The sequence below is a fragment of the Phalacrocorax carbo genome, chromosome 1 (genome assembly GCF_963921805.1).
Source record: "Phalacrocorax carbo chromosome 1, bPhaCar2.1, whole genome shotgun sequence".
In the NCBI taxonomy this organism is placed as follows: domain Eukaryota; kingdom Metazoa; phylum Chordata; class Aves; order Suliformes; family Phalacrocoracidae; genus Phalacrocorax; species Phalacrocorax carbo.
The window spans coordinates 217,833,155-218,111,797 of record NC_087513.1 but is presented as its reverse complement, the minus strand read 5'-3'; the positions used below and the strand labels follow the sequence as shown (position 1 = coordinate 218,111,797).

General features: G+C 56.0%; 8 protein-coding genes and 2 pseudogenes across 23 annotated transcripts; 7 read left to right on the top strand and 3 right to left on the bottom strand.

Moving 5' to 3' along the window:
- The first annotated feature begins 2,446 nt into the window (after nt 1–2,446).
- Nucleotides 2,447–3,394, top strand: LOC104045678 (olfactory receptor 52I2-like; annotated as a pseudogene).
- Nucleotides 3,395–10,189: 6,795 nt separating this feature from the next.
- On the top strand, nt 10,190–11,200 carry LOC104041222 (olfactory receptor 52K2-like; annotated as a pseudogene).
- Nucleotides 11,201–41,477: 30,277 nt separating this feature from the next.
- Nucleotides 41,478–62,154, bottom strand: RRM1 (ribonucleotide reductase catalytic subunit M1). Its single transcript, XM_064441649.1, has 19 exons — nt 61,959–62,154; nt 60,548–60,636; nt 57,164–57,341; nt 56,584–56,684; nt 55,882–55,941; nt 54,536–54,575; nt 53,487–53,649; nt 52,761–52,902; nt 52,034–52,117; nt 51,231–51,392; nt 50,571–50,650; nt 49,898–50,099; nt 48,681–48,830; nt 46,867–47,088; nt 46,378–46,454; nt 45,396–45,531; nt 44,031–44,126; nt 43,072–43,260; nt 41,478–42,746 (listed from the first exon to the last, which is right to left on the bottom strand). The coding sequence occupies exons 1-19, from the start codon at nt 61,975–61,977 to the stop codon at nt 42,558–42,560; spliced, it is 2,379 nt and encodes a 792-aa protein (XP_064297719.1). The 5' UTR covers nt 61,978–62,154; the 3' UTR covers nt 41,478–42,557.
- A 4,660-nt stretch (nt 62,155–66,814) lies between these two features.
- On the top strand, nt 66,815–79,929 carry LOC135313335 (sodium-dependent proline transporter-like). The gene is made up of 15 exons (XM_064450991.1): nt 66,815–66,990; nt 71,509–71,716; nt 74,983–75,114; nt 75,363–75,511; nt 75,726–75,775; nt 75,987–76,125; nt 76,205–76,339; nt 76,455–76,558; nt 76,726–76,850; nt 76,992–77,104; nt 77,458–77,592; nt 77,790–77,889; nt 78,293–78,411; nt 78,678–78,851; nt 79,104–79,929. The coding sequence occupies exons 1-15, from the start codon at nt 66,925–66,927 to the stop codon at nt 79,245–79,247; spliced, it is 1,893 nt and encodes a 630-aa protein (XP_064307061.1). The 5' UTR covers nt 66,815–66,924; the 3' UTR covers nt 79,248–79,929.
- Nucleotides 79,930–80,440: 511 nt separating this feature from the next.
- STIM1 (stromal interaction molecule 1) lies at nt 80,441–184,116 on the bottom strand. 8 transcript variants are annotated; one of them, XM_064441640.1, is made up of 13 exons: nt 183,910–184,116; nt 146,564–146,697; nt 134,788–134,902; nt 130,287–130,398; nt 128,985–129,100; nt 109,776–109,953; nt 104,278–104,455; nt 99,848–100,015; nt 98,638–98,738; nt 98,000–98,235; nt 95,991–96,071; nt 93,032–93,098; nt 80,441–83,464 (listed from the first exon to the last, which is right to left on the bottom strand). In XM_064441640.1, exons 1-13 carry the CDS (start codon nt 184,016–184,018, stop codon nt 82,915–82,917), a joined length of 2,145 nt encoding a protein of 714 aa, XP_064297710.1. In that variant the 5' UTR covers nt 184,019–184,116; the 3' UTR covers nt 80,441–82,914. The 8 variants fall into 8 exon arrangements, with proteins under 8 accessions (XP_064297710.1, XP_064297711.1, XP_064297712.1 ...); XM_064441641.1 differs by having other exon boundaries at nt 146,564–146,694; XM_064441644.1 differs by lacking the exon at nt 80,441–83,464 and adding an exon at nt 89,813–90,250.
- Nucleotides 184,117–186,458: 2,342 nt separating this feature from the next.
- Nucleotides 186,459–196,971, top strand: RHOG (ras homolog family member G). Of its 3 annotated transcripts, none has more exons than XM_064441639.1 (2): nt 186,459–186,588; nt 195,580–196,971. In XM_064441639.1, exon 2 carries the CDS (start codon nt 195,619–195,621, stop codon nt 196,192–196,194), a length of 576 nt encoding a protein of 191 aa, XP_064297709.1. In that variant the 5' UTR covers nt 186,459–186,588; nt 195,580–195,618; the 3' UTR covers nt 196,195–196,971. The 3 variants fall into 3 exon arrangements, with proteins under 3 accessions (XP_064297709.1, XP_064297708.1, XP_064297707.1); XM_064441638.1 differs by lacking the exon at nt 186,459–186,588 and adding an exon at nt 188,468–188,489; XM_064441637.1 differs by lacking the exon at nt 186,459–186,588 and adding an exon at nt 192,524–194,349.
- Nucleotides 196,972–199,272: 2,301 nt separating this feature from the next.
- Nucleotides 199,273–218,452, bottom strand: PGAP2 (post-GPI attachment to proteins 2). Of its 4 annotated transcripts, none has more exons than XM_064441632.1 (6): nt 218,266–218,452; nt 215,795–215,969; nt 213,858–214,110; nt 210,587–210,693; nt 201,386–201,494; nt 199,273–201,109 (listed from the first exon to the last, which is right to left on the bottom strand). In XM_064441632.1, exons 2-6 carry the CDS (start codon nt 215,957–215,959, stop codon nt 200,979–200,981), a joined length of 765 nt encoding a protein of 254 aa, XP_064297702.1. In that variant the 5' UTR covers nt 215,960–215,969; nt 218,266–218,452; the 3' UTR covers nt 199,273–200,978. The 4 variants fall into 4 exon arrangements, with proteins under 4 accessions (XP_064297702.1, XP_064297706.1, XP_064297705.1 ...); XM_064441636.1 differs by lacking the exon at nt 218,266–218,452 and adding an exon at nt 217,999–218,080; XM_064441635.1 differs by lacking the exon at nt 218,266–218,452 and adding an exon at nt 217,999–218,072 and having other exon boundaries at nt 210,599–210,693.
- A 220-nt stretch (nt 218,453–218,672) lies between these two features.
- NUP98 (nucleoporin 98 and 96 precursor) lies at nt 218,673–259,394 on the top strand. Of its 4 annotated transcripts, XR_010371262.1 has the most exons (34): nt 218,673–218,827; nt 222,746–222,849; nt 223,637–223,738; nt 223,943–224,122; nt 224,824–224,963; nt 226,046–226,153; nt 226,788–226,971; nt 228,586–228,749; nt 229,511–229,648; nt 230,248–230,386; nt 232,125–232,217; nt 232,579–232,719; nt 235,196–235,329; nt 236,918–237,105; nt 238,309–238,425; nt 239,485–239,789; nt 240,926–241,039; nt 241,736–241,874; nt 242,160–242,337; nt 242,666–242,830; nt 246,973–247,149; nt 247,927–248,080; nt 249,291–249,711; nt 250,532–250,761; nt 251,078–251,347; nt 251,948–252,105; nt 252,332–252,475; nt 254,003–254,145; nt 254,708–254,929; nt 255,828–256,069; nt 256,553–256,707; nt 257,173–257,284; nt 257,865–258,527; nt 258,576–259,394. XR_010371262.1 is itself a non-coding variant. In XM_064441631.1 (33 exons), the coding sequence occupies exons 2-33, from the start codon at nt 222,777–222,779 to the stop codon at nt 258,080–258,082; spliced, it is 5,397 nt and encodes a 1,798-aa protein (XP_064297701.1). In that variant the 5' UTR covers nt 218,673–218,827; nt 222,746–222,776; the 3' UTR covers nt 258,083–259,394. The 4 variants fall into 4 exon arrangements, 3 of the variants coding, with proteins under 3 accessions (XP_064297701.1, XP_064297699.1, XP_064297700.1); XM_064441631.1 differs by having other exon boundaries at nt 230,248–230,335; nt 257,865–259,394; XM_064441629.1 differs by having other exon boundaries at nt 257,865–259,394.
- A 2,118-nt stretch (nt 259,395–261,512) lies between these two features.
- CHRNA10 (cholinergic receptor nicotinic alpha 10 subunit) lies at nt 261,513–264,138 on the top strand. The gene is made up of 5 exons (XM_064440862.1): nt 261,513–261,573; nt 261,873–262,018; nt 262,420–262,851; nt 262,943–263,498; nt 263,654–264,138. The coding sequence occupies exons 1-5, from the start codon at nt 261,513–261,515 to the stop codon at nt 264,136–264,138; spliced, it is 1,680 nt and encodes a 559-aa protein (XP_064296932.1).
- Nucleotides 264,139–267,193: 3,055 nt separating this feature from the next.
- On the top strand, nt 267,194–269,890 carry LOC135313292 (GPI-linked NAD(P)(+)--arginine ADP-ribosyltransferase 1-like). Its single transcript, XM_064450861.1, has 4 exons — nt 267,194–267,197; nt 268,529–268,796; nt 269,006–269,289; nt 269,808–269,890. Exons 1-4 carry the CDS (start codon nt 267,194–267,196, stop codon nt 269,888–269,890), a joined length of 639 nt encoding a protein of 212 aa, XP_064306931.1.
- Nucleotides 269,891–278,643: the final 8,753 nt, after the last annotated feature.

Genomic DNA, 278,643 nt, shown 5'->3' with positions numbered 1-278,643 from the left:
GCCCGGCAGGCTCTGGAGACCGCCATAACCCTGAGACCCCAATGGTACGACACGATGAGGGAGAACTAATGAAAGAAGCTGAAGCAGTCTCGGCAATTTCCATATCCTCACAGGACAGAAAACTTAATCTCTGCACCCTCATCTGCTGTCCCTTAGGGGATTTCCAGAGGACGGATTAATACCCCAGCCTTGCTGCACTTAGAGATATGCAGAGATGTGCTGCTGCAGCCCTCCAGGCGACAGTCCTACGGGTGAGACAGATATATCTTATCAATAGCTTATCCTTCTCGGCAGACCGGCATCAGAAGCTTTTGCTTAGGCTGCAAAGCTCTTCTGTGCTATGTTTTTCCATCTCCCAGGACAAGAATTCCCTGTGATCAGGGTTCTTCAGTGCTGCTGCAATACTAATAGCACTATCGTACCAGGCACTGGCTGAGGACGAGAGCTTCTGGAAGCAAACGTACCCTTGCCTTGGACGTAGGCACCTGGGGATGCAGCTCTGGATTCAGACACGTGTAAGTGCCTGGAGGTAGGTGTCCACACACGCTTGTGTGCGTGCTTGGTGTCTAAGCACTGAGTGCAGCCAGCCGAGATCCAGCCCCTATGGTCAGTGGATCCTGGAGAGCAGCTCAGCTCACCCTAGGACAGACCCCTACATTTAGGGGGTCAGTTACTCTGTAGGCTCCGCGCTCGACCTCTTCGCTGACTGCAGCAGGGTCCCAGTCCCCCAGGGAGCCGTTCCGCCGCCCCGTAGTTGGACGCCCACAGCCACCTGGGACGCCCACATGTCCCCGAAGCACCCACGTGGGAGAGACACCATCGCCCAGGGTTTGCAGGGACCTGCACCCTGCTGGGTGTAAAGGAAGTAGAGGCCAAGTGGGACGCAGCGGGGGGGGTCTCAGATGGCTCTAGGTCTAGGTGTTTAGGCAGCTGAATGATGCCCTGAGCCTTTGCGGAGGGACCCTCGTGTAGAGCCTGCGATCCGCTGTGTTAGGCGGGGGCTTGCGCCATGCCGGGGCGCGCGGCGCTGCTGTGCAGCAGGGGGGGTCCGAAGGGCTGGTCCGCGGGGGTCTGCTCGGGAGCACGGGTGGGCGAAAGCCGCCGCGGGTTAACCTCGTGCTCAAATCTGGAGCCGCACACGGCTCCTGCAGCTGCTCGTTACCAGGATGCAGAGGGTCGGTGCAGAGCAATTATGTGTGCAGTAATTAAAAACTATTTTTGATCCTGTTTCAGTCTCTAAGACGTCCTGATTTGCAGACTTTCTGTCCTGACCAGTATTTTCAGCCAGCAGCTCCTGCAGCAACCCCAAACCTGGGCCTGAGCTGTAGTTCAAATGGAGGGTTCAAAGCCTACAAAAGCCTGCTCCCTATTTTAAAACTTCAAATGCTGGGTTTCCTTAGCTGTCTCCCAATATCTTCTTTATTTCTATTCTGAACTTATCTAGCTTCTGCTTCTCACTCCCGCCACACTGGCCGTGTCTAATGTTAAATTTTAGCCTAAAGGATCCTGCATGAGGTGAATTTTGCTCCACGTTGTCACTAGCATGGGTAGGGTCAGCCATGAGCCACCCCACAGCTTGCTGCTTGCTGAAAAGCTATTGGTGTGTGATCGTGCAGGCAATTTCTCTGAACAGGCAGGGGTCTGGGGGGGTCACCCCCCGCCTGGCCTGTCCCCTGCCTGGGGGGAGGCAGCAGAAGCAGTAGCAAGGTTTTGGCACAAACGAATGTGCAGATCGTGCCCACTGTACTCACACTCTTGTCTCTCCTGGATTGCTCCCTGGAGTTTCTGTATGACCTTCAAGCTTCTCCCATTAGAATAAACCTCAGAAATTCATCTTTTTCTCTGACTACTGCCTAGTTTTGCAGGCTTCTCTCACGGGTGAATGGCAGAACGAAGGCAGAGCAGCAAACGGCAATTTCGTGATCATGTTTAACATCCCACAACACTTTCTGAGACTACTTTTTTCCCCTACAAATTTGGAGGAACTTCCTATGTTGGGCCTGTTGCAGGGAAGCCAGGGCTGCTCAGGCAGAAGCGCTGTCTGAGGGAAGCTGGATGCTGACCTTTTTCTCTCCTCTCGCGGCTTATTTCAAGATGTCAGTTGAACGGTGGTGAGAAACCAACAAAGAATTAAGCCTTTCACGAGCAACGAACTGTAAAAATCCCTTGGTTATCCCTAGGGCACAACTTTAAACATTAACTTCTTCACCTTATAGGAACTTTTAAGCCATAATAGTCTCATTTATTCAGCATTTCTGACCCGTACCCCCCAGCTGGTCACGTTATGCTGTAGCACTCCCATCTCACACATCTTAATAACAATGTGGGTTCCTGATTTGGCTCCTGCACCGATGCAGAGTCCCCACCCTACCCCTTTTAGTTCTGGCCATCTCAGGGCTCAAAACTGGACCTCTTTTTTTTAAGCACAAAAGCAAGGTTCTCCTGCATGGCTTCTGATCCCTTCCACTGCCCCAACAGCATCTCCTCCTCTTTCATCCTTGTGGGTGTCCCCAGCCTGGAAGCTTTCCCCACCTGCCTGGGTATCCTTTTCTGCTCAGGCTAGGTCATCGCCTTGGTAGGAAATGGTGTAGTTCTGCTTGCCATTGGGTCCCTGCGTGACCCCATCCGTTGCTTGCTGGGCATGCTGGCGGTCGTCGATGCGGTGATGGTGACATGCATCATGCCCGAGATGCTGAGCGCGTTCTGGCTGAACTCTGCAGAGATTGGGTACACGGCCTGTTTCCTTCAGATGGTCCTTGCTCACGCCACAACATCAGAGGCGTCGGGAGCGCTCCTGGCCATGGCTGTTGACCGCTAACGCCGCAATTTGTCACCCCCTCAGGTACCAAGCCATCTTGAATCGCCAAACAACTGCCCAAATAGGCCTGGCCATTGCGGTGAGAGCTCTCCTTCTCACGGTCCCCTTGACGGGGATGGTGACAAGCCTCCCCTATTGCCGCTCCCGCGTGGTTCCCCATTCGTACTGCGAGCGCATGGCCGTGGCGAAGCTGGTGTGTGCAGACCCCAGACCCAGCCGACTTCACAGTGTGGCTGGGTCCTCTCTTATAGTAGGAAGAACACGGCTTTCATTGCTGTGTCCTATGGGATGATCCTTAAAGCTGCCCTGGGGAAGAAATCGTGCCGGAAGGCGTTCAGCACCTGGGGGTGTCACATCTGCGTGATGCCGCTGTATTACGCTCCTGGGATAGTCTCTATATACGCACGGCAGCGGCGTATCCATGCATGCACAGGTTTTGCCGGCTGATCTCTTCCTGACCCTCCCCACCATGCTGAACCCCATTGTTTACGGCGTGAGGAACAAGCGGATCCGTCAGGCAATGCGCAAAATGCTGTTTTCCAGGAAGGTTCATGCCTGACACAGCAGTGAATGGTTTTCCAGGTGTATTTGTCTACACAAAGACAGCACAAATGTTATTCATCATTTGTTTATGCATTGGATGCACACGGTGAACAGAAGCAGTGAGAGGACCGGGGGAGGACTCATTGATTTAAATGACCACTTGACACCCTGCTCTGTGATGAGAGTGATTTGGGACTGGGATCATTGGCAAATACCAGAGTCCTATTTCCCTTCCTTCTTTCCAGGTAATACAGAGAAGACAGCAGCCACCTTTGAGTTTCCAGATGTTCCTGATGCCATGAACGTCCCTGTGATAATTTTAAAGAGACATTTCAGGACTCCGGGTGTATCTGTGTAAATACACAGATTATCTTCCAAATGGGGAAATTTCTCCTGCGTTGCCTCCTTTGGTCCCTGCTGGACCAGCAGGGCCAGCAACAGGCGACCGTCACACACTGCAGGTGCTGTAGCCACAGAGGCTCCTCTCTCTGGGCCTCTCGTGCACAGAAGGCTGGCCCTCACTGGGCACAGACCGGCTTCTCTGGGCTTCTGGGTGATGATGGAAACCGCACACCTTCAAAACCGAGCTCTTCAAAGCATTAATTCCGTCCATCCGACGCCTCACAGCAGCTGGGTGAGGAAACCAAAGCGGGGAGATGCACTACGGTGTTTATCGCTCTCTCGGTGTCCACACCTTGTAGTGGTGGAAATAAACACTGAATCTGCTTGGGGGTACTCACCAACCCAGCGTCTGCCTGTTGTAACCACCGCAAGCCCATGAACAGCTAAATCTAGCATGTCTTGGAGGCCTGAAGGGCAGCATGCTGTAGGTCTGAGTGTCCTGAGGCCCCGGCTAGCTCTTGCTGCTGCTAGACCAGCTGCATCCCAGACTTTTCTGAGCCCCCTCTGAGCCCGCCAGCTACGCCCAGCCAGGATTCACGGGCTCTCTCTGGGTTTGCAGCACCAGACCACGCTGAGACTCCCCTGGGTGCAAGAGCCCTCCTGTTCTGGAAGCTGGGAACCACCTGGGGATGGCCCAGACAGGTCAGGGGGAACAGCAAATGATAGGTTTTTTTCTGGAAGCTGCAAGCACAAGGAGCCATTCTGAGGCTCTACAGCTTAGCTTTAGCAGATGGGAAGTCCAGCTCCCGTCTGGGATAAGGAGATACTCTGCAGGCATTATTTTAAACTGGTGTTCTGAGGGGAGACCTTATCGCTCTCTACAACTGAAAGGAGGCTGTAGTGGGGGGGAGGTTGGTCACTTCTCCCAGGTCACTAGCGATAGAACAAGGGGAAATGGCTTCCTGCATCAGGGGAGGTTCAGATTGGATATTAGGAAGACTTTCTTTACTGAGAGAGTGGTCAGACATTGGAACAGGCTGCCCAGAGAGGTGACTCCCCCACCCCTGGGGTATTTAAAAGCCATGTAGATGTGTCACTTCAGGGCATGATTTAGGGGGCCTGGTAGTGTTGGGTTGGGGGTTGGACTTGATGATCCTAAAGGTCTTTCCAACCTTAATGATTCTGTGAGTCTATGGAGGCTGGCTGGGAGAGGTGCCATTTCAGTGAATGTGACGATACATGTCAACAGCAACTATCCAAAGTACCAACACCAACACCTGATATCCCCATACCTCGCCTTTGTTCAGTACCAAGAGGTTCAGCAGGTTCAGAGGTTCAGCCGCTCACAAGGGTTTCTGCTCCTCAGGAACCGAGGAGGCTCCGGTGGCAGAGGGATGCCCTGCACCCGCTCTGCAGGGATGCTCTTCCTGGGGTCGGGCTGGAGTCTTCGAGACCTGGTAACACCTAAAGTACGACGAGTTGACATTCTGGGACAAAAGCAGCAGGCTGGTGAGCATTTGCCCAGGGTGTTTTGCCAGGGCTATGTGACAGCTCCCATTAGGATGTTTAAGATATGGGGGGGATGGAATAGAGAGAACTCATAGAGGCGAATGGCTGTGTCTCAGGTGGTCCTCTGCTTGCCAGGGCAGGTTTCATCCAGGGAAAGGAGCCACGGCCCCACTTGGGTCTGAGGGTGGAGGAGGAGTAGAGGGATGAGGTTGGGGAAATGTGTCCATTAACGCAAGGATTCAGAAGAAAAGCACACAGAGACAGCACATCTCTGACAGCAAAGGAGTGGGACAGCTCTCATCCCCCTCAGACACATTCAGGGCAGAGGTCTACGTGGTCACCACCACCTCGCCTGCAGTCATGGCAACCATAGAATCCTTAAGGTTGGAGAAGACCTCTAGGATCATCAATGGAAGTCAATGGAAGAGGCAGGTGCAGCACAACCCCTCTGACCTCGTTCAGATATCAGCTTTAGGCTGGGATGGGGACTGCCGCAAAGTCCCTGTTTGCCTCCACGGATAGGGAGGCAATCTGGAGGACTACCTCCAGCCACAGACTGACACCACATCTGCAACCGCCACCTGTGTTTGTTCAGTTGAATCCCACCCGAAATGTCACGTTTAGTCCTCACTTCTACACGAATTTAAAAATTAAACTCAGTGAAACGCATTCAGTTTCAAAACTGGTTTGAATGTCTCATTCTCCACGTCAGAAATATTTTTTCCTGTCTTTGTGGTGTTTATCTGACTTTCTGCTGCACTATTCCCTGACGTCCTGAAAAAAACAGGTGACAGAAGGTTTCTGCTGTCCTGAATTTGCATTTTTTGCTATACTGAATTTGCCTTATTCTGCCTGGCAGCCCATGGCCTGGCCTTTTGCACTGAAAGCCGGGAGAGACTTACAGCTCCTCGTCCAGCAGTGCCAGAAGTGAAACTGCACTCGCGTTGCTCCGGGCAGAAACACAAAGAAGGCGTTTCGTTCTGCTGGAGAGGACTTGTGCAGCCCAGTCCTGCCTCCCTTGGCCATCTCCTAGCACCTGCCTTTGTAGAAGAAATTAGATGAAGGAGAATAGACTTGGGACTGAGGCTGTTACCGCCCAGCCCCCTCGCTGGGGTTATTAGAGAAGGTGCCTGGGGGGGACTCGTGCCCTTGGGAACATCCATCCAGGAGGAGATTCCCGGCGGCATTGCCTGGGGTGATTTATGCACAGCCCTGCAGCTCTGCCCTTGAGCACAGGAGGCATTTCTTCCCCGGTGTGAGTGTCCCCGGGGGTGGCAGCTGCCTGCAGACAGGGGGTGGCCGCACGGGGGGGACCGGCTGGAGTCGGGGCACATCAGGCTGCTCCAGGTGCCTGAGGACAGGAGGCTCGTGGGAGCTCTGCATCTGGCCCGTATGCATTCGCAATGTGAGTCCCTTAGGGAAAAGGCAATTGCTGGAAAATCTATTTTTAAAGCAGTTTTAAAAAAATTTTTAGTTTCTTATTACGTGAAACCACAGACCCAAGGCTGCAGAATTCTGATTTTTTTAGAGTATTTTTTAGGTAAAAACAGGACTTGAGTTTTAAAGCGTAAACAAATAATTACCAAACCTTTTAACCAAAACCAGAAATTGCCTGCTGCAAAAGGGTCAGCTTGTTTCTGTTTGTATAAATTAATCAATAATTAGCTAAATACACATTTTCTGTAAAACAAGCTAGGTTTTCGATGACGGTTAATGTTCTTAATCCCTTGCACACACCAGCAGGTATCTGCATTCGAAGCTACGGGCATGGCCCCGGGGCTTCCCACGACAGGCAGGGTTTGGTGAGGGAGGCTGGATCATGCGGCGAGGTGGGGGAGGCAGGCAGCCCCTTGGCCCCGGCTCCCAGCCGACCCCTGGCCCAGGATCCCCACCCAGCCGGGGGACAAAGCGTTATTTTGGGGGGGGGGGGGGTACCCCGCATCCGTGATGCGATTTGCGGAAGAGGAGCGAGAGCCCCAGGAGCACACGCCGCACCAGTTACACACGCGGGGCACGGTCTGGAGCTGGGGCTCTGCCGCTGGTGTGGACGGGCGTCCTGAACACCACGCCGGCAGCCAGGCCAGGCAGCGCTGGGCTTCGTGCCCTGAAATAGCCTTGTTTTCTCTCCAAAGGGTGCTGCAGCGGGCAATCCCCCACTGCCACCGAGGCGTCTGTCATTAGGGGGCAGGGGGTGCGAGGGCTGGGTCTGGAGGCTGCGGCAAAGCAGGCACAAAATGTCACAGGAGAGCGCAGGGACCGCTCCGCCAGCCGAAGGCTTCTGCACCCAGCGCTCATCAGCTGTGAGGAGCAAAGAGGCACTAAGCTACAGGCAAACAACGCTGGTGGTGCCCAGGAACCGGTGGCGGCGATCTCGATGCATTTCAGCCTGCAGTACTGATCTTCCATTAAAGTCCCGTTTTTCCGAAACTTGAGGGAACTTAAAGGCAGAGGGAATTTAGACAAGGGAACTGCAAAGTTAGGAGGTGTCTTGAAGGAGGTCAGCTAATGGCCACGGCTGCTCCCCCGCATGCCTGCAGAGAAGGACAGCTGTGGTCAGGAAAGCGAACGGAGCACTGAGAGCTGCAGCTGAAGCACCGTGGACAAAGTGGGGTCCCAAATCAGGGACCGGGTTGGGATCTGAGGGGATTTAGAAGCTGTCAAGTAGAGAAATCAGATAAAAGCAGATGAAGGCATCTGTCCCTCTGAGTGGAGAAGAGAGGTCCATGCCTACCTGAGAGAAAGGCAGAGCTCTTTATTCTTTAATGTAATTTAATCGATTGTTAGCTGAGAAGGACGTTAAACAGCTTCTGCTAAGAACAGAAAACAAGTACAGCAGCAGGGCTGGCTAATTTGCACAAGGGAAAAAGCACCTCTGAGTTGGCCAAGGAGGTCTTTGGCCTGTTCTGCCAAACCTTTATGAGTCCTGGCATGCTGCGGTGACTGCAGATGCTTCCTCGGGCCATTACTTTAGCAAGAATGTAGGATGATGTGATTAGCTGCAGATTGCTTAGCCTGACGTCAATGCGCAGCAGAATGTCCAAGAAGTTAACAGGAGATCTGGTCAATAAAGAATTAAAGGATTGGAATCAAATTAAATTATGGCAATCAACATGGCTTTGCAGGAAACAGCTCTTGTCAAACAAACCTGATTTCATTTTCTGATGAGATAGCAAGTTTGGTTCATCGACGTGTGTGTGTGTGAGTGCAGTACACAGAGTTATCTGAAAGAAATGTGCCTCTACCACGCTGCTCTCAGGTGAGGAGCTGACATAACGCAACATCTGCGAAGCATCAGCAAAGTGGATGAAGAACTGGATGATTAAGAGACCTCAAAATGAAGCTGTCAGAACCATCATCACAAAAAGCATGTGTTTATGCTGGGATGCCACAGTGGCTGGCTCTAGACTAGCAGTTATTCTGTACAACTTCCATCAGTTGTCACAAAATCAGCACAAATTGTGTCTCAAATAGTGCTGGGGAAAGGCAAGTCACGCGGGGCAGTCTAGAGAGATTGGCAGACTCGGTCGTTCAAAGGAGCTGCCCGTGATCAGCTAAACACCAGGGTAAGGAGAGTCGGGCAGGTTTTCAGAGTGGAGCACTGTATCCTGGAGAACAGAGGCTCTGGAAAGCAGCCGGCAGCACACTGAGAGGGTAACACCGGGGCCCAAAGGGCTAGTGCAGTTTTGGATGCATAAGAGGGTAACGGAAGAGGTTATATCCTTTCAAAACAGATGCTGAAAACTTGGAGATGTGCAAGAAACCCTGAGAAACCCTCTCAGCAGGACAGATAAATGGAACCGGTGAGTGGAGATGCGAAACCTGCAGGTCTCTAGGTCTTTGCTTTGTCAAGGATAACTCCCTGGTCATGGGACACACATACCTTCACGCAGTGAAGCGACTCTGCCATAAAGGGCTCTCTGGCCAAGCATAGGAAGGTAGAGGAGGATGCTGCGCCTGGGAGGAGTAGACAGGCAATGTCAAATGGGAAGAAAAACGTGTGGTTGTAACCATGAGGATGACTAGCACTTGAGGCAAAAATCAAGGGGCGGAGGTTCTCCATCTCTGGATGCCCACAAGCCTGCACTAGTGCAATTTCATCCAGGAAAGCATGCTTTATCAGACCCCATGTTATTGGGCTCCAGAGAGGAAAAAAATGGGTGTAACTCCGTTGTTTTTGGCAGGACAGCATTCTGCATTAGTTTGGCCTTCAGTCTCACGGATGGAAGGGTGTGAAGGAGGGGTGGTACCGTTTCATTTGTACCCTCCTTGACTGCGGGTAGCAGCTAGAGGCTGTCAACAATGCCTGTGTTCCCTTAGTGTCCCTTAGGGGGACAGCTTGGAGCATCATTCCTCTGGCTGCAGCTCCTCTCAGCCCGGTTTCACCACGGACATGTTGTCTAGGTGCAGCTTCTGCGCGGCCCAACGCAGCAACAGGAGGGAACTCGTGGACCCATACGCCCAGCCCTCGCGCTGAGCAGGGCATAGGGAGGGAGGACTTGCTTGCAAGTCCTTGCAGCAAGTCCTTAAGCCCTGCCATTGCTCTGCTCATGAAGGCAAGGGCCAAAGAGCCTGGGGTCACTATGCTTCACTTCTGTCCACGGAGAGTGGCAAGAGTGGCTGGAAGCCATGGCAGGGCAGGACCATGGTGCCAGGCTTTAGACAGGCACGCATACAGCAAAAGCTAGAGGTAAAACAGAGGGGCTGGAAGGAGAAGCAGAAGGGAAGGCGGCCCCATGTGAGCAACAGGGCAGCCAGGACCCTCCAGTGATGTGACCACAGCATCGGTTTAAAAGCCTGACTGTAGAAAGATTCTGAAAGTTTTTTCCCCAAATAAATACAACAAAATTGTGTGGTGCTTGAAAGCTGCAGAGCACACCGTTCTATGGTCAAACAGATGGCAGCCAAACCCCAACCTTTCTGTCACCATTACAGGAAAATAGATTTGGGAACAAAGATGTGGCTTGGCCCACCTGTGCCATGCCAACCGCCAACCGATCCAGCACCAGCTCTTCTCCTTTTCTCCTGATGGGCATCCCTGGCCTGGAAGGTCTCCGTGTACAGATTTCCATCCCGTTCTGCTTTACAGACATCATCACCTCGCTGGGAAATAGCACGGTCCTTCTTGCTGCGAGGCTGGGCAAAAGCCTCCATGAGCCTATGTACTATTCCATTTCCATGTTGGCTGTCATCAACCTCATCTTCTCAACTGCTGTAGTTCCCGAAATGCTGGGTGTATTCTGGTTGGATTCAAGGGAGATTAGTTTTCAGGCCTGCTTCATCCAGATGTTCTTCACCCACACATTCCCTGCAGTGGAGTCAGGGGTGCTCCTGGCAATGTCCTCTGAGCAGTATATAGCCATCTGCAAACCCCTGAGATGATACACCACCATCCTAATGAGCTCAAGGACCATGTAGATCCTTGGCTGTCTCTGGCCAGGGGACCTGGTGTCACGACATCCTTCATGTGCCTCCTCACCAGCTTACCCTACTGCAAAACCAGAGTCACCCCTCATTCCTACCACGAGCACATGGCCATGGTGGAGCTGGCCTGAGCCAACCCGTCTGTCAGCAATGTCTACAGCCTCATCGTTGCAACACTATTGGTGGGGACAGGCTCTGTCTTCATCACATTCTCCTATGGTATGGTCTTCAGGCCTGTGATGAGGATGCCATCTCAAAAGGCACATCTCAAGGCCCTCAGGACCTGCAGGGCCCATGTTTCCATCATCCTGCTGTTTTACTTTGGTGGCCTATTCTCCATGTACCCACAGACGTTCTCGTTCAGCTTGGCACCTCACATCCAAGTCCTGGTGGTTGATTTCTATTTGACGGTCCCTCCCATGCTCAGGCCCCTCATTTAAGGCATAAAGATGAAGCAGATCCAGGAAGGGCTCTTCACACTGTTTGGGGAGTTGGCAGGACTCAGTATCTGACAAGCTGATAAAGACAGGTCAGATGCTGAGAGAGGGAGGCACTGCCAGAAAATAACTTATCCCATCCTAGAATAGGGGTGAAGTTAGGTGCAGTGACTTATCCCCCAGAAATGTCCACCTCTCCCCAGTGACTAGAAAGGGAACCCAGACCAGATGCCTACTGCGGACACGGCAATAGTTTATTCACATGAAACCAATGGGCCAGTCCTGATGGGCGCTGGGAAACTCTCTCTTTGGCCAATACACTCATGATTTCCAAGATATCACTTGGAAGCATTATATCGTGGTGGCTCTCTGATATCCCTAGCAGCATTTCAGCCCCTGTGGCACATGGCTGAGATGCCCCACAGACCGAGGTGCACCAGCCAGACAGGGCAGTTCAGTCCACCGAGCACCAGCGAGGCGATACCACAGCGCTCAGTGCCTCCGGTCCCACATGGAGGGGGGAAGAGGATGCTGTGACCCCTTTCCTGCACACAAGGGATGGGAACGGCTCCCCCCGTGTGTCCTCCACCCGTCCAGGCAAGAGGTGTCTGCTCTCCACTTCTAACCAGAAGTCAGACCAGCGTACCCAAGAAATGTCGTGGCTACCAGGATCTCCAGGGAGAGGCGTCTGCCTTCATCAAAGGCTACAGCTGGACGTCCACTGCGGCGGTCTCAGGCATCACCTCCCGCACCTCTTTGTGCAGCTGCACTGTAACCTCTGACCGGGACTACCTGGAGGTCGATGCAAAGGCAACGCGCTACGGCGAAGTGCTGCAAGCCCCCCCACAGGTGTCTGCAAATCCCGCAAAGCCAGTGGCAGGAACCGCGAGCCGACCCAAGCACCAGCGCTGCAGGAACGAGCTGGAAAGGAGGAACCCGGGCTGGGACAGTGCTATTATATGTATAACTTGCATATTAATCTTGGCTATGAATGTTCAGGTTAGAGGTATTTTTAAAAGCCTGCCGGGAAGGTGTTCAGCACTTGAACGGGTCGCTTGGAAAGGAGGCAACCCGCCACTGGAGAACCTTAGACAAGCATCTTGATGGTCCTGCTGCAGAGTAGGAAAAGGGCCCGGCGACCTCCCCAGGCCCTCTGGCACTGGGCACCGACAGGAGTTAGATAAGCCTGCAGGGAGTTAATGTTTAGTGTGAGACTGAAACTGGGAGCATTTTGCTGGGCAGAAAAGGACAGAGCGCAGGGTGCTCCCAGTTGGCAGGAAAAAGCTTCCATACATGTTCTTACAACCTCTGGTTATGTTTCTCATTGCTTCCTCAGTCAGCAAGGCAAACTGGGAGGGGGTTTATCACCGCTCAGGACCAGCACCGCCAGTGATGGTGCTGTACGAGGTGCTCCCTGCCATCGGTGCCTTAAGAGATGCTTCTGCCTTCGCTGAGCACTGCCAGAGAGCAGTGCATGGCTCTGGGCAGGGGGGCTCGGAGATAGCAAAGGACTAAAAATTAAATGTCCTCTTTTCTGTCTCTGCTTCCTGCTCTCTGCCTCAAGAACGTCTACAGCAAGGTTCTTCCACAAATTAAAAAAGCTAAAAATCTCAGGAGTTGAGTTGCGACAGAAACCACCGGTGAGCTCTCAGCCTGCCACCTCCCACACACAGAAATGCTCGAGCAGAGCGATGGCAACCTCGACCCCTGTGCCCAGCCATGCATCACTGCCAGCACTCATCTGAGCCACCAAAATGTCTACAAGGACAAAAAAAATCTCAAGGTACTATGGGCACCACTGGAAAGAGCCTGGCTCCAGCACCTTTGCACACTCCCTTCGGGCACACATTAATAAGACCTCCCTGAGCCGCCTCTTCTCCAGGCTGAGTAGTCGCAGCTCTCAGGTGTTTCTCACCGCAGAGATGCTCCAGCCCCTGCAGCATCTTCATGGTCCTTGGCTGGGCTCTCCCCAGTATGCCCATGTCTCTCATACTGGAGAGCCCAGCACTGGACCCAGCACTCCAGGTGTGTCTCCCCAGGGCTGAGCAGAGGGGAAGGATCCCCTCCCTCGCCCTGCTGGCCACGCTCCCCCCGACGCGGCCCAGGACACCCTTGGCCACCGCTGCCCGTGGCCAGCTTGGTGCCCAGCAGGACCGTCTCTGCCGAGCTGCTTTCCAGCCGGGTGGCCCCAGCCCGTGCTGGCGCTGGGCTTGTGCCTCCCCAGGGCAGGACCTTGCCCTTGTTGAACTTCGTGATGTTCCTGCTGGCCCGTTTCTCCAGCCCACCCAGGTCCCTCTGGACAACGCCAGCACACACCGGGTGAACCAGCTACTCCTCCATGTCCTTTATAAGTACCAGGATGGAAAGGTTGGCCCTGGCTGAGCAGGCGTCCCACCAGTGCCGGTCAGGATGTGCCCCCCTGTACCCGTGATTTCACCGAGAAAACCCCCACCGGCTGTGAGCAGGACTGAGCCTTGCGAAGTGAAGGATCCGCTCTCTCCCCACTGCAGACGTAAAATCAGCAATAAACCAGCACCAGCGGCGCAAGTCCCGACTAGTTAGAGGGTCCTGCCTGTTGGCAAGTTTGGGGGACAGCATTTGCCCCGGCACCATGTGAAGGTGGACAAGAGTCGTGTTTGCAACCAAAGCAGAGGTTTTGGGCTGCCCTTGCACGGGGCGACTCGGTGCAAGTGGTGCCCAAGGGATGGGCTGAATCCATCCCAGGCGTGGGCCCAGGGCTGGACCCCTCCTGCCCACCCCAGTGGGTAGAGCCCAGGAACCAGCAAAGGCCACCCCACTGCACTGGAGGCTGCAGCCTGGCCCAGCCGAGCCCTGCAGGGTCCCCTCTGCCAACAGCCCCGGAGCAGCCTGTGCAATGGGGCGGTGGTACCCGGGGGCTCTGGGTGTCCATGTCTCCAGAGCTCAGCCTGTGACACCGAGCTGCTCCCAGCGTGTGATTTCTGCGTTGCTCCTGGCCATGGAGCATCCCCCCCCTCCCCCTCCCCAGGTTTGTCCACCACTGATTACAGGAGCCCCAAGGAAAGAGGCACTTTCCCTTGTTTACCTGCAAAGTAGCCATGAGCAGCAACAGATAGATGCATCACAGCTGAGTAATTAGCCTCAGGACACTTCCAGCTATTAGCTATAGCTCACTTGCTAATTTTTAATCTCTCCTTCGGGTGAAGAGTCCAAAGCAAACAACAGCTTAACCCTGTGAGTGCTGGGCAGGGGTAGGTGCCCACCAGCAGGGCTGTTTGGACACGGGCAGAGGCGGGGGCACGGGGACCTGCGCTGCCCATGGACCCCTGCAAAGGCCGGTGGGTTTGGGCAGTGATCCAGCCCTGGCTGTGCTGTGGAGGTGTCTGCAGGTCGGTGTGAAAGAGCTGGAAGAGCACACACATGGCCAAGAAGGCTCTCGATGCAAACAAATTAAAAGCTTTTAGTCTTATTTCCCCTTGCAAGTCCAGCACTGGCTGTGTGGGGCTCCAGGCTGGGCACAAACACCGGCTCCCACCCCTCACCTTGCCTGGTCACCTCCTGCCTGCACCATCCCTTCCCACCGTAGCCCATGCCCTAGACCACTCTCAAAAAGAATGTATATTTTAATCCCAGCTAAATTAACGCTCTCCAGCAGCATTTCCTTACACTGCTGTAGGGTACAACCCATCTTGGGGTCTACAGCGCAAAAGGTCCCTTTCAGAAGCACCACCTGAACATCAACTCCCCGGCAGTGGGGGCTGGAGGTGCCACTGGAACAGGTTTTCTCATTTTACCGCGGCATTTTCAGCCCCTAAAAATGTCCCAGCCCTGGGGCTGGGTTTGGGGGAGGGTGGCTCTGATTTTCACAGATCTCTGAAAAGTTTGGGTCTGGCTGCTAGTTTTCCTACCAGGCAGCTGCCCCACGGACCCCGGGGAGCTGCACAAAGTCTGCAGCCGCCCTGAGCGCGGGGCGCTGGAGCAAACCCCCCGGCACCAGGAGGGAGCTCGGGGGTCCCCACGGAACACCCCAGCAGAGTCCCTGCCCGGAGGTAGCGGGCACCAGGGGACAGCAAGGCACAGCTGCCCAAACACGCCTCCCTCTGCACAGGGGACAGGCCGCCAAGGGGACCCAGCGCCGCCCGTGCCCCAGCGCAGGGCTGGGGGGCTGCGGGAGCAAGGGGCCGTCACGCACCGGGGAGCTAACAGGGGCTGGGGAGGGTGCTGGAAAGGAGTTAACTGGGGGGAAGGGGGGGCTGTCCTGCCCCCTGCTGTGCGATGACCGCGGGATGGGGGGACAGTCACCCCACCCCAATGCCACCAGCTCTGGCTCCGGCCAAGACACTGATGCAAAACCCCCAGCGAAGCATCATCGGTTGCCAGCGCGTTAATCGGCCCCTCCGCAGCCGGTGGGGCTGGGAGCCGCGCCAGCCTGGCCACCAGCAATCCATCCTCCTGCGGCCCCGAGCTGTAATTACCAGCCAGCTCGTTAGCACTAATTGGACACTCCCAGGAAGGGAGCCTGATGGGGAAAAAAAAAAAAGAAGAAAGAAAAACAAAGTTCAATTGCTTTTAACTTTGACTTGTTTGAAAGCACAGGAAAGACAATAAGTCAGAGGGCCTGCAACGCCTTGGAGGGGCGCTCCTGCCCCCCAGCACAGGCCCGCAGCCCGAAAGCCCGGCCCGCGGCCGGGGGGCGGCGCGTCTGCGGGCAGGATCGGGCCCGGTCCCTGCGGCGGGCCGTGCGGCGCCCCCGGCCAGCGCAGCGATGCCCTAGCGAGGGCGGGGGCGCCGGGGGTCCTGCGCCCCCCGCCCCGGACGGGGCTCTCGCCGAGCGCCCCGCGGCCGCCTCGGACCGGGCCGAGCTGCCGGCCTGGGAGCCCCAGCCGTGCCGGCAGCGGGGAGCGGGGCAGGGCCGGGGGCGGTAAGGGAGCGCCCACCCCAGGCCATGCATCACGGCCAGGCGTGTGCGGGGGGGCTGCGGGGCGGCGGCCTTGATGGTTCTCCTGCCTGCGGGTCCGTCGGGCACCTCTTGATGCCGCTCCGAAAGCAGCTCCCCAAAAGCCCCCCAGCCTCTGCCTCCCAAGGCCCGAGTCCCCTCCCCACCAGGACACCACTGGGGTGGGTTGGAACCCGCTCCGCATCCCCACGGTGTATAAACCTCTCTGCACCCTGTCCCCAGCACTGGGCACCTGCACCCCATCCCCTGCACCAGGCACTGGGCACCAGCACCCCGTCCCCTGCACTGGGAAACATGCACTGGGCACCAGCACCCTGTCCCCTGCACTGGGCACCATGCACTGGGCACCAGCACCCCGTCCCCTGCACTGGGCACCATGCACTGGGCACCAGCACCCTCTCCCCTGCACTGGGCACCAGGCACGGTGGCACCAGCACCCCGTCCCCTGCACTGGGCACCATGCACTGGGCACCAGCAGCCCGTCCCCTGCACTGGGCACCATGCCCTGGGCACCATCACCCCATCCCCTGCACTGGGCACCATGCACTGGGCACCAGCACCCCATTCCCTGCACTGGGCACATGCACGGTGCACCAGCACCCCGTCCCCTGCACTGGGCACCAGGCACTGGGCACCAGCACCCCATCCCCTGCACTGCGCACCAGGCACGGTGCACCAGCACCCCGTCCCCTGCACTGGGCACATGCACGGTGCACCAGCACCCCGTCCCCTGCACTGGGCACCAGGCACGGTGCACCAGCACCCCGTCCCCTGCACTGGGCACATGCACGGTGCACCAGCACCCCGTCCCCTGCACTGGGCACCATGCATAGGGCACCAGCACCCCGTTCCCTGCACTGGGCACCATGCACTGGGCACCATCACCCCATCCCCTGCACTGGGCACATGCACGCGGTCCCCTGCACCAGGCACTGGGCACCAGCACCCCGTCCCCTGCACTGGGCACCAGGCACTGGGCACCAGCACCCCGTCCCCTGCACTGGGCATCAGGCACTGGGCACCAGCGCCCCGTCCCCTCCACTGGGCACCAGGCACTGTGCACCAGCACCCCGTCCCCTGCACTGGGCACCAGGCACTGGGCACCAGCACCCCGTCCCCTCCACTGGGAAACATGCACTGGGCACCAGCACCCCATCCCCTGCATTGGGCACCATGCACTGGGCACCAGCACCTCATTCCCTGCACTGGGCACATGCACTGGGAACCAGCACATTGTCCCCCTGCCCTGGGCACCATGCACTGGGCACCAGCACCCCGTCCCCTGCACTGGGCACCATGCACTGGGAACCAGCACCCCGTCCCCTGCACTGGGCATCATGCACTGGGCACCAGCACCCCATCCCCTGCACTGGGCACCATGCACTGGGCACCAGCACCCCATCCCCTGCACTGGGCACCATGCACTGGGCACCAGCACCCCATCCCCTGCACTGGGCATCATGCACTGGGCACCAGCACCCCATCCCCTGCACTGGGCACCATGCACTGGGCACCAGCACCCCATCCCCTGCACTGGGCACCATGCACTGGGAACCAGCACCCCGTCCCCTGCACTGGGCACCAAGCACTGGGCACCAGCACCCCGTCCCCTGCACTGGGCATCATGCACTGGGCACCAGCACCCCGTCCCCTGCACTGGGCACCATGCACTGGGCACCAGCACCCCGTCCCCTGCACTGGGCATCATGCACTGGGCACCAGCACCCCGTCCCCTGCACTGGGCACCATGCACTGGGCACCAGCACCCCGTCCCCTGCACTGGGCACCATGCTCTGGGCACCAGCACCCCGTCCCCTGCACTGGGCATCAGGCACTGGGCACCAGCGCCCCGTCCCCTCCACTGGGCACCAGGCACTGTGCACCAGCACCCCGTCCCCTGCACTGGGCACCATGCACTGGGCACCAGCACCCCGTCCCCTGCACTGGGAAACATGCACTGGGCACCAGCACCTCATTCCCTGCACTGGGCACCATGCACTGGGCACCAGCACCCCGTCCCCTGCACTGGGCACCAAGCACTGGGCACCAGCACCCCGTCCCCTGCACTGGGCACCATGCTCTGGGCACCAGCACCCCATCCCCTGCACCAGGCACTGGGCACCAGCACCCCATCCCCTGCACTGGGCACCATGCACTGGGCACCAGCACCCCGTCCCCTGCACTGGGCACCAGGCACTGGGCACCAGCACCCCGTCCCCTGCACTGGGAAACATGCACTGGGCACCAGCACCCCATCCCCTGCATTGGGCACCATGCACTGGGCACCAGCACCTCATTCCCTGCACTGGGCACCATGCACTGGGCACCAGCACCCCGTCCCCTGCACTGGGCACCATGCACTGGGCACCAGCACCCCATCCCCTGCACTGGGCACCATGCACTGGGCACCAGCACCCCGTCCCCTGCACTGGGCACCAGGCACGGTGGCACCAGCACCCCGTCCCCTGCACTGGGCATCATGCACTGGGCACCAGCACCCCATCCCCTGCACTGGGCACCATGCACTGGGCACCAGCACCCCGTCCCCTGCACTGGGCACCATGCTCTGGGCACCAGCAGTCTGTCCCCTGCCCATGTGCCGTGCCCTCTGTACAATGCTCCCTGCTCCCCAGGTGGCTCTGCTGACCTGGAGCTGCTTCAGGAGCACAGTTGGAGAAGACAACATGCAGAACCAGTCTGGAGGGGAGGTCTTGCAGCCCCATATCCCAGCCGCCCCAGTGCTGTGCCCAGCTGTGCAGCCAGCTGCCCGTGCATCAGCTCCAGTGTCATCAGGACTTTGCTGAGCTGGTTCAAGGCCAGGTCCCAGCGGAAAGCACGCTGTGGAGCAGTCCAGAGTGGATTTCTTCAGGGCCGTGGTGGCAGCTGAGCATGTTGGTGACAGGCCACTGCTCCCTCCTGCACCCATCCCAAGTGGTGGGCTGGGAGAAGCCCCAGCAGGACTGGGCAGCTCAGGGGTGGCCAAGGGGACAGGACTGGTGTGACAGTGGTCGGGGAGAGAGTGTAGATTGCAAACCACTCCCCATTCTCCTGCATCCCCCTGTGCGGGCACAACCCCAGAGCCTAATACCGTGGGAACTGGGTGTCCTGGGTACTCCCAGAGCATTTTATCCTGGGGAAAACAGGGGTGAAAACAGAGGAGGGTCTGAGCCTGAAAATGCCACGTTGGGACTGTGGGGAGCTGCAGGGCTGAGCCCCCGGCAGGGCACACGGGGGCAGTTTGCCAGCCACCTGCCCCAAACCCCCGCATCGTGCCGCACGGGGCTGAGCCCCCCAGAGCCACGCAGCCCAGGAGCCGACGCGTGGCCAGGAGTGGGGGATTTGCTGGTGAGCCCCTTTGGCAATGGGCAGCATAAGAGACGGTGTGCATCCTCCAGGTCACGGACAGTCCCCAGCCCCCGTAGGGTCCCACACATCCAGCTCACGGCTGCTGGAGTGACACAGGCCCTGGGGTGTGTCGGAGCCGCCTGCGCTGCTGGGATGGTGTCCTGAAGCCCCTTCCGAGCTCAGATGGTGGACCACATCCCCCCTCGCTACGTCAGCCTCACTTACAGAGGGTCAGGGGTCCGACCCTGGTCGATGAGCCCTCCTCAGCCCCACAGTGGGGCTGCGCAGAGCCGAGCTCCTGGAGCAGATTTCCTCCCTGACATGAGGTTTTTCACAACCGGTGGGTGAGCCAGGAGGACAGTGGCATTGGCATCACCAGCGGGTGATCTGGGGGGGTGGCAGCAGCAGGAGCATGTGCCCTGTCCCAGAGCTGGAGCAGCAGCGAGAGGAGAGGTGCCCAAACCCACCAGCTCTGGCCCGGTGGGTCAGTGAGGGCCATGGGTGCAGTTTCAGGTGGGGGGGTGGGGGGTGGGTGTCCCGGTGATGCCCCACACACCACCAACACCTTGCTGGTAAGGTGCCAAGCTGCCAGCGCCCCTGCAACAGTGGTCATTGCTCAGGTAACTGGTGACCACCGAGCCCAGGGCGGGCAGCCCCTCGCCGCCGCCGCTGCCGCAGCTCGCACTGCCAGGCTCTCTGGGAAGAGAAAAAACAAATAAATCAATGCAACTCCGAACCTCTGCCCTCCGCTCCGGGCGAGCAGCAGCAGGCGGTGGGCTGCCCTGGGGACACCGCTGTGGCACCGCTGTGGCACCACGTGTGGAGCGCGGGAGGCACCTCCTGGCCAGAAGGCAGCACTGCCACCCCCCGCACTGCCACCCCCTCCCCGACACCCCCCGACACCCCCCCGCACTGCCACCCCCTCCTCGACACCCCCCGACACCCCCCCGCACTGCCACCCCCCCGCACTGCCACCCCCTCCCCGACACCCCCCGACACCCCCCCGCACTGCCACCCCCCTGCACTGCCACCCCCTCCCCGACACCCCCCGACACCCCCCCGCACTGCCACCCCCCTGCACTGCCACCCCCTCCCCGACACCCCCCGACACCCCCCCGCACTGCCACCCCCCCGCACTGCCACCCCCTCCCCGACACCCCCCGACACCCCCCCGCACTGCCACCCCCCCGCACTGACACCCCCTCCCCGACACCCCCCGACACCCCCCCGCACTGCCACCCCCTCCCCGACACCCCCCGACACCCCCCCGCACTGCCACCCCCTCCCCGACACCCCCCGACACCCCCCCGCACTGCCACCCCCTCCCCGACACCCCCCGACACCCCCCCGCACTGCCACCCCCTCCCCGACACCCCCCGACACCCCCCCGCACTGCCACCCCCTCCCCGACACCCCCCGACACCCCCCCGCACTGCCGCCGCCTCCCTGACACCCCCGACACCCCCCCGCACTGCCACCCCCTCCCCGACACCCCCCGACACCCCCCCGCACTGCCACCCCCTCCCCGACACCCCCCGACACCCCCTCGCACTGCCACCCCCTCCCCGACACCCCCCGACACCCCCCTGCACTGCCACCCCCTCCTCGACACCCCCCGACACCCCCCTGCACTGCCACCCCCTCCCCGACACCCCCCGACACCCCCCCGCACTGCCACCCCCTCCCCGACACCCCCCGACACCCCCCCGCACTGCCACCCCCTCCCCGACACCCCCCGACACCCCCCCGCACTGCCACCCCCTCCCCGACACCCCCCGACACCCCCCCGCACTGCCACCCCCTCCTCGACACCCCCCGACACCCCCCGCACTGCCACCCCCTCCCCGACACCCCCCGACACCCCCCCGCACTGACACCACCTCCCCGACACCCCCCGACACCCCCCGCACTGCCACCCCCTCCCCGACACCCCCCGACAACCCCCCGCACTGCCGCCGCCTCCCCGACACCCCCCGACACCCCCCCGCACTGCCACCCCCTCCTCGACACCCCCCGACACCCCCCGGACTGCCACCCCCTCCCCGACACCCCCCGACACCCCCCCGCACTGCCACCCCCTCCCCGACACCCCCCGACACCCCCCCGCACTGCCACCCCCTCCCCGACACCCCCCGACACCCCCCCGCACTGCCACCCCCTCCCCGACACCCCCCGACACCCCCCCGCACTGCCACCCCCTCCCCGACACCCCCCGACACCCCCCCGCACTGCCGCCGCCTCCCCGACACCCCCCGACACCCCCCGACACCCCCCGCACTGCCACCCCCTCCCCGACACCCCCCGACACCCCCCTGCACTGCCACCCCCTCCCCGACACCCCCCGACACCCCCCGCACTGCCACCCCCTCCCCGACACCCCCGGCCCTGCCACCTTCCCAGCTGCCGAAGCTGTGCACCCCCGGTGCCGAAGCCCCCACCCCGACACCCCCTGACGCCCGGGAGGTGGGAGGGCTGCGCTCCCTTCCCCGGCATGTGCGGCCCCTGCCCCGGGTCGGGCAGCAGCTGAAAACCGGGGTCTTGTTTGCCCAGCAGCTTTTGAACACTCTAATGGTGATTCTGGTTTGCGCCCCCCGGCCCCGCCTGCGTGCGGGTGCAGGGGCTGCAGAGGGGAGCGAAGGCTGGGTGCCATGGCCAGGGACAGGCAGGCCGGCAGTGGCAGAGGACAGCACCAACCCGCTGCCATTCCTGCCTGTGCGCTGTGCTGCGCTGCGAGGACAGGGCACCCTGCAGCACCCCGTGGCCTGACGGGGCAGCCTGGGACAGGCCCAGCAAGGGAGGGGGCTCTGCGCCCTCCAGGACAGAGGGGAACTGCAGAGAGCAGGGCCCCGACAGCCCCGCAGCCGTCCCCACCCAGTGCTGCCGCGCTCCCCAGCACCCTCTGCCCCTCTTTCCTGGGAGGAGGGACTGCTGCCCCACCGCAGCCTCCTCTTCTCCACTCCCACGCGCACCCAGGTCTCTCCCCCACCCCATTTCTTATCTGTCCTTCCCCTGCCTGCAAAGCCCTGTGGTCTGAGACCACCGCAGGGACAGTCCTCCTCTTCCCGGACCGCAGCCCAGCGAGCCAGGGGGGACATAGTCCACCCAGCCCCGCCCGTGGAGACCCCAGGGCAAAGCGGCAGCAGCCTCGGTGGAAGCACAAAGCACCAGCGCATCCGCCTGATCCTCCGCGAGACCGTCGCAAGGCGGGCAGAGCAGAGCATCCCCGGCTCCCAGGAGCTGCCGCGTCACTGGTGCGTGAGCAGCACCGTAAGCATCCGTCCGGCACCAGCCTGGGGGGCTTCAGACTGGACTTTACACCTAGGAGTTGTCTGTGGACGGCTCTGACGCTGCTCCAGCAACACCTGTGAACAACGGACTGGTTTTCCTGAGCTCTCCTCCAGCCTAAGTCCATGCGTTAAACTCTCTCGGCCTTCAGAACAGGAGGGTTGTGTCTAATCTGCCAGAGGCAGCAGTCCCTGGACCCCAGTACCGTGGCTGGGACCTGTTTAGGGCATGCTCCTGGCCGATAGCCTGTAGGGCAGGACTACGTGTCAGGAGCCTTTCCTGGTGCTGTTTGACAGACTGTGCTCCCAGGTCCTTATAGGCCTGGGCAGGACCAGCCCAAGGAGGCCCTGCCCGTGACGGGGGCTTTAGATGCTCCCACCATCCAGCGGCAGTCACCGGAGGCAAACCTGAATGAGATGCTTCATGGTGTGCTTTTCCCACCTGCCCTATTGCCGAGGCTCCTACCGATCCTACGCGCCACAGCGTGCACGGTTAAGAGCAAACAGTGATGTAAGTGTTTGTAACAGCACACGAAGTGATGTAAGAAAAGAGGCTGCAGGAACAGCCTCAGCTTCTCTGGAAACCCAGAGCGAGCTCACAGGACTCGGATTTCAGGTGCCAGACAAGAGCCATGAGTGGGCCATATCAGAGGGTGGGAGAAAGAAAACCTGCAGGGCATCGCCAGGCCCCACTCAGCGGTGCTGGGGGGAGCGGGGCGTCCCCCCGAGCAAAGGGGCAAAGGCAAAGACTGTGGAGGAAAGCCATGAGGAGTCTGGAGGCAACGGGGTGTGGAAAAGCACCTGAGTCAGGCACCCAAACTGGGAGACGCTGTCCAAGTCCAACCTGAGGCTGAACGGCAGTTTTGGAGGGTGGTGACAACGCACAGAGTGTGAAGAGCAGAGGACAGGAGGTCTGTGGGCCAGGGAGCCCCTCTTCCACCTGAACACGCCCAGGCGGTGGTGGACCTCTCCGGGAGGATCCAGTGGGAGGGAACAGCCTCTGTCAGCTCTTACATTTTGATGTCTCCTCTCAGGGGGCTGTGAGACTGCAGCTCTCAGACCTGGAAAACAAAGCAAATGGACAAACTCACAAAATTAAGATTTGCGTAAGTGCCTCCTGTATGGATTTGATGTGCACGTGCTCGTCCTGCAGCCTTTCCCCACGCGCCCTCCTGTCCTCCCTCCTGCCAGCCTGCTCTTCGTGCGCCCTGCCGGGATTTCACCCGTTTGAGGTCGCTCCTCTCCACCGTGTTGGCCGGCGAGGGAGGCGGCGGCAGCAGCACGACCGCGGAGACATTGCCCTCTTGGGGCAGAGACGGAGCAGCCAGCAGAGGGGCGATGCCACCCGGCCGGGGCAGCCTGGTGCTGCGCAGCCCGGGACCGGCGAGGCGGGCGATGAGACGCTTGCTGGAGGAGCGTCGTGTCTGCTGCCCACTGTCCCGCCAGCCGGGATGCTCGCAGAGCTCTGCAGGGCTGGTCCACGGCCGGGATCTCTTCACTCTGGCGATCACATAGGTCAAGGGAGGGGTATTTATTAACCTCTTGAAATCCTCAGAGTGTGCCGGCCTCAGGGGGAGCAGCAACAGCAGGAACAGAAATCGCTGATGCCTTGTTCTTTCTGCCCTGCAGCTGCCCCGGGGCTGCCTCGGGGGAGCAGGGGGTCAGGGTGCCTGCGTAGGAAGGGTTTCTCTGCTCAGGGGGCTGAGATGCCCTTTCCCTTTGGTCTGTGTTCAGGGTGAGGCTGGCTGAGAGACCACATTTGTTGGGCTCAGGAACCCCAGCGCCCACTCCTCCTCGGCCAGGGGGAGGCCTGAGCCCCAAACCTTGCTTGCACGCCTGCCTACGTGCATCCCAAAAACAGGCTGGAACAGACCTTGGAAGGCCACTGGGTCAGTCCCCCCGTATCTTACCTCAGTCTTCTCTGTGCTCAATGTCACCAGACCCTTCAGCCTTTCCTGCCAGCACCTTTTCCAGACCCCTGATAATTGTTGTCCCTTTCCTGGCTCACATCGTGCACCGCTGGTCTTCTCGTGGCGTCCCAGCCGGGTGCTCCTTGTGCTGCCAGCTGCCGGTCCCGTTCACAGGGCGTGCGGCCGGGTGGGGGCACGTCCCCGTGCCGGCCGGTCGCTGTACCGTGCCGCGTCTAAACAGGCACCTCTCCCAGGTGGCCTGACTTTGGAGTTTGTTTGGCACAATGGACTCATCAGGCGACACCGACTGGCGTCAACGACCTTCTGGCCTTTGCAGGGTGACCCTGATGGCACCCTCTTGCCAGCGCGGGAAACCCAGTGGTCCAGGACTGGTGAAGCACCAGCACATCCCAGCTTCCAGGTCTTGGGCCAGATCCCTCTCATACGATTCAAATATGGAGAGAATTCAGGCGGTCAGTTCAAAACCATTACCTACAGCAGGTGGTCACACACTTTGTCCGCAGAGGATCTAAAGGTGCTTCGTAATCTGCCCGTGATGCTGGGGCAATGGCTGGCTCCGCTTCAAACGCCGTGCGCAACCGAACGCCTCTCTCTTCTCTGCAGCATGACCGGCAGTTTTACCACATCCATCGCTTAGGGAGAGTATTTGCTTTGGTTTATATTAATTTTAAAATATTTTTGCAACGTATTTGGTTGGGTTTTATTTTTTTTTGTTTCCTCAGCCTACACCCTGCAGTCAGGAACCTTTCCTAAAGACTTTGGCTTTTTCTTTCTAATTTTATTAATGTCATTATTAGCATTCATACTGACTACTCCCTAAGTACCCTCTGTTGTGTAATAGACGGGGGGAGGCGCTTATGCCAACCCATGATTTGATTTCTGTCCAAGTAGTGCTCCTCTGTGACTCATCCAGTCAATGATTGCTGGCTTGAAGAGAAGAATAACCAGACTTGAGTGGAAATGGGGTAAAACATACCAAGGGTCACCCCAAAGGGGAGGGGAGTGTCAGGCCAGCTGGCTCTGATGACTCCTGGCCGTGGGAATGGGCCAGCCCGGTCCCAGTAGAGCAGCCGGTACCCCCAGGACAGCTCAGGAGGAGGAGGGGGCGACCGGCCGAGGGGAGGGCAGAGAAGCAAGGACCAGGAGAGTCGGTATCAGACAGCCCCAACGAGGGACGTACCAGCCCCGGGGACCTCAGGACTGGCATCCTGGGGCTCACTTGACGTTGTCGTTAGGGACCTTATCACAGACTGCAGGGGCTGATGAGACCCGCTGAGAGCCCAAGGCTGGGACGACGGGGATGTTTCATGGGACCCGGAGGAGGGAAGCTTCCAGACCTCATACCGACATCCAGATTGCCAGCAAAATACTTAGTAGAAGTGGAGGAAGAAGCAATTGCTGGAAGTCCTTACTGAGAAAAGCCTCAAGGCTGCCCAATTAATAACGCCGCCTTGAGCGCTGCGAGTGACTCATGAGCCGCTGCATCCTCTGACGTTCCCTGCTCAGCCCGCACAGAGCAAGGTTTATACCTCTTGCAGCACCCTGCCTGAAACCACGGGGAAATCCACCTGTGGCAAAGCCCCCGCACTTCAGTGGGGGAATGTATAACCCTGTGGGGAAAAACCAGCCGGTTTCCTTGCCAGAAACCTGCCTCCTGTGAAATGGAGCTGACGGGCACGAGCTCCACCTTTAGCCTCCGGCTGTGTGTTGGCCGAGTCCCCGATTAACGGCTCCCTCCCTGATTACGGCCGTGTGCGAGCGAAGGTCCCGGGCCGGCAGGGGTTCGGGGTGCCCCGAGGGAGCTGGGTTTGGGTCTAAAGCCTAAATCCCGGAGCCGCATTTCTCATTGCCCATCATTTCTCCTCTTGCCTTGCCCCTGCTCTGCTCTCTTGGTGTGCACATTCATCTCCTCCTCCTCCATATGTTTTCTCTTCCTTCCCCTTTTCTGCATCTTTTTGCCAGGGATGGCTTCTTGCCCCAGTACCCTCGGTGGTGCGGGGCTGTGGCCCTTGCGGGTACTCCTCAGGCAGCTCCCAGTCCGTACCATCACCTCCCATTGCAGATGGAGGTGCCCGTGCCCGTGTCGGAGCCCCCAGCGCTGGGACACCTGCCGGCTCCTCTTCCCAGGGAATTCACAGTGACATTTCTCTCCCGTCGGGTGTTTCGGTGGGTGCGTGCTGTTGATGAGTCAGTTCGCTGACGTCCACAGCCCTGAGCATGTGTTTAAAATGAGCCTTTCTGGGTCAAGGCTGCGGGCAAGCTGCACAGAGGCTCCGAGCCTGTTTCCCTGCCGAGCTCAAGGGACTGATGCTACCTGAGTCATGCCTTAAAAACGGGGCTCCCCTGGGACTCCTGGCTCTCACAGACACCCCCAAGCACTGTAACTGTGACAAACAGCTTTGCTTCCAGAGCCAGGGATGAAAAGGAGGCTCAGAGGGGATCTCATCCCCACGTACCAGTACTTAAGGGGCAGCTACAGAGAAGATGGAGACTCCCTTTTTACACGGAGTCCCATGGAGAGGACAAGGGGGATGGACACAAGTTGCCCTTGGGGAGATTCCGATTGGACACGAGAGGGAGATTTTTCACAGTGAGGACAGTCACCACTGGAATAATCTCCCCAGGGAAGGGGCTGGCTCGGCCCCGTTGGGCACCTTCAGGAGTCGTCTGGACAGGGTGCTGGGCCGTCTTGTCTAGGCTGGGCTCTTCCCAGAAAGGTTGGACTAGATGATCCCTGAGCTCCCTTCCAACCTGGCATTCTGTGATCCTGTGATAAAATGCTGGTTGCCAGTCGCGGTCTGGGGGTGATGCTGCTGCTGTGCCTCGGTCCCAGCCGTTCCATGCGGGAGGACATCCTCTGCCACGCCAAGTGACCCTGCACTACGGAGCTCCCCTGAGGATAAATCCCCTCCCCTGTAGCCCTGCTCTGGCTGGGCAGGAGCACGGGGCCCTCTCCTGCAAGACGGCCCTGGCAGAGCTCGGTCTGCTCTGGCCGAAGGAGCGCGGGAGAGGGGCACCCGGCTGCTCGGGTGGTGGGCGCTCGGGAAGCAGAAGAGCCACGTAAAATAAAGGGTGCTGTCAGGCCCAGGACAGCAAGCTCGCAACCAAGCAGAACCTTAGGCTGAAAGAGGGCTGGTGCTCGCTATCGGGGCAATGAGATGCAGGAGCAGCCACGTAGAAGGGGAAAACAACCACGCTGGCCTCCAGAAGGCATTTGGAGTGCTGCGGTTGGGGTTCTATGCCACAGTGCTGTGGCAGCAGGGGTCTGGATGTGGTGAGCCTTTCCGAAAGCCGTAAGTCTTACTGAAAGGGTGCTCGGGCTCCCACGCTGCCGTCCTGCAGGGATCCCGGGGTGGAGCGTGCCCAGGCACCAGCTCCTGCTCCAGCCTCTGCTCAGGAGGCTTTTGCCAGTGCTGGGGCAGGACTGGAGCTCAGCTCACAGCAGGAAAACAGGATTTATCTTTTTATCAAGGGAACAGCAGAGCGGAAGAGATTTGCTAAGATAAATACACAGAAGCTGGGATGCTTCAGTCAACCCCAAATCAGTTTAATCTCCATCTCCCCGCTCTGAAATGGCTTGTGTTGATAATTGTGCCTAGTGGCTCTCTGCCAACACTCAGACAGACTTTCATCCTTCCAGAGCAAACAGAAACACACATCTCACAGCAAAGGCTCCCCGATCCAGCACCCGTCCCGGATCCCTGCATGCGTGAGGAGCAGCCCCATCCACCAGCCCTGACGGAGGGGTGTTTGCAGGGATAGGGCTCCCCGCTACACAAACGGGGGGAAGACGGGAGAGGTGGAGGGAGAAGGGTGAGTGCGTCATGCTGTGTGCTCCCTGGACAATATACATGTGTGTATTTTATACTGGTAGCTCCTGAGAGCCACAGGAGACACAGGACTGGCTGTGTCAGGACCCAGGCTCAGCTCTCGGCCCAGCAGCTAATCCCTCCATAAACTGATCAGGAATCCCAAAGCCTCCTGGCTCTATCCAGGGCAAAAAAACATGCTGTGAAATTTCCTTTTGCGCGGGTGTAGCGGTGGGCTCGCTCCCTTACCCTGAACGAAGCCTGTGCCTGAACGAAACCACGGCATCTGAAGGCAAAGCATGGGGAGATGAGTGTATGGAAAACCTTAAGGGACAGAAACCAGGGCACTTCTCTTCAACCCTAGACCATGGTAAATGGGAGGGAAGGTGCAAATAGGGTTCACTGAGCACCAGCCATCAGCAAATGGGTGGAAAAAAAAAATGAGGGGTTTGTATCTTGGACCCAATCTGAAACTAATGCTGTCTCCGGATTAGCACACGTGCAAGAGGAGTGCTGTCTGGGTCTCACCTGGGAGGACCCGTCCTTTTCAGAGGCCCCAAACAGCACCAGCATCGAGGACTGTGCCTTGCATGCCTGTGCGTGGTTTGTCTTCGGCGCTACCCACATCTGAGCAGCCTCATTTCTTCTGTCCAGCGTTGCGGCACCCTGCCCAAAGCAAACAAAAGGGGCTGATGCCCACTGCATCAGAGGATGTCAGCGGTCAGATTGCCTCGGGAATCGTGCTGGCTTCTCTCTACACCTACACAAATTAGCCAAAATTAGCCAAATGGTGCCAGGGAGGGGATGTCTCCTCTCCGGGGCCAACTGGTATGCACGTACTATGCCCCCACGCTAAAAATCTAGACTCGAAGACAAGGTGGCTACACTGGAAGTGCCCCTGCTAGCCCCCAAAACATGCCCAGGAATAGTTTGAGGTAGTCGTCCCTCGTCTAACCCGTACCAGGGACCACACTAGCAGTTTAACAGTGAGGACAGTCAAGCTGTAATGTCCGGGACCTGGTCCTGGTTTATTTTTCTAGTACTTACACAGCTTTTCAGCCCCTGCTGCCTCAACCTACTCAACGTGAGTGGAGAGCACGGACAATTGTGTGCGTACTGAAACCTGCTCTTCACCTCGCAGGACTCACCTGCTTGGTTTCCTCCTGAGAAATGTGCTCTGAGCATCACCCCGACTGAGAGGCGGGAGGGTTTAGTGGCAGGGGAGACGGAGGAGATCTGGCTCAGGCTTTGGCTGAGCACGTCACTTTATTCCTCCAACCTGTTTCTCTCCTCCCACGCTTGCTTGATAGGGGATAAACTTGCTGGCAGGTAGAGCTGGGCTGAGTTCAGCGAATCCTGGAGTGTGTAGGTGCTTCTTTAATAAAAATAGCTTTCTGGCTCCTTCTTCAAGCCTTTTGCTGCCTTACACTTACTAAAGGATCTGAAGAGAAAATAGGGGCAGCAGGGGTCAGTCGTGTGAGCACAGCCCCTCACCAGCCATCAGGCCTGCTCTCGTTCTCACTGCTTGTAGTTCGCAGCTCCCATGGGCCTGTCCAGCGCAAAAAGCTTTCTATCATAGGGAGAAGATTTGCATCTGCAGCAGGAGAAACTGTGCTTTCTCCTTTCAGGCCAGGGAAGCTGAGCCCTTCCATCAGGCTGCGACTCCGGGATGGCCGGCGGGAACCAGGCAGGGTCAGCCAGCACGCCCCAGGCTGAATCCCTCCTGGCTGGACTCCTTGGGGTCCGTGAGGACAGACTGCTGCTGCTCATCCCTTGTTTCCTCCTGTACCTTCCGATCGTCACAGCAACCTCCATCCTCACCTACAGCCACCTGGAGGGAAGACCTCCATTCCCCCATATACTCGCTGATCGCTCTGCTCCTGCCAGTCAGTCTCTGCAGCTCCAGCACATTTGTGCCCAAGATGCTGCTGGGTTTCCTCTTTCATCGCAGCCACATCTTGTCGCGGGGGCTGCGTGGCCCACATCTTCTTCCCATGCTTGTCCATCACGTCGGACTGCAACGCCCTCCTTCGCACGGTCGCAGGTGTGTGGCCATTTGCAACCCACTGCTCTACACAGACATGACGAGCAGGAGTTACCTGTCCCGGTTATCCCTGGCTGCCGCGGTGAGGAGCACCTCTTGTCAGTCCCGTGGTGATCCTGGCATCCAAGGTGCACTTGTGCCTCTCCAGTGCGGTCAAGAGCTTCGTCTGTGAGCAGACGGCCCTGGTGAGCCTGTCCTGTGCGGACACCGCCAGGGACAAGATGGTACAACTGGCCATGAGCACCATTGAAGTCGCCTTTGATTTAGGCTTCCTCCGGGCATCCTGCTGCAGGGTAATCCGCACAGCCCTGAAAACTGCTTCTGGGGCAGCACAAACCTTGCCACACAGGTGCTACTCACCTCACGGTCATCCTGGTGACTTACTTGCCCTCCTCGACTGTCAACCGCATGGGGAAGCCTGTCCCCGAGGACGTGCACAACCTGCTCCGTGTGACATACTTGCAACTCCCGTGTGGCGTCAACCCTATCCTCTGCGGTGTGAGGACCAAAGCGATCAGGGAGCGCCTCCTAAAATGCCTGAAAAAAGAGGTTTGGTGCCGATCCCCTTTAAGGCAGCAGCCACGAGCAAGTGGAGTCACCACGTCTCTGCAGACACACGACATCCTGCACATCACCATGGAAATGGAGCTCTGAACACCCTCTGTCAGGCAGGAGAAGAGAATTTGATGACACACGACAAGAGTTAATTACCAGGGCAAGTCAAATGAAAAGGAAAGCATTAAAAAGAGACTGTATTGTGGCCAAACCAGCAATTTCCAGCTTCTCTGGACCAGGCACCGTAAAGCCTCAGAATTTCCCCTCCACACTCGAACTGCCTCCTACGAGCATTTAATGGTCATCACTACCTGTGGCACACGAGCTTAAGATGAGAGATTCAGGCTGCCAAACCCCACGCTCCCTTCACAGACCGTGGGACAAGAGGATACGGTCCAGAATAAGCCCCCTGAAATCAGCCTGACAGATGTGACACAGCATCTGGGCACCGTGGGCTTTGGGTGCTGTGTCTTGTAGCTTTTCTGTGTCCCAGTGCTCCGTACTAGCTAACAGTCCCTGCTGCAGTTAAGAGAGCCTCTCGCTTCCCAGTTTCCCTGCCGGAGATCTTGCCAGTTGACCCAAGCATGCGAGAGACCAGCAAGACTGACCTGCCTTGCTTGCGAAGGCCCTTCTGCCCCTGATATGTGGAGGGACTATATCCTGCTCGTAGGTGCTCTCCAGGTTGGTAGATCTAAGCGTCTGACCCCCACGCACCCCATCCCAAGCCGCTCCATGCACAAGAGCGAGAAGATCCCCAGCAGTGCACGGTGCTAAGGCTCCTTCCAGACATACAGCATAAAAATATTGCTGTCGTGTCGAGGGGGGAATCCCACCCGAAAGCTCTTCTCTCCAGTTTCCTTGCCCAGGCAAATTAGAAAGAGGCTGGGAGGTGCAGAGACAGCGAGTGAGAGGCCCAACCAGACAGCACCCAATGCCCCTCGGCTGCTGGCAGCGCCCTTCCCTCGGCCGGCAGCTGCAGGCACGTCCATGGGGTGCAGGGACCCTTTCTGGGGGACCCCCCCCTCGCCCCAGTGTGGCTGCATCTTCCTGTCTTCTGAAAACACCCAACTGGGTCAGAGCAAAGGTCCGGCCAGTGCCTCAGCTCCGGCAGCGGACGGCAGCAAACGCACAGGGGAAAAAGAGATAAGGGTGCGAGACGCCGCATGCCTCTGCCCCACTCCATCCCTCCCCGGCCCTGGCAGTCACCAGCTCGTGGGTTTACTGTATCCACGGCTGCAGCAGACCATCTTACCCCTCTTCCCCAGGGATTGCTTCGTCCTCTTAAGTGACCATCAGATAAGAAGCGCTGCAGAAATAACTTGAGTCTCAGTGGTAATTCCTGCAAAAACCTGCAGCAGGCAAAGAACAAAACGTGTGGTGTTGTTAGTGCCGAGTTCTCCTTACTCACATAACGCATCCAAGGTTTGAATCGGTGCTAAATATACAAGCACTCGGTGCAGTTCAAAGCCAAAAGGACGTACTTTTGCCCAGCGCAGCTGGCCAAGAGGGAGATCTCTGCAAGGTCCTGGATCTACCCTAGATCTCTGCTCCAGTCTCAGATCAGACCCGGTTTCTCGTCTTCCCTTGTTTTTCGGAAAAGTGGACTGAAATATTCACACGTGTGCCTCTGGAAGTCAGTCCCCGTAGGCAGCCGTCAGAGAGGAGAAACCATTTCTCTCTCCTGCACCAGACCACCTCTGAAGGGAACCGTGCAAAAGCAGCCACACCGGCTCGTCAGGCCGCCAGCAGCCGGGAAGGGGGGGAGCGGGGCCGAGGAGCACGAGAGCACCTGCCAGGCAGGGGCTCAGGGTGCTCAGAGGAACCCTTGGGGGATGACAGAGAGCTGGGTGGTTCAGTCCAGAAATGGGCTATATCTGCTCCACTATTAGCTGTTTCATCTCTCTGAAGTGTCCCACTGTAGCGACCCAGCTGCCCTCGCAGCCTTGCTGGGCTTCTTGGGTGACACATCACGGAGTCTTGGGCAGGCCAGTGCTTCAGGATCGCGCCCCGCAGTTATCCATGCTGGGGACCACCTCGCTGCCGCAGCCCCAGCCCTGCAGGGCAAGGGGTGCCTCAGGCTGGAAGGCAGCGATAGGATCTGGCCGCCGATGCACGGCTTTGTTTACAACTGTGAAAACCATTGAATTCTTGGCGCACTGTTTTTCCTTTTGAAAAAAAAAAAACAAACAACTTTCATATTTTTAGTCTAAAGAAGTTAAAAATCAGTGTTACAAAAAACTCACCTACACTCACAAGGTAACGCACAGCCTCAGTCACCCACAGGGCCATAGGGCATCTGTCCAATTGGGACAACAACCTCTGCAAAAAAAACACAGAAAAAAGGCCAAAGCCAAACGCCACCACCCCCTACAGCACAATGCGGTGTATGGAAGCAGAGCCAGCGCCCTGTGACAGCAGCGAGCGGACGTCCTTGTCGCACAGGACGCCGGTACAAGCCGCGGAGGCAGAGCGCGGGGCGGGAATCTGCTCTCAGCACATGCTCGGAGTCGTCGCCCCGTGATCCGGGTGCGCTGAGGTCAGCCCCGCGGGTTGTGCTTGGAGAAAGGCACAGATCCCAGGCAGCGCGGCGCCCATCTCGGCAGTCGTCCCGCCTGCCCCGGCCGGGTGTGCGGGGAGGACGCCTCACACTCAGCCCGTCGCTCAAGGAACGTTAGGACGAGAGGAAACGGCCCCAAGCTGCGCCGGGGGAAGTTTAGGTTGGACATTAGGAAAAACTTCTTCACCGAAAGGGTTGTCAGGCATTGGAACAGGTCACCCAGGGAGGCGGGGGAGTCTCCATCCTTGGAGGTATTCAAAAGAAGGGCAGACGTGGTGCTGGAGGATATGGTTCATCGGTGGGCTTGGCAGTGACAGGTTAGCGGTTGGACTCGATGATCTTACGGGTATTTTCCAACCTTAACAATTCTATGATTCTATGAACCAACAGCTAACGGGCTGCTGTGACCTCGGATCGGGGCGTTGGATCCTGCAGGGAGAGCGTGCTCTCAGTCCACAGCAGTAGCTGCTCAATCTACCCACAGAGACAAAGCCTCTGCCAGACCTGGCCGTTTCAGCCGCCCCTCATTTTGCAGCCACGCTGTCTTGGCGCAGCACTTTGGCTGTTGAGGCGAAGCCCCCGGGTCCCTGCACAGCGCCGGGCTGCGGGGCCAGCACACGGGAGGGCTGCAAAGCCAGGCAGGGACCCTCCAACCCCGGATTCATCCCCTGGGACTCCCATGCTCCAGGAACCTCAGGCTCTGCGCTTCTCTCCTTTATGTGCCCAGCGGTTATCCATGCCATTGGGATGGGGGAAGACCTGTGCTCCCCCATGGGTGTTCCAGCTCCGCTCCCCTCTGCCCTGGGACTTCGCGGGACCGACGCTGCTCTGCCCCAGGTGCTGCCAGGTTCTTGCTCCCACGCCAGTGTCTGATTCTCGTCCCGCTGCCTGGCACAGACGCTGCTCACCTCCCTGATGCTCATCCCAGTTTCCTCCATTCTGCAATGGGCTGGGACGGGGCAATCTGCAAACCACCGCACCACGGGGACGTCACGTCCACTCTGCCACAGACTCCCTCCGCCGCTCCGGTGCGACCCGGCTTTGTGCCAGTGCCCTGGCACGCCCGGCCTGGGGCAGCACATCCCAGAAGGGCACGGGGCACGGGGCTGGGGCTTTCTTCATCACGCTGGATGCCACCTGCATCCCAGCCTTGTGCACTGGCTTCAGCCATGCAGCCCTGGCTCCAGCAGCCCAGGCAGCAAAGCTTCCCACGCCTGCAGCCCCCAGCTGCTGGCAGTCCTCACCGTACAGAATCACAGGAGGGACCTTTAAAGCTCACCTAGTCCAACCCCCTGCCATGAGCAGGGACATCTTCAACTCAGCTGGGTCACTCAGAGCCCCGTCCAGCCTGAGTTAGGATGTGCCCAGGGATGGGGCATCGACCACCTCTCGGGGCCACCTGGGCCTGTGTCTCACCACCCTCAGCGTAAAACGTTTCTCCCTTGTACCTCCTGCCCTGCCGTCTCCATCGCGCACTGCACCGCGCGCAGCCTCGCAGGACACACAGCCCGCCGAGTGCCAGCTACCCCTTCCACCCACCAACCCTCAACCCCGGCTTTTACAGGGCATTGGCCAAGGAAATGAGGCAGCGTGTCCTGAGATCTCTGTGAGACAGCAAGGAGCCCGTGGTCTCCTTGAAAACAAGCCTCTGCTCACCACTCCCGAGGGAGGTTTTTTAGCTTAGGCTTTGGGAAAAACTTCCTAGCAGTAAGACAGCATTCGAGTACTGTGCTTGGGGGTCCTACATCACTGAAGGATTTCAAATCAGGTCAGGCTGGCACCCATCTGAAATTGCTCAGGGTGAGAAGATCCTGCCTTGGGGAGGGCAGGGACTAGTTGGTCTCTCCAGGTTCCACCCAGTCCTATTTTCTGCAAGTCCTGGATTCAAAACCGGCAAGTACCACCCAGCCCCTCCGCTGTCCTTCCACCGCAGCAGTTTTGGGTGAGGACTGAGCCTCGCTCCCAGCAAAGCGCTCTCCTCCGCCACCGCAGAGCTCTGGGCTCAGACTGCTGGACTCGGACTTGGGGATGCACGGGAGCTTGGGCAGAGTCTCAGGTGCCGAAGCAGTTCAGACAGGGTTTATGCCTATTCACTACGCGGCAGCCAGGGTTTATTGAGATACTCACGAAGAGCCCAGGAACAACCCAAAAAAGGACGCTGTGCCCACGGCTGCTGTTTCTCCCCATTCCCCCCAGCTATCTTGGTCTCATAAAAGCTATCACGACCCCTCCATCATTTCATTCCTGCGAGGCACCTAAACCTGGGCTGAAACCAGTGGGAGGCCAGATGTCTAAACACCTGCATGGTATTGCCTCACTGTGGGGATGAGGCTGGTACGGGAAGCAACAGAGAACAGGAGCTGAGCTGCAAAATTAATATTGAACAGAAATCGGAGCACAGCCATACTTTATGCTTGTTACTGAGCTTGACTTCAGCACTGGTGGGAAAAAAAAATCCTAGGCAATGCCAGAACTCCAGGGAATTAGCATCCTCCCCCAGCATAAATATCTCGGGTGTTATGGATCACAAACGAGTTCTGGGCAGAAATGGGGGGAGCCTGCAAGTACTTCTCTGTATTTGCCAGCTGATATTTCTCAACAGTGTCTACAAAAAGTTCAGAGGACACTTTCTATAACAAGAAAGCGATACATTAAAAATTGTAATTTTTAACATAGGAAAATAGATATGAAAGAGCCCTGGGGAGGAAGACGAGCTCCCTGTTTCCTGCTGCATTGCGGCTACGGAGTTAAGAATCTCAGCTATGCTTTACTGCCATAAATTAAGAACCATCAACTCACACACAGAGGCAAAAAGGAAAAAAAATCAGAGCTCTTTCAGCTCTGAGTGGCTCGGTCAGCTCTTACAGTCTTCCCGGGCTGAGCCCAAAACAACTCATGTAGCGGAGTAAAGCCCGGGCCAAGTGCCCGCCAAGGAGGGCTGCACTCGCCCCAGAACGGGAGGGGATCCCAGGTGACCGTGGCAGTGGGACAGAGCCCAAAATCCACGTGAATTCGGCCAAGCCCAGAGGAAAGTTCCGCACTGCACGGGGAAAACCAGAGCGTGGTTTCCAGAGCGAGAAGTCCCTGGGTAAGCAGCGGGGTGTTAAGGACGGAGCTGGGCTGGGAGCAGACCACGACCCCGACGAGCCGGCAATGCAGTGCCAGGATCAGAAACGGACCGTCCAGTTCTGAAGCTCGAGAACAGCAGCATCGCGCACACGACTCGGGTGTTATTCATGGAATCACAGAACCATAGAATCATTAAGGTTGGAAAAGACCTCTAGGATCAAGTCCAACCATGAACCGAACGCTACCGTGTCTCCTAAACCATGCCCTGAAGTGCTGAGTCTACCTGGCTTTTAAATACCCCCAGGGACGGGGACTCCCCCCCCTCTCTGGGCAGCCTGTGCCAGGGCCTGACCGCTCTGGCAGGGAAGGCATTTTCCCTCACATCCAACCTAAACCTCCCCTGACGCAGCCTGAGGCCGTTCCCTCTCGCCCTGTCCCTGGTGACTTGGGAGCAGAGACCAGCCCCCCCCTCACTCCAGCCCCTCTCAGGGGGCTGCAGAGAGCGAGAAGGGCTCCCCTCAGCCCCCCCTTCTCCAGGCTAAACCCCCCCGAGCTGATTGTTCAGCTCTGCTTGATACTGATGTGGTCTCAGCCACGTACCGCACCGGGGTTCAGGCACTGTGGTCTCAGAGAGAACTGGGAAGGATCCATATGAACCAGATCAGTAAGAAAATAATGGCGTGTGCGAAGAGGAGACTGGGTTTGTTTTCTTCCATAAGCAGGGAGCTGGAAGGGTGAACACACGGCTGCTGTCAGGTGCAAAAGGCTTTTCTGAAGAGCAGGGATTTGTTTCTCTCCATGACTACCAAAGGATGAGGAGCTTATTTTGCAGCATCAATAATTCAGCCGGGAATTAGGGGAACTCTGAGTGACAGTAATGAAACACCAGAAGCAAGGAAGTCACAGAGCATCCTTCGCCAGGGGCTTTGACGAGCAGGTTGAATGAGCAGCTCTCGGAACTAACCTGGGCCCTGGCTCCCAGCACACGCTCAGCAGCGAGCGGGTCGTGCCCTGCCGGGGAGCACGCACCCCGCCTCGAGCGCGCGGTCACGCACCGCAGCGGCGCACGGCACCGGCTCGGCTTCTCCGAGCAAAATCCCGCCCAGGAGACGTCAAACAAAAGCTGTGGGACAAAATAGACACCTGAACAGAGCACCTGGCTGGGGGGGAAGCACCAGTAAGTTTGCTGGGAGTAAAACATACTCCTTTTGTCTCCAGGCTATCTATTAGACACTAAGAGCCTGGGATCAGCCTGACGGTGAAAGCAGGGAGGACAAGAATAACGCAGAGAAAGGCAGCTTTAAGACGGCACACGCCGTGGTCAGGTCTCCCTGTGACTGCGGGGGACGGCACCGCGTCTCCCAGACACCCCACCGGCTTTACCATCTGCATCACCAAACCTCCGGCCGACCCCCTCCTGCTGCTGAACACCACAGAACAGGGACCAGCAGAGCACCCCGGGAAGGTGTGGGGTGGGACGAGGCTCTAGATGCATCCTGAAAACCGGATAAGTGAATTTACTAGGCAGAGTTCTCTAACTCTGGGGTAATTTACCAAGGAATGAGTTAAAGCTGGAACACATTAGAGAGCCCATGTCAGGAGCAGCAGAGAAACAAAGATGCTCAAAGTTACCAGATTTAGGGAGAAAAACCTGAGAAAGCCTCTCCAGCTGGTGTGGTAAAGGAGTCAGGGTTGAAAATATGAACGCTAAAGCCTTTGTGCAGAAGGCGGCTGGGGAGAACAGAGACATCCCGGAGGAGGAACGGAGGGTGGCGAGGGCAGCAGCCTGGGATAGGTGTGACCCACGCGCGCTGCTCTGGCACACATTCATACGCACGCCCGTGGGCAGGGCCACGGCTGCAGCCTCAAAATTGGCTTAAGCCGGTCCAAACTCCGGCTGTTGCGGGGGGATGGTCCGTTCCTCGGCTGCTCCGACCCACCACCTCCCATCTGTCGGCGCGAGCGGTCCCAAGGCAGCACAGTCCACAGCAATAAAAGCAATTCCATCTTGGGCTGACAAGGAGCACAGCTGGACGTCGGCTACACGGGGACGGCAGCGTGCACGGTGGCGGGACGGCCCTCTTAAATCAGCAAACCCGCACCCTCCTGAACTTAAATTGATTCAGCCGCAGCAACAGAGCTCCTGGGTAAGTTTCTCACCAAGAAAGCTTGTCACAGGCCCGGGCTTTGCCGAGGCAAGAGCTCACGGGCAGCCACCCCAGAGCCAACACAGAGAAGCACCAATTCCGTCCTTGCCTGCAGGACAGGCTCAGCACCCACCGCCAGCACCAGGCACAGGGGCCAGGGCCGCCTGCGCCCCCAGCGCATCAGAGGCGCTGCCGCTGTGGACGGACAGCTGGACACTTACAGAAATGACCGTGGAGGTGGCGGGTCTGGGTGTGACGCTCGCCTAGATGGGCCAAGCCCACACCTGCCATGAGCGTGTCCCTCACAGCCGGAGATGGGGTAACCCCCACCTTCCTGACAGGCCCACCTTCCTTACACTAAAGGAGGGGAGATTCAGACTGGATCGAAGGGAGAAATGTTTTACGCTGCGGGTGGTGAGACACTGGCCCAGGGTGCCCCGAGAGGTGGGCGATGCCCCATCCCTGGGCACATCCCAGGTGAGGCTGGACGGGCTCTGAGCGACCTGATGGAGCTGAAGATGTCCCTGCCCATGGCAGGGGGTTGGACTGTCCTGTCCTCCCTGTCCTTCAGACTGACTTTTGGTCTGACTCACAGGAATTTTAGCCTTTTGGTTGCCATGTCCTGTTATCAGCAAGAGGCAGGCTCCTCTTCCAGGCGACATGGACAGTCGCTCCCCAGGAGCGCCTTGGGCCAAGGCAGGCGTCGATCCCTGCCTCGTGGCCTGAGGGAGATGTGCAGGCGGTCTCACACCTCCAGTTCAGCTTTAGAAGGACAAAAGGGCAGCGAGCGCTGGCTGGCTGGAGAGGGCCCTGGCTATGGAGTGCACGAGGCTGAAGGGAAGGGTCTCAGCCCGCCTCTTTGCTCAGGATCTCCCCTGACCCCATCGGGCAGCCCACGCTCAGCATGTTACCCCTATGAACCATTAGCTTCCCTCATTCTCCCCCCGCTCCAGGAACCACACACAGCCAAGGAGCCACCAGTCTGGGTCTCCAGCATTTAAATCCCTTTTGTGTTTGGTTTTTTTCTCCTCCTCATAGCTCAGAGCCATTTCCTAGAGAGCAGCAGCACCTTGCTGTCAAGCGGGGAGATGTTCAAGAGGGAAACAATCTGTTCAGGGTTGCTTTAGCCCAACCACAGCAGAGGTAACAGAAACCTGTTTCAGAAAAGGAGCAAAACTGACCCTACTCAAGCAATGACAGAGCACTTCCCTGGCTAGGGATAGCAGTTGGGGATTGAGGAAACAGCAGCAGGAACGTCTGGTTGGTCTGTAAGGAAATAAGAGTTTGTCAGAACAGCGCAGGCGGCAGGAGACGGCCCAAAGGCCAGGCAAGCAGCAGCCAGGGCAGCGGTTAAGGACGAATTGCGCACTGCAGAGAGACGGCGGCTCCCGAGGCCTCCCTCCGCCCCCCAAAGGAGCATCAGCATTCAGCGCAACTCCCGCTCCCCACCCCAGCACCTCTCTAACTGCCTCTCCTTTCTGCCTAGCGGGAAGCATCAGCTGCCTTCACGCTTCCCCCAGGAGACCAGATCAGGCAGGAGCGCTGATTTCAACAGCACTCCTGTTCAGGAGTGCCTCAAAGAGAGGCAGCAGCAAAAGCAAACTGCGAGAACGGGAGAGTCTAGGCTGCAGGGTGCTCTGGGATCTACTCCTGTTTACACAGGGACACGTTAACGGTGCGGTATCCAGTTACACCCAACCCCAAAAACCCTCCTTGTGATGCTTGAGAAGCAAAGGGTTCTTCGACTGAGCAACAGCTTACTGCTGACCTGGCCGCAGAAGACGTGCCCAGCTTTGGGCCGCCCTGCCCTCGGCTGCACGAGATCCCACGCTGGTCCGGAGCAGCCACAGTGTCGCCAGCCCGGCCTGCGCTCTACCGTCGAGACAGCAAAGGGCCACCGCCGGACGGGCGGCGGAGGGGAAAGGACCCCCGATCCCTCCCACTGAAGCTCTCCAGCACACAAGTGAGGACAGATAGGCACAAGCGTCGTCATAACTTCACCAAACCCACCCATCGCAGCCTCAGCAGCCGCTCCTCGGCCGATCTTTGCCTCTAGCCCATGCCTTCCCGCGCACCTGTTGACAGCCTAACACATCGCCTCTCAGTTCTCACTCAGCTCCCTCTGCCCCACCAACAGGTGAGGTTAGCATGTTCTGCAGGAGGGAGTCTGCTTCCCCACCAGCCCTGCTCCAGCCCTTGCAGCTTCTGAACTTCCCAAAACCCGCCCAGAAGAGGATTTTCCTATTCTAAAGGCCCTCTCCCCTCAGAACCTTTTTGGTGAAATTTCTTGGGTGGCACGGCTGCCAGGAGTGCCGTGATTAGACACAACGGCCTTCCCTTGGGAAGTTCCTCCCTCTGCTTCCAAGGCGTTTGCGGTGGTGCCCTACAACAGAATCCGGGAGAAGAAACAGGGCAAGGGCTGGACTGAAAAACCAAGACGCAGGAGTTCAAGCGTAGGCCCAGGTTTGCCCTGTGCACCCAGCGTACCTCCTTTGCACGCTACTGAAACGCACACTCGGCATTACTTCAGCCCCCTCCTCCCGTTCACCTTCAGCCCAGAGCTTCAAAACAACACAAAGAAACAGACGCCCTACTGGGTTAAGCACGGCTGCCCCGGCAAATACCGGGTTCCACTTACGCGCTTCATTTTACACAAGAGCCTTCACAGTCCTCTGGAAGGGACTGTGCGCAGGGGGTGCGGGGCTCACAGACAAGGCACCAGCCTCCAGCTGCTACAATCCACTTTTAATCAAAAAAAGAAAAAGTTCCAAGATACCACTGCTCATTCCTTTGACATTCCACATTTTATTGAGTTTGGCTGGATTAAAGGGTTAGTTGTGTGGTGCATGAATTCAATAAATATTTAAGAACTGAGTGATGAAAACCCATCGCGTTAGAGCAGGCAGTTCAAGATCAAATAACTAGCCAGGGTGGATAAATGCAACTCTTGAAGAAAAGATGGCGTGTGCACTTCAGAGGGCTTTCTGGCCAAGGACAGCAGGGAGGCCCCTTACCAGCAAACTGAGTGAGAAATTAGAGTGGGTTTTTAATACAGAATAAACCACGCTGCAGCAGCTCTGCCCTTTCCCGGTCAGAACTGAAAAGGAGCCTTTGCCAAGCACAGTGCTCTGCCCCGTCAGGCTGGATGGAGAAGACGAGCTCTCCAGGCAGCAAGGCACCTACCACCAGTCTGCACCTTTAAAAAGCTTTTTGGAAAAGGAAGAGGAGGGGACAAGGGGAGCAAGAACTGGTGGGAGAAAGGTCTCACCGGCAGGTGTGCACATGCTCTGGCTTTCTAACCTTAACAGAAATTGCTCCTTTGTCACGACAGACAGCATGGCAAGCGCGCGACACGCCTAGCCTAGGGATGTTTTCCTGCTGTCCTATCACAGCAAAGGAGGAGATACCAGTCAGGTCCGCTTCCTCCTCTGAAGACAGGAGTAACAGTCTTTAGAAAATGAAAAGAATTGTCTGAAGCCCTCAGGACAGATCTTTAAGGTAAGTGGCATTAACACCTTCCCTGCCTTCCGGATGAAGCCCTGCCTATAGGATTCATTGTAAGACCATGCAAGAGCACTTAAGTTTTCAGGAAGCCCAGCTACTAAAGCAATATACAAACTTCTTATGCACCCTATCCATACCTGTGCACCAACCCCCAGGTGGATGGGGAGCCTACAATACACTAGTATGATCACCCCTCCTGCCACAGTTCCAGCAAGCCTCTACATCCTGAAGTTACACTAGATGCTTCTGTCCTAGAAGGACCCCAGCAAGGTAGAAGGGCTTTGCTGGCACCGCAGGGCAGATCCATTAGGAGCCACACATCATACACTCATCCCGGTTCTCCAGGGAGCACACCATGGCTGCTTTATTCCTCTCCTTCTCCTCCTCTTCCTTGGAGGCCTTCTCCCGCTCTCTGAGTTTCTCTTTGTTCAGGGTGAACTGGATGGGGTTAGCAGCTGGTTTTGTCCTTAGGTAGTACATGCCAGTCTTCAGACCCTGCGGAGCAAAGGCATGGGACCAGCTGGCGGTCAGGCAAGCAATACAGCCGAATTCTGAGCCGCTGAGGCCAGCCCCCCTCAGTCCGTAGCACCGCACCGGCCTCACGGCGGGGTCTGGCAGTCAGGAATAACGGGTGCAATGCCACAAGCACCCCCTGCTTTACTGCTCTAGAGAGATACTCCACTAGTAAGACTGGATTCTTGGAAGGAAACGACAGTTTACCCTTCTAAGAATCAGTGAGACCAACTTTTCATGAAAGAACTTATCAGCCCCCTGTGCTATCTGCTCTGAACAAGCCCCCCACGCAGCCCCTCCCCGATACCTGCTTCCACCCGTAGAAGTGCATGCTGGTCAGTTTGCCGTAGTTGGGTTCTGCGATGTGGATGTTGAGAGACTGGCTCTGATCGATGAAAGCGCCTCTGTCTGCTGCCATCTTGAGGATAGTTTTCTGGGAGATCTCCCACACTGTCTTATAGAGTTGCTTCAGGTCATCAGGAATCTCAGGTATATTCTAAAATGAACAGGAAGAGTTTTCCAGTGTGGTGTAACCAGTGACTGCCCAAACGTTCGTATTTATAAACCAAATTCTTCACCAATTGCTGAGGCTTCAGCAATCCTGACCAGAACTACGGCTTTTTGCAGCTGAACTCTTATCACCTTACTTGCTGAAACAGGACAGCTTATTTGGGGGAATTTGAGAGGAAAAAAGCTGTTTGCAAACAGACAATTACTATTTTGTCCTTAACAGTTGGGAGGTCTTACAAAAAGCAATCCAACACTTCGCAAGCACGCACGACTCCACACACAACAGTCACAACAGCGTTTCAAACTCCACAGCACAAATGATTCATCCCACACAGACTCTTCTATAGGTGACTTCTGGATCGGGATGCCATATATTCCTGTCTCGAGCCTACTCCCTACTATGAAATTACCCCTTTATAATCTTTATGATAATGGGAATCCAAACATTTGCAGAATTTGTATAAAGTAGCACAGCCTGACTGGTATTTGTTCTAGCAATAATTAGTAGCGCATTTCCATTGGGCTTCTCCAGCACACGGGCAGGCTCCAGCAGGAACAAATTACCACTGAGATCAGACACATCCCCTCATATTTCTAATGGAAATGCTACATGTTAGAGCTTTTCCTCCCCAAGTCACTCACATACAGAAGACCTCAAAAGCACTGTGTGGCAAATAAGCTCCGCAGCCACGCAGCCATCACTTCCCAGGCCGGTAGGAATCCCTGCACCATTATTCTCCCCGTTTTCACACACACCTGGATAGAGCCGTTGCGGGCAATGATTTGGTTTTTCATCTCCTCATTCCACAGGCCCCTCTCCGTGAGATCTTTCAACAAGTGCGGATTCACAACCTGTAAGGGGCAAAGGCCAAAGAATGAAAGCGCTGTATGTTCTGCCCAGCTACAGGTCCTGCCTTATGGCACAGACACACCTCCCTAGAGGAGGCAAATCCACCCGATGTGCACGGGTTTTTACGTGATTAGACAAGACCTTGCAGAGCACTGACAAACTTTCACTCTTCAGTCAGCACTGAGGTACGCATGCAGATGGCCAGGCTAGGCCCAAGGTTAAAACAAGAGGGTAACAAATGTGAGGTGCTGCTGGCTGTTGCAAACACAGAAGGCTGGCTGCGACGCCTGGCTGACACCAACCTGGGGCTAAACCTGTAGGACAGTAACGGGAGAAATTACTGGACATTACAAATGTGAAAGGGGGGTGTATGGAACTCCCCTGCGTGAGGAATGCCAGAAGAGGTAAAAGGGAGAGATCTTGACTTATACCAGGGCCACTGACCACAACCTGAATTACTAAATAAGGGTGTAAACAGTCATCAAGCCTGGGATCAGAAGGGGAAAGAACAAAACAGGTGCAGGCTGTTTATTTGGGAGGAAAAAAACCAGTGAACATTTGCTTGCTGGCACTGTTTGGGGATACCTGTCCAGCTGCCCTGCACCTGACCTACACAGCGGAGCAGGTTAATAAACCCCTTGTTCTAACCTCACCACGTGTCTGATCTGATCCCGCAGGCGGGGGGAAACAGAGTGCTTTCCCTAACGGCGATGAGGGGACGTAGGGCAGACCAGACCTCCCTAACAGTTAAGATAGTCCCCTTGCCTCAGCAAAGCGCTCTTTGCTAACTCCAGCCTCCAGAACTCAAACTGTTTCATACTCTTTCCTAAATGACAGACCCCTGTGGATCTGTAAAGGTTTTACCCGATCTCTTCAGATTTGTTCAGTGCTTTACACACAGCTCTCTGGTCTCAGTTACTCTTCCCATAGCATGCACGTCCCTTCCATAATCTCACTAATCATCACTCATTTAGCAAGTCCTCCTGCAGACCATCCTGAGGCCTCATAAAGGTCTTTTCCAGACAAAAGCGGCACGTCTTTACAATTTCACCTATCCCACAATGATTGTTGGGGAACATGCAAAACTGTACTACTACAGCACATAGTACAGGCTAGATGTTCCCCCTGGCGCTTTCGGCCTTCGGCATAAAACATCTAACTGAACTGAGTTACCAAGTGTGAGGCCTCCACCTGGTCTTTGTCAGTGAAATGACTTTGACATCAAAGATATGAAAAGAGAAAAGCTCTTTTCCCACAGCTGCCTCGCTTACCTGAAACTCTCCTGAGAGGACTCTGCGTGTGTAGATGTTACTGGTATAGGGCTCGATGGATTCGTTATTGCCCAAGATCTGAGCAGTAGAAGCAGTTGGCATGGGGGAAAGGAGAAGGCTGTTTCTGACACCGTATCTAGTAACAACAGCCAAAGGTTAGAAAGCTTCAACCAAGTGAGACAAGGCAGAGAAGACCCAAGAACAGCACAGTTATATACCGCCTGCAAAGAGCTAAGAGGGCGAGCACAGGGAACTCTCAGCTCATACACTCAGGAATCTCACCTTCTCAGGGTAACCTGCAAACCCTCAGATTACCTCCAGCAAGAAAAGGGAAGCTCCACTAAACTTATAACGTAGCTCAACATGGAAGCATAACTAAAGTCTTTGCTATTTTCATCTTTAATCAGAGGCTTTCCCAAACTATTTAGTCATGAGAAAGGATGCAGAGGAACAAAAATCTGTCAGGCACAACTCTGCAGCACTCAGGCAAAACCAAAACGAGCAGCCCATGAAGAGCCTGAGACCTCTCTGTACACGAGGCAGTAGAAAGATCTACTAAATTTAAAAATTAGGCCCACACAAATTGAATAAATACATTACAGGCACTTCACGCTTTAACGATTCCCGTCTTCAGGATGTCCAAGGCTCAGCTGCTTGTCCGTCAGTGGGAAAGAGTTCCCAAGCCTGGCTGACTGCCTCACTCACCACTACTTTTGTTTAACCGGAACACAAACCATTCTGCTGGTGCATCCGAGAGGAATTAAAAGCTCAGCTACAGCAGAGTCTAGGCGGTGGGCTCTCTCTGGCTTGTAAGAGCAAACACGAAACAAAACCATTCACAAAACAGTTCTGAAGAAAGATCTACTGGGGCAGGGGGAAACACATAAGACCATTTCCACACTTGCGCCCTCTTTTGTTTTCAGTCAGTCAGAACATAGCGAATGTGTTTTACCTCTAATACAAACTGTGCAAGACTACTCACTTGGCAATCTTCTCCTTTAAAGCCTTCCAGTCCCAAAGATCAGACGGGGTGACATTCCACATGTCGTACTGAAGAATCTGAAGAACACAGGTGTAGTCCAAATTAGACAGGGCGCTCTTTTCTCCATGTTTTACAGATCACATTGTAAATTGACCCCGTTATTCCTATTAACGATTCCCTACAGTTCAGCCTCGGCAAAGTTCCTGTATCATAATCTTACGAGCACTCTGTCTTTGTCTAAAGGGGACAGCCAGCACAGGCTAAGTCTTACTTGCTTTCCTTGCTCTCTGCACCTTAGTTTAACTCATGCATTTCCCACTGCACTTAGGAAGCCAAACGATGGAGGAAAACTCAAGCACATTTGTATTGTGGCGATATTATCAGCCTACGGTGTTTCAGTGCGTCTCCTTCTGTACCAAAGACCAGCACAGTCCCATTATCTGCTTTGCATAGCTTTGGCCCTGACACAGGACAGTTTCTGGTACTTACTCCTTTGCTGACAGGAGAACCCTCATATGTTTCGTACGGTCCTTGCTCCTTGGCAAGTTCACAGCTGGCTTCCAAAGCACCGTAATAAATAGTCTCAAAAATTTGCTGGTTCAAGTGCTGGGCCTCGGGGCTTTCAAAGGGGTACCTCATCAAGATGAAAGCGTCTGCCAGGCCCTGCACACCAATGCCAATGGGACGATGGCGTCTGTTGGAGCGTTCAGCCTGCACAGCATTCAAGCAAAGAGAATAATTACCTTTAGCAGAACTACATAGAACCATAAAATAAACTAGGAGCACTGAGAGGAATTCTCATCCATGCCACTGCTTTAACTTTTACAGGCCTTCCATTCTGCTGCGACAACCCACCTTCCACCTCTGCCCAGTTCCCCACTATTTGCTGCCAAAAAAGGACTGTTGTGGTTCAGCCCCAGTCGGCAGCTAAACACCCAGGCAGCCGCTCGCTCACTGCCCCCACCCCTGTGGGACGGGGGAGAGAATCGGAAGAGCAAAAGCAAAAACAAAAAACCTTGTGGGTTGAGATAAGAACAGTTTAATAATTAAAATAAAACAATAATTATAATGATTATTATAATAACCATATAATAAAAAGGAAAAGGGAAAAAGAAAAAAAACCAAAACCACAAACGACACAACCGCTCACCACCCGCCGACCGACGCTGCCTGTCCCCGAGCCAAAATCGCTGCCTCCCTCCCCCGGCCAGCACCCCCCAGGTAACACACTAGGCGTGATGTTACATGGTATGGAACATCCCTTTGGCCAGTTTGGATCCGTGCTCTCGGCTGTGCCCCCTCCCCTCCCGGCCTCCCATGCACCTGGCAGAGCATGGGAAGCTGGAAAAGCCCTCGACTAGTACACGCACTGCCCAGCAACAACCAAAACATCGGTGTGTTATCAGCACTGTTTTCATATTAAGTCCAAAGCACAGCACTGGGCCAGCTGCAGTGAAGAAAATTATCCCTATCCCAGCTAAAACCATGGCAGTGGGGCAGGAATTTGGGGACCCAGATCAAGTTTGTTAGAGCGAATAGTGATTTTAACTGCTCACCCTGACACACAGAGGGAGCCATGATTTAGAAGTGAAAACTAAGCACTTTTGAACAAAAAAACAAAAACTAAAAAAAAAAAAAAAAACAAAAAAACCCCCAGGTCCATGAAGGCATTTAGACTCATGCACTCAAATTGTACACACTAGAAAAATCTGATCTTCATTGGGTTTGGCTTTGCACTTTGGGTGTTTGCTTACTCCCTCCCCTCCAACGCCCAGCTCTGCTGCTTGCCTTTCTATGTTCCTGCAGCGCAACAAACCCTGCTCCCATTCCTCTTCAACAGTTACCAACCCTCTCCCCGCCTTCCTTCCGGAAAGCTCTCTAATGCACCCCCCCAAAAATGCATACAACCAACTACTCAAGGCTGAGTTACACCTTCCTGGGATCCTTCCAGGATCCTTCTCTCTGTTCCACCTTCCACTCTACCCCTAGTGCTGTTCTGTGCCTTATGGAAATCCACATGCACGAAAAGAATTCTAACTGCAGAACCATCTCAAGGGGAGGCTTTTTCTACAACTGCTTCACTAAGGAACAGTTCTGGGTTGAAGCTTAAGAAGTCACTAACGACGGGTCGCATCTGCAGACAGGCAGTTAACGCAACTCCCAACCATTAGCCCAAACAGGTTTACAAGATGCCTCACGAGTGCCTTCTGCCCGAGGCCGGAGCGGGGCCGCCACAGAACAACAGGCCCTGTCACCGGGCTCTCAGCATGCCGGCAGCCCCGTGCCGGCAGCCCAGCACTCACCTCCGGCACGGGGTAGTAGTTGATATCGATGATTTTGTTCAGGTTTCGGACAATCACTTTAGTGACTTCAGCTAGCTTCTTGAAATCATACGTATGCTCTGAAGTGACGTACATGTTCAGGGCTATAGAGGCCAAATTACACACTGCAACCTGTAGAGAAAATATAGTGAAAACAGGCATCCAGCCAACACCCCATGCAAAAAACAATCTCAGTCCCAGAGCACGCTCTGTATCCAAACTACGTGGAAACAAAGAACACCAAGCAACATACAAGGCTGGAAAAATGCACTCCTCATTTCTCTGCTATCTTATGGGTTGCAAAAGGGTAACAACAATTCAAAAAGGTTTAGTAGATATCAACATCACCATAAAAATTAAATTTCTCTGGCTCGGTCAATCCTGTTGCCTGTAAGCCATCCTTCCAGCAACTAAGCCTAACCATTTCTTGTCTTGCCAGAACCAGCAGCTGATCTCAGTGAGATCCAGCCTATATTAGGGCATTCTTTTTAACAATTTTTAACACTAATATTATTTCCAACCCCAGGAGAATTGAAACAAGCAAGCTAAAATTTCCTGTGCAGTGCAGGCAGGCAAGATAAGCTCTTCATCTCTTCTAGACTATTCGGGATGTTAAGAACATGCCAAAGAGCGTGAGCTAAAGAACAACCAGTGGCTCAGGCAGTAGAAACTGGTACTTTCAGTTACAACAGCCTCAAGAGCTTTACTGAACTAGAAATTCCCCATGCTGTACTAGCACTAACTCATTCCGTGCCCTTCCTTCGCCTTTGTGAGCAATGCTGCGGTACAAACATAGCACGTCCGTAGAGCACCAAGATTAGGGTAGTACACAGGGAACTCGGGGGGAATTGACACTGAAATGTAAGTCTTGGGGTAAGAGAGGTAGAGTTTTCCTAAATCACTAGCCAAAGAGAGGCTTACTTCAGCTACCAGCAAGCCAAAGAGCTCACTTCTCCCCCAAGCTTTCAGAGGTTCACTTTGATGGGTATCTTGTTTTATACCAAATCCTCTATGGGAGTAGTAAGGGAGGGGAAACCCACACACAGAGTCAGGGCAAGCGCTGTAAGTACCCTAGCCAATATATCCCGAGCCAAAACATGCCCACAATATTCTCAGCTACCCATTCACTTCCCCAGCCAACAGTCAGACGTATTCTAGAGAGCTTTCCTAAATGCTCTAAGTTCCTGTTCTCCACCTACCTCGTCTTTGCTGGTATACTCCACTATTTCTGTACACAGATTGCTGCATTTGATGGTCCCCAAGTTCTGCTGATTGCTCTTCCGGTTGCAAGAGTCTTTGTACAGCATGTACGGCGTGCCGGTCTCTGTCTGAGACTCGATGATGGCGTACCAGAGCTGCTGGGCCTTCACCACTCTGCGGACACGGCCTTGCTTCTCATAACTGCAACAGGACACGTGTTGTTGCTTAGTAATTCCCAGAAACAGCAGTGAAAGACAATAATTTTTAACACAACATCAGGTTCCCAGGCAGGCAAGACCCCATTCACTTCTGAACTGTGTGAACTCTGAACTGTCATTGTTCAAAGCAAACAGAAATCTTTCACTGCAACACCCTATACAACTCCTTCAAAACAAAACCATCGACCGCTTTAAGCAGGGATCACTTCAGAATTTCCCTCTAACAAGCTAAAACAATCACTCATACCTAGTTCTATCTTGAGCAGGTCAAAGTTTGAAGCAAACAGTAAGCAGAGTTCCCCATCTTTGTCTTTTTATCAGTCTGATAAAGGAACTCGCTGACCACTTATGAGCCAACACCAGGAGCCTGTGCTTTGGCTCCCAGATACCGCACGTCAAGGGCAGTCCTGTGAATGGATGACCACTGCTAGAAAAATCTAGTCACTTTTCTTACCTCTCATATAGTTTCTCAAATTCCTCTCCCCAAACTTCATCTAGGCCAGGACACTCATTGGGACACATTAAGGACCAGTCCTGTAAGAAAGAAAAATATTCAGAGAAAAATCTTTAGGCACCCTGTTCATTAAAGACATTCAACTTCACCAGCAGATCCTGCTGTAAACAGAAATATGCAAACTACCCTTCCCACCCTGAAAAAGTAGGGACCAACTCTGCCAGCAGACATGGGGAATGTATTTATCAGATCACTCAGGTTTATGTAAAAATTAATTATATGAACATTTATGACGAAACGGCATTTTAGCCTTGAAATGACTGGTTCCCAAGCTACAGCCCATTTTAAAGTAAATACAAGCAGTCACATGAAGATCAATTTACTAAGAATATTCTGATGCTTTAAGGAAAGTCCAGAGTACAAATTTAGTATAATAGCACCAGCACATGAGCCATGGACTGAAGCAAAGTATCCCACTGGAGTTCTCCACCTCCATTCTCCACCCGCACAGCCTAGCTCTCAAGTAAGGTGAGGCAGCTCTTTCAGGAGGTTCCTTTGCCGCTAGGAAGAGAGCTCTGCAGCCCTTCGTGAACTCCAGCCCAGGGCTGATCACCTGTTTCTCCATTAACAGACCTATTCTGCACCAATCAAGCTTCTTACCTGGTTGGTTTCAACTCGCTTCATGAAGAGGTCAGGAATCCAGAGGGCAAAGAAGAGGTCTCTGGCTCGTTGCTCTTCTTTTCCAGTGTTCTTCTTTAAGTCAAGAAACTCAAAGATGTCCAAATGCCATGGCTCCAGGTAGATGGCAAAAGCCCCGGGTCTCTGATACGTAAAACAGAGTCAAGATCAGAACAAATTGCCCTTGAAAATAAAATCCCCTGCACTGCTCCTGAGTGCACACAATACCCTAAACTAACTGGAGCTTCGTTTTATAGTCTCATTAAGGCAATTTCAATACGTTTTTTTGCATTACTGTCACTTACTTATTGGAACTATGCCATGTTACTAGTTTCAGATTCTCAATAACAATGCTTTAGTACCAAAAATATATTTCCTCTGTGTAAACAGGAGCTTGACAAACCTTAGATCTACTAACTGAGTCATGTCTCCATTGACCTCTGGACTACGTGAAGACAAAGGATACAGATCAAGAAGCTTTCTACAGTCATCCGCCTTAATTCACTACAGTCAGTGCAAGAGGCTGACCTAACATGGCTGACCTAACACGTGCACTTCACGCAGCAGATGTACACCAAGATATACCTGCATGATAACATGCTTAGTGGAAGGGGAACACCAGAATGTCAAAAAGAAGGGGAGAAAATGCCCTATTTTAATTATATGTGACCTGCAACCATTTCATCACCTTGCTGATGTTACTGGGTCAGTCTTTCACAGACGTGGAACCTCTCCCTCCGACCTGAGGTTCCCTTCTTAACCCTAATTTAATGGAAAGCCAGTACCTTGTTTCCACCTTGATCCACGTAACGGGCAGTGTTGTTGTAGACCCTCAGCATCGGAACAAGCCCATTGGAATTCCCATTTGTCTGCAGAGGCACAGGAAAACCATCAATACTGAAAAGCAACTGCCTGAAGAGATGGGCCTACATTTTCTGTATGTCTCTCCGCAGCCTGCAGAACTCTTACACAGAGAGCTAGGAACTGACCACCCCAATCAGTTACTTGGTAGCCCCATCCCCCTGCCTTTTCTTAAAATAGGCGAAAACGTATATATCAGCTACTAGTCACAGAGTTAATAAAATGTACCTCCTACTTTCTTCCCTCCACATTATGTAAAGACTTGCAGAGGTTACATACACTATGGCAAAAAAAACCCCAAACACATCCAGGGGTGATCTTGAGCAGTTCAACATACACAAAGGAGAAGGGCTAATGCACAAGTCTCTGCGCGTATTTATAGGTTGCTAACACATAAATAACTTGGAATTGTCTGATCAAACAGCGGAATAATACTCTCCTTTTGGAAGGACATCTACTAGGAAGCCAAAACACCAAGGAAAACCAACCTTTTTGCCTTAGAACATACTGAAAAGGGAAGGACTATGAAGCTAGACTGACTGCTGTGTTAAACTGACTCAGCAGAAGCACCACCGATTTGGCAACTGAAATAGAGACATTTCCTGAAACCAGAAGGTTAACCTCTGCTGGGAACGCCATCTGCACGCTTACCCCAGCAATATAGCTGCCCGTGGCTCGGATACAGCTCACAGCAAGGCCGATCCCACCAGCAGACTTTGAGATCAGCGCACACTGCTTGAGAGTGTCATAGATCCCCTCAATGCTGTCATCCTTCATGCACAGCAGGAAACAACTAACGGAAATAAACAGCTTTAGCATACGGAGGTTAAAACAAAAAAAAGTCAAGAAGTATTTCACCAGGGCTGTAGAAAACAAGGGTAAACGCTGAATCTTTAACATGCTACGCAAAGCAAATAAATGAAGCAAAACCATAGGTTGCAAAGTGGAATAAAGGACAATTTTAGACAATGTCACGAGCAATAGTTTTATCACAGATGCCTGTGTTAGCAAAGCAAAACATTTTAAAAATCATATCAATTATGCTTGCCACTTTTAGCATATTTTAGAAAACAATTACCAGGATTAATTTTGTAATGTACAGAAGACTATACAGATAAGTAACTTTTAAATAAAACATAGCCATGTGAACCGTTCCATTAGCTTTACAACCTTAGAGACACCTCTGTATTTGTCCCCAAAGACTACACTAGAGATCAAGTTAAATTTGACAGCAGCTTCTCAAAGCTTTGTAGAACAATCACAGAAACACAACTACTATTTTTAGAAGTTGGGAAAGCATTTCATTTGAACAGACCCGATCTCCAAAACTGTACCTTCATCCAGTCACGGTTAAGCAAACTCGAAAGCCAGAGGTACCTGGAAAGCTGGGGCCGGTTGGTGCCTGCGTTGAACAAGGTGGGGGAGGCGTGGGTGAACCACCTTTCAGACAGAAGATTGTAAGTTTCAATTGCAGCATCGATGTCATTTTTGTGGATCCCCACCGATACCCTCATCAACATATGCTGTGGACGCTCAGCAACTGAACACAGAAAGGAAAAGGGGAAAAGAGAATGTCAGTATGTCATTTACGATCAGTACAGACGGATGTAGAGGTCATAAGAAAAAGCTACAAATAATGTGTAACAAGCCACTCGAGAGCCATAGTTTTCATAGAATGACAGAATAATTCAGGTTGGAAGGAACCTCAGGAGGTCTCTAGTCCAATCTCCTGCTCAAAGAAGAGCCAGCTATGAGAGTCAGACCAGTTTGCTCAGGACTTCATCCAGTCAGGTTCTGAAAAGCTCAAGGACGGGGACTGCATAACCCCTCTCAACACTCTGCACCAATGCTCGATGTTCTTATGGGGAAAAAACCCACACCTGTATTAACGGTTGAAATCCAATCAAATATCCAACCAATTGCTCCTTAGGTTTATTATGTTAGAAATAACTTCTCATCCTTCTGGTGTCCTAAGGGCCTGCAATAACTGGCACTGATAGCACAGTAGCTCTTTCAACTTAAATTTATTTAAAAGTGCTGGACAGGAACGACTTCGTCTTCTAAATCCTAGATAATGTGCAGCTTTCAAAGCGCTAGGGTCCTTCAAACCGACAGGTAAAGCACAGTTGTCTGGGTCACACTGCCGGTATTTGGAACACCCAAGTAAGCTTGCCACGGTGCTGCTCTTTAACAACCAACTGTTTTTCATGCAGGCATACCACTGCCACCACAGATGCTCGACTCTTAGCCTAAGAAAAGAATGTGCACATGCCCAGAGAATGCCTACTACCAGAGTGTCACTCAATGCTTTTGCCGGAATGCTTTACGGAAAACTAGGAGGTAGCCTATTTGCCTCCTCAACCCCTGCTCTGAGCCTTGGTTTTGACTTTTAAATAACATTTTAAGCTGATACAGACAGTTCTTACCTTTTGAGTTGATTTTCAGCAAGTAGGAGCGTTCTAGAGTCTTTAGAAAGAGAGAATACATTTTAGTAGACATGCAGATTTCAGTTTAAAAAAAGAAATCCTACTAACTCCAAGCTCAAGCATCTTCATGCTCATCCTAGGCCTCAGCAGAAGCACCAACGCTGCATTCCACTCCTCTTGTCAACGGCAGAGGATATTAGGTAACTAATGACTAAAAAACCCAGAAGTCCACTGTAACATTCCAACACTCAGGACTTGTTGCGTCGGATTATGGGGTGGTGAAGCATGCAGCCGCAAGGTTCAACACTACCCCTCAACCCACAGTGAATTAAGGCTAGAAGACAAGGGAGTGTTTCTCCTCCACAACCCCACTCCTCCTTAAGTACTGTTGTACTACGATAACGCTTTCCAGACAACTTGTATCATCGTCTGCAATGCTGGGTGTTGAACACACAAAACGACAAAGCTACAGCTAAAGCAGGTGCCTTTCAAGCTTGTGCCTAATGGATTACAGCAGTAATTACAGGTGGGGGGCAGGGGGTCAAGAATTGCATATCTGTACACACAGAGAAACACACCCCCTCCTTCAAGGTCCCCTCTCTCTATCCTGCCTGCCCTGTTTCCGCAGCTGCTCCGCTCTTTACACACTCTAGTTGTTTCCTTCTTGCAAGCTACTCCCCCCAACCCAGAAGGCACCATATCAGGCGTGCTGATGGAAACTCCAGGCAAAGACCCCCATTCTTACAGAGATTCCCAGGAACTCTCTGAAGTACCCAGTGCTATGGAAAAGCCAAACGCTCTCCAGCTGACCCTCCGGAGAGCCCTAAAGCAACTCAGCAAAGAACAGCATGTTATGAGGGGAGCAGGAGGAGCAGATGGTGGGGGCACTGTCGACTGCTCTGGTTGTGGGGGAGATGTTCCAGCAGCATGGAAGACGACAAATGTGTGGGAAGACACACTGAGAACAAATGTTACACAAAACAATGGGGAAAACCAAAAATCCCTTTTTTGTTTATTAAGAATCAGATTTTTTCCTTGAGGACTGGCATGAGCTGGGAAGTTTTCAACAATATTCAGTGCTATCTGCTGCGAAACAGTCAGACCCCAACAGTTAAAACATTACAGCAGCCAAGGGTACACAGCGAAGCCAAGAAGTACATGATTCACCCAGTTAGGCAACTGCTTTGTCCAGCTACTCTTCGACTCTTTACAAAAACACTAACGTCCCACCGACTCCAGTGCCCTCCTTGCCCAAATCCAGGTGAGTCTGCAAGTATTCCCATCCTTCCCAAGACTCAGCTCCAGAACAATATCAAAACAGCTCTCTTCGTTATAATGTTTTTTACCTTAAAACCAAAGTAGTTGTAGGAGAAGTCTCTGTCATAGATAATGGCAGAATTCAGGCGCTGAGAGGAAATAATACAGAGAAAAAATTACATTTACAGTCAGCTTTTTTGTGCCTCACATTAAGGTATAACAATGCTATCATTGTTCGGCATTTCTGGCCTCGAAGCTCTAGTGAAAGTGGTATCAGATCAGAGGAATAAAGTAGGGAAGAGCACTTAGCTTGAAACAATAAATGCAGTTTGAACAACTTCTTTCCCCACGTACAATGCTCAATTGTTGGCTACATTTTACTGAAGTCTAACTAGACACTAAGAAACACAAGACAGAATCAAAATACGAACACGACTTCCCCGTAGGGACACAGACCTGGAACAACCTGAAATCAGAAACCAAACCTCACCTCTCCCTTCTGTGCAGGCAAAACAGATGGCTACAGCAAAAGGTACTTTTTCTCAAATTTGTTTTGCTTATCACGACTACGAGGACATCCGAGAAAACAGATTCTACTACAGAAACATCCTTATGTGAAGGAAATTCCTACATGCTCTCTTTTAAATTCTCCAGGACAGAGCAGTTATCACCTGCACTGGTTTCTGCATTGGCTTTTTGCCTCAAACACGGCTTGCTTAAAAATAAGAAGTAATTTATCTGAACTAGTTCACTGAATTTTTAAAACTTAGAAGTGAAAAGAAGTTACGTACATCTTTGTTGGCCAAAACTATGTCTAGAGTTTCTTTGCAGATCATGGGTGAGTGCTTCCCATTGTGAGGATTTATGTAGTTGTAGAGATCGTCCATCACATCTACAAGAGAAAGGTATTTAAAAAGGACGTGCACAGACCTATACATGCATCGCCTGTCATTTGTTTTTGAGGATCTAACATCCTCTAAAATAACTCCCTCCAGCTCCACAAACATACAACTTTTCTTCTACCTGCTCAGTATTATTACCAATCTGATAACCTTAAGAACGCACTTCTCATACAATGCTTCTTTACAGAATCTACAACACATAATAAATGGTAAAGAAAGCAGGTGCAAGCTAATTTCAATCAGTTACATTTTTCATCCATCTATTTATACAGATACTTTTCAAAAAACAGGCAATTTCATTTTCCTTGTGACATGCCTAAAACTCATGTTTTTCATCTCCATGGCATTTTTAGTCAGCCTGGGTACTTAGTAACTTCTGCTTAAGAAAGAGATTTCCATATTTATATCCTCGAAAACTCCTACTCCCTTTCTGTCTAACTGCTATCCAAGTGCCCCCAAAGAGACTTACCACTAAATACTTTCTTAGTTTCTTTGTGCAAATTGGACACTGCAATCCTTGCTGCCAGGATAGCGTAGTCGGGGTGTTTGGTGGTCAGGGTTGCAGCCGTTTCAGCAGCCAGCGTATCCAGTTCCACCGTTGTGACACCACTGTACAGCCCCTGAATCACTTTCATGGTGATCTGGGCCTGAAAAGGGAAAATGCTGGAGGTTAGCTACCTGTTGTTGGGGGACAAAAAAACCTCATGTTTAAACCATTTAAAATGTAAGATGTGCTTCGCTATAAGCGGTACTGTTCGCTCTGTCTGAATACAACAGCAAATTAAAATACCAAACCCTCCTGGTGAAGTACTGACTCCTAAAATTTTAGGGGCAGAAAGGAGAGCGAGGAAAGAGTGAAGAAAGCAGAAACTGCCAATCCAGAATCATCAACAGTTTCTTCTCTGCAGACACTTTCCTAAAGGCTAGAATAGCATGGCAGCAAAGTGCACAGGGAGAGAACTCAGATTAAAGAGTACTTGCTTGGAAATTCACAGAATCACAGAAAGTTTTGAAACTCCAAATGAAGCTTGACTTTATAAGTGCCTGATGAGAGATGGAACTGTTCCGCTTAAAATCATTTCTTGACAAGAGAAAAAAAAAAAAAACCCAACCCTGGAAGGGGTACAACGGCTTTTGCTTCATGACATAGCCTAATCTTCACCTGCCAGTTGGGAGCTTTCATGGGAAAACTTTTGCATCCACCATCTCTAAAGTATTTTCTGCTATTCTCTCAAGCACTTAGCACTGACCACTGCAACAAAGAGCATTTTCTAAACTGGGGAAGAAAGGACTGATCTAACGTGGTAACTGCCAAATATACTTGAAGTGCCAACAGCCTCACACAACCTGGACACGTAATTCTCAAACCTCACTCCCTGAAAGGAAGGCATTTTTAGTATTGGCCTATAAAGCACCCGGCACAAGACAGTCCAAGTCCAAAAGGAGAAACTCAGTCCCAGGAAGAGAGATGTCACACTCTGCTGCAGAATAAATAAGAATGCAGTGCTACGTGTAAGATTAGCTTCCTTACTAAGGCAGGGGTATTAAGACAGGTGAGGACAGGAGAGGTGCCCAAGGACTGGAGTCACTCCAGTCTTCAAAAAGGGCAAGAAGAACAACCTGGGAAACTATTGGCCAGTCAGCCTCACCTCCATCCCTGGAAAGGTGATGGAGCAGTTCATCCTGGAGGTCATCTCCAGGCATGTAGAGGACAAGAAGGTTATCAGAAATAGTAAACACGGATTCACCAAAGGAAGATCGTGCTTGACCAACCTGACAGCCTTCTATGACGGCGTGACTGGCTGGGTCAACCAAGGGAGAGCAGTGGATGTTTACCTCGACTTCAGCAAGGTGTTCACCGTAACATCCTCACAGGCAAGCTAAGGAAGTGTGGGTTGGGTGAGTGGACAGTGAGGTGGACACAGAACTGGCTCAGTAACAGAGCTCAGAGGGTCGTGATCAACAGGGCAGAGCCTGGCTGGAGGCCTGTCACTGGTGGTGCTCCCCAGGGGTCTGTGCTGGGTCCTGTCCTGGTCAGCACATTCATCAGTGACCTGGATGATGGGACAGAGCGTAACCCCAGCAAGTTCGCTGATGACCCCAAGCTGGGAGGAGCGGCTGATGCACCCGAAGGCTGTGCTGGCACCCAGCGAGTCCTGGCCAGGCTGGAGAGCTGGGCCCAGGGGAACCTCGGGGAATTCAGCAAGAGCCAGTGCAAGGTCCTGCCCCTGGGGAGGAACAGCCCCCCGCACCAGCACAGGCTGGGGGGGACCTGCTGGAGAGCGGCTCTGCTGAGAGGCCCTGGGGGTGCTGGAGGGCAGCGAGGTGGCCCTGAGCCAGCACCGGGCCCTTGGGGCCAAGGGGGCCAGCGGTGCCCTGGGGTGCATGGAAAGGAGTGTGGCCAGCAGGGCGAGGGAGGTTCTCCTCCCCCTCTGCTCTGCCCCAGTGAGGCCACATCTGGGGTGCTGCGTCCAGGTCTGGGCCCCCAGTTCAAGGACAGGGAACTGCTCAAGCAAGTCCAGCGCAGAGCTGCCAAGGGGATCAGGGGCTGGAGCATCTCCCTTGGGAGGAAAGGCTGAGAGACCTGGAGCTGTTCAGCTTGGAGAAGAGAAGGCTGAGGGGGGTCTCATCAATGTTTATAAATATCTGAAGGGTGGGTGTCAGGAGGATGATGCTGGACTCTTTTCAGCGGTGCCCAACGCCAGGCCAAGGGGCCACGGGCACAAGCTGGAACACGGGAAGTTCCACCTGAACATGAGGACAAACCCCTTCCCTGTGCGGGTGCCAGAGCAGGGGCACAGGCTGCTCAGAGAGGCTGTGGGGTCCCTTCCCTGGAGACATTCACCCCCCGCCTGGACGCGGCCCTGTGCCCCTGCTCTGGGGGTGCCTGCTCCAGCAGGGGTGGGACGGGGTGAGCTCCAGGGGTCCCTGCCAGCCCCCACCAGTCTGGGATTAAGAGTCAGGAGGACTAGGAACCTTGCTTCTGTCCTCATCATCAACTCCCCATGTCACTGAGATGAAGTCAGCACACCTTGTGTTTCAGTAACCAAGTCACTAATGCTCCCCCTCCTGCTCTCTATCAACGGCTGAAGAGCACTACCTTTTGGTGCAGAATGAATGACAAATATTTTACAGATGCAATATAAGACATGAAAACAGACTGTCAGATCTTGGAGGCAGGAAGAGCCTAAGTTGGTGACTCCAAATGAACATACTGGATCTGCACATCTGCATAAAGATCTCAGAGATCAACAGATCCACGAGGGAGTCGAGTCGCCCTCCACACAGGCTTTGGAAAAAGCAGCTTACACAAGTGGGATCAACATGCGCTCAAAATCCTACACAGCTCAAAATAAAAAAGTGGGGATATTATAATGGCATGGGGGTTCTGTCAGACAGAAAGGGCACCTTGTTTTATTGAGACAGGATCAAGAGCTACTTTCCACCTAGTATTGCTAAAGCTCTGCAGATTGAAATTGAGAGCAATCTACCAAAACCAAAGTATGTGAATTAGAGCAACAATCAATTCTTTTTTTTTTTCTTCTTTTTTTTTTTAGCACAAGAAGCTCAATTGCTTCAACAACGTTTGAGGTAAAAGCAATTTCCAACAGGTAAGCTGACTTTTTTCCCCCCACCACAGTCTCAGACTCTGTATCTGTGAAGCAAAAAAGCTCAGAAAACAATTAGAAGAAACACTTTATGAATGCATTTGCCAGGAGTTCCTGCGCAGGCTGCCACACTTGGCTTTTTCCAAGGAGAATAACCGCGTAACACCTACTCCCCACTGCTGGCTTTCAGCAGAGATCACCACAAGGGGCAGAGAACGGGACAGCAGGAAAAAGGTCAGACTCACAGGATCGACAAAGTCAGCATTGAGCCCATAGCAGAGCTTCTGGATGCGCGACGTGATCTTGTCAAACATGACACGCTCTTGGCGTCCATCTGTCAGAGAAGAGGTTACTGTCACAACAGCTCCCGTTACAACAAAGAACCAGTTAAGCACAGGATTCTCCCACCCAGCACCTCACACAGGAGCCAGCCCTCTTCTGGGGGAACCTGGGGTAGGAATCACCATGGACAAGCTGCTCAGGTTCTCTGTTCAGGCCCAAGAAGAAGAGAGGCTATCCCTCCACCCCAGCGTGTCCTTGCTTCGGGTGATCATGGGATCCCTCACTCAGAGGCCCAGGTCTCCACAGAATGAAGAAAAACAGGGAGCTCACACCACTTCAGGAGGGGGCAAGTACCTGCTCCAGGGCCAAGAAATTCCCTCCCCACTACACCTCAAACTTTGCATAAACCCAATTCTCAGGACCACTGCTGCAGAGGCGGGGAACCCAGCTGAGGGCCACCTCAGACCCCTGAAGGCTGGGGACCCCTCCGTAGGCCAAGTGTTCTCCTTAGATCGAAGATGTGGGGACAAAGCCCAGAGATCATTGCCATGGGGGTTGGGGGATGTCTCCCAAAGCAAACTGAAGGGTCTCATCCCTCACTCTTGATGTCACGGGGGAACTCCCTTGTTCCAGGGTCTTCCCCAGTGCAGACAGGGTGCTAACCCTTCACACTCAGTGCCACACAAGCTTCCCCCAAAGCAGAGGGGATCCCATCCTTCCACGGCCCATGAGGGACTCCCAAAAAGGGGGTGGGGGTTGTCCCCATCTACTCCCTTTAGGTGCCATGAGTCCCCTCCCAAAGCAGAGGGAGTTCTGTCCCCTCGCACCAGGCGCCATGAGAGGGACCCCCAAAGCAGAGGGGGTCCCATCCCCTCGCACCAGGCGCCATGAGAGGGACCCTCAAGGCAGAGAGTCCCATCCCCTCGCACCAGGCGCCATGAGAGGGACCCTCAAGGCAGAGAGTCCCATCCCCTCGCACCAGGCGCCATGAGAAGGATCCCCAAAGCAGAGGGGGTCCCGTTCCCTCGCACCAGGCGCCATGAGAGGGACCCCCAAAGCAGAGGGGGTCCCGTTCCCTCGCACCAGGCGCCATGAGAGGGACCCCCAAAGCAGAGGGGGTCCCGTTCCCTCGCACCAGGCGCCATGAGAGGGACCCCCAAAGCAGAGGGGGTCCCGTTCCCTCGCACCAGGCGCCATGAGAGGGACCCCCAAAGCAGAGGGAGTGACCCCATCCGCCCACACCCGGTGCCATGAGAGGGGACCCCCCAAAGCAGGGGGGAGGGGACCCACACACACACCCCCGGCGCCGAGGGGAGCCCCCGTGACTGGCGGTGCCCCCCACGGCGGAGGAGCCTCCATTCCTCCGTCCCTCACCCCGCTTGACGACGTGCATGGCGGCGGTCCCGGCGCGCGGTTCTCTTTCAACGGCTCCTCAGCGCCAGGCGCGGTCTAAGCGCTTCCCGCTCCCGCCAACCGCCCTGACCCCGCGGCGCCGCCGTAGCGTCCCACCCGTCTGGCTGAGGCTGCGGGCGACATCTTGCCTCCGGGCACTGCCTCCTTCTTCGCCTCCCTCCCCCACCGCCACGACTCCAGCGCTGCCGTTCACCGTTCGCAGAGCCTCGTCCCTTCCCCCATCCCCTCCTCTCCCCGCTCCTCCCGGGAAACACCGCCCCGCCAGGGAAGACCGCGCCGCTTGCCCGCTTCCAAGATGGCAGCCGACAGCCCACCTCCCCGTGGAAGGAAGCGTCGGGACGGGAAAGGGCGGTTCAGGGGGGGACATACGGGGCCCGCGAAGGGACAAAACGCCCTGGTCCTGCGATAAGCACTACAACAATAGCAATGGCAATTATAATCATACCCGGACGAATATTTAACGCGGTCCTCCAAACGAGAGGTGGTCCCACGGATCCCTTTCTGCCCGTGCCCTACGCTGAATCCCACTTCCCTGGGGCAGAGGCCTGCAGGGGCACGGCAGCCAGTGCACTGGCATGGCACCCAGCCCAGGCCCTCCCGTGAGGGGGCTGCGGCAGGGGACGGGAGGGGAGCTGGCACCCCGTCAAGGGAGAGGCCCCCAGGGGACACGCAGCCCCTGGAGGGCTCTGAAGGCCAGGGCCGGAGGACACCGAGCTGCCACCCACAGCCAAAGTGGCCGGTGCCCCAGCTGAGGGTGACATGAAGGCTGCACATCCTGCCACAGAGGCCTTTTGCGATCTCAAAAAAACGCCCATGTCCACCCTTAAAACTTCAGGATTGACAATGTTGATAAGGGAGCACCCTCCCTCTGCGCTTCGGGAGGATTGAGCCCCCTCCCTGCCCTCATGAGCAGCCACCATCTCCTGCTGCAGCGCTTGTTCCTTGCAGAGGCAGGGGGAACGTCTGGGAGTCCAGGCAGGGCTCACGGGCAGCGGCACCCAAAGCACTGCTGGGGTTTATGCACATAATCCAACCCAAAATGTCCGTAGTTCCTCTGCTCCAAATATCTTGGAAATCAGCAGCCAACCAGCAGCTGTGGCCCTGTGAGTCTGAAATGGCATGATAATATCTTGTGTTTATCATTTACAGCCTCTTCTGCACAGAGCCTGTGAAGTGGCTCTTCCCCTCCCCCAGAAGCACACCTGCCTGCAGGGGACGATGCTGAGCACCTTAACAACATGCGGGCTCATCTCTGCGAGTGGGAAAAAGGAAGCTGAGGCGAATACAGCACCGCAACGGAAACTTCGGGTTTTGCACCGTGAGAGTAAAATCACCCAATGTGCAAGTTACACTTCAGCTGAGGCTAATCCTGTGAGTCTCAGAAAGAGATCTCAGGAGCCTTGGTGGCATGAAGTGGCTGGAAATTCAATTATTTATTTCTTCTGGCCAGACCATTGTCACTTCTGACATGAGGGTGTTGATTCTATTCAGACTCAGAGCAAAAATGGCAATTACCGATTCCTCAGCACCAAGGTTTGCTTTGAAGTTACCCAGCACACCAGCAGGTCAGCCTGATCCGGCTCAGCTTGAGTGAGCCAGGCAAGAGCACTGCACAGAGGCTGGCAGCCCAAATCACGCTCATCTCAGAGATGTGACGCAGGAAATTTTTGGAACTGACAGGAAATTATGAAAAGTTTGGGGTTGTTTCTCTGTTTTACCAGAAAAAGGCATTTTGATCCCTTTGAAGCCTGGGCTGTGCTCACAGGTCTTTGCCCTCAAGTTGTTCTACTTTGTGTTTTATTCACTCCTTTTTGAAAAAACGGTAGTAGGTGGAGCAGTTGCTTCATTTTATGAGGATGTGACTGTATGTCATGAGTTAAACTGCTGCAGAGGAAAACCAGCCTCCTCCCCTCCAGCATGGCTGTGGTGAGATCAGAATGACCAAGATAAACTCAACTCTAGAGAGGTGAGTTTTGGAAGGAAATGTAGCAATGAAAAACAAACTTCCTGAGGCTGCACAATACTTTACCTCCACCCATCTCTGAGAGAGCTGTGGCTGGAGTGGGGCATCTGTGCTAGCAGGTTCCTGTTGTTACTCCTTTGCTGATTTCCACAGTGAAATTTCCGTTATCTGAACAGGCTGCTTCATTCAGAGCCACAGGCACGTGCAGCTGGCACCTCCGCTGCACAAGGGCATTTTCCCAGCTAGGAAACAAGCGCTGAGCTGGGACAGCACTCAGAACCGAACCAAGATTGCTTCAGTACCTTATATTCACACAATATGAAGCCACAAACCCAAGGATCTGATCCTGCAGTGGATCAAGGGGACAGCCATACCAAGGAAAGCCTCGCTCACACCTCTTGCTCGTGCGCTCCTGTCTTACCTAGTATGAAGGGAGCTGGGAGGCTGCATGTGAGTCAACTGCCCTGGCATGCTCTGCAGGGAACCCAGGGTGCTGGACCAGCAGAGCGCTGCAGAGAGTTGCCGACCTCTCTTCTGGACCAAAAGATCCAACCTCCCTTTCAGCAGGGGAACAGAGTTCAGGCCTCTCTTCCAAAGCAGCCATTGGTGATGCTGATGATCATGTATCTGACTAGGTAGCTGGTAAAGCTGGGCAAGTCTTGAGTTCACATCTTCCCTTTGGAGGAGATTCACACTTGTGCTCCCCATCACCCAGGGAACGCAGTCCCTGGCAGGCTGCAGGCTTCCTCAGGAAGGAGGCTCTCTCCAGTTTTCCTGGTTGAGTTCTCCTGCTTTTCCCAGTCCTGCTGACTTGTGCTGTGTGCTTGTAGGTCACCTACTGGGCTGGGCCCTGAGAAGACTCATCCTGAAGATACTGACAGTGCTGCAGTGTCAGGCTGCCCAGCTGGCAGCGCTCCTGGTGCAAGTGGCAGGCTGTTGGGCTTGAGGAAGATCTCTGGCCAAAGCAGGGAAAACCATGAGAATGAGGTGAAGGCCTTGAGTCATAGACTGAGCTGTGCAGAGGTATCGTAATCCTGCCAGGGACAAAGGCCTAGGCTGCTCTGTGACTCTGGCTCTGAGGGCCCCAAGGCTACAGTGGAAGTTGTGAGCATTTTTCTTATGGGATCCAGTCTTTGAGGAGACAATACAGACGGGAAAGTCTAATCCTCTGCCTCCTGGTTGTTTTGTGCATCATAGCACACTATGCTAATTCCCCAACTCTGATTACTGGTTTCTCAGTTGCCCCAGGCCGACTGTGTGCAAAGCTCTACCGTAAACAAGACCACCAAAACTACCCAAGTTAAAAATACCTCTTCCATTTCCCTCTTTTGGGTGGTATTACAGTTAATTCCTTGACCCAGAAGCATCTGTAGTAATGCTGTTTATTTGAAGAGGCTGCTTGATTTTGACTGTCTCTCTCACAAGGTCTAGGACTTTGCGCACTTTGCGCTGCCCCAGGAGTACAGCAGCGCTCTGGCAGATGGCGTGAGATGAAGGCGACCACAGTCACCACACAGAATGACTCTTTCTTCATCTGGTTTCCTCCCTTGATGAGCTTCCTTTTTGCTCCTGACTTAGACTCACATGCAGTCACCCCACAAAGTCTTTATACAGTCTTTCAGAGGGGGGTCACCAGCTTAGTGGATCACTGGACAATTCACGACCCATTCCCATCCTGCAAGAGTGTTCTCGGTTGAAAAGAGTTGATTCTGCTGAATCTGTGTTTGAAATCTGTCCCTTTCTCCGCTCTCCCTGCTGCGGTGGTAAGGGATAGTTCTGGTTCAAGGGGTATTTCCTCTGAGGAACCTGCTTGTTCAGAGGCTAGAAGCAGCTGGCTCCAGATGCAGTGTGACAGCAATGGCCAAAGACAGGCAGGGCCAGAGCTTCAGCCATGAAAAAAATGCACGTAATACTGAGAGAGACGGAAGCTGACATGCAGCAGAGGCTCAGGGATCTATCCCAGCGTCCCCTGGAAGATGCAGAGGAAAGGAGGCAGAAACGCAAACAAGAGCAGAAGATGACTCAGTGACTAGAATGGGGGAACTGCAGGAGAAATATTCTTTCATGGTTATATCACAGTTTTTAAGTTTTGCTCGTCCGGCAGCTGCTACTGCTGCTGACGCTGAGCCTGTGCAAAGGCAGCAGCAGTCTGTCTCCCAGAAAACCCACACCACTATTTCTGCTCCTTATTTGGCTGCCTTGGTTTTCCCAGCAAACAGGCCAGGAGAGCACAGACACTAACTGTGAAGATAGGGTGACAATAACGGGTGTTTTGGGGGATGTGGCCACCATAGATAACCTGTAAAGGGAGATGGAGCCGTTCCTGAAACTGCTCCTTCCTTCCACGCGGACGTTGTTCAGCTTGGAGGGGACAGCGGACCCCTCCGTGTCCCTTCATACCACTCCCCCCTTTTCCCCATGCCTTCATTCCCACTGGCCTGCAGCACTGGGCACTGTCACCTGCCTTCTCACACGGCTCTGCAGCGGGGTCGGGGTCGGCTGCCTTGGCAGTGCCGCCGCCCCGTGCCTCGGTGCCCCTCCAGCGCAGGGCCGCGGCTGGCGAAGGCACCGGGCGGCTCCTGCAGCGTGGCTCAGCCACGGGTGTCCGGGGAGCCCAGCACGAGGCCACGTCCCAGCAGAGGCTCCGTGCTGAGAGGGGCCACCCTAGTGCACACCCTGCACCGAGCTCTGGACGAGCCACGGGTCCTGTCTCACCCCGCGGAGCACAGCCCCATCCCAGAACGCATCCTGAGCAGGCGGGGATGCCTCTGGTCCCTCCTGGCTACAAAAGCAAGTGGGATGAACCGTTTGTGGGGGGCTGTGCAGGCTGCAGGCTCTGGGGGGGCTCGTGGGCACCCCGTCGCAGCAGATCCTGCACCCCCAGCTGGGGCGGGCCAGGGCGGAGCTGCACCTGGTGCAGGTGAGCGAGCGCGGCCGTCCCTCCCTCCCGCCGCCGAGCAGGAAATGCCGGGCACCGGCCACCTCGACACGCCGGGACCCCCGGACCCCGCCACGCCGCCGGAGCCCACGGTAGGACCGGGGCCCTGAGGGGACGTGTCTGCCCTGCTCTGCGCTGCCCCGGGCTGCAGGAGCCCCTGCTCCCGGTGCTGGTGACCCACGGGGTGCAGGTCACCCTCCACAGCCGTGTTGCAGCTGGCCACGCTAGGAACCCCACCAGTGAGCCGCGGTTGTGGTGGGAGCGGCACCGGGGAAGTCTGGATCCTAGAGGGGTTTCTGCAGATCCCTTAGCCACCCACGTGCCAAGATGACGGCCGGCCTTTGGGTCTCAGCCCGGCTCAGTTCCCCTTGCAACCCCTCCGCCGTGGAGCAGTGCCCCCTCTGCACGCCCACCCGTGCCGCACCCTTGCTCTTTGCCCCATGGCTGCAGTTTGGTGGAGCCACCAGGATTTCTCAGGGTGCATAAGGCAGCCGGAGCCCAGGGTGCGGGGCAGGGCTCCCACCGGTCTGGAGGGCTCTGGGGAGGCTGTGCCCGGCGAGGCCAGCTCTCCTCTCGAGGGCACGTGGGGCTGATGCTTTCCAGAGCATCTCTGTTAAAGGGCTGAAGGGACTCCCCTGCTCGCCCTTGTGTCAGGGCGCTCACCCGATGGCTCGTGCTGCTGCGGCACTTGGTGGCCAAGGGCAAGCGGGGTCTGTTGGGTGCGGGTGCAGGCTGCTGCCTGTGGGTTTGTGCAGGCAAATTTCCTTCTGGGGGACAGAGTGTGGGACAGGCAAGCTGAGGGGGGTCACTGCTCCCGGGTAGCCCCAGGCAGCGTGAGCACATTGTCATGGTTTTAGCTGGGATAGGGTTAATTTTCTTCACTGCAGATGGCACAGTGCTGTGCTTTGGACTTAGTATGAGAATAATATTGATAACGCACCGATGTTTTAGTTGTTGCTGGGTGGTGTTTATACTAGTCAAGGACATTGCTGGCTCCCCGGGCTCTGCCGGGTGCACAAGAAGCCGGGAGGGGAGGGGGCACAGCCAGGAGAGCGGATTCACACTGGCCAAAGGGACATTCCATATCGTGTAACGTCATGCCCAGTATGTTACCTGGGGGGAGCTGGCCGGGGGAGGGAGGCAGCGATCGCGGCTCGGGGACCAACAGCATCAGTTGGTGGGTCGTGAATGTTTGCATCACTTGTTTAGGTTTTTTTCCTCCTCCCGAGGTTTCACCTCTCTCTCGTTATTTTCCTTTTCAATACGCTGCTATTATTATTACTGTTTTATTTTATTTATTAAACTGTTCTTATCTCAATGCACAAGTTTTCTTACTTTGGCCCTTGCAATTCTCTCCCTCATTCCATGGGGTGGGGGCAGTGAGTGAGGGGCTGCGTGGGGCTCAGTTGCTGGCTGGGTCTAAACCGTGACACACACGAGTGGCGGGGGAGATGGGGCTGCTCACAGCCCCCTGTGTGCAGCCCCTGTGGTCCGGCCTGGGGGGGCTGCAGGCTGCCCTTGGGGCTTCAGCCATCTGGTCCTGCTGCTGTGCAAGACATGGGGGCTCAGGATGGGACAGGGCTTGGTCACGGTGACAGCGCTGGATGCTCTGGGCTGAGACTGGCTGGGCTGGAGCCCTCGCATCCCACTGCGCCATCTCCCCGTGGCGAGCGGGTGGCGAGCAGTGGGGCCGGGGTGCTTGCACAGCCCTGCTGCCGGCTCCGCCAAAGGCTGCCGAGCACCGCTCTTCCTCGGCCCCATCCTGCCCCTCCTTCCTGAGACACCCCCCATCACTTTGCCAGCATTTGGGGTGGGTAGGGTGGCAGGGAGCGGGTCCTGCTGAGCCAGTGGGGCCAGACGGGCTGTTCAGGGAACTTCCACAGCTCCAGTACCTATAACGGATGACTGGAAATGTGTAGGGCTGCATTAATTGCCCCACGGCTGGGATGTGGGCACTGTGGGTGCATGAACAAGGCAGCCCTGTGGAAGAAGGGCAAGAGCAGCGCCCTGAGCCGGGAGACTTGCCCAGGAGGCCCTTGGTTGTCCTGTGGCAGGTTTCTTGCATTCCCTGGTAGCATTTTAACTCCCCCTCCACCCTCGCTGACCTCCCCAGGGAAGGTGCTGCACATGTATCGCCTCCTGTGTTCAAAGCAGCAGGGAGGAGAGCGGCGTGGGTGCTTTTTGACAGCGGTTACAACCACCTTTCCATTGCTCTGGGTGATGGGGGATGAGGACACTGGTAGTGGGAAGCCCCAGGAGGTGTGGGGACGGCAGATGCTGCCGGGGCATAGGGCACCTGTACAGCTTGGCGGGCTCAGCAGGGCTTGCTAGGTCTGCACTGGCCCTGCCGTGCCCGGGCTGGCTCCTGTAACCACACCAGGCATCCCTGCACCGTGCTTCCCAGCCAGTTCTGGGAGGACAAACGGCTTTGACGCAGTGCCGGTTCGGCTGATGGCATAGTCAGTCTGCACTTTGGTTCAATCACCCACAGATAATCGAGAGCTGACACCTGGTACCTTGCAGGAAGGCGCATGGTGAGGCTCGCCCTGGTTTCTGGAGTGCACAAGGTCAGGGGGGTGCTGGCTGCTGTCCCCTTGGATCAGGTGCCTGGAGGGAGCTGTGCTGCACCTATGGACTTTGCACAAGAGCAGACATCTCCGTGTCTCGCGGCTGCATGTGGCCAAGAAACTGTTGGCTCTGGAAAGCCCCAAAATGCCCGTGTCTCGGCCACCCTCTGGCACTGGCCCGGGAGAGCCGCCCTCCGCTCTGTCGAGCCTGGCCAGTGCTGCTGCCTGCCGCAAGGCACATCTGCCGGGGGCTGTGCTGCCCACCGCCCCGGGAGAGAGCGGTGGGGCGGGGAATGTGCTGGATTTCAGGGCTTCTGCAGCCTCTGGAGACTGTAGAGATAGAGGAGCACTTTCCACATGCTGGGGTTTGCAGGTTGCTTTCCCGATGACCCATCCCGTTGCTTAGGAAGGGGTGGTGTGAGCAGAGGAAAAGGGTGCTATGCAGGACAAGCACACACTGGATCAGCCCCCTCAAGCCTGAGCAGGGACACTGCATCATGGAGGTGTTTTTTTTAATTTGATTCAAAACTAGATCCTTTTCTAAAATTAAAGCCTCACGCTCCAGTGGGAGCGGAGCCTGGGCAGTCCAGCCTTTGGCTTGTGTTGCGCGTGAGATCAGGCCTGATCTCAGCTTTGCGGTCTGTGATTCATAACGCTGCTTCGTCACTGAGCGACGCTCCTCTGCCTTGAGCGGTGCTTCCCCCGCGGGGTCCCGCAGGTGGGGGAAACTGAGTCACGGCAGCGCTGGGCTTGCCAGAGGCAGGGCTGGGATGGGAGCCACATGCTCTCGAGGCCCCGTGCTCCGTCCCCTGCGGGCTGCGCGCAGTTGGGCGGGGAACAACCGTTCGCATCTGCTGTAACACTGATACTACAAGAATTTCCCCATGCAACAACATTCCCAAGTACCATCACGCCGCTAGAACCTCCCCCAGCTGATCCCCTTCTCTCCTGGCAGTCCCACCTTGCCGGGGATCTGCAGCCCAGGTGGCAAGAGGGGACCTCCAGGGAAGGACCGCGAGGCTGGAGCAGCCTCTGCGGGCTGATCTGGGGGATCCCTCCGTGCTCCCCAGAGTGGCAGGACCTGTGCCCAAGGAGGCTGGTGCTAGTGGAAGGGATCACAGCCCCAAACCCTGCCGTGGCCTTGCAGCTCCCTGCGGTGCTGCCGGCCGTGCTCTGGGAGCAGAGCAGCTGTCCCGCAGCCTCTATGGGCCCCGGGACCCCCCGAGCCGCCGGCCGGCCGCAGGAGTAATCGGGGCAGTAACGCAGCATAAAGAACGAGGCACAATATCCCCGTTTCCCACCGCGTATGCCCCCCTTCAGCAGAGGTGCTGGCAAAGCCCGGGTGCGGGGTCCGGGGCTAGTGAGAGGTGCGCGCCCCCATCGCCCTGCTGGACCTCCACCTCTGCCCACACGAGGCGATGGTCTGCGCGGCACCGGCTCTCTCCTCTGTGCATCCAGCAGCGCTTTGCCTCGGCACAGCGTGAGCCGACGTCTCCAACCCTTGCTCACAGCACCCCTGGCCAGGCACACGGGCGGGACACTGGCAAAGGTGGGAGCCGGGCATGGCCCCACTGGCCTTGGCGGTGCTGAGCAGGGGCAAGCACCCCTGCACCCACCCTTATCTGCCCGGCGCAGGGCTGGATGCTGGGGTGCCAATCCTGGCAGTGCCTGTGGTTAGATAGTGCATAAGGCAGAGCAGAGAGGAAAACCCAGCACGGGTGGATGCCGGCTGCTGACTTCCACGCTATGGGAGGCTCTGCTGGATCAAACACACCCAGGGCTTTTGGGCTGGGGTCTGCCTGGACCTGTGCCTGGCTCCTGGAGCCTGGGGAGGAGCACGGAGCTCTGGGCTAGCCCGAGCCTCCCACATCCCATGGCACGGGCCACCACAGGCTCCCGCTGGGCAGGTTTCAGCGAGAGCCCCGAGGCTCCTTTGGGAACCAGATGCTTTTTCAGGGAGGGCTGGGCGCAGCCAAGCCGGGGATCCTTGCAGGGTTTGCGGGCTGCAGCCAGCGGTTCCTGACACTCTGCTCCCCTTCGCAGGTCAACATCTTCCAGGTGGAGGGTCCAACCGCCGACCCCACCAGCCATGCCTGGCCAGGACCCCAGCCCCAGCCTGAGACCCTGGCCTCCAGCCCACCCCAGGAGACCTGGGCTGGCAAGCATGAGTTCCTGCTGTCCTGCCTAGGCTACTGCGTGGGGCTGGGCAACATCTGGCGCTTTCCCTACCTGTGTTACCGCAACGGAGGAGGTGGGTGCCTGCTGCCGACACACACGTCCCCTCCCCAGGCACTGCTCACTTGTCCTGGATGGGGGCCGGGAGCACGGGGGGCTGGGGCGGGACAGCGTGACCATGCACGGGGGCTGTGCTCTCCAGGGCAGCAAACATGGGTGCTGGCAGGATTCTGGGTCTTGTGTTGCCCACCTGGACACCACCACTTTAATCCCACCATGAGGGCCACGGGAGAAGGACACTTTAAGAGTTCAAAGCATGTCCCCGCGGGTCTGCCAGAGGATTTCTGCTCCTGCTGGGGCTGCCCTGCACAGCCCAGAGATGCCCCTGCCTCTGGGGTGAGCCTGGGGCAGCCTGCAACGCCGTTCAGGGTGGTTTGGCCAAAAAGAGCTGCTGCCAGGCAGAGCCCTTCTGCAGAGCATCTCTGCCCCAGGCAGAGCATCTCCGTCCCTGCCTGGGGAAGGGAGCTCAGCCACAATGACGGTGACCCCCCTGCAGCACTGTCAGCCCCTCTGCAGCAGCAGCAGGGACTGTCTGGTGCCACGCAGCTGCAGGCTGTTGTGCACGGTGTGCGGAGGAGCTCATCCACTGAAAAATTCCGATTCTGTTGGGCAGGAGCACCCGGGAAGGCGGCCAAGCGGGGGCAATAACCTGCCACACTTCTGGGTCAGGACAAAGTGCAGGCAGCTCTGCATGTAGCTGGTGCTTGGTGGCAACGCCCCAGGATGCAGTGCCAGGTCTTTGGGCTGTGGGATAGGAGAAACCTCCCCAAAGGTCACTCCTGAGTCCCTCGCTGCTTCTGCTGTCCTGATGTTGTCTCCTCTTGCACCCAGCTGGAGGGGTCACCTCTCCCCGTCCAGTCCTTGCCGCCTTTGCTGTGCCTCCGACCCACGTTGCTCTGCCCTCTGGCACCTGCCCTCATGCTGAGCATCGCAGAAGCCTGCACCGCTCTGCTGCTGCCTCGGGATCCCCGGTGCTCCCCAGCGCAGTCTGCGGCGCTTTTATTGCACTTGCTTTCTACATTTGCTCCAAACTGCCCAGTCACGTTGGTGGTTTCCCCTTCACCCCACGGATGCTCTGTAAATCACTGTGACTGAAGTCATTTGCTGACGGGCCGACCGACTTGTTCGGGGCACGGCCGGGCGGCAGGTGTGTTCATGCGGCGGCAGCAGCCCATGGCACAGGAGTGGGGGACGGGCACTCCATGGTCCCCCAAACCCCAGCCCCGTGCTCCAGCTGCCCCCAACACCAGAGGTGTCCCTGGCTGAGCTGGTGCGAGCAGGTCTGGCTTCAAAACACCCTGCCCTGCGTGCGCTCACCCTGCCGGGGCTGGCACCCGTCCCTGCGACGCCGCGCAGGTCTGGGGCAGCACCGGCGCCTTGGTGGGACGTGCCAGAGCTGGGCTCTGCCAAGCTTTGCACTTTGCTTAACCGGGGAGGAATTTGGCTCTTGGGGCAAGGCTCACTGCTGGGTCGTGCCCCGTGCTGGGGCTGGGCTGCAGGGTTGGCTGCGAACCCTCCGGAAAAGTCACCCCCTTCCCGAGGGGCTGCACAGCCGGACCCACGGCCGGGTGCTCCCTCGGGGCCGGGGAGGGCAGGAGACAGGCTGTGCTGCGGGAGCCTTGTGGGGCGCATCTCCCCCCGGACCCCCTCATCCCAGCAAGGCCAGGGCAGCCTCGGGCGGGCGCAGCGACCGGTGTGCTCGCCACTGGATGTCACTGCCGCCCGCCCGCCATGCAGGGCCCACGCTGCCCGTGGGCAGCGCGGGACGGGAAGGCTCATCCCTGCCCACCCTCCGAGCAGCATCAGCCCAAGGGGCTTGGGGCCAGCAGGAGAAATTGGGGTGCACAGGGAGATGCCACCCCCCCCAACCCCTGCCCCAAGGGATGGGGATGGGGGGGAAGGCAGTCGTGGGGGTTTTATCCTGAAGCTGGGGAGGTCGGGAGCTTTGTCCCCCATGCGGTACATCTTGCGGAAGACCCCTGCATTGCCAGCACCGTGGGACGTGTTGGACCGGCAGCAAAGCACCCAGAGCCGCCATTTCCCAGTGCCGTGGGCAGAGCAGGGACGCGCTGCACGACCTCGGTCCCGCAGCCCGGTCCCCCGGCCCCACGGACGGTGCCTCCAGCTGCAGGGAGCCGGCGGGGCTGCGGCACCATGGGGCCCTCGCTCCCAGCCTCTGCCAACAGCCAAGCAGGAGCTCCCAATGCCCCGATGGGGCTTTAAACCCGCGGTGGTCCCCTCTCCCACAGGCTGAGCCCTGCAAAGCCTCTGCCAGGGCTGGCTGATGGTTCCCCGCAGCAGATGCGGAGGCAGTGTGCCCCCCCAGCGCTGTGCTAATGAGTGCCGGGCTCACGAGCAGTGAGCCCCGTGTCTGGCCTGTCAGCGTGGCTGCGGGGGAGCGGGGTTTGACTACGGCATCGTAGCTGGAGAGCTGCTCCGCTGCGGGGACCTGCGATCGCTGCGCCACAGCTTTGCCACCGGGACAGGCTGGGCTTGGGCTGCAACTGGCTGCCAGCTGGGAAATGCCAATTCCTCCCCTGGAAAATGTCCTTTTCAAGCACTAATTTGGCCTGGCTGGGGCTGCACGGAGCAGGATTTCCTCCACAGAGAAGGCCATTGGTGAGACAAGCTGTGTAAAGATGGAGATGTCAGTGTATCGCCAGAGGAAACACCAGGATCTGCTGTGGGCACATCCCACAGCCCTGAGCATCCCATGGCCCTGAGCATCCCACGGCCCTGAGCATCCCATGGCCCTGAGCATCCCACGGCCCTGAGCATCCCATGGCCCTGAGCATCCCGTGGCCCTGAGCATCCCACGGCCCTGAGCATCCCATGGCCCTGAGCATCCCACGGCCCTGAGCATCCCGCGGCCCTGAGCATCCCGTGGCCCTGAGCATCCCATGGCCCTGAGCATCCCGTGGCCCTGAGCATCCCACAGCCCTGACAGTCCCACAGCCCTGAGCGTCCCGCAGCCCTGAGCCTCCCATGGCCCTGAGCACCACTGCAGCACCCATGGCTGCACCCCAGCACTGTTCCCACCACCCATGCCAAGCCAGGGCCAGTGGGATCCCACCAGCTCCCTGCTCAGGCCCCCGCTGCAGAATTTGTCTGCTGGGGACAGTCCCCAGGATGGCGCCAGCAGCCCCCTGGAGCTTTCCCTGCTCCTCTGCATCCTGCCTGGACACATGTCCCCGGCACAAAGCCAAACCATGCATGTCTGTCCTTTGGGGAGCCCAGACTGGTGCTGGCCATCCCCCCAACCTGCTGCCCCTCTCCTCCCAGGTGTCTTCCTCATCCCCTACTTCATCATGCTACTCGTCGTGGGGCTGCCCCTCTTCCTCATGGAGCTGAGCCTGGGCCAGTATGGGGCCACGGGACCCATCACTGTCTGGAAGTGCTGCCCGATCCTGAAAGGTGGGGCTGGGGGCTGGGGGCACCTCTCCTTCCTACCCCTGCAGCTGCTGGGGCTGGCGGGGCTGTGGGAAGGGGTGCAGGGTGGGCACTGGGGCTGGGACACCCCTTGGTGAGGCCCCAGCCTGCACCCTGAGCCCCGGGCAGGTCTGCCACCTCTCCGTCCCCTGGGACCATTTCAGGGCCAGGGGTCTGTGGGATGCAGTCGGGCCCCTGCCCGCCCCCCCTCAGCAGCCCCTCTCCTCTCGCAGGTGTTGGCGTAGCCATGCTGATCGTGTCCTCCCTGGTGTCCCTCTACTACAACGTCGTCATCGCCTGGGCTTTCTACTACCTGGGCTCCTCCTTCCAGAGCCCCCTGCCCTGGTCCTGCGATGCCCCCTGGAACGCGCACCTCTGCCAGGTCGGGGTCGCCGGGCTGGCAGCGTGGCAGGGTCCCAGGGTGGGATGCTGCGGGGCCAGATGCTGCGGGAGGACCGGGGAGGTTGTTTCTGTTGGGAGAAGCTTTGCCTGCAGCAGAAGAGGGTGGGGGTCCACGGCTGGGGCTGGGGCCAGGAAGGACATCAGGGATGGTGGCAGTGGCCGTGACAAGGACCTGCCGGGGCTGTGTCTTGCAGAACACGTCGGGGAGCGCCGGCTGGGCCAGTGCCAGTGAGGTTTTCTGGAAGTAAGTCCTCGTGAGGCAGCGTTGATGTGCGCCTCCCTTGGGCCTTGTCCAGGGGTCCAGCTCCAGCTCCCCTGGTCCAGGGGCGCCGGGGCTGAACCCCCACAGGCAGCAGAGGCTTTGTGAATGGCAGAGGGGTGGGCGAGGACATTGCGGCGGTGACAGGGGTGCCCCGCACCCCCCCGTCCCACTGCCCTGCATCCCCACACTGCAGCGAGCAGGTTCTGGGGGTGAAGCACAGCTCCGGCCTCGGGGACCCCGGCCCCGTGCAGTGGCCCCTCGCCCTGTGCCTGCTGGCAGCCTGGATCCTCGTCTTCCTCTGCATGCTGAAGGGCATCCGCAGCTCGGGCAAGGTGAGGGGCAGCGCCGTGGGGGCAGCAGGGGGGCTGCCATGCTGGCGGGGGGGGCTGATCCGAGCCATGTCCCGCGCAGGTGGTGTACTTCACAGCCACCTTCCCCTACCTGGTCATCCTCATCCTCATCACCCGGGGGGCCACGCTCGACGGCTCCCTCAACGGCGTCCGCTTCTACCTCTCCTCGGACTGGAGCAGGCTGCGGAGTGCCCAGGTAACCCCACGACAGGGCTGGGGGGGTCCCCGATGGCCATGATCCCCCCGAGCCGGGGGCGTCGGGGCAGGCTGGGCTGGGGAGTCCTGCAGCCCCCCGCACCATCATCCCCCAGGTGTGGAGCGACGCGGCCTCGCAGATCTTCTACTCCCTGGGCATCGGGTTCGGGGGGCTGCTCTCCATGGCCTCCTACAACAAGTTTGACAACAACGTCATCCGGTGAGCAGGGCTGGGGCGCGGGGGGCTCGGGGGGGTGCAGCCACGGCTGGGGAGGAGCAGGGCGGTGATGGGGAGGTCCAAGCCCCATGGGACCTTGCAGCCCATCGGGATGACCCCGTCTCCACCCTTACCCCACGGGCGTGGGGCTGTGACGCCCTCCCCGGCAGGGACACCCTGGTCATCACCATCGGGAACTGCTGCACCAGCTTCTTCACCGGCTTCGCCATCTTCTCGGTGCTGGGACACATGGCCTGGAGGAAACAAATCCCCGTGGGCAGGGTTGCTGACTCGGGTATGGGCTTGGTGCGGTGCCAGGGGACATCCCGGTGCCCTGCGCAGGGCTGCAGCCGAGCTCGCATGAGCTTGGCTTGCTGGGCTTGGCCCATCTCACCGCGGCACGTCCGACCATGCTTCGCCTCGTCTCACCCCGCAGGCCCCGGGCTGGCGTTCGTGGCGTACCCCGAAGCCCTCTCCCTGCTGCCCGGCTCCCCGTTCTGGTCCATCCTCTTCTTCCTGATGCTCTTCACCCTGGGAGTGGACACTTTGGTGATTGTCACCTCCGGCAGCCCCATGTCCTGCCCTGTGCCTGGCCCTGGGGTGCCAGGTACACCCCGTCTTGGGCATGCAGACGGCATGACTTGCATGGGCCAGGAGCAGGAGCACAGTGCTGGGGTGGGGGGACGCAGGGGCCCAGGCATGCGGGGCTGCGCCCTGGGTGGTGGGGCAGGGATGCAGCCACATCCCACTGGCACGTGGGGTTCTCTGCGTGCCCAGGTGTCACAGGGACGGGGATGCACACCGGGACAGTGCCCTGCAAGTCCCCCTGTGAGGACCATCCCCTGCAACCAGCCCAGGGGAGGCAGGGGACGTCCTCCCCACTGATCTCTCCCGACCCTCAGTTTGGGAACATCGAGGGCATCATCACAGCCATCCTGGACGAGTTCCCAGCCCTGCGTGACTGGAGGAGGAAGATGATACTGCTGGGTGCGCTCTGCACCTCCTTCTACCTGCTGGGGCTCCCGCTGGTCACCCAGGTATGGGATCCGCTGTATCCCCATCCGGCAGCGCCCAGCACCCTCCTCTCCCCTCCAGTCTCTGCTCAAGCCCTGGGGCAGGAGGACGGAGGGCTGTGTGTGGCCCTTGGTGTCAATGGTGTTCATGGCACGGGGTGCCCTGCGCCCACCCCACTGCCCTGAGCCGTGCTGACCCTGCCCCCCACCCCACCTCACAGGGAGGCATCTTCTGGTTCACCCTCCTTGACACGTACAGCACCGGCTTTGGGCTGATCGTCGTCGCCCTCTTCATGTGCCTGGGCATCGCCTTCTGCTACGGTGAGGGGTGCAGCGCTGCCAGCCCTCAGGCACTGCCGCAGGGCGCTTACGGCACGGGACAGCCCCTGGCTGCCACGCTGCCAGGGCTTGGCATTCCTGGGGCTCACAGCAAACCGTGGCCAGGCTCTGTCGCTGTACCTGCAGCTGTGGACGGCTCGGAGCTGGGGTGGGCAGGGAGTTACCCCCATGCCGCTGCTCAGCCCTGCAAGGCGACGGCGCAAAGCAGAAGTGCAATTTTCCCTGTGTGTGTTTGGGGGATGCAATTTCCTCCCCACCCACCGAAGCGTGGTGGATGTTCAGCACTGCCATGGCCGGCATGGTTCAGCCCCAGCACAGGGTGGCCTGGGTGCCACGGAGGGGCCGCAGCCGGCACGGCCGTGACCCTCTCCCGGGGTTCCTGCAGGCGTGAACCAGTTCTGCCAGGACATCGTGGACATGGTCTGCTGGTGCCCGCCCTGGTGCAGCCACATGCTGGGCTACTTCAAGGTGTGCTGGGCCTTCTTTACCCCCTGCCTGCTGCTGGTGAGCACCGAGCGCCCGCCTGGGGCTGGAGGTCGAGGGGATAAGAGCTCCTCTCCCTCCACCTCTCCCTCCCTTCTGAGGGGCAGCTCTTGCCATGGGTTTGGAGCAGGGCTGCCCTGGTCCCGGCACCCTCCTGGGCCCCTCTGTGGCTGCTGGAGGGAGTTTGGCGTGGCCCTGGGGGTCCCTGCGGTGCCCAGCCCGGCCAAGACCCCTGGGGCCAGGCAGTGCCGCGGCGTCACGTCGCTCCTGCCTGCTCTGCCCTTCAGTTCACGCTCATCTACACCGTCCTGGACATGTACAGCGTGCCCCTGCGCTACAGCACCTACGAGTACCCCGCCTGGGGCACGAGCCTGGGCGTCTGCATGGGCGCCCTCACCTGCCTGCAGATCCCGCTCTGGGCCGCCGTGGCCCTGTGCCGCGAGTCGGGGACGCTGAGCGACGTGAGTGCGAGGGGTGGGGATGGGGAGGGGGGCAGGGCACGGGCTGCCCCGGCGCTGGGGACGGGGCGGGAGAGGCTGGCGACGGCACGGAGGCGATGCTGTCCCTTCCCCAAGAGGGAAAAAGGGCTGGGGTGAGAGGTGGGGTTTGAGCCCTTCTGCGGCCGTGCCTGCTGCTGCCCCTTCCCGCAGCGCCGCTGCCCTCTGCCCCGCGGGGGCTCGGGGCAGCCCCTGCTCACCCTCGCCCACCCCCAGCGCTTCCAGAAAGCCACCCAGCCCCTGCGCTCCTGGAGGACAGCCACTGCCCGGGACGTGGCCGGAGATGTCATCGACGTGCCCTTCACCATCACCCTGACCGGCAACGACTTCAATGCGCCGCCCCACGGCAGTGAAGACTGATGCCGGGTCCAGGGCACCCCACGTCCTCACTCAGAGCCCCCCGGGAAGACGGGACCCGCTGGCGATGGGGACACCCGCCTGGGGCTGGCTGCTGGCGCACGTGGCTGCCCTTGTGCCGTCACCATCACCCATCCCGGTGGATGGAAACCACCCATCCCAGCATGTATTTTAATTCTTCTTCCTGGAACCGCTCTGCCCGCTCCAAAGGTGTTTCTAGAGGACTCTCCGTGAGCAGGACCGGCTGCCGGGGCCGCACTCCAGCCCTGGGCAGTTCTCACGTCTCGTCGGAGCAGTTTGGGGGTGGCTGCGTGCGCCCCTGTCCCCGACCCAGCTCTCTCCTGGCAGGGCAGGCTGCCAGCGGCATCCCTGCCAGGGCCAGCTGCCTTGGGCAGGGGCCAGGCCGGCCGAGCCCACCGTGGCGGCGGGAATGGCACGCTGACCCCCGGGGTGGGCTCCGGTGCTCGTGGGCAGCAGCTCCGGCACGGCTGGTATCGCTGTGCCGGTGGGCTGGGCTGGCCCGGCAGCCAACTCAGAGCCCCCAGCCCGGGGCAGGTCCCCCCTCGCCTGTCCTGGGAGCAGCCCCAGGCTGGGTTTGCAGCCTCAGGCGGCGGCAGGTGCACGATGCATTTGCTGCTGCTGCACTAAAGCTCCGTCTCCCAGCGCGACGTTGCTGTGCGCCGCCGGCCGGGCTCGGCTGAGCCGGGGACGTGCCCGCGCGTGCCGGGTGCCCCGCTCGCCTCCGCGCCGCAGGGTGCCACCACGACCCCGGGCTGTGCCGCGGCCGTGCCGCTGGCTTCGGCTGCCGGAGCAGAGCGGCGGGAGCAGCGAGAGGCTTTGGCAGGGGCCGAGGCTGCCCTGGGCCGGGCCAGCAGCAGGCTCCTCGCCGCGGAGGCCGAGGGGGCCGCAGGGAAGCGAGGTGAGCAGAAGCGCAGGAGCCAGACCCCGCGGGAGAGGACTCTGCTCACGGCCTAGGGATCACGGCCCCGGCACAGGTGGGGGAGAGCCGGGGCGTCCGTCTGTCCCTGCTGTCCATTGGACAGGCTGCGGTAGCCAGGCTGGGGGCACAGGCTCCAAGGAGTCCCTCCTTCCACCGGCAGGCACCCACTGCCTTGACACCCCCCCCCCCCCCCCAAGATGGGACCCCCACGCTGCAGCCTGGGAAGGGCTGGAAGGAGAGGGCAACAGACACCGGCTCGTAAAATAGACTACATGCTTTATTGGATTTAAAAGTTTTATGAAATGACAAAAAAAAAAAATAAATCAAGAGTTGGCAGATGCGTCAACAGTTGCCCTTTGGTGGATCCCCAACCCCTTCCCCAGAAGCATCGACAGGTCTCCGCCACCACAAGCAGCACCGCTGGGCCCCCGGCTCCCGCCTGGGCAGCCCCCGCTCGCAGGGCACCCGCGGGCTCCCGCCGCCCCCGCGGGCTCCCACCGCCGCCGGCCCCGCTCCCGGGGGTGGCCGAGCCGCTCCGAGCGGGGTGCCCGCGGCGGTGGGGTGCCCGCGGCGTCCCCCCCCTCCCCGCGCCTCAGAGCAGCCGCGGGGAAATGCAGGCACTTAGTCATTTAGAGGAATTTTTTCACTTATCTCAAAGCAACAGTGTAATTGTCTAACTACCACCTACGAAACAAAAAACACCTTTATAGCCCTTCCTGTATTGTCAACATACACATATATATTACTCTGGCATAAAGCAAGGCTCCGGGGGCTCTCAGCATCCCGCCCTGCCTCCTCGTCTTCCCCTGCCAGACGTGCATCCTCCTCTGCCCTCAGCAGGTGAAGCAGCCGGGGTGGCCTCGGGCAGCAGCCCAGCGCCGGGGACGTGCTGGATGGTGGCACGGGGGGCTTGGTTCGGAGGGGGCGGCAGGGCAGGGACCCCAGACTTGGCAGAGGGCTCTTGGGGGGGGGGTCGTGTCAGGCCAGGCAGCAGCCCCGAGGGACCCGGGAGGGCGGCTGGGGGCCCGGGTGCTGCGGGCAGGGGCTGCGGAGCTGCGCCGGGGGGAGCAGGGCTCGGCCCTGGGATGGAGCCAGGCTCACCCCTGGGGAAGGGCACCCCGGGATGGGGCAGGGCTCGTCCCAGAGTCGCTGCCCGGGCTGCGATGGGAGAAGCACGCAGAGGCGAGGGCTCTGAGCAGCAGGACGCAAACTGCAGCCTGCCGAGGCCGGACGGGAGAGCCGCCGCGCCCCAGCAGCAGCTTGGGCCGGGCTGAGACCTGCCGCAGGTTGTGCCGGCACCGAGGAGCGGCGGGGCCCGGGCCGTGGCACAGCCAGGCAGACCCCAGCCTCCGGCTGGAGCAAGCGTGGCCCAAGGGCAAGGAGGGTGCTGCCCGCATGGCTGTTAAGGGCAGCGGGTGCCCGGGTGAGGCTCTGCCAACCCCACCTGCAGCCCCTCGGAGGGGGCGCAGAGCCCCCGGCACCCAGCCCGAGGGCACGCCTGCTTCAGGGGGACGGAGCCAGGACAGGGGAGGATGTTCTCAGGCTCCCACCACCCACGCACAGGCTGCCTGTCCCCGGCCACGGAGAGCCGCACCGTGCCCGGCTCCCTCCGGCCCTGCCGAGCCAGGACATGGGGACAAGGGACAGGCCCCGCACCCTGGAGCCCCCTCCTCTTTGCGTGGACGCGGCGGCCGGACCCAACTCTGCACCAACACCCCTCGGGGACCGCCCTTCCCTCGGTGCTCCTCCATCAGTGGGGTCCCCCCTGCTCGCCCCACCGAGCCGCTGGGGCACGTTTGGGTTGGGAGGAGCTGGCACCCCACCGCGCCAGCATCCAGCCCCCGGCCCTGCTCCGGCGGCGCCGTGCCGAGCAGCTGGGTGGGCAGCCCCGTCCCACCGCCGACACCCAGCGGGCTGCAGCCGCCTCCGGCGCGTGGGGGAAGCGGGTCACGGGCGCGCTGCGGGCAGAGCTCCTGGATGCACAAGTACCGGCAAGGGCCGAGCCCTCCCTTGCGAGGGCGTTTTACTCGCTCTTGCTTATCAAGAGCGCACAGACAGGGATTCCCCCTCCCAACCGTCGTAGCGATGGGGGCCGGGGTGTGGAAAAGTGACTCATAGAAATGAGGAGAAAACCGCTGCGACGTCCGCCAGGCAGCTCGCCCGAGCGCGCACACCTGAGTCGCCCCGAGAGGCGAGAGAGCCGGCCCTGCTCCGCACGCTCCCCCGCGGGCTCCCACCACCCCGACCTCCCAGACAGCCTGTGCAAAAGTTGGAAGAGGCAGAAGAACCGGGGAAAACAAAAAAAATTAATAATAACAATAAAAAATAAAATAAAAAAAATAAAACCACATTGAAACCAAACCCAAATGCCGTGTGGCTGAGCAGAGGCAGGAGTAACTGGAAGCCATGCGCAGCAAAGCCAGGGACTGCAGCAGTCGGGAGGGGAGAAAGGGCGGCTGTTCTCTTCAGGGGGAGCAGTCGTCGTCTTTTTTTTTTCTTTTTCTGAGAGATCAGGAAATAAATAAGTTTAAATAGCTCCTCCCGCTGCCGGTGTTAGGTGAGGTGACTCGGAAACGGAGGGTGCGGAGGGGAGGGCAGGGGGTGCTGGCCAGCACCCGAGCCCGCGGGGTCCGGGACGGGCGGGTGCGCTGCGTTCCCGATGCACGGCCGCCCCCCCGGTCCCCGTGGGTCGCGCTCCTGGCTGGGTTTCCTCTTCTCCCCCTCCTCTCTCTACTTCTTGGGCTTCTTGAAGATCTTTAGGGGGAACTTTTTCTTGCTCTGGCCGAGGTCAACCTCATCGCCTGTCAAGCTGCTGTCCTCGTCCCCCGGGCTCTTCTTGGCAGCCAGCTGCGGGATGCGGGTGCTCTTGGAGCTGCTGGGCCGGCAGTCAGAGATGGGGGAGGGGGTGTCGGGGTCGGTGGAGCTGGGGCTGTGGGACCGGGAGGAATCCGAGTGGCTGTGCTTGCCGGCTGTCGGGTGGCTGATCTCCCCCAGGCTGGAGGACTTCTCCATGCCGTGGTTCACCATCATCATCTTCTTCATCACCATGGGGCTCTCGGACAGCCGCTCTGGCAAAGCCCCCAGGGCGGAGGCTTCGGCGTGCCTGCTGCCGCCGTTGGGGGTGGGCGCCCCGCCGGCAGGGTGGCCGGGGGCAGCCTCCTCGATGGACTTGGTCAGCAGGTTGGGCCGGGCAGCCAGCAGCTTGGGCGCAGAGCTGGGGATACGCTGGTGGTCGCTCAGGTGCGGGATGGAAGAGTCGGAGTCGCAGCGAGTTAAGTCTCTGGGGTGGAGAGGGCGGAGGGGAGAGAAAGGCCGTTAGCGCCGCTGGGTCGGCGGCCCGGGGACGCGCGCCCGAGCCCGCGCGCACACACGGATGCAGCAGCTGAGCGGGGCCGGCGGGGTGGGCAGGGCAGGGGAACCCCCTCGAGGCAGCCCCGTCCCGCAGCGGCGGCTTGCGGCGAGCCCCCCGGGGAGCGGGAGCAGGGCAGGCGCCCGCCCTGCTCCCGCCGCCTCGCCCGCGGGTTCTGCTCCTCCGTACGAGTGCCAGCGGGACGACTGCGGTGGGCAGCCCTGGGGACGGGGGCGCGGGCTCGCCCAGCCTGGTGCCAGGTCCCCAGCACGCGGGGCAAGGCGAGCCCCCTCGCTGCCTGCCCCCTGCAAGCGCAGCCCCCCTCCCCAGCACGGGCTGCAGGAGAGCTCACTGCCAGCACCGACCCACAGCACGAGCCGCTCGGTTCAGCGCCGCGGGGAGCTGGAAGGAAGCACTGTACATGGAGGCAGAACCAGAGGGATCGAGGCCCCGATCCAGGAGGCAGCGGCAAGCGCTCAGCCCTGAGCTCGTGGGTCCAAAGGCACCGCCCGCGGCTCCAGTGGCCATCAGGGGCCCTCGACCAGGCGCAGCAGGGCTGGCCGGCCACCGCCGGGCTCTGCTCAGAGCCAGCGGCTCCCTCCCACTCCCAGATAAACAACCCTGCCCGCCCCTTCCTTCCCATGGGTCCCAGTGAGAGCCGGGCCAGGGAGCTCACAGCATTGCTCAGCGTGCCCTGGCGCCCGCAGAACCGCGGCAGCTGTGGGAGCCGATGCCCTTCCAGCCGCAGGACCGGGGACACCTTCATCAGAGGGCCCCTCTGCACTTGCTCAGCTCGCATCCGCGTGTGCGCACGCCCGCCTTGCCCCTCCGCGCCCCGGACCCACCGCCGCCCCCTTTTCCTGGGTCAGCTGGTGCAAACCTCTAATCCCGGAGGGAGGAATTAGAGGTTCGGCTTTCCCGCGCGAAGCCATGCCCGAGCGCGCTCCCGCAACGTGGGTGTCCGTGGCCGCAGCCTGCGGCCCCTCTGCTGCACAGCGGTTTGTGCCCCCGGCCTGGTGCCTACTTGTGACTGCAAAAGGCGTTAGAGCGTTGTTGCGCCAGCCTGAGCAGCTCCCAGATCCTTTCTGAAGCGGAGAGTGGGAGGTAGGAGGAAGGGAGAAATGGAAAGGCTTAGTCCTTCCAGCCGGGATCACCCGTACGGGTGCAACGCTGCCGCATCCCAGCCTGACATCCCCGCGGCCCCTGCCGAATCCTGTCGGCGTGCCCGTGCAGCCAAAGAGCTGCACTGCTCTGGCTACCACCTGCTTTAACGCTGGCCTCGAGACTCGGGCGCCGCACGGCCGTCCCTCCCGCCCGACAGGGCAGGCACGGACGGGGAGGGACGGGGGCTGCGAGGGGACCCGGCGCTTGCCTCTCACTCAGGGTCTGCAGCAGCTGCAGGCAAGAAGTACAGAGCGGGAAAGGCGGATGGAGGGAAACGGGGCCAAGAGGAGGAAAAGCGAAAGGGTGTGAGAAGAGACAGGAGGTGCTCACCAGCTCCTGGGGCCCTGCCGCCCCCCTGCTCCCGCCGCAGACCCCCCACGCAGCCGAGCCGCAGGACGTGGGTCGCTGTGCCCTGCTCTGCCCTGCGCGCTCAGCACAGCACGTGAGGAGCCCCAAGCTCCTCTTCTACGATACCAGCATCAGTAACACCGGAGCCTGGAGGCAGCGCAAGAGGGAGGCGAGAGAAGACGCCCTCCCTACAGAGCTGGCACGCAAGGAGACGTCCAGCTATCGGGTAGGTGCTGAGGAAGACTGGCTGCAGCAGCAGACCACCAAGTCACCCAATACGCCTGTACCTGAGACCATTCTATGATTCTAAGGTGCTCGTAAAAGGCAGGAAAGATTCTCCTCAGGTCGCTGCCCTCCGTAATGGAAACGGGCGTTTTTTAACAAAACCCACTGAATACACTTGGGCCCTCGTTTAACAGCTCCATAGGAATATACAGAGGAAAGGGGTATTAAAAACCTCGCTGACAGTTAGGATACGGCCCAAGACCCGCTGTCAGAGCCCGTCTCATCTCTTATTTTAACAAGAAGAAAATAGCCCCAGGCATTGCTGGAATAGTCCTTGCCTTCCGCGCGCCCACAGCCGAGCCCATCTGACGTCCGAGCGCCGGAGCGCCGCATCCTCAAGGTTAGCAGCAGGCAGGGGAGAACAGGAACTGAACAATTCGGATGGTGTGAAACCCCCAGCTATTCTGAGTGAGCATCCTGGAGGCCGTCCAAGTGAGACAACTGTGATGAAGCGCACCGTACGGGGCCACGGGAGCTCCCGATGCCCCAGCAGATACCGCGGCTCCGCGGAAGGTCACCGCCACGGCTCGAGGCCCGTGGCTTTCGCTGGGATAACTGGGGCTGGGCCGTGGGCAGGCAGCTTCGGGAACAGCAGCATCAAGAAAACTTGATGGGGCTGAGCATGGGGGTATTTCAGAGCCATCTTCGAAAAGGTGGACACCGGTGGCACACCTGGGGGGGCTCGAGACCTCCGGCTGCTGCTAGTAAATGCAGAAGGCAGACATAACCGCCATCACAACTCCTCGACTCCTTTCTTTTAAGAAAGTTAGCAGTCTCACGCTCTTCCCGAACATTTCTTGTCCACATCGGTGCTTAATACGCCTGCAAAGGGGGAATTTCTGCCGGGGAATTTCCGCCAGGCCGCTCGTTGCATCGCCTCTCTCCAGAAAGGGGGGCAGAAGCCATCGCGTGCACGTGCTGAGCTGCTGTCGAGAGACGCTGCGAGGGTGAGCCGGCACTCAACACGTGCTTTCAGAGGTTTATTTTCTCCAGAAATACCTGGAAAGTCCCCCCTTTCCAGGAAAACAAGGCAGACTTCGGCCATGTGGTTTGGCACCAGCCCTACAGACGGACGCGGGCGAGGGGAGGCAGCGGCCGGTGCGTCCTCCCAGCCGGCGCTCGGTCCCGGCACACCGAGGAGAGGCAGCGAGGCTGCTGCGGAAGCCGCATCTCCTGAGCGGCCCAAGACCCGCTGTCAGAGCCCGTCTCATCTCTTATTTTAACAAGAAGAAAATAGCCCCAGGCATTGCTGGAATAGTCCTTGCCTTCCGCGCGCCCACAGCCGAGCCCATCTGATGTCCGAGCGCCGCATCCTCGAGGCTAGCAGCAGGCAGGGGAGAACAGGAACAGCCCGCGGGCTGCCCGGGACGGGCAGAGCCGAGCTCAGGGTGAAAGGCTCCGTGCAGACTCTGCTCAGCCTCACCGTACGGGTGAGGGAGCTCGGCAAGGCGGCAGGGCAAAGCCTTGGCCCGGAAACGCCGCTGACCTGAGCCAGGACTCCGGGCAGACAGGATCACCTCCAGGCAGCGCGGGCAGGTCCGCAGCGCCCGCCCGGACGCATGCCGGCCGACCCCATCAGGCCGGCGCGCCGCCGTGGCGGGGTCGGACCACCGCTTCCCCGGGGTCGCCGCCTTGGCTCACGAGCTTTGCCTGGGAACGGGGCTCGGCTGAGCTCGGCCGGCGGCCACCGAGCGACCTCCGTCGGGACCACGGTGCCGGAGCAGAGCAGCTGCTGCTGAGGCTCACCCGATGGAGAGGCCGAGCACCGCGCGACGCAGCGCGCCGTGGCCAGTAAAGCAGGTTTACACAGTAAGGCCGGCTTGCTTGAAATTCAACGTTGTAACTCCACCGAGGAATATTCTTTTCTGGTAAAAAAAAAAATCAACCCAACCTCTCTGCTGGCTGCCGTCATCACAAAGGTATCTGGGTGGGGGTCAGTGAAAAGAAATCCTTTTAAAAAACCCCCAAGATAATAGTAAATAGAGCAAAAAAAATTTTTTTAAACTGAGGCAACTTAAAAAAATGCCTTATTCGTGAAAGTGAGTTTTCTCCCTGCTGAGACCTGCAACTGCCCACTAGCTCGGGGGCCGTCCGGCGAGCCTCTCCCCCTCTCTCACAAGGTCCCGCACAGTTTTTAAATCCAGACGAGACAAAAGCAAACCCGTGGCTATGGCAGCGTGCGGAGAAAGTGACGACAGCAGATGGAGAAACATCCTCTGCTCCAGGAGGATTTTCTTCCCCTGAGCGCAGACGCTGGGAACCTGATCCTCGGACAGCTGGTCCTGCACCCCGGGGAGACGGAGGCGAAACGCCGCCTCTGGCCGACGCCGGCGCGAGCGGCTCGGAGCTTCCCTCGGAGCTCGCCGCAGCCTCCGCGCCTCCTCCTGGCACCGCTCTCGTGGCAACGGAGGGTCCCTGCGCATCAAGGGGTCGGGTTGGGGGGGGTCCACCTCCCCACTGCCGGCGTGGCTGTCGCTGCTCTTCCCCGGGGATGCCCTGCCCCGGGGCGGGCGGGCACCGTGCCCGGTGCTGCGCTCCATCCAGCCTTGTTGGATCATGTTTTTTTCTCCCTGGGCTTGCTGGCTTGCCGTCCGGAGTGGGACTGAAGGAGCTGATGAGGGGAAACGGCCTACAAGCACACACTTTTCAAATACCCCAAGGGTGCCAGGCTAACCCGTTTTATTAATAATTTACCCAGCTGTAACTCAGGAGTATATTCCCGAAGGGCTGAGGCAAGACGCCGTGACTGCTGACGCCTGCACGCCAAGAGGCGCATCAGCGGTGGGCAGCGGAGGAGACGCTGAGCGGCGGCGGCCCCCACGCTGCTCGGCGAAGCTGCGCTTCGACCCACGGCAGGCGCGACGTGCCGGAGCGCTTCGCCACGCCGGGCAGCGGCAGGGGACGGCCCTAGGGGCCGGCTGCGCCGCTATCGCACCCCGACAGCCGACGCACCAGGGCGGTCGGGCGCGCGGGTCCTGGGTCCCCGCTGTGGCACCCAAGGGCAGGGGCTGGTTTTTAGAACCGAACACCAGCAGCTGGAAACTTTTGCTGGGACTTTCTAGAGCCTGAAATGATCCTTTCTGGCAGCTCCCACAGGAAAGCGCACGACGTGGGAAGCGTGCGTCCACAGGGACGCGACTCCCTGGATGCAGCTGGCTTTGCCAGAGAGTGAGGAGGAGGAGATGCTCCCCAGCCCAGGGCTGGGACGAGAGGGGAGGAAAGAACATTGCCCAGATGTTGCTGGTCGTCTTGGATGAGGCTCAGACGAAAAGGGCTGGCCTGAGCCCTGCTCATTTTCACAAGGTTTACGCCCCTGAATTGGTACGGCACATTTTTAAGCGGAGACGCCGGCCCAGGGCACAGCCAGCCTCGATGGTATCACGGGAAGGTGCCTTCAGAGAAAGCGCTTCTGCGGAGCAGCGGGAGCTCCCAAACGTTCATCCCTCCTGAAAACCTCAGACCACCGACTGAACACGAAAATACCTGGGAGCCTCACTTAAGGCAGCGTGTTTCTCGATCCCAGCCGCACCGCCGCGGGGTTCAGCGCTTTTTCGAGGTAGCTGGGCACACTTAAAGCCTACGAAGCCCGAAGCTGACTGTGGAGCTACGTGCGCTGCTTTCGCCTGCGCTCCCTACCGTGCCGCTCCAAGAATCCGAACCAACCGCGGTGAACGAGAGGGTGAGAAAATGGGAATGGGCTGACTTGGCAAACAAAAGAAGCAGAGAGCAAAGCATGGAGTAAAGAAAGACTGGTAGTGGTGGAGGAAGAGGAGAGGGAGGGAGGATGATACAGAATAACTTCGTTTTTCCTCACTCTGCACCCCGTTGAATGCTCTCTCCTGGTGGGCTCCTGCTGTCCGCGCAGCCCAGCGCACCGGCTGCAGGAAAGCTTAGGAGCGGCTCACGGGCGTTTGACACTGAGGCAAGGCTTGGTCTACCGGCCTCACACAGACCTTGCTGCCTCGAGCACTCCCTGCCCTTTACCGAGAGCACCCGTAGCTGCAAGGCTAGTCCTTATATACCTGGCTGGCACGTGGCACCAGGGCAGCAAAGGCTTCCCCCCAGGCAGAACCAAACGTGCTGGACGGCTTGTTATTCTGCTGCGCTCAGTGCGGCACGGTCGGGGGCTTAGACACAGCCTCTACAACGCAAACCCAACCGTAATCTCTCCTGTAAGAGCCGTGAATTTACTCTTTTCACTGGATTACTACCACTCTCCTTTTGCTTTGGCTGCCTCCTCCCTTCCCCGCTGGAAAAGGGCCACCAGCGTGGGGATTCGGTCCTACGCTCCCATCTCCGTCAGGTTTATCCACGGGTACCACTTGAAGCAGGCACTGGCAGCAGAAACCTCTGTGAACACAGCACCCTCCAACCCCTCTCCCCCGCCCCGGGGACACCCAGTCCCCTTCATTAACATTAAAAAACACACATCAGCCTTCGAAATCAGAACAGCTCTGACCTTATTTGCACCGGATCCTCTGAAGCCAATTGCAAAAGAGAAGCAAACAGTGAGGAGTTCATGAAAGCGATTCACCGGCCACGCGCTGGCCTTGCCCGGAGAGAAGGTCCCTACCAGGTTAACCCCCAGCAGACTTTAGCACCGTCTACAGCTTGCACGGAGAAAAGCGACCCCCGAGCCTTCCTCCGGGGGAACGGCTTGTTTGAGACGATTTCTTTTGCGAGGTCTCGCCAACGTTGGCGTCTGCTGGATACGAGAGAGGCTAAAGCGATCCAGCAGCCCAACGCGCTCAAGGTAGCGCTCCCCTCCTACCGAGGGAGCCAGGCTTTTTTTTGGGTTCCATTTTCGTCCTTGGCAATGGCTCCCTGGCAGGCCTTTCTCAGCCTCAGCTTCCCCATCTGTTCTGCTTGCCTCTTTGGGAGGCTGCGGAGCTCGAGGGATGTATGTAAAGGCCTCCGAGACTGGTTACATAAAAGAGAAAGAGCAATACATTGGCTTGTGCTGTGGCGTGCCTTCGTGGCGGTATTTTTAGAGATCCGTCTAAGCAGGATCTGCTAACGATGCAGTCTGACAAGGAATTAAAAGCAACAAAATAAGAACGCATTCGGGCACCCAGTTCTTCATTTCTGTTTTCTGAAATGAACAGAGAATGGATGAGCATGGATTTTGGAGTCGTCTGCTATTGTGTAGCCGAAGCAAATCTTAGGGGAGAAGTTCTTACCCTGAAAAACTCCGTTGCTAAATCAGTTATCCTGCATCAACAGGTGGTCCTTGCTATGGGAACAGGGAGGAAGCAGCCCTACCCTCACCGAACGGTGACCAGTTCAGCTCTGACAAGCTACTAAGTGCACGGGGGGAATAAGACGACCTCAGTTATTCTCTCCCAACGACCTCCCAGCAGCATTGCCTTTTCTAACTGGGATGCCAAGGCCACACCACCTTTCCCTCTGCTGCTTGCAGGGGAGCCTGCAGGATCGAGACTTTAACCTGGTCAGCAATTAAGTGCATCACAGGCTTCAGCCGAGGAAAAGAAAAATCCTCTTTATGCAGCTATTTTAGAGACAGTACATCAGCCTTCGAGCTCGCGGGACAAGCCCTCCTTCCTACAGAGGCAGGAAGGTCGATGGTAAACAGGGACTGTGTGATGTTACCAGAAGCATCCCCACCTTTTATCAGTCAAACTGGGACAGCTGCAACCGAACTCAAATCGGCAGGAATTAATCTACATTTTAATTATGCTGCTTCTCGTAACCCCAAAACAAATATTACTAAATTAACCAAGAAGTTGCTCTTTAATCGTCTGTTGTGGAGCAGGTGCAGCAACTTCCCCCCTCCTCCTCCGATGCTCCAGAATCCATCATCTGCCCGGGGCGTTACAGGCGCTGCCTCCGCAGCCCGGGCGCGGGGTGCGCTGGTCCCGCCGCCAGCGGCTCCGACACGCACGCGTTAGCGAGGGGGGAGGCATCCCAAACAGAGGCTGCGTAAACGACGTCAGGGGAGAGCCGAGGCCCGGGGTCAGAGGTACCTACAGATATAGGAATAATGGTACAACGTGCCGGGACGAATGAAGATGTGGCGACCCGGAGTGTTGTCCTGCCTGGATAAATACACGTGGAAGGACGTTGCCCCTCATGGCTTCCTCACTGAGAGACTTCCAGCCTTTTCCCAGAAGTCTGTTCCCTAACGCTGAGGATAAGGAGACTATTTTTGATTTTACCAAGGAGAAAGCGCAGAACAGAGAGCTGAAGTGACTCGGCCACGGTCACAGGCAGCTCCCCGGCAGGGCGGGAGGACGCGGCTCCCTGGCGGCCCATCGCAGCCCTTCCACCGGCTGCTTCAGCGCCAACCCCTCGGCACCGAGCGCCTGCAACGCCCCCGAGCTAGAGACCGCGCACCCCGCTCGCACCTTGGCCGAGGGGCTAAACCAAGCCTCTGAGCGGACGCAGGCTCCAACAGCGCCCTGGAGCCGGGTGCATCCGTGAGCGTGGGGCGAGGGCCTCCGCCGGCTGCTGCCCGGGGGCCTCGTTCGGGGGAAAGCCACCCGCGGCTGCCCAAGGCACGCGATCTGCCGGAGGCCCCCTCGCAGTTCGACCAGATGGGATTCCCGCATCTATGGCCCAAGCCAGTCCTTCGCCCCTCTAACACCGGCGCGGTGAATCAGGAGAGCTCAGGGATTTAGGGATGTGGGGGACCACCAGTCCCTTGGGTCCTATCGCGCGCGCATCTCCGCAGAGCCATCGCCTGCCGGCGGTTACCACTGAAAGGGGCCAAGTTAAAGCCACCGATCCAGCACTAAGAAGCTCCAACTCCCTCGTTATTCAGACGTTCCTTAGCCAAAACACAACCTGCCTCATCCCCTGCCAGAACAGAGGCACAGAGTCACTCTGAGACACAAAATTCCCGAATGCTGCTTTTTGCCACCTCTTAAAGCACCATTTTCAAAACCCTCTGGCAGCACCAACTACTACCCCGCAGTATCTACCCATCGTGTTGCCTTTGCAATTCGCTTGTGAAGACCCCAGGTAAGTCAAGGCTTCAAATAAGGTCAGTGTTTGTTTGGTTAGTTGTGTTACCTTTGTTCTCCCAGGTGCGCCACCCAAGCGAAAGACTGACTTATTCAGCGACAACTGAGCGCCCAGGAATTCTCATTTGCTTAGCTACGGTTAAACAACAGCACCTCCTTGGGTTATGCACCCTCTGAGTTCGCAGATATGGGAATGGACCACGGAGCACTCCTTAGAGGGTCCACTGGCACGGGAGAGCCGTTGGAGAAACAAACGTGTGGATAAATAATGAAACAAAGGCCGAAAAGGAAAGGGCACAAGGACTGTAGGAGAAAGAGCACCCGAGCAAGCAGCAGCTCGAGGGGCAGCAGGCAAGAGGGAGCTAGAAAAGAAACAGCAATATACCCAAAGCTCTCAGTGCGACAGCGAACTCCAGAGGTGACATCAGGAGGGGGCAGATCAGGGATGGAGTCCATCTGAAGGAAATAAGAGGAGGTGGTGTGATGGTAACAGATAGGGTGGACATGGCAAGCAGGAGCAGATGCAGAGATGGTGGATGAGGAGCAAGAGGTGGAAGAGGCGGTGGTGGCAGCAGATGGCGGGCTGGTGCCGGGAAGGTCGCAACTGAAAGACTGTCCAGAGGAGAGGCTGTGCATTCGACGGAGAGAGACTCTGCCTGCCCGGTAATGGGCAGCTTGGCCCGACTCATTCTGGCCTTGCACATAACTCTCTACCAACCTCTGAGATCCGTGGGCGTGCTGTGGGTCCACCAGGCGCTGGCGAACTGTGCTGGGCAAGGCAGGAGCTGTAACGAGAGAAAGGGGAGAACCCTGAAGGCAGCTGGAAAGAGACTGCACGTCAAATCAGCGAGGAGGCACCGCGACAAAGCTGCCACCCACGGCCAGGGCGACGCACCACACGCCTCCTCGCGCCGGGCCGCTTGCTCGGGCCGCTGCAGCCACCCCGCCTCGTGCTGTAAGCACTCGGGTTTAATGCAGAAGAAGCATTAAGCTGGTGCTATTGCTTAACATGCCAGATTAACGCCCAGCCCATGAAAAAATTACACCTGACGTTCCTGATAGAGGTGCTTTCTGAACACCTTATCTGATCATCTTGCTTGAAGCAGAAACTGGCTGCATGATTCATCCTACCCAACCTGACATCGGAGCTACCACCCAGGCTCCCTTTATAGTAAACGTGAAGAAGTCGGTACTCGCAGGGCATGATTCATTTCATCCTAACGCAGACACCCAAATCGCTCAGATGCTTCATGCCTTGGTAGTACTATTTCCCTACACGGGCTAAAAAAGGAGCCTCCGGTGACCAGTTCAGATGTAGGCACCTCAAGCTGGCGGGGCGAGCTCCGCTCCCGGAGCTCAGCTCTGCTCCTCTTCCAGCACCGTCGCGCCGGTGCAGCTGCTGGAGCAAGGAGCAGGAGCGCCTTGCACCTTCCCGCAGGGCTGAGCGGCTGGGACACGTGCCACGTGTATGGTAACTATGGTATTAACTGGGTAGGCACAGGCTTCCGTCATCAGTCCACACGTGAAATTACGGCTCTGGTCCAAAAGTGGTATCATCTGTTTAGTCTGTTTGATAATTAGCTTACTGGTCAGAGGGATGCTCGGCTTGAAAAATACTTCTCTCTAATTGCAAATTCATCTTGGTTTGGAGAAACGAACCCGACTGCCTCCTTCAGTGCACTGTCACCAGCTAATTAACAGCTTTTACAGATCGCAATGATCCTTCTGGCCACGTAGCCTTACCTGTCAGGTAACGGAGGCCAGAGAGCTCAGCCAGTTGTCTCTGCACGAAGCCTGCACTACCTCTGCCCCACGCCTACACGCTGAGCCGGGGCCAGAGGGTCGCCTTCGGAGAGGCGACGGAGGCACACGCGGGGATCTCTGCACGCTCGCTGCCGTGGGCAGAGCGTTACGCGTGGGAAAAGGCTCAGACAACCGGACTGGTGGTATTTAATCCACCAGCTGTAATTTCCATACAAGATGTTCCTTCTTTTGCAGGAGATAAGGTGTTCAGGATCGTTCAGGATTTCTTATATTCGTAAGAAATAAATGTAAAAATGGTTAAAAAGGTGGACAGAGAGGAAAGCTAAGAGATGGAGTAGAAGGAGAGCTCCTTCGGGAATCGAAGAACCAGCAAATCACTGCTATAAAAGCCATACGACTAGGAAATTAGGATCTCCTGCAGCTCATCAACAGCTCAGGTACTGACGGATCACCACAGGGGCGTATTTCCAGTGGAAGAAGGAACAAGCAGGAATAATTCAGGCAACTTTGCTGCTTCCACATCCCCAAGGTTAATCACCGTTTCCCTCGCAGGGTCCCACCGCCCAGGTTTGCTACCTCTTGCTTTACTCGCCGCCCGCCTGCGAACCTTGCGCTGGAGCTCTTTATACCGTCCACTTTATAGCTCAAGATATTTTTTTTCCCCTCTCTTGAGAGCTCCAGAGCCAAAATTAAGTGAAATCAAGTCACACGCAGTCAAGGTGGGGAAAAAAAATCCCTTGCTTTGGCGGGGAGTGCAAAAAACCGATCAGAGGAGGCGAGGGGGAGAGTGTCAAACCGGAGGCTGTTCCAGCTCTCCTGCTGTGCCTCTGCAGCAGCAGCGCTGCTAACTAAGGCAGCACGGACAGGAATAGCACAGCTGATCCCTCCTTGCCCGCTGCTGGCAGGGCTACAGTTTAGAAGAGGGGTCTCAGTTCGGGGGCCACCAGGGATCCAAGCTCTGCGGAGTAACTGACCAGGGGATTACGGGTTTCCGCTCAGGTTTCTTTTTCTCCTGGGCCATGCTTTTCTCCTGGAGGGGTTTGGGGTTTTATTTACCTGGTGTTCCACTCCTCACTTACCAGCTTGACCCCTCACACCTTTGCGTTCTCCTTTTGCGTGGTTTACCCTGCGACAAGCACAGGACCGAAGGCTGAGACCTCGCCGGAGCCCCAGCGGACCCTCGCTTCCCACAAATACCGTTCCACTCCAGACACGCACATGCCAACGTTCGCCAAATAACCTGCCCATCGTCTCGAGGGAGACCACCACCACGCAAGCCCTAACCAACGCCAGCACGCAGCCTGGCCTGCTGCTCGTCCTCCTCCATCGGCAGCACCCCGCGAAGGGAAGGCTTCCAGCCGAAAACAGGAGGCTCGGGCTGAGCGTGCCATCCCCACGGCCCCGGCACCAGGGGACAGATTAGCATAATAGGTGGCATTGCTCGATTTATTTAAGGATACCGAGGGAAGAAAGGCACGGCAATCAGCAGCAGCCCCCACGGGGAGGGATCGGGGTCAGCCTCGGTTGGCAGCGGAGGGGCTGCGAGCAAAGCCTGCCTGGAGGAGGAGGTGGGATGGGAAAGGGAACGTTATCACCTCCTCCTGGCCTAGCCTGAATCCTTAATCTCCACCTCAGGGGTAAAAACAAGCAAAAACAACCCACCAGATTTCATAACTGGCTTTTTCTTAAGAAGCAAAACCCAAGAGCACGTGAGAACTACAGCTAACTGTGATTCTTCTTCATCCCACCAGGCTCTTCCCAGGGGTTAGTAAAGATGCTGATGACTCAGTGAAGAGAGGTAAATTCATTAGTTTTCCGTGCCAGAAAGTTGGAAAATTTGTGTATGTATTTTAGTCCAGAAAAAGGGCAGAGGGTAGAACAAAAAATTAAAATATAATCAAAGAGAACCAAACCAGGGTATTTCCAGAGGGACTGATCCTCCGAGGACAGAGACGAGCGGTCACTGAACCTGCGCCCGAAAAGCCAGGCTGCGTCTGGGATGGGCCAAGCGGGTGTGAACAGGAGAGAGAAAAACGTGATTTACCGGGAGAATCGTCACGGGCAGCCAGCAACACCCCCAGGACATCTGGGGAGGAAAAACCGCCCTTCTTTTCTGAAGCATTTTTTTTTGTACACAAAGAAAGGGACATCCCCTAGGGGAAGGCAAGCGCTCCCTGCCTGGGGAACCTGGGTGCCCCGCGCTTGCTCCGTGACGTTCTCGCCCGCCGGGGCGCAGATCAGCGCGGAGGCAGGCAGGCTCGCCCCCGATCGCTGCAAGCGCAAAAATCTCACTCGACGTGTCTCAAGCAAGGCATGAGGAAGCTGAGACTTAAAATCTTGGGTGAAGGCTCATGCCTTACACAGCTCACCCTCAGGGACTTCAGACATCGCTCCCACTAATAACCCGGCTTGCGTCGTTGCAAGTCTTTCATTAGAGCTGTCTGGCTTGGTTTCTAAGGGTAACTGATAATCACAGAGGCTACTAAGTAGGACACCGTTTCTGGTTGATGCTTTAAACTTTCCCTATGCACACCCAACCCCGCAAACCACCCGCTCCAGCCCCCACGCCTGCTCAGCCCTGGAAACACGCCAATACCCCATTCCTCCTGCAAGCTACCCAAATCCTCGGTGCTCTGCCTCCATCGCCCTGAGCCCGACCTCAGCACTCGCCTCCAGGCCGTCACAGCATTTAACCAGAGCCTGAAGCCACGAGGGAGGGATGGCGATGGCACGTACAGGCACCTCCTGTCACGCACTGCTGACCCCGACACTCCTCTCTTCCTCGTCCCTGCCTCCTACTCAGTTAAGTAGCCTTTTGATGAAGTCCTCACTAGGAAGTGACCCGAATCAGACACAACCAAGAGCGCTAACGCTGTCGGCACCGGCTGCCCTCTCCCAGCCGGAGCTCGGAAAGCTGTGCTCTAGCCACGTGCTGCTCCCAGACCGCTGTCGCTGAGCGGCTGGAGCTGCTCTCCAGGCCTCCCGTTCTCTTGTGCAATAGCTAGAGATAGGAAACTGTATTTGGGAAATGCCTTTTTGAGAAAAGCAAGGCCAAATCTGGGTCAGCTGAACACGGGAACAGTAAGTAGTCAGGACTGACACAAAACCTCTTCCAGAGAAGGAGACAGCCTTCGCTTAATCCAAGAGCTCAGCACTTGGGAGAGGAACAGGCACAGGGTGACCCAAGTTCGCTCCCTTGCTCGGAGAGGTCTGGGCTCATGGGAGCAGGACCACCCGCCCTCCCGCTCCAGCAGCCCCGTTCCTGCCTGCGGGAGTTGATGCACTTTGTGCACGAACCGTCACCGACAGGGAGGGGGAGACCGCCCGCCTCGGCGACCCCAACACGCGCACGGGAGACGGGCACTGGGGCTTCAGTCTTTGCCCCAGGAAACCTTTAACAGGTCGTTACGGGGAGGCAGCATCACCACAACAGACGCTCCTCCCCGCAGAGTGGCACGAGGTGCAAGTCCAGAGCTGTGCATGAGGAGGGGATGTCTTCAAGTCCTTTTATATCCCAAAACAAGGGCTCTAGCCAAGGGGAGATCGGGACAGGGCACTTCATTTCCCTTTCTCGCTTTTGTGAGTCTAGCCCACGCCTTTGGGTTTGGGTTTTGTTTTGTTTTTTTTTTTTAAATACTTAGACTCAGCGAGTTCAACAGAACAGCATACGTATGATCAAATGATCATCTACAAATTCTAGCTCTGCTGGAATTAACAGGCTCGAAGCAACCCCAGCAGTGGTGGTCTGGCACTTACGGACATTCCTGACCCCTCACAACTAACAATTTGCCTTTTGTCATTTTAAAACCAACCTAGACACCTCAGTGCCCCCTAACACGCTTGAACTACGGTTCCAGGTCTGCCCCACGCGGCGGCTCGGCCGACGCAGGCTCACCACGCGCACCTGACACGGACTACGTACATTGTATGGACATGGGAGACACGATCTCTTCGTCCAAATCGTCCACGTCATCGGTCATGATGAAGTGCGAGGGGTTCGGCCGTGGGGTGCCCATCCAGCTGGGGTCAATGTTAAGGGCTGACGCCAGGGTGTGGATGCCCGGGTTGTTGACGATCTGGAAGCCGCAGAGCAGCTCTATCTGCTGCCAGCGATGCAGGCGCTCCCGCAGCGCAGCCGTCACTTCGCTCAGCGCTTGCCTGGAAGCAAGGTCCAAACACGGAAAAAATGTAGGGAATGAAGGAAAAACACACCATAAACTGTCTGAAACAGGGAGCCTAGTGCTTCAGCTTTGCACCCCGATACTTGAGGCATCTTTCACTCCATTTTCAGGAATGCAGGAATGAGAAAAAAGCCAGCAATGACTGAAATGCCCGGGGATAATCGCTTAACAACACTGCAGCCTCCTGAATCCTCATTTTGACAGGATTTTTAATTGCCCTACATAACTGCGATTTCTTGTGTCACACAGATAAAATTAAAAGGTTATTGATTAAAAGCAGCAAGCCCTACCCCAGCTAACTAAAGTCAACAGAGCAAACGTTCAGCAAAATGAGACCGAGGCAGGCAGAAATAAGGGAAGGTATTAGGTAGATACTCACTTTGCAGTTAAGATTTTATGATCAACATCATCTAGAGATGAGCTGTGAGCAACATGAAATGTTCCAAACAGGGTGTTTCGCTTCTTTTTGATTTTTTCAGCCTGGAACATCAACAGAAAAAGGTCACAGGAAGAAGACAACCTTATGTCTCCTCCAGGACAAGAACATCCTGGATGAGCCGAGACAGAAATAGCCCCTGCAGCTGTTTGCACACACGTAAATAGTGTGAATTGGGATTTTACTGAAGGATGTTATTCTTCCTAACACGGTGGGTGAGGAATTTGCCAGCAGCGAGTAAGCAGGTTGTGGGTTTCAGGTTCCTCCTTGGCCCTTCTCCTGATCGCCCAAGAGTTGAGGGAACTGAACCAGCTACTTCATACAGCAAATGGCTCTCTCATAGAGCCTTGTTTTGTCTTTCCCGCGAGTAAACCTTCAGAGAAACACTGTTAATGCCCCAGGGTTGTTGGTTTGGGGAGGTTTTTTGTTTTGGGGCTGGGTTTTTTTGCCTCCCCTCTGCGGCACAGTGTATATTCAAAATCAAAGTCGCCACACGCAGCGCTCTGGTTCACAGATCCAGTGGCATTAACCCGACACTTGCAAAAGACAAACCACGGATGTGGACCTGAGAACTGACACAGCGAAAGGAAAACCACTGAAATGTTAAAACGTTCAGAGCAAAAGCATATTAAGGCAGACAAATTTTTCCGCGCTGCCAGCTCTGACCGCTGTGCACGTCCACAGAGACAAACGCGTGCTACAACAGCTTCCCTGCAGCTCATCGCTTTTTGGTTGGCACAGAAAATTTTAAACAACGGGGAATACAGAAATGGTTCATCGCTGCAGACCGCGTGCACGTGTTAGAAGTGTTGTGGCCCGTGCACGTAAATCACGGAGAGCAGGGATGATGCTTAACAGGTGCAAACCCTCCTGCTCGCTGCCTCTCCCAGTGCTGCCGCGCGGGCAGCAGCTCATACGCTGCACCTTCCCCGGGCTCCAGCCCGCTGACGGCAGGCTAACGCAGCGGACGGCTGCTGCGCCCTCAGAGGCGACGGCTCCGTATCCCTTCCAGCCCCTACTTACACCTCTGCGAACGTCTGCGCAGCACAAACGCAAATATAAGGCGTTAAAAGGGAAATAAGGTGCAGAGAAACCAACCGTGCGGGTTTCAATCCCCAAACCTTTCCCCGGGACAGGACGCTGGAATTCTCACCCCTTCCTTGGCCACCAGCAGCTGCTTCTCCGCGTTCTGTTTCTTGATGTTGTAGTACTGGACCTCCACCTCGTGCGTCAGCTGGAGCCACTTCTGCAGGGCCTCGGGCGCAGCCCAGCTGCAGTGGGACTCCAGCTCCTTCTCGGCGTTCTTGAGCGCCATCCGCACCTGGGGGAGAAGCGGCCGGCGCGGCGTTGCAGCAGCGGCGGGGACAGCCTGCCCTCCTGCAGGGCCACCCCAGCCGCTGGCTGCCAACCCGGCGCCTTTAAGGCACCAGAAAATAGTAAAAAAAGAACAAGGACGACTCCATGCAACTGAACCGTACTCATGGCAGAGCGTTAGGAGAGGTGGCGTCCTGGTGCTGCGGGCTCGTGGGAGCGCGGGGCGCAGCAGGGCAGCCATCTGACAGACAAGGCTGCTGCTCGGGTGACCAGGACACCCTACAGTGCTCTCCTTTGGCCCTAAAGGTGAGCTCCTTCCTCAGAAATTTCCAGCCACGGCGGTGCTGTCCTGCCTCAGCACCTCAGCTCGCAGGAAGGGAAGGCACAGCTGACCTGGTCTACCTCTTCACATCGGCTCCTGTGCCTCGCGACGCACGAGCCGCATGCAAACCCTCCGGAGCTGACAGCACGATGCGCAAGTTAGAACTTGACGTTAGGCAGAACAGAACCATAGAATCATTAAGGTTGGAAAAGACCTCTAGGATCGTGACGTCCGACCACCAGCCCAACACTACCATGTCTCCTAAGACAAGGTAGGGATATTCAGGGTGCTCATCTTAGCCTCCAGAGATCTCTGCAAAGTTTGCTGCCTGCCTGCGGGTCTGCAAAACGCACAGATTCTCCTCCTGAGGCAGAACTGCTGACAAGACTGTGCAGGCAATCGCCTTTTTTCTCTGCAGCTACTGAGCCAAACAGAGGGAGCTTGTCAAGAGACAACTTTCACACTGGAGCAAGATGATAAAAATATTTAGACACAAAACATGTGCTGCTTGGTCAGGAAAAGAAATAACACGTCTGGAATTGGCAGTTTCTGTAGCTTTCTGGGGGACTCTCCTTCCATCCCAGCTCACACGCCATCGGTCTGGTCTCCTCCACACACTCACTTATCCTGCTGGAGATGGGAGCGATTACAGAATTAGAAGAAAGTGGGTGTCAAGCAAGTTGAAGATACTAAAGCCTTACGTAAAAGCATCGGGTGCTAGAGACCATCAAGAATTAACGCTTCTCTTCCATTACACATGATGTGGAGGGACTTTGATAAACCTGAAGCCTGACACAAGCCCTGCAAGAAGTTAACGTGTTCCGTACTGGAGAAACCGACGGCGACCGCAGCTCGGAGCTGCCGCGATGCCGGGGCAGCGCAGCGGTGGTGGGACCGGACTACCCTTCAACCACAGCTCCTCCAAGCTCAGGAGGGGAATGCGTGGTTACATACTCTACAACAGATCTTGTTGCTGTTAAAATAAAAGCCAACCCTAAGCACCTTCAAGAGCGTTCGCTGCCCCAGCCAGCCCTGGCCCACCAAGGCAGGCCTTCCCCTAACGGAGGTGGCGCTGGGAGGAAGGGTCCAGCTACGGCACTGCCACACGCCGTCAGGGCTCACCGCGACGATGCCTGGATAACGCCTGTCCCGTTTGCTCCTTCAGGGCCCAGGTCTAAGAGGCACAGGGGCACCGGGAGCATCCAGCGGCCTGCTCGGGCTCTGCACCAGACCCTTCCAATGCCCGCCGCGCGCCTCCCACAGCCGTGCTTACACCCGCCCTCGCCCGATGCCGGTGCCTCTTCGTCTCCCACAGAGCCACAGCCACAAGCGGACTGAAGGCGAGCATATTTTTTTTTAAGAGACTGCTCAAACTTGGATCTTTTCCCTTAACGCGTTATTTAACTCAGTCACGTCTCACCAAGTCTGGCATAGGCGTAACTTGTAGCGAGCCAAAAGCACCAGGTTACACACAGATATTTGAAATCCCATATTTTATCCTGGAGTACGTCCATCTAGAAGTACCCGGGAGGCACTGCACAGAAGAGGTCAGCTACTTATACCGCTTACGGGTGATTTAGTCCTGTGTTGAACATAACATCACCCAAATCCTTCAAAAAGTTACAAATTCAGAATCGCAGACCCCAGGAAGGTCTGGTTTTTCCCCTCTGACACCAGCGGCACCAGGCGCTGCTCCCGCCCCAGGCAGAACCCTGAGCACGATCCACAAGCGTCTGGGATTTAGGAATACGGGGGATGAGCGGGAAGGAAACCTGCCACCAGGTATTTGGGGTAGAGGAGTGCTCAAAATATTTAGAGGAACACTTTTATGGAATGGTGGAAAAGGGAAGCAGTGCAGAACGACAGCCAAGGACCAGTGGTTGAGATGAGCCATCATACAGCAGTGTCCAAAACACAAACCCTCTTGGGTCTGCAGGGGAGCCAGCACAAACAGGAGTCACTTCGTGTGTCTACGTTCTCCTGTGAAGATCTCCAAGATCTCATTTTGACAACTAAGAGCAACAATTTACGGAGCAAGGAACGCCCTCTGGGTCTGCAGCCCTGGCGGGGTCCGTGGTCTGGGGGAGGCTGACCTAGCGAGGGGAGCGGGTCGGTACGAACAACCCGGTACGGGAGAGCCCCATCCCAGAAATACACCGCTTCTCCATCTCATCCGCCCGGCTCCAGCAGGAGCTTCCAAACCCTCCGCTGTCCTTTCAGTGATAAGAATCAACTGGTGCAAATGAAGGTCTTGTTTTTATATTCCCTGGGACCCAAGAATATCTTAAAATCGGATGAGTTTTACGGTCAGCAGGAGTGACTGGTTAATGTTATCTGTGGTCTACAGCTCGCTGGGACGGTGACCAGGTTATAATCACACAGTGTGGGTCAGGTGGATAAAACCAATACTCACCCTGTCAACGCATCCCTCCCGAAGGCCTCTAAGAAACAACAGAGCGGTTAAGTCACCTCTGGCTTTTCGGATTTCTTAACAAACGTAAAGCGGAGGGGGAAGCGGAATGGACGAGACCCTGCCTTCTCCAAAAGCCAGGAGCAGGTCGGGTACGGGGGCCTGGGGTTACAAGAGGAAGGCTACACGCCCTTATTTAATGACCTGCAATACGACACGACCAAACTTGTGCGTGCGTGAACACAGATGCCCCAACGCACGTCCCGTCCCGTCTCTGAGCTCAGCGACTCTCTGGAGGGGCTGGATGGCCGGTTGGCAGGAATGATGTCGGATCACGAGAGCAAAGCCGGTAACGGGCGCCTGCGGCTGCCTGGGCTGTTGCTATTCCAAGCAGGAAGGAAATTTGCTGTTTGCTGACTATTTGCATAGCGAGGCTGCAGCGCCCCGTGCCTCCCTGGTTACCCGATGGGCCAGGACATTTGTTTCTCCCTTACCAGTGGAAACCCTTGATTCTTGTCTCGTTGCCTTCCCCGTTCTCCATGGTGGCATAAAAGACCGGGCACGGTCAGGCTGGGAGGATACGCTGATGGCCTCAGAATATCCAAGGTACTGGCTTGGCTCATGCAATTCTGGCTCACACAACTCAGTTTGAACTGATCTTTACATTGAAGTCAGATAAGAACTGCCCCTCAGGTGAAATAGGAAGCAGCAACTTGAACTTCCTCTGCAGGTAAAATTCCCAGATGCTCGCTCTTTGCCCTGTTATTCCCTATGCCTTTTGTTACAGGTCTCAGGGTTTTTAGATGTAGGATTGGGAATGCTTTTTCTGACCTACGGCAAATTATTTTACAAATGCTCTGTGTGTCCTGGACCCAACAGGTTTCATTTTTGCCAGCAGCAGCATTATATGGAATATTCTGTCTAGGCCTACATTACGATATGTAGCTTGGGGACGTATTTTCCTGCTAGTTTAAACTTAAAACTAACAATTTTGAGACTTGCATATGATCCCTAACCTTGCTGTAAAGATTCTAACCTAGTGCTAAATTTCCTTGGATGGATATTTCTATCGTACACCTCTCTGATCCACCAGAAAACACGGTAAGCACAACCGACCTCACTCTAAATCTCTCCTAAAACCATGAGTAGATACAAAAGGAAAAAGTAAAGAATGAACTTATGGTTTGGAGTGGGAGTTAGAAGTCATCAGAGGGGTGCAGCTACAGGTCAAGTTCAACACCTCTCCTTCTGCAGGGCAAGCTAGGACGGCGTGCGGCAGCAGCACATCGCTCTCGAGGCAGCGCCCGCCCACTCCCTGCTGCCCAACACACACACGCACGGCTATAGAGTATAGGGGACGCGTAACGTGGAGCCGTGGAAGAAATACTTGGATCTTTCCCTCCACAGAGGGAGGGGAAAAGCAAACGCGTAAGAGCGTTACAAGCAGAACATCACTGGATCCACGGGAGGATGAACTTCCTACCGCTCTTGCTGGCACGTCTCGCCTGTAAGTGCATCCCCCTGGCTGAACCCTTACCTGCTCCAGTTCTTGTTCGGCGTATTTCTGCCTGCTCAGTTCGTTCTCCGTGCCCTCCCGCAGTTCTCGGAGCCGGTGCGCCTCCTGCTTGGCGATGCTGATCTCATCTTGCAGCTTCTTCTCCAGGTGCACCTTTTCCACCTCCACAGAGCGATGCTCCTCCTGAGCCTTCTGCAGCCTGCAACACACAGAGACCGAGAGCCCAGTGCCGTGCGTGGCGGGCTGCCTGCGCGCGGCCACCGCGACGGGCTGGCCGGCCACGGCCTCGACCGACCCTGCTCTTATTTACTCTGTGCTGATGCCAACAGAGGTCTGTCTTTGCATAGTCAAGGAGAAAGTTCACCATGCCCAGGAGGAAACTGAATTGTCTACTCCACAGCCTCAACTTTACTTCATTTATTAAATACTCAGTGTGTGTTTTCTTAATTTTCCAAAGCACATCAAGATTCTCTTTAATAATCACATCAAGATTCCCTTTAATAAGCCTCAAATTAATTTGCATTTCCAGTGTTTTTACAAAAGTTAAGACAATGCCTTTAATAAAAAAAAAAAAAAAGGAGGGGAAGATCTGCCTGAGCTGGTACGACCACCCAGATGGGACGTCTCGGCGTTCCCCTTGCAAGAGCCTTCATATTTAGACACGTCTTCACCTTGCCCAGAAACAGTCGGTTGAAATGAAATTAAGAGGTTTGCTTCATAATGAAGGTTCTGAAAAATCAGGTTGAACGAGTACTACCAATGAAAGAAGTAAGCGTACTAAAGGGCTCCTTCCTTTGTGAGGTCCAGCCAAATGATTCAAAAAATATTTTTTAAATGATGGCAACAGTTAAATCCGGGATCAAATTTCTGAGGAATGTGGTACGTCCATCTCCAGATAACTCCAAATCAAGATGCGATGAGTTTCCAGAACGGGGACTTCAGCTACTGGATCCAACACAATGACGTGCTGTGGCTCACTCCGTGAGAACCCATCTAACAGCCCCACCTTCCCAACATGAACCTCTCTCTCAGAAGTCTCAGTTATCGCAGTCTGAGACAAATCGATAAAAGTTGGACAAAACCGTACTGTAGGAGCAGCGGAGGCAACGCTATTTTTAACCCAGACCAGACTGAGGGAACCCCTCTTTTCTGCCGCGAGAAGCAAAGCCCTGCTCCCTGCCCACACCCGCCCCTTCCCCCTGCATGCGCCTCTTGCCCTGCCCGGGCAGCTTCCCATGGGCCGGTGGGATCTTGGGTAAAGATCATCTACGCTGAAGCTACCAGCAACGTTTGTGAGGATGGCAAGGCGTCAGCTCAACCAGCAAAACCAGCAGTGCCTTGTAGCAGAAGGATTTTTCGATAACCAAGTAAAACTGTCCATACAATGGATAGGAAACAAAAGAAAACATCCTAAAACCCCAGATGGAAACATCTTAGCCAGGAAAAAGTATTTCAAGGTCATAAAATCTTCTCCCGCTCAAGATCTTCAGCATTCAAACTGGAGAGCAAACCCACGGGGCGGTGGGCAGGGAGACAGACGAGAGGGGACAGCGAGGCGTGGCTCCGGGCGTGCCGCGCCGGTCCCGCAAGCGACAAATCGCACACCTCGGGAGGGCACTCCTGGGCTCCCCCAGTGGCTCCTGCTCGCCCTCGACCAGCTGGGGACCGACAGCAGGGTCCCGGCGCTACCTTTCGGGCCGCGGGCGAAGCCGCTCGCTGTCCCAGCCAAGGACTCCTCTTCCTCAGACTCCTCCTTGGCGTGCAGACGGCGGCTTAAAACAGGCTGGACAGGCTGGACTCTCATCAGCCGTGATGTCGGCTCTCTTCTTGGAAAAGGCTCATTTTCAATTTACAGCTCTGTTAAGAAACTCAAGTGTTTTTCCTCCCAATTTTAAAAGGCGCTTGGCCAAGACATTCCAAGTTTTTAGATAAACCCACGCTCTCTGCCCTGTTCATCAGTGCCGAAGCTCTTCCATACTAGGGCCGTAAGGATCCTAAACCACCAAAATATCTCTGTTTAAAGGAGAAATTCCCCTATACTCTGACGCAGAATGGGAAGGAATTTTATCCTTAAGATAACTCTCAAAGGCACTCTAACGCCGTATTTTCCCTTCCTACCGTTTTCTGACTGACAGCAGAGCCAATATTTTCTTGTGTTGGTTATGGACAAAACCGCGTTTTATCTGTGCATCCCGCTCACACCCAGCCTCACTGTTCCGCGTGCACTGAGCTCCACAGGACGGCGGAGCGCCTTCAGGGCCGCACTCGTAACGAGGGCAAGACACGGAGGCCCGTCTGGGGGCTTCACAGTTCAGGAGCAGATTTTCAGTACAATCAGATCTTCAATTCGGATGTTCAATCATCCGTAGGATGTGCTACGGCACGAACTTTTTTATCTCGATGGGTCATTTAATTGACTGGGAAGTGTCACTGTTGAGGGATGTTCTCAAAAGGTATTTTGAAGATGAACAAAAGGAACAAAAGATGTTCTTTTCTATCAATCTTCCCTTCCCGACTCTTCAAGAGCATGTCAGAGCTGTTCACCAAGTAACGGCGCCAGCAGCCGGTGGGCAACTGGAAAGGCATCACGTGCCTTCCGGGGGTCTGTCCAGCACTGAATTTCAGTGAGCCAGCAAAGGAGGTTACTTCAAGCTCTAGAAAAGCAGTTTCTGAGCAGAATTTCAGAACAAGTCCGTGGGAACGTGCTGTTGGTAGCTTTTGCCATTTCTACAGCGGCCGAGGACCACCGCTGAACCTTTTTGGGGCACAAGGATGAAGACGCAGAGGCGTATTCCCCTCTTCAGAGAAGGACTAGATCAATCCTCTGCCAAGAAGCCCCAGAAGGGCAACCTCCCACTTCTTGAGCTCCAGCTCAGTGCCCTCCGCAGAGGACAAGCCGCACACCCCGCAGGAACATCACAAGCTGCTCTGGCTTAAGACTCAAGCTATGCTTAGTATACACGGTTTTGTGTTTCTTCCTATCTGGCTTTAGAGCATTAGTTAAACTTCCCAGGCACATCTACTTGTTTACGTGGCTCTGCCCTCGGCAGCAGATCCCAAGGTCGTCCCCCACACTGCGCATTCACAGCAGCCGGCACTGGGGCCTCTGGGGTGACCTGCTCTTCAGTGACACCCAGCAGAGACCTCCCGCCCTGGACATGCCCCTGCTGCTCCAAGAGATGGACGCTGAGAAGGAATTCCTGTGTCCTTCTGGCTGCAGGAAAAAAAAATTTATCTTTTTCCTTGGGGTATTTCCAACTTGTAGAGTGAAATTACACACAGCTCTGTGAAACCAGCTGTGGATTGGAGCCGGCTCCACGGTAGGCAGAGGGGAAATGCACTTTATCCTATCTCTATGCCAGAAAGAAAGCAGGTCGTGCATCCGCATTACTGCCAGGGGAACGTGCCCAGTTTGGCACCGTCACCTCGGTACTGTCTCCACGTAGACACCAACTGATGCGACCACACTTGAAGAAGAAAGGCTTTCGAGCACCGCTCACGTGCAGGACCGTTCCCCAAAGGCTGTTAGGAGCAGGTAGGCAAGGACTCAGGCTGCAGCCTTGTGGGTACGTCGTACGGTTTCCAAAGGCTCGGCTGCTTGCAAAGGCTCCACGTGGCCGGACCTCCCCGGGATCCTGGCGTTCGCACAGGTTGCTCGTTACACCACCCGCGAGCGGCCACATGCGTACCTGGGGCCGGGCTCTGCTTTTGGAGAAGCCACCAGGAATGTGGCCATCAGCTGATATGGCAGCCAAATTAAGGTTTATCCTCCAAAATTACACTTAAAACTAATGAAAAATAGTTACGGTCCAAGACTACCATGCTCTGTTGTTTGCTATCACAGAATCCCAGAATGCCAGGCTGGAAGGGACCTCAGGGATCATCTAGTCCAACCTTTCTGGGAAGAGCCCAGCCTAGACAAGATGTCCCAGCGCCCTGCCCAGCTGACTCTTGAAGGTGCCCAACGTGGCCGAGCCAACCCCTTCCCTGGGGAGATTATTCCAACGGTGACTGTTCTCACTGTGAAAAATCTCCCTCTGGTGTCCCATCGGAACCTCCCCGAGAGCAACTTGTGTCCATCCCCCTTGTCCTCTCCATGGGACTCCGTGTAAAAAGGGAGTCTCCATCTTCTCTGTAGCTGCCCCTTAAGTACTGGTACATTTGCGAAATCTGCCCTTAAAAAAATCTTATTGCCAGCAAAGCCCACCGGTTAGTCATCAACGGTCTTGAATGCTCTTTCCTTTCCTAGAAGGCTCCTGTGCCTATAGAGGGCCTCTTCTGCAGCCCATTCTCCGACGAGTAGTTTTACTGGAACCATGACAATCTCTTCTGTGAGTAGAGGTCACGTTCCTGAAGCTACGGTGTGTTGTCCAAGTGCCTGGAGTTCAACTATTCATATGTAACACTCCAAAATATTTTTTTTTTTTTCGCTCTTCCCAGGCAACACTCCTGGGTGCAGGTATCGCTGCGCAGGCAGGGAAGCACGGACTTCCACACGTAGCTCGAAGAATTCAAGAGGGTTGAAATCCCTCTGATCGCTTCCACTGTTTCGGCACGCTTTTCTCCATCAAAAGCCAGGGTGAAACAACCTGACCAGCCTGGATGACGAAGTTAAGCGAGCTGGATTACCTTACACTGCTGTAAGAGGCTCCTCCTCCCCTCCAGGTACCGGATTTACACTCTAATTTCGGCGGGTGGGGATCCTGATATACTTTCAGTACGAGTCAGACTGGGAGTAGAAACCACTGTGCCTTTAAGTGCTCCTATATAATTAGATGTGGTAAATAAGTAGGAAGCACCTATTTGGAATAAGGCAACGCACTCAAAACGAAGAGTGACCGCTGTTGAGCACAGAAGCCCCCATCCATTTTGCTCAGTTGGACGTTTTGCTCCTTAAAGCCGCAAAGTAGGCTTTCAGGAGCGCAGGGAGGAGAGCTCTCGCGCACCACCAGCAGCAAAACCAAACGGGGTCAAGCCTTCCCGGAAACTCAGAAACTATTTTTTGGAACCAGGAACGACCATCAGAGCAGAACTTGAACGAAACAGACAGAACGCAACACCAAAAACAGCGCGGGAAGGAAACAAAACTGCACGGGAGCACGTACGGCTGCGCTCGGCTACGCGCCAGCGTGCCCCGGAGCCCACCCGGCGCGGGAGACGCCGGACGCCGCTGCCACGTTTGAGGATCGCAGCAAGGCGAGGGAGTTTTTACCGCCCAGGCCTTCACGTGCCACACTGCAAGTACAAATAATTAGCACGTCACCGCCAAGGAGCGGGTCAAGTGAGCACGCGCATCTTTACGAGTAGCCTGGTACGAGGCAGGCACCCAGGTGAGCTGCGAGGAGAGGCTTGCTGGGGTCGCGCAGGAAGGCGCTGACGCTGGTGCGCAGCGCCAGGTCACCGCTGCACAGAAGCACAACCGCTGAAAAGAAAATCTTTCCTGAAATCTAAATGAGGAATAACCTTGAAGGCAAGCTCAACAGCTGAATGCTCCAACCTGGCGGATGCATAAAACCTACCTCTCTTGAAGGTCGTGGAGAGACTGCTCAGCTCTGTGGAGTCCCTCGAGGTCTTTCATCATCTTCTTCATGTGCTCCTTTGAATAGCGATTCTGGATGTAGGCGAACCAGCAGCCGCCCACGCCGATGACGATGGACACCACCAGCATGAAGTCCTTCAGGTGGTTGTGACGAGTTACTGGAAGGGAACCAGAGGTACTGCTGAAGTCAAAAGAACACGCGAACTAACTCTGCGGCATTTCGCCCGCACCAGAGCTCGGCAGGAGAACTTAAGATAATGCTAAAAGGGACTGTGGCCCCGGCTTCACAAAGGGAGAAGATGAGCTACATCCATATTTAAGGGGGGTGGGGGAAAAAGAAGCTGGAGAACATTTATGCAATTTGAATGGGGAAGGAAAAAAAAAAAAAGGAGGATGAAATTCAAAATCTTGTCGATACGATTTGCCTGGCAACACACGCTACAGGAGAGCCTCCCCATCGGAACCCCAGAGCAGCTGTGCCCTTTTAGGACAATACAGATAGCATTGACCACGAAGATGTAAGAGCTAAGAGGAAAATAACTTTGTTGAAAAAACTACGACTGTGATCACAGAGACGGGGCGGCTCAAGTATCAAATTGTCAAGTTGCAAAGCTTTCCATCAGAATTACAACTCGACGTGGAAACCCCCCTTTGACAGTGTAAGTGTGGACACATGTGAGAGAACGAAAGCAAATAAGTGGGGGTTTAAGTGCTAAACAAAAACCAAAACCATGATTCAAGCAGAATTTTTTTACTGTTTACTTATTATCAGATCCTCAAAACACATATGTACCGAGAAAGCTAAAAATGAGAAAGAGCCACTGAGACAAGCTCGCTGCGACTGAACATTCGGTACCTACTGGTTTTAAACTAAGGGAGGGGAGATTTAAACTGGATCAAAGGGAGAAATGTTTTACGCTGAGGGTGGTGAGACACAGGCCCAGGCTGCCCCGAGAGGTGGTCGATGCCCCATCCCTGGGCACATCCCAGGTGAGGCTGGACGGGCTCTGAGCGACCTGATGGAGTTGGGGATGTCCCTGCCCATGGCAGGGGTTGGACTCGATGAGGTTGGGAGGTCTCTCCCCACCCAAACCATCCTACGATTCTACGACCCCGCACGTTGCGAACCCCCAAGCACAACCCTCCGCCTGCACTTCACGCAGCACCGGTTTCTTTTTGCTGCAGGGTTTATCCCGGGCACGCCGACCCCTTACCGAGGTCTACGCGCATCAGAGGGAACACGGCACCCCGAGCAGCGCGGGGCGCGCTCAGCCGCTCCATCCCACCCTCGCACCACCAGCGACCCAACACCGCTTCCCAGCACGGCCTCCTCTGAAACACACCCAGGTCCCAGAGGCCCCCGCGTGAGGTTCATGTACATGCACAAAGAGAGGCGCGAGGACGTGTGAGGGGGTGCTTATCCGAAAGCAAATGCTGTGCCAGCTCCAGCAGCCCCGAGCTCTTCCACCCGACGGGCTCCGTGCGATGGTACTCGGAGGGACAAGACCGACGGGAGAATTTCGGTTGGCAGCTACAGGGGAGCGAGACAGCCATTGCAGGCACAACCAGAAAAGCTCTTTGCTTCACCTGACGCAGGAGCAGGGGCACAGAAATGTACGTACGCAACCTGCCCCCTCCCCTGGCTGCCAGCACGGAGCCGCCTCGGCGGGCTGGGGCCACCAGGTCATCCCTGGATTCAGAGCCGAGAGCAGCCAACAGGCTACGGCCACGGAAAGACCCATTCTTAGGGGAATTGCCAATGATGTGCTGTAACGGAATCTCACAGCTACTCTGAAGGAGTCAGAAATGCTATTTTCCCCAAATCGATGCAATATCCCTTCCTCCGCCCTGCACCTGGTCCGGGGAACAGCTCAACTCAGCTCGCGAGATGGGCCGCACCCAAAGCAGCACCCACTTCCACCAGAAAAACGGTTTAGCGAGGCGAGTCCCGGCTGCCCGATCCTCGCAGCAACACCTGCCTGCCCACGGGGCAAGCGGGCCGCCGCGACGCGGCGAGCACCAGCAGGACGCCCCGGAATGAGCTTCGCGCTCACGCGCCAGGGTCACGACGGGCACGGCGCGGGGTCCTGGCTCCGGGGAGTTTGAAACGGAGGGGAATTGAACCCTGCCGTTGCCCAAAATGAGCGATGTGGAAAAGCCAACGACCAGGCAATTTAAAGGTGACAGAAGAAATGTACTTCTTTCATCTAGGAGTTTTTAAATACCTTAAGACAAATGAAATGCCGTAACCCACCGCAGGCAAACACCGGACGCATTTTGCAGGGGAGCGAACCGAAGCCCAGGAGCAAGAGATGCTGTGCAGGGACCGGGTCTCTCCCCTCCACGGCAACCTGGCGGCTTCGGTGCAGGGCTGGAAGCAGCTTTCCTGGGGGAGAAGCTGCTGCTGACACTGGAGGCAGCAGCCTACGTGGCCGTGCTCTGTTTCCAGATCTTTCATGTACCCCTCTGCCATGGTTTTAGCTGGGATAGAGTTAATCTTCTTCCCTGCAGCTGGCCCAGTGCTGTGCTCTGGGCTGAGGATGAAAACTGCTGATAACACACCGATGTTTGGCTGTTGCTGGGCAGTGCTTGTACTAGCCAAGGGCTTTTCCAGCTCCCCGGGCTCTGCCAGGGGCACGAGCAGCCGGGAGGGGAGGGGGCACAGCCGAGAGAGCTGATCAAACTGGCCACAGGGATGTTCCATACCATGTAACGCCATGCCCAGTGTGTTACTGGGGGAGCTGGCCGGGGGTGGGAGGCAGCGATCGCGGCTCGGGGACCGGCAGCGTCGGTCGGCGGGTGGTGAGCGGTTGTGTCGCTTGTGTTTCTGTTTTTGTTTTTTTTTTTCCCTTTTTCTCTTTTTCCCTTTTCCTTTTAATATTATCATTATTGTTACTATTATCATAATCATTATAATTTTTTTTTAATTATTAAATTGTTCTTACCTCAACCCACACGGGGTTTTTTTTCTTTTTGGGGGGAGGGTGGGGGGGTGGCATTTGTGTTTTTTTTTTTCTTCTGCTCTTCCGATTCTCTCCCCCGCCCCACGGGGCTGGGGGCAGCGAGCGAGCGGCTGCGGGGTGCCGCGTTGCCGACAGGGGCTGAACCACAGCATCCTCGATCCACACGCAAGGCTTTGTGCTTGAAGGTGACGAGGCAGAGCCCACGGGTCTGGGGGGGACCCTGCACAGGTCAGCAAGCTCCCAGGTGGGGAGAGCTCGACAGCCATCGCCGCTTGGGTCCCCTCCGTTCTGCGCCCCGCGGATGAGCTTCCGTAGGTGGATTAAGCATAAAAGCCCACTCGGGCTGCAGGTTTCCCATCACCGTCGTTTCGGGACTGGCAGGGGACTTGTGAACATTTATGCAGGGCACAGCTACGCTGGTTTCTGTCACGTCCCTGAGAAACCGGCTCCTTCACCTCATGCAAAATCCTGCAGCTCCTGGTTTCCAGGTACGACGACGCGCTGGCTGCTGCCTCCCGACTGAAAGCAACCAGATGACGGTGGTGCTCTCACTGCAAGGAGCTTCTCCGAAAGGCCTTTCCATCTGATTTGAAGCTTTTGACTTTAAAAAGTTGTTGATCATACCAAATTCGAAATGGACCTCTACCAACAGAATTTTGACACTATTTGAATAATTTTAGTAAGAAATATTATTGCCTTCCCAGCATTATAATACAGATCAAAAGCCCCCCAGGGCCTCAAATTCATCTTTGCTACCTTAAAATTTAAATAACAAACATTATTTTTTGGGGGGGAAAAAAAAACCCCTTCCGACAAAATGACATATGCAGAGCAAAATTAGGGCTTTCACTTCCCTTCCTTTCAATTTGTGCAAGCGTTTAAAGGCTTTTCCAACACCTTAAGATGCAGGCTTCCAGCGGTGCCTGGGTCTAAGCACCGGCTTTGCACAACGCCAGGACAGAATTGCCCAACCGGCCTTTTCAGTTTGAGGTTTGCATTTAGACATCCCAGCGAAGGTAAGGCTCCGAAGGACCAGTCTGAGGGCTCTCGCCGGGTACGGCGACCTACGGTGAGGTCCCCAACAGGCAGTACAGAGAGGAACGAGTACGTAAAGGCACAGTGGAGGTTCCTTTGAGCGGAAGGGATTAAGATACAACCATTCCGCTCCCCGACAATAAATACGTTCATTTCTGACTCGGATACACACCCTGCTCCACCCAGCCCCCCCGTTCTCTCGATTTTGTGACAAATCCCAAGACGTGAAACACGAAGGGTGCACAGAACAGCGTAAGAATCCGACCTCTTTCCCCAGGAAACTCAAGAACCAGGCAAACTACAAGAGGAACAGAGACTTCACCTTGTAAGAGGAGGCGTACAGACAGTTCTCAGGCTGCAGAGGAATAATTGGTGTCAGGTCTCCTGTCGAAACCTCTAAGAAAAAGTCAAAAAAAATTTACTTCCATCATCTGGGGGGATGAGGACTTTCATAGCTGAGGCAGGAACAATATTTGTTGTACCCCCAAACCTCTTTATGCCCTAGAGAAATCAAGTGCAAGGACACAGACATTTGCCTTAACTCGTCCCCAAATCACTCCCATGAATCTCTATTTCAGTCAAGACATAAGATGCAGAAACTAGAGGTCACGGCGGGTGTGCCAAGTGTGATGAAGCGAAGATGAAGGAGCGGTAAAGGAGGATGCTGACATGTTTTAATTGGCAGAAGAAGATTGCTGGATTTGATACAATTCAGTATTTGGGGAAGGTGGGCTGGAAATGCGTTTTTACATTCTCACGCGTCTTCAGCGAAGGATCTGCTTGGGATTTCCTAGCACAGGGAGGATGGAAGCGGGGACTGTAAGAGTATCTCCATCAGGCACAGCCAATAGGTTGCATCGACATTTTCTTTTTCACATACTGAAGCTGCCACGTAACCGACACGGGGATTCCTTAACAGTTCGGTTACAAGCCACAGACGGGATATGCTGGTACCATCAAGAAGAACGCAAACGCACACAAGGAAATATAAAGATTTGGCCAAGATCAATCACCCCTAGTTGAAGGCTTTAGATGAAGCATCGCGAAAAGGCACGTGGAGCCTTGATCCAAGGAATACGTTGCCCCATGCCTCATGGGCAGACATGAGCTGGAGAAGACTCAAGCCTGCAAAACGCAGCAGAGCAAAGCAGAGACCACACTAAGTGAGATTAAAACCGTAGAGATAGAATAGACATGTGACAATAGCAGGGACGTTAAACCTGCGATTAGGAAAAAGCCTGGTGTTAGATCTTGGGTTTTGCATTTATTTATTTTTAAGCAGAGAACAGCCAACGTGTTCCATAACTGGGAGAAGATGAGGCTTTTCAGGGCCAGTTCCCCCTGAGCAGCAGACGACGGGTGCGTATGCTCCGACTCCTCTGACTGCATCGTACGGGACACATCGCACCGAGCTCATCTTTACTGTGCCAAGGTGCCGGGCTCTGACCCTGGTTATGGCACCAGGCTCCATCCCGCTACTCTTTCTGGTCACAGCCCATCTTTGGTTCCTCTCGCGCTCACTCCGCTGCGGGCGAAATCAGCCTGGAAGCGCGTTGGCCTAACGGGGCCACCCTCGCCAGCAGAAAAGATGATTTCTGGAGGGATTCAAGTGGGCTGGTGCCGGCTGTGCCCGGTAGAAATGGCTCTGCTTGACTGAGAGCCAGAAATGAGGAACACACTTAAGCCAGCACAAGGAACAGAGGTAAAGCAGCACAGCATCCTAGCTTAACAGAAACCCACCGACGCGATATGACGGGCATTCTGCAGTCAGAAATCCGAGATCTTCCGGAGCAGACAGACTGCCCAAAGAACACGAGGAAAACCCACAAAGACGAGACACTTCCTCGGGGAGGCTGGCTTCTTTCTGCAGCTGCCTTTCGGCGAAAGGCTGCGCCCGCGCAGCCAGCGCGGTACCCGAGGTGGCGGCAGGCGGCGAGCGGAGCCGCCCGGAGCGTTCACCCCGAGAGCATCACGGCTGCCGAGACGGGGCAGAACCAGACTTCCCCAGCTACGTCTGAGAGATGTTCGCCAGCTAACGTATGACGGACGTACAAACCCTGGATGATGCTGCACAGCTTCCCCTGCTCCCAGTACAAAGCGTGGCTGTGAAAAGAGGTGCCACCGGGGAGAAACACGAGAAAGCCCGGGGACTCCTTGGTGCCGCAGGCTGGCCGGTTAGATGACACCCCGCTTCACTGCTTGCCACGTACTTCTGACTGGAGCCTCCAGCTGAAGCACGCTGCCATCTCGGCGCGTCCTCCTGCACAAGCCTCCCACTATCCTCCCTCTGCCTGTGTTTTTCTCCCTGGGTGTGGACGGATCAATAAAAATGAATCATAGAATCACAGAATGGTTTGGGTGGGAAGGGACCTTCCAAGTTCATCGAATCCAACCCCCTGCCACGGGCAGGGACATCTTCAGCTCCATCAGGTCGCTCAGAGCCCGTCCAGCCTCACCTGGGATGTGTCCAGGGATGGGGCATCGACCACCTCTCGGGGCAGCCTGGGCCAGTGTCTCACCACCCTCAGCGTAAAACATTTCTCCCTTCGATCCAGTCTGAATCTCCCCTCCTTTAGTTTAAAACCATCCCCCCTTGGCCTGTCACAGCAGGCCTTGCTAAAGAGGTCGCCCCTACCCTTCCTGCAGCCCCCCTTTAAGCCCTGGGGGGCCGCAATAAGGTCTCCCCACAGCCTTCTCTTCCCCAGGCTGGAAGTGCTCACGTTACTACCTGCAAACCAGCGCTCGCAAGCAGGCGTGTTGCACGTGAAAGGTAAAACACTCACGAATTTCCTATGAAGGCAGCTTAAGCTGCTGCTCAACCCTGTCCCTGCGCCGGGCTCGGGGGTGAACGCGGCTGGTCACCCCAGCCCAGCTCCGGCAGCAGCAGCGATAACTCAGTAAACTACGTTTCTCGCATTGCTTATGCCACCTCTCCCCAGCCTCATGCCGTTTTGCTCCATTTTCTTCTTCCTGACCAACTTTTTAGGCCTCATTAAGCTTCGGAGTGACGATGAACAGCACGTCGTCGCAAGGCTGGGCCGCGCGCAGCTGGTGCGAAGCTGCGGCAGCTGGTACTGCTGGCGGGGCTCAGGCTGCGGCCGGGTGAGGGACCTGCTCCTGCCCTCCAGGAGCGGCGCGGGGGCAGCCCTGTGGCTGCCGGGGAAAACCCCGCAGTTTAACCTGCAGCTCTTGAAGCTAAGGAATTACCTCCCGTTTGTCAGAAACAGAGGTTTCGGCAGAAATCAACTAAATAAAAATCATGGCTTATCAATACTGCTATGGCTTATGAAGAAGCGTGTGATTTTATTTTTTTTTACCTTATGACAATAAAGATTTTTTTTAAGTGTGACATTTTCCTCTGGAATTTTACAGCGTGAACATAATCTACTGCTGAAAAACAATCAATGCCATCTGTCACTTGAAGAGTTTAATCAATAAGCAGCGATGCACCTCGGCTATTGCTCCTCCCAGCCCGCCCGCAGTGGATTGCTGCATTAATAGCTTTACCGTACACAAACAGCGCGAGCCTGTAACCCCGGCTGGGGAGGAAACCCCGCGTGTGCGCGGGGGACGGAACGGCTGTTTGCGCTGCCGAAGCACAAATACTGCAGCAGCCTCTTTCTTAGATGCACAAACGTAAGAAGGAAGAGAAACAGCGTCCTTGTGGAAGATAAGATAAGCTCTCCTGCAAACTCACAGGCACTGGAGCAAGCAAGCTTTGCCAGGGGCTACGTTTTTTTTTCCCAGAAGCAGATGAAACAGCTTAACACCGTCTCATAACCCGACCCTGACTGTTTCTCAGCGAGGCAAGCCGCTCCGGCTAAAATCCAGGTAGCGCCTCTCCCCTCCGTCAGCCGGCCATTCCCATCTCAGCCCTTTCAGGGAACGCTTTTGCTGCGACTTGGCAGCGTTTTCCCAGCAGAGGCAGGTCCTGCGGCCAGCCCGGACGCGCAGCAGCCCAGGCCAGGAGCTCTGCGCCCCGCGGCGGCTCTGCAGCAAGCCGGGGGGCAGCTGGGGCAGGAGCGGAGACCGGCAGCGTCCTGTCCTCCCTCCCTCCCGCAGCACCAGGGCAACCCAGCCTGCCCACCCGGCCTGGAGCCAAACTGGCAACGCCAGTACTGGGAGGCCCTGCTGGACAGACAGATGGAATACAGGGAGTACAGGGAGCTCCCCTGCATGAGGGATGACCACAGGGGTGACACATGGGGGGCAAGGCTCTCCAGGGTCACTGCTCATGATAGGATGACGGGTAACGGTTTTAAACCGAAAAAGGGGAGATTTAGATTAGGTATTGGGAAGAAATTCTTTACTGTGAGGGTGATGAGGCATTGGCACAGGTTGCCAGGGAAGCTGGGGATGCCTCCTCCCTGGGAGCGTTCGAGGCCAGGTTGGACAGGGCTTTGAGCAACCTGATCCAGTGGAAGATGCCCCTGCTCGTGGCAGGGGTTGGACTGGATGAGCGTTAAGGTCCTTTCCGTCCCAAACCCTTCTGTGATTCTACGATCAGAGCCAAAACGCGTGTGTCCCCTCGGCAGAGCTGGGGCCAACAGGGAAGGGCACCTGGTGGGAGGCTGTTCACGTGGGAGGTGACAGCCTAAAGACGTAAGGTAAAGGTAAGGGTGGGACGGGGTGGCTGGGGGGCTGCCCAGCAGCCCCACACCGGATTGGCACCGAGAAGGGACAGCGATGCTGTTCCCCTGACTGCTGTGGAGGGGCTTTCCCCCACAGGGGGGAGAGGGACAGGACCCTTCTCCAAACGTTCAGCAGACGTCCAAGCACCTTCTCCCCTCATCTTTGCAAGCACCGCCTTGGGACCCATCATCTAACGCGCCACAGAAGAGTTCAATCACTCTTTGAAAACATTCAGTCGTAAATTCAACACTAAAGAAATGGACAAGATTAACACTGGCCCCGTTTCCCATTCCGGACGGATTATCACAACATCCTCTTCCTAAGGAGCAGATTCTGGCAAGTTGCTGCAGATATGTAATTCTGAATCCCTTTTATTGCGTGTCTTGAGAAGACTGCCAGGCTGACTCGTTCAGATGGTTTGTTTGCCACCCACCCACAGCTATACAGCTTTTTCTCGCCTTTACAGCTTCCTCCAGCATTGCCATTACCTGCTTTGCCCAGCACGCTGCCAGCGCAGCCGCCCCCCCAGCCACGCAGCACCATGCCCTAAGCTCAGGCACGCTTAGGTGCTGCAGAGAAATACCTGCGGCCCCACCTCGAGCTGATTCACACCCCGCTCCCCCTCCAGCGCCAACCGTTCTTAGCTGCGCCGCACACGCACTCGACAAACATCCTTCCTCCTCAGCAGCTTTCGCGCAAGACAGGCAGATAAGGAAACCACAAGGAAAACGCCGCTTGGGTGCGCACGGGACCTTCTCGCTTCCTAGAGCTTTTCTTTGTGAGGTACAGGTTGACCAGAAGAATTCGAGCCCTCATCCCTGGGAAGAAACGTATGGGTCACAAAGGCTTTCCTCTGCAGCTCTTCTCCAAAGAGAGGCGAAGGGCTCCCCGCTTCTCTTTCCTCAATTACGGGGGCGATTTGGCTGCTTTGAGCAAGGAACTTGCCTCTTCCCGCCACCCGCAACCAGCGCCAGGGCTCCCGTCTCTACCCTACACCTCGGCCGCTCCCTCTAAGTGATTCAAAGAATGGTAAATAAAAATCCAATTAATCTGAAACCTAACTATTCTACCCACTGTTTGCAGGCTTTCCTACGCCGGGAAAGCCCTCGGGGTAGTTCGGATTCAGCCCGCAGTGCCGAGCAGGTCGCCTGGCAGAGCAGGCAGGCAGCAGGATGAAGTCCTGCACTTTCCAAATGGACTTTGCAAAGATAAAGAGGAGGGGAAAAGGACGAAAGAAGAAGTACAGCTGTTATATTTTATACTAAACTTCACCCCGCCCCCCCCAAAAAAACAAACAACCCAGTATTTGCCACAAACTACCGATTATTTTTCCGCAGATGTAGCCCTCGGTACTACTGATGTACTCAAACATGACCAGCATAAAGCACGCTCGTCAGCAAGGACGCAGGGCTTCCCCGGGAGGCGTTTCGCAAAGTCCCTTTCAAGACCACGTCCTGTTTCGCTGTGCACAGTGACACCCCCCACGGACGCCAGCCACCCCACACCAAACCAACCAGCCCACCCCGTATTTCTGAAATTGCTAATAGAAGCGTCCGGGATTTGGCAAATGAACGGTTACGGTTCCAAAACAGCTTCCATCGCGTTTTACTGAAAACCTCGGAGGGGTCCCGTCCGCGCCCGCTGGGAGAGGCAGCGGCACGCGCAGAGCGAGGCGACCGCTCGCACGCCGAGGAGCGTGCAAGGACGGCGCTGTCTTGGCACCAGCCGTCTCACACATCAACGCTGCCGCGGCACAACCGTTTACAGCCGGACGCAGCAACGCGCCTCCCGCGCTCGACGCCTCTGATCTGGATACCCAGGTCGGGAGATCTGGATAGGCTGGAGGAGTGGGCCAGCAAGAACCTTATGGAGTTCAACAAGGAGAAGTGTAAGGTCACGCACCTGGGAAAATACAATCCGGGAGTGCAGCACAGACTGGGATCCACCTGGCTGGAGAGCAGCTCTGTGGGAAGGGACCTGGGGGTTCTGGTGGGGGGAAGCTCAACATGAGCCAACAGTGGCTGCTGTGGCCAAGAAGGCCAACAGGATGCTGGGTTGCATCAAAAAGGGCATCACCAGCAGAGAGAAAGAAGTCACCATCCCGCTCTACTCAGCGCTGGCCAGGCCACACCTGGAGCGCTGTGTGCAGTTCTGGTTCTCGCTGTACAAAAAGGATGTGGCCAGGCTGGAAGGGGTCCAGAGAAGGGCCACCAGGATGATCAGAGGACTGGGCAGCTGCCGTACGAGGACGGGCTGGGAGAGCTGGGTTTGTTCAGCCTTGAGAAAAGGAGGCTCAGAGGGGATCTCATCCCCACGTACCAGTACTTAAGGGGCAGCTACAAAGAAGATGGAGACTCCCTTTTTACACAGAGTCCCACGGAGAGGACAAGGGGGATGGACACAAGTTGCTCTTGGGGAGATTCCGGTTGGACACGAGAGGGAAATTTTTCACACTGAGGACAGTCACCGTTGGAATAATCTCCCCAGGGAAGGGGTTGGCTCGGCCACGTTGGGCACCTTCAAGAGTTGTCTGGACAGGGTGCTGGGCCGTCTTGTCTAGGCTGGGCTCTTCCCAGAAAGGTTGGACTAGATGATCCCTGAGGTCCCTTCCAGCCTGGGATTCTGGGATTCTGTGATCTCCTTCCAAGCGCCAACACAACGGAAGGGATTAATTCAAAATCCTGGTTACTGTGTCCGCTTCACAGGCTGGGAAACGAGGCCGTAGCAGCGTGACGCACCCACAGTCACACGCGTGAGCCCGCTCCACGCTCCCGGCCCGAGACACCCAACCCAAAGATCACCTTCCCAACAGCCAGCCTAGGCATGCCATGGACCACGGGCACGGTGCAGGGGTCGCACCTGGCTTGGCCCATGTGGCGTACATCGCTGCCACGCACCACCACGCGTGTCTGACAGGCGCTGCTGGCATACATGTCCACAGAAGACACGGGAAGGCTGTAAACCACTGTAAATCCCACAGGATTTGTCACAGTATGAGGAAGCGGGCAGAACTATTGCTTCTGTGTCCTGGAGCCGGTGAGAATAACTGCGGCAGGACAAGGTTGTTCGGTCTGGAGAAGAGGGGGCTGAGGGGGGCCCTTCTCGCTCTCTGCAGCTGCCTGAGAGGGGCTGGAGTGAGGGGGGGGCTGGTCTCTGCTCCCAAGTCACCAGTGACAGGGCGAGAGGGAATGGCTGTGTCAGGGGAGGTTTAGGTTGGGTGTGAGGGAAAATGCCTTCCCTGCCAGAGGGGTCAGGCCTTGGCACAGGCTGCCCAGAGAGGTGGGGGAGTCACCGTCCCTGGGGGGGTTCAACCACCGTGTAGCCGTGGGACTTGGGGCCATGGGTTAGGAGGCCTGGGGGTGTTGGGTTGGGGGTTGGACTTGATGATCTGAGAGGTCTTTTCCAACCTTAATGATTCTATAAGTCACCCTTCTCCGGGGTAACGAGTGCCTCTCCAAGGCAGAATACCGTGAAGGACTGCACGTGATGACAGGAGAGGCGTTCTGGCATAGAATACCTTTTTTCTGCGATAGTTCTTGTTAAGCACCGGCCACCCATGGAAGAGCTAACGTGCGCTGCCCTGCCCCGCAGCAGTTATTCTCACCAGCCCTGGGCTCCGCGCACGGTGCGGGTCAGAAGAGCCGGGGCCGTTCAGCTCTGTGACCCGCTGCTGCAATCACTGTCCAAAGGCCTACGTCAAGCAGAAAAAGACGGCGTTTTTCATGTGTAACATCCCCCCATCACTGCTGGCTGCGCAAGGAGGGACGGGATCGGTCCCTCCCGTCACGGCTGGCATCGCTTTCTGCCTCTGACCTCCTGCCAAGGCTTGTGCTCCTACAGCGCGTACCGGCTGCCGGCGGGGTGACCCTTCAGGGTGTTGTATCACCAAGGCAACACAAGATAATCTCTGTACTCTCCATTTTCTTGCTGCTTTTTAACTTGTTGTACCAGAACTTCGTGTTATTTTAGCTACTTAGCCTCTGTGACAGGGGCCAACTGTACAGCGAGGCTCTGGAGCAGAGGTTTTATAGCCGTAGCTCGGATTGTTTGCGTCCAGTTTATTGCAACTTAAATCATGCTGCATTTCTCCCTCGCCTGCACACGGGCTGGCACAGCCTGTTCTCTCTGCTCACGTGTGGCCTCTTCGGCTCTGCTGCTCCTGCCCCGCTTCACCCCTTCGCTCCCAGCACCAGCCACCGCGACCGGGCCGACCTGGGCACGGGCTCCGCTGGCAAAAGCTGCGGGAAAAAGCAACGTACATCGCGGGAAACCCACCCCCTGCTTCTTTCTTTTCTTTTCAGGGGAAAGCAGGAAGACCGGACACAATTTTGCCGCAGACAGTAGTTGTTACGCGTTGACTGCGAGGCCGCTAATGTCACGTCAGGTTTGCAGCACTGCTGCTGGTTTATGTTCTAAAGAAGCAAGGTAAAAAGCCGTACAACAGCAAAAACTTAACCGTAACCTCAGGCGTCCTAAGCAAGAGAGTCCCGCCATGAAAGATGCAAATTCAAAGCCTCAAATTTGTAAACAAAAAGTTTCAAAGGTTTGCTTTGGGAATAAAAGCAGCATGGATTATTAGAAAATCAGCGATTTTACAGCCACTTACAGAAGCATTTGTAAAGTAAGAGAAAAACCTACCTACTCAGTAAACTCTACACCAGCTGTTTATCTTAAAGCCGAAATATCAGAAAAGATGCACAGAGGAATTACCAACTCTAATTTCCCTGTGTGGATTAGTTGGCCCAGCGATGCCGCCTTCCTTGTTTAGTGCAGACATTTTCAGACAAGGCAGGGGAGGGGAACCACCTCGGGGCACACGTGTGGGGCAGGCACCGAGCCCTCTAGAGCCGGCCCGGTGGCAGCCGCCCTAAGTGTGAGAGCATAAAACAGAATACAAACACACTCCGTCTCAAAAAACCTAAACCAAGCTAACAGCTCGATAAATTCCCCCGATAGTGACTGTAATTTTTCTCTCTCTACCAAGTCTCAGCCCTTTCTTCAGGATTTGAACACTCTTTCTTGTTTGCTAGTGGACCCACAAGATAATTACGTAAAGGAATTTTTATAAACGTGCTGATTTTCAGCGGCAATAGGCCGGCCAGACTTCTCTGCTATTTCAGGTTCGGAGCTATCGCTCCCTAAGGAGCACCCAAACCTAGAGCCCCATCGTACCGGCTCACGGGCTGAGAAAACCATACGACAACGCTAACGGACCCTGTGAAGCCTATTAATGGACAGAGCTGCTTTTCTGCCCAGATGCAGGTAATCCAAACACAATCCAGTTAACCGTAAATATTTAAAGTGGATGGTAAATCTCACAGCGATAAATTAATCTGGTATTTGGTTAAGAAATTCTGTTCCTTTAAACAAATAATGATTCAGTGGATCTCAAAGTACTTGTCAGACACACTTTTAATTATAACAAAGGGAAACAAATCGGCTGCAACTGGGAGCTATACCGAAGGAAACCTGGCTTCGCCCACGCCGGAGAGTGGGCGAGAAGGAATAAACACTTAATGAAAAGCAAAGAAGGTCAGTTCGAGAAACCTCCGAAAGCGCCACCTCCCGTCTGGGAAACACCTCCTTTCCCAGGCACCTGGTGCTCGCGCTTCTGCTAAGCCACGCACAGACGTTCAATAAATACAGGCGACAGCTAACGAAGACCGCAAACGAGAAGGGCTGGGCAGCGGCCGAGACCCCGTCCCAAGGGCTGCGGGACCCACGCAGACAGCGCGGTACCGCTCGGGAGGCACTGGGGCGCACCCAAGCCAGGGCGATGGGTGCCAGGGTGCTCGGCCGGTCCCGGGGGGCTGCGGCTGGGGGTGCAGCGCTCCCCAGTGCCAGGCAAGCTGCCCCCCGGCAGAGCCCAGGGCAGGTACTGGTCGGGCAGCGGCGCGGCAAACCGCCGTGGCTCGTGCCCAGCTGCGAAACAGATTGAGTCTGGTGGGCTTGTGTCCTGGGAAGTGGAGCTACAGAAACCTCTCCTCAGATCGCACAGGCACCGTACGGGTCCCCCTTCGCCGGCCTTTGGAAAGGTGGCCGGGAGAAGCCACCGGGGCGATGGCTCACTGCATGGCCTTCTCTCCATCTTTTAACCCCAAACGGTGCCACAGTGGTGCCTTGAACTATCTGCGAGGACATATCTCAGTCTCCACCACTTGAGAGTTACAGAATAAAAATTTAAATTCACTTTTCACCAAAAAAAAAAAAAAATCTATTGTTTCGAATTTTGCTGCTTGCTTTCTTAAATCCCCCTCTCCCGCCTCACCTGAAGCTGTGGTATTTTGTGCTGGATGAGTTCCTGAACCACAGGAACAGGACACCAACGGGACACAGACACAGAGAAGCAATTGCTTCGCCTTGCTTAGACTGTAATTTTACCGCACGCCTTCGCACTTGGATGAATTAGAGCTGCAGCCCTGCGAGTGGGCAGACCTGTCTGAAGAAGGAAATGGCACATCTGGAGCCTGGGTAGGAAATCGGACCTCGTGGGACTACAGGAGCCTACTGGTCAGCAAGGAAACCGGCCAGGTGCCCCATTTGCCTACCCGATGCTTGCTGGAGCCTCTGCAACAAAGTACGGGAGGCGTGAGAGAATGAGCTCGCTAGCCCCGGCGTGGGAGAAAGCTTCGCCCAGCTCCATGCGGCAGCGGGGAGCCGTGCCTTGGTACGCGTGCTGCAAGCCCACGACACCGAGGCGGCTCTGGTCTCGAGAGCCTGCAGGAGGCCGTCACGGTGCCTCAACCTAGGCTGGTTTTAATGCTTTTATACCTGCGGTGAACAGAAAATATCCTCAAGAGAGAAGAAAAACCCTTGCCAAGAGAGACGACGAACCCTTGAAATCCTGCACCTGTGAGCCACGTCCCACTGCCGGCAGCTTCACTCTCTCAGCATCAGAGATCACAGGAGACCACCTCCGCCGACCACCTGAAAACCGTCACAGGAACGCATCTGAAACCACGGAAGCCATCACTGCGCCAGCGCTGCCTCTGCAGCTGGAAAGGTCACCGAGGGCTTCCCGCCACCGCTGAGCGCTAGCGGCTGTTGAAAGCTGCCGTTTCGCAATCGTTCCTTAAGGATTGTCGTTTTAGATAAACAACTTCTCACCGTACGCCACCGTACGAACTGGAGACAAATCTCCAGTTCACCAGGAAAGAGCAAATAGTGCCTTCTAAAAAGCGTTACATCTCCTTCAGCCACAAATTTAAGGCGCGTTTCCTCTGTTCGCGTACCCTGCACGAACGCAGATCGCAAAACCTGCGACAAACCCTCACTGATCTGAAACGACCCGCTCAGGACGGTTCACTGCACGCTTTCATCGGTGCGACCGGAGGAGGTTCGCGTTCCAGGGCCACGACAGCGCACGGAGTACCTCAAACACGGGGAAAGGCCGTTCATCTCAAACCATTACAAGTAATTTACTTTGCCATTTACAGAGCATCCAAGAACGGCCTGGAAAGCTCCCCCTGCAAGCACGGGAGTGACGGGGCTCGAGCCTTTGCCGGCTGAGCTGCGGTAGCAGCCGCTCACCCGTGGTGTCTCCGCCGCCCCTCAGCAATGCCACGGACCGACCGAAAAGTTTCGCTGTAACACAGGCCAGGTATAAATGAAAAAAACAAAAAAAAAAAGAAAAAAGAAGGCAAACTGTGCCTGAACGAATGTATGCTTTTTAATAATTGGAAGCAAAAATGGCTGATTGCATAACCCAAACTTTTAACTCGCTCACCTTATATCTCTGCCAAGCCTCATAAATTTCACCATAAATAAACCAATTACACTGCGCAGCCAGTTTTCCCAGGATTTGCCTCGTTGCGCCTTTTCTCAGGAATTTGGACACAGATTGAAAACAAGGAAAGGCCGCACGAACAATTTGGACTTAGGAAAAAAAAAAATTTAAAACTGAAGAAATAATGGAAGCGCCTTATCACCGGCCAAGCGCTGGGCAGCCCAGGGAGGGCAGGCTGGAAGAAAGCAAAAAAGCTCAGCTTCTCCATTACAACATTAGCACACCCGTGTCCCACAGAGTAAAGGTACATCCTACCTGCTATTCCAGCAGCAGACAGTGCAGATGCTTAAAAAAACCACTTAAAGAAAGCACAAAATGTTATTTTCGATGGTACAAACCTCCAGCTGTCAAAGCTGTGGGAGCTCCTGGGCCAGAATTTGTGCCCAGAGTATTGCATTTCTGTGATTTGCGCCACGGTAAGAAGTACCCCTTCGCATCCGTTTTAAACCTCCCGCACAGGGGACACAAGACAGCTAAAGGGGAAAGAGGAGCACTGCGTAAGAGGGCTCAAATCCTGCACAGGCGCCACAGCCTGCCTTAAAAATCCATCTCGTCTGCACGATGCCAAGCAGAAACAGGCCCTGATCGAGCAAGGTTTCTGTTCACCTCATAAAAGCATCTAAAGCTCATGAGAAAGTCATGAGTAAGAGGGAGAGAGACAAAAGTACCTTTAATAAAGAGACAGTAGACATGAGCCAGACGGAAATGCAAAAGGAACACCCCGAGCAGCGCCGAGATAAGCATCAGAGGGCTTCGAGATTGCGCCAACAGACGCCTATCATCAGCATCAAAGGAACTCAGTCCCCTGTTCTCAGCCACCCTAAATGCCTTCCCATCCAGCCCAGGTTGCTATTTCCCTCATCCAAAGGCGGGTCATCTGCAGCCTGAGTCACCACGGAGCCCCAGCAGCTCCCCTCGGAGCCCCAGCAGCTCCCCTCGGAGCCCTCCAGCAGCTCCCCTCGGAGCCCTCCAGCAGCTCCCCTCGGAGCCCTCCAGCAGCTCCCCTCGGAGCCCTCCAGCAGCTCCCCTCGGAGCCCCAGCAGCTCCCCTCGGAGCCCTCCAGCAGCTCCCCTCGGAGCCCTCCAGCAGCTCCCCTCGGAGCCCCAGCAGCTCCCCCTCGGAGCCCCAGCAGCTCCCCTCGGAGCCCTCCAGCAGCTCCCCTCGGAGCCCTCCAGCAGCTCCCCTCGGAGCCCCAGCAGCTCCCCTCGGAGCCCTCCAGCAGCTCCCCTCGGAGCCCTCCAGCAGCTCCCCTCGGAGCCCCAGCAGCTCCCCTCGGAGCCCTCCAGCAGCTCCCCTCGGAGCCCTCCAGCAGCTCCCCTCGGAGCCCTCCAGCAGCTCCCCTCGGAGCCCCAGCAGCTCCCCTCGGAGCCCTCCAGCAGCTCCCCTCGGAGCCCTCCAGCAGCTCCCCCTCGGAGCCCCCCAGCAGCTCCCCTCGGAGCCCTCCAGCAGCTCCCCTCGGAGCCCTCCAGCAGCTCCCCTCGGAGCCCTCCAGCAGCTCCCCTCGGAGCCCTCCAGCAGCTCCCCTCGGAGCCCCAGCAGCTCCCCTCAGAGCCCTCCAGCAGCTCCCCTCGGAGCCCCAGCAGCTCCCCTCGGAGCCCCAGCAGCTCCCCTCAGAGCCCTCCAGCAGCTCCCCTCGGAGCCCCAGCAGCTCCCCTCGGAGCCCTCCAGCAGCTCCCCTCAGAGCCCTCCAGCAGCTCCCCTCGGAGCCCTCCAGCAGCTCCCCTCGGAGCCCCAGCAGCTCCCCTCGGAGCCCTCCAGCAGCTCCCCTCGGAGCCCTCCAGCAGCTCCCCTCGGAGCCCCAGCAGCTCCCCTCGGAGCCCTCCAGCAGCTCCCCTCGGAGCCCTCCAGCAGCTCCCCTCGGAGCCCTCCAGCAGCTCCCCTCGGAGCCCCAGCAGCTCCCCTCGGAGCCCTCCAGCAGCTCCCCTCGGAGCCCTCCAGCAGCTCCCCTCGGAGCCCTCCAGCAGCTCCCCTCGGAGCCCCAGCAGCTCCCCTCGGAGCCCTCCAGCAGCTCCCCTCGGAGCCCTCCAGCAGCTCCCCTCGGAGCCCCAGCAGCTCCCCTCGGAGCTCCAGCAGCTCCCCCTCGGAGCCCCCCAGCAGCTCCCCTCGGAGCCCCAGCAGCTCCCCTCGGAGCCCTCCAGCAGCTCCCCTCGGAGCCCCAGCAGCTCCCCTCGGAGCCCTCCAGCAGCTCCCCTCGGAGCCCTCCAGCAGCTCCCCTCGGAGCCCTCCAGCAGCTCCCCTCGGAGCCCCAGCAGCTCCCCTCGGAGCCCTCCAGCAGCTCCCCTCGGAGCCCTCCAGCAGCTCCCCTCGGAGCCCTCCAGCAGCTCCCCTCGGAGCCCCAGCAGCTCCCCTCGGAGCCCTCCAGCAGCTCCCCTCGGAGCCCTCCAGCAGCTCCCCTCGGAGCCCTCCAGCAGCTCCCCTCGGAGCCCCAGCAGCTCCCCTCGGAGCCCTCCAGCAGGTCCCCCGCGGGGCAGCTGCCAACCGCACCTCACGGTCAGCACCACCGCGAGCACGAAGGGCGGGACGGTTTTACCCTACGGACACGGGAGATCCCAGCGGGACAGTGTCAGAGGATGCCTCCGGGCTGCAGAGCTGCTCCCACGAACCCAGAGGCAACCCCTCCCTGTTTCAGGGGAATTACACCAGGAACAATCTACCTCGGTGAGGCTGCGTAGGACAGAGTTTGCTTCACGCAGATCTACCTTTGCTGTTCGACACTGAGCAGACACAGACCCTCTCGATGAGCAGCCAAAGGACTTTGAATTTTGGTACTTACAGAGAGGAGGCCCGAACAGCACCGTGTCCAGAGCTTTCAGCTGCAGCTTCTGCCTGTGGCTTCGATCTGTCATTTTGAGAACGCTTCCCATCATGGTAGCGTTGTTCACTGCTAGCCTGTAAAAAAAAAAAATATAATTTTTTTTTAAAAAAGAGAAGTCGGCACGGTCATATCCACCTGGATTAATTACCGACCAAAAATTAGTAACATGGAGACTACAGGGGGAGAAGTGCAATGAGCAGGACCGAAAAGCTCCCTTCACAGGCTACCGGGACACCAGAAACCCCTCAATTCTTGTCATCTCTGACATAGGACATCTCTGTGAAAGAGTTAAGCAGCAGTGTCTTTGGCTTTACTTGGGGAGAGGAGGAAAAACCAAGGCCACGCCTATTTCATTAAACTTGACAACCTAAGTTACTGATTTCCTATCAAAACTGATCTTTTGGTGTCCTACCAATCACTAACTTTTTTTTTTAAATCAAACCTATATTGTTAGCCTTCGACATCCTATTTCACAGGCCACAAGACCATACTTCTCCCCTGGAAGAAATGCGGGCTCACCATGCGCTGCCCGGAAGCCTTACGTTACTCCCAGTTACTCCCTCCTTCCCAGCCCGTTCGCTGGCCCCTGTTCAGCAGCGATAACCTTTACCCAAAAAGCCGCACTGAGTTTTTTTCAAACGTGTTACCAGTTTAGGCCAACTCCCAGCCAGTGTTTCTCTTGAGGAACGCACGGCTTACAAGTCCCCTTGGCTGGAGCGTCACGGGGTGTGAATTAACATCGGCACACGCCGGTGCTGGGTGGTGCAGAGATACGTGACCAGCAGCCCTTGAACTGGCAACTCAAACGCTGCTTAGGTGCGACCGGGAAAGCAGAGCTGACATTTTGCTGAGGATGACGAACAATGACCAGAGAAGCTCCACGACCGGGTTGGGGTTATGAAGGAAGGCTGTGGCAGAGCCAGGATGTAGCCTAGGTCTGCTTCACTCCAGGCCAGGGTTTTAGCTCTAAATGGGTAGGTTCAGGCACGGGCAGGTGAAGTCTAGCGCACAAACCAGCGAGGAGAGTATTCACAACCACACAGTTCAGACCGCAGCCTTTCGCCCACAGCAGATACACGCTCCCTGCAGAGAGGGCTACAGCAAAGCCGAAGCCTCTAAGCATAACCGAAGCGGAACAGGAATTAGACCTGGCTCTGCGCACGCCGAGGAATTGCACATGATGTTTTAAGCCGCCTCAGATCTGGTTTTCTCCCTGGCACACGTCCCAGAGGAACACAAGACAATGCAGTGAGCACTGACCTGGGCATGGCATGTCCGCTCAGCTGCAACTTTCTGAAGGTCTCTTCGTACTGTGGCAGCTCTACGTAGGTAATGAGCCACTGAACCACCTCGTCAACTGTCCAGTTATACACTGTAGGAGAGGCAGAAAACAAGCAAGCAGCTTAATATTTTTACTAAGGAACCGAAATCATCAAGCCAGCAACAACAGCGTAACGTCACCAGACGCAGCCCATCCTATCACCTTCAGCAAAGGAAAAATACCTGCAAAATTTAAACACATTCCTGTTAAGTATGCAGTGAGCTGGGGTGGGGACATTAAATCCTGTGGCCTATTAGACAAGAAATAACCCCCCTGGGATACTCCAGGCAATCCTGTGGGTCCTCAGCCTCTACCTCTTCATCACTTCTGTCATTACGTTTGCTGGTCTGTCCTACACACGACGGGCTGCTCCAGATCCGGCGTAGCCATGACGGACTGCCACGCTTTCAGCCTTAACGGACACCACCGCACCACGCGTAAGGACTGGTGCTTTTCCAACAGCAGCCTCTGACCACAAACATTTCACGGTGGTTGATTTTTACGCCGTGCTTCCAGCTCACGAAAAAAACCACCCCCTGCAACGAGGCCATGAGACGAAGGAGCAGGCTCAGACAGCGCCGGGGCAGGCGATGCTTCGCTGGCAGCCTTTTGCGATGTCACCACAAGATCCTCCGAGGGGTCACACCCAAAGTGCTGGCAGAAGGTAAAACTCCCAACCAAGCACGCTCATCCTCACCACGTGCCCAAACCCCTGAAAAACCAAATTCAGCTAACGTATCTGGCAACCCGCTCTGAAAGCCTCACCCCCTCCTCCAGACCTGTGCACCGCGCGCGAGTCAAAAAAAAGCGCAGTGGAGAAACGCTGTAAGAATGGTTGTGAACAGCTTGAGAGAGTGATTTGTGGGAGGAGGTGGCGCCGGCGCAGCGGCCCAAGCGAACCAGGTGCACTTTCCTCTTTACCTGCCTCACCTGTGGCTTTGTGGGTTATTTTTGGAGCTGACACACAGCTCCAAAGCCACAGGTAAGGAAACCTTTGGAAACCAAGCTTCTGCCTTTGCCCCTTAGTTTTGTCACCCTTATAGCAATGGCGTGAAAGCAAAGAAGATCGTGCAATAGTTGGTTTTTTTTTTTTTCATTGGACAGAGCGGGGTCTGCTACGCTTTAATTTATCGACTCGTGTCTTTGCTGAGCATGGGCTGAGCTCTTGCAGCATTTGCCCAGCCTCCGGCAACCCAGAGCGCTGTGCCACACATGACTCACTGCCGACGGTCACCGCCTCGCACGCTTCTGGCCCAACGTCCGCCGGTCCCTCTCCCACACGCCCTTTCCAGCAGCCCAGGGGAGAAAAGGCCTGTTCACTGCTGGCTCCGAGGGCTGCATTGCTGCAGAGTTCAGAGCTGCACAGCCACTTCTTAAATGTCAACAATGACTTCTCCCACAAATATGAGAAACGCTTCCCAGCTTGCTCCAGCGAGCTAAACGCCTTCGACGGAAAGATGACAGAGCGGACGGGATGAGAGCCAAGCGCTGAGCAAAGGAGAGCAAGGCTTGAAGAGAAGGTGTCATCCCCACGTAGGCTTGCACGATGACTCACAGGTGCAGGTCAGCAAGCGCCAAGCCAGCAAACCGCCCTCGCTTCAGGGAACTCCCTACGGTTAATGGTCGCTGGCCCACAAATCGTGGGAAACCAATTTCTGTGGCCACAAGCGAGACATTAAAAACCAATTTCTGTGGCCACAAGCGAGACGTGGAAGCTGAAGCGGGCAGGGGAAGCCCGGTTCCCCGGGCGGGGGCTCCGGCGGCGCTGCAGGGCGCGGGGCCAGACAGCCCGGCCGTCGCGGGCCACCGAGCGCCGGCGGCGGGCAGGACCCCGACGCACGCTCCCAAGAGCCCGGCGTGGAGCGGCGGGGGGACGGCGGGCTGGCCCCTGGAGGGCGACGCGGGGGGGCCTGCCTGCGCAGGAGGAGCGGCGGGCATCCCCACGCCACCAGCCGTGCCCCCCACGCCAACAGCCACCTCTCGGCCTCGCGAGGCAGCCCACACACAGCCCGGCCCCGCCAGGCCTCGGGGTCCTCCAAGGCCCGCGCCTCCTCTTTCTTTTTGGCCTTATGTATCTAGAAGTCTTTATTTTGGGAAGAAATCCCCGAGAAACAAGCTGGCAGCGTCAGGCAGCTCAAGGGCAAAGACGAGCAGGGCCCCCCGCCCTGCACCCTTGCTGCGATGACCCGACCTGCTACTTCGGTGGCTCTGGCAGAGCCATGCTTCCCCAGGGCTTTGTCTATCAAATCCAACACCCTGTAAGAACATCACAACCTTTATATTTTTGAATAATTAGGGGGCAGAAGCAACTTTTTATTTTACACGTGTGACTGGGAAGAGCAGCAACGGCAGGCAGGAAAAGCACTCGGCTTGAAAACAGATGAAACGGGCAGTAGTTTAACAACTCCCGTTCAAAGGCCAAGATGCGGCTCCATATGAGACCATCCGTTAGGAACCAATAATTTATTTTATCAGCTAGATATACAGAATGCTGGGAAGGGAAAGCAAGGGTGGTAACTAAATCCAACACAAGGAAAACCGCTGCGCCGCAGCAGCTCTACCCAGAGACGTGGCAGCTCCCGCGTGTGCCAGAAGCGGGGAGAGAGCAATAGCAGCTCGGCAATTAAGGGACCTGAGGAGTATCATGGGATGTTCTGCTCCATCCCTTAATGATTTCTACCCTTTCCCAGCCGACATTAAAATATACTTCAGGCAAAGCCATCTGTAAACAGCCGTACAATAGAATAAATATTTCTTACATGAGGCTTTCCTTGAAAACGGGAGGCAAAGCAACTCGGTAGCATCGTCCCGACTTGTGTGGTTTGGACAAGGATTTTCAGCACGTGGCTGCCCATCTCCACGGGCCGGAGGGTCTGGCCCTGGACAAACAGCTCCAGGATCGTGCGCAGAGCCATTGCAAACCGCCTTTCAAATGCTGCACCTAAGTATTCATTAGGCCTGCCAGGATTGTGAGGGACTCTAACATCACTTACAGCTATAGCTACACAGTGCTTTGACAACACCGAGCACACCCTACCCCCAAGTAATTTAAAGGCCAAGACAGAAAAATCAAATACAAACAGAACAGGGCACAAATGAGAAATTGAAATCTTTACGGTTGATGAATTGATTGGAAGAGTAAAATCCAATTTTTCAAGTGAAAGGGGTTGATAAGGTTACCTGATCTTGGGGGGCAGAGGGGAGGAAAAAGACTGTAAGTGAAGATAAGAGCAGCAATTAAAAGTATTGGGAAAAACAGATGTTCCATGTCTTGAGAGCAACATAACGACTAGCGTAGTGAGGGAGAAGGAAAAGCACAAAAGGAGGCGTAAAAGGGCAGCCATTGGCAGAAAGGGTCCATGACCTGGATCCCAAAAAGCCCTGATACACCAACGCGATCTGCATCGCAGCGCCACTCAGTGCGGTAAGTAAATCAAAATGCATCGTACAGTCAACACTACACCCATACCTTGCTCTATACCCTCCCCCACATTTGCATTTTCAAGGCACTGAGGATTTTTCTTATTAGTCCTCCTGGCCTTCAGATAAAACGCCCTTCTGTGATGAAGCCCAAAATTTGAGAATATGAAGTTTCTTAACTAGAAACAAGAAAGAAAAATCAGTTTTATAAGATCTCTCAGAAAAACACATTCCAAAATTCTGGTCGGGGAACACGTTGAAGCGCCTTTTCCTGGCCACCTCGGACACCCCCCCGATGCCTGTAAAGCCCCGGGGCGTGGGCACCCCGCACGCAGCAGCCAGGGAAGCTCTAGCGAACTTAAGAGGTTCTTCCAAGATTGAGAAGTTTCAGGACGTTTCCTACCAGTGACTGGGCTTCCACCACCCCCCCGGGTTAACTTGCCGTGATGAGTAAGTAATACCATTCCCTAACAGCCTGCAGCTCACTTCTACGTCAAACGTGTTTATGTACACTTCCAGTTTCAGGACTTTATTCTACCTTCTTTTCACTAGATTAAGGAGCTTTTTTCGGGTTCAGCAAATTTCTTCTAAGGAAAACACAATCTGTAGGAGAACTCCCACGCAGCTCTATTGAATATTTAGGATGCCATTACTCCGTAAATATACAAGCTGAAACTGGATATTTGAAGGAGAACCTGGAATAGGACAGTATTTGGCTCTATTTTAATACACATTTATAGTGGCAGAGAAATGAAACAAGTATTTATACTTCTATGGGCATACTCGTACGCCAGCATTAACACTTGGGAAGTACCACGACCAGCGAAATCCTGAAAGGTCCCCCCAAAAAAAGGAAGCTGGAAGGTTGTACAGGGCAGCAAAAGCAGAAGTGGCACGTTATTCCTGGGAGGTGCACGCGCTGCTGCCAAGGTTATACGAAATCCACAGCGTTCAGCACTTTCACAGCACGGGGGGGGTGGAGCGGGCATGGTTTCATTTTGCTTGTTTGTCTTTTTTTACCTTCAGATGTCTTCCAGGCCTTCCAGAGATCTTCCACGCTAATGAGCTTGTCCTCTCCATGGAAGGTACTGTGCTTGACTGTTGGGTCGTGATAATTCAAGTCTTCCCTCAAGAACTAGAAGAAGAATAAACAGCAGGATTATTCTTTGATTCATCTTTTACAGATAAGAGGGGCATTCTAAAAAAAAAAATAATCTTCCACCTGTCGTCCTTATTATTACATCCACAGGTTGTCACACAATAATTTATACGGCAAAGCCCTACTACAGCTGATATGCAGCATCTCTGGTCTTTTAATCATCTCCCCAGTTGATAGAATCACAGAAGGGTTTGGGTGGGAAGGGACATTTAAAGCCCATCTAGTCCAACCCTCTGGCCATGAGCAGGGACATCTTCAACTCGATCGGGTCACTCAGAGCCCCGTCCAGCCTGGCCTTGAACACCACCAATGACGGGGCACCCCCAGCTTCTCTGGGCAACCAGCTCCAGCGTCTCACCTTCCTCATCGTAAGAAATTTCTCCCTTATCTTTAAGCTTGTTCATAGACCCCCTTTCAAGCCCTGGGAGGCCGCAATAAGGTCTCCCCACAGCCTCCCCTTCCCCAGGCTGAACAACCCCAGCTCTCCCAGCCCGGCCTCGCAGCAGAGGGGCTCCAGCCCCCGGAGCATTTCTGTGCCCCCTCTGGCCCCGCTCCAACAGCCCCGTGTCTGTCCCGTGCTGAGGAGCCCCGAGCTGGAGGCGGCGCTGCAGGGGGGTCTCACAGAGTGGCTGAGCTGCTCTAATTCATACCACCGTCTGTTACAGACCTGCACCTTACCTCTGGCTAAACGCGTTTTTCTCTCCTTCCAGTTTCAGTATTTTATTCCGCTGCCTTTTTGCTAAGTAGCCCTTTGCAGCGGATTTCTGCCCGGGGCCGTGCTGACAACAAGCAAGCCAGCCCCCTGGTCGGAAAACCAATCTTTCCAGACTTCAAACCGCTCCGCTCGTCCTTCTCCCACCAACCGCCTTTCTGACACATCGGCGTAAGAGCTCACAGCAGTTCCACAGGGCGCGCACACACGTATGGCCGCAAGGATCCTTCTCTCCCGCCACTCCCTCCCTCTTAGCACAGAAATCAGATCTCACGTGGCCTCCCCCTGGAGGGACCCCACAACCCCAAGAGCATCTCTCGGAGGAACAAGGGAGTATTTCAGAAAACGAGCGCTCCCCGTAGGAATCTCCCCATCCCTGATACCAATGGGCTGACACAAGCTGTAAACCTAGAAGTAAGAGGATACGTCCTGCTGTGAGAAGCAGTGAACGCCCCGAAGCTCACCGCGAGACTGCGCCGGAGGACGCCTGCGGGCGGGGAGCAGTAAGCGGGATGTGCGAGGGAAGCGTTAACCCCAGAACGCTGCAAAGACAGAGACGAAAAGCCAAATGACGGGGTCGGCGCCGCCCCAGTGCTCTGGGGAGAGACGGGGCACAAGGGAGCAGCCCCGGGGAACACGGAAAATAGTTTTTGGAGGAGGGAGTCGGGGCAGGCGGCGGCAGAGCAGCGAGGGGCTGGCATCTCCAGGGGGGTCTCCGGGGAGGGAGGGCGGGCAGCCGGGCTGGGGCAGAGAGAACAGCGACCGCCTTCAGCGCAGGAATCACCCCGGAGTCCTGCAATCACCCGGCGACAGTCAAAGGTGAAACACAAAAGCTGCTTCAGACTCTCGGAAAATAAGGGAGGATATAAACTGCTACGTACAATCACAGTAAGACGCATAATCACAGTAACACTTTTAAAAAAAATTATTATTTTAGCATTTTGTAGCTTTGCTCCGTTATTGCAAATATGTGCTTTCAGGTAGGCGTTCTCTTTTCAGCTTTTTTGTTACAAAGCCGACGCTACACGACCAGATAAACATCACAAGCTGCTCCCTGCTCAGAGACAAGCCAAAGCTCAAAATCACGTTGCCGGGGCTTCGGCAAAGCCTCAGCTTGCAGACCCCCCGGGAAGCAGCGGCAGGCTGGGCAGCTGAAAGGCACTTTTTGGGTTCTGTAAGGCCTTGTATTTGCACCAAAATGCAGGTCACCAAAACCACCCAGGGCTGTGAACAACAGCCTCTGCAAAATGCAGGAGCTGTCGCATCAGTGCGAGTCCTGCCAGGGGTTACTTTACGGAGTTCGCGCGCCAGGCGCGGTGGTGGAAGCTCGCCTTCGGTAACAGCTAGAATCGGCCCAGAGCGCGGCCGCAAACGGAGGGCGCTGCCCTGCCCGCGCTGCGCCCTTCGGGCAGCCCAGAAGGTGTCCGAGCCGGCGGCCTTCAGGGGACCGAGGATGACTAGATAGACAGACAGACAGAAAACTATAGAGAACTATATAGTTAGAGATTAGAATATATATAAAAGTATATGTGCTTTCATTTTCTCTATATTTATATAAAAAATTGGTGTATATATATAATACAAAGGTACTGTATCTAATACATTAATATATATTTTTATATATATATAACAAAATCACTAGCCAAGCATTTTTAGTTGCTGCACAAAACTGACAGATCAAACAGATCAGTAACATTCTCTGCAGTACATCTGAAGATTTCTGTTCCTGGTAAGGCAAGCCAGGAAATATTCAGAAAGCTTTTATGTGAAACTAGTTTTAAGACAGAGTATAATAAATTAATATAACCTGGGCTTTTGGCACTCCAAGCTTTTCTCTGATTTATAATATCACTAAAAATTCAACTAAACGGCACAATGGAACCAACTTCATGTCAATGGAGTTAGAATCCAAAAAAATTCTTGCTAGATTTGAGCTGCACCTTCAAATCAAAGCGGCGACAAATGCCAGTGACAGGAGGCGAAGCGTTTTCGCTGTGGGCTGAGCCGCTAATGAAAAATATATATATTGTCAGTACGGTCTGCAGATACATCGCAATTCACTCGGGGAACACATCTGCCGCGTAACGTGCGCTGGTGTGTTCCACCCGCCTCCCATCTCGGGAGAAGATGGGCCAGAAACAGAAGACACCAAAGAAAAGTGAAGAAAATTGTATCGGGGGGAGAAAAAAATTAAGGGAGAGTGTGAGAAAGACTACCGAGATGTGAGAGTACCCTGTACGCAGGAGGGATTCACGAGGTGGGAGGCAAGCAAAGCACGGGGCTCGCATTCCAGCACCTCACACACGCAACAAAATCAAAGATGATTTCACATTTACACCCCTGCACGCACCATCCGGTGCATGATTACCGTGCAGCATTCTTTATATCAGGGCTTTTAAGAACAACAGAATTAAAAAACAAAGTCACGTCTAGATAAGGAGATGGTATTTTAATATCAGACAGGGCACGAAAAATATCTGTCAAAGTTTTCGCTTTCCAGGCCCTTCCCAAGCCCTCTGCAGGTGCTACCGAGGGCACCGCCAGGCGCGCATGGCTTGAGCCCGGCGCCTCCCCGCTCTCTCGCCCACCGAAAGCTTCGGCCGCTCCTCCCAACTTGCAGACAAACGCGGACAACTCGGGCAGCTCCAGCGGGGCAGCCCGCTGCCGTCGGGGTGCCCTGCCCGCGCGCCCCGCCGCAGGCAGCAGCGAGACGCCGGCAGGCAGCGGCGAAGCCGTCGGCCTCCGGCTCTTCAACTCGTGACCGAGAGGGAGCGCGGCAACGGCAATGTCACCCGGCACCGCGCGGCTGCCAGCTCCCGCCGGGACCGGGGGATCAGCTGCTGCTCGGTATATTTAGCTCGGGGAGCACAGAACGGAAAAGTGATCTCTTGCAGCTTTCCTTCAGCACACGATCACCACAACAAACCCCCAAGGACTCTCCGGAGGGGACGGTGCTGGCTGCGGTGAGAACATCTCTATAAACAAGCGGGGAGGAGGATGCAGGACGGGGCCGTCCCCTCCCCTGAGGGGCTGCTCACGTGCGGCGCGGCCCGACGGGCCGAGGAGCTGGGCTGCACGCCCCAAAGCCCAGGGAAACCTTAAAAGCAGGTTTTCCCTTTGTATCTTCTGGGGAAAAGACAAAAAAAGAATAGTGGAAATAGAGCAAGTTAGCCAAACTCTGCCTGGCATGGTCTTTGGAGGTGAAGGCTTCTGCCGGGTTGCTGGTGCTGTGGGGCATCCAGCCCTGTTCCTCCGACCCAAGCGAGAAAATAGAGATGCTTTTCAGCTGACTGCAGACCTGCTAGCTCCGCACCTGGTACCGTCGGGCACGTACTACCGCCACCCACGCTGTCCCCAGCCGCCGCGTGCTGCCAACCAGCACGAACCGACGGGCATTCCCGTCGCGCGGACCGTAACGCGCCCACGTCGCCGACGCCAGCGGCGCTCCGGGCGCTTTCAGAGCCTACGTTGGCACATCTACTGCACGAACAATTTTCAGGCCGTATAGCTCTCTAGCTCTCTTTTTTTCCCCATTGGAGAGAATCCCCACAGATTTCACATCCATAGGGAACTGTACTGAGCATGCACATTATGTATATGCTTTTTCATATATATATATATATATAAGTAGCCACAGGTCTCCCACATGCTCAGAACACCAGGCACAGGAACCAGCACACAGAAATTGCAAACCATTAAGAAGCAGCACTTCAAAGTCTTAAAGACCCTGCTGATCCCATCCCTGGAGACCCCCAAAACTCAGGAGCCCTGGGCAGCGGCTCTGGGTGGTCCTGCCCGGGGCAGGGGTGGGACCAGACCACCTCTGGAGGTCCCGTCCCATCTGAAAGAGATGGGAGCGGAACCACCGCTACGAGCAACAACCAACAGGAGCTGAGATCGCTGCGGGAAGCCTGTGAGCGCTGCTTGATGTCAAGATGCCTGATTTAACAGGTTCCTGGATAAAACGGGAAGGAGCAGAACCCGAGGCACGCAGCAGCCGGCGGCTGCACGCCCTCCAGAAACACCCACCCGTGGGAGAGCACCTCTGCGAGGGCGGCGAGGAGCGGCTCCCTGTCAGACACCGACGGGGTCTGCAGTACTTCGGGGGGGAATACACCCAACCCCTGCTGAGGCCACCCTCAGTTCTGACCTCCGCAGCAGCCTGCGGCAGAAAATTACCTCTGTTTTGAGACAAAATTACTTTTTCTCAGTGCCCTCCACTGACGGCCGCTCTGGCCCCAGAGCTGGAGGCTCTGGCCGAAGCCTGCGCGCTCCGAAGCCGGGGTACGCATCCCCTCCAGAAAAAAAAACAATTACAGAACCATTTTGGGATTATATAACCTCGTTAGACACAGGGACCTACATTTTAATTCTCCACCTGCCAAATCCCGTGACCAGCCAGCTCTTCCCCACTCCAAAAGGGGTGAGGAGTTGGAGTTGCACGCGTTCCTCGGTTAAGACAAACCCGCTGCCTCGGTGGCTGAAATCATGCTCAAAAACCAGCGGATCCCATGAAGTGCGATTTTTCTGGAGCTTTTTTCCCCTTGTGTTTTTTAATCCACAGAAACTCCAACTACACGCGCAACCTCTGCATTTCCCCACAAACCCCTGTTTCTGCTCCCCCAGTGCCGCCCTCCCTCTGAACACCGAGCACCACCCGGGCCAGAGGTGCTCGCGTGCACGGACCCGCCGCTCTGCGCGTGCGGAGGGGCCAGGGCCGCGCTCCCCTCGCTCAGCTCACCAACTCCAACGCCTTTTCTCCGTTACCTGTTTTCACAAAAGTTGCAGAAAACGCGTGTCTTCGAGCCCTCTTTCCTGCTAAGACGCCTGACCCCGGGCAGTGGGATCAGAGGTTGGGAGGAGCCAGGGACCGGTCGAGCACTAACATAAACCTTGTTTCCCTCGGAAACCAGGCTAACAGCATCCGAGAGACTCGTCGGGGTGAAGCTCCATCAGAGCTGCCCCTAAACAGCTGGAGCTGCCTTCGGAGTGAGCGCGAAGAGCAGAAATAGATCGCTAATTAGAAGATTTCCCCATGAGGGAAGGTTCTTTCATTTTAATTGAGGTCACCGATGTCATCTTAAACTTCATTGAAAATTCACTTCCAGAAAGGAAAAATGCAGTGATGATTTAAGGACAGCATGAAGCTGTTGGGACAAAATTTCACCTATAATTAGAATATTTTAAAGTTACAGTTATCTGTCTGACTCTCCCTTTCTGCCCAGTAAAGCCTTTTAATCCAAACAAAACGTACCCATAACTTAACCCCGAAGAGACGGGGCTGAAACAGTAAATGCAAACACAAAGCTCTCAACCAGCAAGGGAAAGACTGGCATGGGAGCACAGAGCTTGCTCTCCCGCAGCCGAGCACCCCCGAGCAGGAGTCCCACCACGGGCTTCCACGACCGACGTCTGCGAGACCCGCGGTCTCTGCTGAAGCTTGCAAATGCTCCTCGAGAAGAGGTGATTAACCCAAGCTTCAAAATTACCTTGGCCTTATCCTCAACAGAGGAAGCTTCTGGGGTTTTTTTTTTTAATTAAAAGGAATTAATATGAGTTAACAGAAAGGCGAAGAGCCGAGAACTGTGGTTTACCAGGCAGCTCATCCCACTCAGCTCAATCTTTGTGCAAGGCTGACCAGTCATCCACGTGTTCTGTTCTGAAACTACGCTGACACATCAGTTAGCTCACTTTTTTCTGCTGCAAATCCACTTAAAAAAATAAATCCCAAATATATAAACCTACACTAAAGGGAGACCTAACTCAGGGGAACTGTTTGCGGCATGGTATTACAAGAGCTTCCACCCCTAGTCAGCACCCTCGCAGTGCTCCCGAGGTCCCGTCCCACCCAAACTACCCTGTGACCCCGGAGAGGCTCCCCGGCCTCCCCTAGAGGCCACCCTTCACCCCGGAGAGCCTCCTCAGCCTCCCATAGAGGCCACCCTTGACCCCGGAGAGGGTTCCCAGCCTCCCCCAGAGCCCACACTTGACCCACAGAGGTTCCCCGGCCTCCCCCAGAGGCCACCCTTGACCCCAGAGAGCCTCCCCAGCCTCCCCTAGAGGCCACCCTTGACCCCGGAGAGGGTTCCCAGCCTCCCCCAGAGCCCACACTTGACCCACAGAGGTTCCCCGGCCTCCCCCAGAGGCCACCCTTGACCCCAGAGAGGGTTCCCAGCCTCCCCCAGAGCCCACCCTTGACCCTGGAGAGCCTCCCCAGCCTCCCCCAGAGTTCACCCGTGACCCAGAGAGGCTCCCCAGCCCCCCCCAGAGCCCACCCTCGCCCCGTGGCAGGGCTGCCCGTGGGTCCCATCGGGTGCCCGGGCAGGGAGCTGCTCGCAGCCTCTCTGGCCGTGCCCCGCACAGCCCGGTCCCTGCTGCCGGGGGGGCACGAGCACTTTGCCGTAACACACCCCCTCCCGGGTCGCTGTCTGCATCGCCTGCTAAAAAGCTGATGGAAATGGAGCGTGCCATGCCACCCTCTGCCCACTCCCGAGGTGGGAGCTTCGCACGCGGAAAGAAGAGTGTACGAAGGTTAAATGTAAAAGCCGCAAAAGGCTTAAATTTGAGCCTCTCGCATTCTTTCAGATGGTATCTCCGGCAGCTGTCCTGTCCCACCACCGAAGACAGGGAGTTAAAGCACAATTACAGGGTACACGTGGTGGGTTGGAGCTGGTAACCTTGAAAGCAGAGAAACCGAGCGCTCACACAGTAGCTGGCTCACCAAGGAAAATTCTTGAAATACCTTTTTCAGTGGCTTCAAAGCCTTTTTTTTGAGAGTTTAATTCAATGCAACTTTAATTACAGTTTCAAGCTTAGCAGAGGTAAAGCCTGCAACTATTTATAGACTCACAGAATCAGTTAGGTTGGAAAAGACCTTTAGGGTCATCGAGTCCAACTGTAAACCTAACGCAGCCAACTCCACCAGATATAACCCGGGGTCACTACAATACTTCATTTTGTCCATAGGTAAAGAGATATAAAAACTAATTCTCTGCCAGCCACAGAGACCTACACGTGCACACACGTATTTTCCGTAGAGAGCAGTATTTGCACATAAAATGCGTAGCACGCTCGTGGAGTATAAAAGGAAAACCACAGAAGAGTATCTTCAATTCTCAGAAAAGATGTATATTTAAAATATTGACTAGGCTATGCTGCAAACTGTGGTTTGTATTTTATTTTGCTAATCTTCTTCCGTCTTGAACCCCAAGGCGGCTGTCACAGGTCGCTTGTGGAAAGCAGCGGGCTAGCGGGAGGAAGAGAGCCATCGCAGCCGCCACGGGGACGCTCCCGGTCGCTGCGACGCATGCTTCCCGCGAGCCCCCACGAGCGGCGGCAGCCGCTCCGGCACACATCCCGCATGCCACCCGACCGCCCCAGCTGCGCCTGGCTCACCGGAGTCACCGGTCCTCGGGGTTTCGGCATCCGCCGGGCTCGGTTTAACACGGGGCTGCCTTTGCCAGCCTCTGGGTTTCCTCCTCCCGCCGGCAAAACCCCACATCGCGGCACGCACCGACAGCCAGAGCGCGGTTCTCATGGCAGAGCCCGGCGCTGGGCCGCGCTTGGGGTTGGAGGGAGAAGGATGGGTTTCCTGAGGATTATCAATTTGTCACAGCCTCACAGTGGCATTTTAATGCATGGGCAAATTACAGGAAGGAAATCAATTAATACAGGCTGCCTCAATTAGCCAAAACACATTTTGTTTTTGGTTTGTCCCCCCAGCAGGGACATGCAACAGTCTGATCACGAAGCTCAGCAACACCGTCCCGGCAGCTCTAAGGCGCAGGAAGGGATAATGCACACACCAGAAGCCGGAGCAGAGCTGCTCTTCCCCTCCTGAGAAGGGGGGGCTGAGGGGGGCCCTTCTCGCTCTCTGCAGCCCCCTGAGAGGGGCTGGAGTGAGGGGGGGGCTGGTCTCTGCTCCCAGGTCACCAGTGACAGGGCGAGAGGGAACGGCCTCAGGCTGCGTCAGGGGAGGTTTGGGTTGGATGTGAGGGAAAATGCCTTCCCTGCCAGAGGGGTCAGGCCCTGGCACAGGCTGCCCCGAGAGGTGGGGGAGTCCCCGTCCCTGGGGGGGTTCAACCACCGTGTAGCCGTGGGACTTGGGGCCATGGGTTAGGAGGCCTGGGGGTGTTGGGTTGGGGGTTGGAATTTATGATCCAAGAGGTCTTTTCCAACCTTAATGCTTCTGTGATTCTATGCTGGGGCCCAGACAAGCGATGCGAGGGCCTCGGGCATCGGTCTGATCCAGCTGTGAGGGGTTTGAAGACTGACTAGTAACCATAGCAAGGCGGTGATTCTGAAGCCTTTTAGAAAAATAATTGTTATTAGTCATAAAATGGCAGTTTCTGTACTGTAAAACGAACCGACAGTACAAAGGCTTTCAACAGTTAGTTGAATCTGAAACTGTTAGTGCTTGTACAATAAGCTCTCAACTAGTCCACTGAGACAGAGGGCAAGATTTGCTCAGGGAGACATACAAATTGCTAGTTAATGCCCAGCCCTGACAAGATGAGGCTTATCCTCAATTTAATAACAGGCAAGTAGGATGGAGCAAGTGAATCCATCTCCCTGAGGCTACCCCAGGAGTCAGTGGGAGAGGCAGAGCTGCAGCTCCAAAGCAACACTGGGCAGAGAACTGCCTCCAGGGAGAACACCAAATTTTAGGAAATGCAATTGAAAGCTTTTAATTTGTTTTAATTATGCCGTGAAGCAGGACTTAGGCCGCGGGAACAGCGCGGCAACGTGGGAACAGCCAACCAACACCGCTGGCTCCTCATAAACAGGGTGCTCAGCTCCAGGCTGCCGTGCCACGTCCCTGGAGGCTGTCACCTCCCAGGACACGGAAGAGCCCTTGTGATGGCTGGATTTACCCAATAAACCAAACAGCTGCGCTAGTCCGAGTGGGAGATTTAACCTCCCTGGACTGCGGTTTCTTTATCTGAGCAAAGGGAATAAAGCACCCAGGAGAAGGGCTCGTGAAGGACTGGTTGTTGCTCAGAGGGCAGCGCTGTGCGTGCTGTCACGCGCGTTCAGTTTGTCATCTGCACCAGAACGGGGGGGAAATAAAACAAAGAAGAGATGCCTTTTGGTCCAGACGCAGCAGGTCACGATTTTGTAAACTCCCATCCCCACACAAAGATTATGTCAGATTATATCCCCTGCAAACCACCTGTCCTGAGCCTACAAAACACACACCGACCCCCTCACCGAAGGCCCGCGGCACGGAGGGCGCTTTCAGCAGAGCTCCGCAGCGCGGCACACGCGGCTGCCAGCCCCACCAGCCGCCTCCGGCCGGGCGCACGCTGGGCGCTGGGTCACCACCAGCAGCAGCCTCAGCAGCCCCTGGCTCACCTCCTTCCAGGGCCAAGAATTCCGACCATTCAACAGCCCTTGCTCCCAGCACAGCCCAGCCTCAGCCGCAGGACGGGGACTTGGCACGAGACCTGCGCCTCCACCCTTCAAGCAACTTGTGTAGCTCTAGAGCCGCGCATCGCCCTCCTGAGCCCCGCGGCAAGGCCAGGAGCAGCAGCACATCCCTAGCCGGGCAGTGGTTTTGCCGTGGATTGAGGGACTGGGAGAACTGCCCCCCTGCCCCGCTCTGTGAGACCCCCCCGCAGCGCCGCCTCCAGCTCAGGGCTCCTCAGCACGGGACAGACACGGGGCTGTGGGAGCGGGGCCAGAGGGGGCACAGAAATGCTCCGAGGGCTGGAGCCCCTCTGCTGCGAGGCCGGGCTGGGAGAGCTGGGGTGGTTCAGCCTGGGGAAGAGAAGGCTGCGGGGAGACCTTATTGCGGCCTCCCAGGGCTTAAAGGGGGGCTGCAGGAAGGGTGGGGGCGACCTCTTTAGCAAGGCCTGCTGTGACAGGCCAAGGGGGGATGGTTTTACACTAAAGGAGGGGAGATTCAGACTGGATCGAAGGGAGAAATGTTTTACGCTGAGGGTGGTGAGACACAGGCCCAGGCTGCCCCGAGAGGTGGTCAATGCCCCATCCCTGGGCACATCCCAGGTGAGGCTGGACGGGCTCTGAGCGACCTGATCGAGTTGGGGATGTCCCTGCCCACGGCAGGTGTTGGACTGGGTGAGCTCTAAAGGCCCCTTCTGACCCAAACTATTCTATGAATCTATCAACTGGGACTGGAGAACTACCTGTTACTGGAAGCAGATCCCTTCACCAGTCTGCCTTCTTTTAGCCTCCAACACCTTGACTTACTTATTCAGATGCCAGTCTCCTTATCAGACAGAATCCCCCACCTTGCACAGAGCCTTGCAAACGAGCACCTACTGCAGCTAAGGCAACATCATAAGCAAACAGCTTCCCCTTTTCTACTAGTCACATATTCCTATTGGTGCTTACATAAGAAAACAACTTTATTTCTCTTCAATAAAGTTATCAGCTAAAATCTCCATGGCCAAGACAACAAAAAAAAGTTCCTTTTTCCCAGCAGCGTGCACACATGCACTGAACTGTTCTAGCTGGGCTGGTGGAAGAACGTAGTAAACACTGCAATGTGAAGGAGACAGCAGCCAGTGTATTTGCTCAACAGCGACAGAGAGGCTCAGAGAACTGTTTCCCAACCCCACGATTAAAAAAAGGAATGAAATTACAACAATCATGTAAACCAGTCTCCTTGTCTTTCAGTGTTGGAATAAATGGATAATCCTTGTGTGCAGAAAAAGATTAAGTGGCTAGAAACCCCCGGAACAGAGGAAAAGCCATAGACACTGAAGATTACAGTACCGTAATACACCGTTTGGATCAGAAGTTTGGCTCAGGGCGGCACATTGCTTCCAGACGAGGAGATAGGCAGCCAACGGCGTAAGAGTTTGCACACCTGAATTTCAGGCACCCCGCCACAACAGCATTACCCGGAACAGAACAGCCCGCTGTGTGGGAGAAGGACGGCAAAGCAGCCGAGCACTAACCTCGTCGCTCTCCTCTACGTCCACGTTGCCGTTGGCATCATCATCCATCTGCTTGTGGATGTTGCGGACGGCTTCGAAGCTGAGCTGCTCGTCTTCATCGTGGCACAGGGGCTTGTCAATGCGGCAGAATTCTGCTGAGGAAGAAAACACCAACGTTAGGCAGCCCGTACCAAAAATATTGCCACCGTGTCCTCTCACTCAGCTTCTTGTGTTTGAAAAGCCCTCGCTGAGCACTAGAAACAGCATCCCAGTGCCGCCATTCACAGCAGGGGTACGTGCCACAGCCAGGGTCCTGCGAAATCCCTAACAGCAAAGGGTAGGTCATGGCCTTGGCGAGGCTGCTCTTCTCCACGTCAACTGCTTCAGCATTTCCACCGCCCCGGGGCTCCCGGCGTGCCTCCTAGGGCAGGTCGCGCAGCTGGGGCTTTCTCCTGCCCGCACGGTGTCCGCCGACGCCCCGCTGGCAGGGGAGGCGCAGGGCTGCAGCTATATCCTACCTCCTACTTCACAAGCTCCATTTCTCCCTTGGAGATTGTTAGTGTTGGCGCAGCCTCTAGCTAGGCCATTTGGAGAGTAAGAGCTGTATGTTTATACAACATGTCAATTAAAAAAAGTTAGCCTTCTTCCCGATTATGAAATGGACTTTTCTGGCTTGCTTTCACATATTTTTCTACATTTCAAGATTAACGCTTTACATTTCGCTGCATGCCTGAGTCCTCGTGAGCAGCAAACGCGGCCGATCCATCCCTTCCACAGCGCTGCCGCGTGCGATGCGTGGCTCACGGCGACGACCGCAGACCAACGCTGCGAGACAAAAGCACAGATGCCAGGCTCTAAAAACATCCCCCAAAGGTGAGCTCTTTGTATCACACCCATTAAGAAAAACCCTGACACAGAGGCTGTGTCGGATTCACTGTAAGCAGGTGATGATTAAGAATCATCCAGCGCGACTGCTGTGAAACCAGTTTAATAGCTCCTGGCCCCGTTCCCATTAGAGAGGCCTCATGTTCAAAAAAAATCTAAGAGAATTCAGACTGGACTTCTGTGAATTTAAGCAGAAAAGTCCAAATCACGTATGAGCTCAAACCAAACTCTAAGATGATCCTCTCAAGATAAGTCAAGCTTATTTACAGGAAACGTAGATGGATTTTCTCCTGCTGCTGCTATACGCGCCGTACCTGCCGGGAATAGCTGGGCACGCGCTCGCCTTGCTAGCCAAAGACGAGCATTTGGGCTATCCACCTCTCTGTCACATCTAGCGAGTACTTGGATTCACTATCAATACAAAAGACTTCTGAACATTAAAGGCACAGAAGTTTTAAAAATTATTTTAATTATTTTCACACGCACTACACAATCCCTATGGAAAAAAAAATTTCAAGAGGAAGTCCAAAACCCTCTTACACAGAGGCTCTGACAGAATATACGTTATTCAGAAATCCACTCAAGTCGATTTGCTTGTGAAGCTGAGGGCTCACCCCACCAGACCTGGCTGCCAATAGCCCCGCTCTGGCCCTGCCCTGGGGAGGCACAAGCCCAGCGCCAGCACGGGCTGGGGCCACCCAGCTGGAAAGCAGCTCGGCAGAGACGGTCCTGCTGGGCACCAAGCTGGCCACGGGCAGCGGTGGCCAAGGGTGTCCTGGGCCGCGTCGGGGGGAGCGTGGCCAGCAGGGCGAGGGAGGGCATCCTCAGCTGAGAGGCCTGGGGCTGCTCAGCCTGGAGCGCGGAGGGCTCGGGCATCTCGTCCACCTGCATCAACACCTGCAGGGAGGGTGCCGGGCGGCCGGAGCCAGGCTCTTCCCAGTGGTGCCCAGTGCCAGGAGCAGAGCCCCTGGGCACACGCTGCAGCACAGGAGGGTCCCTCTGAACATCGGGAAACACTTGTCCCCGTGAGGCTGCCCGAGCCGCGGCACAGCTTGCCCAGGGAGGTGGTGGAGTCTCATATGGGAGATACTCCGTAGCCGTGTGGACACGGTCGTGGGCCACCAGCCCTGGGTGAGCGGGGGGTTGGACCGGAGGGACCCACCTCAGCCAGCCTGGGCTTCTGGAAGAGCGCGGATCCCCATACGCAAGCACAGAGCCCCCCGCACGGGGGGAAACCGCACCGACACCGGCTGGTCGCGTGTGCATTTCCAGATTTCACAGTGCAAACCCACCCCCCAGCCCTTCTGGACTGGGTGAAAAACAACCAGCCAGACCCTAAACACCGCCGCGAACTTAAGCTCAGCGAATCACACACGCAGCCACGGTGCACGCAGCTCTTGCAGGCCCGCGTTTTGCTCACGTGCAAACGCAGGTGGTATCAGCCAGCAAAGTTCCCGAGCTCAGTGCAGCTTCAGCCACACGCTACTTATTCTTAAATATTTGTAAGAACTCACTGTGGGGAAAAAAACCAAACCAAAAAAAAGAAAAAACAAAAACAAAAACTGGAAGGGAAAAAAAAAAAGAAAAAACCCACTCAAAGAAACCCCTCCAAAAAACCCAGAAACAAACAACCAAAAAGCAAACAAGCAACGAGAATGCCATGTAAATCTGTTGCTTTTCCTCATCTTGTGTCCCCACACTAAATACGTGGCTCACAACGAGCTTTATTGCGTATGTATCCCTAATCAGGAGACTGAATAAAATATCCCGGGTTTAATTTTGAGGAACATAAGCCAATGATCAGGAATTTAATTTTAACTTTACTTACCTGCAGCAGAATAAATTGTGGTCTTCAAAGTCATATACTCCTTAAACAAAGTCACCCATCCACTTAGATGGATACCAGAGCGTTATTCAAACCTGACCAAGCCCTTTATCACAGTTGTAACCATTATTTCTGGTGTGTTTATATATACACACACACACCCCCAATGTATTCTCAAGATCTTAGCTATGGATTTTGCACAAGCATGTTTCAAATACTGAACTAATTTTGTATGCTGCTGCATAAGATCGTACATTATAAACTGAAAGCGGTTTTGTGGGGTTTTGTTTGTTTTTCCAGATAAGGTGCCCTGCTCAGATGACCAAGCTTGTGTGTCACGTGCAGGAGACCCTCACAGCCGACCATCCTTCAGCGCTCCAGAGAACAGCGATATCCTCGTGATGAACCACCTCCAGGAAATCTATCTGTACATTAGGTAAACAACTGCGCCCCATGCACGTGTGCTAAAAATTGCCATCATTAAATACCCAAATCCATTTACACTTTGCTAACGGCAACGATTAAGTATGGATGGCTGTCATTGCCACACACCCCCGCCCCATGCCCCGCTGCCCCCCCCCCCCGAGGTGGGCATCATCCCCACTCCAGGAAAGACCAAAAGCCCTCAAAACCACAAACCAAAAAAATCTTAAAAACTAGAATTGCCCTAAAAATTCCACATCTGGTCTATCCTTTACAGCTTTTTAAGAAGAATGGGCTTCTAATCTCCAACACTGGGGTAAAAATGGGTAAGAGAAGCCCTTGAGACCTCAAAGGCGGGCGCAGCAGGCGGCTGTACTGGCGCAGCCCTGTTTCTTATATGGCTTCACCCTGATCACGCACAGAGCAGGTCAGAGCAGGTTCTGTTGGTCCCTAAAAGTCTCTCTTACTCAAGGCTGGTGTAAACCGTCCCGATGGGTTCTCCGGCTCGGTGACGCAGTGCCGCTGCAGGCAGAGCGGCCGGCAGCCCACGCCGCCGCGTGTGCCCCGCACGTACAGCCTCAGCCCGGCTCTAGAGCAGCACAGCACGCCCTGCCGCCAACGGGCACAGGGCGTCAGACACCACGGCCCTTGGGACACACTGCTCTCCGCTAAGGTGGCCTCTGCTAGCCCACAGACGAACCGTGTTTATCAAGGGGAGGCACCCGCTTTTGTCAGAAAAGCAGGTTTTTAAAAAGGGGCTCTCTGGCATGAAGAACCCGATGGATTTATCTCGTGATTTAATGCTGGGAGAAGACATGCGGTACAATCTCCTGCTGCAAAACAGCCCCAGCGAGGACTCAGACTATAGGTGCGCACAGGCGCGCATCAGGGAGTATGGGTGGCGGAGGGAGCACCACCGCAGCGGCTCTCGGCTGGCTTCGCCCCAACTGCACCAACGTACATTGATGCTTCAACGTAAATCTTATCAGAAGGAAGTCCCGCTCGTGTAAAGCTGCCTGAGCAGAAGCCCACATTAACAGCCAAGCCTTCACCCGCCGGGCTGACGTGAGGGTGCCCATCACAGCCAGAACAAAGCCCCAGGCTGTGCTCCTCTCCCTTGGGCGTAACAGCCCCCCCAGCGCCCTGCTTGTCCACCCACCCCAGTATCCAGCCACTCGGGGCCTGGGGTTGCGTCTTCTTCAGTGACTTCTTTTTAGGACCCTGTGATCAATGACAACGCGTTTTGTATCAGAGCACTTCTGTGAGTTGCAAGTATTGCCTGGAACCGGCACAATTTGGGCTGAATTTATAGGTTTGGTTTGATTATCTAGAAAGATGATGATGATGATGACTATTATTATTATTATTATTATTATTATTATTGTTATTATTATTATTATTCTCGGCACCATCTCCTCCTCCTACCTTGTATAGTTGTTGAAAAAACAGGAGAAAATATGAAACAGTTCAGCTCCGGAAGAACCAGGCCCACCGCGCCTCCCTGAGCAGGGCACTCCAAGAGGCCGCATGCAAAACAGCACCAAGGCAAAATGCAAACCAAATGCAAAGATTCACCAGCCTCTACCAGATTACTTTACATTAACAGCCATTTCCTCTCTCTCCAGTCCAAATTACCTCACACACCTATTGCTGTCCTTTCATCCTTTGCTAACTTCAGTTAAAAAAAAAAAACAACCACCACCAAAATGTATCCAGAACTGAGTAGATCAGATTTTTTTCAAGCTCACCTATGAAAAACCCACACAAAATGTTTGTAAGAAACAGAAAAAATTCATAGAAGGAGGAATTCCTCCCTCCGCTGACAAGTCGCCGTGCCCAGCTGTGGGACATGGAGCTGCGTCCCCCCACCGGCTCCCACAACCAAACCAGAGTCTAAACAAGACCCCTCCCTTTCGGTCCAAATACTGCGTGGGGCACCTGTCAGGAGGCTCCATCTGAAGGTTCAGGTTTCTGCATTCATCAGCTGAAGAAGAAAACAAGCACTGGAATGTGCTGCTCCTCCTAACAGATATGACAAGGCAACCTGGGCAGTGATGGAGACTACTTGGGCGTTCCCCAAGAGGCAGGGCTGGTGTCCTGCTGCTTCACAAACCTCGGGCGGTTTACCCTACACTAGCTCGTGGCCACCCATATGGCCAGGGAAGTCCATGAGCCCAGTAAAGCGGTGACCAAAACCAGTGAGTGAGCGGAGAAAGCTCTCCCCTCCCAGCCCAGCGGGGGCATGGGCCTCCTCGCCCCGCGTTGCTGACGGCCAGCTGCCGTAGGAAGCCGGTGGAGATGAGGGGCCCGTGAGCTCACGGAGCCTGCGCTTGGACCTGGGAAAAACCTCTGGTACGGCAACACACGGCAAGCGCAGCGGCAGCCAGGGACAACGCCGCGGCAGTTCAGGAGGTGAAGTCAGTGTTTCCCTGCCCGGGTGTGCCAGGAAGCCTCCGTTCTTCCGTTACACCTTGGCTGGCAGCGGGAGATGGAAGGGTGACTAACGGCACTGCGTAGCGCGGCCACGATATTGGTATTGCCCGAGTATCTCACAGCAACCAGGGTGAAGTGGTTTTTTTGTCTGTGTAATTTTGGTTGATTTTAGTTGGCAAGGGAGAGGAACTTGGCAGAATTATTTTAAATATTATTGGATGCCGTAACGCTGATTTGCACAGATTTGGTTTTCCTCTCCTCCGCCTACCCTGCAAGAGTTTTCTCCTTAGCTACTGCAAAATTAGCTCAGAACTTTGGGCTGGGCCTTTTCTGCAATGATTTATCATGCTGACCTCAGTGACAGAGAGCAAGAACACAGGATGGTCATTGTATTTATACTGCCTTTGGACGTGACTTCAGATGGAAAAATGAAATCAGGCTAAAAGATATCTCCCAAAATATTACATGATCATCTTGTTCTGAGCCTGTGCTTATTATCGTAGCAATGAATGTAGCAACACTAAGGCAAAGTTCAAATTATAGGAAGGAAAGGTCATGTTATTATAAAACAAGAGTGGGTTTATTCTTATTAACACCATGATAGCCACGTAACTCTTGAGCCCCACACCACGTCGGTCCAAGTGGCCCATCCAGCAGTCGGGCAACAAGACATGTATTGAAGTGATCTTGCCCAGGTTTCTCGCAACCACAAGGACAACCCAGGGAGTATCTGTAACACAAATGCTAAGAACGAGGCACAACCGCAGTTGCGAGAATGGCCCCTGTTGATAACCAAAACACCATCAACAGTAATCAAGCTAGTAAATCTCGAGGAGGAACTTGTTGTTTGCATCAAGGCCAGAAAAAGCCTGAATAAGGGCACAAGTAATTTAATCAGCAGAAGACCCTGCACTGATAACAGCATGGTCATGAGGTTTCACCAGACAGCGTGGGCCATTCTCCCCCACCCTGTTATCTCAAGGCAAGGACAAGCTGCAGCTGTAAAAATACCCAAAACGCAGAAACCAAGACCAGGGGCAGCAACCTTGCCTAAGGTTTATGGAAGATTAATCAGAAAATAACCCTTGTCTCATAACGGAAGACAAAAAAAAAAAAAAAAAAAAAAAGAAGACCTATCCAAAAGCCACATCATCTCTTGGGTTCCTCCTGACCCATTGATAACGTAAATGAGGGCACACCTTGCCCTCTGTGTCACATGCAATGACACTCCATGTCAGGCCACTCAGCTATGGCGCCTGGCACCTTCAGTGAGTAAAAGCCTTGAAATGAGTGAGAAATTGGTTTTGTTTAAACAACATCTTCCTCTTCCAGAAGGCCCAGCACTGATTTTTGCTAGAGCAGCCTCTACAGAGCGACTGGCTGTCTGGCCCTCACCACTGGTCCCAGCTTGTTCCTAGGTGGCAGGCCCCACCAGGATTTAGGGGTGACTTCTGGACCCCTCAGGAACTGACACCACCATCTTTACTCGACCCTCCCACCCCACCTCTCTGAGTCATCAGGAGCCTTTTGTTTCTTCATTGTTTTATGCCCTGTTCGTTATCTACCCACTATCACCTCTTAACAGTCTTTCCTTTCAGAAGAAAAAGTCCCTTTTCCCCCAACAGGTGTCTGGCGATGGTGGCCCCAGGCCTGGGCACTATCAACACATGCCATCTTGATGTCCCTTCTCCTGCCATTGTTCTGGGCTCCCACCCACCTTCACCCCCACTAAAGGTATTCTGCAATCTCCAAGGCAATCTCCAGGAGCAGGCTGCCCGGGGTCACCCCCCTGGGTGCCACCACCCAGGAGATCATCAACAGACCCACAGGCAGACGAGATAGAGTAGACTAGGCAGAGCTGGAGAGACATCTACCATGAAAACAGTTTGGGCTGGTTTTATGAACAGATCAGAAAGACACGTCCCACAAAATGTCTTGGGAGAAATGGTACTTCCCAGTCTTCTCCCTTCTGCTGCAACCGCCTTGTCAGCCCCAGCCCGCTCTGAAAGGGCAAGAGGCAACGAACTGCCACACACGAAATCCGACTTAAACATCAGAAAAGGCATTCTTAACTTTTACTTTATTTCGTTTAGGGTGCTCAGGCACCGGCCAAGCTGCCCAGGGAGGGTGGGGAGTCTCCATCCATGGCGACAGTCGAAACTCAACTGGACATGACCCTGGCCAACCAGCTCTGGGTGACTCTGCTTGCGCAGCGTCGGAGAGGACCATCTCCAGAAGTCCCTGCCAGGCTCAGTGACTCTAACATTCAACTATTTTATTCCAGATCTTTCCTTTCTCTTGGGAGATTCTCTCAATGAGAATTCTGTTTGTTTAATTTCAGGCTTTCTCAATTTTTTTTTTTTTTTCCACAAGGTCCCACTACCGTTAATAACACTGAAAAGCTGCATTAATGCCATCGCAGCCGATTGCCCCGGTAGCACCGAGCTTTACAGCAAGAGCAGCCACCGGGATAGGATTAGCTAGCAGTTTAATTATAAGAACTGTCATTTCCATAACTCGCTTTTATAAAACACTGGAATGGCAGCCAAAAAAACAGTGTCTTACATTTGGGGAACAAGAATTGTTTACATATTTTTACTAATAGAAACAAGGACTCAGCTTAATTTCCTTGGTCAGGGTTCTTCCCCTAAGACTCTGGTTTTCAGTTTAATAAAAAAAAAAAGCCAATGACAACTTAATAAATTTTAGCAAAAGCATCACATGGTTTTGTAAGGAATGTATCCGGAGACCCTGCAGGGGCAAGGAAAATGAAAGGGAACCGAGGTATCTTGCAAGGCTCAGAGCAGCAACACCGCGAGCAAGGCAAAAAAGGGCAGAGTAATCATAGTTTTCCAGCTCTAATTACCAAGCAATAGGGCACAACAAAGTTATGAGAGTATACAACCACTTCCACTGTCATAAACGTACTCAGAGTGTTTTTATACTACAAGTTTACACTGTACAGCTGGATATTATTTACTATATAAGGAACTGTCAGCCACTACTCCGTGTTTAACATGTAATACTTGTCCACAAACGCATGTGAAAATGCACACATAAAACTTTTCTTTTTTTTTAAAGGTGAATTTGTCACACAGAATTGGGATTTCAACACATTCCCGTCTCCCTGTTCTGTTCGAACCAGCTCCCACGGCAGTAAAACTCCTTCCCTGGGAGGCGCAGAAGCAGGGCACAACGTCTTGCTCCAGAACGTGTGTCATATCACGGAGTTGCACACAATTCACCAGCACTGAAACACGGACCTCATCCATCCTCCCGGAGAGCCTGGGCACCCCAGCCGGTTATTTTCGTAGCGGTTTTTTGTAGGCAGAAGGTTCCAGCTGAAGGGAGTTTCCGGAGGAGCAGACGAAGGACAGCATTCAAGCGTCTTGCTCAACACCACTAAATTATTCACATCCTCTTGCTGCTGCGTTACATTACCATCACCTCTGAACCAGTGGGGTCCGCACCATTCAGTTAAATAGAAATACACCAAAGTCACCCAGTTTTCCACTCCACTTAATACGGATCGCTGCAAACCACTTTTGTGGCACAGACCCCCGGTTCCTCACCGGCGCACAAGTAACCCACCCCGCGAGTCTTACTAGGAAACATTCAACTGTTAAGTACATCATTAGCAGGAGTTCAAAGATATACTTCTTCCCTTTAATGAAACAGCTTGCACGATGAAAAAAACCAAAAACCCTGTACCTGACTCAAATTAAATAGTCTAGAAAAAATGTAAATACAGCCAGAGATTAGATCATTTGATCTCCGATATACTTTTAAAGAAAGTAACAACGCCCTTGGGTGACTCTGCAGGAAGGTCCCACTAAAAACGTTCACAAACCATCTAAAACCAGTGTTCAGAGAAACAACCCGTGCAGAATTCAGGGGACATTCACAGGAACGTGGACCGCCTTCACTTTAACTTTGGTATCGGGTTACTTATTTTCAGATATAATGGATGTTTATTAACGCTGAGGTGTAAATATTTCTCACTATAAAAATATTTTAGAAATTCCTCATATTTCTCATGAGCAATTCTGCACCAGTGCTCTGGAACAGCCACTTTTCTGAAGTCATTCCCCAGACTCACAGTGTCGGCCGTGCACCCAGAGACCCAACTGAGCTTCCCCCTTGCCCACTGCGCCCCCCATCCCCGTCCCCCGAGCAGGGAGCTCCAGCCCTTTTCCAGCCAGATCCAACCCCCTCCCGGTCCCCGGCAGCGCAGGCGAAGCTGCGCGAGGACCTGGGACCGCGACCCACCACGCCGGATGCTCTCCAGGTGCTGCCAGAACAGCTCTCCTCTCCCAGGTTGTGGGACAAAGCCCGTGGCCTCCTGCTGATGCATCCTCAGCTTGACAAGTGTCGCCTGTCCCCAGCGCCGCGGCTCGTTTCTGCCCTGGCTTCCTTAGAACCGGCCCGTGACTCGGCGGCGCTGGAACAGACGCCCAGAGGGGAGCATCAGGAGGGACGCTGACACCCCGCACCGGGCTGACGGGGTGCTGGGCTGGTGCTAGCACCCCAAGCTGGGCAGGGGAGCGGCTGTGCACCACCAGCCCTCCTCTGAACCCACCCTCGGCACCCACTGGGACCCGCGGCACCCCTGGGCCACGTAGATCCTAAGCACGCCACCACAACGGGGAATTATTTTAGAAATATAGCCTGAAAGTCTAAAAAACCCTTTTTTTTCACTGCCAGCTGAAAACCCTCCGGCGGAGCAGTCCTGCGCTTGCATCGAGCGGGAGGTCGCCGGCTTCCCCGCAGCTCCCGTAAGCACATCGCTGAGCCAGGCAGCGCTCCACACCCGCACCCAACCCTGCTGCGCCCAGGGCTGTCCAACGGACATAAAATATTTGAGTGGTAAATACTCCTTCTAAGATATCTCTCTCTCAAATGCCTTATCGGTACGCCACGAACAGCAGTGCTCTCGGAGGTTACGGGAACTTGCTTCTTCAGGACACCCCACACCTTCACGGGCAAAGCCAGGGACCGGAGCGCGGGGGTCTGCGAGCTGAAAAACCACCACGGCTGCGGCAGAATCGAGGGGTCGCTCCTTGACGTGCACCTCGTTTTGTAGCACCATCCTTTCATATTTTGGGGAATGATAGGCAGAAAGCCACTCTGGCTACCGTTAAAAGGCAGCGCCCAGGCGCCGAGGGGTGCAGCTGGGGGGCTGCGCAGGAGGGAATCGAGGGGGCTGGCTAGCCCTGCAGCACCTGCTCCTGTTCTCCAGGACCCAGGATCAACACTCCCGCTCCGTAAAGAGACAAGGAGGTCACAGCGTGGCCAAAGCCAGCCTTACGGGTATTTTGAAAGACAAACTCAGTGAGGGGTGGGAAGAAATCAACGTCAGTCTGAAAACCTGTAACAGACAGGAGTCAGCCGCTCCAGCCAGCTGCAGCCCAGGGTACGCGGCCCTGAACGCCGGCTGCTGCGCACGGTGATGCAAAACTAATAATAATTATTTAAGTGAAAGAAAAAAATTGCTAAAAAGTCAGGAAACCACAAAATGGACAAGTGAGTCATTCTTGCCTGAAAAATTTGAGATGCCAAAGGCGGCTAAGAAGAGAACAAAGAGAAACCCACAATCTTTCTGCCGTCCCATCTCATCCTCCTTGACGCACACGAGCCGTTACTGCAGCAGTGCCTGCCCAAAGCCAGGGGTTCCCGGTCCTTGGCACTCCGGTACGCGATACACGACACGAAAAGATACTGGGAGCAAGAAGAGCTCAAGACCCATAATTTCATGTTGCAAACAGAAGCAAAAAGCTTGGTAGCTTTCACAAGGTGGCAGAGAAATACATATTCCCCTCTTGCTCTCAGAGAGTATTTATTGATAAATGCCTAACACCTAATGCAAACACGTTTTTAATTTCATTACTCGGGCAAGACCAGAATAGATCAGCACTTACCTCACGGCTAGTCGAAGTCACCCCCAGAGCAATGCACTGTGCAGTAAAGATGTCAATTAAAATTGCAGAATCATAGAATCATAAAAATCACAGTCCTGGAATGACGTAGGTCAGAAGGGACCTCTGGAGCTCATCCAGGCTCATCCTCCTGCCCAAAGCAGCTCTACGCAGATCAGGTCGCTCAGGACAGACACCACACATCCCCTCTGGGCCCATCCAGTATTCAGCCACTCTTACGGTAATTTATTTCCCTCCCCACACCTGGCTGGGGCTCCCCGTGGTGCTGCCCGCGTGCGCTGCTCTCCTACCAGCACCGAGCACCTCTGGGAAGGGTCTGGCTCCATCTCTGGGCGCTGCGATGGGGTGGCTGCGGACAGCAGTGAGCTCTCCCTGTGCCCGCCTCTGCCCCAGGCTGAACCACCCCAGTCCCCCCAACCGCCGTGGTGGCTCTGCAGGACTCGCACCAGCATGTCTGCACCTCTTCTGTACTGGGGAGCCCCAAAGGGGACACAGTACTGCAAGTGCAGTATCACAGCTGCCCGATAAAGGGGAGGACCCCCTCCTTGGACCTGACGGACCCCCTCCTGCTGCCCTCGCCCAAGGGCACTCTGCCCACGCGCCACTTCTCCAGACCCTCTTCTGCAAAGCTGCTTCCCAGAGAGTCAGTCCCCAGCCCGTATCATTGAGCAGGGTTATTCCATCCCAGATGCAAGACTTTGCATTTATTTTTGCTGAACTTCAGGTTTAACACAGGTTCCTGCCAGCCCAGGTCCTTCCAAGGGACACCCCTGCCCTCCAACGCTCCGTGATTTGATGTGACCCGCATGAACTACAGCCATCTGCATTCGGCTGTTTCCCAGGTTGAACTGTGCTGCTGCCCGAAAGCGCCGAGTAACACTGGAGGCACGGGGGGGACAGGACCGCACACCTGTGAGCCTCAAACAAAGCTGAGAGCAGCTCTGGCTCCATCCACCCCGACCACAGCTCTCTTCCAGAGGCCAAGCCTAGGATCAAAGGAGATACAACACTTCAAAGAACCTACAAAATTAAGGAGAGCTTAAATATGTCGAAAGTATTCTGCAGGCTGGGGAGAAGCTCGGCAATGCTGTGGCTCTGCCTCCGAAAGCAGAGAATACGCCAGACCAGCTCGAAGCCGAGCCGTTCGGCTTCTGCGCAGCGTGGAGGTGGGACTCCTTTATCCCCCGTCTAAATGAACTTGTACCACCACTACCCACCTCAACACAGGTCAGCACGGCTCCCGCTACCTCCAAACAGTCAAATAAAAGCGCCTGACAGAAGAACGTGCAGACTTACAGCGACCAAACGGGCTCTAGGCAGGGAAGCAGCGTGGGTACCTGCAGAGGGTCTCCTGCAGGTGTTGCCCTGCCCTTGCTGCCACCTCTGCCACGGCACGGACCGGCCCGTGCAGCCACTCCAGATACTCTGAGGGGGTCAGCAGCCGGCTCCGCTCCCTGGGGCGACCCCCGCCAGCTTCGCAGCCTCCCGCGGAGCCCTACAACTCATCGGCACCTTCGGAGACGCGCGAGGGAGCTGGCACGGGGCCGCCTGGCTGCGGCGGGCGCGACGCCGCTCCCGAGGGCTGCGGAACGCACCCGCGCTCTGCGTTACGCTGCGGACTGCGCACCAAGGGCGAAGCGCCAGGTGCAGCATCGCTTCACGCACACGCTTCCATAACCCCCGACGGCAAAGCCATCCTTGATCACGCACGGGCTCTCCTTTCTCACCACCGCCCTTTTTTCCTGCAAAGTAAAGGCTTCAGGCCCCGTGGGACACTCGGTAAAGAGCATCCATGGGGCCCGGCAAGGCCGGGGCTGGGCCGGGCGGTGGCTCACATCACGAGGACCACGCGCCCTCCTGCAGCCAGCCTGCTCCAAACACCATTTTTTCCCAAATTAACCCTTTTCCCCTATCACTCGCAATCCTAACTCCATTTTCTTCTCCTTCAAAGAGGCTGTGCCAGGGCTGATCGTTGTCTCCTGAATTATGTCACCCTCACGGCAATGGAACCCGACTGATTATATCAGCTGACGTTGAAGTACAAAACTGCACAAGTAAATCAGGAATAAAATGCATTTTGCCCCATGATTTTTTGCTTATAGCTAGCTATGAGAGCAGTGTTTTGGCTTTCTTGTTTGGTTGGTTGGGTTTTCTTAAATGTGATCTTTACTACTGATATTAAGACTGCTTCAGAAAGTTATCGGCACAGTTTGGAGGCTTTTTATTCATTCTGATTGGGTTCAGAGGAGAAAACGTTCACTTCCTTGTAGACAAACAGCAGCCGAACCAGGAAAAGCAGTTGCAAGCAGCAGCAAGCTTAGGCACAAAAAGCAGCTTTTGCGTTGCAGCTACTTGTATTTCTGATACTCGGATAATTTTACTATTTGAATATTGAAGGGTGTGTGACTCCCTTGTATCTTCACGCGCAGAACTCCTACTGTTCTCGTCCTTTATCCACAACCAAGGCGCCAGCTTAGATCAGACTGCTCCTGGCCCTGGGCCAGCGGAGTGCTGGCATCCCCAAGGCCGGAGGTTCAGCCACCTCCTCGAGCCCCAGCCTCAATGTACTGACCACCTGCGTTATGAAGGCACGTCCTTAATGTCTAAACAGAATTTCCCCTGCTGCAGTCGGCGTTCACTGCCTCTCAGCCTATCCTTGCAAACCCGAGAAGAGTCTCGCTCCACCTTCTCTGTATCCTCACGCTGCGTAAATCAGGGACCTGCTTTTATGATTTAAAATATTTCATCTTACCCCGTCAAAATTAAAGTTACTTCTAACAGGAAAAAGGCCATCCTTTTTTGCAAGAGCTTTCTTGCAAACTTACAGCTTACAACTCGGAAGGAGCTGTACCTCAAGGCTGAACTGGATTCTTGCTTATTAGTATTTCATTCAGCCGGCGCAGTTAACTCGGCCAGGCAGCTCCCAGCCTAGCAGAGGAATAAGTCACGTTCATAACACTGGAAGGAAGCAGTTAAATCACCTGCTCCATAGAAACTATCTTTCTATTCTTCCTCTCTTATCTCTTGCTTATTTTTCACAGGATACGAAGAGAGATAAGAGAAGCAGCATCTTAGCTTTACGCACCTGCGAGCGGATGCCCGCTCTCCCAACAGCGCCGCGAGCAGCCTGCGCAGCTGGACACACGTCAGCCAGGAAGGCGGCAACGCCGGGAAGAGGAAAAATTGCCACGGCTTGCTCCTGAAAGCCAAGCGTGCCTGTCCGTGCAGGTAGCGCAAACTAAAGGGGCTGAGGAAGATCTAAAGCGACTTTAAGTAAAATGCATTTGCTTCAGAGATGAGCTAACCCCTCGCTGGATTAAGCCTTATCGCACGCAGCCCGCAGCGGGTGCACACACACCGTGCAGCCGACAGGCTGCTGCCAGTCCCCAGCACAGCTGCCTCACATCTCCCGCTGCAGAGAAAGGAAAGGATAGGAAAAGGTGAGCCTACTTATTATAACTGGAGGACTACACCCTTTAATTCAGGTTATTCTGGGACAGCTAGCCAGCAGAAGTGCGGGCAGCAGCTCTAATGCTCCAACCAAGCCGTCCTTCCTTTCAAAGCTCGATCACGGCAAAGATTTGACATCTCGATGGTGAAACACTTCAGACCCAGACGGCTCCTCTGGCCTGAGCTGGTTCGTGCTAATACTAACACATTCCCATTACGTCTTGTTGAATTTTCAATTCATTACTTTGTGGAGTGTCCTCAGGAATTTAAAAAGAGATTTCCAATAAGATTAGCGTGGGGGTAGAGGGCTTCTGAAATTACCTCCGTACATTTACGAGATGGACAGCACAGAGCTGACCCAAAGGCCAGGCTTACACCCCAGGTCTCCTGCTCAGCCAAGTCTCAGCAATACTCAATACCTGGACCAAAGCAAAGGTTCCAGAACCGCTGCTTTATAGGGGCTTTTTCAGAGGTGTCCTTTCCTTCTGCTCTTCTTTCCAGAACCCCTGAGCCGAAATCCCGCCTGCCTCGCCTTCCCGCACCCAGAGGGCAGCTGCAGGGGCACGCTGCCCCAGGAGGACGAGCTTCGCGAGCGGACGCGGCAGAAGGACCTCTTGCACGCGTTGCCCATCCTCCTCCTCTGGTGACAGCCGGGGAATCGAGGCCTCCCCATAGTCCCTTCACAGACTGGCGTCTGGAGAATCAATTCAAGGAAAGCAGCACCATGCCCATGCTGCCATACAAGGGCAGCTTCTCCCAATTTTAACCTTATTTATCCCTTATGTGTCTTACCAAGAACCGATGATTTAAATTTTCACAGAGGCTCTAGAGAGCAGAAAACACAGTGACAACAGCCTTTGCTCGGTGCCCTTTCAGAAGTGACATACACTCCATGCCTTTCCCATAGTGAGAAGGGATCAGCTGCTGCTCGCAAGTAAACCATCATGTGGGACAACTGCACTGCTGCATCCAGCGAGATCACTGGAAACATATTCCTATGGTTTAAAACAGTTTTTTTCATTTACAAGACTTATTTTTTTTTCCCCTGAAACTAGCAACGTCTTTCCTATTTAAGAACACAACTATTTCATAGAGCAAGGCCATGCTAAGGCGAGATGCTGCCCGCCATCCCAGCGCCTGCAAGCAGACCTGGCAGGGAAACACCGTCATGCAAAACCACAAATTATTAGACCTCGAGAACAGCAGGCAGCTGCTAGCTTGACTTCTTCAGGGAACAAACCCTTCCTGCTCATCCTGTTATCCTCCTACTTCCCCAAAGAAACATCTCTCATGCTGTTCTCTAATGCTTTCCACGAGGATCAGGACATCGGTGAGGAGGGGACCCGAGGCCGGCAGGCACACGAGGAGAAAGCCGATGGCATGGGGTGGGGAGAGGAAAGCAGGAGGAGGAGGAAGCAGCTCGTCAGTGGAGGACACAAATCTACAGAAACCCCAAGTTTCGTTATTCTTGGTGCTCCCAGACCTGTTTGGTTTTACGCCCGCGATGGCGGCTGTCAGGAACGCAGGCACCAGGAGAGGATCCTGGATGCACCAGGCACTCCTTAGGAAGTGCTCTTAGCAATGTAATTCTGCCAGATTTCACATTTAACATGTTAAACGGTTACGAAAGGAGCAAGGGCTAAAGGCAAGTGTAGAAGAAAGGAGCAAGGGCTAAAGGCAAGTGTAGAAGAAAGGAGCAAGGGCTAAAGGCAAGTGTAGAAGAAAGCAACACCACTCTGCACGAAAAGCTGCGGGAGAGCATTCACCAAGCTCCCCTCCCGCGAGAGGGAGGATCCGACCCCCCTGTGGCAGCCCTGCAGCGTAGGGGGAAGACTCTTCCCGGAAAATCCAGCTCATCTTTTTTCCACTAATTGTAACTATAAAAGTTTAACCTAATCCCCAGTTCATTTGCCCTGTGACTAGTTACTGCCAGGTGACGCTGCTCAGCACACGGCGCAGCAGAGCATAAAAAGCAGCAATGAGGAGGAGCAACAGGGGCAAAAATTAAAATAAATCCCTTTATTAGTAGGTAAAGATTATTCACATTAGGGAAACAAACATGTTGCTCGAGCAAAGAAGAAGCACTTCGGGTTACATCAGCTCCGAGGCCAGCTTCCCCATAAACCCAAACAGCGCTCGCCCAGAGGAAGCAACGCAGGGAGAGAGGAAGCCGCCTGCCAGCCCGGCCTCCGGCCGAGAGCGATCCTCCGCTGGAAAGCACGGCGCGGGTGCCGGGCAGGAAACACGCTCGGGAGGAGGCAGAGCCGTGCTTCCCTGTCCCGGGGTGTGCTCCCCCCCCTTAAAAACCCAGTCGCTGGCAACGAAAATGCACACAGCGATGACGACGTGCAAGTAGCCCCGGCGTGCTGCAAGACCCCGGAGAAAAGCATTTGCTGGACGGGAGCGGCGAACAGCAGCAATCCTGAGCGTGCCGTTTCGAGGCGGGCGTCCCCAAATTATAATTCTCCTGCCCCAAAAATTCAAGTCCCCCTTTGAGCGGTACTGACGCATAGGTGCAGGAAGGCATGTGTTGTGTTGGCACAACGCCGCGGAGCGCGGCCACCACGCTGTCAGTAAATCTGGCCGGCCCGGCTGGAAGCCGAGCTGATGCCGCCTCACTAATAAAGGTTGTTACTAAAAAAAAAATAAAAAAAATTAAAAAGTCATCCCAGTTCAAGCCCAAAAAAAAAAAAAAAAGAAGTCTTGAAATGACTCACTGTGGAACACAGGTTAAATCTGGTATATCATGCCCTGTTTTGCTACGTTGGAAAATGGAAATGCTGCTCTCAGAGGACAGAGTGGGGAGATTCATGCTGCAAAAATACTTTGATTAATACTACATTTAATACAGTAACTTTTTTCTGTAGGTGACCACCAAGAGGAGCTTTATAGAAGAGGATGCTGACCAACAAGAGCACCGAAACCATGAGGCTCCGCGTTCCGGAGGGGTCCCAGCAGTGCTGACCGCACTCAGCCCGGGGCAGAAGGCGACACACAACCCACAGGATGCCGGCGCTGCCTCTGTAAGTTATCAAACCAGAGCACTGCGAGGCTGTCTGCCTGTCTGCCCGCCCTGATCAGCGTCCACACCAAACACGCAGGCCTCAGAGGGCTGTTCTGAGCGAGCCTCATCGGCGTTAGAGGGGCAGCCTGCTCCCAGACCCGCCGCCACCACGCCGAGACCTCCCCTGGCCCCGGGGCCGGGCAAGACCGGCTGCTTCTGCTGAGCACGAAAGTGCCGGGGGTGCGGGAGCAGAAGCTGCCAAGGCCAGGAGGGAAGGAGGAAACGCTTTTCAGCAAGCTGTTATTCAATCAGCTCAGCATCTTTTGAAACCTCGCCCTTAGCTGGAAAAAAAAACTGCACTGAAACTCCAAGGGGCAAGCTCCCAAGCCTGGCTTGCCTGCAGATGAGAGGACGGCACGGCCATTAGCGCTTTCCGGAACAGCAGCAATTTCAGAGCGATCGCAGACCACTTCTGCTCCTTCCCCGAAGACGGTCTTTCAAAAATCTTCAAGGGTATTTGCAGTAATAAAATGGCTTTAAAAGGCAAGCTGACAACTCATTGGCCAACGTGGTCCTCATCTCCCACACGCAGGGAAGAGTTTCAGCATGATGCAATCTGTGTTAATGCTCAGCATTTTAAAGCAACATTGTTGTATAAGTAAAAAAACACGAAGGAAGAGACCAGAAGCAGCTGATTTTTTTTTTCCTTAGAACAGCTCTGTCCCTATCGCGGCTGTTGCTCCACTGTTAAATTACAGTGTTTAATCCTTCCTGAGACTCCCCAAAGCCGACCCTGCGTGTGTTTTCACTGCACCTGGCAGTGCAGAAGCTGCTGAAAATACAACCCATCCTTGTTCCTTTGGGCAGATATCAGGGCTCACCCACAGTACGCCAGCTCGCCTTTTCCCCATCATTTTTAAGCCATGATTTAGCTGCCCCGTTGCTTCCCGCTCAGCAGACCGGAGAGGCAACACCACAGGTTTTACAGCACGCTGTCGTCCCCAGCGCGGCCACGCTCCCGCAGAGGTGTGCGGACAGGGCACAGTTTTAAGGTAAATTAAAGCGGAAAAGCGAGGGGGCAGTTTTCCAAGCAGCAGCCAGCTGGGGCAGCGGACTGCCACGGCACAGCCCTGTTAACGCAGTGCTCGGGGGCTCTTAGTCCAGACCAAGGCTCCCTCTGGCTTACGCGGCACAGCACAGCCCAAAAGCCATTGCCTTCGACCACGGAACTCCACACTTGAGTCCACCAGCTGTAATTTGGAGAGGATGCACGGGCTAAGGAAATGCCGGGGGAAGCAAGAGATGCCTTAACTGAACACTGCAGCCAGGGCGTTCCACGAAGCTGGCTTGAAGCCCCCAGGACAGACAGCACCCCGCCACCACCGTCGCCATCCTCCGGGGCTCAGGCAACCCAAGCAGCAATCGTGATTCATCTTTAGTTTTCTCCACAAGTCTTACGGCTCACAGGTAACGCAGACCGTCAGAGCGAACGCTGCCTATCGCAGAGAAACCCTCTTTTCACCTGCCCAAGGGGCTGAGCGTTACCAACACGCTTTCTCAACGTTACAGCTTTGCAGTACCTACCCGTATACATTTTACTGCACCGTGGCAAAGTGAACCCCTACCACACACGTGCTGTATGACATGCATTAGATGTGCTATTTAAACCTGCACAATGGTTAATTTAATTACTAGCTCCCGAGCTCTCAGCTAGCTTCACAACAGAAACGACATGATCAATCTCTCTTCGCTACTTCCAAGTGCCAAGGATGGAAAGCGCCATTCAAAGCCACCCCAGGCACAAAGCCAGAAGACTGGAGTTTAGTTTGACCCCGTCCGTCATTATTTCAGCTGAACAAACAATATCTTTTCCATAACTATTTATTCGGGGAGAAAGTCACCCCACCGAGTTTCAATGAGAAGGATAAATCACGTACGACTCGGGAAGGGAACAGGAGTGCCTGATTTGAGAAGCGCCCGAGCTTCGGTCCCCGAAGCGAGCGGCCCGGGCGTGCTTCCACGGCACAGCAGGTGCTTGGGCGTGCAGAGTCGCACAAGGAAGGCAAAAAAATAAATTAAGCAGACTTGTTCTTCAGCACTCCATAAATCCTCCAGGCAGACGGGTTTACAATTCAGGTACGAGCACCACGCAGGAGCTCTGCAAGCAGACACCCCTGCATCGCCAAGCACGAGCCAGCCTCTGGGTAAAGAATGATTCCCAGCAGAACTTTATATTTGGTTTGGGATTAGAGAAATTATTTTCCCACCCCCTCACATACCTTCCCACATGTGCGGATGCCTGCAGCGCAGCCTACAGCTGGCAGGGCGCTGAATCAGAAATTAGAAATGGAAGAGACGGACGCGGCCACCGAGGCCAGCTCGCTGCCACGGCGAGATGCGCTCGGCGGCGTGACCCCGCTCCTCGCCCGCGCCCCGCGGGCTGCCCAGCACGCACCCAGGGCAGGATACGCTTTAGTGGAATATCCTGTATTAGAGCAATCTCCTCAGAACAGCGATATTCTTATCAAGATTTCTTTAAAGTCCCTGCAAAGCACTTAAGTGTTGAAGAGACGGACATCAGAATATACATTTCAAGTTGAATCGAACAGCAGCCTATAATAGTTTATGACCAACATGAGTAATCAACTTAAGTGTCCCTTAACTGTATTTAGAAACCGAGGCGTTAATTTATGTCTAAGTTAATTATAGACTACCAGCTTCCAACAATACGAGACTATCTAAGCTATGTACTTCTAAATAAGAAAAAAACAGTCTCAATTTATTTAAAAAAAATATTTCAAAACACATATAGAGGGACCATAACTTTCTGTATGACATACAACACCAAACTTGAGAAAGACAGTAGCTTTAATTATCCAAATTAAAAATAAATACCTTGCAATAACTGCACAAATGCTAAGACGCTAAAAGAACGACACTATTGTCGTCGACAGCTTAAAAATAGTTAAATCCTAAAAGAAACATGCACCTGGTCTCTTCTTGAAAGGCACAAAGAAGGTCGTTATAACGGCACGGGGAATAGAGAGAGCGACTGCCTGGCTCTCGTCAGCAAAGAATGAAGAGTTTATGGATACGGGGCTGGACGATTCAGTGGAAAATGCACCCACTGGGCTTAAAGAGTTCGGGGGGGGGGCTGCAGCAAAACCGGCTCCTGGTCCTATTGAAACAACGACTTCAGGCTCGGCAGCACCCGCGCGCCAGGCAGCACGCATGGCACCCGGACCCCAGCTCTGGCAACGCCAGGCTGCAGCAGCTGCGTTGCTCCGCACGGACACCGCTCCCAAAAACCTCTGGGCAAACCTGTTCAGTCTGGGCCGGCAATGCCCCCGGCTGTGCAGACGGCAGGCGCCCGCCGAGGGAGCGCTCACGGCCCTCGTCCGCCTCCCCAAATTCGCTGCCAGAGGTGAACCACCGAGGCGGGCGCCTGCGCAGGCACCCATTTCCCTCTCCTTTGGGGAAAGCCGCCGCTCGTCGGGCGGTGTTTCTGTCTGAACGAGAGCCGAGTCCCTCCGAGCCGCCCCAGCTCACCGGCCGCGGCGCTGACCGGGCTGGTGCTGTAACCGGGAGGTTCCATTTGCCAAGCTTTCGGCGCCCTCACTCAGGAAAAAAGACCTCATTTGTGCTGAAAAGGTCTTATTTTTTCAGGCTACATCAGCTGATAAGCAAAACACCATGACGTACCGTGTCTCTCCCTACAAACTCTGTCCCGCCAAAGCCTTTGCGCCGCTACAGGCACAAGACCATTGCCACTGGACGTGCTGGTAGTTATTTATTTCCCAAGAGCAGAACTATCACCTCTACAGCATTTCCGCACACCTCGAGCCAGGAAACAAGCGACTAAGTTTAGCAATCATTAGGCTACTGATAAATCTCTTCTAAGTCCCTTTCACCTTCTAGAGCCGTACCTCGAAGGCAGCAGATCATCAAGCCTCTCACTTGGAAGCACCAGCACAGCAAAACTCTTTAGTTTTAGCAGCTTTTACTCTCTGGGCTTTTTACCAGCTATTATGGCATCCCCAGGAGCAGAGGAGAGTGGCTGTGCTCCTCTTCAGGCGACTGCATCGCACGCACGACTCATCCGCCTCGTTACGTGAGCACGCTGAGGGAGACGGAGCATCTTCGGCTTGGCTGCGCTCCCTCTGTGCGGCCTCCAGCCTGAAACGGTCCTTGATGGGGCGATGCCCTGCTCTCAGCAGGCTGTTCCCTCCCTCTGGCTGATGAAATGGAGCTTCTTTTTGTATTAAGTGGTTCTATTTGATGATAGGAGCTCTGGAAAAAGACTGGTCGCTTTACAATGACCTACAAAGAACTATACTTTTACCCCATATATGGTTGGTTTTTTTTTTTTATTTAAAGTCAGCACCAGTGAGCAGTAATTCCTTGCAGCTCTCCTGGGCAGACACCATCTCTGCAGGGACCGGAGGAGCCACGGCACCAGGGTCTGAGCAGTAACACTCAGGTATAACAGGCTAAAAAAAAGTCTGCCAAGTGCTTAAAATTCTGGGTTATTTCTGCTCTGCCGTACCAGATCAGGGTTACATTGATTCATTATTCACCATCGGTACATTCAAGTTAAAGGGTTGTGTTTACTAAAGGCGTAACTTTGCCTACAAGTAAAACTCTCTGCCAAATCCTAACACAAATTCATAGGTGTTGCAGGAACACAAGTCCAGACCTCTCCGAATCTTTTTTAGTACCTCATTAAATAGAATCATAAAATCATTAAGGTTGGAAAAGACCTCTGGAATCATCAAGCCCAACCGTCAGCCCAACACCCCCAGGCCTCCTAAACCCTGCCCTGAACTGCCACGGCTACACGTCTTTTAAATACTTCCAGGGAAATAGGAAAAGACATAGCCTGGTCTCCAACTCTTTAGGCAGAAAATAGTACTTCCAACATCAGCATAAAGGGCAAAAGACGTCGTGAGCTTCTCTCCTCTGCTTCGAACTGGGCGACCTCCCTGCAGTTTCCTGATCCTGCATCAGCATTCCTCTCCACTAAAACCGTCCTCCTTCCCCACGTTCTGCACTGAAGCCTTCATGTGCCCTTTTACCAATACTTACATATAGAGTCTCTTGAAAAATAAATCCTTTCCCTTCCTTCCGATGCAAATTTTCTCTTATTATTAAGGCAGTTGTATCCTGGTGCAACGCCCAAGAAAGCACCTAATTGTATTTGCGGTATATACCTGGTCTGCCACAACTAAGCAAACCTTCATTAAGTACTTGGTAATTTCAAAAGAATTTAGCAAATATAAAATAAATAAATAAAAAAAAAGGCCTCATGCCAACACTGTGCCCATGCAAACGCTACATAGACACAAGCGTGGAGACGAGGCGGCTGTAAAATGGGTTTACAATGGCAGTAACTATTGTTCATTTACGTTTTGAATAAATAATGGCAAGCTACTGCAAGAAGCCTGCAATTAAAAGTATTAAAAGTAACACAATTGAAGAGGATGCACTCTCTACCATTAGCTACAATTCTTTGGAATTGGGGTTTTTTTAATCTTTAATGGTATTGCCACCAGCCAGCTCTCAAACCTAATTGCAGGAGACAGGTCTAGATGGGTGAGAAACGAGAACTTTCTCTGGAGCTGCAGGGACCTCCCAACCCACGCCATCGACAGCCCATGTACATTCAGAGGCGGGCGCCCGTGTGCCATGAGCGAGGAGCAGCCCGGTGCCGTACCGGCGGGGGGGCGGCCTCGGCCGCGGGTATGGTCCCACCAACCCCAGGCAGCGCCCCAGGCCTGGGGCAGAGGGGCTGGGAAGTGCCCGGCGGAGAAGGCCCTGGGGGTGCTGGCTGACAGCCGGCTGGGCATGAGCCAGCAGTGCCCGGGTGGCCAAGGAGGCCACCAGCCCCCGGGCTTGTGTCAGCCCTGGTGTGGCCAGCAGGAGCCGGGCAGGGATGGGGCCCCTGTGCTCGGCCCTGGGGAGGCCCCACCTCGAATGCTGGGCTCAGGTTTGGGCCCCTCGGGACAAGAAGGCCCTGGAGGGGCTGGAGCGTGTCCAGAGAAGGGCAGCGGGGCTGGGGCAGGGTCTGGAGCACAAGTGTGCTGGGGGCGGCTGAGGGGGCTGGGGGGGTTTAGCCTGGAGAAGGGGGGGCTGAGGGGAGCCCTTCTCGCTCTCTGCAGCTGCCTGAGAGGGGCTGGAGTGGGGGGGGGGGCTGGTCTCTGCTCCCAAGTCACCAGTGACAGGGCGAGAGGGAACGGCCTCAGGCTGCGTCAGGGGAGGTTTAGGTTGGGTGTGAGGGAAAATGCCTTCCCTGCCAGAGCGGTCAGGCCCTGGCACAGGCTGCCCAGAGAGGTGGGGGAGTCCCCGTCCCTGGGGGTACTTAAAAGAAGGGTAGACGTGGTGCTTGAGGATCTGGCTTAGTGGCAGACTCGGCAGTGATAGGGTAGCGGTTGGACTCGATGATCTTAAGGGTCTTTTCAAACCTGAGTGATTCTATGAACAAACACCTGTTGGCTTTTCCTTGATTCTCATCCATAGACACGCCAGCTCAAACTATTTCAGATGAGAATTTAGATAAAAAACCAATACCGGTATTGGCTGGATTTCCCTCCTTGGGCACGGCAGCAGGGCTGTACCTCCTCAGGAGGCCACACACTGGTCTCAAGCACGCTGACCGTCAGATGCACGTTTCAAAGGCTGCCCGGCCCTGCAGAGCTCAAACCCACGACGCAGTTTTCCCCAAACCCTTTTTATATGAAGGAGCACAAAAACAGCTATGAAAAGTTATCAAAACTAAGGGAAACTGTTCTTCTCGGAACATGCCTTGCTGGGTAATGAACACTTCACGCCCCAAACCGAAGCTTTCCTCTGCCTTTACAAACAAAGGGAGTTGCTCAAGTATCATGGACAAGAAGCCTACTTTTGGCTATTAAGGTTCAAATACAGAATCTGTATTCTGTTTCTAGATTAGCATAATTATAGGGGGTTTCAGACACCCATAACCATAGCAACAGCTTCCAGAACGAGCCGCAGCACATCGCCTGGCCCCACCGTGAAATCTGAGTGCAGGGCGATGAGCAGAGCACAGCACATCACTTCCCACCATGAGCACAGCCTGGGAAAAGCGGTTTCTTCACAACTACCTGCTGCTTCTCCATCTGGACACGTTTCTGAAGGTCTGGGAGAGACTCTGTGAAGGTAGCCGCCCCAGCAGGTGAACAGATTCGCGTCAAGGTGCTAAATTTACTTCACAAGCCAGCACAGATTTGAGCGAACTCCTGCACTACGAATCGCATCTTAGCTGTGCCCAGGGAATGATGGATGTCCCACACGCCGGGCCACCAAGCTGACATTCATGAGGGGGTTCGAGTCCCTGCTCTGCCAGATGACTTCGTGCATGACAAAGATATCTCTGCACTTTAATCCTTCATTTGAAATAGGAAGACTAGCGCTTCCACATCCTACAGTATTATGAGGTTAAATATACCAGAGACCGTGAGGAACTCTGAGGAGTTTGAAGTGATGTTCCCAGTGCAGTCGTTCAGCAGACCTGGAGAGAACCCACCTTTGCTCACAGGTCCCCTCTGGTCTTTAACCAAGGAGCAAGAGTTGGGTTGGTTTTAAAAATTAACCCTACCTGAGCAAACGGCAGTTTGAGTTTCTCCCACCACCAGAGGAATCACAAGTACAATTGCAAGAGTGAACAAATTGGACAAAGACAATTGGAAGAAGGAAGAGGTGGGGTGAAACGTCACCCTCCCCTCGCATCTCGGGCAACCTCCACCCCAGTACAGATGCTCTCAGCACGGACCAAGAGCGGTACGGCCCACGTCCCCGCAGCCACAGGAGGCTGCGCTGCTCGCTGGCTTCGCTGCTGCTTCTCCTACGCAGAGCCTGGCGAAGTCGGTTCGAGCTCCCCCCACACTCCCAGCCTCAGCCTCTCCGGAGGGTGACAAGGCAATCATAATGCTGGGATTTGGGGGTGAGGGCATCCGTGCGGAGACTGACCGTTGTTCTTACTAAAGACCTGACCACGCGGTGCAAAAGGGCCGGGCCAGAAAAGAGCCAAAGGCTAACGGAAAGAGGAAAGGCTGGGGTGAGCACTCCCCACCGGGGAGCCTGCCGGGGGAAGCGGTATGCCTCCTTATAGCACAGGGAACAGAAAAGCATCTCAGACATTTCACCTTGTTAGGCTGAGTGGCTGAAAATAGCCACAAGATGAAAAACAAACCAGTTGGACAACTAATCCAAACCGTAACGCTAAAGCAAACACGGAGCAGCAAGCGGGAGGCAGGGTGCAGGACGAAGACTGAGCTGCCTTCTGACCTGAGCTCCCGGTGCGTGGAGCTCAGGAGCGGTGTCAGAAGGCAGGGCCGCTCGTCACCGCAACAGGGACTCGGCTCATCTCGCGCCGGCTGCTTAAGCTCCCTCTGCAACCCATGGGAAGGAACAGGCGTCTCTGGAGAGCAATTCCTACACCTAACACCAGCAGATGAAACCGTATGAAGATACCCATCTCCGCAGTGATGGCACAGGGATACTAGACGTTTAGATTAAGATACAATTTCTAAATGACAAGCTCACCCTTACTAAGTCACACAACCAACATTTTTCCTCCTTTTCCAAGGTGGGGGGAAGAGGAGGGAGAAAAAAAAATTACAAGCGACCCCACCTCCCACTTTTCATACCAACAGCTGCAAGCAAAACGTTTGCAGAATTCATCCTGCCGCCTGCAGCGTGGGAGAGGTGCACTGAGCGCCCCCAAATATCCCTTTCCACCTCTTTTCTTTTGTAACGACACAACAAATTAAATGAGAAACAGGAAAACCCGTTAATCTACAAAACGCAGAGTGCAAGTCTTCAGGACATGGCGTGGCCCACGAAGAACCACCGAGAGCAGCACGATCCGAGGCACGCCACGCCACGGGACGTTGACAGAGCCCTGCCTCTCCCCCGGCTGCTGGAAGAGACCGCCAGCCTGCTGCTCCGGCCAGGGCCGCGCATTTCCCAACCGCAGAAGCCCCACTGCTCTCTCAGCTGCTGCCAAAAGCTTTTTGGATGGCCGAGCGATTTCCGGAGGTTTGCATGATGATAACAAGCAAATTGGTCCGCTCCAGGACAGACACAAGCCTCCAGGAGCAGGTTCAGCAAGCGCGGAAGGAAGCCACCAGCAGGGCAGTGCTCCCACGGCTCCCAGGCGCACCGAGGCTCCGCAGCACTGGAAGCACTCCTCTGGTTTCCAGCCATCGTGGCCGCGGCCAGGTGACCCCGGCACCCCTGTGCTCTGCCAGGAGGACAGCACCCGAGGTGGGATGAGGACAGCACCCAGCACTGCCCCACCGAGAGGTCCCTCTGCCCGCGGGGCTGCCGGCGTGTTGCCGTCACCACTCCCACAAATGCATCAGCATCTTGTGAGTTAGTTTTCACGCTCCCCAGTTTCACACCTCCCGGAGTTCCTCCTTTATTCAGAGGGCCTCCAGGACACAGCTTAATTAAATGACTTTTCCGAAAGCAAGCCAAGCTGCAGGAGTGCCATTTCAAGCTGCCAGCCCTGATGGAGGCTGAGGAACCTCTTTGTTTTCCCAGCAGGGCGGCAGAGGGTTGCAGCTCACAGTTCTCGGGACACCCGTGGCCAAAGCCAGCCTGGGGGCTCCCCGCCATGCGGTCCAGCTGGCAGAAAGGCTTCCCAACGCCTTTTGCCTCGAGGCGTGCAATCGCTGCCAGTGGCATCCCGCTATGGGTCAGCTCCGGGGGGGAGCTGGGAACCTAAAAAGCCACTCTCGCTCCAGGAGACCACGGGCATCTGCTACAGAGCGGAGATGGGGGCTGCTCTGGCAGAGCCCAGCACGATCCTGCACCACCAAATCCCTGTGGAGTTTCACCGAGCTGCGATATTTTTGTGCCTCAGCCGCAGTTTAAGGAGCTGGGGCTCGCCCCGGGGAGGAACCATGCCCTCCTGTGCGGAGGGCTGTAGCTAGATGTGCAAGGGTTCACAAATCACACAGCTAAAAGCATGGGCATAGACAAGTTGCTCTTTTCTGATCCTTTCCACAGTTTTTAAAAGAAAAGGATTTCTACTCCTCATTTTGTAGTTTGATGAACAGATACACCATGAAACAAACAGCAGGGAACACCAAACCACTGCCTCCTTTCCGAAACGCTCAGAGGTGACCTTTAATCAACCGTTTCCACAGAAATGCTTTATTCCTGATTTATTTCTTGTTAATTCCTACAAGCTTAATGCCACTGTTGGTGGGTCAGACTCTGATCTGGCTGTAGAGATATCAAGAAGAGGGGAAAGCCTGAGGGCTCCACGGGGACCTGCACAGCCTGTTAGCACCATCAGCAATGGTACCTTTACCGATACCTTCACTGGAAAATAACCCCTTCAGCAAGAAGCTGTAGAAACCACCATCAGGCCTCGGTGCTAACCCACATCCTCAGCGGGGAGGAAGAGCCATCGCATGCAAGACTAAGAAGGGATAATACTTCACCAGGCTGACTGCTCTGGAGGTTATCCTCAACCACACTGGAAATCCTGGAGCTTTTCAATAACAGGCACAAATCTTCCAGGCCGGCACGAGACGACATATTTTGATTTTTGCCTTAAAACTGCAAAGCAGCTGGAACAAAAAACACTTGGGCAGCATTAATAGTAGCAGCTCTCAGAAAATATTTTCAGAAATTATTTCTCAACCCCCCAGAAAAAAATTAGGGTTTATCCTGCATCTGTCTGTCTATATCAAGGAAAACAACAGCTTTTTTTTCTTTGGCTTACTCACACATTAATTATGTCCTGGCACTCTTACAAATCTAAAGATACGCATTGCTTAGCAGCTTTAATCCTGAATTATTTATCCCCTTCCTGCAACACAGAGCTTAACTTGACTAGCAAAGGGGCAGGCTGTTCAAACAAGCAAGCTGTTCATTTGTAATTCAGAACATTCTTAACGTTCTCGTGTTTATTATGTTTCTACCCTCCAAGAATAACAGAATTTCAGGTACCAGAGCTCAAAACCTGAAGGAATGAAACAAACTGACCTTAAAACTCTACCCTTTGGGGAAAAAGATGTGAGGAATACTACAAAAAGAGTGTTTTTTCATGCAAAACACGTGGCGCAAGTGTGTGTTGTTACCAAACATCGCCGTCCCTATCAGACTGCTACTGCTTCCCTTTTCTGAAGGCTGGCTGGGATCAGTAAAGCTGCCTGTAATCTCCAGGCCCTGGAGGAGGTGACGGGACGCCGCGATTAAGAGGACGTAGAGCTCCCTGGTGGGACAAAGTGCACTTAGAAGCGCCGCGTTCGCCTCCGTGGATCCCGCGGACAGCTCTTACAGCAAAGGGTAGCACCGTATATGCTCGCCAGACGAAGAGGCCGCCGCGCACGCTGGTGAGAGCGGCTTCAGGGAACGCTCGGCGGTTCCCAAAGTCAGCCCGCACAGATGTCCGCGAGGCACAGCGAGCTAATGCATTTTCCAAAGCGGAAAAAATAGGTTACTTAAAAATAGGTCCACAATCCAAACAAACAAGCATCCCAATACGATTTCATAAAGATAAAACAAGCAGGCATAGACAATTCACGTACAAAACCACGTGCAGTTATCTTAATTACTTCCTTATGTTCCTCTGATGATTTTCGTGTCGACTGTAGAGCACTTCGTCCTGTAACTGCCACTAAGAACAAGTATTTCACCTGCGCACAGCCATGCCGTCGCTCCCTTTATCACCCGGCTCCCCAGCCCCGCAGCAGGGACGGCACAGAAAAGCTCACCTCGACACACAGCTGCACCGACCCCACTCTGGCAGCTAGGAGGGTGATATTTATCTAGTTTTAGTAAGTTAAAAGAGTAATTCACGGGTAACGCTTCCACCCCGTGCCCAACACCCAGCTGCCAGGTGAGCCGTGCTGGCAGAACGCTGGGTTTTAACACACAGGCTCGGGGTTTGAGGCAGAAGCTTCTCAAGGCTCACATGGGCTGCAGCAGTAACAGAGCAATGGCTTTAATTAAAGAGTCCGTCGTCTACGCCTGCCTGAGGGCCGGCGCCAACTGCTAAAAGATGAACCGGAGTTATGGAGGTACCAGAAAATTAATCATGCAGGACCACAGGGGCTGATTAAAATGAAGGTAAGGGGGAAATTGAAGTCTGCCAGAGAGACCCACGTGGATCAGAGCGCACAGGCAAAGGCAGGCGGGTCAGCAAGACGGCCGTTGCCTACACACGCATAAAATATCTCTCCAACTCCAGAAGCAAATTAAAGTCCTCGGGGAGGGAGGTGGGGAAACAGAAGGTCCCGAAGGCTGTACTCTGTAACGGGGGGAGAGCAAAGAGGCCAAGAAGCCATGTTATTAATAGCACCTGACTATGATACAACGAAGGGTGCTCAGATCTCCCCCATCCGCGGGCCGGAGGGGTTCCCAGCTCGCGCTGCAGACCTTCACCCAAACAGCAGCTCAGCAGAGTCCCGTCTCCCGTTTCCAGCCCAGTCCCGCCCCAGCAGGTGTCCGCAGCACGGGCCGCCCAGGGAAAACACACCAAGCACCAAGGGGCCGATTCCAGCAGGAATCCCAGAGCTGCCCCGGTAAGAGCCACGAGGTCCCCCCAGCCTGCAGCCTGCTCTGCCCACTTAGGAGTTTAAGCTTTGTTTTTAAAGTGAAGCTAATTAATGAAGCAAACAGCTTTTCAACACTATAGACTGTGCAGTTAGGACTTCCAAAAACAAACACGAGGCCGGTTACATTCAAGCAGCTGAAGGCAGCCAAGCTCGGCACTGCATGTGGGCTCAGAGAATACAGCGGGACAAGTGCCACCGCCGGCGCCTTCCTGTGATCAGCGCAGCCTCCGAGTTAAATAAGCAGAAGGAGAATTTTGAGAAGCAGAGGGATAACCTCACAGAAAACCATTGCTTTTCAATCACCTGCTCATACACCTTCCTTTTAACAACCAGACCCATGCGGAACTATACCAGGATGCCCTTTTACTTCCCTTCCCGCACCGAAAGCCAGACAGACCTTGAAATAAAACTCACTGCACGATAACGCAGTTCCCCCTGCAGTGTCGGCCTAAAGCACAGCGTGCGCCGACAGACACCTGCCCCTTGCCCGGAGGGAGAGGAGGTGAGGGCACTCAGCAAGAAGAGAAATACGATGTACAAACATACACCAAGCAGCCCACAAGCCAAACACAAACTGAGCAGGCAACAGAAAAGCAGGGTTGTTTGGTTTTGGTTTGTTTTTTCTTCCTTTCTTACTCCCTTTCAGAGGAGGCACGCTGCATTTCACCATGACCGTATCAAAGCATCACAGACCCTGCCGGCCACACCGTAAGGGATGTCAGGAGGCTTCATCACACATGTATTGCTTTGTTCCCTCCTGAGAAGAAAGCACGGACAGGAGGATTGCTGCTTTGGACTTCCCATGCGTGCACACACGTATCCCTGCCTCACCCTAGGAAAGTCCAAGCCAAAAGACACAGTTTGAAGCAGGATATAAAGAAAGTCTGCCACGGTCTTATCTTTTTTTTCCTGTGGGGGTTCATTCCAGGAACACACATTTCGGGAGGAACCGAGTTACACCTTGCTCCGCGCCGGGTGTGATGGCACATAACCACGCTGCCGCGGACCGCAGGGGACAGCGAGACCAGAGCGAGGGCTTTGCAAGGTGTGGCCCAGAGAAAAGAGGATTCGGCGATGAAGACACCAGAAAAGGCTCAACAACCTCATTGAGGCTCTGTCTCCAGCCCCAGGCACCTCCGGGCCGTCAGGGTCAGGCACGATGCGGGGTTACCTGGATCCCTGCTCTGTGCCCCGACAGCTCAGCCTCCGCTGCCGACGCTTTCCAGGCGGTCAGCGTTCAAGTCAGGTTTTTCTCTCCCACTGGGATGCAGCGAGGACAAAGGCCACAAGTAGCCTGGAAAGTCTGAACACGAGCTTTATATGTGCTTGTGTCGGCACGACTCCTGAGAAAATGAACACCCCAGAGAGCTCAACGCCGCCGCTTCGCTCCAGCCCCACGACAGCAGGCGGCATCCCGGCAGCGGCACTGCGAGCTCCACCAGCAACGCTGCCCGCGCGAAAACACTACCTGGGAGGCACGTCAGGCATGAAGAAAGTTGCTGTTCAAAGTCATAAATAAATAAACAAGTAAAAAAAACACCAAAAAACCCCACCTCGCACTCTGATCCAGCTGAGCACCGCTCCAAGTTTCTGGGCCAACACAGGGAACAGAAACAGGAGGCAGGAGCCAGGAGCTCCCCAGCAGCGCTACCAGCCGCAACGCGTGCCCATCCAGCCCCGCTCCTCTTCCACACGAGGCTGCGCTCCGATACCAAAAGATGACAATTTCTCCATCTCTCAGCACGGTGATTCCTCGAGATGAGTTTCATTCCTAAATGAAGTAAAGGCTCTGCAATCCAGAGGTTTCCAATCAAGCTAGTGAAGAACATTGACTATTTCCTGGCAAAGCCTTCCAAGCATTCTCCAAAACTACTACTTCTCCCTGGCCCAGCCTGTAGCTGCTACTCACGTGTGCAACTTCCACCCAGTGGAAGTGCACACGTAGAAAGAATTAACTGCAGCTAAAGCTAAAGGCACAGTAGCAAAATCCATCTAGTCCTGGAGACAAGGACTCCTTTAAAAAGCATTTCATCGTAAAGCAAGAGACGCATAACAAGCCATTGTATTTCACGAACCCCTCCGGGGCTGTGGGAAAGACGGGGCTGCAAGCCTTATTACAGCAGGGACGGTGCGTCCCGACGAGCCGGGTCGCGCACCTCCGCGAGGCTGCGGTCCCGGGCAGGCTACAGCAGGGGTCGGAGGTTTCCGGCACACCAACAGGGCGGACGCAGTCCTGCCGTGGTTCTGCTTACACGGCACCGAGAGGTTAAGGAACATCAGAGAGCAGCCGGATCCACGGTAGCTCAATCAGCTGCCTGTACCTCAACACCGCGTTTACGCTGATCTCCTGACTTCAAATTATAAGACTTTTTCTAGAGGCAACCCATAAAAGCATCTTACTTACTGCAGTGGATGAAACCAGAGGCTCTGGCAAAGGAATAGAAGACAAACGTAGATTTTGGCATGATGGTGGGGGACAAACTTCACCAAACTGCACTAACACAATGTTTCATTGACAAAATAACTTGGTAGATAAGAAGTAATCACCTTGCAAGATTACTGCATCAAGCTTTCAAAGGACACCACTTAACTCCTCATTCTCTTCGTATGTCACAAGATTCCACTGCAATTTCAAAGTCCAAAAAACGGTCGCCTTCCCATCGAGAGATTTTGTAGCAAAGGATTAATTTTCAATAAACCCTGCATTTTAGAATGACAAGTATAGGAGCTCTCAACTGCAGCGCTTAGGCACAGCATCCTCATCCAGAAATATATTTTTCCCTCCCTCCCGCCCCAAATAAATCAATCACTAGTTAAAAGCTGACGGCTGTAGCCCCCCTTCACACTTTTGTTAAGCATTGATGTCCCTTGCTTGTATGCGTAGCTCAGGGCGCTACAGGCTTACATCGTAACTCTGACAACATGCATTCAAGTTTTCTTTTGATACCATCTTAATACTTTAATAACTTGTGTTCTGGTAACACACCGAACCCCCCCGGCTCGGGTAAGGATCCCAACTCAAACAAGAGCAAAGATGACTCCAGAAACCTTGCGATTGAGGAATCGAGACAGGGAAGCGGGAGACGGGCACAGCGAGAACACGGAAGGAAGGGAAAGAGGAGCCGCTGTGCCATGGCACGAGTAACTGCCAAACCCTGCCCTGCGCCACCATGGCACCAGAGGGGTCTGACTCATTTTCTGGGCAACGCAATCTCAGCACGCTACCCAGAGCCTGTCTTTTAACTGCTGCAGGAAAGAGAGACAGGGAAAACTCGCACCAGGATCCCAAATCTGCCTAAATAATGCCAGAACAGGGACCCAAACGAGACCCCCGACCTCCTCTAGCACAGGCCGAGCCTGGCAGATACGGCCCCGCATCCCTACGGATGTACGATCGCAGAAAGCGATCTCAATATAAAATGAAATGAGGCTCAGGGGAACTGAGACTTGTGCTACTTCCATATTACCATGCGGAGACAGCGCAGGTATGAATCTAGCAGAGCAGAGAGCCGTAGGTGAAAGGTACCACCACCATGAAGGGAACCAGGAATGAATCCCAGCCATCCAAAGCCCAGCCCCTGCACGGCCAGCTTTCCTTGGGTCTCCTACAAACACACCTGAAGCCCAACCTGAAGGTCCCCAGCGTAAGCAGCAGCAATGACACTTCACCGACCAGGCCCTGGCCTGCACAGGAGGCAATCACGTGAAAAATTAAGAAGAGCAGCCTCATTGATACCAGTTAACATGATTTAATGAAAAACAGGCTATCGAGCAAGCTTACTATTGTTATTGAGAAAAAGCTTAAAAGCTCTTGACCAAGACAGTTGGCGGTGCACATAACACTTTCATAAGACATGGCTTAACCCCAGACGACACTGATAAAGCCTGTTACCAACAGAGAAGTGAACAAAACCTGCATTAAATAGGTTAGGCCGACAGATCACAGCAAGTAACTTGGAAGATTAAAAAAACCTACCACCCGACGGCAACGTTCGCAGCGATGCCCACGAGGAGCCTCTCTTGCCCCTTTTAGGGGGGGGGTGTACGGAAGATCCCAGGGCTGGACGCTGCGGCTAGACAAATTCATGCTAAAAATAACCGCCAGCGGGTGAAAACAATAACGGCAGGGTGACTGTCAGCACATCCTGCGCAGTGGCCTCCTTCGCGACACCGTGTTTTCCTGAAACATGTGCTCTAGCACACAAACAGGCTGCCGGGAGAGTCGGGAGGTCGAGCACCTTTGGGGGTCTGCGCTACTCCGGGGGTCGGGCTGCGGGCCGTCTGTCCGTCCGGGCTGGGAAACACACACCACCTCCGCCTCGCTTTCTGTGCCCTGCGAAATGGCTCCTGCGCTTTTGAGCGTAACTGAACCTGAACCTGATAGAGGCAGGAAAGGACTAGAGACGAAGCACTCGGTAGCAACGCTTGCCTTTGAACAAGTCAAAGCCAGGAGAAAATCTGATTTTCCCTGGAGTTCAGTTACCAACTCTAACATTCCTCAGCGGGTAAAACTATCCATTTCAAACTCTCGCTTTAAAAAAAAAACCTTAGGAATCAGAAAGATACACTAATTCTTGATAAAGCATGCCGATGCATCCCTTGAGTGTGCACAGGAATCTAAGCAACCGAGCCTAACAAGCAAACACTGCTAAAACTCGCGCTTCTGCCCTCTACAAACACTTCCCTGCATCTCCTGAAAAATTTCACTGTTCCAGGGAGAAATGACTGGTGCTGTCGGTCTTTTTTATCATTAAAATCATGCCATGTGAAAAGAAAAAAACATGCAAAATAAACCCAAAAACCCCTTTAACTTTCAAAAATCCACCAAAAATGACCCCTTTCACTTCCAAAAATCCATCAAACACCCACCTCTGCTTCACACTAAGAGCCTGCGCTGCTGCAGACCCGTGCGCAACCAACGCAACCCTCATTTTCTGCTTCCAGGGAACACGTAAGAAAGAGTGTCATGTGCTATCTGAGGACATTCGCTGCGCCGAACTGCGAGCAACCGCTCCAAGAGCTAAAAAGCAAACGGCCAAGCGATCTCAGCGGGTGCGATCTCAGCGGGTGCGTTAACTTGAAGCTGCGTTAGCAGAGTGCAGCGAGCACCAGCAAACCTCCCAGCTACCCCAGCAACGGACACGGTGCGGCGATGCTGCGAGTTACCTGCATTCGGAGCGAAAAAAAAACCCCTTACTGACCGTGTTCACCTGCGCACTTTGGGTTTCAACCTGTAACCAGCTATTCCCTCGCAAGGTGCCATGTGCTGCTCTGCGGGCTTTTAAACCCAGGAGTAACTAGGCCATACCAGTTGTAAAAGACCAAGAGTAATGCAAAGTACCTCTTTTGCAGGAAAAGCCCACCTGTAGGTGATTTTATTACAGAGACCAGGTCTCTGGGCTGCTCCCTGCCTGCCCTGCGCTGCTCTGCCTCTGCTCAGAGAGAAGAGCAAGTCAGCAGCTGAATCACCAGAGCTGCCACACTTCTGCAGGGCCTCCAAAAATAACTCATCTGGAAATTCCTTGGAGGCATAAACCTTGCTTCATCAGGACTGCAGAGATCCAGTTTCCTTAATGGAGCAGACTGGACGTGAACTGGCCTAAGGATTTAGGATCGCGTGAAAAGAACGTAGAAGGCAACTCCTTGCGGAACAGCTAAGCGTGCGGTTGGTATTAAGAAAAAAAAAAAGTCATATAAATCATCACGTCACCGAGATGAGACAACCCGCCCGCAGGAACCAGACGCCGAGTTCCCGATCGCTCGGCTGATGCTGCGGCTCCAGGGACTTGCCCTGCTCCCACCGGCCAGCCGCTCCCCGGGCGCCCCGCCGACACACCGGCCCGGGGCGCAGCCGGGCACCCAGCCGCGATTAGGGGGCAAAGCTGCCCAGCGCCTCTTGGTTTGGGTTGTTTTTTTTTTTACCGCCCTGAACCGGCAGGTTTCCCCGCGTGGAAGCCTGCCCGGGTGGGACCCCGCGGGGCGGCGGCACCCATGCGCGGCCAGCTCTGCTCGCTGCCCCGCAGACACCGCACCCGCACGCACCTGCGCCGGCAGCGCTTCGGCCTCGGCGGCACTTTTCCCAAAACTCGCTTCGCCGAGGAGCCCGAAACTTCCGAAACCGAGTGTTTCTTGCCCCGCAGCGCCCCGGGACGCGCCGCGCTGGGGTTCGCCAGAAGCCGCGGGGCTGAGGGTTCCCGCTCCGCTGCCGACCATTAAAAGCACGTTTTATCGAGCGGGCTCCCAGCCCTGACCTCGGGGGCTGCCACAAGGACACCCAGCAGACACCAGTGCCCACCGTGGTTACACCAGTTCCCAGCCCTCCGCCGAGCCCGGCTCTGGCAGCGCCGTGCCTCTAAAGCCTGGCTTTTCCCCGGGGGGGGGGGAGAATCCACCCGAGTCCGGAGGGACTTGGGCTCCTCCTTTCTCTTTTGCTGGGTTTTTGGGGCGGCGGGGAGGGAAATAAGGGGGAAGCAGGACGGTTGTTCGTCGGGGCTTTGCTACGTCTCCCTTTCGGGGCTGAGCCCCGGAGCGGGGTGAGGGTGGCTGGAGGCGCGCCAGGGCTGCGGGACCCTGGGGATCCCTCGCCCCCAGCCCACCTGGCCTTAAAAAGGAAATAAATAAAATATTCGGCGCTGGCGTTTTCTGGACACACCGAGTCGCGATGCAAAGGAAAAAAATAAAACCAAACCTCACGGCAAAACACTCTCAGGAGCAAAGAGCTGGAGGCCGCCGCGCAAACAGACGGGGGTTATTTGGGGTCCTGGGACCCCTCGCCTGGGGCACCCGGGGTGTGGGGGGGGTGTCCCGGCCGGTCTCACCTGCGATGGCGGTCTCGTCCAGGTGGGAGCCGGGGGGCCGCTCCCCCCGGCCCTGCTGCAGGAGGAAGCCGCACAGGACCCACACGAGCAGCCCCGACCGTAAATCCATCCTCCGCTTCCCCCGCCGCTGTCAGCTCCTCCTCGGCATCGGCGCCGCCGCCGGGCCCAGCCGCTCCGCTCCGCCCTGCCCCGCGGCCCGCTGCGGGACGGCGCGTTAACCCCCGCTGCTCCCGCCCGCTTCCCGCCGCACCGGGCACCCCCCCGGCCCCCCGCAGTGGTCTCTCCCGGGAGAGCCTCCTTCTCCTCCTCCCCCCCCCGCGTCCCCCCCCCCGCAGTGGTCTCTCCCGGGAGAGCCCTGCCCCCCCCTTCCCCCCGCAGTGGTCCCTCCCGGGACAACCCTGCCCCCCCCCTTCTCCTCAGCGGTGCTCTCTACCGGGACACCCCCACTTCCCAGCCTCCCCCCGCTCCGCTCCTTCCCCCCCGCCCTCTCCGGTAGCTGTCTCTCCCTGGACACCCCCTCCTCCCCCGACGCGGCCTCTCCCGGGACACCCACCCCCCCCCCCGCCGCCCGTAGCGGTGGTCTCTTCCAAGCACGCGCCCCGCTGCGCACCGGGCCCTGGCGCCGCCGCCGCACGCTCGGTGACAGGGGGCGGAGCCAACCGCCGCCGTGCGAGACCTTCCGCGGGGCGGGGCCTCCACGCCCACAGGCCAACCAGCGGCGGGGAGATGGCCACGCCCCTCCCGCTTCCCCCCCGGCCGCCGCCGGGCTCCCCGCGCCCGCCGCTGAGCCGCAGCGACCCCTGGCGGGCGCAGCGGGGCAATGCCCAGGCTGGGCGCGGGCCGCCGGCGCGGCGCGGAAGCTAAGCAGGGGCGGCCGTGGATGGTGCCTGGATGGGTGACCAAACTGTGTACAGTTCTCCTCCAGCCCCGGGGAAGGCTTGTCAGAGCACCCCGGCTCATCGGGGCACCCCAGCTTCTTAGAGCACTCCGACTTGTCAGAGCACCCCAGCTCATTAGAGCACTCCAGCTCATTAGAGCACCCCAGCTCATTAGGTAGCGCATCCTGGCTTCTTAGAGCACCCTGGCTCATTAGAGCACCCCGGCTCACTGGAGCATCCTGGCTTATCGGAGCACCCTGGCTCGTCAGGACAGAGCCGTTTTGACACCTGATCGTGCGGTTGCTCACAGCCAGGCCCAGGCCACCATGATTTGACACCCCCAAGGGCTGCAATGCCCCGCCGGGGCCACGTGCTCCCAGCAGCATCATCACTCATCAGCTCTGGACCTGAGCCATGGGGGCCCGAGGCCACGAGCGCCCAGAGCCTGCGGCGGGGGTACAGGAAGGCCACAGGCTGAGGTTTCACGTGTCCTTTTCCCTCGGCACCAGGGCTGAAAACGAAGCTCCCTGCAGGGATCGGATCCGGCCCCAGAATAGCTCCACAAAATAGATTTTGGCCGGAAGCAAAATCCCATCCCGCTCTGGCCCTGCTGCTCCGAGGAGCATCACCCTTGCCCCTGGAGCCAGTGCCTGCCAGCCGGGCAGGACCCCACGCCGCCGCCCCGGGCATGCAGGATGGGGGGCACCAGGCGGTGGGTGCCAGGGAGGAAAAACAGGGGCTGCCCAGTGAGGTGAGCGGGCAGCACCCCGAGCCGCAGGCAGCTGCCAGACTCATTTCCAGGCAGACGGTCCCTGATTGGGTCCCAGCCCCAGCCCCCCGTGCTGGCGTGGGGGAAGATGCTGGGTGTGGGCAGGGGGGTCCCGCACCTGCAGACCCCTCCGTGGCTCTGGCACGCGCCAGGACGAGGACAGGGACAGGCGTGCTCGCTCCCCAAAGAACAGCCTTGCCTCCATCCCCGGGCAGCCGCGTCTCCCCCACAAGAACCTCCTGCCCCAGGGACCCCCCTGGGCTGTGGGTGCTGCTGGGGGGACCTGGCCCTTGCAGAGACCCTCACGGCACCTGCGTCTCCTCTGTCCCTGACCCAGCAGGACAAGGCTGTGCTCGGGGCGCTCTGCCCCTGCAGCAGCCCCGGGGCCCTGCTGTTCCCCTTGGGGTGCAGCAGGGTGGCCCCGGATGCGCCCCCCTCCCCCGGGGCAGCTGGTTCCCACTTTCCCCTCACCTCATCCCCATCTGTCCCTACCCGGACCCCGAGGGCAGCCCTCGGGTGGGGGCTGCCATCTCCCCTGTCTGCCCCCCACCCCCCGTGCCCCCAGGGAGCCCCGGCTGTGGGCGGTGGGATCCCCCTCCCCTCAGTTCAGCCCCTACCCTGCGGTAAGGCTTCCCCAGAGCTCCCGCCCGCCCGGGCTGGCAGGGGGCTACCCCAGCCTGCCCCGCCCCCGCGCCCCCCGCGCCCCCCCCGTCCCGCTCCGGGCGGGGCGGCCCCGGGGCGATGCCGAGGGGCGCAGGGGGCCGCGCTCCCCCGGGATCCCCCGCACCCCGCCCCGCGCTCCCGAGGGCAGCCCCCGGCCCCGGGCAGGGCCGAGGAAGGAAGCGGCGGGACGGGCGGGGCCGGGCGCGGCGGAGGGAAGTTTCTCCGTGGGACCGCCCGGGGCGGCGGGAGGAGGCGGCCGCAGACTTCCTCCTGCTCCTCCTCCCTCCTCCTCCTCCTCGTCCTCCCTCGTCCTCCTCCTCCTCCTCCTGCCGCTCCGGCCCCGCGCCCGCCGCCGCGCCATGCCCCGGGGTGAGTGCGGGGTCTCCGCCGGGCGGGGGCCGGGTCCCGCTGCCGGGATGGGGGCACCCGGCGGGGGGCGGGGGGGTCCCGTTCCCGGCGGTCTCGCTGCCGCGGGGTGCCGGGTCCCGCTGCCGGGGGGTGCCGGGTCCGGGTGGGGGCGGCGGGAGGAGCCGCCCGCGGGGCCAGGGCGGGGGCGCCGGCAGCGGGACCGGCCCGGGGCGGGGGGACACACATGCTGACGGGGGCTCGGGGCTAACGGGGTGCGGGGGGTGCCGCTCCAGCCGCCCGCCCGGGGAGCGGCCCCGGGAGAGGAGCTGCGGGGGCCGGCGGCTGCGGGACGGGGCGGGGGCAGAAGCGGCCCGGCACAGCCCGACCCCCACCCCCCACCCTGCGGGGTCGCGGCACCCCCCGGCTCAGCACCCACCAGCACTGCATCCCCCGGCTCGGCACCCATTGCATCCCTCGGCTCAGCACCCACCAGCACTGCATCCCCCGGCTCAGCACCCACCAGCACTGCATCCCCCGGCTAAGCACCCACTGCATCCCCCGGCTCGGCACCCACCAGCACTGCATCCCCCGGCTAAGCACCCACTGCATCCCCCGGCTCGGCACCCGTTGCACCCCCCGGCTCTGTACCCACTGCACCCCCCGGCTCTGTACCCACCAGCACTGCACCCCCCGGCACCGCACCCACTGGAACTGCACCCCCGGCACCGCACCCACTGCACCCCCGCCATGCAGCGGTCACACTACCGGCACTGCACATGCAACACTGCTCACTGCATGAGCGGAAGGGCACTGCACGCCGCGCCGGGCACTGCACGGGCTGCACTGCACGCCAGAGGGCACTGCGCTGCCCCCCGGGCCCGCTGCGCTGCCCCCCGGGCCCACTGCCCTGCCCGCTGCCCCTGCTGCGCACCAGGTACCCCACTGCACCACCCAGCACGCACACCGCAGGGTTCTGCACCGTGCGCTGCACCCACTGAAAGAAAGGTTGGGCGCCGCACTCTGCGGGGCACTGCGCGCATGCTGCACTGCATGTCATTGCAGACACGTGCCCGCTGCGCCCGCTGCAGCACCCGTGCGTGGCACCACGCTGCACACACCTTGCAACATGCCCCTTGCAACAACACGCTGCACGTCCCGTACACGCTGCAAGGCTCGTTGCAACGCTGCGCGCACTGCAGCACACGCATCGCTTGCGCACGCCATCACGCGCTGCAACACAGGGTGCAACGCTGCAACACGCTGCAACAGACGTGCTGCAGCACGTGTTCAGCAGACGTGGCACAGGCACCGCCGTGCCCGTTGCACGCTGTGGCGCACGCTGCGGCGCTCGCGTTGCCGTGCGCTCACACACCACAGCGTGCTCGGAGCTGCGGGGGTGGCACGGTGCAGCAGGGGAGCAACACCAGCCCTGCTGTGTGACGGGGCTGTCCCTGGGGTGGGTGGTGGGCGCTTGTTGCTGGGCCACCCCCGGGGCCACCCCAGGCCCCCCCTGCCGGGCGGATGGTGAGTCTGTGCTGCAGCCCCGCAACTCTCCTTTTGTGAGCTCGGGGTCACCTCTGGAGAGGCTTCGGGGAGCCCTCCCCTCCCCTCCTGGTGCGGGGTGGTGGGGGGATGCGCCGTGTGTTGGTCAAACGCCAGCTCCCGATTTGGCTTGTGCCACCTCTCTGTGCCGTCCCGCCGCCGGCTCGCTGCAGAGCAGGGGCACACGTGGGTCCCCGGGTGCCCGGGGGAGACGTCGGCCCTGGGAGGGGCACGGTGTGGCCATGGCGCCGTGGGTGGGTGCATGGGCTGGGGTCCCGCTGGGCTCCCTCCTCTTCTCTTGGTGGAAGAAGCAGCTGCCGAAGGGCCGATGGTGGCTTGCGGGGGCACCGTCCAGCCCCCGCCGCCGGGGCTGAGCTGCGGTGGGTGTTGTGGCTCGGGTGGGCAGCGGGGCTGGCGCTGCGGGTGTGGGTAGCCGCGAGCATCTGCGGGCGCGGGGGGACTGCTGGTGATGCTGGGAGGCGCCCGAGGCCGGCACACCTCATGGCAGCAGCGGTGCCGGCCAGCGGGCGCAGGTGTGGTGCGTGCCCTGCGTGGGCTGGGGGCCGGGGTCGGGCGTCCTGCGCCCAGAGCTTTGCTTTGACCGTGGCCTTGAGAGGTGCCGACTGGCCTGGTGCTGGCGTGGCCGCCTGTCAGCGTGAGCTGTGCCGGGCTGTTTTCTCACCCTGAGGCCATGGAGAGTGGCCTGGCTGGCCCCATCCATCCCTCCTTCCCTCCCCCTATCCATCCATCATCCCTCCACCCACCCACCCACCATCCCTCCGTCTGTCCCAGGATCCCCCCGATGCTGGCAACCGTGTCTGACTGGGAGCAGCCCTGGCCGATGCCGGCCCCATCCCACCGCTGGCTTGGGGAGGGGGTTTGCTGGCCAGGGCTGGCCCCGGCTCAGGGGCTGCTGCTGCAGCATCACCCCGCGGGGGTCTGGCGCCTGCTCCAGCCCTGACTTTGGCAGCGCCTCGAGCAGGAGGCCGAGGGTCGGGAGCAGCCACGGACGTGCCGAGGGGCAGAGCGGGACCTGGCGGCGGAGCTCACCGGCCCGGGAGGGAAATAAAATGAGGAAATTAGTCACAACAAGCCTGCAGCTGGAAAATGAGGAAAATCAAAATCCTCCAACTCAGCATGGAAGTTATTTTAGCTGTGACAGCAGGACCCAGGGGTACTGGTGACAGTGCACCTCGGGGCATGTCCCACAGAGCCGGGACCCCATCTCGGCCACGCCGGCACCGGGTCCCTGCTGCGGCTGTGGCAGAAACCACCCCCGTCCCGCTCCCACTGGTGTCTGGTGCCGGGCCAGCGCGCTCGGCCCCACGGGGTCCCTGCACAGTATTTATAGATTCTATTAGTTTCCTCTTTCTGCTGCTGAGCCGGCGGCATTGCTGGGGGGGCCACGCTGTGCCGCTCTCCCCGGCAGAGCAGGAGCGACCCCGGCCATCGTGGCTGCCGATCCCCAGCCCCGCGTTGGTCTGCGCCGGCCCGTCTGTTGGGGATGGGGTGACTGGGGGGCACGGTGTGGGGCGCAGCGTGGGCCGCGGCGGGGGATGCTGGGGCTGCTGCGCACCGCGCGCCGTGCGTGGTTTGCGGAGCACGGCGTGGGGCGCGGGGCGCGCCGCGTGCGGTGCACGGTACGTGGTGTGGGGTGCAGGGTGCGCAGAGCGCAGCCCGCGCGGCACGCTTGGCTTTGCTTTGGTCAGGTCGGGTCAGGTTTGGGTGCTGCAGGGGCGGCTGCTCCTTGGCGGAAAAACCCAGCGGGGGGATGCCCTGGCTGTGAGAGACGGCGAGCGGGTTTTGCTTCCCTTTTCTGCTGAAGAGATGAGTCGCTTTTCCCGTCCCGGGGGGTAGCGATGGGGCGGAGGGAGGTTATGGTGCATCATCCACAGCCCCGCTCGCCTGCCCGTGCCCTCTCTCCCCAGCACCCCAAATCCTTGCCGAGCACCCCAGTGGCACGGAGGGTGGCCGGGGTCCCGCTGCGGTGGGGGGTGCTGAACTGTGCAGAACCTCCAACCCGTGCTCTGACTCTTCCTCTTCCTCCTCCGGTTCCCCTCCTGTGGGGCCAGGGTGTAGGGCTGGGGAAGGGGCAGGCACCTCTGGTGCCCCACACGGGCTGTGCCCCTCGGCCCCACGAGGCTGCCTGTGCCCCGGCATCTCTGGGAGTGGGCAGAAGGGGTTAAGGGTGCTGCTGGCCACAGAATTCCCGGGAGAACAGAGCTGCCCTTGTGCGGGCAGGGGTGCTGGCAGTGGGCAGGGGTGCTGGCAGCGGGCAGGGGTGCTGGCAGCGGGCAGGGCAGGCAGGCAGGCAGCACACTAGGGACAGGGCTGTGCTTGCCCCATGTCCCCTGGCGCCGCAGGCCAGTGGCTGGGGGCTGCAGGACCCTCTGTTCTCATGGTGTCGGGATGCTTCGGGGACCACAGGCTACCTCTGGCCCCAGCCTGGCACTGCAGGGATGCCGCTGTGCATCCCCCAGCCCCGTCCTGGCTGGGGGTCCTGGCCCCTGTCCGGCACGGCTCCCACCTCCCCTCCTGTCGTGGGGGGCAGGCGGGCCAGCGGGGCTGGAGCCCACGTGGCTGCGGGTCCCCACAGCACCCCTCATCCTTCCCAGGCCGCCGAGGGAGGCTGGGGCTTTGGCAGGGGCTGTGGGGACGGGTCGGGAGCATGACCCGGGGGTCAGAGCCCCAGGGGCTGCAGCTGGAAGCGTTGGTGTGGCAGAGGGGCAGCTCCAAGGGGGGCTGGAGCCAAAGCCCTCCTGCCGCCCACATCTTGCCCCCTTCCCTGGCTCCCAGGGAGGGATTCGGGGTTTTGGCTGCTGGTGAGCAGTTCGCCCTGTGCATGCAGGTAGCACAGCCGTGCCTGTGGGTGCCCTCGCCGTGCCACTGGAGCTGGCAGTGCCCGTGGTGCCAGCGACGGCGAGAGCAAAAACAGGCCTGTGCGAGCACCCAGATCCCACCACAGCCCCTCCATGGGCAGCGTGTGCCCCCACGTTTGCTGCTTGCCAGTGGCAAGCCTCAGCCCACGCTGGGGTTTCACAGCCCCAGGGGCCCTGGGTCATGGGGAAGTGGCCCCCTGCCCGCCGCCTCCGCCTCCTCTCCTCCTTTTCCCCGTAGCAGTGATGCTCTCATGGGCACGAGCGTTTCCACTTGTGCCCCATCCCCTTCGTTAGCAGACCCGCTGACTCAGGCCGGGTGTTTCCTGGGATAGATGCCCGCTGGGTGCCAGCTCACCCCGGGGCGTCGCGGCCCCACGGCCGGTTTGGGGGTGTGGGGTTTGAGCTCAGAGTGACCGACGCACACCATGTCCCACCGTGGGTCTGTGGCTAGTGCTCGGGGACCACCCTGCACCCCGATGGATAGGGAGCTGCAAGCAGTGGGGCATCACTCCATCCCTGTGTCCCGGGAGAGCCGCCCCTCGCACCCCGCCTCTGGCTGCAGCGGCTTCCCCGTGTCCCCCGCCGGGGCCGGCTCCTGCCCATCTGTTCTGCTGCCAACATTGTCCTTGGCTCCAGCGGCTCTTCCCGCCCGTGTCCTTCCCTGGATATTTATAGACCGCGCCGGACTCTGGCTGCATCTCCCCCGGCTGCTCTGCCAATGGGGTGTCCCCAGGACCCCAGTACTCCCTGGGGTGCTGGGGTGCCCGGCAGCCTCTCAGGGTAGCATGCTGCCCCCATGCCTCCCTAACCTGGGGTCTGGGGCTGCTGTAGGACCCCTCTCACTCCCACCTCAGCTGGGTGACCCTTGGCTGGCACCCGGGACCCGCTGCCCCAGCCCAGGGGGATCCCCCGGTGTCACGCCACCAGCCAGCCAGTCCTGACAGCCGAGGGACCCCAGCCTGGGGGGCACCGGGGACCCTCCGCCGAGCCCCGCCGTGTGCTGCAGGATGGCTGCCCAGCATGCACACAGCTGCAGGGACCTTGGGGTGCCCACAGGTGCTGGGGGCAGCAGGAGCCTGGGGGTGCTAGGGGGCTGCATGCCTTGTTGGGGGTTCACAGGGCACCCTCGGGCACTGCAGTGCCTTGATGTGGCTCCTGCTTTGGGGTGCTGCCCCTCGCCCCCCTGGCACCCCTTCCACTCCCGGCCCTCGCCACCTATCGCATCCTGCACCCCCGCGGCCCCTGGCACCCCCCGGCCAGGTCCCCCCCAGCGATGTCCCTGCAGCGAGGACGCCGCCTCTGCCGGTTGCAGCTCCAGCACCTCTGGGTTTGGGTGGTTTTAAACCCGCCGCATGCTCCCCCCACCCAGCTGAGCCCGGTGCCACTCAGCGCACCTCCCGCCCTGCCCCGTGGGGTCCCCGGGGACACGGCTGCTCCCCAGGGCCCTGCGGGGGGGACTGTTTTGCAAAGAAAACGCAAGACTGGGATTTGGAAATAACCTTTTGGTTTTGGGTTGTTCTTTTTCTTTTTTCACAAAGTAAAGCCCAGTTTGGGTTTATTTCGGCCAGGGAGCGGCTGGCTCCGGCTCCCGGCGACCCAGCGCCCGCCGGCATTTGGCTTGGGAAGAGAAGAGAATATAAATCTAAAATAGGAACCCAAATGGCTTTCCAAGAAAATTCTTATTTTTGCCATCTCTTCTTCAACCTGATCTCATCAGGAAAGGAAAAAAAAATCTGCTGCAGGACCGCCAGCTGTCCCAGAGGGGCTGAGGAAGAGCGGGGCAAGCGGGGTGGGTGCCCATGCACCCCAAGCCTCGCAGATGATGGGGGGAAACAGGTTGAAACCAGGTCAGATAGGTCCAAACTGGGTCAGCAAGGTCTCAGCTAGCTCAGTCAGGCCGCAAACAGATTCCTGCCGTGATGCAAGGAGGGCGGCTGCGTCCTGCTCTGGGGGGCTGGCCTGGGGTCCCCCCCCCAGCCCCAGGAACCCTGGCCAAAGAGACAGTGTGGCTGCAGGACAGAGAGGGCATGGGGGCCACGGGGTGCCGCGTCCCGTGGCCCCACTGCTTCTGTGGGTCCTGCCAGTCCCGCCAGCCCTTGGCAGCTGGGGGCAAGCAGGGCGGCCAGGGCTGGGCACCGGCACCGGGGCGGTTTGGCCGGGCAGGGGCCGGGGGTGCTGGCTGCAGCCACCCAGCGCTGGGGGGGCGGCGGGCGAGGAGCCAGGGGCAGCACCCGATGAGAAACGAGGGTGCGTTGGGCATCGCAGGCGGTTAGTGCTTGGCCTGAGCGGGGCAGCCCCCACGGGCCGGTGGGACCCCTTGGTGGGGGCCGAGACGCCGGGGGTCTCCCCAGGGGTTCCCTCCCCAGCACTGTGGCTCCCTCGTGTCCCCACGGACCCCTCGTGTCCATGCAGTGATGGAATGGGGCAGCGGGGCGGCAGTTACAGCCCCCGTCGTGGGTGACCGTCCCATGGAGGGAGCTCGGTCTCCCATCACCCTCGTCCAGTTCCTTCTCCCACCGCCCTGCTCCTGTCCCCATCATCCTGCTCCTGCTCCCCCTGCTCCCATCGCCCTGATCCTGCTCCCACCCCTCTCCCACCTCCCCAACCTCACACCGCTTGCTCCAAGCCCCGCAGACCCCGTCGGGGGTCCCGCTGCCTGCTGCTGCCTGCACCGTCGCTGAGCCCCCCCACACCCTGGGGCACCCCGGCCGCTGCGGCTTGGCGTGAGGAAACCCTCTGGGCTGCATTTGCGGCCAAAGCGGGGAGAAAAAACTGGAGGCTGAAGGCCTGGTGTTCGTTTGTGACCCGCCCGGCATCCCACGCCGTGCGAGCAGCCCCGGCGCTGCGGCGGCCGGCTTCCTGCTGCGGGCAGGCGCTGCCTGCCATGGCCCCGCTGCTCCCCGACGCTGTGGCCCCGTTCACAGGCTGGAGACCTGGGGATTCCCCCCCAACCCCCCGCCGTAGAAGCACTTTTGCAGTGGGGAAACTGAGGCACGGCGCTGCGGGGCGGCTTCGGCAGCGTTCGGGCCGGGCCCCCGGCTCGTCCTGCCTGTACCCGGGGGTGCAGCGGTGCAGGCAGGCAGCCAGGCAGGGCGGGGGTCACGGCGCACCCGGCCCCGCCATGGGCAGGAAGCCGGGTGTCAGGGCGGGAAGAGGAAGAGCGACTTCCCCATCCGAGGGGGCAGGGTCCGGCCCAGCGGGGGCTCAGGGTGGGGGGCATGGCCCCTTCGCCCTTCCCAGGCACGCTGCCTTGGCCGTGTAGCCCCGGGGGACGCTGGGGAAGAGCGTTTCCCCCCAGCCTGGGGCTCTGAGCCGACGCGGCATCCCCGGCACCTCCGCTCCCTCCCCATCGCTGCGGCAGGTGAGCTGCGTGAGCCGCTGCCCCGGCCGAGGCAACCCTCCTGCTGCAATAAATCCTGCCGGGCAGCTGCTGCACCGGTGGCCGGAGCCCCCCACGGGTGGGCACCCTCCCACGCCGGCACCCTGCGGTGCCCCCGCGCCTCGGCTCGGCAGCGCCTGGCTCCAGCCTGCAGCAGGAAGGGGAGCAGGATGCGGCCCTTAATGGCAATTGCAGAGGGAACCTGAGGAAGGCAAACAGGGAAACGCGCGCCGGGCTCAGGGATAAACACAGCTGCTGGGGCGGACGTCAGCCCCGAGGGGCCACGCCAGCCGCTGCTCTCCGGCCCGGCTGCGGCACCAGCCCAGCCTCTGCCCCATCGGGGCCGGCACCAGCCCTGCTCTGTGTGTGCAGCACCAGGGCTGGGCATGTGGCAGCAGCCCACACGCTCCCACAGCCCAGATCTGCCCTTGGCTGCGTGCCCTGCTGCCCTCCATCCTGCACCGGGCTGGAGGCACGGCATGGCACGGGAGGGCATGGCATGGCACGGGAGGGCATGGCGTGGCATGGCATGGCACGGCGTGGCATGGCACAGGAGGGCATGGCACACCATGGCATGGCACGGGAGGGCATGGCATGGCACTCCATGGCATGGCACAGGAGGGCACGGCATGGCACTCCATGGCATGGCACAGGAGGGCATGGCACACCATGGCATGGCACAGGAGGGCATGGCGTGGCACACCATGGCATGGCACAGGAGGGCATGGCACACCATGGCATGGCACGGGAGGGCATGGCATGGCACGGGAGGGCATGGCGTGGCATGGCATGGCACGGCGTGGCATGGCACGGGAGGGCATGGCGTGGCATGGCATGGCACGGCGTGGCATGGCACGGGAGGGCATGGCGTGGCACGGCATGGCGTGGCACGGGGCGCTGCGGCAGCCTGGCTACCCTGGGAGCGCAGTCCTGGGGACGATGCCGTCCCCGTGCACGCCAGTCACGGTGGCACATGTGTTTGCCCTGGATCAGGGATTGAAGTTCCCCGTTGGGGGGGGTCTCCGTGCTGCTGCGCACCGTGGGGTCTGTCAGGGGGGCACGCCTGGCTGGGAAGCTCACCCGGACTGCGGGATGGAGGGTGAACCGAGTGTGAGCTGCCCCTCTGCACCCTCCGGGTGTCCGAGGTGGGGGGACCGCGGTGACCCCAGCCCTGGCACGTCCCCCTCCCCTGACCTTCTCCCCTCCCTGCAGGCTGCTGAAGGGGGACGCGAGGGACGCCAAGCCGCGGGGATGCAGAGCATCAAGTGCGTGGTGGTGGGCGACGGGGCAGTGGGGAAGACTTGCCTGCTCATTTGCTACACCACCAACGCCTTCCCCAAGGAGTACATCCCCACCGTCTTCGACAACTACAGCGCCCAGAACACGGTGGACGGAAGGACTATTAACTTAAACCTGTGGGACACGGCCGGCCAGGAGGAGTACGACCGCCTCCGGACGCTTTCCTACCCCCAGACCAACGTCTTCATCATCTGCTTCTCCATCGCCAGCCCGCCCTCCTATGAGAACGTCAAGCACAAGTGGTACCCGGAGGTGTGCCACCACTGCCCCAGCGTGCCCATCCTCCTCGTCGGCACCAAGAAGGATCTGAGAAACAACCCCGAGACCATGAAGCGGCTCAAGGAGCAGAACCAGGCGCCCATCACCACCCAGCAAGGCATCAGCCTCTCCAAGCAGATCCGCGCCGTCAAGTACCTGGAGTGCTCGGCGCTCAACCAGGAGGGCATCAAGGATGTCTTCACCGAGGCGGTGAGGGCCGTGCTCAACCCCGTCCCGGCCAAGCCCAAGAAGCCCTGTGTCCTCTTGTGATGGGGCTGCTGGTGACCAGCGAGAGACTATCCTGCCCATGCCCCGGTGCCCCCCAGAGCCCCCCTGCCCACGCCAGTGCCTCCCAGAGCTTCGCTGCCCACCCGGGGATGGCGGGTCCGGGGCCGCCAGCCTGAAGCCGCCAGCTTTAATAATACAGACCTGATTTGCACTAACTGGCCGTCTGCCCCGGGGGCAGCCGGGCTCCCCTAGCCCCGTGGGACCCCCACCCCGGCCCTGGCTGTCAGCGTTTGCTTTTGGGCGAGCCTCTCTGGTCCCGGCACAGAGCAACGCTTCCTGAGAAGGGGATACCCAGGGTGGCTGAACCCCCGTCTCCTGACCTGAGCACCCCACAGAGACCTGCCCCCCCACCCTGAGCACTCCATGGGGACCTGCCACCCCCACCCCCTGCACCAGCGCGGCTGCACAAGGCATGGGGGGAGGTCCTCAGCCCCCCTGTGCCAGCCCCGGCGCTCGGCCACCCCCGAGCATCCCCCTGCCCCGGTGCTGGCACGGCCCCATCCTGCCATGGGGTCCCGGCAGCCACACTGGGGGTCTCCTGGGGGGGTTGCTTGGGGTGAGCCCAGCCTGGTGCAGCATCGCCGGCTCCCCGGGGCCGGCGCTGGGGGAGTCCAGCCCTGGTGAGAGCGGAGCCGGCTCTGCCAGAGGCGCGTGTTCCCACGCCGGCCGGTGCCGGGGCTCTGCAGGGCAGTGGGACTTGCCTGTGTAACCAGCCACTCCCTGAGTTGCTTTTTCTTAAATAAAGAGACCTGCCCAGGCTGCCCGTCTCCTGTGGTCTCCCACGCGCCCCTGCCTTCCCTGGGCACGGGGACACCCCTGCAGCCACCTGGGGGTACATGGGTGCCCCCATCCTGAGCTGGGCCAGGACCCCTCGCCCTGCCAGGGCTGAGCCGGGAGTGCTGGTGGCAGCGCCGCTGCCTGCTGGGGGGTCTCGGCCAGGGGCAGGGGGGGGCTGTGGTTGGGGTAAGCCCAGGGTGCCCCTGCCATGCCAGCCCCAAACCCCGGCCAACCCCATGACCACTCGGGGCCTGCGCTGAGCTCCCCTGCGGGGGGCTTGTGGACATTGCAAGGGATAGGAATGGGGACATTGCTGGGGTGGGCACAGGGGGCTGCAGGAGTGAGGTCCGCTCCCTGGGAGCCCCCCCCGGCCATCCCAGCTCCGGCTCTGCCCTGTCCTGCTCCACTCCAGAGCTGCAGGCAGAGGCCAGAGCCCCGTGTCCCTGCGCCCGGGGTGTCCTGGGGGGACACCGCAGCCAAGCGCTGAGGCTGACGATGGCGGCAGCGAGGGACCGGCAGCACTCCTGGATGCTCGGCCGCGCTCGCCAGCCCCCGCGGGCCGCCGGCACGTGCTAGCCGGTGGCCGGATCCGGCGAGGCCTGGCAGGGCCCCCGCTGCCGCGCAGCACACGGGCCCCTTGTCTGGCCCCGGAGCCTTCCTGCAGGAAGGGCAGACCCGGCGCCTGCCACAAGCCGCCTTTGTTCCCTGCTGCCATTTCCCGGCCAGAGCCGGGGGGCCGCTGGGGGCTGGCGTGGGCGACGGTGCCGCGAGGCAGGGTGGCTCCGGCCACGTCCCGTCCCCGTCCCTCTCCCAGGGCCATGCCTTGGTACAGCATCCCAGGGGCTGGTGCAAAGCGTGGGGACCCCCCCCGGACCCCACAACGCTGGGATGTGGCCCTGGCTCGTCCCTGGGGGGGCTGCACGCCGGTGGGCTTGCAGGTCCCACTGCACCGAACCCTGCTCCCTCCATGGGGGATCCCCACGGGCACATCCTGCTCCCACTGCACGGCCCCGTGAGGGTTGTATCCCGCTCCCACTGCAGCAGCAGGATCTGGCCTTCATCCCCACTATCGGGGGCGGGGGGGGCTGTGCTGGTGGGAAGGTCCCTCCTTTGGGGCCAGGGCTGTAGGAGGGGTTACCGGCACCCGAGGGGCTGTGGCACCCCACAAGCTCCCGTGGGCAGGGCTGACGGCACAGCCGTGGGAGCCACGGCGTGGGGCTGCACAGGGCGGAGCTGGGACGTGCTCTTGGGAGGACCCTCGGGATGCCTCGTGGTGCCACAGCAGGGACGTTCCCATGGCTGGGGCAGGAGCTGGCTGGAGGTCTCCTGCCCAGGCACCAACGCAGACCCCCATACCCAGGACTGGCAGGGTGCTGCACCCCTCGGGGGGGGGGGCGAGGTACCACCTTAGTGGGGTATGGCGGAGGAGTGGGTGCTGGGACGAGGCACGGGCCCTGGGGTGGGATGCTGGGAGAGGCAGCGGGATGCGGCCCTGCCCTGGCCCCGGAACAGCGAGATGAGCTCATGGCTGTTCCCCTCCCAGCTGCTCCCTGGCCCGGCTGCAATGAGGTCAGGGCCCCGCCGCGGCCCCACCGCCCTGCACGGGGCAGAGGGAAACCGAGGCGCGGGCAGCTCCCCTGCCCAGCACCGTGCCCCGTACCCCAGCTGCGCCCACCTCAGCCCTCCTGGCACTGGGCTCCGCACCCCGCCTTGCGCTGGTCCCCGGCCCCGCTGGCCCCGCAGCATCCGCAGCATCGTCAGCGGCCCCCGGGGCTGGGTGGGGAGCGGAGCCGCCAGCTGCGGGGTGGACTCAGCGTGGGAGCACTGTGCCTCCAGCCCGGCTCCCTGGCCGGCTCCCAGCCTCCTCCAGCCCCGCTGAGCCTGGGCCAGCCTCGCTCAGCACCCGCGAGTCCATGTCCCGCACCCCAGCACCCGGGACTCACATCTCACAGCCCAGCCCCAGCACTCAGGGTCCACATCCCGCACCCCAGGCCCAGCACCTGGGGCCTGTGACCTGCACCCCAGCCCCAACACCCAGGGTCCACATCCCACACCCCAGCACCCTGGGTGCACGTTCTGCACCCCAGCTTCAACACTTGGGATCTGCATCCCACACCCCAGCCCTGGCCCTCCACACCCCAGTCCCAGCACCTGGGGTCCACATCCTGCACCCCAGCCCAAACCCCACCTGGGCCGGAGTCCCGGGAAGGGATGGGCCCCCGGTCGGCCCGGGGCCGTGCACTGGCTGGGCTGGGTGGAAGTGGCATAGAGTTTGCTGAAGGCTCACAAAAATATCCAGTGCTTTATTTCAACTTCAAAACCAAGGGGCCGATGCTGCCGGGGGGGCAGCACGCCACACGCATGCAGACAGGGGAGATGGATGGAGCCCGGCACGGCGCGGTGGGGACACTCACGATGGACACGTTGCACAGCAGGACCCGCTCGAGGGTCAGCCAGGGCCACCAGCCAAGGCGCCGCAGCTCCTGCTGGAGTCTCTGCCCAAGGCCTGGGAGCTGGGACATCCCAGGGGACTGTTGGTGGTGGCTGCTTTCACATGAAGAGCAGTTGCAGGGACCTACGATGGTCCTTGACAGCCGAGCGTGCGATGGGGTGAGCCCCGGCAAGCAGAGCTCCCCACATTCAAGACAGTTCCTGGTGCTGACAGGCTCAGCCCTCTCCCCCTGCCTGCAACCTCTGCCTGCAGTCCCTGCCCATTCCTCTTCCAGAGAGCCCCCAGGAGCGAGCCTGTGCTACCTCTCCAAGCACAGCACCAGCTCCCCGAGCCCTCCTGGGCCATGGCCCCTGCGAGCCAGAGCAATGGCAGCCCCCTTCCACTAGCGCTGCCCAGCCTGGCCATGCACGCGGAGGAGCTGGGGAGCCTGGGGATGCTGCCAGCACCCAGCTCCCACCCAGACAGCACCACCGCCATGCCAGCCCCCTGCACCCTGGCAGCCAGCGCCCTCCTCCCGGGGCAGCAGCAGCACTGCTGAACCCCAGCAGCTCCCAGCTCAAGCCCTATGGCACAGAAGCCATGCGGATGTCAGAGCGAGGACCTCCAGCACCAGCCCACTCACCCCTCCTCCCCAAGCCGGGCTTGAACCCAAGCTCAGCGCCCCTGCAAGCACCCTTTGCTTGCTGGAGGGGGCTTCTGGGAAACGCAGAGCAGGAGACTGTGGATGCTCTCGGCATCTGCTGTGCCCTGTGCACACAGTCCAGTACGTCCCATGCACCTTGCTCCCATGCAGTCTGTGCACGGATTGGCACCTTTGAAGATGCTCCCCTCCAGGCCACACAGGTGTGGACAGGCCGGGACCCTGCCCCAGCTCCAGAGGGGAGAGCAGGGCCCAGTGGCAGCCCCCGGCTGCAGCTCCCGTGCTCACCCCGGGCTCAGGAGGTGCCTGGACCCAGCCCCAGGTGCTGCAGCAAAGGCTTTCCAAGAAGTCAAGGCTCTGGGCTGCTCTGCTTTGGGGGTGCAACCAGAGAGATGCAGGGGCAGCAAGTGCTCCTTCTCCCGAGGCTCCCTTAAGCTTCAAGGCCTGAAAGGCCACCAGTCCTTTTTGAGGACCTTGGCCAAGGAACCCCAGCCTGGAGGAGGAACCAGGCGAAGCAGGGCCAGGGCTAGGCTGGCCCTCCGTGCATCCTGCTCCGCTCAGAGCATCCTCCGAAGAAACAGGCAGCAGGAACCTGCCCCCCTCCTCTGTCCTCCTGCCCATCCCAGTAGCCAGCAGGGAGCCACGGCAGGGGATACTGGCCTCGAGGGTCTCCAGAAAGAGCCACCAGCTCCCCTGTAAGAGAGCTCCAGGTGCAGCTGGAGACCATGCTCAGACACTTGCGGGGCCCAGGACCCCGGGACAATGCTTGCGGCAGCTCCACAGCGAACGTCCTGGCCCCAGCCCTGGGGGCAGCAGGAGAGGGAAGGGGCTCCCTGCCTCCCCCAGGGGAAGAGCAGTCCCTGCCTGGCACCGGCACCGCGGCGGACAGGTGGCTGGCTAGAAGTGCTTGTCCTCCAGCAGCGAGCTCACCACCAGCTCCTTGTTGCCGAAGTCCCAGAAGGCAGTCATGTGGAAGGCCATGTTGGAGAGGACAACCAGGTACTCCAGGAAGGCAAAGATGGTGTACACTGGTGGAGAAAACACAGCGGGTGAGGGGAACCTGGGGCACCTACCAGGGCAGCAGGGCATGGGGCGGGGGGCTCATCCCCTGCTTGAACCCAAGTGGGAGCAGAAGGGCAGCCAGGCACCATCCCTTGTCCCTCGCCCCTCCCAGGGGAGCTCTCCTGGCCTCTGGCCGGGGTTTGGCAGGCAAGGAGTCACCCTGGCTCCTTCCCCACGCGCATCCCCCCAGGCATGGCCGAGCAGTGGGGGGACCGACCCCAGCCCTGCCCCAGCCCCCTTACCTCCAGGGCCACAGTACCAGTTGTGGTGGAAGTAAACGCACACGGCAAACGCAAACGTGATGAAGGTGAAGAAGAAGAGCAGCTGCTTCCACTTGTACGACTTGCGCTCCTGGAAGAGGCCAAGAGTTGGGTCACAGCCCCGGCCAATGCCTGGTGCCTGCTCCATCCCTCCTGCCCGGCACAGCAGGGACCCTCCGAGGCCGCAAGCAGCTCAGCCCTCCCCTGTGGACGCGGAGATGCCACCCCCATCCCCAGGGAAGCTCTGCCCTGGCCCCGGGAGCCCCTCTGCACCCTCGCTCCTTGGGCACAGCCGCCAGGTAGGGACCACGGGCCGCACCAGCTGCTTCGGCAGGGCTGTGACCTGGGCACCTGTGACCTGGCCGGGGGACCGCTCCTGCGCACGGATAAACCAAGCTGCTGCCCGGGCTCCCCGCGCCGGGGCGTGAGGCAGCCCCAAGGGCAGGCTGCCGTGGGGGGCTGCGGTGTGCCACCAGCTCCCAACCCGGCTATTCCCCCCAGGACTCGCTGCCGCAGCCGAGGGGCGACGGGAGCCACGGGGGCCTCCGGCACCGTGTGATGCCAACAAGCCACGCGGCCCCCGGCAAACACGGGCGACCCCGGAGGCAGAAACACCCGGCTGCCCGCGGTGGTGCGGGGCTGCGCATGGCACAGGGGGCCCTCGCAGCTCCCCAAAGATGGGCCAACGGCTCTACCAGACGGTAGATCCTCTGGCTGTGGCCAGGGCGGCTGCAGGTGGCCCCGGGTCCCCTGGGCGCTGCCCAACCGCCCCGGCACGGGGAATTCACCGGCGTGTGCAGGCGGCGGCAGCCAGCGCTGCACCCCCTCGCTCGCAACTGTGCCGGGGAGGAGGAAACCACATGAAGGGGCGGCAGCTGGGGCAAGAGACATCGCACGAGCCGCCCTGGCACCGGGGGGCCCCATCCTGGCCCCCAGCACCACCTCCGACAGCGCAATGGGCGGGAGCAGAGCACAGGGCTGCTGCCAGCGGCCCCCCGCACCCCCATCAACGCACGGCTTGCTGCTTCTGTGCTGGCAGAGTCCGTCCCCGCCCCCCGCAAAGGGGGCAGCCCAGGGGGCAGCCCTCCCCCACAACGCGCCACCCCGTCTGCGGGCTACCCAGTGCCCCCCGAAGCTGGGGGCTGCAGGTGCAGCAGCCCCCCCAGGAGCCACAGGGCTGCGGTGGGTAACAGCTCCAGCCCTCTTCCTCTCCTCTCTCATCACACTGAGCATCATGGATAAAGAAACCTAAAGCCCTGGGGTGAGCAGGGAGCCCCTGTGGCAGGGGAACCTCCCACCACAACCGGACACCAAGGAGGGTGCAGGGGAGAGCCCAGCATCTCCATGGCAGCACAGGCCACCAACACGCCAAGCCCTGGAGCAGGGGGGCTGGAAAGAGGGGGCTGGGGATGCCACAGACGGCCCAGACACAGCCTGTTATTCCCATCCCTGGTGGGAGGGGAATTTCCCCCTCATCTGACGTTTCACGTGAGACAAAAAAAATCCATTTTCAGGGACTGTTGAGAATAAGGAAAATTTAAATTGCCCCATCACACTTTCCATTACACACCCCCCCCCCCAAGAAAACACGCCGGCAGGCTCAGCCAGCCGCCCTGTGAGCACAAACAGGTCACAGCAGGGAGGAAAACCCAGAGAGGAAGGGCAGCCTCGCGGTCGCCTTCGCCATCTGGGCGCACGGGGACGATGCCACCTCCGCCCCGCGGGGCCCGGGCAGGTCCTTTCCCACTCGGGCTGAGGAGGGTCCTTCTCCCCAGCAGCTCCCGGGACCCTCTGGAGCAGGGCTTCCCGCAGGCAGGAGCAGGCAGCCCTGCCTGCAGCCCACCAGGAAGCAGGAGGCGGCTGGTGCTCAGCCGTGAAGGTGCAGGGCCAGCGGCGCGGGGTGGGGCGAGCAGCGGTGCCAACCCAGGAGTTAAATAACAATAAGCAGCCAAGGCCGAGGCGTTATATAAAGTTTCACACCGGAAAAGCGGGTCACAAAACAGCCTTGTTTTCATCCAGGTTCCACGGCAGCGGAAACGGTTGCGCTACGAAACGGCAGCAGCGTCCCGCTCGTCGCAGCAAGGTGAGCGGCAGCTCCCCGCTGTGCTCCCCACCGCGCCGCAGGGCACCCCGCTGTGCTGCACTTGCATCGTGTCGCGCCGCACCACGCTGCACCCCGGGACGCTGCACCGCGTCGTACGGCGCTGCGGTGGGCTGCGCTGCACCGTACAGCTCCAAACTGCGCCGTGCTGCACCCCACCGCTGTACGGTACCGTGCGCTGCGCTGCACAGCATCGCACCACGCTGCACGGCCCCCCCAGTCCATGCCTTGCAGGAGGCTCCTGCTTGCAGCGGACTTAAGGCACCCTCAGATTCCTCATGAGGGGCCCCCAGCGACCTGGTGGGGGGTACCAGGCAGCCGAACCTCCCACGACGTCCCCAGGGAGCACCATGTGGGGCCACGGGAGGGGGATCCCCAGCAAAGCCAGGACCGTGGGAAGTGGCGACAAGCCGCAGGCGAGGCGGTGGGTACGGTCCATGCTGGCAAGCAGACAGGTGGCCCATTGCCATCAGGCACCAGCAGCTACCGGAGCTCCCATCATGCTGCCTGAAGCACAGGCAGGCCAGTTTCTGCCTCCCCTTCCTCCTCCTGCACCAGGGCAGGGGGTAACACTCCAGCTCCCACACCTTCCCCGTGGTCCCCATCCCCTGCGCCCCTCCCTGCTGCAGCTGGGTGTCGTGCCCGGGCTGCCCACGCTGCTGCAGGGTCCGTGCCTGACGAGCAGCAAACGGTGCCAGATTTCAAGCCGGCGGCTGCTGAGAAACCTCTGTTCAGCAACGGGGGCATCTATCGCGACTTGTGCTGCCTCACAGCCCCAGCGCACCCCTGGGGACCCGCCGCTGGCAGCAAGCACCCTGCAGGCACAATCCCGCAGGGCACCAGGCATTATGGATTAACACCTAATTGTCCACTCGCCTCTAAGTCTGGTGAGGCTAGGCTCGGCTCAGGGACTCACCCTCCAGGGAGATGTGGAAGCTGAGCTCAAAGAGCACCCACGAGGCCCCAGAGGCACAGGGTCAGGGCGCTGCAGCACGAGCCTGGGGTGGCAGCTCCTATGGGACATGCTCAGGGGTCCGGCAGCAGGACAAGGGGCAGCACAGGGGCAGGAGACACGCAGGTTAGTGCCCAGGAGGGGAGCTGGCAGCTCTAAGCAGCCTGGCAGGAGACTGAAGCCTCCACACTTAGCTCCCTGTGAGGAAAAAGAAGGATAAGAAAATCCCAAGGACGAGTAGCCGTGAACTGCTCAGGACACACACTGAGACAGGGAGGATGGTTTTACAGCCTGGCAAACCCGGAGTGAGAATGGTGCACCCTTTCCTCCCCAGGAAGGAAGAACCCTTACCCTGACCCTAAGCCTAACCCAGCACGGTGCAGTACAGAACCTGCTCCCCTGCAGGGCTGGGGCAGAGGGATGCTGCCAGGGCAGAGGGATGCCTGGCACTGGCAGAGGGATGCCTGGCACGGGCAGAGGGATGCCTGGCACGGGCAGAGGGATGCCTGGCACGGGCAGCAGGCATTGGCTGGCCAGGGATGGGGTGCTCCAAGCTCAGCTGGCTTCAGGCTCCCCCTGGGCCCTTGCTGGGGCTGGCACAGCTGCAGCTGGCAACGCTCAGCTGCCAACCCTGGCTTCGCAATTTCCTCCTGGCAAGACAGACTGGAGCACCCAGTGTCCCCTGCAAGCCACTTCAGTTTCACACAGCTCCCCCCTCTCCAAGCCAGCCCTCCGTGGCTGGATGTGTGTCTGGCCCAGAAAAACCACAGGCAAATTTAGTCCAGCATCTTGCAGGCTTTGAGCTGAGGCACATTCACCATGCACACGAAGGTGAGTCAGGAGCAGGAGGCAAGATGATGGGGGAGAGAAGAGACTGGCTGCGCCAACCCAGCCCGGCGGGGACAGCCCTGCAGCCCCAGCCTGGGACGCTGCCCCGTGCGCCTCTGAGCCCACGGAATGTGCCCGGTGTCTCCTTCCCCCATCCCGGGCAAGCCCCCAGCCCTGCAAACCCAGCTCCAAGGGCTGGAGGATGGCTGCTGGGAGCGGGCAGGTAGCAAACGGCAGCAAGGAGGGACAGAGACTCCCGCTTCTTTCATTCCCTCCGGAGAGGAAGAAGAGGGACCCTGAAGAGTTCGCACCCCAGTTCCTGATGGGGACAGGGAATCAAATGGCAAAGTGACATTATCAAAATGCAACAGCTCCGCTCTCCTGGGACCTCCCGAGCACTGGCTTGCTGCCGGAGCCGACCCTTCCTGGGGGACAAGCGGCATCCTCGAGGCTACGGGCTGCACACCCATGCCAGCTCCCCTTCGAGCATTTCTGCCTCCCCTGCAGTGAACCCGAAGACAAGCTGCCCTAGCACTGAGAGCTTAGCGCTGGGATATTTATAGAGGGCTTGTGTGAGCTACCGCCAACACCCCCGTGAGCTGCTGTCACTAGGCTGCCGGCAAGCTGACAGTGGTACCGAGGAGTCAAGCTGAAACCACGCGTGTTCACTGACTGTGTTTGCGGTACCCTCTGCACGGCTCCAGCAGCAGCTGGAAGCTCAGCTCAGCTGTCCTGCTCTGGGAGCACGAGCAGAAATGGCTTAACCAGCGCTGAAGGGGACAGAGCGGCAGCGGAACGAGTAGAGCACCTGCCAGCCAGGCACCGGTCGGTCCCCCCCTGCTCACGCAGCCCGGGTTTGCACCTGAGCAGCACCTCCGCCTTCGCACTTGCTGCATGAGACGCTTTCCAGAAGCTGCCTGCCTAGGGCTGGGCTCAGCCTGCACGCCCTGCGGAGCGGGCTGACGGCAGCCTGGGTGCTGCGGGGCCGAGCCCCAGCGACACAGCGGGAGCTGGCTCCGATGGGCCCGAAGCAGCCGGCCCGGTGGCCGCTGCGCACGTGAACGCACGTCTCCTGGCCGAAATGCAGCCGCTAGTGACACCAGCCGCTGGGGCAGGGGGGAAATATGTTTGCAAACAAGAAGTGAAACTGCTCTGCTCTGCTGCACTGCTCATCATCTTCACTGTGGCAGAGCCAGCTGCGGAAGGAGGGTTTTAAAGGGCGTGCAGCTGGCCAGGAGCAGAGAGTGACTGCAGAGATGCCAGCCGGGGAGGGTAATGCCATGCCAGTCATGGCCAAGCACCAAGGACTGGGTGCGCTGCCTCTAGTCCGCTATGATCAGTCCTTAGCTGGAGACCTCGGGCTCCATTTCCCTTTTTCCCCTGAGAGCTCTCTGCTTTGCCCCTTCCCCTCCTCCTTTCAGCCTGCTTTCTCTTTTCTTCCCTCCTGCAGGGCTTTATTTTCCTTTCTCTCACTATTTGCCACCTTGCAACTGGAAACCGTCTGTACTTCCCCATTACAAACAAGTTCCTCAGCACCTTCCTGCCCTTGCAGAAAGGCAGTTGCAACACGAGCCCTGACGAACACGAGGCTTTTGCAAGACCAATTCCTGTCACTTGCACACTGAAACTCCACAAACCTGGGGAGCTTAACCCCCTCCGGCAGCGCTAAAAAGCGGTGTCAGGCACGGGGCCTGAGAAGGGCTCTGCAGGCCCCTTCCTCCCTCCCCAGCCCCAGCTCAGCTCCCCGAGGGGGCCATGCACAAATCCCCTGCTCCCTCCTCCAGACCAAGTTGGAGGAAGGCTGGGCCCAGCCTTCCAGCTCCTCGCATGGGGTTTGTCCCAGAGATGGTCCCAGGTTTGGCCCCGGAGGACCTGAACCCCCCTGGGGCCGCTCGGTAGTTTCCTCTGCTGAAGACGAGGGAAAGACGGTACACCGTGGGACCAGAGTTGTCCCCCTCGCCCATTCCCCCCTGCCACCGCCGTCTCCAGGGGTAGCAAATGTGAACAAAAAAACCCGACACGAACGGAGCCAGAATCTGGCCCCGAGATGCTGTGATCCGCAAGAAGAGATCACTTGCACTCTGCCCTAAAACAGCCCCGTGAACCCCCGGCCCGGCCAGCTCAGCAGGCGCTGCCCAACTTCTCCCTGCTCCTGCTGAGGCCGGCAGTTCCTGGCAGCCGCTCGGCTCGGGGCGGGGAGGATGTGGCGGTGGCCCCGCGCTCGCCGCGGCCTCGTGCAGCTCCGCCGCCCCTCCGCAGCCGAGCCAAGCGCGCCACGGGTGTCGCAGGAGCCAGGCCAAGCCGCCCTGCTGCCGCCGGCCTTGGGAAGCAAGCCCGCGGCCCCAGGAACCCAAACAGCCGGATAAGCCCCAGGAGACCTTGCCCGTGCCAGCGGAGCCGCGGCCCCGTGGGAGTCCTTCGCAGCAGGAGCCCAACCCGCACATCGTGGGGCAGGGATGGAGCGACAAGGCAGGTCTGCAGAGCGATTATAAGGGCGAGGGCCCACTTATCAAAGGATGCTGCCCACGGCTGCGTGCCCGGCAGCGTGTCAAGCCCTCGTCCCGCTTTGTCCAGACACATCCAACCACGCAGCCGCACCTCCACCACCCAGCGCTTTCCTTTTCGGAGGAACTAGCCTGTCGCCCTCGCTCCCCGGGCGACAGCTCCATCTGCCGACACGCAGCCCTGCAGGGAGCTGGTGCAGGGGGCCAGCTCCACCGACGGAGCTGGCCCTGGCTCCAGCTCAGGGCTGGCCCCAAAGGGGTTCTCTCTCCGTGGGGAGACACCCAGCTTTGGGGGGGACCATGCACCCCTGCGGGCAGCTCCCCTCCATCGGCAGGGCCTTTCCAAGACGGGAGGAGGAAGCTGTGCCAGCTGGTGGCACATTCAGCTAGGGCATCACCATGCCCCCCTGCGCTTCCGTGACCAGGGACGTGCCGTGGTCGATGCATCCTCAGAGTGGGCAAATGCTCCTTTGCTGGGCTTGGGGACGCACACCAAGACACAGGAGCTTGACACAGCACAGCTTGACCCTGCAGCAGCAAGGAGAGCGTGACAAGGACAAGGTGCCACCTCGCCCGCTGCGGCACACAGCCGGAGACGCTGCGGCTTGGCAGCAGCCCCCAGCCCAAGTGAGTCCTGCGGGTCGGGGGGGCAGGTTTGCTGCACCCCTCGGCCCATGCCCAAAACAAGCCACCCAGCAGCACCGAAGCAGGAGTTGCATAGGCCGCTCCAGCGCCAGCGGGTGCAGAAGAGCCCAGGTGACAGCACCCAGCGACACCAAGCCTGTAGGCTTTGTGGGTGCAGGCTGCTCCCCCAGCAAGGTCACCGTCACACAGCAGCTTCACGGACCGGCCGTGGACGTGCAGACACACGGGACGGGCTCTGGACAGCCATGCCTGCACCTCCCGCCTGCTTCCCTCAGCCCCCTGGGAGCGGGTTAATGAACCAGCCCCGGCGGGTGACGTGGCAGAGGAGGGCAACCTGCAGGCAGAAGTGTTGCCAGGTGGCAGCAGGGATCACCGGGTCAAAACACCGCCAGCGGGACTCTGCTCGTGGTGTTCCCTAACATGAACTTGAGAGAAACCCACCTGAATTACCAGACATTTAGAGGCAGGCTGCTCTCCTCCCCGACCCAATCACTCCAGCCCCGATGCCGTGATGGGCCAGGGGCACATTACAGCAGAGCTCTCTGCCTGCAGTCCCTGCTACACGCAGCGACGTGTATCCATCACCATCAGGGCGTGCAGGCTCAGAGCTCAGCGCAGGGAACAGCCAGCGTGCCCAGCTCACAGCCAGCACCTGGATTTTTGCTCCAGCGAGCTGACAGCCGGCCTAGCGCGGCCGCTACCGCGCTGCAACCAAAACCCATGGGCTTGCTGCAATGCTACGGTCTTGCAAAGGCACAACGCCTGCAGACAGGCGCTTCCCGGGGGAGCGTGCTGCTCGGGGAACTGGCTGAGGTGCAGTGCTGGGGGGAGGAGATGCAGGGTTTTGGTTTTTTTTTTCAAGAACTCCAAAGACAAGCCAAAAAAGATGAAATAAATAAAAGAAGCCTCAGGAGAGCCGCCAAGGAGTGATTGCTGAGCTTCCGTTATCCCCATATCACCAGAGATAAGGGATCACTACCCAGAGACGGGAGCCCTGGGATTTTCAAAGGCCCCCTTCATAGGGCATCTTGCAGGCAAACAACTGCTGGAAGCTTCTTTTCCAGGTCTCTGAAACAAGCCAGCAAGGGGGCAGGCTTGGTGAATTGCCAGAAGGGGATGATAATCAAACGTGATGGAGCACGAGCCTTAGCAAGGCGCTCACTGTCACTGCCCGAGCAGGCCCCACGCACGGCGCTCATCCTGCTCGTACGCAGGCGGCGTGTCCCAGCAGACCCCGAGCACAGCACCCACCCTGCCCTCCGTCCCTGCATGCAGTCCCCGCGGAGAGACTTGCTCCCAGCCCTGCGATAAGGGCGCACACCTCCGACAGTTTCCCCTGAAGGTCTCTGCTTTGCAAAGCGATCGCCTTCCTGGGGCAGCACAGTCCAGGGAGCCCTTCCCCATTTAGTACTGGGACTGCGAGGGTTCAAGTGGGGATCAGCTGGGTGAGACGCATCCCCGAGGAGAAAAGGACATGTCCAGGGAGCCCAGAGACCCAGGCAAAGCCCAGCACACAGGCAGAGAAGCAGCTTTCACATACAGAGTTTCAAAGCTGAACGTCCCGCCCTGCCCACGGCCCGGGACTCGCGCCACAAACCAGCACGGCACCAAAGCTGCACCCAGGCGATGGAGCCAGAAGCCCCTGGCTGGATCCTCTGCCCGACCCGTGAGTCCCTGAGCCCACCGGCCCCCTCACAGGGAACAAGACCCACAGCCGGCCTGCTCAGCGCAGCGATTCCTGGAGGAAAGGGCTAACACAACACCTGCTGCTGGCAGCTGTTCCCAGTTTGCAGGACCAGCGGGTTTCCAGTTCCCCAGCTGAGAGAAGCCAATTTCAGCTCAGAAACAGGCATCCTCAGGCAAGGAGAAGGGGTCAGCAAACCTGACCCAAGGGGGCACTAATGGGTGGTTTTCAAACATCAGCTCTAATTGAAAACCAGACAATAAAAATTGACAGATTCCTCCCCACTTTGTTTTGGTAAACCATGAATTTTGGTGACCATGTTTTCCAGATTCACCTGGCGGTGTTAACTCCCTCCTTTAGCACCCAGTTAAGGGTATTTCACAAGCGAGCGACAGCCAAAGCCCTCCACCGCCAGCCCAGAGCCCCCTCCCCAGCACTGCACAGAGAGAAGAAAGGAAAGTTTCTGTACCTCGGGACTTACTGTGTGTTTCTTAGTCATTCTCCAGAGGATGCACGTCAGGAGCATGTGGCCCAGAGCCGACGTGATAAAGACGATGAAGGCATTTTCGTGGATTGCTGAATCAACAAGACAACAGGTTCCCCGTTAAATCTGAACCAAGAGCACAAGGGGAACGCGGGGCAGGCTATGGGAAGGCGAACGACTGCTTTCTGCAGTATGTGGTCCTGCTGGGAGTCCCAGCACCCGGGAGATGCTGTGCCCCCAGCACAAGCAGCGGGCTGAGGACCAGGGTCTTTGGGGCACAGTGTGGCTCCACATCCCCTGCGCCCACGCAGAAAAGGGGAAGGGGGATCTAGCGACACAGCTGCTCGTGTGTGCCTCACGGTCCCCAGTAAGCCCGGGGCTGGGGGGGATGCGAGTTGCTGGAAGACTTATTCCAAAGGTGCCAGGAGGGTATTTATGTGCTCTGGCACCTGGTCCAAGAGTCCGTTGCTTCACATGGCTGTGAACCTCGGGCACCCTTGAGAGCAGCTCAGCACCACCAATACTGTTCTTGGGACGGGGAAACCGAGGCATGGGGTGTGCGGAGTGAGCCAGCCCAAGATCCAGAAAGGGCCATCTTCCGGCCTCCTGCGTTATCTACCTGCCAGTTAACAGCTGTCATCACCCTCATCCCCAGCACGGAGGCTGTCCCGTGTGTCACTGAACTAGCACAGATTTAGGCTGGAAACACAGCTGGAGCGACACTAAGCCAGAGCAGCTCGCAAAACCCCAAAGCCACGCACAAAGCCCATGCAACTTCAGAAGAGTTATTTTCAGATGAGTGCATCTATTTAAGAGTTTCCCAGCCCCTTCTCCAGGAACTGAACCACAGGCTGAATTCCCAAACACCTGAACCTAAGAAATTCTCTTCCCTGCTCTCCCTCTCAATTGCAGGGGAAGGGAAGGAGTGATGGTAAAGGCAGCTGTAGAGGCGAAGACCTGAGCAGTGCCCTGCAGAGATGATTAACCTAAGCCCGTTCTCATCTCAGCATGGCAGCTAAGGTCCGAAACTTTCCCCGAGATTAGTCTGTAATAAGGATCTGAGAAAACTGGGTTAGCCTCACCTCTCAGTATGGCTTTTGCCCAGCCACAACACCGCACCTCAGCCTCCCCCTCGCAAAGCTCTGCGCAAGCCAGGCAGAGCCATCGGCCACGAAACGAGGCGCAGGCAGAGCCATTTGGATGACAATGGACTCTGAGGTATCCAAGCCCCCAAACCACACCTGAATTCCTAAGAGCATGCTCCCAGTCCTGACGGGTTGGAGAAGCCCTGCCAGCGGGTGGTCTGCAGTCCCCGCCATGGTGGGGGCAGCTGGGGACACTGGCAGAGGTAGGTGGGGTGGCAATGGGATGCCTCGCCGTGGGGGACAGGCTGTGCCGGCAGCAGACAAGGAAGGTGAGCAGGACCCAAACATCCCCTAGACCAAAGGCCTCCGTCACAGAGATTCATCTCCAGCAGCCCCAGCTCACTGAACTCTGCGGCACACAGAGCTGTGGCTTCCAAGCCTGCTCCAGCCCCGCAGCTCGGGGTTACCGCACGCTGTGCTCCCTCCTGAAGAGCAAATGGTTCCACAACACTCACCTAACAGGACTTGGGGAAAAACTTTAAACCCTGGCATGGTCTGGGGGTTCAGCTGAGACAGGCATGCTTTGGAGGATCTACCTCCTCACCCAAAAGGCTCAGGAGGTCCTTGGACTCTGCGACACCACAGCCCTGAAGCCACCAGGCTTACTGGTGAAGACCCAGTGGAAGCCAGTGAGCACCCACATGGTGGGAAGCTTCACCGGACCGACAGCCGTTGTGCCAGCAACAGGCCCTGGCACAGACTGCTCCGGGCACGGCTCCCGGGCGATGAGCAGGTGAGCAGAAAGGCAATAACCACTGCACTGCGAAAGACAGAGGCATCTGTGAGTGGGAAAATAAGCAGCGTGGGCAGGGAGCTGTCAGCTGTTGGGGCTCACGCACTTGCTAGCTGTTTTTCCTGGGCAGCCTGCTGTTTCGGTGTGCAAGGTGCAATGTCTCTAAATACCCGCTTTGACAGGGAATCAGGACAGTGCCTGCAGTGCTCTGCACTTCCAGTGAGACACCCTGCTCCGATGGCAGCAGTGGGCTGGAGGGAGCCTCAGAAATCATCCACCTGATCCTCTGCACCGGGGCTGGACACCTCAACCCCACAGGTGCGTTCCCAGCCTTCTTGGAGGGCTCCGGTGGCCTTGGTCCATTTCTGGTTCGCTGCTTTAGCAGCCGTAAAGCTTCCTGACCCCCACTGCCTTTTGAGAGCTTGTTTTCCTCACCCCTTGCGAGTAGGAAGACACTCTCCGTACAAAATCAGCTGCATCCCTGCCCCCATCTCGTCTCCCTTGCTGTGAGGACACAAACCCTCTTCTGTCAAGCTCTGGCCTGGCCTCTCTTTCTCTCTGCAAGACTTTGACTGCATCCTCCAGCGTGGTCCCACAGCTGGACACCATATCCATCGTCGCCACCCTCAAACTGTGCGCAGGGACAGCTGACACACGACTCTCTTGCTGACAGCTCCCAGAGCTGGGTTTGTTTCCTCTGCAACAGCACGACCTTGCTGGCTCATGGATTTTGAGTCCTCCCACGTCAATCCCCGGTGCCTCCTCCAGACCTCAGGGTTAAACAGCAGCTGGGTATCAACCAACCACGTAGGAGAAGAGTGTTTCCCAGCCTATCGTGACTGTGTTTTGCACACGCTGATTTAACCTGAAAAATTCTTAATTTGTTTTCAGGTCAACACATGAAATTTTACCCAGAAAATTTTGTAGGAGGGTATTTAAAACACGGCTGGAACAGAGCGTGGGCTGGAAGCCAGCTCAGCGCCAAAGCCCAGCAGCAGAGACGGAGCAGATTGCAGGGACGAGCACTAACCCGCCTTTGCTCAGCTGTGGTGAGACGTGTTAAGCATGGCCTTGCACACAGGTGGGAACCAAGCGCTAAAGCCTGACCCTAGGCTTGATATAAAAATTCAGCCTACAGTTTCAGCCAATTATCAGCAGCCAAGAATTTTGGGAAGAACACGGCTATTTGCACATTACAGACATAACTTTGCTCTATAAATGCTGGTTTTAATAGAACCTCTTCATTTTTACTGCTTTTTCCCTCCAAACTAACTACTTCCAAAACTCTGGCACGAAGCAGAGCTCTGCAAAGCCTCAGCAGCCGCAAGCAAGGCCAGCGGCGCGACGGTCAGCACGGAGCGCAGGAGGACACACCTACCATAGTTTTCAGATGAGGACACGTATGTCAGAATAAGGAGAGCGAAGTTTTCGAGCAGGTTGAGCAGCAGGTTGAAGTGGCACAAGCGCAGGTAGCGAGGGTGCGAGCAGTGGCAGCTCTGGTAGTGGTTCCAGTAGGCGACCGCCACCAGGAACCGGGGAGCCGAGTGGAGGCCGATGCAGAGGCGCCAGACGTAGCGCTGGGGGGTCTCGCCTCCAATAGCAGCGCTGATGGAGGGGAGGTAGTTAGGGACCTGGAAGAGAGACAGCAGCTTGTGGGGAAAGGCACAGGGAATGTGTCATATTGTCAGACTTAGAGCTCTCCAAGATGCTAAAGTTGTTTTGCGTTTGGTTGCGGGGGGCAGTAGGTGTAGTCTGTTTTGTGTTTTCCTAAATCAGTTTATTCCTATTTCAAAAGCCAGGGGATGTAATGTGGCAGCAACCCTGGTTCATCCCCCCAGGACCACACAGCCCCCAGCACGCTGCTCCCAGCCCTGCCAGGACAGTCCCTGGGCGCTGGGGTGCCCTGCTCAGGTTTCTTAGCTTTATACTTTTGACTTTCATTCCTTCCCTTTACTCAGTCATGGTCCCCCATGTGTTCTCTGCCCCCAGGTTTGGGGAGAGAGGAGAGGACAGTGCACAGCTTTGTTAGCCCAACGCTAATGGAGAGAAGTGACAGCGACAGCAGGCAAAGGCAGCATTCAGGGAGGAACATAAAAGCAAGAAAAACATAAATGCAGCCCCGGAATAAACTCCCAACCCCCAGAGTTTCCCAGTTCAGGGACTCCCCGAGCCAGGCACAATTGCTATGCACCAGGTAACCCACTCTTCCACGATCCCGCTCGGTCTGCCCGGGAGCCCACGCCGAACTGCATGTCCCCAGTGTCCCACGGAGAGGCGTTCCCCAGGTTGGCTACTCCGCCTGAGGAACCAGCTCCTTTGCGGTTGCCTTGAACCTGCCACCTCCGTAAGACGTCCCCTACTCCTCATACTGGCAGAGAGCAAGCAGTGGATCCCTGCCTGCCCTCCCCAGGCTAGCCACAACTTCAGAGGTCTCTGTTCCGCCTCTCCCTGCTCTCAGCCCACTGTCTCTTCCGACCTGCAGCTGAAGAGCCCTCACTTCACCACCCCAGGAACAGGCACTGTGTGACACCTCTGAATGTCCTCGCTGCCCTGCCCCATACACCCGCGTCGTGAGGAGGGGGCAGAACAGCACACTGCGTGCGCACATTACTTATTTCTCCAGCTCAAACTGCCCTGGCATTTCATTGCTCTGTCACCCACCTCAGCAGCCTGCCTCACCCTCCCTGCTCCCGGATCTTGGCATCACCCCACTGCGTACGGGCACAAGGAACAACACACACCCCACAGATCCCTGGGGTCATCTCCCACTGGTGGGAGAACGACCGCCTGCTCCTGCCCTCTGTTCCCAGCTTGTAACCAGCTCCTTATCCACGCTTGTGCCATGGCTGCTTGAAAGCCCTCGGGAGGAACCCGATCTCATCCTTTTGGAAATCCAGGCAGTCCCTCTCAACCCAAGCTCCCCAGGCACGTGCTTGCGACGCCTCTGAAGAACTCCAGTAGATCCGAGGGGCAGCAACTCCTTTTATAAAAGCTGGGCTAACTCATCCACCAGACACTGTATTTATCTACAGCTTCACCAGGTTTATTCCTTATTATAATCACCACTGGTGTGCTCAGTACAGAATCAGCCTGGCCAGTCTGTACTTCCCTAGGTCCTTTTTAATAAGACAAAACCTCAGTCGACAGTCCCGAGGCATCACAAGTACAATAAAATAAAGCAGCTCATTCAAGATCCTGTAACATATCTGGTGGAAAAGCCTGGAAGAAGAGAGGACCCATACCACCTCGCCGGCTGCCCCAGCCAAGCAGCCACAACCTTGGAGGGCTTTGCATTTTGCATTGAGTGTCACTTACCCTGCAGTGGGTCGCTGTCGTCTCCTGGAAATGGAACAGCAGAGACCAGATCACACAGAAAAGGAAACCGAAGAGCGGGCAAAACACAGTCCCAACAGCCAGCGTGGTAAAACGGAGTCGGAAGAGGATCCCATCTCGATCCAGGGGCAGTGGTACCTGTAACATCTTGAATGACCTGAAAACAAACAAAAAAGCAAACGTTTGGTGGGGGTTCTCCGTCCCCTCAGCCCCAAACAGCCCTGGGCAGGGATGCACACATACAGCTGGCAGAAACACCCGTGTTCAGCAGCTGCACAGCCCTACGGCCTGCACGCAGTGGGGAGGAGCGGGCAGCAGGACGTGCGGGCAGCAGGATGCCCGTTCCGCTCTGGACCACGAGACCGATCTGGCTGGAAAGGCACGTGAGTTCTTTTCGGCGGGGTACGTCCATCCAGACCGTTCTCGGGCTGTGCTCAGAGCTGCCGTGCAGGACAGCGCTGACGCAGCCAGGGTGCTGCCTGCCGCCGCCCCTCCAGCCCATCCCAACCACCCGCGGCACCGTCCTCGCTCCGCTGCCACCACGCTGCGAGCGCACCACAGCCCCACGTCCAGCACCCTCCCAGCCGAACGCTCAGCACCTTTACGGGCAAGACTCCGGCTGCAGGATCAGGACCTTGCAAGCCCTGTACCTTGCACAATGATAAAGCTATTGCTCATTAGGTGGGGCAAGCCGGGACAAGTGGTTTATCAAGCCTGGCAGCCCCTGTCTGGCTCAGGGCTCTCCATCAGATCTGTCCCAGCACTCCCTGGCTGCTCTCTTGCCCTCGGCCACTGCCGTTCATCCTTTAACCTTCTCACGTGCCCCTGGCCGCAGCCCAGCTGCCCTCAGACCGCTGGGGTCAAAACCACGTTAAATCGGTCCCGATCATCACACGCATCTCCCTTCGAGCTCTCCTCCCGCTGCGCCTGGCCCCGACCTCGCCTGTCCCCGCAGGCTCCCCCCTGCCTGGGGACAAGGGCCACCCAGCAGCCAAAACGGGGGGCTGTGACAAGCTCCTGCCTCACCTCACCCACCGCTCAGGCTCTGGGACAAATCCGATTTACAGACAATCCCGCAGAAGCCAGTTATAAGTGAGGGCAGGCGTCTGGGCAGCTGCCCCAGGGCAGCACAGCCGCCCCCCTCCCCCTGTGCCCGAAGCCCCCATGCAGCAGCGATGGTCCCCACCGGTGCTGTGCCCACCCTGGCAGCAAAGGGCTGTAGAAAACCCAGCTCAGCCCCTTCCCCTGGGCTGTGCCGCTGCTTTATGGGCCGCTGCAGGGTGGGGATTTATTTGCAGGATGAAAGCGAAGCGAAAGGGCAGCTCGACCGAGGCTCTGCCAGAGCCCTTTGGGGCCGGGACTGCAGCAAGCCAGACCGAGGAGCAGGTGGCGGGGGGATCCCCCGGCCAGCCCAGGCTCGGCCCCCCGGGGCCACCGCCGGCAGGGGTACGGCAATGGGGGGGGGGGGGCTCAGCTGCCGGCGCTGACACCGCACACTGTGCCGCGGCCAGGACACGTCCGCCCTGTGGGGGACACGGTGTCCCCGCCGTCCCCAAAAAGGGAGCCCCAGATTAGCCCCGGCCCCCCCTCTCATGAGGGCCTTGCCCAAAGGGGGCAAACTAAAAAAGCTAATATTTTGTGTGAATGCACTGAACGGCCCCGAGCCTGCCCTGCACCAGAGCCCCCAGCACCCCCACCCCCTAGGGACCCCGCCGGGCACTCCAGGCCCCTCCTGAGACCCTCCCCGGGCACCCCAACCCCACCGAGAGATCTGACAGTACCCCACATTCCCAGAAACCCTCCCGGGTACCCCCCCAAAGACCCTCTGCACCCCACTGCCCCCCGAGACCCGCCCCCCCGTACCCTCCCATTCACACACACACACACACAGACACACACACTACCCCCCTCTACCCCACAACCGCAGCGACCCCTCCGGGTACCCCCCACCCCCCCTCAGAGACCCCCCAGAACCTGACAGTGCTGTGAGTGAACCCCCCAGCACCCTGCAGCCCCCCAGATCCCCTCACTGCCCCCCCCCGACACACCACATTCCCAGAGACCCCGCCGGGTAACCCCCCTAAAGACCGCCAGGACCTCACAGTGCTGAGTGACCCCCCGGCACCCCACTGCCCGCCCAGACCCCCAGAGCTGCCCCACCCCCCATCACCCCCCCAGCCCCGCACCGTTCAGCTTCCTCGGCACTGCTCCATGCCCCGGCCCAGCACAGCCACCACACCTCCTCCCCCTCCCCTTCTTTTTCTTCCTCCTCCTCCTCCCTCCTCCTCCCCCCCCCGCCCCTTCCTGCCGCTGCGGCCAGGCCCCCCCGCTCCCCGCCCGGGGCCTGCCGGCTCCCCGGGAACCCGGGACCCTGGACCGGGGGCCCGGCCTTACCGACACACACCCCCCCAACCCCCGCCAAAGGGCGCCCCCTACCGACCGAACCCCCTCACCGCCCGCTCCTCTTTACTGTCCCTTTAAGACTCTCGGCCCCGCCTCTCTGCGTCGCGATATGTTAGCGCCCAAGCGCTTCCGGATTGGGCCGGTGGGGAGAAGTCCCGCCCTCAACGCCCCGGATGTCGGGCGGGGTTGCGGTACGGCATTCTGGACCCTTCCGCAGCCTCAGCCCCACCCCTCTCTGCCGCGGTAAGTCAATCGGCGCTCAGGGCGCGGCGGACGTCAGGCGCTACTTCAGCCAATCAGTGAGAAACCCTCTCCATTCCCTGAGGGGGGCGGGGGGGAAGTTGCCTCGCTTTCAAAGGGCAGCAGCCAATGAGCGGCGGGCAGGAGGGGGCGGGGCCAGCCAATGGGGCGGGCAGCGGCGGCGCGCAGGGGCAGCTGGGAGGCGCGCAGAGCGCGCCGTGACGGAACGCGCTGTGACGCAGAGGTCTGTGACGCAGTTTCCCTCCCCCTGTGAGGCGGCGGCGGCGGCGCGGCGGGAGCGGCGCGGTGAGGCCCGGCCCGGCGAGGCCCGGCCCGCGCTCCCTCCTTCCCTTCCTTCCCCGGGCGCCGGCGGTGAGCAGCGGGGCGGCGGGGGGTGTCTTCCCCGCCCGCCGGGGCGGCGCGTCGGCCGCGGGGGCACCGGGCGGCCTTTGTCCGGGAGAGCGGGGCGGGCTGCGAGGGGCCCGGGGCGGGCTGAGCATTTGGCAGGGGCGAGGCGGGGGAAGGGGCCGCGGGTGTCCCGCGGATGCGTGGGGAGCTGGGACCTGCACCCCCGCCCATGTTTGGGGAGCTGGGGCCTACCCAGACACCCACCCCCACACTCCTCTCGTGTTTGGGAAGCTGGGGCCTACCCAGACTCTCCCCCCGCCACTCCTCCCGTGTTTGCGAAGCTGGGGCCTCCCGAGACCCTCCCACCTTACTCTTCTCCCCTCTCCCAAATGTGTGTTAGGGAGCTGGGTCCTCCCTCCTTCCCCCCGTGTTTGGGGAGCTGGGGCCTCCCCAGATACCCCACCCCTCCCCGGATACCCCCGTGTTTGGGGAGCTGGGGCCTCCACAGATACCACCCCCATATCTCCCCTGCCAGCTTCCCCCGTGTTTGGGGAGCTGGGGCCTCCCCAGACACTCCCCCTGCCAGTTTCCCCCGTGTTTGGGGAACTGGGGCCTCCCCAGACACTCCCCCTGCCAGTTTCCCCCGTGTTTGGGGAGCTGGGACCTCCCCAGACACTCCCCCTGCCAGCTTCCCCCGTGTTTGGGGAACTGGGGCCTCCCCAGACACTCCCCCCACCCCCTGTGTTTGGGAGCTTTCTGCCCTTTCGGTTTCTCATCCCTGGTTCCAGTGGAGGGGCTGGGAACGGGGCTGGTCCTGCTGGAGTTGGGGGGCGGGATGGGGGGGATTTGTTGGGGTCCAACTGGGGGAGCGCACGGGAGCAGCATGTTGTCTGTGATGGAATCCAGGGATAATGGTGGGTTTGTCTTAGGGTCCTGGCTGTGGTGGGGATGTAAGCGCCAGCCTGCTATCAGGAGAGTTATTTGTGTTAATTAATGAATTGAATTTCTTTGGATGTGGCTGGAGGTTTGTGTAGTGTTACTGTAAAGCTATACTTACAGGGCTTTTCCTCAGGAGTGAGGGGATGGCTCCCCTTCAGCTGGGGATGGTGCCCAGCAGGCAGGAGAGCAGTGCTGCATAAAAACCCCCAACTTCTGGGTCCTGCCCCAGCCCTTTGCCGGTTCGTAGCTGCCGGCGTTGCCGCAGTCGGTGGCTCCAGGTGTGTTTTCACATTTGATTAACCAACGTTTTACACATGCAGTTGTGAGCCCGTTGTCGTGTGCGGTGTCCCCCCGCTGCTGACCTGCGTTAAAGGGCCTCTGACGTGTCCACGACCTCATAAAGCCTGAGGTCTGTTTTGGCTGAACCCAAGGCAGGTGGGTAAGGAAGAGTGGGTGTCAAAAGAAAGCGAAGCTCCAGACACCACAGGAGGGTGGAATCCTCTAATAGCTTGTTTGCATTTCAGAAAGTTATGCTTCAGTTTTGTTCTGAAACAGAATTTGTCATTTAACGATCCTCAGTACGCTGACTTTGGCAAAGCACTCATAAAAAAGGGAATGCTGAAAGAAGAGGGGGTTCGTGAGTTGGAAATAAGGTTGAGAGTAACAAGGTTGACCAACAACTGAAAACTGTGTGGATGCTTTTTATCTGGCCTTCAGTGAGACCTGTGTGGGGGCAAAGTGAGATGACCAAAAATAGGCTTTAGAAATGGAGAAGAATGTAGCCGAGGTGGGTGTGCAGAGTCCCAGGAGCATACTTCCATTGGGCATCAGGAGGAAATTTATCTTGCAGGTGTAAAAAATAAATAGGTGGGTTTTTTTTAAGGCATCTTGGTAGGTCGTGTAGTGTAAGGGGGCAAACTGTGAAGTTTGGGGTACTGGGAGGGTGGGTGGGGGTGATGGATGCTCTCGGGTGCCATGTACAGTCGAGCTGGAGCGCAAAGGTTGGCTCTTGAGGAGGCGAGTGGGAGGTGGCTCCGTGTTTTGTCCTGTGTTCCCAAGCCAGGTTCTGCTGGAAAACAAAAAGCCGCCTTGACGCCCGGGGAAGGCGACACGCTTACAGAGGAGTGGGAGGCACAGCTGGGGAGTGTACGTGGCGTGGGGGTTGGGATGCGTTGTGGGCTGCAGCGTTACTCTGCAGCGCCCTGAAGGGTCCTCCTGTGTGGCAGCAGTGCCCTCCTCCTGGAGGCAGCTCTTGGCTCAGGGTGCTCTGATAGTTTGTCAGATAGGCTTTTTCTTTCTTCTACCAGAATCGTGTTGTTTAAAGTACTCTTAATGTGCACAAGGAAGTCCGTAAGGACTCGCTTGTGAGTGGGATGACTCTTAACACCACAAAATTGTGGCATTCTGCTGGGTTTACTGCTGTTCTGAATAGCTGAAGATTACCCAAAACATCTTTTTAGGTACTATTTAATATAAATGTCAGATACTGATTTGCTTTTAACTGTTTTAGTCTCCAGCAGCGCTGGAAGGGCTGTGGAGGTACAGTGGGTATCTACGACTGCTCAAAACCGAGATTTGTCTGTTCTCAGAAGGTGGTGTGGGGTTTTGGGGAAAACAAATTGTTTCGGGGCTGGGCAGATAGATTTAGTGAGCTCACTCTGGAGTAGCCATGCTGGGCTGTCCACTGAGCGCTGTGGGGTGCGTGCTTCCTCTTGGGGAGAAGGATGTGAAAGGAGTTGGAATTGGGGAGCTATAGAGAGGCTGTCAGAACTGGGCGGAGGTACACGCGTAGGGTTTGGGTTTTACCTAAATTGTTGGTGTCCATGTGGAGAATATTTGGTAGGAGTTTATTGCTGTGCTGGATGTTGAGCCTCCTGGAAGGTGTAAAGGGAGTTTAAAGAGATGCCGGAATGCTAAAAGTTAGTGTGTCGTTACATAGAGCAGTGTTACCTGAATGTGATGGTAAGTCACGCTTTGTAAATATGCTTGGTATGGGCTGAGTCTCAGTTTTTAAACTTATTAGTTCCGCGCTGCTGTGGATTAGCTAGTGCTGCCAACAGTGGAATTTTTTTTTTTTCCCACCCAGATAATATCATCATTTTCAGCAGTGGAGCTGACAGCTGTTAGCCCCGACACAGAAAAAGAGTACAAGTTTCCCTGACTGGAGCAGGGCTGAGGCGCTCTTGTGATTTTTATTTTAGCTTCGTTGGTTTTGTTGAAAAACTGTAATGTTGTGTTTGTACTCGAAGAAGAGATTGGAGTGAGTTACAGTTACTAAATGTACCTGTAAATAAAACCCACGGGTGTTGTGAGGGTGAACAGGGCCCTGCCTAAACGGGATAAAACTCCCCTGAATGAGTATTGAAAACCAACAACTTCTAGAAAGTTAAGAAAATCCTGGTACAAATCCGGTGAGCGATAAATGGGAAGCAGATGGGAGGGGTTTTCCTGTAATTCTCGTTCAGTGCGTTTCCACTTGTTGCGTTTGAAGTAGACTGGCAAATAGGGTTTAACAGAAAATCAATCGTGGAAAACCCTGGGAGTGTCGCAGAAGCAGCCGTAGCGCGGCGCAAATCCCGTGTATGTTCTCGGCAAAGCGTTCAGGAGCTGAGACGGCTGCGCAAAATCGAGTTTGTGTTGCCTGGTGTGGACCAAAAGTGGTAGGAATAGATGTGGGAAGCGCCATTAGTGTTAGATGTTCTGGAGGATGTTGTTGAGAACACGTGGGTCGGGGGGAGTGGTTTCATTAGTGTTTCAGTCCGTAAGACATACAGAAAATCTTGCCATAATTAAGAGTGGAAGGCAGCTTGTGATGTCACTAAAGTATTAGTGTTCTTGTGCCTTTCAGGGTTCTGACTGCGTTTTAAATTGCTTAGTGTGACTTAAACATGTTGTCATGTATTTTATGACATAAGTATTCAGGTGGCTTACCTCAAGAATGAGGAAGATGAAAAATGGCTTTTCAAGCTAAGCTGTAAATAAAAGCTGAATTCTTCTTCGCAGGTTTAAGGGAAAAACCTGATACATCCTGAAAATGTTTAACAAATCCTTTGGAACTCCATTTGGAGGCAGCACTGGCTTTGGGACAACTTCAACTTTTGGACAAAGTAAGTAATGCATCTAGGCTGACTTGTCAGCACTGCAGGTATTTCTCTCCTGGAGGTGCCGCTTAGAGGATCAGGCAGAGGCGGCGATTCTGTGTGCGATGGAACTGGAGCGACGCTAGGCTGTCCAGCTCACTCCCTTTGCGGTGAATCGGGTTAGGGAGCCTGAGGCTTCTCTGCTAACTGACCTTTTAATTTGGGTAGATACCAGGATTCCACATACAGGCCCTGAACTTTCCTTTTATAAAAGGAGCGGAGACTCAAGTGCTTGGATGAAGACCACCTTGCCAGAGGGGTGGGGGGGCCAGAAATTCTTTCAGTCAGGACTGGATTTGTTAGGAAGACTTGGAGGGGAAAAGCCTGGAATGTGAGGAGTGTCTTCTGGAGATACACATTGTAAATACCACAGAGAGTGAGCTTTTAGCCCTTAAAGCAGACGATAAACTGGTATGTGTGCCCTGTTTGTTAGGAAGAAAACACGGTAATTCTGTTTATATTGCTCCTAAACTCAAGGTATGAGAAGAGCAACTTCCAGGTGCCATAAAAAGGGGCAGAGGCCTTGTAGAGGAGCATTGTCACAGTCTATAGAAGTGCCTGACTCCAATATAGTCTATAGCCTTTTGCTTCGAGAACTGTGCAGAAGTATTAATTGTACCACTTCACACATCCCAGACACTGATGTGACGTGCCCGAACTTCTTTTGGAAGGTTAAAAAGGCAGTGACAATGTTTAGTTTCTAGTACGTGTGTTTTGAATATGGTTTCACCTAAACTGTAATGCTGATTTTCAGATGCTGGCTTTGGCACGACAAGTGGAGGAGCGTTTGGAACGTCAGCCTTCGGGTCGAACAATAATACCGGAAGCCTCTTTGGGAGTACACAGACAAAACCAGGTATTGTTACAGCCGTAGTGGAGTGCAGTCCTGAAAGCAGGTGGTTGTTAAAAAAGGTGGGGCAGGGAGAAAAAGGGAAGGAGATAAAACCCCTGATGAACCATCAACAGAAGCAACAACAAAAAAATAATTCAAAAAAAAAAACCACAAAAAACCCCCAAGGAACTGATAATTGCTGGTGATTAAGTCTGTTTCTGTCTTCAGGAGGATTATTTGGTTCGACTACATTTAATCAGCCAGCCACCTCCTCCACAAGCACCGGCTTTGGGTTTGGAACGTCAACTGGGACATCAAATAGCCTGTTTGGAACTACCAGCACCGGCGGAGGCCTCTTCTCATCCCAGAATAATGCCTTTGCGCAGAATAAGCCAGCTGGGTTTGGAAGTGAGTAAAACCGCTGCATCTCTCTTGAGCGTTGCTTATATTCTTTGAAGAGCACAGAACACTGGATGTACATGGGGGTCTGCCACAAGCGCGGTTAATGTGGGGTTCTGGTGGGTTTTTTTCTCCCTGAAGGATACAGTGACATTGTTGTGCTCCCCAGTAGCCAAGAGTGAGCCTGATAAGCTGCAAAATCTGTAGCTGCAATTCTAGCCATGAGTTTTCAAATAAGTTGGTCAGCTGGCATTTTCTGTTCTTAAATATCGTCTGGTGCTGCTGGTTTTTTAGGTTTTTATTCTGCTGCCATAGAGCAGTTATCGTTGGTTTTGCTTCTGGTACTAGAATGCTTGAAATGCCTCTTAAACCCTACTGTGATTCCCTGAAGCAGAAGCAACTGCTTGCAGACCCTTCTGAGAAGAGAAATGAAACCTCACTGATTCCCTTTATACATGTAATTTTCTTAGCATTGTCAGGAGTAGAACAAAACTGGCTGCTGTGGTTATTTAGGGTGGTGGGTTAGGGGCAGACATCTGCTGCAGGACATCACATTCGCAGACTAGAGGTTTCCAGCACTGCTGTCATTTTTTTTCCTAGTGGTTTCTTCCATTTCAAAGCTATTTTGTAATTTGAATAAAATATTTGGGTTTAAGTTTTAAAATTCAGGTTTCTTGTAGTACTTATCTTAATTATTTTTTTTTTTTAAGACTTTGGAACCAGTACCAGCAGCGGAGGTCTCTTTGGAACCACTAACACTACTTCCAATCCCTTTGGGAGTACATCTGGCTCTCTTTTTGGCCCAACTAGTTTTACTGCAGCTCCAACTGGCACGACTATTAAGTTTAACGTAAGTTCTGCTTTTCCTTCTTAATCAAGCCTGTTTATTGTAGGAAGCGTTACATTTTGCTGTTACTGTCTTAGCCACTGAGCTGAAATTCAGAAGCAAGTAGTTCATATGCAAGTACGCAGTGTTCGAGATGATTTGAAAACATCCCCTTCAGTGGAACTGTTGCAGTGGGAATAGGGGGTGTAATTCACTCCAAAGAACCAGGCTTTTTATTATTAATTTCACAAACTTCCCAAACACTGTGGAGTAAAGCCCTGTCTAGACTTGCTACGTTTACAGCTGTGTTAAAGCTGAAGAGGTGAACCAGCTCTTAAAATTAAGCCTCTCGGGAAGGTGGGAAGTGCCACTGAATTGAGGGTGGTCGGTGCTAAACGCTAACAGCAACAAGGGTTAAATGGCTCAAAATGAATGCAGTTCTGCAAGTCAGCGTGGCTTTCCAAACGCAAACTGAAATGTGAAGCCTGACCCCCTGCACCTTCTGGATGAGTTCCCTTTAAGAGAGGGTGGAATAACGTCTTGGAAGTTCTGTGGCAGTTGAAAATGGAGGGTGGCTTGGAAAGGCAGCTGTCATGGAAGTGCGGTAACTGACAGCTGCTGGGGAGAGGCATTCTTCCTCCTGAATTTTCGCTCATGCAAATCTCGGCCCTCTTCATCTCTAGGCTGAACAGACTGAGGCTTTCTTTGTTGTTTCTGGATGGAGACAGAACAGTGATGATCAGCTTGAGCAGTCTGAGTGGTGTTGATGTGTACTTTCACAGTGCGATTAAAAAAATGGGGGATAATGAAATCCATGGATAGCTAGAGGATGTGTGTCACAGGTTTGGGTAAACTGCTCTGAAAGTGAAGCTGAAAAATGCATTGCACTGTGTCGCTTTGAGTGTTGCTTGGTAAATTCCGCTACCGAGCGTGCCTCGTCACTGGGTGAGGCCGCAGGTGTACAGATAGCAGTAATACACTGCTCTTTAGGGTATTTAACTCAGGTCCTGTGCTAAATTTAGGTTTTAACAACATCTGCTGAGAGAGTACTAACTGAATTAATGGGAGTCTGTCTGGATTTTAAACTTCTTACACTTCTCTTGCAGCCACCAACTGGTACAGATACCATGGTAAAATCTGGAGTTAGCACCAACATCAACACCAAGCACCAGTGCATCACTGCTATGAAAGAGTATGAAAGCAAATCTCTAGAGGTCAGTCAATGAGTGTTCAGACTCTTGTTTGGCTCTTCACTAGTGTTGGGTTTGTAGAGCTTTTTCTGACTGTAATAAGTGTCTTCCGTGCTCATTAATATGAGTACAACCTTCAGTATCTGCATCACTCACGGAAGAGAGGTATCCTCAAGTAAAACACTTAATGTGTCGCGGTATTAATTGCGTCTGCTTTTAAACGCTTAAACTTAAACCTCTGAAGAGCTGAAATTCCATCTCGCCATATGCCAGAAGGGCGAGAGATCCTGTTGGGAGCAATCCTGTGCTGCTTCAGGTAGTGGCAGAATCTCGGACAAAACTTGTTCAGTATAAACAAGTGTTCCTGAGGATTTAACCTGAAGCCTTTCCATTCAAGTTGACTGATTTGACACTGCGAAACAGGTCTTCTACTCAAAAGATCTGAAAAAGTTCTGGGAAGTAAAACTGAAGCCCAAACATGAATCTAAGTTTAGGTCCTGTTTATGGTGTCCTCTTTTAAAATACAGGTGTTATAGCTTTTCTTGATACCTTCATCTTGGCGTAGGCCTGAACGCTGTGTGAGCATGCTAATGACACTGTTCCAACCTTATCCTGCATAAAAAGAATGTGTAAAGAGAACTGGATTTTCCTTTATTAGGAACTCCGTTTAGAAGACTACCAGGCAAATAGGAAAGGGCCCTCCAATCCTGTAGGAGCCGGAGCAGCTGCAGGCTTGTTTGGTTCTTCTACTGCTACATCAAGTACAGCCACGGGACTTTTTGGCTCTTCCACTACTAACACGGGCTTTTCATACGGACAGAATAAAACTGCTTTTGGAACCAGTAAGTACTGCCTGTCCGGTGTCATCACTGCGCCTGGATGTGCAAATGTTCTGTTAAGCTATTTAAAATTCTGTAATCAAAAAAGATGAGGAGGCACTGATGTGAGCTCAGAATTTTACTAGTCGTATCAGCAGCATTCAATAATCAGGTTCTTTGCCGTGGAAATATCCATTTACTTACTCTTCAGGGTTGGCACCCCCCAAGTTTTTCTGGAAAACAATTGATGAGAGCACCTGGCTTTACAAGAAAGTCAGCTAGTTCATGTGGGCAAGTGGAGCGATTTGAAGTAAAACCGCCAGGATATTGCTAATGCTGGGTAGGGTGACGGCATCAGATGGTTCCTGGTGAGGTCAAGATTCTACTTCTGCTAATGAGTGAACGTGAATTCCCTGGCAGTGGACAAGTTAATTTATAGTAGCCGAACTAGATGTTGCCAGGAGCTTCTCCCCACTGTAGAGCAGGGTTAGGATGTGCCACCCTGGTTTCACGCTGTCCATTTTGGCATTCTTGGTCAAAAAGTAAAAGCCAGTATGAAGTAACTAATTCACAGAAATGCTTGCGTGCCTGGTAGTTGCGGGTCAGTCGGGCTAACCGGTTAGTGGACCTTTCTGGATTTAGCATAAAAACAAATAGTGCTGAAAAGTTCAAACACAAGTTCTATTTTTATTAGTTTCTGCTGCAAACCTAAATGTAAGTAGGTACTTGTATTTGTGGAATTGGAGTGGAAACAAAGATCAAAATCCTATGGTCTGTAGAAATAGAAGCGATTATCTGCTGTGAGATAGGCTCTGCTGCCTTGGGTTAGGATTGTCTGTCCTTCATGGCAGGCACTGCTGGGCTTATTCTGTGGGCTTGCTTGAGGCCTGTGCGGGTTGAGCTGAGCTGCTGTCCTTGAGAAAGATCAGCACACAGGGGCCATGTTCCTCTGCACCTCGTGAAGGTACGGTTCACTAAAATACAGGGGCCGCCAGCCTGGCAGCCTTGCTGGGCTTCGGGCTTCGTGTATTTCTCGTGCAGTCAGCTTTGAAGCCCCTGGTTCTGCAGGGGTCGCAAGGGCAGTTGTGAGAAGGAGCAAAAGCTTTTGCTTATGCGGATACTGTTTTTACCACATCACATGTAAACAGCCCTTTTCTTTTTGGGGAGAAAAAGGGAGCAGGTGTTTGAAACTCGGGTAGAAGTTTCTGCAGTGGTGGTTGTGTGGGTTGTAGCACAGAACCGGTGGGCAGGGTGCTCGCTGGCTGCCTGCCCACCTCTTGCCCAGTGAGCTCGTTCCAGGCGCTCGTGGTACGGTTCTTACACTGGAGGACAAATACACCATCTTAAAGCTGGTATCTCTGTGGTCAGATCTGTCTGTGGGGTATTCCTGAGTGTTCTGTCTGCTGGTGTTCTTGGGTGTTACGCTCACGCTGACTTGAGGACAAGGAGAACCTGGTGAAATACGTAATATGAACTACTTCCATCCGAATGCAGATGCCATGCTATATGGATGACACGGGTTGATTTGCTGTTCCATTGAACTGAAGCCTATTTTTCTCCCTCTGTGTTAGTGTGGAAATGTAGTGGGGTTGGATAAATACTTGAGGGGTTTTTAACCAATGTGCTCATATGTCGTAGGTATGACTGGCTTTGGGACAGGAACCACAGGGGGTCTTTTTGGTCAGCCGTCTCAAACCACAAGTCTGTTTAACAAACCATTTGGTCAAGCCACGACAACGCAGAACACCGGCTTTTCTCTTGGCAATACCAGCACTCTAGGGCAGCCGAACACGAACACAATGGTAAGATGAATTTTCTGAACCCTTAAAGACTTAAGTTGTGGTATAGCTACTCCAGACAGACAGAGGAGGCTGCGATATAGTGCTTCTGATCTTCCTCAAATTGTAGTATAGCTTCATAAACGTAGGATGCACAGCTTTGAACGCTGCCGTATGAGACGGCATCTTCCTGCCAGTCAAAATTTTTCACTCATGATAACTGGACAGCAATCCAGATTTTACAAAGAACTTTTCCCATTCCCATTAAGCAGTGTGCTCTATCAATTCAGGTATTTCTGATTGTGTTCAAACAGATACTGTAATCCCGTTACCAACGTCCTGTGGGAATTCATTCGCAGTTCTTTACTTTCTGGTGGGCAACGAGCAGAGTTCAGAGGCTTTTCTGATAGAAGGATGCTACATAGCTGTAACCTGTTGCGCAGCTAGGGGCTTTGGCTCCAAATATACTGTATTCTTTCTGAATATATTGTGACTTCTCCCAGCAGACACTGAAATGTTTCTTTTCCTTCTCCTTCACTCAAAGTGATGAGGAAGTTCTGATACCCTTTTAAGCTTGGAGCGTAAATCCTTTTTTTTTCAACTTCCTTTTTATGTCTAATTTCCTGGAGAATAACTAAAGCTCTGAAATGCTTTTCAGCCATCATCTTCCCCCAGGAAAAGGGGTGATTTATCGTTTAATTAACTGACTCTGTTGGTTCTGTTACCATCAGTGCTAGACTTGGAAAAGCCTTGCAGCGTTATCTTAACCTAGTTCCCATTCATAGGGTCTCTTCGGGGTAACCCAGCCCTCGCAGCCCGGAGGCCTTTTTGGAACAGCTGCCAACACAAATGCTGGTACTGGATTTGGAACTGGAACTGGTCTCTTTGGACAAACTAACACGGGATTTGGTGTTGGCGGTTCGGTATGTCTGTGCCTTAATAATAAAAAAAATAAAAATAATAAAATAAAAAGACAATAAACCCAAACAGCTTAGAGTCCTGTTCCTGGGTGGTGACCTCCATGAAAGTAGTGTTGTCTTGAGAGTTAAGATGCCCGAGATGCAAAAACAGTGTGGTTTTGTGTAAACCGAAGGATACTGTATAAGTGTGTGTAACAGAGCTAGTGTTGCAGAGGTACATTCTTTAACAAACGATGTGTTGAGTGAGAAAAGACAGCAAGAGGGCCTTAACGTCTCACTGCCTATGTATTGCGAGGGGTGCCTCAGCGTCCTGTTGAAAACACAGGCGCCTAAATTGTGAGGATGACTTAACTGCAGTTAACCTGATTCTTTATATTGATTCGTTTTGGTGTTAATGGAGAGAAAAAACTTGTTTCCAGATGGTGCTTGCTGTGCACTAGTGCGTGTGGCTTGCAAATAACGTGTCGCTGTTGGGAACCTGGGTTGTGTGGTCGAAGTAGGGCTTGGCGTTACTTCTGCTTTCTGGCCTGCAGCGAAACACTGATGCAGCTCTTTCCGTATCAGTCTGTCAGGTTTCCAAATTCATGTTTTCTTCCTTTCAGACCCTGTTTGGTAACAAGCCTGCTGGATTTGGAACCACCACGACCAGTGCTCCCTCGTTTGGTACAACCACTGGCGGCGGGCTCTTTGGTAACAAACCAACCCTGACTTTAGGAACCAATACAAACACTTCCAATTTTGGTACATATAAAAAAAAGTGGGATTTCAGTCACTTAAAACTATACTGCATATACCACACACCTGGCTGCTGAATCTCGCATGCTAAATGATTGATTGTTAAAATTCTCAGGTAAGCCGTGCTTCTGATGCGTGTTGCTGCAGGGCAACATCTTGGCTGCTGTTGTGTACCTTTCCTCTCGGTGGTACTCCCTGTCTCAGGAAGGTAGATAGTTAAGGATCTAACTATCTTAAGTATCTAACTTGAGACAGTTAAGCACTCTTTAATGAGTGCTTAAGAGAAGGTGTAACCTGTAGTTGCAAAGTCTTGAAATCAAAGGATTCGTACAACTTAGAGGTTTAAGAGATTGTAAATCCACTGTGGTTGCAAAGGAGTACTGAGGGAAATACGGTAAAAACAGTGATATCTGTAGCTTGGTAGCAGGGGTAAGGAAATCTTGTCCTGGAGTGAGGGTGGAATGAAACAGTTCCAGTTTAACTGCTACTGTTTAACTGTCTTTCATGGTGTGAAGGATCAAAGTCCTGAAGAACTGGGTCTTCTGTTAATGCTGGTCTCTGATATTAGTGCTAGAGAATTGGTGTTGAGCAAGCCTGTGATCAAGCAGGAGAAACATGTGGTGATGGTTCGAGTAAATGGCAGGCTTGCTTCATGGGACTCATGTCGAAATCTGTTTCGGTTCCGTTTCTTGACTCTCAGAGCAACAAAACTGTGTTCCTGAAAGTGAGCAAGAGCAGGTTTCGATCCTGACATCTCTTCTTCTTCTTCTTCTTATTATTATTTTAATATCAGCAATGAAGTCTAAAATGCAGCTAGTCTGCCATACCAGCCTGCCAGAACAAGACAGAGGGAGGAAATTGCCAAGGCCTCAGACTGCCGGGGCAGCACCTTGACAAGCACAGTTTCGTTGTGGTGACCAGCCTTGGGCAGACTGTCACAGTATTTGTGAAAGTTGCTTCCAGGTCCCTTGTTCTGCTGTTCTGCAGCATCTTCATAGCCGCATTAGTTTGTGTGTTGACACTGTTTAGTGGTGAGCAATACTGGCTGTGTATGTGTTTTACATTTCCCTGCATTACTTGCAGTGGTACAGTTTATAGGAAGAATGGAGTTTGGTTCTAAGGTGTTTCTGAGGTTGGTCCTGACTGCAGTTTTGTAGCTCAGTTCTGTCTTTGCAAACTAACGAACCATAGGAGGGTTTCACAATCCTCTGTTTAAGAACTAACCTGTCTAATGTTGGGTCTGGGTTGTACTTAGTTACAGTCAGAGATGTGTCTTTGAACTGTGTGCTTGTACGAGTCTGGGTTGTTGCCTGCTTTGTCAGTAAGAATCAGAGAAGTGCGTGTGTGGTATAAACAGTATAAAATGGGATTTGTTCCCTCCAGGCAGTTGAAAAAACTTAATACGTTTTATTCTGTTGCCAGATACAGCATCATCATGTCCATTGTGGCTTTCAGTAAAACTTCAAAGTTTATAAAAGATTGAAAAGCTCAAGAAGGCAAAACAGGATTTTTCTGTACTGGTGTTTTCAGTATTATGTTCATAACTCAGATACATTTTTTTTTTGCCATTGGAGTCCCTTCTTGCTGCTTGTCAGTTTAACTTGCGTTGTTGGAAATCGTCTGTGAAATCTGACTTTTACTGTGGTAGGGCTGTCTTTGAGCCAGTGATGCTTATTTGTTTAAATATCCGCTTTTAATTTCATATCAGTGTTAGATTGACGAGCTATTGCTTCTGTTCTTCAAGGTTTTGGTGCCAACACTGCTGGAAATAGTTTGTTTGGAAATAAGCCTGCAACTGGGACTCTGGGAACTGGGCTTGGAACAGGATTTGGAACAGGTAAAAACAGTTTACAAGGTTATCTCATGTCAGCCTAAGCATAGTCCCCAAACATGGCCAGTAAAGCCATGAATCTCAGTCTCAGATCAGAACCAAGTGTAGCTTGCTAACACGGTGCCAAGTAACTGGTGGGAAACTATGGGCAGCATTGCTTACAGTGGTGGATAATGGCTCAGAAAACTGGTGGCGTCCTCTGTGTTCGAAGCCTCTGGTCTGATCAATGAGTCTTGAGTGTCTGGAGCATCAATGGCCAATGTTGAATGTTTCTTGCAATTTAATAAATAATCGATTCTTTGGGATAAATTGGCGTGTAACTTTGTCACAGTCTTGTAGTAAACAGCAGTCGTTTCTCCTGCCACAGCTCTTGGAGCAGGACAGACTTCTCTATTTGGAAACACCCAGCCTAAACTTGGTGGAACACTAGGAACAGGAGCATTTGGAGCACCAGGATTCAATACATCGACAGCTACTCTGGGCTTTGGGGCCCCTCAGCCTGCTGTAGGTGAGTGTACATTAACCCAAGCTTAATTGCTGCTTCCCGCCTTGTTTCAGATGTGCCCAAACCTAGGAGTACATCCCACCCAAATGCTTCGGAGGGAAGAAATGTTTGAGCACCTAATAGAGGCCACTTCTGTTCCTGGTGGTGGTGGAGACTGTGTTAAGGATATTTTTTTTGGTGCTAATTATGGATATATGTATTTTAAAGTAATTCAGGTATTTACTAATAATTGCAGTTATTTCAGAGCTTTGTCTTCAAGATCACTAACATATTTCCCATCCCTGAATTTGGGGCAGCAACAGTAGGAGCTTACAAAAAACTGAGGGAAATGTAGAGTTAGGTTCTTCAGTAACCTCAAGTAGGAGAGCTAGAGGGACTTAATTAGCAGGTGTGGGGCGCTACCTTCAGGCACTTGCATGCCACTTTGTAAGTCAAAATGTCTATGGCTTCCAGCAGTGTTCACCCTCTATGGCAGATTTGAGCACTTAAAACAAATGGCGTACATACCTGAGGCTATGATTTCAGGAAAGTTATTTTAAACTTGGTGTGGGGGGTCAATGACACACATGGCACACCCTGCTTTGTGGGAAGACAGGCCTAAGAAAGCTGGTTGATATTGAGGGATCATCTCCAAGCTCTGGAGGCATCCATCCCCACGCGCAGGAAGCCAGGCAAAATGGTGGAAGGCCTGTGTGGATGAATGAGGAGCTCCTGGCAAGGCTCAAATGCGGAAGGGAAGCGTACAGGAGGTGGAAGCAGGGACAGGCAGGCTGGGAAGAACACGGAGTCGTTATCTGAGCGTGCGGGATGGGTTTAGGAAAAGCACAGCCCAACGGGAACTGAATCTGGCCAGGGATGTCAAAGGCAACAATAAGTGTTTAGGTGACAAAGGGAAGAGCAGGGATGGCTGATTCACCTGAGGGTCGTGCTGCCAGCCAGGTGGACCTGGGAGGGTGGCAGGAGCCTCACGAAGAGTTGCAAAGCCTTGCCCCTGGGGAGGAACAAGCCAACCTGGCTGGAAGGCAGCCTGGCAGAGGGGGCTAGGGTGGCCTGGTGGGCACTGGGTTCACCATAAGCCAACAGTGCCCTTGAGGCAAAGGCGTCCTGGGCTGCTCTGGGAGGCGATCCTTACCCTCTGCTCAGCGCTGGTGAGGCTCCACCCAGAGTGCTGGGTCTGGTGCTGGGCTCTCCAGTATGAGACATGTGGACATACTGGGGAGAGTCCAGTGAAGGGCCACAAAGATGCTGGAGCATGTACTACGAGGAAAGCCTGAGAGAGCTGGGCTGCTCAGCCTGGAGCGGCGAGGGCTCGGGCATCTCGTCCACCTACATCAACACCTGCAGGGAGGGTGCCGGGTGGCCGGAGCCAGGCTTTTCCCAGTGGGGCCCAGTGCCAGGAGCAGAGCCCCTGGGCACACGCTGCAGCACAGGAGGGTCCCTCTGAACATTGGGAAACATGTTTTTGCTATGAGGTTGACAAAGCACTGGCACAGGTGGCCCTGCTGGAGCAGGGAAAAAGGTGACCTTCAGAGGTGCCTCCAACTGCACTGTTCTGTGACCCTGTGAGCACCCCCCAAAGTCGCTTCATATACTAGTTACGACAGGCAGAATGTAGTTGAGGGGAGCTGTGTGCTCATCATGGTGAAATACTCTCAGTGCGTTGCACTCAGATTTTACATATTTGTCTTGCTTCCATCATAGTTCTCTATTTCTTACGCTTGGACCTCCCTTGATGTAACCCTACAGATGATCCAAGTATTCTCTTTTGTAGGCAACGCCTGCAGCAGGGCAGCATGGAAGGGTTTCACTGGTAAACGTCCGCTCAGTTAAACCAGCTTTTGATCTGGGAAGAACCAGTTGTCTCAAACTCCCCTCTTAACATCCTTGCAGACTTTGTCTGACAGCAGGCTGTTGTTTCTGACTGGTTTTGTTCTTGGGAAATCACAGATTCAGTTTGGTTTTCTTGGAATTAGAATTAAGCTGCTTTAGGTTGTTCAAAATGCTTGATAGTGTCAACACTTAAATATTTTAATGGGAGTTACAATTAGATGCTAGAATATGGAGAGGCAAAATTAAGATTCCATTGTTGCAGAGAGGATTCTAGACCTTTAAGCTTGATGACTGTAGCAAGAATATCAAAACTTTGCATCACAGATTTTTTCCTTCCTTAAAAGATGCTTCAGAAGTCAAATATATTAGTTAAAGGTTTTGGCTGGCCAGGCTCATTCTGCTGATGTGTAGCTCTCCATGCCCTTGGCTTTTCACGGTGTGGTTGCAAATTCTAATGAAGGAATAGAATCTGATTTCTTCCTTCAGACTGCTGCAGCAATGGTGACTGAAGAGGCAGGGAAAGAAATGCTGAAGCTTGTTTGGAAATTTGAATGCCTATGAGGAGATCCTCTGAGCAGCAGGATGTCTCTCCTACCTACGTTGGTTGTATTAGTAAAACTGTTAAATGCTAAATAACTGTTTTTTATAGCACTGACAGACCCAAATGCATCGGCTGCCCAGCAAGCAGTCCTTCAGCAGCATCTCAATAGCTTGACTTATTCACCCTTTGGAGATTCTCCGCTCTTCAGAAACCCCATGTCAGACCCCAAGAAGAAAGAAGAGGTAAGTGCTTATAAACATTAAACTCGCTTTCTGGGTAAGATTTGAAATTACTTCAATTTGTGAAGATAGTTAGCACCAAACACTTAAGTATGCAGTGAGCAGCAAAGTTAGTTGCCATCTGTATACTCATGCTGGTGCAGTGGCTTTTTATGCTCTCCAGGATGCAAACTGCTTATACTGTGGCTTTGTTTACTGCTTTTGAAGGCATCAGAGCCTTGGCTTTGGAGGTCTTGTTAAGCTCGCTGCTGCTAGTTGAAAACAAAGATGGGTAATTGTCTATGCTTGGTGTATTTTTAGTGTTTACCTTGAGTTTTGCTTGTGACAGTCTTTGCCCTGTTGATTTGTTTAAAAAACCCAAAACAAATACTTTTCCAGCTTTGTGTTAAGGGATGTTATAAAAGCTGCTGACCCCAGCAAATTCCAGGTGCTGGGGATTCCTCCAGCGCAGTACGCCCAGAGACGCCGGGGGTCTCCTCCCAGGCTGATGGATGTGGCTGTTGCTTTCCCATTTGCAGGCACAGTCAGTTGTGGGGCTGAGCACGTGTCCCAGATGCACGTGTGCAGGGTGCACCAGCACAGCTGGCTAGCTGGCTGCGCAGCTGCAGCGAAGGCACGGCCCTCAGCAGGGCTCAGCAGTCCTGCCAGGACTCCCATAAAACCTAAGCTTACACAGCAAAGTCCCCTTCCTTCTCTTTGGCTAGTAGGGGTTGAAGTTCCCCGGTGAAGGCATGCATACTCACACTCTCTAGACTCCCCTTCGCATTTGTGGATCCCTGCAGCATTAGTGTGGCCCCTCTGTCTATCCGATAGCCATGCCCAGGTCTTGAGCCCCCTTCCCTGCTCCGCAGAGCAGGCTAGTACTGCTTGATGCTTGCTGCAAAAAGATGCATGCACTGACATGCTCATTTCATGGACCCCTCAGTATCAGCCCAAGCCCTCTGCCTCTCCAACATCCAGGCCTCCTACTTGCAGGCTAGTCCAGCCTGAAGCTTGCCAGTGAGTTACCCATGCACACCCCCACACACATGAGGTTTGGGGACGATGCAGGCGCTTCTCCTGTCCGCCACTGCCAGCAGCTGTCACCCAGGCACCGGGGCCAGCGAGCTCTGGTCTTGTTCCAGTGGACAGCGCTGAGACTTTCGTTCACCTTGGTGCCCCTGCAGTAGCTATGCTTGGGGGACACACTGGTCCCATCCCAGGGGCTGGAGCAGAGGCTCTCTCGCCTGCTCCAGGCACCGGGGCTTCCCCTGGCACCACAGGGTGCCCACACCCCGGTCTGACTGCAGTAGCTGTCCCCAGATTCACTCAGCCTGGGCTGGAGCTCCTGTTGTCCCTCCCCGAAGCTATGCCTGTAGTTTCTTAGTGGCCCATCAGTGAGTGACTGGAGACTTCTGGTCTTAGCGTTGTTTCTGTTACCTGTCGTCAGCCACCTCTGTGTCTCTGGTTTTGTTTATTACTTCCCCCTTTACTTATGACTTTGCTTGAGGTCCTTGAGCAGGCAGCCTTAACGGCAGCAGGCACTCTCACTGTCCACAGACCCTTACAGCAAGTGGTATGAAAATTCCAGTTCGACATCTTTTTGTTTCAGAGGCTGAAACCAACTAACCCAGCAGCTCAGAAGGCCTTAACGACACCCACCCACTACAAACTGACTCCGCGTCCCGCGACCAGAGTGCGACCAAAGGCTTTGCAGTCGGCTGGCTCTGCTAAATCTCATCTCTTTGACGGTCTTGACGATGACGAGCCATCCCTATCCAATGGTGCATTCATGCCAAAGTTAGTTGTTTGGTTTTTTTGTGTGTGTGTGTGTTGGAGGGAGGAGGTGGTGCAAGAATCTTCTGATCAGATTCAGTAAATCTGTATAGTGTCCTAAATTTCATGACTGTTTTGTGACCTGGTTCAAATATGGATTGTAATAACAAATTTTCTGTAAGACTTGAATAGAGCTGATTTCTGTGGAGGAGGGAAAAATGAAAAATGTTCAGCTTAAACTGTTAAGGCCAGATAAGCCTTAACATGAGGTCATCCCATGACTGGAGCAAAGCTCCTATAAAGTCCGCAACGTTACAAGGAAAGCTTGTGCAGTGTAACACTTCCCGCTTCAGAAATGCAAGTGTCATTAGGTTTGCTAATGCAGTCGGTGTGAAGACAGCTTTCTGACATTTTCATAGCTTGGCACTGGTTCTGTTTCAGATACACAGATGTTTCTGTGAGGAATTAATAATGGTGCTGTGGATCCACCCTACTGAAGCTTTTGGGCTCAGTCTTGAAGAGCATCAGTGGCAAATTGAAAGGGGGTTTGGAAAGCTTTGGAGTTTAGTTAACAACTAACAAAAAACTTTGGAGAAAGATGCATTGGTCGTTGAAAGTCCCCCTAAGCACAGGGTTTTTAAGTGTCGTAATTTTTGTGAACTTGGTTTGTCTAATTTAACCTGAACCACCTGTTCACTTTCCAGGGAGAGAGCAGAGTATAGAATTACTCAGTGTCATATTGAAAAATGCCAAATTAACAAAAGATCAGAACAAAGGGGGGCTTAGACCTCTATGAGTGTAATTGGCATAGATGCTCAGAGATATTCAGGTTGCAGGCAGTGAACCCTAGCCTGGCCATTGATCTGCTCCTGAAGTGACCCTGTAGTGAAGAACCACCTGCATCTGTGGGCCAGACGTTCTGTGCTTCCACTGGGAAAGCCCAGTTTTGTAAAACAGAGAATACTGTGGTTTACTGAACTCGGGTTTTGAAGCTCTCAATGACTTGTGATTTTTACACTCGCTCACAAACCAAAGCCTTGAATGGAATTGCTAAAGGAGTTTTAGTATCTCAGCTACCGCAGGCCTGTTACAGAAGACATGTCCTGAGCGTGGGAACAGGTCTTGTACAGCTCGTTCCTGGTCCCTGGAACACAGGAATTAAGCATGAAACATATATTTATGCAGTGGATATATGCAAATCTCTCTTTGGTGGTTCTTTTTTTTCAGGAAGAGCATCAAAAAGCTGGTTTTGAAGAATCTCAGCAGTAGCAATCTCTTCTCACCTGTCAATCGTGAAAACGAAGACCTGGCTTCTCCATCAGAGTACCCAGAGAATGGAGATCGGTAGGTTGATTCGTCATGCAGGTGTTAATGCTTACGAGAAATGCAAACTGGTTATGCCTGTCTCTAAATTATTATTAATAAAACAGGTAGTTATTTTGGGGGATGTTGTCTTAGCCGCTTGTTGCAGCAAGTTGGCCTGTTGTGAGATTCATTTCCTCTTAAACTAACCACTTGTTCTTCCTGTGTGGTCACATACCAATTAATTCCACCCAAAATCGGGAGTTCAGAGAGGAATGACTTATTTTCTGGAATGTCTCTCTTCATTCCCTGTAGTGGGATACTAGGCCATTTTCTGAGGGAGGTGATAAACCTGACCCGGAGGTGAGAAGAACTTCTCCTTCTGCTTAGTCCTCCTCAGTAATGTGGGAGTTGCAGGAAGCTCCACTGACCCAAATGCCTCACAATAAAAATGTATTTTCTACATATTAAAACAAGGAATCTCGTAAGACCCTCTCTTCCCTCCCACAAAAGCCTGAATACCTGCTTCCTCTAAAATTCTGTGACCGTATTTCAGATGAACCCTTGTTTTCATCAGAGGCTGGAAAAATTCCTGACCAGCTCAACTTTTTGATTTTATTTAAAGCTACTAGAAGTAAGAACTGATTATGGGAGCGTGGAAACTTGTTTCCGATCACCTTAGTCCTGACCTAGGCAGTTCGGAATGGGGCAGAGGCTTTAACTTGACTGTCATTTCTCGTCCTTCTGCCCTGTGTATCTGCAGAGAGCCTGAATCTCATCTTTGGTGTTGGAAGGCTGCTATTGCACCCCGCCTTGCAAGCCTCCTCACGGGGCACGTGCTTTGGTCCCACAACCATTGTGGTACCCCTCTCATGGTCTTATCGCTCTTTCTTGTAGCGGGAGCCCCAGAGGAGGTACAGAATGGCAGAGGTTGTCTCACAAGGGCAGAGTGATGGGGAATAATGATTTCCCTCAGTCTGCTGACTCGGCAGTTCATGTGGTGGTTCTGTTTCCTTTTTTTATATAAAAGACACCAGAATTTTAATGTTGATACAAATCCTTTAGAACTAAATAATTCAACTTTATTCCTCATTTCTTCAGATTTTTTTTGTCGGTACCTCCTGATGAAAACCACAGACAAGATGGTGAGAGAGATGAGGAGGAGGATCATCATGAAGTGACTAGGTTTTACACTAACCCCATTGCCAAGCCCATCCCACAGACCCCAGAGAACACTGCGCACAAACACCAGAACAGTGTGGATGACACCATTGTGGCTCTGAATATGCGGGTGGCCTTGCGGAATGGTCTGGAAGGGAGCAGTGAAGATGCCTCGTTTCATGACGATTCCCTCCAGGATGAGCGCGAAGAGGAGCCTGAAACCGTGCATCATCTGCATCCCGCAGGTTAGACCGTGCGTGGGGGCAGTAGGTGTGTCGCTCCTGACAGCGCTTCACGCACGCTTCCCTAACGCGCTCTTCCGCTGTTTTAGACCCTCAGCTTTTTCTCTTTTCTCTCTTCTCTTCAGAATACAGATCTTGCTTTTCAGTCTCTTATCTAATGCAGAAATTATTTCTGCTGAGGCAATGAGCAATTAAATTTCATCACCCAGTTTTATATTGGAGTGAGGCGGCGAGATGCCTGAGAGGGAGGAGGAGGACCCAATCTGTAATTGTTCTGCAGTAACAGACTGAGTTGACTGTCGTTCAGGAGCAAAATCTTAGAGTTAAAATTCTAATGCTGGGCAGTTACCAACAGGCAGACTGCATTGTAGGGTTGGCCAGGAAAGGGACGGGCCGTCAAACGTGGCTCTGTCTCTATGGACCCATCGTGCGTGTGTTTTCAGTAAACCCTGAGACCAGCATTGAGAGTAGTAAAACTGGAAAAGAGAGAAGTGAAAATGCTATTAAAGTCTTGAGTGCCGTTCCCTTAACTAAGACTTGGTAGCTGGTGAAGAGATGGAGGGGTGTGTTAGGGTTTTTTTTTAAACTCGTGAGTGATCTGGAGAGGTAAAGAGGGAAAGATCCAATCAATGTGGCATCTAATGAAACTAGCAGGTGATGCATTCAAAAGAAATGTCTTCAGAAGCCCCGGTGATGAGAAGTTGTAGATGGAAAAAGCTTTTGTGTATTTTTAAAGATTACTAGACAAAATAATAAACGAAAAAGCAATGGAGACTGTTAAATGTAAAAGATGCTGCATCTTGGTCAGCAGGTGCCTGAGGCCCCCAGGTATTAAAGCTGGGAGAGTGTTTCTGTCAAGCGTTGCTGTAGGTGTTGCCATTCTTCCTTTTACCTACACATCTACTGATCTGACAGGTGGCTAGGCTGGAAGAATCTGGCGTAGCAGTTGTCTTAAATGTGCTATGAAGGCTGTGGAAATAAGGCATTTTGATTTCTCTGGACGCTTTTGTTGCGCTGATTCTCAGTTCGTTTGGGACGTTCAGTTGTCCAGGCTTGCAAAAGAAATGGAATGAAACTCTGGGAATGCTGAAGTTGGGAGCTTGCTGTCAACCCTGTTCTCAGCGAGTTTTCTGTTGCAGGAATTGTTCTAACAAGAGCTGGCTATTACACCATCCCATCCATGGAGGAGCTCGCGAGATTTACCAATGACAGAAATGAATGTATCGTGACAGACTTCACCATAGGCCGCAAAGGTAAGCCTGCACAGCTCTTCTAGTTCCTTGAAGTTGAACCAGCCACTGTTTAAAATGAAACCTGAACCTGAGTTCCATGCCCTCGGTAGGAGCAAGAACAGTGCCCTTGCATCTGAACAACCTGCATCAAAGGCTTGTAATCTTTCAGACTGGTAGCACAAGCAACCTGTGTTACAGGGTGACTTGCGAAGCTTGAGAAGGAAAAGAACAAAAGCGCCTGTAGCTTTTAAGACACCGTCCTTGAAGGGAAAGGTTGTAAAATCCAGGCTTGCTGGAGCATTGATGCAACACTGATCATTGTTGCTGCCTACACTGGCGGTGACTGAGCTCTAGTGAAGAGCCTTCAGCCCAGACTGTATTCTTTACTGCTTTCATTTAAAAAAGAAAAAAATCGTATAGTGTATACTGGTTTTTAGAACACTTAATCTAAATATGCCGTAAGGGCACGCTTAGTATTGGTGTTGGCAATATGAATAGCCAAGTGATGGCAAAAAGCTTTCTGTGCAGAAGAAGTGGCTACAAAAATTTGGGAACACATCGCCAGCATTTTCACATGGGGAAGGAGGAGTCACGTTGGTCTGGCGGTGGGAGAGAGCCAGCTGGTATGGTGGGGAAAGGGGCGGTACCGCAGGAACGTAGGCTCACCGGTGTGTGATGCTTCATGGACAAATTGTGATGTTTTGGTTGGTTTCACAGGTTATGGATCAATTTACTTTGAAGGAGAAGTAAACCTAACCAACTTAAATCTGGATGACATCGTACATATCCGTAGAAAAGAAGTTATTGTCTACCCTGACGATGAAAGAAAGCCACCCATTGGTGAAGGTTTAAATAGGTAATTTTAAAATATGTACTCTGTGGGAGCAGGGGCTTGTAGGGATCGGTTTTATATTGGCAACGTTCTGTGTTTACCAGCAGCTACCAAGAACTCGAAGTCTGAGGGGTGCATTCAGATTGCAGCATTGTGCAGTTACTAGATACCTACAAGTTTCTGAACCAGAAATAGGGTTTAAAAGCTGGTTTGGGCTCACACGTTCTGTTCTTGGCTCCTCTGTGTGTACTGTAGTAGCTTTGCCTCAGAACCTTGTAGGTCTCTTACACGTGTCTCTGTCTTTAACAGACGAGCTGAAGTTACCTTAGATGGAGTCTGGCCTACAGACAAAACATCTCGTTGCCTGATAAAAAGCCCTGAACGACTGGCAGAGATGAATTACGAAGGTAGACTGGAGTCTGTATCCCGGAAGCAGGGCGCTCGATTCAAGGAATACCGCCCAGAGACTGGATCCTGGGTGTTCAAGGTAACATTTTTGTTCTAGTTGTGAAGTGACTTACAAGAATATTAAAAGTAGCCTGACTCTAGAATCTCCTTAGAACTTATCATTCAAAACCTTTTCCAAACTTCTGTAAACAGTCCTTCAGCTGTAGCGCAAACTGTCCTGCCCAAACCGATCACAACTTCTGCGAACGGCCGAAGACCTGCATGCAGCAGGTGGTCTGGGTCTGTACGAAAGCTGAACTGCTGTGTAAGGCAGACAGTTCTGCCAGCTCATCGTTCAGGCCTTCTGGAAATAGGTGCCTGAAATGTTTCTTCCAAGGTGTGATATAGTTACCATTCTCATTACACAGGTGGCACACTTTTCCAAGTACGGCTTGCAAGATTCAGATGAGGAAGAGGAAGAGCATCCTTCAAAAGTGGACACAAAGAAGTTAAAAACTACCCCTGTGCCACCCCCAGGGCATCTGCCGCCTCAGCAAATGACCCTAAACGGCAAGCCGACGCCTCCAGCTCAGGTAGAAGGAGGACAGTGACTAAAAGGGAATTCATACAATGAAATTTGAAGAATAGCTGGTGCCGAGGGAGGGGTTGTTGAAGTAACAAGTAGCCTGGAAACTGAAGAGCAAAACCTTACACAAACTTGCACAAACTCAGTAGCTCTTCTGACCTCTTGCTGAGTGTTTGCATGTTCTTTCTTGTGAAGATACTTGATGTTTCATACCGAGGATGTGTGGGGTGGGAAGGCTTTAAACCCTTGTTTCCTATTTAAATTCTGGTCTAGATTGAGTTTGGCGTATTTGCACCACTTATGGAAGACAACTTGTTTTTGTGAATATTGGATATATGCTATATAATTATAACGCCTCGTGCTGCCTGCCTTGAGAATGAACTTGTGCATTATTTTGACTTGACCATCATTTAGTATGCAAGACTGTATGCTTTATATTTTAAGAATGTGCTCTATTTTTATTAAAAATTAATTTTTTAAGGCTGGTTATATGCCGGATTTTTAACTGTATTTGGGTTGGATGTGACTGCTTCTAAAGCTTTGTAAAACATCCTCTGTGGTATGCCTGACTTAAATAGGGAAGGTAGCATTTTATCCAGTTCCTTGGTAAACCCTTGTGGTCTAACATTAACTTAATTTTTTAAAAAATCCTTTTATGTGGGTTTAAAGGCTAGCGTAATTGCAGCTGATACACTTGCATTTTCCAAATGTGATTAGTATGGATATTGTGAAGCTAAATTAGGAGCTGCTCCATTGTGGGTGAAAAACCAGCCTATTTGGAATGCATCCTGCCATTGGTGGGGTAGAATATACTCTTCGTGCCAGGTGTTAATGGTAAATGTTCATGAGCTACCTGTAGCTTCTTGAAGTAACTCGTTAAACAGAAAGCAAGTGCAGAGAGCAGATTTTGTTTTTTCTTCCCCCAAAACTAGGTTCTCAGTTGCCTCCTCGTGTAAGTAAGGCTTCAGCAGTTCGGGTGTGCAGGAAGGCTGAGCAGAGGGTAGTTGGCAGCTGGACGGGAGCTGCTGGGAGGCTTTTGTTGCCGCGCAGTAGCAGCCTTTCTGTTTTACCCTTAGTAGTGTGAGACCGCAGTGAAAGGCGGCCTCCAGGCTTGAGCTCACTGAGGCATGGATCACGTGCACGTGGCCACTGTTCGTGGTGTGTCGTCGTGGGGAGGCAGAGGAGGAGGGCTTTATTTCTGTACCTCTGAAGGTGAAAAACAGCTTAAGAGGCAGTACTGTCAAATAGGTCGAACACCTTTTTTCTTTGAGGTTTTGGTTTTTTCTCTTGTACTGGGTCTAGCCCTTTTGAACCATGAGACATCCTAGCAGCATTTCTCTTGATTGGCCGCTGGCTTTGGGTAACTTAGAGCGCTTCTGGACAAGGGTCTGTTCATCGTGTCAGGAGATACAACAAATCACACTTACCATTGCTTGTGCAAAAGAACAATTTATTTACTGTTGTGGTAGGAAAACGTTAATTCAAGTGGGAATTGCTTTTAATAGACTGTGGTCTAGTTGTAATGTCTGTAGAAATGCATGAGCCATTCCGTCTGTGCTGCTTTAGGTCTCCACGCAGGGTAGAGGAGCCCAGAACATAAGGTCTGGTGGCAGCAGTTCCCCAAGGTGCCTTCCAGCACAGCCAGCGCTGGTGCGTTTCAGGATCGCAGCGGTCGGAGTCCTGATCGCCGTGCAAACAGAAAGCCTGTAAGAGCGCAGTCTGCTCCTTGAGCAGAACGTGATATTGCAGTGGCAGATTAGGTGAGCTGCCACCTCTTCTGTGGATCCTGGCTTGGGCGGATCCCAGAGTAGCGTACAGCTGCTGCTTTAGCACTCCTCCTGGCTCAGTGGCTAATAAAACCTGCTAGTTCATCCTGCTCTCGGTCAGTTCCTTAAGTATTTGCTGTTCGAGACGAACACATGGCTGTCTTAACAGACTTGCCTGCGTGTGCCACCCTTCAGTTTCCCTTCTTGCTTCTTGTTCAGGTTAGCAGGGACTGGAGCTGAGCTTTTAAGCAGTCAAAAATATTGGGAATATGTGTGACTTATTTGAATATATGAGACAGGTCTGAATGTACTTAGCAGGAACTTGCCCGGGTTAATTAACCTCCTTGACTTTTGCATACCTTTAACTAAGGTTTTCATTTCTGAAAATAGAAAGAGCATCTAGCTTTGTTTCCCAAACCTCTGAGAAACAACATAGCATGGCTTAAAAACTTGCCAAACTCCTGGTGTGTAAAGTGTCCAAAAACAGTATTCTTTGGTCTGTAGGAAGCATTTAGGATCTAGACTGGGGTTTTTTCTTCCCTCACTAACATGAATATTAATGAATTTATTAAAGTTTCAAGGTCCACAGGAAAGAGTTACACGGGGACCCGGCTGCATTAAAGCACAATGAAGGGAGCAGTGAAACTTTTGTGTGTTTGTAACCATATTTTGACTTGTAAATCTCCTCCACGTACTGTGGCATACTCGGATACCGCCAGCTAAGGCTCTTCCCATGTCAGCCGTTAAGTTCTATCCTTACAGCCCCCCTGGTCTAATTTTATCTGCCTCATTTGATAACCTTCATCACATTTCTTGGCTGATTCTAATGAGCTAAGAAGCAACCATTTGAATATGCTCTTGGATTCCTTAGAATGATTTCCAGTGTGCTATCTGCCCTGGTTTCCTTGCTCATATATATGCATCGCTGCAGAGCGTTGCTTCAGCCGTCCGCACGTCGCTGCTGCTGGAACCAAGTGAGCTGTAAGCATGACTCTTTCACAGCATGCTCAGATGTAAGCAACAGGAGTGGTTAGACTGGAGCAAACCAGTGTGCGGGAGCCCAGGTTTGGGTTAGAGCCCCTCGGGGACCGGAGGGTCACCTGGTTAGAACCCGAAGGCCAGTGAGCTACCGCGGAAGGCCAGCTGCTCCTGGGCCAGGCGCTTCAGTGGGCTTGGCCTGTTCCTGTGCAATACCAGCAGCGAATGGCGTTCTCCAGGGGCTCTTGTCCTGTCAAACAGCTCCTGGCTGCAGGGTGACACGCAGTTGAATGGCTGGCGGTGCTCTGTCACGCTCTGCCGTTCGGTGCCGGCTCGGGGGCTCGCTGCCTCACCACAGTGGGCGAGCTGGGCAGAGCTAGAGGCGACGGCAGCAGTCAGAGTTAATTTCTCGTGTCTGCTTGTTGTTTCTCCTGGCTGAACATTCTCTGGCTCTGCCTGGAGCGTGAGTCCAAGTTGTCTTAAGCGATTGAAGGTGTGTAGAGGTCACCTCAGGCTCATCGCAAAGGCGACGCCTTGTGATCGCCTTCAGAAAAATCATAACATTAATTCTTCCTCCTACCTTGGACTAGCAGTAGAGATGAGCCATTTAGCTGCAGATTGAAGAGAGCTACTGTATTTAACTTCCTAACTGCCGATGTGCTAGTGATAGAATATAACTGGAAAAAAACCCCAGCTTTCAAGTCCAATGACAGTTGTGTCCTCATTTAAAATAAATAAAAAATAATTTTACACATGCGTGTGCGCGCACACACCCTGCGACGCAGTCCTGTGTGATTCTGGAAGGGGCTGATGTCCACTTAAAACTTCTATTAAGTTCTTTAGAATATAGACTCAGTGTGTTTAGTTTGTACTACATCTTAGCTGGGGGAATGAAGCAGGTATTAGTGACTCATCTGCTCATGAGCCACCCGTGGTACCACGCATTAACGCTGGCGAACCACTACTTTTAAACTGGTTGCTCAGTTGTTTTAAATGTCCCAGGCTGAACTTAGGCACAGGAAACTTTCCTTTGTGTGATAGCATTTTGAGGGAGAAGGGGAGGAAGGCAGGATGCAGAAAACTGTCTTCCTTTTTGTTGGTCACGTGAAAAATGGAAGGATGAAGAATAGTTGCTTAAATGGAATGGCAGAACTCGGTAAACTTCAGGAGGGCATCACTAAACCGTGACTTCTCCTTCACTTTAACTTGCGCTGTAACGTTACAACTCTGAAGAAATCAGGAATAGGTTGTGTGTATTCATCTCTAAACTTAACGTGGAGCCTTGACACGAGCAAGGGAGTACTCCGCTTCATTTGCAGGTGATTGTTGAAACTATTAAATACTCTTTCTGGGCAAACTGTTGCAATCTGTAGCTGTCTGACGTGGCCTCTGCATGTGTCCGCAGACCCCAGAAGTGGAGCAGCTGGGCAGGGTTGTGGAACTGGACAGCGATATGGCAGACATCACCCAGGAGCCTCCTCAGGAGTCCGTTGTAGAAGATAACATGGTAGAAGAGCAGGAGGCAGTGCCTGCTTCGACTCACATCGTGTCAACCCTGGGTATTAACCCCCATGTCTTGCAGGTGGGTGTCTTGCCTTTTCTCCTCTCTGAAAGAGAGGGCTTTGAGAAGTTAGTGAGTTACTACAGTCTGCCTCCCCAGGGCTGCTTGTACACCAGCTTGTAATATACTATACATCACACCTGATTATGATTAAAACTTACCTTATGCATTAGACTTACATGTTTCTGTGGTAAATCTTTATAGACACAAAAAGCTTTAATGCAGAAGTGAAAATCGTCTTCAGGCTAGAAATCGGATTTCCAAATTTTGAAGCGTGGCCAATGTGATAAGCTAAAGTAACACCTAGACAGGCCTGCCTTGGGCCTGGTTTGTGGAAAAGGAGTTAATAGGATAACTGGTCTTGACTTGGGGTTTGGTATTGATGTTTTTATTTGTTTGGTGAAAGGATAGTACCTGGAACACTTGTGGGCTTCAAACTGTTCTTAATTTATAAGGAAAAAATAGTTCTGGAATTATCACTTAAGCTGAAAAACAAGTAGATAATCATGCTTTCTTAGATCTTAGCTCTATTTTAGAAGTCCACACCTATCCTAACAAGTACTGTGACACTGATTTAACTAGTAGTTTGTAGAAGTTTATTGCCAACTGACAAACTTGCTTTCGGTTCTCCTGAACTACGTGCCTTCACTGTTACTTGAAATATTTGTGGCGTGAGTGTATTGTTGGGTCACGTGCAGCACGAAGAAGTTATCTTGGTTGGGGAAGGAGCTGATTAGATCAGCTAGCTGCTGCTGTGAGTGGCTGCTAATCTGCAGGCCTGACTTATCACTTTCTTAGATCATGAAAGCTTCCTTGCTTGCTGATGAAGATGACCTAGATTTGATCCTGGATCATTATCCTGGGAAGCAACCTGTAAAAATGGATACTTCTCAAGAGATCTGTTCTCCGAGGCTCCCTATTTCAAAATCACAAGGACAGAAAAGGCACTCAGGTATTGTGAGAAACCACAGATTGCATGAAGAGAGTTTAATTCTAATATTAATAGGCAAAATCCTATCACTGGCTTAACATATGGCAGAACAGCTGCGTGCTGTGCTGTGGGGGATTAGCTTTGGCCCGCAGCCAGACGCCCACCCAGCCCCGCTCACTCCCCTTCCTCAACAGGATGAGGGGAGAAAATTGGATGAAAAACAGGTTGAGATAAAAACAGGGAGATTGTTTTGCTTATGATGGTAACTTGCCAGTTGAAACAGGTTTGCATAGTGAGAAACAAAGACAAATCAAAACAACACTTTCTTACCCTGCCCCTGCTTTCCCAGGCTTAACTTCCCTCCTTCATTCCTGACCCTTCTGCCTCCTCCCTGCCCCAGCGGGGATGGGGAATGGGGGGCTGTGGTCAGTCCACAGCAGTCTGTCTCTGTCCACAGAGACTTTGTCTCTTCTTCCTCACACTTTTCCTCTGCTCCAGTGTGAGTCATCTCCCCAGGGCTGTGGGGAAATACCTGCTCTGGTGCTGGAGCACCTCCATCCCCTCCTCTTTCTCTTGACTTGGTGCTCACACTGCTGTGTTCACTTTTCTGCCTGTGTGGCATTTTCTGCCCCTTTTTTAAGCTCTCACCTTTGCTCATTGCTCAGAGGTGGAGCAGACTCCCCGATGGGCTCAGCTGTGTCCAGCACAGGGCAGCCCCTGGCCTCTTCTCCCAGAGACCACCGTTGCAGCCCCCCTCCGCTACCAAAACCTTGCTCTTTACACCCAGCACATCCACTAACTGGTGATTTCATTGGGAATAATACCTCTGATAACAAGGATGGAGTTGTTTCCTGAATTAAGTGGGTAGACCTGAGATGTTTCTGTGGGGACGGTCTCAGCCCTGTTCCTTATTAATATCAGTCAGCGTCTACTTTCTCTGTGAGATGCTTCTGTTTGAACGGTCTAACTACAACAACTTTGGGGTGAGGCTGTGTATGTACTGTTCTTGGTGTAATACATGCGTATTTTGTTTGGATAATGCAAATCGGGCCGCGCATGGTGGGTTTAGCCATTCTCACCGCTGCAAACAATCATGCTCGGCTATGCGTTACCGTCACAAACCACAGCAAATGTTTTCACTGGCTGCTCAAGTACTAGAGTACCTTTAAAATATCAGAAATGTACTACCTTGAAAAGTGAGTGCCCCGTTCTTGCTGCTTCTTCCCTCTAGTTGGTGGGCTGCTGCAGTCAAAATTTGCTAACGTAGTTTTCCAGCCACCGAGTGCTGCTCCGCAAGATTTGAAGGGACCAAGGACTTTGAGCAGTCCCCCTTCTGTTGCCATTTGGTCGGCGACTTCTCCGTTAGCGCCTGCGTTCTCTGTACCGCCGTCAGTCCCTGAGGTACAGATGAAAACAGTTGGTGTCCGCAGGCAGCAGGGCTTTGTACCTCTGGAAAAGTCCATCACCTACGGAAAAGGGAAGCTACTGATGGATATGGCACTCTTCATGGGGCGCTCATTTCGTGTTGGCTGGGGACCCAACTGGACACTTGTCAACTGTGGAGATCAGCTGAGCGGATCAAGTGAAATGGAAGATCTTCAGAGTGAATCCGTGGAATACGGATTCCTGCCGACTCCTGTTGCTCCAAAATCGTGAGTAGTCGTTTCCTTCAGGATGGTTCCGACATGTTCTCTCTTCATGTTTGAAAGAATCTTGATTGTAGGTAGATAGCTTTTTGAAATTCAGATTCATATTCCATCTGATAGGCAGAAGTGGTGCAAGATGACGTTAGCCGCGGAGATTTCCTTCGGGTTGCTACTTGACAAGAATCTGTGTCTCAGAGAACTGGAATATTGTAGTAAAAGTAGTTATATTTTTTAACAAGTAAATAGCACTGTCATCCAGCAGAAGGATAAAGGGAGAGAGTTCAAAATTGTTGTCCAGGAAGCTTCTAATCTGCTGTTGAATCCCCCTGAGGATATCTGCACTACCTAAGATATTTCTTGTTTAGCTTCTGAATTCACATGCCTTCACTTCTGCTTGTAGATAAAGCAGTGTACAGACCTCCCCTGGGCTGTGTAACTCCATACCTAAACTTGACTGGAATAGAGCTAGATGTTCTACCATTTCAGTCTTCCAAAAAGCTTGCTCGGTGGATGTTCCTCAGCACACCTGGTTTGCCAACAGAGTGAGGTGCTCTCACAAAATGCACTGGGGTATAAGGTGTGCTAATTGCCTTTTGAGAGCCAGAAGCACCCAGTTTTATTTGCCAAAGTCTGGCTCTGAATCCTAGGCTGTGTAACCAGGTTCTTCATACCTAGCTGTTCACCTTGGATCGTACGCCGTACTGTCTTCATGTTAAAATTAGGACAGACTGCACAACACGGCTGCTCCGTGATGGTGCAGCTCGCTTCCATGGAGAGCAGTTCAGAACATTACTACCTGGTTTTTTATCTTCTTCTCTTCCTTCAGACTCTCAGAATCCTCCTTCAAGGTTCATGTGGAGAAGCTGAGCTTGGAACAGCGGAAGATGGGCAGAGACAACCAGCTGTATCTCATCCCTCTGGAGATAAAGCTGAAACACAGCACTGTCCATATGGATGAACGCTGTCCTCTTCTAGCGCCCAACCCGGGAGTTTCTGCTATTCACGACTATGCCAACTGGGTTAGGAAGGCATCCGAGGATCCTGCTGTGACGGAAAGTGAGTATGGAATAATTCTTTTCACAGTGGCAGTAGTGAATCTGGAAAACTGTGCAGTTCAGATTAATTTCAGGTTGTGTCAGAGCAGTGAAGTGTGAATAAAACAGAAAAATCAGCTGTACTTCAGCATTCTTTCTGAAAGCATAAACATGGTTGGTCGCATTTGGGGAGCTAACGGACTTCCTGCATCGACTCCTAACAGTAGGATGCCTTTAAGTTGTTCTACAAAGTTGTGCTTATAATATTATAGGAGTCCTCTCTAAATATTCTTCTGTATGGTGTTACTCCGTATGACTGAACAACTCTGTCCTGACAGCTGTTGTGAAGCACTGGTGCTTGACATGGACTTTATGTGAAGCGATTTGGGGGAATCTGAAAGAGTTAGAGGCCAGCTTGGAGGAACCCAGCGAATACATCCTAGCCCTGGAGCGCAGGAAAGCCTTCTCTCGCTGGCTGTCGGAGACTGCTGCAGGACGAATTGAGGAGGAAGTCTCTCTGTCCCGACACGGTAATCACGTAGAGGCTGTGTTCAGCTGCCTTACCGGGAAGAGAATTGGTGAAGCTTGCAGGCTGGCACAGCAGTCAGGTAAGATGCTTAAATCTTCAGCTTTTGGGTGGAGGAGAAAGGGAGACACATAAAGAGAATTTAAACTTTGGGAGCTGATAATAACCGGCCGCTCTGAGTACAGGGTTCCCCGTGTCAGACAGTGATTAAGGCTGTCACTGCTTGAGTACCTGGTCATACTTATGCTGGCATGTCAGCTCTCGTAGAGTTAGCAAGTGATGCTGTATTGCATGTGGACTGGTTTTTTGCATAGTGTCTCCTCTGAAAGGTTTTTTAATTACTGTTATTTTTAACTAAGCTTCTGTTAAGCGCTTCACATTTGTTTTTTAAAAAAGTGTATTTCAGAGCCTAATGGCCAGTTTCATCTTGGTCTCTAATGTCAGCTCAAACCTTAACTTTCCAGTTCATCTGCCTCCTTTGGGGATTCTGTCCTTCCCATTCCTTTGTCTTCTCCCCTCTGCCCCCATTCCAATAGGTGTTTATGGAGTGGTTTATTTCATAAGATATTGTGGTTAAAAAACAGTTGCAGCCTGGTTGAAGTGCCCCACACCTCGGGAGCAGGTAGCTGCGGCCCTGGTAGGCGGGAGGATTTGCCTGATGTTCTCTTGTCTCCTGTTCCAGGCGACCACAGGCTTGCTCTGCTCCTCTCGCAGCTGGCGGGTAGCCAGCCCGTTCGGGACCTCCTCACCATGCAGCTGGTGGACTGGCACAGGCTGCAGGCAGACTGCTTCATCCAGGAAGAGAGGCTGCGGATCTTTGCCCTGCTTGCAGGAAAGCCCGTGAGTTGTGTTACTCTGCTGTTCTGTCACTGGCTCCACACCCCCTTCTCGCCAGCGGCGTGTTTAGGCTGTAGCGCTCAGCCGCGGCGTGTGGTGCGCAGCAGGAAGGGTGTACAAGGTGGCAACGTGGGTTTTTTACTGATGTAACCTCTTACTGTTGCATGCTTGGTATGTACCAACCATAGTAGGAAAAGTTTGACTGAACTTTGTGATTTGTTTCTTTTAGGTGTGGCAGTTATCGGAGAGAATAAGTATCAATGTGTGCTCGCTGCTGGACTGGAAGCGTTGCGTGGCTGTCCACCTCTGGTACCTGCTTCCTCCAACTGCTTCTATTTCCAAGGCACTTGCCATGTACGAGTCAGCGTTTCAGGTAGGTCAGTCATGCCTGGGTGGGAGGAGATCTTACTCGGTACCATTGATGCTGCACTGAGACTTCTGTGAGCAGTCGAGTATCGCTGCGGAGGTGGAATTGCATATGGGTTCGTTATTTCAGTTGTCACGGCATCAGATTCCTTCACCAGCTTTAATGATGAGTTTTTGCTGCAGTTCACTTTGATAGGAATGTTCCTTCCCCCACTGGAATGGGAATAAAGCACTGGGGTTGAACCTGCTGGTAATTCTTGTCACTGGGGAAGCTTAGGACCTGCCCTTCAGGGTTATGCTGGTAGCGACTGACTTGCAGCACATCTCCCGCTGAGCGTTTCCAGGTATTTGACAGCTAGACAAAACTAGGAAGGTGGATATTGGCCAGCAGCAGGAAGGCTGTTTGAGCTAGGTAGCCAGTCAGTCTTCCCAACGTGATGATTAATAGTCAGCTGCCTGACTTCTAAAATAGCCTGTGCCGAACCGTACGCCCTCTTTGTTACACTCGCTGGTTCTCCAGCAAACGTGGAAGCTGTCCCGCAGGCAGTGCGTGGCTGCATGCATTATGCAGAGCCTTGTTTGTTGCTGTAGAGCTGTCGGCCTCTGTGTACAGAAAGACAAAGGGTTCGTTAGAAAAAGTGTTTAATCATTTAACTAAAGATAGTTCAGCCCTTGATCTGTACGCCTAACGATCGCCCAAGCACGGCATCAAGTCTAGTAACTTCCAATCGACGCGTGCTTAATGCTGCAGGGGCACCTCGTGTTACCTTAGTCCATAGTATGTCAGTGTAATGCGTTCATCGCTTCAAAATACCAATTTTGTCATGACTTGAACTTAAGATAATGCTGCTAGGTTAGAATGTGGGGGTGGTCTCACCGCAGCCCCATGATGTGGAGAAGTGGATACAGCTCATTTCCAACCCTCACGTGGGAGGGCTAATAACTGGAAAGCAGCAGGAGGTGGAATGCGCTCCCAAACCCAGATCTAGTGTTCTTACCAGCAGCGAAAATGTCAAGAGGATTTTGGTGACCGGGACTGGTGAGATGGTATGAGAGACAACAGTCCTCTTGCAGTTCAGAGCCCTGTGAAATGGTTCTTGTTGACCCAGTGCGTTCCGTGCCGCTCGCGCAGCTGACCAGTCTCTGCTTAGCCACGGAGGGGGAGGGCGCTTGCAGGGGTGCCCCGTCTTTCATTCCATCAAGTCGTATGTGGTTTTTCCAGCTATAAAGTCATTCAGGAATAATACAAGTTGTATGTGTGTGTAAGAGCTGCTATCCCTCCACACCATGGCTTTTAAGAGCTCAGTATGAGGTGAAATTAAGCCTGCCAAAGCATTTTGGGTTTAGGCTTTTCCTTTTTAGCACCATGTGAGTACGTAGTTGCTGTGTAAGTGTTAACTGCAGGTGCCGCAGGGCGCACCCTCTGCTTTGGAGCAGAAAGCGTGCTCGTGAGCCTGCTGAGCTGTGTGGAATTCAGAGTGCGGTTCTGTCGAGAGCACTGTCTTTAAACTTACTGATAAAACCATTTCTTTAGAACACACCAGAGTGTGAAAAATACGCCTGCTGTCCTCTGCCTCCTTACCTAGAAGATTCTGGTTGCGTAATTGAAGACGACGATAATGCAGGAAGACCTCTGAGAGATGTCTGCTTCCATTTGTTAAAGCTCTACAGTGACAGGTAAACAGTTCAGAAACTGTTCAGAAAAACCTGGATCAGTCAGTGACTTCTTGAATTCCCAAACCAGGGGTATGAAATCAGCTTCAGTGTTTACTGAACCACTTCCAGTAGTCAAAAATCTGCCTTGCATGTGCACCCTCACAGAATGTGGTGGCACTGTCACTGCTGGTGAGAATGATGGAACTTAACTTAAGCTTTGGAGCACGGTTTGGGGTTTTTTTTCTTATGTGATTTCTGTGTCTGAAGAGCACCATAATCATGCTTCACCATAGTTGCCTTTTTTGAAGGCACTGACAAATCTGCGGGAGGAGCACATACAAAAGAAAAGGTGGTGACAGTCCGAATGCAGGCTCAGAAGAAGAGCCAAAGGATTTTAACAGTTGCTCCTATCTTGTTTTTTCTTTTTACTTTTTTAAAATAAAACCAGAACGGCACACCCATGTAAATCACGTATATGGAATAATTGGAGGTGGGAGAAGGGAAGGAACATACGTAGCACCAATTTCTGTCTTTGTGTGGACACAGTTAGCTATACATGTTGCAAATACTTTTTCCCTTACAGGCACTATGATCTTGACCAGCTCCTGGACCCCCGGAGCGTAACATCTGACCCTCTGGACTATCGTCTCAGTTGGCACCTCTGGGAAGTGCTCAGAGCCCTGAACTACACCCATCTATTCAAGCAGAGCCAAGGAGTGCTGAATGCCAGCTACGCTGCCCAGCTTGAAAGCGAAGGGCTTTGGGAGTGGGCTGTTTTTATACTGCTGCATGAGCCTGATAGGCAGTGAGTAGAAGTTGGGGGTTTTTTTGCCTTGAAAATACCATGTTGTCTGTTTGACAGACCTGCCATGTGTGCTGTGATCGTCATGGCTTCTGTCACGTTAAGCTGCAACTGCGCAGCTGGAGCACTTCATGCCACTTGTAAAGGTTGTGTGCCGGGATTACGAAGTGGCATGAGTAATTCTGCTCAGTTAAACGTCTTGCTAGGTGATAAATAGTATTGTATTGTAACGACTGTAACTCCTGAACTGTGCTACAGAAGCAGATCTCGCAGTCATTGTGATATCCTGGGGCCGTGCGTCTTGTCTGTGGCTCAGCAAGCATACTGTGTTCAATAACTTGCCCTGAAAACATCATTAGTGGGAAATATTGCAGCTGTTCCCATTGGAGCTGAACAGAAGCAAGTGTGTTGGAAAGTAAAGCTCAGGAATCACATGTTCTGCTTCTGTTGTGAAATATGTACTTAAAAAATTGTCTTAAACTTGTAAATAATCCACCCGTTCTGGAAGGGTATCTCTTGCAGTTAATGTGTACAGACGCGGCAGTAGAATTTTTTTCCAACTGATAGCTTCAAATAGAGCCCATATGTTGCTTTTAGGGGCCTGGGTCATACTTAAGTGTTTTTAAGCAAAACACTGGCAATGGCTCCTTTCATAGTGGCTAGCCTGTACTGAAGGAATTCAGCTGATTTTGGAGCTCTTCGTAATGCTGTACAGTAAAACTGCTCGAGGCCCGGCGAGGCTTTTGCCACGTGTCCGCCCGTGGCTCTGCCGTCGCCAGCAGCGTAGTGCGGTTCACTGCTGCCTCGTTCAGTCCTGACTGCTCGCATTGAAGCGTGTCTTCTGACGGAGCGACCTGAGGGATTGCTTGTTGGAGTAACGCCTTGTCCTCTCTTCCCCCAGCATACGGGAGAAGGCAGTGCGGGAGCTCCTCGGTCGGCACTGCGTTCTCTCCGAGACACCGGAGTCTTGGGCTAAGGAGACTTTTCTGACGCAGAGGCTCTGTGTCCCCCCGGAGTGGATTCACGAAGCAAAGGCAGTTCGAGCGAGGATGGAGGGCGACAAGCATAAAGAAGCCCTCTTCTTGTTTAAGGCTGGGCACTGGAACCAGTGTCACAAGCTGGTTGTCAGGCACTTGGCCTCAGGTGAGCCTGCTCTCCGAGCTTCTTTCGTTCTGTCTTCTGAACAGCACGCAGATGAGCGGGAGCAGAAGCCATTGGGTGGTCAGCAATATGAACGGGTAGGGCTGTGTTTCTAGAGAGTGGCCGGCTGTCTCAGCATAGCTCTCGTTTGATAACCTGGCGTGATGATTCTTCACTTGCAGACACGTGAGAAGGGCAGGGCTTAACCTTCTGCCCATCCGCCCTGCTGTGCCGGAGGCGCCTCAGGGAGCGCGGGCAGCGGTAGCATTCCCAGAGCCCCCATCCCATGGGTGTCCCTGCTCTTGGAAATGGGACGGCCTTAGACTTGCCTTTTGTAGGTCATCAGTCAAGTAAGCGTTCCTGGCCATGGCCGATGGTGTCAAGGAATTACAAAACTGCCTGAGAGGACAGCTCATTAGTTGCTGCTTTAGTTCATGAGTTTATGAAACCCTTTTGCTCTGTTACTAACAATGTTGTTCTCTTTAGATGCTATTATTAATGAAAACTACAAGTACCTGAAAGGATTCCTGGAAGATCTTGCCCCTCCGGAGCGCAGTGCACTCATCCAGGACTGGGAGATGGCAGGGCTGGTCTACCTAGACTACATCCGTGTTATTGAGATGCTCGATAGGATTCAGCAGGTAACAAACACACAGGAGTGAAGTTGTTTTTCCTACAGTTTGGCAGCTCATAGAGTCTCACTTTTAGAACAACCTGTTACTGGCTGTTCAGCGCTGTTAGTGTTCCCCTTTGGCAGACACTAGCGAAGAGAATATGGTGCATCTCTGAAAACACGGAGAGATTTGGTAGATACTGTCAAAATAAGAGGTGGGTTCTGCCCTGCAAGCACACTCTGTGTAGTGTGACAGCGAGACAAGTGAAGGAGAAGGGATAAAACGAGCAATAAGTGGGGAGCCTGCATGTCAGTCCCCTCTTAGTTCCAGGCTTCCCCTTCCCCCTACTTCAGGTGTTAACTTCAAACAGGTTTTAGTGTAGATTGTCTCCCGTTGGATAGATTTGGCTTAGAGCAAACTCGGGCAGGCCGTGAGCGATTCTGCTGAAAGGCTTTGCGTGACCCGCAGGTTGTCGCTCTTGTTTGCTTCCAGCTGGATTGTTCCGCGTACGAGCTGGAGCGGTTGCATACCAAAGTGACGTCGCTGTGCAACAGGATAGAGCAGATCCAGTGCCACAACGCGAAGGACCGCCTGGCTCAGTCAGGTACAGTGACGTCGGTCTCCAGCAGCCCCTTGGGAAAGCCAGTGTTAGAGCCAAGCCCAGCTAATACTGGCTGTCGCCTGGGCTGCCGTGCCTGTCCCTTTGCGTGGGCTGAGGAGGGCGGCTGTGGCTGGTGAGGTGAGCCGCGCGTTGCTCCCGTAGCTGCCGTACCTGCAGCTATCGCTTGTCATCTCAGGCAGTTTTGTTGCCTGGTTGATGGGGCGTCCGGTGCCTGGTGTCTTAGAGCTGTCTCTGGATAAGCCGTGAAGTGTCTTGTCCATCCTTAGTTTTACAGCGCCAAATAAAGCACGAGCATGCTTGCAGGAAACAGTCTGGCCTAAAGAATAAGGCCGATTTTGTATTATACTCATGGAGGAAGTCTGTGGAGAGAGGAGATTCACTGCTGGAGCTGGGAAGAGGCCAGGTCACACTGGGACAGGGCCCCACCGACCCAGCCAACTGCCGTTGCTCCCGAATTTCCTGCTGAATCGCTGTTGGGGTCCCCCCTCCGCAGGGTGAGCGCCGAGGTGCTCCCGTGCTGCCGAGCACGCGGAAACACCCCTCTCCCTGCTCTTCTTTCCAGATATGGCCAAGCGCATTGCGAACCTGCTGCGGGTGGTCCTGAGCCTGCAGCACGCCCCGGAGCCCATCTCCGACTCGGCGCCCGACGTGCAGCGCGTCCCCCTGCGCCTGCTCGCTCCCCACATCGGCCGGCTGCCCATGCCGGAGGACTATGCCTTGGAGGAGCTCCGCAGCCTCACCCAGTCCTACCTACGGGAGCTGACGCTAGTGACTCACTGAGGGAGAATCCCTTCCACCGTGGACAGTGGAATGGACCATTTGACCCTTACCCTTGCTCTGAGGGCGAACAACCTCTCTAGCCACGCAGGTTTTTCCATAGAGGTGTAAAACAGCTTTAGTATGTGGGCAGACGCAGGAATTTTTGTAACCTGGGGGAGCGTTGCGACTCGTTGAACCTTGCTGGCCGGCACCCTCAAACCACACAGCATTTTCCTAGAATTAATAAAGCGCCTCTTGCCGAACCTGTCTGCAGGTGAGACTGTACCTGTTCAGGGGGCACGGTGTGGGCTTTGTCTCCTGGCAGATCCTTTTCGCTCCTGTTGCAGCGCAGAGGATGGCGAAGCAAGTTCTGGGACAGTTTTCTGTGGCAGGGTCCTGCTTTTTGGGCCTGTGCTTGTAAACCGATGAACCTTTGGCCCCTGAACTGACCACGGATGAGATTTAAGTGGGGCTTTGTGTTAAAAGTTTGCTCTGTGGGGGGCGAGGGGAGAAGAAACTAAGTTCAGAAGGGTCTTTTCCTGCATCCTCTTGCTAATTGGGAGACCTGTGAACGTGTTTCTCTTCGTTTCTCTCATTTCTCCATCCTCCATATCCAAAAGCAAAGCAAGCTGCTTCCCTGGCTCGGGAGAAGGGGAGGTGACACCCGTGCGTGTGCCTTTACGGCAGGCTCTGGGCGGCGCAGGCCTCCGGACGACACCTCCGCCGTCCCGCACACCGTAAGACACAGGAGCGTGTCCTGAGGGTTGCCGCGTTCCGCGGCTCCCCTGGCCAGGGGGAAAAGCCAAACTGCCCCCAGCGCTCGCCCGCTGCCGGAGGAGCGGCGCAGCCAGGCTGCCCCGGACACGCGACCGCGCCCCCGAGCCCCCACCTGCCCCGGCAGCCCCCCGGCCGCGCCTGGCCCCGTCGCCGCCCCCCCGGTACGTGGAGCAGAGCCCCTGTCCAGCGTAAGAACGTCCTGCAAGCGAGCAGCTGCCCCTGCTGCCATGCTCTGGTGTGTGCAGTCTTTACTCTTACTGTGTTTAGAAACTGACTATTTTTGGAAGAAGGAAAAAAAAAAGAAAAGAAAAAAAACTCTCTCCTGCTGTGCTCTGAGCTCAGGGTTACGGCACGGGGCCTCCTGCCCCAGCCAGCCGGCCCCCGCTCGCAGCGGCTTCCAGCCCGCCCGGCGCTGCTGCGCGCTGGCTCCTTGAAGGTCGTTATGCATGAGGGTTATGTAAAGGTTTTTATTAAAAAAAAAAAGTAATAATTATAAATAAAGGATCTAGATTATTTTCCTGTCTTTTTGAAAACAATAAATAAAATGTTTATAGTATTCGCACTGTTCGCTTTGCTTTGTTGCTGCGTGTCCCCGGGCTCGTTGGGGGGGTGGCACGGGGCGCAGGGGGGGCCGGGGGAAGCCGCCGTCCCCCTGAGCTGGGGCTGTGAAGGGGGACGGGGGCAGCTCTCACAGGTACATCAGCACGGACGGGGGAAGAGGTGGAACGGGAACAGGGACCTGGTCACGAAGGATGTGGAGAGGTACTGGGTGTCGTCTTCACCTTGGTCTTCACTGGAAGACTGGCCTTCATCAGCCTCGGGTCCCTGTGACCAGTGGGAAGGGTCAGAGCAGGGAAGGCTTGCCTGGGTTGAGGTGAGGCTGCAGAGCACTTCAATAAACGAGCAACCGAGGTCGCTGGGGCCTGGCCGGGTGCACCCGTCAGGCCCGTGTCGCCGCAAGGGCACTCGTACCTTCGAAAGGTCGTGGTGGTCGGGAGGTTCCCTCAGAGCCTGGGAAGAAAGTGGGAATACGTCACCCCTGTCTTCGAGGAGGGTGTGGGGAGCTCCAGGCTGGTGAGCTCAGAGCTTCCCAGCTCGGTCCCCAGCGGGAGGATGGAGCTCGTCCTCCCGGGTCCCGTGTGCGGAGGCGCGGAGCAGGAGGCCGTGAGAGCAGGGAGGGTGCGCGGCGGGGAAGCGTCCGTCCTTGGAAGGGGGATTTCTGGGAAGCGGGGAGGTATGAGCCAGGTTACAGCTTTATGGCACCCCGAGGAAGTGCTTTTCCACACAGCACAGAATGGGCTTGTTTGAGGCTGAAAAGTGGGGAGGGGTTGGTGGCCTCTTCTGGAGACGGGGCTGGGGGGACCCGCTCCCCAGTGCCAGCACGAAACGCAATAAAAGCGGCGGCGATTTGCACCTCCTCGCCCACGCGGGGCAGCTGTCCTGCCGTGCCGGCATCACCCCACGCTAAACGTGACACCGGCCGCGCCGCGCCGTGCAGGGAGCCAGGCCAGCCCAGCTTCGCCTCCTTCCATTATCGTAATTGCAAACCCAGCTGCTGCCCCGGGCGGAGGAGCAGCACCGCCGGGATGTCAGGCCGGGAATGAATAATTCACTGCCTGGAAATAAAACCTCCAGCCTTAAAACCGATCAGCACTGCTTGGCATCTGCTGCCGGGGCTCAGCGTGGGAAAGGTGCCAGGGAGGTGCCGGGGGAGCAGTTGTCGGCTGGAAGATGCTCCGGCACCCCTGCGGCAGGGACCTCTCTGCCACTTGCTGCTTTGTGTCCTGGGTCATGTCCCTTAGCCTCACGGATTTTGTTCTTACCAAATGGGAATAATCTTCCTTTTCCCCTTCCTCACTCTTTTCCCGAGACCAGAGAAGTGGAGGCACGGGATGTCCCTCGCCGTGCACGGCAGTCCCTCCACCGAAGGGTCTGCAACATCTGCCCTCAGCTCTCCCCACTGTCCACTGCCATGGCCTCAGTGGGCTTCAGGCCCCGTACCTGGCTGGGACCCGGCCGCAGGCGAGGCAACGTCTCCCTTTCAGCCCCAGGGTTTCCTTTTCCAGCTTGTTCTGGGCTGGGATTGTGGGGAGGGCCCCCCCCTCCCTGCAGCCCCCGGGGTCAGAGGTGCCTTGAGGGGGCAGTTTCCAGTGCACGAAGCTGCCGGCCGGGAGCAAAGCTGCGGCCAGGCGCGTGCGCCCAGTGCCAGGCAACACAGTGAGAAGCAACCTCGTCCCTGCCAGCTCCAGCCCTCTGCATGGTCTTTGTCACCATGGTCCTGGTCCTGAGCTGCCTGGAGCAGGCAGAGGAGAGATTGTCCACCACCGGCGTGGCCGGGAGGGTCTCGTGGGAGCGACGGTTCAGGGTGTGCGTGGCTGCTGGCAGGCAGAGCCTTCCCCAGGCTTGGGCAGCGTGTCACTGCTGGTGGGGGCTCAGCACCCAAACTTGGCCCAAAGGGGCTCAGCTGCACCCAAACCCCATCCCAGTCCCCTGCCAGGTCCCAGCCGGTCGTCGCTTTCCGCTGTCCCCCACCACAGGGCTTGCTGCACAGACTTGCTCCCCAGGGAGCTGTGCCCCCCCGCCCTGTCCCAGCCCTGACGTCACCCCAGCGCTCGCAGGTGGCACGGCCCCCCCTGTGTCCCCCGGGACCTGCGCGGGGCGGGAGCGTGGCAGGATGGAGCCGGGAGCTCGCCCGCTGCTCGCCCTCTGCCTCGCCGGCTGCCTCCTGGCCCCAGGTAAGCGGTGGAGGGGGCGGCAGGGGGTGCTGACCCCCACCCGGCCCTGAGTGGGGGGAGAGAGTCCCCCAGACCCTGCGAGCAATGGCACCCCTACACACTGGGCATCCCCAGGTGGGGAATGGGGTCAGCGGGACGGGGTGCTGGGGGGGGGGTTGGGGGTCCCGGCAGGCTCCCCCACCCCGCTCAGCTGCCAGTAGGTCCCCATGCCAGGTCCTGGCGGTCCCTGGGGAGGGGTCTGGCTGCACCCCCAGCGCTCGCCGCCGAGGCCCCTCCAGCCCAGGTCTGGGTCCCCGCAGGCTGCCGGGGCTCGCAGGGCAGGTTCGCTTACAAGCTGCTCCACGACCTCTTTGCCAACTACTCCAGCGCCCTGCGCCCCGTGGAGGACACGGACTGGGCGCTCAACGTCACCCTCCAGGTCACCCTCTCCCAGATCATCGACATGGTGAGTGGCCGGCCATGGCACCGGTGCCAGCAGCCCAGCCCGAACGAGGCCGTCCTCCTCACACCCCTGGCCACCACTTAGCCAGGCTCTGCTCTCCCCCAGAGCTGGTGCTCATCCCTTAAACCAGCCCAGGCCCTCAAAACCAGCCCAGCTGCCCCAAGTCAGCTCAGACCACTTGAAGACAGCTCGGTCCCCCCCAGACCAGCACAACTGCCCCCTCCCCCAGTGAGCTCAGACCACCTGGAGACAGCTCAGACCTCCAACCTCCCAAAACCAGCACAACCCCCTCGAAGGCAGCCCAGCCCCTCGGCACCCTTGCAGACACCGGCGAGCTGGGGGCTGAGGGGGGCAGCGGATGGCGCTGGGGTCCGTCCCCCGCACCCACCCTCTCCCCTTGGCAGGACGAGAGGAATCAGGTCCTCACCTCCTACCTGTGGGTCCGCCAGGCCTGGCTGGATGCCCACCTCACCTGGGACAAGGACGCCTACGACGGCATCGACAGCATCCGCGTCCCCAGCAGCTACGTCTGGCGGCCGGACATCATCCTCTACAACAAGTGGGTTGTGCTCAGCCCCCCGCCACGCTGCTCCCGGAGCCCGGGGGGGCTCAGGCTGGGGCTGAGGGGGCTGCATGGGGTACTGCCAACCTCGTGGCTGCACGAGCAGGGCGGTCCTGGCGTGGGTGATGCAGGGAGAGGGTCACCCCAACTGAGTGACAAGGGGGGTGCAGGGGGGGCTGGCAGCAGCCAGGTGTGCCTGGCATTGACCTGCCAGTGGGGACGTGCCACCGCAGGGGCAGCCGAGGGCACAGAGCCCCCTTTTTGGGGCAGCAGGGTGACATGGGGAGGGGACACAGCGTTAGGGGCAGGCGCTTGGCCCTGGCCCCTCAGACCCTCGCCCTGCATGAGGCTCGGGGCCATCCCAGCCCCACAGCTGTCCCTCCTCCAGCGCCGACGACCGCTTCGGCGGCTCGATGGAGACCAACGTGGTGCTGCGCTCCGACGGGCACATCATGTGGGACTCGCCCGCCATCACCAAGAGCTCCTGCAAGGTGGACGTCTCCTACTTCCCCTTCGACGGGCAGCGGTGCCGCCTCACCTTTGGCTCCTGGACCTACAACGGGAACCAGATCGACCTCCGCAACCAGCTGGACACCGGGGACCTGACGGACTTCGTGGAGAACGTGGAGTGGGAGGTGCTGGGCATGCCGGCCACGAGGAATGTCGTAACCTATGGCTGCTGCTCCGAGCCCTACCCTGATGTCACCTACACCTTGCTCTTGCGCCGCCGCGCCTCCTTCTACATCTTCAACCTGCTCCTGCCCTGCATCATGGTCTCCTTCCTGGCGCCCCTCGGCTTCTACCTGCCAGCCGACTCAGGGGAGAAGGTCTCGCTGGGGGTGACGGTGTTACTCGCCCTCACCGTCTTCCAGCTGCTGGTGGCGGAGAGCATGCCGCCCTCGGAGAGTGTCCCGCTCATCGGTGAGCCTCAGTGGCACCCAGAACCCTCCCGTGGGACCAGGGTGTCTGTGCCAGGGTGATGGGCAGCACCTACGCCAGGGGGGCTGCGGCGCGGGGATGGGGGTGAAGATGTCTACCCCCTTCCACCACGGCGTCACCACCCATTGCCCACATAGGGAAGTACTACATTGCCACCATGACCATGATCACGGCCTCCACTGCGCTGACCATCTTCATCATGAACGTCCACCACTGCGGCCCGGGGGCCCGGCCGGTGCCCCCCTGGGCCAGGCGGCTCATCCTCCACCACATGGCCCGGCTCTGCTGCGTCTACGAGGTGGGCGAGAGCTGCAAGAGCCCCCAGCGGGCGCCGGGCAGGCGGGTGGGCAGTGGGGATGCTGGTGTGGTCGGGGAGAGCCTTGGGGAAGGGGAGGCGGGTGGCGAGGCGGGGGGCTGCCCACGGGACCGCTGCCTGTGCCACCACAACGGCCTGCTGAGGAACGTTGGCTACATCGCCGGCTGCTTCCGCCGCCACCGAGCCGCCCAGCGCTGGACCGGAGAGTGGAAGAAGGTGGCCAAGGTGATGGACCGCTTCTTTATGTGGGTCTTCTTCCTCATGGTTTTCCTCATGAGCATGCTGGTCCTGGGCAAAGCTGCCTAATGGCCCCACGGACCCACCACCCTGATGCACCCCCTGCCCATGACCCCCCCAGGGATGGTGGTGGCTGCAGGTGCCCCATGAAGGGGGCTCATCCTGAGCACCCCCCGCTCCCCCAAGAAGCTGCAGCACTGGAGAAGAGCAGTGGGACACCCACCCTGGCCGCAGGGCTGAGAGGTCCCAGCCCCCCGGGTGGCTGCACCAGGGTCTGTGTCCATGCGTCCCCATTGCCTCCTGCACCCAAGAAATCCAACAGACTGGAAATAAAACCTGGAGCGTGTGTCGTCCCTCTCCTGCCTGGGGGCTGGGATGGGGTCCTGGGGCCTCACTGCCCTGGGTGGGGGGAGCTGCAGCACCGGCATCAGCCAGCGTGGGGGTGTGGGGGTGGGGGGGGTGTGGGTGTGGGTGTGTGCACGGGGTGGGCAGTGAAGAGGTGAGGGGCCCTCGGGGACCCTTCTCTCTGTGGGGCCATGCCCAGTCCTTGCAGCCCCATCTCGAGCGCCGCAGAGGAGGGAGGGCTGGGCAGAGCCCTTCCCTGTGCACATGCCTATAGATGTACAGATGTATACAGGCACCCACGCATTCCGCTCTGTGGGCACCGCTGGCCCTGCTCCCCCAGCCCTCCCAGCCCCCACTTATCGGTGCATCTCGAGGGTCTCGCATCACCCCAAAACCGCCCATGAAACCCTGCAGCATCTGCCGCCCTGCCCAGCCAGAAGCCAGGTCCAACGCAGCCCCCAGGATGCCCCTCCAGCATCTGGCAGCCCTGATGAGGGTCCCGAGGGATCAGGAAAGCCCCCATCCCTTCCCCTCTGGGTACTGGCTGGATTGAGGATGGTGCCTGAAGGGATGGAGGGATCTGGCCCTCGATGCCTTCGATGATGAACTCGCAGGGCTCCTTGTGGGAAGGGGTGCAGGGCCTGGCAGGGGCTCTGGAGCTGCTGCCCACCCCCGGCAGGGCAGGTCGGTCTCTGGGTCCATCGGTGCCCACACAGCCCAGCCCAGCAGCCACCATCCCACGGTGGGGATCCCCACAGCACTGCCCCTCCCCAGGGAGCCCCCTGTCAGCATGGCAGGGCACGGCACGGCTCAGCACGGCACGCTTTGAGGTTCAGAGCCAAAGCAGGTGGAACCACGGAGCCAAGGCAGCAACTGGGTGGCACTGGGGGAGGCAGCCCGCCGCCGGGCCCCCGGCCTCATGGCTGAGCAGAAGTGAAATCCCAAAAACCTCATCACAGCAGTGCAGGAACCCACCAAAGCAGCCGGGTACGGCGCTCGCTCCCACCCTGAGCAGCACCGGTGCCACCGCGCCCCCGGCCCCCTTCCCTCCCCACTCCCCGCCCGCTGTGTGGAGGACCCTGTCGTGGTTTAACCCAGCCGGCAGCTCAGCACCACGCACTCCGCTCGCTCCCCGCCGGCGGGAGGGGGGAGAGAATCAAAAGAGCAAAAGTGAGGAAACTCATGGGTTGAGATAAAGATAGTTTAATCGGTAAAGCAAAAGCTGCGCTTGCAAGGGAAGCAAAACAAGGACTTCATTCCCTCCTTCCCCTGGGCAGGCGGGTGTTCAGCCATCCCCAGGGAAGCCGGGCTCCATCACACTTAATGGTGACTTGAGAAGACAAATGCCTTGGGAAGGTGAATATTCCTTCTTTTTCCCCCAGTTTATATACTGAGCATGACATCATATGTTCTGGAATATCCCCGGGGTCAGTTTCGGTCACTGTCCTGGCTGTGTCCCCTCCCAGCTCCTTGTGCCCCTCCACCCCTTGCTGCTGGGGCGGGGTGAGGGGCAGGAAAGGCCTTGGTGCTCTGTAAGCCCTGCTCAGCAGGAACAGAAACACCCCTGGGTTATCAGCACTGTTTCCAGCACAAATCCAAACACAGCTCCATACTAGTTACTATGGAGAAAATTAACACTAGCCACTTAATTAGCTCCAGCCAAAGCCAGCACGTTCTCCACCCCTTGCTCCATATCATTTATGTCATGCTCAGGTCCCACACCATCCAATACAGCCTCACCAACCACCACCCCCTTCCCAGCCTTTCATATAATACGCCGATATCATTCCCTTAATCTATGGACCAGCACTGTAAAATGTCCACAAACGCCCACGGAGTTCATTCAGCCCGCGACTTCGGGCTCCGTCTGTTCCAGTGCTCACTCAGGGCAGGAGAGGTGGGGTGTTGCGTGCAGTTACTGGGCACCAAAGCCAGCTCAGAGCGGGTCGCTGCTGCTTGAACGGAGGACGAGCCTGTCCTCCGTTGGGTCAGGTGGCTCCTGCTGTAGTAACGCCTACAACACGCAACTCAAATCACAGGTTGCAACAGTTTAAAGGTAGAACCGTTAAAATATCCACCCCTGGCCCCTTTGGCCCAGGTTGTAGGCTTTAATATTGCAACGAACTCCTCCCCTTGCTCCCAGCCTGGCCAGCAACCAGGGGTTCCTGCCATAGTAATTCCCATAACATGTAACTCAAATCTGGGTTACAATTTAAAGGTATTTCCATTACAGTCTCCACCCCTGGTCACTTTGGACCAGACCATAGGGTTTAACATTGCAATGAACTCCTCCCCTTGCCCGTGCTGTGGCTTGGATTTATCCACCGACTGCAGCCCCTTAGGGGTGTACCTGCTCCAAGTAGAGAGGCTTATCTATGTGCCACAGTCCCTCCAGGGGTGTACCTGATGTGTCGAGGGCTTATCCACAGCCACACGCTTTGAGGTGCTCCAGCATGACTTCATGCACAGCCACTGATGCTTCAAGGTGCACCTGCGGCAGCACGGGCTTGACCTTGGGCCACAGGGCTTTCAGAGGTGCACCTGCTGCGGCACAGAGATAACCCAGGCCACAGACACTCTGAGATATACCATCTCCGGCATGGGCTCATCCACAGCCACAGGCGCTTTGGGGTGCCCTGCTCCCACGGGGACTCATCCGCAGGTCACAGGCCCTTTGACTCGAGCGCTCCAACGGCCCCATCCCGGCTGAGCTGCTCCCGATCCTGATGCTGGTGCTGCAGCTCAGCACGGTCGCGGCATTGCTGTGGGCCAAGCGGCAATGGGTAGGTGACCGCTGCGCTGTGCTGTGCTGTGCCGTGGGGTGGGGTGGGGTGGGGCGGCCTGTTGTGACCTCATGTGGCACGGAGAGGCATGGGGGGCTGCAGCGTGGGGCCGGGAGCTGCTCCCATCTCACCCAGCTTCTGCATATCCTGCAGAGATCCTGGAAGAATTCGATGCGCCGCAGGTCTCCCAGTGTCATCCCAAAAAGCGGGTTCGTTTGCCTGGTGTGCAAAACACCAAACAACACACAGAGCGGAGGCATTTTTTTCAAGTCATTTTTGTGTAAAGATGGGTGCTGGGTGGTAGCCCACAAAGCTAGCACCCCACGCCGAGAAACTACAAGGCATTTGTACAGTGAAACGTGCCAACCACAGCTAACATTCACACACCCAGCCAATAATCGGTTGATTTTCTTCGCGCTTGGATGTAACGGTGCAGCTCACTTGAATTTACCACACATGCTCACAGGCTGAGAGACCTGCTAGAGGGGGGCGGTTCCTGGCCTATGGGCCTGAATTTTAGCATTATCACGAGGATAGTTCCCCCACTGGGCACTTTGGTTTAGTTTTTATCGACACGCCAGTTAGCTGCTCTCCCCGACTGCACACTTTATCACCCCGTTCTCAGCGGCTTCGGAGGTGGGATGTTTGCTTTGATCAGCCTCTCAGCTCTCCTCAAGGAGAGAGTCGTGAGCCAAGTGCTTCCCTAGCTCTCATTTTCCACCTCTGGCCCACAACTGTTTTGCCGGGCTCACATCGTTCATTGTTGTGTCTTTAGCAGGCAGTTCCAAAAGCTCCGTTTTCTTTGTCTCAAGCCAAGACGTTCCTTTATTGCTCGCATTTGCCCTCCCGATTCTGCCCCCATCCCGCGGCGGGGTCGAGCGGCTGACAGGGGCTGGGCTGCTGCCCGGGGTCACGCAGCCGGGGGCTGGGCCGAGCAGGGAGGGACCCGCGCTGGCTTCGGGCACCATCTGGGCTCAGCATCCAGGGGCTCTTCTGCGACTTCAAAGCTCTGGCCGCTGCTGCTCTTGGCTGGAGGGCCAGCGGTGGCGGGCCTTCTCCTCCTCCTCTTCCTCCTTGTCCCCCCCGGGAAGGCCCCCCAGGGTCCCTCGTCCTGCAGAGTGTGGGCTTCCACCAGCTGTCACCCCTGATCTGCAGGGGGACGTCCCGGCCCCTCCTGAGCCCCTCGCATCTGCCCACACCAGCCGAGGAAGGGTGCGGGGGGCAGCAGGTGTGGCAGATGATGCTCTGCCAGCCCATGCTGTCACAAAGGGGGCTCTGCCTGCCCATGCTGTCTCAAAGGGGGCTCTGCCTGATCTCTCTGCTCTCTGCAGATTGTGGGATTGTCAGTGGATCGTGGCACCGCCAAGACCTCGACCCTGTCAAGGAGCTGGCGCTGGACATGGCCCCCACCTCCTTCGACGACCAGTACCGGGGCTGCAGCCACATGATGGAGGAGGAGCTGGAGGAGATCAACTGCACCAATTTTGCCAACAACAGTGTCTATGCTGAGGCCTGGACCCAGGCTGCCACCGAACAGAGGAGCTGGCAGAGCTGCGTCCCCCAGATGCTGGTGCTGTGGCCAGAGCAGGCGGTTGCCTGGTGCAGGAGACCCTGCTGGGTGTACGCCTGGATGCAGCCATGGGACCGGGCACCCTGCAGGGTGTCGCTCAGGAGGAAACGCAGTGCCTTGAAGTGGAAGGCACCCGAGTATTCCCCGTGGGAGCGCCCAGCATCGTACACGGCTGCGTTGAAAGCCTGGGGGCCCAACAGCTGCCACTGCCTGTCTGCCGGGGTGTCTGAGGTATCAGCTTCACCGCCCGGCACAACCAGACCATCTGCTTCGGCCACTTCACCTCCGCCTCCCTCCGGAACGAGAGCACGCTCCCCTTTGGCCGGGACACCTTCTTCTCGGTTGAGACCTGCTACGGCATCCCCATCAGGGACTTCTCCTTCTTCCCCGAGGAGGAGGAGGTCCTCATCCCACCCTTCGAGCGCTTCGAGGTCACCGACGTCGCCCATGATGGGGACAGAGCCCTCATCCACCTCCGCTCCCAGGACGTGCTCAGCACCTACAACTGCGAGTTGGTGAAAGGTGGGGTCCCTGCGGGACGGGGTCCCTCCCCACTGGTGGGGTGCAGGGGCTGGGGCCGGGGTGACCCCATCCCACCAGCTCTGCCGGGAAAGGGGGGTCTTGATCGCGGGGAGGGCAACGGGGGGAGCCTGCCTTTGGGCGTGCGTCCCTGGGGGTCTCTCAGCCGCTCTGCCCTGGGGTTTGCAATGGGGACCCTTGGCAGCATGGCACGGCGTGGCACAGCACAGCACGGCATGGCATGGCGCAGCACAGCTTGGCACACCGTGGCACGGCACGGTTGGGTCAGACGAGGAGCAGACAGAGTTGGTTTCTTTGGCAGAGAATCATTAAATCATTAGGATTGGAAAAGGCCTCTAAGATCATCAAGTCCAACCACCAACCCAACACCACCAAAGACGAGATTCAAGAGCTGGCCCTGTGCCTTCAGCACAGGTGATCTGCCTGGGAGGACCACCCCAGTCAGGGCCCCCCTGAGCCCCCCGGCTGTCCCTGACTCTCCCCCTCTCCAGCACCCCCAGGCTGGAGCATCCCTGGGGACCACCCGCACCTCTGGGGGCTCCTCCTGGCAGCCACGGCCCTGGCGGCCGCCGGGGCCCCCTGAGCTGCGACGCCACCGCTGCCACTGCACGCCGGCGAGGAGAAGGGGTCGGGAATGGGAGCCAGCAGCTTGATGGAGATGGCGGGATAGGACGGGGCAGCAGGAGGGGCTGGGGCCATGGGCATGGCCCCGCTGCAGGGCCCCGCGTGGCGGCCGCCTGTGCCCAGCTCGCCCTGCCACGGTGCCACCGGCCCCGGGCCGTGCCGGCAGCCCCGGGACACCAGTGGAGTCTGGATGAGCCGCAGCCGGGGCTTTTGGAGGCAGCTGAGCGTGGCAGTCAGAAGGAGTTGGGAGGGGACAAGAGCTGGGACAGCTGACCCCAACTGACCTAAGGGATCTGGCAGACCATATCACATTGTGTTCAGCAATAAAATTGGGGGGCAGTTGGTGGGGTGGGGGGTGGACGGTGCTGGGGACTGGTGGGCATGGAGTGGTTGGGAGGTTGGTGGTGAGCAGTTGTTTTCTTTCGCATCACTTTTATTTCTTAGCAATTATTTTCTTCTCAGTTTTATTCCCTTCCAAAATTTTTTAAATTGTCCTTTTATTATTAAACTGTTTTTATCTCAACCCAAGATATTCTTTCTCACTGTTACCCTACCCTGTGGTAGTGGGCGGCTGTGTAGTGCTCACTTGCAGGCCAGGATTAAACCACGACAAAACGCTTCACCAGCTTCACACGGGGGTGCCATGGCCACCCCATTTTAGACACCGCATCCCCTCTGCCCCAGGCTTCTCTGCTCCCTGCTGGGGCTTTGGGGCTCCTGCTGGCTTCTGGCGGGTCTGCATTCCGGGGATTTTGCCCCTGTGGGGGGGCTCCCTTGCAGCATGCATCTCGCACCCGCAGCTGCAGGACTGGTGAATGAACCACAGCACCAGGAGTAGCGGAAACATTTAATTTTTAATATTTCAGATGGGGTGGCGGCCCCGGGGCTTCCGGGCCCCGCACTGCTCGGACCCTCATTAGTCGCTGCTGTCGCTGCTGCTGGAGTACCAGCTCTGCCACCACGAGGGCTTGCGGATGCGGGTGTAATGGGGCTCGAAGTGGCATCTCCACCAGGCCTTCAGGGAGCACCAGAGCCGGGTACAGCCCTCCCGAAGGCACTGCGCTACCGGGCACAGCCATGGGGAAGCTTGGCCGTGCGCCCTGCCTGTGGGCACCCATTGCCGCCAGGGACTGGGCTCCGCAGGGGGGCTCCTGTCCCGAGCAGTGGGGGTGCTCCTGTCCAGGCCTGTGGAGCTGCTCCTGCCTGGCCGCATGGAGCTGCTCCCCCTCCATTCCAGTGGGCTCACTCTTTCTGGCTCCCTGTGGCTCCTTCTGCGCAGCCCCATGGAGCTTCTCCTTCCTGGCCCCATGGAGCCGGCAACATGCAGCCCCTTGGGGCTACTCCTGTCCAGTTCCACCATGCTCCTGCCCAGCCTTGTGGGGCTGCTTTTGCCCAACACCATAGAGCAGATCCTCTTCACTTCTCTCACGGTCCTGGTCCCCAGGTCCATGGGGCTGCTCCTATCTTCTTCCATGACCTTGTCCATGTCCCCATCTACAGAGTCGTTCGTGTCCACGTCTGCACTTGGCAGCTCCTCCCCAGCGCACTGGGGCCACGCTCTGGCCTCCAGCAGCTCTGGCTGGTCTTGCACTTCCATACTGGCGGGGGGGTGGGAGGTTTCCTCAGGAGGGGTCCCGCGGGAGGTGCCTCTGCTGTCATCCGCCGTCCATCGCGGCTGAGTCAGGAGCGCCCGCAGCAGCTCACAGCGCTGCTCGGTCTTTGCCGTGGTGTCCCGGAAGGCTCGGATAAGTTCTAGGATGAGCTCTTCGCTGACCAGGGCCGTGACTGGGCTGCTGCTGGAAGTTGGCACCTTGTCCTTGCAGTCCTTGGGAGCCTGCTCTTGCTCGGTCGCCGCTGGCACCTCCACTGGAGGCTCCTGGCGAGGGGCTGGCCCCGGCTCCCTCACCGGCCCCTTGACAGCCTTCGGAGACGGGGATCTTGAGCGGGTGGGCGCTGCCAGCTCCGCCATCGCACCGGGCCAGGGCTCCGGGAAGGAGTAGAGGGAGCCCATGGAAATGGAGCTGCTCTGTGACTGGGAGGCCAGGGAGTCCATGGAGGCCAGCGGGGCACACGGGGACAGGCGATCCCTGCTCCAGGCGTCCGCTCTCGCCCTGCAGAGGAGGAGAGGGAAGAGACCCTGCTGCAGCCCGGCCCCTCCCGCAGGACCCACGGGCATCACCCCCTCCTCGGCCGGCGAGCAGGGCTCCCCAGCACGGGCAGGGGCAGGGCATGGGGTGGGGGTGTGGGTCAGGGTCTGAGGGTCTCCCCCAGCACTCACCACATCTCCAGGGTCAATGTGGGATTCTCCACTCCTCCATGCACCACCGATGCACCTGCTAAAGGAGGAGACGGAGTGAGCGACAGCAGCCCCCGGCACAGCCGCGGGTCAGGGCTGCCGTGGGGTGTCGGCCGTTTGCAGGGCGCTCGGTGCCGGGGCCGCTCACCGCTCTCTTCCTGCGGCTGGGCTCTCGCTGTGCTTGTCTGACACTGTGACTTCTTCCAGGATCTCTGCAGGATACGCAGAAGCTGGGTGAGATGGGAGCAGCTCCCGGCCCCACGCTGCAGCCCCCCATGCCTCTCCGTGCCACATGAGGTCACAACAGGCCGCCCCACCCCACCCCACTCCACCCCGCCCCACGGCACAGCACAGCACAGCGCAGTGGTCACCTACCCATTGCCGCTTGGCCCACAGCAATGCCGCGACCGTGCTGAGCTGCAGCACCAGCATCAGGATCGGGAGCAGCTCAGCCGGGATGGGGCCGTTGGAGCGCCCCATGGCACCGGCTCCGGTGCAGTCGTGACTCTGCGAGTCACCAGCAGAAGCCTGCGATGCAGATCCGCAGTGTGACATCCTGGGGCCCCAGGGACAGAACGCCAACACTGCCGGTGTGGCAGAGGCTGAGGCTGCAGTCTGCCGAGACGATGCCAGACTGCGGTGCCCACCGCCTGCTGCCTGCTCCGGCGGGGCCCCGACCCCCTCCTTTTATAGTCCGGCAGGTGGGCAGAGCCCCCTTTGTGACAGCGTGGGCAGGCAGAGACCCCTTTGTGACAGCATGGGCTGGCAGAGCATCATCTGCCACACCTGCTGCCCCCCGCACCCTTCCTCGGCTGGTGTGGGCAGATGTGAGGGGCTCAGGAGGGGCCGGGACGTCCCCCTGCAGATCAGGGGTGACAGCTGGTGGAAGCCCACACTCTGCAGGACGAGGGACCCTGGGGGGCCTTCCCGGGGGGGACAAGGAGGAAGAGGAGGAGGAGAAGGCCCGCCACCGCTGGCCCTCCAGCCAAGAGCAGCAGCAGCCAGAGCTTTGAAGTTGCAGAAGATCCCCTGGATGCTGAGCCCAGATGGTGCCCGAAGCCAGCGCGGGTCCCTCCCTGCTCGGCCCAGCCCCCGGCTGCGTGACCCCAGTGTTGTGTTAATAGTAAGAGTCTGAGGAGTGGCTGGGGGGAGACCCTACCGTTGAGTCACGAGGCTCACACAGGACCCCTTTGCTTTCTAAACTCCTCCAAGAGGAGTTAGGCGTGGCTAAGCCCAGTCTTAGTCTTAGACTTGGTCAATGGTTTTTTCCTAAGGGTTGAAGAAGTAACCACTCATCAGAGTCTTTGTTGTTAGTCACTAATTTTTGTTAGTCTCCCCTGGGCCATGGCCAGCCCACCTGTGGGGCCCACAGGGTAGGCAGCAGGACCCCCCATGGAGGAGAACATGGGGGCACAATGGCTGTCTCAGATAGATGCTACATTCCCTCTGCCCCAGGCTTCTCTGCTCCCTGCTGGGTCTTTGGCTCCTGCTGGCTTTTGGGGGTCCACAACCCTTGGGATTTTGCCCCCTGTGGGGCTCCTTTACAGGATGTATCTTGCACCCCTAGCCGTGGGATTGGTGAATGAACCACAGCACCAGGAATAAAGAAAACATTTAATTTTTAACATTTCAGATGGGGTGGCTGCCCATGGGGTTCTGGGCCCCGCACTGCTCGGACCTGCAGTAGTGACAGCACCCATTGCTGTTGGGGGACCAGCGCTGCCATCACGGTGGCCTGCAGAAGCGGATGCAGTGTTTCTGCTGACCCCTCTTCATAGAATCATAGAATCATTAAGGTTGGAAAAGATCCTTAAGATCATCAAGTCCAACTGCTAACCTATCACTGCCAAGTCCACCGCTGAACCATATCCTCCAGCAGCACGTCTGCCCTTCTTTTAAATATCCCCAGGGACGGTGACTCCCCCACCTCTCTGGGCAGCCTGTGCCAGGGCCTGACCCCTCTGGCAGGGAGGGCATTTTCCCTCACATCCAACCTAAACCTCCCCTGACACAGCCTGAGGCCGTTCCCTCTCGCCCTGTCACTGGTGACTTGGGAGCAGAGACCAACCCCCCTCTCACTCCAGCCCCTCTCAGGCAGCTGCAGAGAGCGAGAAGGGCTCCCCTCAGCCCCCTCTTCTCCAGGCTAAACCCCCCCAGCCCCCTCAGCCGCCCCCCAGCACACTTGTGCTCCAGACCCTGCCCCAGCCCCGCTGCCCTTCTCTGGACATGCTCCAGCCCCTCCAGGCCCTTCTTGTCCCGAGGGGCCCAAACCTGAGCCCAGCATTCGAGGTGGGGCCTCCCCAGGGCCGAGCACAGGGGCCCCATCCCTGCCCGGCTCCTGCTGGCCACACCAGTGCTGACACAAGCCCGGGGGCTGGTGGCCTCCTTGGCCACCCGGGCACTGCTGGCTCATGCCCAGCCGGCTGTCAGCCAGCACCCCCAGGGCCTTCTCCGCCGGGCACTTCCCAGCCCCTCTGCCCCAGGCCTGGGGCGCTGCCTGGGGTTGGTGCGACCCAAGGGCAGGACCCGGCACTGGGCCTCGTTAAACCTCACACAACTGGCCTCGGCCCATCGATCCAGCCTGTGCAGGTCCCTCTGCAGAGCCTTCCTGCCCTCCAGCAGATCGACACTCCTGCCCAGCTTGGTGTCAGCTGCAGACTTACTGAGGGTGTCCTCAATGCCCTCATCCAGATCATCAGAGAAGATATTGAACAGGACTGACCCCAACACTGAGCTCTGGGGAACACCACTCATGTAGGCCGCCAACTGGATTTAGCTCATTCACCACCACTCTCCGGGCTCGGCCAGCCAGCCAGTGTTTAACCCAGCACAGAGTGCACTTGTCCAAGCCGTGAGTGGCCAACTTCTCCAGGAGAATGCTGTGGGAGACAGTGTCAAAGGCCTTACTAAAGTCAAAGTAGACAACGTCCACAGCCTTCCCCCCCATCCGCTAAGCGGGTCACCTTACCATAGAAGGAGACAAGGACAAGAGAGTCCTGCCCGGCTCCCAACCTCCCAGAATTATCTGAGGTCGGTTGGAAAGCAAGGGGGTTGAACCGTTGCCAAACTGTTCAACCCAACAGTGGATCGTGACACTGCCTTCTTGGCCTTCCCCCTCATCCTTACCCAGAAGCACTTGACCTTATTCCTGTGGCAGACACCACCGAGAATGAGGGACCATGGGCCCTGGTGACTCTCAGAAGCAGGATTCCACATCAGCCTGCACCCTCCACCATCACAATCAGAAACAGATAGGAAGCCTTAAGGACGGAGAACACCCATGAGCAAGGTCTGCAAAGTCCCCTGCAAGGGGAAACTGTACCAGCAACATAGAGTGGACATCATAAAAAGAAACAACACATGCTCGTGGTGGGTGATTCTCAGTTGAAGGGTACTGAGGCACCCACCTGCCGACCCAACAGGGAGTCACAAGAGGTGTGCTGCCTCCCAGGAGCCAAGGTTCTAGATTTGGCCGAGAGGGTGCCACAACTCCTCAAGAGAATGGACTACTGTCCACTGCTACTATTTCATGTAGGCATGAACGACACCAAGAGCCATTACGTGGTTAAAATCAAGGAATACTTTCGGGCCCTGGGGGAGCAAGTGAAAAACATTGGCGCCCAAGTGATCTTCTCTTCCATTTTGCCAGTTCGAGGGAAGGGAGCAGCCAGAAACAGGCGCATAATGTATATCAACTCCTGGCTACGTGGCTGGTGCCACCGTGGGGGGTTTGGCTTTTATGACAATGGGGTGTTCTTCAATGACGACAACATGCTAGGGAGGGATGGAACCCACCTTCCCAACAGGGGTAAGGGAATCTCCAGCAGTAGGCTGGCTAACTTGGTGAGGTAGCCTTTAAACTGAAGGACTTGGGGGGCAGGATCCGTTGCAGAAATGCTCATAGCAGCATGTCCAATGGGGGGGTAAGTCAGGCCAACCAGTGCAGAGACAAATGTCCCTTCACTGTCTCCCAAGATGCGAGACAGAAGAGTAATCACCTCAAGTGTATCTACACGAATGCACACAGTCTAGGAAACAAACAGGAGTGTAGGGGAATAGACAGGGATCGGTGACCGGAAGATTACGGGATGTGACGGAAAGATAGACTCCTCCCCATAGGAGTGGCAGGAGCAGGAACCGCAAGAGCTATATAAGCGTGTGACGCAGCCAAATAGACGGACGTTTTGCATCTGTCATATTGATGTCTGTGCATCACTGTCCCCAGGGTGGGTAGAGCCCTGTGTCCCGGAGGTATGCGGCCCAAGATAAGTTCTCCCGTAGAAGCGTACAGCTACAAGTGGTGACCCCGACGTGATTAGCGGGGAGGCTTGGCAGGTTCGCCGGGGGGAAAAGAGAGCTTGGGGCAGGCAGGGGCGGGACGGGGAGCCGCAGGTCGGCGGGCGCGCCATGGATTCAGTCGTAAAGGTACTGAAGGGATTGGGGAAGGAATATGGTACTTCGATATCGAAGGCGCCTACCTCAAAGGCCATCCGATGGATGATTACGCAGGGGCTCATACGAGGTCCCGCAGACATATTTGATACGGATAAGTGGGTGAGGATTAAAGAGGAGTTAGCCGAAAGGGCTATGATGGGGAAACCCCAGTACATACAGCTCTGGGGAAAGATACACCGATTACTATTGAAAGCTCGGGATGATCAGGAGGCGTGGCGGCAGGCGCGGCGGTGCCTGCACGGTGCTACAGGCGACAGTAGCCCGGAAAGAGACCCAGGAGGGGCGGTGGGGACGCAGACAGGGGCAAGCATCGCGGGGGGTGGGGAAGAAGGGGAGAGTTCGGACGGAGCAGCCTGGCCAGCGACTCAGCCTGAGGCTCCCAAGGAGGTGGATCGGGAAGCGGCGGTGTTCCCTGTTGAGCCAGCGGGGCCTTTAGAGTGCCCCCCCCCGCATACCCCTGGGACGATTTGGCACGGGCGCGGGAGCCCGCGCGCGCGGAGAGTGACGTGGCAGCGGACGCAGCGGGAGTGACGGAGCGGAAGGAGGAAGATGACCAGCGCCGGAAGCAGCGCCGGCAGCGGCACCGCCCTCTGCCCGACCCTCGAGACTGGCTCCCGGGGCAACCCTTGAGATGGGAGTCGGACGAGGAGGGGGATTGGGGTGCCCGGAGGGGAGGGCAGGGGGAGTATAGAACAACCTCGAGTAGCAGCGAACCAGAAGTTGGGGGAGAAACCGATGCCCGTATGTGGGAAGAGAGAGCAGCTTGCCTGCGGCGCGCAAAGAAGAGGCACAAAACAGCAGGGACTCGGAGGACCAGTCAGCAGGAGGGAGGAGAGGGACCGCCAAAAGGGGAGGTCCGGGGCGCTGCAGCTCCGGAGGGGTCCGCGGAGGACGTGCTGCGGCAGCTGCAGCAGGCTATGCGCGCACTAGGGGAAGTAACTCGGCGGCAGACAGGACTCTTAACGAAGGGTGCACCCCAGCGACAGTCAGTCGAGTTACCTAACTGGCGGCTGATAGCCAGAGATTGTAGCCTCGATGGAGTAAGGATAGAGATGCCCGGGATCTTCCCTGTCCGATTAGCTCCAGGAGGAGGAGTGGAGTGGACGCCGATAGATGCCAAGCTAGTGCGAAGTTTATGGCGAGAAATTAAAGAAAAGGGGCTGAAAGACGAAGGAGTAGGATTGCTGCTGGACGCTGCGCATGCAGCGCCATTGACCCCCTCTGATGCTAAGCAGTTGGCGAAAGCAATATTGGCTCCCACAATGTACATACTTTGGAAGGAGGCAATGCACAGTGCTTGCCATGCCCTTGTACAGCAAGCGGCGGCAGTTCCGGGCCACCCGCTGAGGGGGACCACCCTTGACCGGCTCACTGGCAGAAGTCAAGGACTGGAAACCCCGCAGTTGCAAGCAGCAGAATTAAGGGGCAGGGAGCTGCAAGCGGTAACGGAGAGTTCCCGCAAAGCGTATAGTGAAGTGGGCAGGTATGAGAAAAAAGCAGAACCTTGGTAAAAGATACAGCAAGGCCTAGCAGAGCCATTTACAACGTTTTGTGATAGGTTGCAAAAGGCTATTATAGAATCAGAATTGCCACCAGCAGCCAAGGAGGCAGTCCTTATGGATTGCCTCCGAAATCAAGCAAATCCGCAAACACAAGATATCCTCCGCACCGTGGCGGTAGGGGCGCCATTGGGTGAAACCATCAGGCATGTCTTGCGCCAGGAGGCGTTGAACCAGCATGGCGGTGCGGGAGCGCACGTCTGCCAGAACACTGACTGTGGAAGCGAAGAAAGGGTGATGGTGCAAGCGGCCGGGGTGGGGCCGAGATGTCACTTGTGTGGCCGGCGAGGGCACTTTAGAGCTGGGTGCCCGTTAGCGGAAAGGGGAGGATGTAATGGAGGAGGAGCGCGCCCAGTAGGGAGGTGCTGGGTGTGTGGGAAGCCAGGACACCTGGCAAGAGAT

Coding starts and splice junctions, on each gene's coding strand:
- RRM1 (XM_064441649.1), bottom strand. Junction 55,942..56,583: donor TAGTTTTGGCCAACAAAGAT/GTACGTAACTTC, acceptor ATTTCCTCTCAG/CGCCTGAATTCTGCCATTAT. Junction 52,118..52,760: donor CGGGCAGCTATATTGCTGGG/GTAAGCGTGCAG, acceptor GTGCCTCTGCAG/ACAAATGGGAATTCCAATGG.
- LOC135313335 (XM_064450991.1), top strand. CDS start 66,925: ATGCCGGGCACCGGCCACCTCGACACGCCGGGACCCCCGGACCCCGCC. Junction 76,126..76,204: donor GCATCCGCAGCTCGGGCAAG/GTGAGGGGCAGC, acceptor TGTCCCGCGCAG/GTGGTGTACTTCACAGCCAC. Junction 77,593..77,789: donor GGCTCCCGCTGGTCACCCAG/GTATGGGATCCG, acceptor CCCACCTCACAG/GGAGGCATCTTCTGGTTCAC.
- STIM1 (XM_064441640.1), bottom strand. CDS start 184,018: ATGGATTTACGGTCGGGGCTGCTCGTGTGGGTCCTGTGCGGCTTCCTC. Junction 93,099..95,990: donor GTCCCTCTGGAAATACCCTG/GTTTGGTTCTCT, acceptor CTCTCGTTACAG/CTCCTGCCTTGCCCAGCACA. Junction 83,465..93,031: donor CACGCCCACGGATCTCAGAG/GTTGGTAGAGAG, acceptor TCTCCACCCCAG/AGACTTAACTCGCTGCGACT.
- RHOG (XM_064441639.1), top strand. CDS start 195,619: ATGCAGAGCATCAAGTGCGTGGTGGTGGGCGACGGGGCAGTGGGGAAG.
- PGAP2 (XM_064441632.1), bottom strand. CDS start 215,959: ATGTTACAGGTACCACTGCCCCTGGATCGAGATGGGATCCTCTTCCGA. Junction 210,694..213,857: donor GTCCTCATCTGAAAACTATG/GTAGGTGTGTCC, acceptor TTGTTGATTCAG/CAATCCACGAAAATGCCTTC. Junction 201,110..201,385: donor CTGGTACTGTGGCCCTGGAG/GTAAGGGGGCTG, acceptor TTTCTCCACCAG/TGTACACCATCTTTGCCTTC.
- NUP98 (XM_064441629.1), top strand. CDS start 222,777: ATGTTTAACAAATCCTTTGGAACTCCATTTGGAGGCAGCACTGGCTTT. Junction 230,387..232,124: donor TACAAACACTTCCAATTTTG/GTACATATAAAA, acceptor CTGTTCTTCAAG/GTTTTGGTGCCAACACTGCT. Junction 241,875..242,159: donor ATTGGTGAAGGTTTAAATAG/GTAATTTTAAAA, acceptor TGTCTTTAACAG/ACGAGCTGAAGTTACCTTAG.
- CHRNA10 (XM_064440862.1), top strand. CDS start 261,513: ATGGAGCCGGGAGCTCGCCCGCTGCTCGCCCTCTGCCTCGCCGGCTGC. Junction 261,574..261,872: donor CGGCTGCCTCCTGGCCCCAG/GTAAGCGGTGGA, acceptor GGGTCCCCGCAG/GCTGCCGGGGCTCGCAGGGC. Junction 263,499..263,653: donor GGAGAGTGTCCCGCTCATCG/GTGAGCCTCAGT, acceptor TTGCCCACATAG/GGAAGTACTACATTGCCACC.
- LOC135313292 (XM_064450861.1), top strand. Junction 268,797..269,005: donor CCAGAGCAGGCGGTTGCCTG/GTGCAGGAGACC, acceptor CTGAGGTATCAG/CTTCACCGCCCGGCACAACC. Junction 269,290..269,807: donor CAACTGCGAGTTGGTGAAAG/GTGGGGTCCCTG, acceptor CAGCACCCCCAG/GCTGGAGCATCCCTGGGGAC.